The 244,017-nt window shown below is 50.4% G+C and overlaps 2 protein-coding genes and 1 long non-coding RNA gene across 3 annotated transcripts; 2 read left to right on the forward strand and 1 right to left on the reverse strand.

The window, feature by feature from the left end:
• Nucleotides 1–121,516: 121,516 nt before the first annotated feature.
• Nucleotides 121,517–135,269, forward strand: S1PR3 (sphingosine-1-phosphate receptor 3). The gene is made up of 2 exons (XM_026519188.4): nucleotides 121,517–121,723; nucleotides 128,988–135,269. The coding sequence occupies exon 2, from the start codon at nucleotides 129,107–129,109 to the stop codon at nucleotides 130,241–130,243; it is 1,137 nt and encodes a 378-aa protein (XP_026374973.2). The 5' UTR covers nucleotides 121,517–121,723; nucleotides 128,988–129,106; the 3' UTR covers nucleotides 130,244–135,269.
• Nucleotides 135,270–138,147: 2,878 nt separating this feature from the next.
• Nucleotides 138,148–238,873, reverse strand: SHC3 (SHC adaptor protein 3). The gene is made up of 12 exons (XM_026519187.4): nucleotides 238,348–238,873; nucleotides 212,432–212,502; nucleotides 177,115–177,178; nucleotides 175,078–175,197; nucleotides 172,098–172,151; nucleotides 169,500–169,551; nucleotides 165,477–165,603; nucleotides 158,543–158,693; nucleotides 157,338–157,425; nucleotides 156,550–156,705; nucleotides 153,236–153,531; nucleotides 138,148–140,143 (listed from the first exon to the last, which is right to left on the reverse strand). The coding sequence occupies exons 1-12, from the start codon at nucleotides 238,801–238,803 to the stop codon at nucleotides 140,015–140,017; spliced, it is 1,764 nt and encodes a 587-aa protein (XP_026374972.2). The 5' UTR covers nucleotides 238,804–238,873; the 3' UTR covers nucleotides 138,148–140,014.
• On the forward strand, nucleotides 192,036–227,380 carry LOC123002138 (uncharacterized). The gene is made up of 3 exons (XR_006411705.3): nucleotides 192,036–192,120; nucleotides 202,312–202,410; nucleotides 222,325–227,380. It is a non-coding gene; the product is annotated as an uncharacterized LOC123002138 (long non-coding RNA).
• Nucleotides 238,874–244,017: the final 5,144 nt, after the last annotated feature.

Consider the following 244,017-nt stretch of genomic DNA (forward strand, 5'->3'; position numbering starts at 1 on the left):
GGCTGCAGGTGTGCAGCAAGGCCCAGAGGGGTTCTGTGACTCAGGCTGGAGGACGAGAGAGGCAGGTCTTCAGTGAGAAGTGACTGGGGGACACTGAGCAAGGCTGGGGGGGATTAGTAGGTTGACCTGGGAGTGACCAAGGAGGGAAAGGAGCCTGGGAGGGCAAGTCCAGCAGGGGCCCCCCGAGATTGCATCCCAAGCGGCTGACAGGGAGGTGGCCTCGAAGATGCTCTGTGATTGTTTGGTTGTCTCTGGTGTAGACCAAGGAGGTAAGAGCCATGCCGGTGAAGTCCCGGTGCCAATGGCTTGACTCCCGCAAAAGCTCACAGATCGGACTACCCCCAGCACCAGTGAGAGTCTAGCAAGAAACAGATGGCATGTGAAGTTAGGCTATTCTAGGGGGTCGTTAATGGAAGGGGTGCTAACGAGGTGTCACAGGAAACATAGAGGCAGTGAAGGACCCAGGACAAGCAGCAGGGAGACACTCCTCTTGGGCGGTGTGCGGAAAAGGGAGCAGTTGCGGGTTCCTGAAGGACAGAGGCAGGTAGAGAAAGCACCTGGAGTTAGTCCAAGGCAGCCTCGGGGAGAATCTGTGGGAATAAGCTCTCTGACCTTGAGCTCATCCCTCGTGCTGATTCCTGCTGGGTTTCCCAACCACAGCCAGGGACGTGCAGCTGCTGGCTTAGCCCACGCGCACGAGCCTTCCAAGGCAGGACAGAGGGTGGCGAAGGGCGGAGTGACAAACTGAAGCTCTCTGGGCACCTGTGAGATTGAATCACCCCAGCTGACACAGAACCAACCTCCAGACCAGAGCGAGGGGCCATCCTGAGCCCTCCGGTCCCGCCGCCGTCTGTCCTCCGATGGGTGTACGGGCGCAGCGGGGCCCCGCCAAACTGCCCTGCCTGGAAGCACCGACTGCCAACCCATAGCACTCCGAGGAATCACGTCTGTCCTTTAAGCGTTGGGGGCATTTGCTGTGCGGCAGAAGCGGGCTGACTCAAACTCGCAAGGTGACACGCGGAGTGACACGATGAGTGAAGCCTTGGAACAGAGCAAGGATTCAATAAACATTAGTCACTCTTGATATTGGGTTCCATGTTTGCGATTTTCTATTGTGTTCTGTTGCTTTTCACGGTGAGCCCTTCCTTGGCGGGAGTGTTGTTTCTCTGCGCGAGCTCTGGGAGTCTGGAGTCAGGGTGGGGGTCCCTGCAGGAGGCTGGTGCTTGCTTCTGCCAGGGGACCTTGGCTCTTCTCTGTTAATTTCTCAGCTGATAATGCCTGTCTTAAATGGCTCATGTAAAGGTGTGCATGGCACAGATTTGGGTTTCCCGTTTACCACTTAATACTCTGCCCACTCAGGTCTTAGACGCATGGCAAGCTTTTGGGTTGCTTCCCTGGACCAGCCGTGGGGTTTTCCATGCACCTTCTTGAGAAGGGGTGAGGGGCGCTTCATGGCTCCCAGCCTGACCGGGGCACGTCTGTCCCACCACTGGTCCCGCGGGGGTGAATCCCAGCTTCCACACTGGGGGTCCGGGTCCACCCCCAGTCCCGCCTTGGGCCAGTTTTTGCTCCAAGCTCCGTCATGGTTCGGAGCCTATTCCTTTCTGCTCTTGTGAGTTGGGCTACGTGTTTTGCATGTTGGCCTCTAAGCCATCGTGTCTTTGCCTTTGTCATGGTGGGAAATCCAGATCTGCTCAGCCTGCCATTTGGGGGACGTTGCCAGCAATCCCTTTCCTGGCAGTTCTAGTGGGTCTTCTTTTCTTTGGATAATGTGGAAAATGCCTCCCAAACATTGACTTTTGAGCTGAAGGATGCTGTTCCTCAGAGCTGACTTTGAGGGGCTGGTTCAGATTTTCCTTGTAGGCATTTCCCTGGGAAAGCTCTTTACTAGTAATTTAAATAATTCTCTTCAGTGTTGAAACGAGGCGAGGTCCCTCCATACTGCAAAGCTCGTGTCTAGCAGCTCCCCTCCTTCCTCAGGACGGTCCCTCCCTTTCTTGTCCACTCTTCTGGCATCGTCTCCCACCTTGTAAATGACACGCTCACACGTCCTGCTTGTATCTGAGTTTCAGAGGTTCTTTTCTGACTCTGTGCCCTGAATCCCGGGCATTTTCTCCCTCGTCCTATCCGCCACTCGCTCCACCACCTCCTCTCCCTATCCCTCCTCCCAAATATGGTAATTTCATCATATTTTATGGTTTGATTGATTGATTTAAACGACCCACTTAAACTCTGTTCTCCATCCCAGCCACTTTCTGGGGCATCTTAACTCTACCTAATACAAGATACAGACATTAGTGTCTAAAGTTCCCCCCAACTACCCCCGCCGTTACCCGTCAAACTTGTCGGTTATATCTTATGGTAACGCATACATTCCGTTTTGCTCAAATTTCTACATTCTGGCCATAGAATGACACAAAGCGTTGGGAAAAAAAACGCAGCCTTGACATTGTGTATTTATTTATTTATTTATTTATTTATTTATTTTAATGATTTTTTTATTATATTATGTTAGTCACCATACAGTACATCCCCGGTTTCTGATGTAAGGCTCGATGATTCATTAGTTGTGTATAACACCCAGTGCACCATACAATACGTGCCCTCCTTACCACCCATCACCAGTCTATCCCATTCCCCCACCCCCTCCCCTCTGATTGACATTGTGTTTTATGTCACTATTCATTCCCAGTGCTTTGCAAGGACCACACATTCTCTGCAGGGGTCTGGGCGCCGATAGGACAGAAATGCTCCCACTCAAAAATCAGAAGCATTCCCTTTTGTGGCTCCCAGCTAGTGCTTCCCGTGTGGACCTTCGCTACCTTCTGCTTCTTCCCTTGAGCCTCTGTGGCCTGTATTTCCAAAAGAATACTGGGCTTCATTTATTCATGTTTCTATTCCTCAAATATCTGACGCTCCTTTGGCCAGGCAGCATTCTGAAACTAGAGATGCAGGAGAAGCAGACCCCAGTCCCCACCCTTCCATTCACACTGCTGGGGGTGAAGGATGCCTGTAAGCACTTTGCAGACATGGAGGCTGGTGTTGTGGATGTGGGCAGGCAGCACCTGGGCAGCACTGTGCTGGGGGGGGGGGGGGTCTGCAATTTAAAATATGGTGACCAGCGATGTTCTCCCTGGGAGGATGTGTGGGGGTCAGGAGCATGCACTCAGTCTGCCGTGTGGCCCTGGGAGCCCTTGTCCTGGCTGATGACAGGTCAGCTGTCCCTCTCATGCTGGCCTCGGCACCCTGGCTGGCTCTGGTTGCAGAAGGTGTTTGGCTCATGGCCCTTCCGCCCCAGGGCTGGGCAGAAACCCAGGGTCTCACCCGTTGGGCAGGCGACATGGTCCCTCTGGTTTCAGGCTTTGACCTTCTGTCTACAGGGTAAGGAGGGGGAGCAGCCCTTCGTGCCAGACATTGGGATAAGTGAAGCTTTTGCTAAAACAGGTTCAGCTTCCCGAAACTGCTAGTTTTCTGAGATACGGTGGGGTGAGGGTAGCAATCTTGGTAAGGTATCAAATTCATATGAAACTGTCCATTTTTCCTCTTTTGTGATAAGAAACACAGTTTTGGTGCCCAAAAGCATTTACAGTGCCAACCACACGGGTGCCGCCGAGGACGTGGGTTATAGGCTCACAGCGCTTCTGACTTCTCCTTCAGACCGGCAGGATTTCTTGCAGAGAGACAATGATAGGATGGGGTTGTCAGGAGTGATTTTTATTCTTTTATTTGGTACTTTCTGTGTTCTCCACATCTTAATAAACACGGCTGATTTTACAATCGGAAGTCAAACAGTTTAAACAAAAAGTTTGTCAGATCTGGGTAAAAGGGCGGCAGGCATGTATGGTCCTTTGTTACTTTCAAAATTCTATCTGACGGAGTTTGGATTTACGCTTAATTCAATACAGTAACTTTTACACGATGTCACTGGAAAGAAAGCAAGGAAAAGCAGACTCTTCACTGCTATGAAACGTGTTATATAAATTCTATGTGGACACAGCAACGTTTTGTTTGTTTGCATTTGGACAGCTAAAAAGCAGGGTAAGTAGAAACGTGGAGGGCTGCAGACCCCTCCCCCACAAGCCGGGGCGGAGTAGTGAGCTGTGCTCTGCTAGCCCATCAATTAGGGCTTTGCTGGTCTGGCCGAGCCCCAGAGCTACATGTGTCAGAAGATTCCCGTTCCCTCCCTTGAAATGTTTTCCTTGTGTTTCAAAAGGGCCACAGACTTGGTTTTCCAAATTCACGTGTGTCTTAGGCGGGGCTGGAACCACATGCATTGTAGGTCACTGCCGGTATCAGGGCACAGACCCCATCGGCTTGGGAGTGACGGCAGATTACGTGGCTGTCTCTTGCCCCTTGTGGGTGTGGACCACGCACTGCCTTGCAGAGAATATCACCCTGGGGGTGGGTCTCACTGCTTCGGAGCTGGGGAGTGTCTCAGGGCTCTAAAGGACACACTGTGCGTGGGCTGGCCTGCAGCCCTGGGGGCCTTTGGCAGGTTGGACGGGTCAGAAGCAGGGCCTCACCCATCCTGCCTGGCTGTTGCAGACTGCTTGCCTGGTTCAGTGTGGCCCGATGGATATGGGCTCCACTCTGGGACTCCTTCCTGCAGCCCAGTATCGTCAGGGGAGGTGTCCTGCAATGGAGGGAGACACAGTCTACACAGCCTGCCCAACGCACGCAGTGTGTGACCGGAACCAGGCATTGGCTCCCACCCAGGAGCCTGCACGGTGGAAGAAAGCCGGGGTGGCAGCTGGAGTGGACTTCAGGGCAGATTTTGCTGAGCAATTGGAATGTCTGCAACCCGATGTTTCTTAAAAGCTTGCTGCAAAACCCTAATTGTCATGTTTGGTACATTTTTCTTCTCTGTTCCCTGGAGAAATTGCACTGGGCAAATGCACTTCAGAATCCGGCATTACAGCACGAAAAGTACCTCTGCACAGAGAGTGTACGCGTGGAGGGAGAGGAGCTTTCTGGAACCCCAGGGCAGGCATGCAACAGGAGGGCAACGCGGGGCCCCAGCTCACTACGCAGGAAGCTCCCGAGCACAGCCGCCAGGGCCGGGGGCCGGGCACCAGCTAGGTCCGTGGCAGCTGTTTGCGTGTGAAGGTCCATCGTGTTCTTCAGGACACTAAGGGGAGTTTCAGAGGGCACAGGTTTGGGGAGGACGGTTAGCTTGGGGAACACTGGGTGCCCAGCCAGCAGGGTTCTTGCTTGGAGTCCTCTGAGCATCCGTACCGAAGCCCCAGATTGGGGGGTGCCTGTGCACCCCCCTTGGGGTCCCTGGCCACGCTGTCTTTGGAGGACAGGACAGAGAGCTTTCTGGTAATGTAAAGATGAAGTCTTAGACTCAGGATGCCCCTTGCTGACTGTTGTGATATTGGCAAGTCATGCCCTGTGTCCACGTGCCCGTATGAGTAAGAGCCAAGGTGGTGAGATGTCACTTTCACTCGGCGTGTGTGCCCAGAACAAAGCAGGCATTCAATGAACAGGAGCTCTTGAAATTATCATCAGGAAACTGGGTCCCAGAGAGAACCAGCCGGCCCCAGGCTACCCAGCTGTGTCCCTGGACGGCTCCTTTCTTCCCACAGACCTCATGCTGCCCGAGGATGAGTGGTAATAGAATTTCTACATGGGTGTGCTCCCTCGTAAGCATAGCAGATGAAACAGGGTTGCTGGATGCTTCTGTTTCACAGAACAATGAAGTTCGTGGATGCGTATCAGGGCCCAGACCTGAGACTTCCAGAGAGATAGCTGAGCACGGACAGCCGTAAAGGGTGTCTGGTTTGGCATTCCAGCCTCCTGGGGCAGCCCACAGCATCATTTGGTCACATCTGGTCTCCATCAGGCCTGAAGTGTTACATAAATACACGCATGGTTTATAGGGTGAGGAGGCCTAGAGACGGCCCGGGCTTTGTTCTGCTGAGCTCTGCCGATGGGTCTGGGGGCGGCCTCACAGCCCAGGCAGTGCTGTCCCAAGGGACAGAGCTCTCTGCTCCCATCCGTGCAGCTGGGCAGGGATGCCACACTTGTGTGCCCATCCATTCCAGCTGCCCTCACGCCTGTCAAGCACACCAGGAAGTTCAGTCTTCCAATAGAAGCTTCTGGTTACAGATAGCTGGTGGAGTTCAGCTGGTTAGATAAGAACAAAATGCTTCATGATCCTGTGGGCTTCATCCACTCACCTACCCACCCACGCTCCATCCATCCACGCACCCACCTGCACATCCATCCACCTACCATCCATCCATTCACCCACCTACCATCCCACCCATCCATCCATCCATCCATCCATCCATCCATCCCCCATCCCATCCATTCACCCACCTACACATCCATCCACCTACTATCCATCCATCACCCATCCACCTATCATCCCATCCATCCATCCATCCCCCTACCCATCCATCCATCCATCCATCCATCCACCCACCCAGCCATCCATCCATCCACCCACCCATCCATCCATCCCCCTACCCAGCCATCCATCCATCCACCCACCCATCCATCCATCCCCCTACCCAGCCATCCATCCATCCATCCATCCATCCACCACCCATCCACCCACCCATCCATGCATCCATCTCCCTACCCAACCATCCATCCAGCCACCCATCCACCCACCCACCCACCCATCCATCCCCCTACCCAACCATCCATCCACCCATCCATCCACCCAGCCATCCATGCATCCCTGTTCCATCTACCTATGTAAGGAACATGAACTCTGCGTGTGTAAAGTGCTATTCCAGGCACAGGGAATGCAGCAGCAAAGAAGTCAGGTAGGGAGCTGACCCTCGTTCCACATTCCAGAGTGAGGGACTGACATTAAATAATTGCACAATTATTCATTGGCTGAGGTGATAAATGCTCAGAAGGAGAATTACAGAGTTCTCTGAGAACACAGAATAGAGATGCCTCATAACTGGGAGGCCACATAGGCTTCCCTGTGCTCGGAGATGTGCAAGGGGACAGCCTGCCGAGCACAGGCTGCAGACCCAGGCCAACTCTGGGCACGTGGTCGCTGTGAGGTTGTGTCCTGCTGGCTTGACTGCTAAATCCTGTCCTGACAGACGCCTCCAAAACAAGGCTGTCCCTTCCCTGGGCAAAACCATTCAAGTGTCCCTAGAATCAGTTCCCTGGAGCCAACTAACTTAAAGATTGAATCTCGTGAAAGCAAAGTGGAGGAAAGAGGGGAAGAAAGGCAGACGTCCCTCATCCTGATGCCCCCCGAGCTCTGCTGGAGGCTGCCGGACCACAGCCACAGAGCTGCTGACCACCGTGTGCACCACGGAGTGGCCCAGGCCCGTGGCAGGGCGGCATTTCCTCCTGGGGTCTCATCTGTTTTACGCCCCTGCGGGGTGAACCTGAACCAGATAAGCCACAGAGGAAAAAGAATTCTCCCCGGTCCTTGCTGCGGGGGAGACAGAGCCCTCTCCCGTCCGTGAATGCCTGCGGTCGGGGCGGCGGCCGGACGGTGGCCAGGGAGCGCTCAGGCCCCTCCGAGGATGGCTGGTAATTACACGCGGAAGGTGGTTACTCTGGCCTTGTTTCTGCTCTCTGTGGCTTTGCCTGGATCTTCAAGAAAGCCAACAAACCCTCCGCTTTGTGCTACGGTGTAATTTCTTCGCAGGGACAGGACTTTTCGGCTACTCCCAATCTGGCTACCTGTTAGCTGTGGCCGCTCATTTCCTTGTGCGCAGAGTAGCAATTACACAGCCGGAGGGCATCCACAGCCGGGTCTGTGCTCCTCCACGACAGGCACTTGGTGAGAGGGAGGGGACATCCTCTGCCTTCTGGAAGCAACTCTTAAAATAAACACACAGACTCCTCCTTGGGTTATCTGCCTGGGAACAGGAAGGAGGCCGCCGCCTTGAACTGCTCTGAGCCTTAGTCAGCGGGTCCATCCACACGGGGACTGCGGGGAGCCGGAGGAGCGGGAGGCGGCAGGGTGGAAGGGGGGGTGTGAGCACAGGTGAGCGCGCTCAGGGCACACTCCCGCTCCCGGAGCCAGGACAGGCTGTGCCCCAGCTGTCTTTTTAAGCTTACCAAGAAATGGTTCTCACCCAAGCATCATGATGGTAAGACACTGGTGTGCTTAAAGCTCGTCGCCGGACAAAGAGCCACATCGCTCGCCCTGTGCCAGGTAGCAAGACACCGCACAAGTGAGGAGAAACTGTCCTTGAGAATCGGAGCCAGAAGGCGCCTTTGACCTCCATCCCCAAATTAATTGGAGGAAGCCGAAGGCCATGAGGTCAGCTGGATCGTCTAATGGAGCGGCCCCCAACCTTCTCATGCCTGGCTCCCACCTCTCCCGAGACAGGCTGATTCTGTAGTTCAGCCGCGGCGTCCGGGAGGCCCCGGAACAAAGGGCGGGGTCGCGTTGGCTCCTCCTTACAGGTCTCGCGCAAATCAGCCATGCTCTCCAGTGGGCTCCACTTCTGCCGAGGCCTCCGAGGACTGGCGGGGGCTGACCGTGCAGCCTGGGCAGGCTCTGCAGGAAGGAAGAGCTCTGACCTCTGGGGTCTGGCCGCTCACCAATACCCCCACGGAGAAGCTTGTCCATGGCCACAGCGTCAGCTTCCTACGGCGTTGGTGCCACCAGAGCGCAGCCTGGGATGAAATCCTGAGAATCTCAGAATTCAGAAGACAGGAGTCCTCCATCCAACACCCAAAGATACGCCCCTTTCAGACGCACCCGAGGACCCTTCCCTGGGGTCCAGCTGCGTGTTAGAGATTCCCTCTTCGCAGGGACCTTCGCCGACGAGCATGGAGTGCGCCGTGCTAGACGTGACAGTCCTCGCGTGTGCTCCTGTGTGTGCACAAACCAGCACCCGAGCTCAGTGCTGAGTGTGTAAAGATGACCAGGACAGGGATTCAGCCTTTGAGGACTCAGAGGACATAGTCAGACAGACCCGACATTTTAGCACAGTGTGGGGAAAACAGGTGGTGGCCGGTCAGCATTCTGGGGGTGTATGTCCTCTGTGCTCCTTTCTTTCCCATGAGCTGAGTGAGCCTGACGGGGGGCACCAGGAGGGTGGGGGCTCTGGCTGGGCTCCCACGGCCTGCACCCCTGCAAGGACGGGCCATGTAGGGAGGGGAACGGTCAGGAGGCTACTGAGGGGCCCGGAACTGCTCAGCGTGAACAGACGGTAGCTGCAGGATAAGGCTGCTAGGCTGGGAGGGGGTGTTTGCTGGGTCTAGGGGCAACCCAGTTTCTCCTGCTGCAGCCCCCTCCCATGCAGGAGCTTCTGAAGCAGAGGGGCTGACTGGCTGCAAAAGGAAGAACCCAAACCCACAAGGTATTTGGTTCTGGATAGATGATGAGTCTTCCCAGTCCAGCTTTCAGAGCTCCCTTATCACCCCAACTGGCCCCGTAAGCCCCGCCTCGGCCTCAGGGACCTCACACACCCCAGTGCCATCCAAGAATGTGGCAAGGTCCTGTCCCTCTGGGAGCCGACCCCAAGGGCAGCTGAGGGGGCGGGACTGGCTGGGCACCTCCCTGCACCTTGTTCCTCATCCCTTCTTGCTGATGCTTGCATCTGTCACTGCACCACCCCAGTGTCTCCTCCCACACCTCGTCCCTCTCACGCTCGGGCCCGAGGCCAGAGGATCCCCAGGTGTACGCACACACAGCTCCTTGTACCTGGGGTGCGTCTCCACTCTATGACAATCCTACAACACGTGTCTCCGGTCATCCACGGCCGCACAGGGCACCCCGTGCAGACAGCCTGACGGCTCCGTGCATGCGGTCCTTCAGAGCACTGACACCCGCCACCAAGAGAAGCAGGGCCACCTCTGTCCTGTGGTACGTTGTTGTTGGGTCCCCAACACCTGTGTGGAGTGGCCTGTGAGCTCCCAGAGGATGCCCACTGAGGACTGCACCCGTGATGGCCGCACAGCCGACCCCAGAGAAGGCTGTGGTTGGAGACAAGCACATCATTGTGCCCACGGACCTGCCCTCGGGCTTGGGGGGCTGGGGGAAAGCTGGGCTCAGCTCCTCAGCAGCCGAGCCTCCTCCAGCAGGAGATGCCCAGTGTGTTCAGAACAACTATGTGCCCTGTGCTTCCTTGTGCCATGGCCACCGGGCTCCAAGTGGGCCTGAGAGGGAGGGAGAGAAAGGGAGGGGAGGAAGGAGAGGGATGGGCGGGGGGAGAGGAGGCAAACGAGGGCGGATTCCACAGTGTGAGGCCTCAGTGCCCGCATCCTTCATAGACCTGGGTCAGCCATTCTCCCGTCCGGCCCCACGCTGGGAAACGCATGGCTCTCCGCTTTCGTGTGGAATGGTCACTCTGCATGCCAAGTTCAGGTGAAACCATGGTGTTTTAGAAGTAGCGAGCTCGCCGTACAACAAACCCTCCACGCTACGAAAGCTCGACAATGTGAAGAACAGCATTGGGCCTGCAGAGGGGGACACGGTTCTGTCCAAGGCACCCGGTGCTGCGCTCTGGAAACCACGTGCAGACAGCTGCACCCACCAGAGCCGCAGGGGCAGCGGAAGTTGTGAGGCATCTCCTAAAATTGTGTTACTTTGAAAACTGTGGGCTGACGTTTCTGTGGACTGTGCTGGAAAGGGAAAATACGACTTTCCTTAAGAATTTATCATTCTCTGTATGCAGCCTGAGTCCCCATGACCCAGCATCCTGTTCTGCATTTATTTTTTTAAAGACAGGCCTCAGCGCGGGTGGGAATTCCAGCAGAGCCACTAGCGACCCAGGAGGGAGGGGGTTTATCACAGGCTGTGTGATTGCTGCTGCACTGGGAGGTCAGACAGGGGGAGGGGAGTAAAGAGCTAGGGGCGGGGAGGGGGAGGCACAGGCTTCCCAGGTGAGGAGGGGGTTCAGGGGCCTCACCCTGGGACCGGACGGGAGCCCCGTCCCACTGCCTGCTGTGGATGGTGCAAGGTAAAGACACACCTGCCTGGCAGGCCTGGGGCTCAGACTAGAGATCTGGGACTCTGCAGGGAGACAAGGCAGCAAGGGATCTGACCCGTCCTCAGGCGGTCACGGCTGCAAGTGAGGGACCAGCTCACTGATGTCAATCCCCATGCCCGCCAGCCCATGCACGCGCAGCTCTCCGTGGACTTGCCTGGGGTCTGTGAGTTAGGGCGAGGCCCCCTCAAGTTCCCAGACCCACGCCTCCCGGCTTGGATGGCTGGTAGAAGGTCGATGTTCGAAAGGCCCTCCGGGTCCTGAAACATAAACACTGCATAATAAGGATGTTAAAAAAAAAAAAAAAAAGATGGTTTCCATCATTTTCCCAGCTGTCTGAGTTAATGGGCTTCTTCTCTGAGAACCAGGGAGATTAGCCTTGAGAGGAGATGCAGATGGCCAAGTGTGACCCTCGGGGGACCGGCCTGGGGCCTGTCACACAGCTGTTTCCGGATCCCCTCCCCCTTCAGTAAACACTGGGTGAACTCCGGGCCTGGCTGTCCCAAATCCTTTGATGTGTGGAGAGGACAACTGGGGCGCAGATTTCAGTGACCTCGAAAACCAGGCAGGAACCTCTGTGACCCCCGGGGATTCAGGAAGGCAGCCTGGGCTGCGAACGGGCTGGGGGCCTTGTGGGAAGCCCGGGGCGCAGCCCCCAGCCCACCCCAGCCTCGCCAGATCCTGTCTGTCTGGAAGAGTAGGTCCATACTGAGGCCCGTATGAATGAAAACACTTTCATTCTTGGTTTCCATAATTACAGGCCAGGGCTACCCTGCAAACTAGGGAAATGTTCCCACACAGGGACGGAACACTAGGCACGAGGAGGGGTCTCAGGAGTGCCTGGGAACGAGGACTGTGTGGGTGGAATGGGCGTGCCTGTGTGCAGGCCCCTGCTGGGAGAGGGGCACAGGCTCGGTGACACAGCGTCCATGCACAAGATTATGACCAAGCTCACGGGGGCCTGGCTCTGCAGGTCTGATCTGGGTGCTGTCACGAAGTGTCTCATCTCAAGGCCGGGCTGGGGAGAAGCAGGGGGCCAGGCCAAGGGTCAGAGTGTTAGCGTCCAGGTGCTGTCGGCGTCTGCAACGCATTGGGGCGAAACTCCCCTCGGACAGCTGTCTAGAGGGCTGCAGGTGGGCACGCCGGGCACCCCCTGGGCGAGTGCCGCTCACGGTGGACACCCAGTCTGTGAGGCCCCTTCCTGCACTTTGTGTCTCCCGTGTCTGACTCGTGTGTCAGATGTAACAGCACAAACACGCAGGGAGCAGACACGATTTCCTGCTCTGTTTTGCCTTCTTGCTGTACCAATAGGTTCAGAGCAGTTTCTTTTTCCTCGATCTGCTATAAAAGATCAACAGACCGTCCTCAAGTCGGGAGAACCCAGCCCCTCTGCCGGCCCAGAGGACTGCCGAGTCAAGGCCTGGAGACTTCCGCGGCAAGCAGCTTAGAAGCTTAGTGCTGGAGCGTGCACTGGCAGACCCCAGCGCACACCAACTCCCACAGGCCATGACGCAGATCTTTCACAAGCCTGAGGACCGGCCAGGTTGGAAAGGCCTTACCTGCCCATTCCGGCCCCTTCCTTTCCCTGATGCAGAAAGTGAGGTCAAAAGACTTCAATGGCCCCTTGGAAGAAGCAGCACCAAGGCCCTTCCCAAATGCTCACACCGTCTCTCACCTGTACCCACACTGCCCCCTCCTGCTTGGGAGTCTGTGTGGAAGGCCCCAAGGGTAGCCCTACCCACACTGTCAGGAAGGTGCTCTGGCTCTCCCCTCAAAGAAATATGGGGGCTGTTTTCGTAGAAGGTGAGGGAGAGTATTGCCTGACTTCCTCACCCGCAAGAGTGGTCTGTGGTCTTAACTCATCATCCCCCCAACCCGCGTGCAATGCCAGTGGAGGACCTGGGCTTCTCGGCCACACAGGCCCCAACCCTATACCTGCCCAGACCGGCCAATGGGAGACGGGGGAGTAGGACCCCCTGAGAGGCAGCCCTGAGGTCTGTGGAAATGATAAACCAGATTCATATGAAAAACTGTTTGCCTGCACAACCCTAACACTGATTCAAACATTAATTCTGCCAAAAGGAATGAACCCAGGGGAAGCCTAGGTGCTACCAAAGACACAGGCTTCCGATTATGCCGTGAGTAATCATGGGCATGGAAGCCACGGCTCGGGGGGCAGAGCCCAAGGTACTGTAATCCCGGCGCATGGTGACAGATGGCCGCTCCCCTAGTGGGGAGCACAGCGTAGTGCATAGACTTGTTCAATCACCGCGTGGTGCGCCTGAAACTAGTGTAACATCGTGTGTCCACTATACCAATTAAAAAATTTTAATAATATATTTCGCTTAACCCAATATGTCCAGAATATCATTTCAACATGTAATAATATAAAAATTAATGAGATATTTTACCCTATTACTGTAAGTCTTAGAAACCTGGCATGTGGATAACTTATGTAGAGTACGTGTGAGTCCCTGTGCTAAATTTTCATTGTTTAAGGGGAAATGTGGGTCTGCCCAAACAATAAAGTCATGTTTAACGGAAAAAAACAAAACCTAGGTGCTACTGCCATCCACTCTAAGCTTCTTGTCTTTGACTAGTTATCAAACAGCAAAAGAAGTCTAATTCAACAATTTATAGTCATTTTTAGAACAGATACAATTTCATTTCAATGAAACTCATGGGATGTAAGTTTCTTGGAAGACTTCTAATTTTGAAATAATTCTGGCTTCACAGGAAGTTGCAAAAACAGTAGAGAGATACCCCACGTACCCTTCACCCTCTTCCCCTAAGGGTTCCCCCTCCTAAAACTATAGTCTGTTCTCGAACGCAGAAAGTGGACATTGGCACAGTGTGTGTGTGTAGTACCACGTAATTTTATCACTGTGTAGACACATCCCCGCATCCATGGGTTGTCCCATCACCACGGAGGTCTCCCTGTCACACCCGTCCCCACCCTGGCCCCTCGCTATCCTAACACCTGACTCCACTGGTCTGCTCTTTGTCTCCACGGTCTTGTCATTTTGAAGTGTTTTATATGTGGAGCGATCTCTGGCTCAGCTTGTTGCCCTGAGATCTCTCCACACTGAGTATAGACAGTTCTCTTCATTTTGCTGCTGAAGCATAGTCAGTGTTTTCCACAAACCACCACTGTTCAAATGTCACTGCTTGGGGCTGTCACACATCAGGCCTGCTATGAGCATTCATATGGAGGTTCCCATGTGGAGATTCTTATTTCCCTGGGATCGATGCCAAGAAGTGGGGTTGCCAGGTTGTATGGTAAGTGTACATTTAGGTTTTTAAGAAATTGCCAGATTGATTTCCAGGGTGGCTGCACTACCTTACACTCACACCAGCGATGGATGCGAGACCTAGTTTCTACCCAACCTCGCCAGCACTTGGCATTGTAACTGTTTCAGCTGCTGGAATATGTGATAGAGAGATAGATAATAGATAATACCATCTGATATCTAATATATATGTATTCAATATATTATCTTTGTAAACTTATGTGCTTGTTGGCCATCTGTGACTTCTTCCATGAAATACCTGTTCATGTCTTTTGCCCATTTTCCAATTGGGTTGGTTTTGCTTTTACTCTTGAATTTTAAGAGCTGTACAAATGTCCCATGTGCACGTCCTGTGTCACGCATCCCCATCTGTGGCTTGTCTTTTCACCCTCTTCACCTTGGCTTCCTGAGACCAAGAGTCCCTAGTGTGGCTGAGGTCCAGCTGAACTGATTTTGTTCTCTGATGGATTCTTGTTTTGGTGACATGTCTTTTCATCACCCTCGGCCCTGAAGATTTTCTCCTAAACGTTCTGTAGCTTGATGTTTTACATTTAAACCTACTACCCATTTTGGGATAATTTTGTATAAGCTGTGCGGTTTAGCTCGAGCTTCATGTGCCTCATGCACGTCCAATTGTGCCCACACTGTTGAAAGACTGGGATATAAGACAAAAATTTGTTTTAATTTGTCATTTTTTTATGAATACATAAGCGAAACTACATTTCTTTGATGTAGGTTTTTAAAAAATATTTTATTTATTTATTTGACAGAGAGAGCAAGAGAACACAAGCAGGGAGAGTGGCAGGCAGAGGCAGAAGGACAAGCAGACTCCCCGCTGAGCAGGGAGCCTGATGTGGGACTCGATCCCAGGACCCTGGAATCATGACCTGAGCCGAAGGCAGTTGCTTCACCGACTGAGCCACCCAGGCGCCCTTTGAGGTAGGTTTTGACAGTGAAATTCCTTGTCAGGAAGGTTTTGGATCCAAAATGCGTGTACAGGGTCTGGTGTCTATGCCTCCTCAAGGAACGTCAGTTAGCAGGATGGCTATCTGCTGCCGGTTATGGCAAAATGAAGCTCCCCCTGTGCTCAATGCTACAAGCACCCAACCAGCTTCTCCAAATATCACAGGGTCCACAACCTGCTTTCTAGGCATGTGGGTGTACATGGGGCTTGTCTGAGGCATGGGGCTATGTGACTGCCATTAGAAGCTCTGGGTCTTGTCCCCAGAGAGTAAGAATCTGTTTTAGGAAACACATAGAATGGATGACTAAATGGCTGGGAGTTAAATCTAGTAAACTTTGTCAGTATGAATCTTCTCCTAGCACACGGCTTAAGTTTATAAGGCAGCAACTTTCACTGCATTCTTTATAAGGAGATTTAATGTAAATTCAGTTTTTTTCTTTCACCACCAAAACAAGAATGATTTTCTGCTCCTGTTCTGAAGAACTGATGTCTGGGTGTGCATATGGTGTTTGGGCTTGGTCTGGATAAAAATTAATGAGAGTGAGGGCTCTGTTCTGTTGTCTACCAGGCTCTCTGGATCCTTCCCTGTGAGGGCAAGGTTCTGTTTACTTGTTGGCCATCTAGTTAGTTTATTTTCATATTTCTGCCCTTTAGGGAGTGAGTCTTCTTTTGGGAACTGGGGGGATGAGCGTCAAGGTAGAGCTCCAATGGCAGCCGGACAATCCCCCTGGCTGTTGTCCACCCCAGATCCCGCCTCTGCACATCCGGCCTCCACTTTAGGCCATAGTGGGACATGCAGGCAGGGAGGATATGCAGCAGGGGACCTGTCCTGGAGCCCAGGCATGGGTTCAAGACAGCCAGATAGGGTCTTGATAGGATCAGGAGGACACTGATGCTGGCTGTTTTTCAGTGAATCACTCAGACCTACAGTCTGCATGACTCCATCATGGGGACACTGGAATATTATTAGATGAGTAACATGACCCCTCACCCCATTTTACCCACCACCCCAGTGCCAGCCACAGCCATTGAATAACCTGGCTGCCTATTATTTGTCTGGATTGCATGGAACATAAGGACCCTGCCCGTGGCCTTTTCCATCTTCTCCCCTCTACTTATCCCCTACTAGGGCACTAATAAGCCAGAGGACTTTTGTGGGTACTGTTTTAAATACCAAAACAGGAGGTATAAATGAATACAGTAAGACTTCTGGGATGGGAGCATTGGTCTTGGTGTGATCTGGGCAGGAAAGCCTTCATAGATCATGGGCACTTAACTGGAGCCTTGAAAGGGGCATGTGAATTAAGTGGTGAGTACCCTTTCCCTTGGTACACTCACAAGTCTCCAGAAGCCCCTTCACAGAACCCTGGACTGATCATATGTGTGAGCCAGCACTCAAGGGTTAAACAGCAGAGAGCCTCGTTGTAGACAATGAGATCCAGATTTAGGCTGAAATTTGAGTTGACACATCCCAGGCTCCATTCCCTGGGAAAATAAAGAGAAAAAGGTGAATCTCATCTGCTGGTGCTGGAGAAAGGCCCCTCAGAGAGAGCCCATCATACAGGAAGGGGCTAGGAGCTGGGCAAGGAAGTCATTACCATGACATTTCAAGCTTGCAACTCTAAATCCAGAGCAGATGGAGAGTGTTAGGTTGCATTTCTGAGCTGGATTATAAATCAGCTCAAGGTAGCCTTGGCATTTCCTGAAAACCACTGAAGCCTCACTGGGGGACATTCAACATTCCGACGCAGAGAGCTGCAACAGACCCTGCTGTTTAGGGCAATTATAGTTAAAAAGCAAGATTGGCAGAGTGGATAAAAAAAAAATGACCCAACTGTGTGCTGTTTATGAAAAATCACTTTAAGTTCATCAGCATAGATAGGTTGAAAATAAAAGGATGAAAAAAGATATCCCATGAGACTATATCAATGAAAAAACGGTAGGAGAGGCCATATTAATTTCCAAAAATGTAGATTCCAGACCAAAGAAAATAACTAAAGACAAAGAAGGACAACACATAAAGATAAAAAGATTGACCCACCCAGGAAGACATTACAATCCTAAATGTGAACACAAAAAACAACAAACAGTTAAAATAGATGAGGCACAAACTGGTAGAGCTGAAGGAGGAATAAATAAATCCACACTATGGTTGGGAACTTTGGCACCCACCTCCCATCGCCTGGAGAGAAAATCAGCATGGATAGAATATGAACAACACAATCTACCACCAGCATCTAAGTGCACATATATAACCCTTGACCCCAGAGCAGCAGAACACACATTTTTTTTCAAGTGCCCGTGAACATTCACAAAACAGACCATATCTTGGACCAAAAATAAATTTAAGGAATGTAAAAGATTTGAGGTCATACAGAGAATATTATGTGAGCATAATGGAATCAAGCTTGAAATCAATAACACAGAAACAAAAAAAATCTCTAAACGTGTGGAAGGTAAACATCGCACTTCTGAGAAATCCATGGATTCAAGGGGAGGTATCACAGGAAATGAAAAAAATGTAGAACCAGGGCACTTGTGTGGCTCAGTCATTGGGCGTCTGCCTTTGGCTCAGGGCGTGATCCCGGCATTCTGGGGTCGAGCCCCACATCAGGCTCCTCTGCTGGGCGCCTGCTTCTTCCTCTCCCACTCCCCCTGCCTGTGTTCCCTCTCTCGCTGGCTGTCTCTCTCTCTCTGTCAAATAAATAAATTCTTTTTAAAAAATGTAGAACTGAATAATGAAGGAAAATGAAAACACAGTGTATTAAAGAACGTGGGATGTGGCTAAGGCAGTGTGAAGAGGAAAATTCATAGTACTAAATGTTTACGTTAGAAAAGAGAACTCTCACTTCATAAATCTAAGTCCATACCTCCAGAAACTGAAAAAGAAGAGCAAGACAAATGGGAAGATGCAGAAGGAAGGAAATCATCAAGTTCAGAGCAGAGATCAGTGAAATAGAAAACAGGCAAACAGAGAAAACGAATAAAACTGCCAGTTGGTTCTTCAAAGAAAAAAATCAATAAAATTGATGAGCCTGCAGCAGGAGGGCTCAGCAGCACCAGGATGGAAATGAGACTGTCCTGCAGATGTCACTCAACCCTTTAAGGGATTACAGGGGAAACGAGGAAATGCAATGAATAACTTTATGCTCATAAGTTTGAATATTTAGAAGAAATAGGCCTTCTTTGAAAACCTAAAGCTGCTAATCAACCAGGGTGAAATAATCCAAATAGTCTGAGAATGATGAAATAAATTGAATTCATGATTGAAAATCTCCTGAAAGTCTCTGGCACTTTCACTGGAGAATTCTACTAAATACTTGGGCTTTTGGTTCAAGATATTGTTTTTATTACAATGGTGCAGAATGGGAGTCCTTACTTTTGTAGAGTATTCTTACATACTATTTCTTCTTCCTGGAGACCCTAGAGCAAGAGCAGCCATGCTGTGTGTGCTCAGCCCTGTGGGTTCCCTACTTTCCCATCTCCCAGGGACCGAACTCCAGCTTCAAGCCAGATGCGCCCCCTTGTTGTCCACAGCACGACCTCGACCACTCTCTTTCCCAGAAGTTAGTCCACAGCAAGCCCCGGGCCCTGGTGGGTTTTCACTCTGCTTCTCCTCTAGTGTTTGGGGCCAGAGCCCATGAGTCTGACGTGCCGAAGGGCAGGTCTGTGAGCAGAAAATCCTGAGCTCAGAGAGACAAATCCCAGGAGGCACCATTGGAGCCCACGAGTGGGATTAGGGGCAGTCAAAAGGCCAGCTGGGGAGTTCAGCGGATGGACCGTCATTTCCTGTTCTCAAAATTTCCTTTAGGATCTGCAGCCTGGCTGCTGTGCGGGGGAAGCTGGGGGAGGAGCCCGGGCCTGGCGCTGCGGGTCTGGCTGGCGCTCCTGATGGGACCCTAAAATCTCACACGGGGGCCTGTCCAGGCCAGGTCTGATCCCACACACAGGGAGACGTGGCTGGGCCTGTGGGTCAGCAGAGGGGTGTGTGTGTGTGTGTGTGTGCGCGCACACGTGTGCATGTGAAGACGTGTGGGAGAGTGTGTGTAAACATGCATGTGCGTCCGTGTTTGAGTGTGTGCAGAAACGGAATGGTGTCTGCGTGTGAGTGTATGTGTGCAAGTGGGTGTGTATGTACAGAGGAAAGGATGGATCTAAAATGTAAAGACCATTTTTAAAAAATATAACCAAAGTGCCATTATCACCTACAAGTCCTAACAACAGTCCTTCGTAGCATCCGTGCCCGGTCCGAGTTCACTGCTCCAGCGGTCTCAGACACCACACTGTGGCAGCTCGCTGCGTCAGGGTCTGCCGTCCCTGTGCTGGTGGAAACGTCCCTCGCTATCCCGCACGTTATTTGCTGCGTCAACTGCTCCTTGATCCCCCAGAATCTCTCTCAGTTTAAATCTGCTTTTGGGGTGCTGTGTGGCTCAGTCTGTTAAGCGTCTGCCTTCAGCTCAGGTCATGATCCCAGGGTCCTGGGATCGAGTCCTGTATCGGGCTCCCTGCTCAGCGGGGAGCCTGCTTCTCTCTCTCTCCCCTCTGCTTCTCCCCCTGTTTGTGTTCTCTCACTCTCTCTCTGATAAATAAGTAAAATCTTTAAAAATCAATCAATCAATCAATCAATCAATCTGCTTTCTTTCGGACTTTGAACCCTGAGGTCATTGTTCAGCAGGCCCCTCTGCTCAAGTGTTTCCTGCGAGCTGGTGCCTGGACCTTAGGCCTCACCGCCTCCAGGTACAAATGTGTGTCAGGAATAAGCTCTGAGGGTTGTGTCCTGCCAAGAGGCCGCTGCGTCTGCCGTGTCCTCATTTGCTGGTCATAGGGGCTGCTGAGGTCAGGCCCAGAGGGCAGGGGCTCTATGTGGCCCGGGATGTCACACGGTGGGGCCACGGTGCTGTTGCTTTTATGGGAACTTCAGTGCCAGGACAAGGGTCCCCATCCACACCCCACCCTGGACGGGCTCATGGCCGCAGGAACTGGTGATGGTGGCGTGGGCCCCTGGCCCCCACCGACTGTCCTGACAGCTAGCAGTCGGATGGTGTCTTTGGGTGTCTCCTCCTCAAACGAGTGGGGTCCCTGTTACTTCAATGGTCGGCTTCATTCCCACGCTGGGCTACGGAGCACCGCATAGACACCTGGAAAAATCGGGGAGCTCTCCTCGCTGCCGAGAAACCACAGCAGCGCGGGCAGAGCTGGACAGAGCGGCCAGATGAGTTGCGGGGCCTCATCTTGAATGTTTCCGCAGAAAGAGACGAGATGAGGGCGGATGGAAACTTCGTGGTGTCAGCATAAGGGATGGGATAGGGGACGACCAGGTGGCTGTGAGGTCTGGGAGCGATCACGTTGTTGCCATCTGGTCCACCGCTAACGAACGGGGGATGGCAGGTGATGTCCAACAAGATGTTTTCCTCAATTCTTTTTCCTTTGTCTCCTAAACAGGAGATTTGATCAACTTGACATTTTTACCAAAGGAAACATGGGGGAGAGAAGGGGAGGGGGTGTCCACTCACGTCAAGTGCCTGTCCCCCTGTCACCCCTTGGCCCTGTTCCTCCTTCTGGAAAGTGTGGTCCGAGGATGGGGCTTTTGCCGTGACAGCTGAGAGCAGGACCACAGTCCTCGGGGACTGCCAGCGGGTCCTGCCAGGGGACGCAGCCCACCCTCAGATGCCACACACCAGCCCCCTCGTCCCTCACGAATGCAAGCCCCTGGCCTCCGGCGAATGGAGGAGGAAACATTTGTTGTTACCGCCTCGCAGGGTGCTGTGAGCATGACCATTTCCTGGCGGGAAGCTTCTCCGTCTTCCCCAAGCCCCTGGTCCCTCGTCGTTGATGGTTGTTGACAATTTCTGAACCACAGCAGCTCCAGCAGTGCCCTGAGATCTGGGGCAGCAGGTGCTTTCCTGGAGCAGAGGCGGCTGGTGCTGTAAACTGCTAGGAGCTTCTCTGTGTTTGTTCACGTAGGATGACGTTCAGTTGGGTGACAAGACATTCTCTTCCGAAGTAGATAATGCCGAGCAAGGCTGGAGTCCTCCAGGAATCACTCCTGCAGTTTTGGGGAAACATCGCTGGAGCCTCAGTAGGTGGTCGTCTGAGGCTAATGTGGGGGGGGTGTCTTGAATTTCCAGAGCATTCACAGTGCTCTGGGGTTCCAGCTCTTGGACCCACACAGGTCCTCGGCTGCTTCCTTCTCAAGGCCTTGCCCCCAGCTGTGACATCACGCTGGCCGCAAGGGACTGTGGTGCCCATGCCATCCCCTGTGGCTCTCCGTCCCCTCGTCTCAGTCTCAGTGAGCGAATTAAGGTGCCAACGGCGCGTCCAGTAGGCTTTCTGATCTCTCTTCCCAGAAGCGGCTCGCACTTAAAAAGCAAGAGAGACAGTGCTGGTGTCCTCTGCTTCAATACCTTATGCTGCCTCTTGTTTTAACTTTTAAAAGCAGATAAACATTTGTTTACAATGCCGTTGATTTATCGTGATCCCTTTTTATTAAGGGCTGGGGATACGGTGCCGCAGGTGACAGGGCCAAAGAGAAGCAGCCCGGGCACCGTGGCGGGTGGAGCGGGAGCTGGTCATGACCGCAGGCGCCCACCTCCCCCGCCGAACCCCGGAGCCTTCCCCACGTGCTGCCTGCACCAAAGCCGCGGCCAGCGGGGCTCTGTGTGCCGGGCCAACGCAGACGCAGCTTGGTCACGCGGGTTGTCTTTCACAACGTGAGAAGTCACCCTGTGCAGGAAAATCAGTGGGAATATATACTGTTTGTGAACTTGGAATCGGATGAAGGAGGCGTGTGTGTGTGTGTCTGCGTGCGCACGCGCCGTGTGCATAAGGAGCAGAGGGGAGGAGAGCCCGAGAGCCCCAGGGACACCCCCGGGACAAACTGCTCTCTGCGGAGAGAGACAAAAAGAGTAGTAGGAGCTGTGTTGGCCCCTAAAGCTCTACAACCCCAGGGACTGGGGGGAGGCCAGGGCAGACCGAGCAAAGACTCAACAGTAACCTATAAAAAAGGACAAGATAGACCGAGGGGAGCACTTAAACCAGTGATGCTGGATCCACAGATGTATCACATGCAGTTAGTAAAAATCAGACATTTAGACACTATTTCGTGCAGGCCATAAAGCAAACTCCACAAGTTTAAAACTGCCACCTAGAAATATAAAATCACACATATTGTTTCCAGTGCACAACTGAGCAGAAAAATGGTACGAAGTGAGTGTTCAGAAAGAGAGCCTCTATGTTTAGAAACCTAGTATTTGACCGGAGTGGGGTTCCTGTGTTGGGAAATGAGGGCCCCTGAATGGACTGCTTCTTGGGCACCATCGGGACCGTGCTCCGTCCCCGGATCTGGTGAATAGCCGGCGTCTAGACTAGACCCACATCAGAGCAGGACGTGAGCAGGACGTTGCTGTTCGTGACGCTCAGCCACGGACGTGTTCGACTTGCCTGCCAGACCGGCCAGATGCCTGTACCCCCCTCCTTGGAGCCGCTCACTACACGCTCAGAACTCGGTGCTGGGGCGGGTGGGCAGTTGCCTCCGAAAACCTGAGATCCACAGCATTGCCTTGGTTTTGGGGGACAGGTGGCAAGACCACCCACCCTTGAGCCTGGAAACAGGGAAATCCGTGTTGGTGTAACTGCTGCCCGTGGGAGTTGGGAGGCTCGTCCCAGGCCCGTCTGAGTGGACAGAGCCGTGACCGGAGCTGGAGGTGTGTGGGGGACGAGCTCGGGGCTGCTGGGCAGTTTGCAAGGAGTGGGGAAGGGAGCTGGGGCAGCTCACAGTGCGGTCTCTCGGGGCTGGACGCGGAAAGCCAAGGGTTTCCAGGTCACAGGCACCGCGAGGTGGGACTTAGACGAACAGAGGCCAGCAGGAGGGCAGCAGACCCTCCCCAGCAAACAGAGAGACGGAAGAGGCCCACACGCGTCTGAGGGCCTCCAGTGGGTCGGGAGGAGGAGGACGCGGTCCACGTGGGGGGAGTACCACCCAGGGGAGAGCTCCGGGTATGGCCACTCGAGTTCCATCCCAAATGGAAGACTGCAAACCCGGAAACCCATCCAGTTTTGGAGGGAACCGCATCACCAGAGAGACCACGAACAGAGACAGCAATATGATGGTGACCACGCCGTGACCCACAGACGACACTTGGGCCTCTGCGGCAGACAGCATCAGCAGCCCACCGCCACCTCCCATCCGTCGTGGTCTTCCTGTGGGGCCAGCACACCCGCCACCGCGGACGGGTCCGTGTTCTCCCACCGCCCCCCCAACTCTGGGCGTGCTTGGGGCAATGGCAGAGCCGCCATCACGGGATGACCACGGCCAGGGTGACACACCTTCTGCGGGCTCTCGTGGGACGTTGGCACCCGGAGCCCAGTTGCTGTGCTGAGAGGAGCCCCGGCATCCCGGAGACGGCCCCCGGGAGGGGCCAGGCCGTCTGACCCCTACCTCTGGGTGAACTAACTCCCAGCGCCAGCTTGCAGGCCACGAGAGCAAGCCACTGTGGACGTGAGTCCTCCAGCTGCTCCTGAGCCAGCCCGGCGCTGTCACGAGCCCCGTCCAAACTGCAGATTTGCTAGCTGAATACGTGATGTTTGTTTTTAAGCTGCTAACCTTTGGGGTGTTTGTCACACAGCAGTAGACCAGCACAACGGCCCCACAGCAAGATGCTGGCTGCATGCTGCCACCTCCCCGGATGAGTGCACCCATCCTCCCCCCACGCTTCGGACGGCGGACGAGGAGGGAACTCCCCGGTGCTGTATCACGGAAAACAAGGATCAGGGAGCCCCCCTCCCCACCCCTGAGAGTGTGATTAAGGCCTAATCAGGAAATCTGCACTCCGCAGGCAGGCGCCTTCCCAGGGACCATCCTGCGGAATCTGTAACTTTGAACCAGTAATCGCCGCGTGTCTCCCTTTCTTCCTTTCCTGAACAAGGGTTGATCGCAGGTACCCCCCCCTCCCCCGCTGCTGCACAGGACCCGTGCAGAGCACGGCTGACTTGACCTTTCAGTGCCCAGAGAGATTTCCCATCTGGTCCTAATGGAGAGGGACGTGCATCCCTGGGGCTCAGGTGATGCAGGCACAGGATGGCTTTTCGCACAGTCTCCCTTGGGGGGATATGAGAACATTTGCCGCATGGGCAGCGGCAGTGCCCCGACCATCTGTGTCCGGTGGGGCAGAGTTCACATAGACTCCTGGCGCTCACCCGGACCCATGGGCACCTCCGCGTTCCCAGACTCTTGACCTGTGATGCGTTCTGGCCAGTGGAATACGGGCAGCCCATTGCAGGCCTGGCTCCTAAAATGTCCCACACCATCACCCCCGTCTGTGCGTCTGTCCCTGTGGCTGAGAGCAAAGGGTCCTAAGAAGCTTGAGTCACTCAGTGGAAACAGCCCAGACCCACATCAGACATGCAGTGAGCAAAATTAACCTTTTTTTTATGTTAAACCACTAAGATTTGGGGTTATCTATTACAGTATTTAGGGTTAATTAGCCTGTCTACGATGATAAGCAAAGACTATGAATAGAAATGTTAAAGTGAAAAGACCCAAATGGCCCGTAAAGATGAAAAGATGTTCACTGCGAAGAAAAGCAGAACAGCGCTTCAGTACCGCTTTCCTGCCCATCAGATGGCGAGAAACAGTCCGCAGGCAGTGAGGGAAATGGGAGCTTTTCAACATCGATGGTGGCAGGTGCGGAGTCAGAGTTCAGGGCCAGGAACAGAAATGGATGTAAGTACTTTAAGCGGAAAGATTTCCTGCAGATAACAGTGCGCTGACAAAGTCAGGAGAAGGGCTGGGAGCGCGGGAGGAAGGGGCTGCAGGCTGCGCGTCCCGGGAATAGAGCCCCCGCCTGCCGCCCCAGAGCATGCAGAGCCCCCACCTGCGGCAGGGGGCGTGGGGGCCCAGGACGCTGCTGTTGGGACGGCTCGATTCAGGGGTAGAGTCCTCCCTGTGTCCCCAAGGCAGGAGAGCTGGGGTGCTGACCACGACTGACCGACACACAGACAGACTCCACTGGGCGGGGAGGCGGCAGTGTGGGCCGCAGGCGAGGCTCCTCCTCTCACCGTCCCGCCACCCAGAGGGTACATCACCGCAGGACCTCCCACGCAGACACACACCCTCAGGCCGAAAGCCCTGCTTCCCGGTGCACACGGGGCAACACGGCCGAGGGGATTTTCAGTATTAGATTTTGGAAATGGTGAACTGTCCCTCAGCATCAGGTGAATACATGGTTCATTCTGTGCCAATTAATAAGGGGGAAACTGCACTGAAGTGGACTTGGGGTGCTGGAGGGGAGGCTGGAAGGGGGAGCAGCTGGGCTCCATGCCAGTCCCAGGAAGAACTGGGGATTACAGGCCCCTCGCAGAGGAAGAAATCTTCAATTACAGGCCCAACCGGGAGAGACAGACACTGTGTCTCCTACAAGAGATCCACCAGCCCTGCAGCTCGGCCAGTGAGAAACCCTCACTGCCCTGGACTCTTGCTTTTCTCCAACGGACCACCACTCAAAACAGCCCCCTCCACCCACAACACCCTCCTTCTTCTCCATAAAATCACCTTCCTCTCCTGCATTTGCTGGACTCACCTTGTTTCTCCCACATTGCAATCCTCTGCCGTGCCTGCAAAAAAGCCCATCATTGCCAAATAATCGGCCGTTTTATTTTTAACGTACCAATTCCTACAAGGGAATATTATAGAGCAATAAAAATAAATGGACCAGATCTACAGATATTAACAAAAGTAGACAGCAGAAAACATAGTAATTTAAGGAAAAGGCATGTGTCAGAAAGATACAGGAAGTGTGGTTTCGATGTTGCATATTTTTAAATAAATATATATTAAGATTTTATTTACGTGAGAGAGAGTGAGACAGAGGGAGCATGAACGGGGAGGAGAGGGAGAAGCAGACGCCGTGCTGAGCAGGGAGCCCGATGCGGGACTCGATCTTGGGACTCCAGGATCACGACCTGAGCCGAAGGCAGGCACTTAACCCACTGAGTCACTCAGGTGCCCAATGCTGCATGTTTTTAAGAGTGCCCAGAACAATAGATACATGTCCATAGTCATAGATACATGGATTGGACCTTGGCAGTGGGCATGCAAGTGTCTAGCATATCATTACCTACTGGGTGGGTTAAAAAAGTTTGCTAATTAGGGGCGCCTGGGTGGCGCAGTCGTTAAGCGTCTGCCTTCGGCTCAGGGCGTGATCCCGGCGTTCTGGGATCAAGCCCCACATCAGGCTCCTCTGCTAGGAGCCTGCTTCTTCCTCTCCCACTCCCCCTGCTTGTGTTCCCTCTCTTGCTGGCTGTCTCTGTCAAATAAATAAATAAAATCTTAAAAAAAAAAGTTTGCTAATTAAAATGAAAACTTGAGAGTGAAGTTAGGGGATGCGGATGAAGGAGTGAAGCTGTCATGAAATGCGCCAGGTGACAGACACCAGTACAACTGGCCATTCCAGAAACAAAGCATTTTATAAGGACTTTAGGCAGTCGTGGGACTGCAAACCAAACTTGTAGTCCTTACAACCAACAGAAATAGATGAGTAGCATAGAAGGGGGAATTGAGAAGCTCAACGAAGTTTATTTGTAATCAGGAGAAGAGTAAATTCACTGGACAAAGTTAGGCTGATCAGAAAATGAAATTAGGGGCGCCTGAGTGGCTCAGTTGGTTAAGGGTCTGCCTTCAGCTCAGGTCATGATCTCACGGTCCTGGGATCGAGCCCCGCATTGGGCTCCCTGCTCAGCAGGGAGCCTGCTTTCTCCCTCTCCCTCTGCCTGCCACTCCCCCTGCTTGTGCTCTCTCTCTGTCAAATAAATAAATAAAATCTTTAAAAAAAAGGAAAAAAAATGAAAATGAAATTAACTTAATTAGCTGTCCATTCGGAAAACGGATGGTTTAGATTCCTAATTCACACCCACTCTGTGTTTCTATATTCATTTAAATTGGTTTTTTATTTACTAAGAAATAAATTTCAGTTGGATTTGAGAGCTAAATGTAAAATCAAAATTATGCAAATATTAGAGACAGTTTAGGAGAATATAAATGCCAGAAAATAATCTTCAAATTTATTGTTACTTCCATGGTTAAAGGTAAATTGTAGTGTGCTACATGTCACAGACTATGTCAGAGGAGATAAAAAAGAAAAACCCGGGGCCGCCTGAGTGGCTTAGTCGGTTGAGCATCTGACTCTTGATTTCGGCTCAGGTCATGATCTCGGGGTCATGGGATCGAGCTCCGCATCGGGCTCCCCGCTCAGCGGAGAGTCTGCTTGAGATTCTCTCCCTCGGCCCCTCCCCCTGCACTGCACTCCCATGCTGTCTCTCGTCTTTAAAAAATGAAAATTAGAAAGTATATTCTGCAGAATCATATACACATAGAGAAAACTGAAAGTAGCTCAGGTTGTTTGGAAACGAAAAAAGATGAAGTGTGAGTATTATTCTGTTTTCACACAGTCTTGCGTTTTCCAGGGACGCCCGTGTGATACTTGCGGTCTGTCCCCATACCCCCCAGCTGAGGAGCAGCGGGGCACGGCTGCGGTGACCAGGGAGGTTTCCCGTGTGCACCAGTCAGGGCACCGCACACCATGGCAGCTGGGGGGCGGGTGGGACAGACGCCCTCCAGTGCTCTTGTGAGTGTAACGGGGTGGGGGGGAGGCGCAAGCAGGGACTCGAGGATGTGACTTCACAGAAGGCTCCGGATATGGACACTTGGGTCCAACTTCTTGACCAGGAATGTCTCTCAAGGGTTCGCTCCTTAACCCACACACTGTCTCCAGAAGCAAGTCATCTCTAGGATTGCCAAGGAGTCAAAACAGACGAGAGAGTGGGAGGACGAGTCAAGCATGCCTTCCATCAGAGGCCCATGTGGCCATCCACCCTGTGGGCCAGCGAGGTGCTGCCGGCTGCCCGGCCTGCCTTCGGAGAGCCCACAGGCTAACCTCTCAGCGGAAGCTGCCCCCGCCTCCTCCGCCTGCACTGCAGGACAGGCAGCCCCGGGCATTCATCCCTCTGCCTGACGTGCAGGGGCCACGGCTGCTCCACGACACGGCTCCACAAGGCCCCTCCCCTGCCTCACCAGCCCGGGAGGGGCTGCGGCCACCATGGCCTTGGCTTCCTGTGTCGTGATGCCGGGGCGGCTGGGGCCTTCCTGCCCCTCCCAGAGCTGGCCCCGTGTGGGGAGTGCAAACTCCCCCAGGACCACGTGCTGAGACCACACCCACCGCCTCTTCTCGGCCCTTACGGTCTGGGCCACCATCCCCCTGACCTTGTCACTCCAGGGTCCAGTGCTGGACATCGGGGACAGCCCCAGAGCTCACGGATGTCATGCAAACTTAGCCGATCCTAAGCCTGCTTCTGCTGCCTCATGGGAGCCACAGTAAGATTCAGGCCCGTGCGTCCGCTCACTCGCTCCAGGGCCCGACTTCCATTCCCCCCTGCGTGGCCGGCGGGCCCGTCCCCTCCCCTGCTGGTCATCTCCTGAGCTGTTGGTCTCATCCTAGCTCCGTTTTCTACTAATACCCTGTACTTTGGAAGCGCGGCTTCAGTGACCGTGGTACTCACACGGACTCCCAGTTCCGGCGGTTCTTCCTGGGAGGGGCTCACGGTTATGCATCTTGTGTTTTAAGCTCCAGCATGTCTCCACTGAGTGGGAAGACGTTGTTTGTTCTTTCCATGTTTCTCCGGCCCAGGAGATACACATCAACCCAGAGTCTGGGGATGGAGTTGTTTATTATTCTTGGAAGAATAGGGAGAGAGGAGGCAAATCTTGCATCGGCATGCTTGTCCCCGGAGAATCGTTACGACGATGGTCGTCCCATGAGGAGGCCAGCTTATGGGGGGGGGGGGGGGACAGCTGACCCGCTGCACCATGGATGTGCCCCTTCCGCAGGGGAAGGGAGCCTGGACCAGACCCTGCTGGCGTGGTTGCTCCTGCCCTTGGGGACACGACCCGCTGACCCCCCACAGCCCCAGACCAGCTGCCGCCAAGCCCCCTGACATGGGAGTTTCTGCTAGACGTGCCCCACTTCAGAAAGCAGGATTGAAGCGGATCAGCTTCAGATATGGGCCAGCCGGGCCCGTCCACTTCTTCCCGCACATCACTGAAGTTCACGGCGGTCGTCGACTTGCGTGGACGCCCGGGGACAGAGCCTGGAGGAAGCTCCCCGCCCCAGCTCAAACACTGCAGTTTGCGTTTTTATGACCCAGTTGCCAAACACCACCACAACTCAAACACGGCGGACTTCCAAGAGACGTCCGAGAGGCTGTTGGCTTGGGAGCAACGAGCGACCGACCAAACGGAGAAAGTCGGGCCTCACGGGGCTGCTTGCCGCTGTGTAACCGACTCAGAGACGGGGTGGATTTTGTGTGTCTTGGTCAATCGTCCGTGTCACTTCCATTAGCTGGCGCATTATGGTGAAACACAAGCACGGCACGGGGCTTTTTCCACTCCGGACTTCCCCATGAGCTCTGCGAGGACGGTGCTGGCCGGCTGTGCGGGAACGGAGGGTCCTCAGCGCCCGTCTACACCACCGCTCTGCGAAGCTTTGCTGAAAACCATCATCACTTACCATGGCCCCCTTTCTCCCCCTTCTACCCTCTCCTGCTGAGGCCTCCTGGGACACTGAACGATCATCAAATCCTTGTGCCACACGGGATTGCTCTCCTAAGAATTTCACGCCATTTGGGTGCCCCTAATAAATAACCATCACCCCCCCCACACACACACACGGAGACCCTGGATCCTTGCTTCAGGGGAGAGCCCGTGCTTGACTCGTGTTCACTCAATTGTCTCTTCCCTTTGTCGGGAAAAGGGACCCTTTTCCTTGGGCGGCAACCTCTCCTGAAGAGCCTGTTTTGGGCAGAACAGTCCTTGGTGGTTCCTGAACGAGACAAGGTCTGCGCCCATCACCACCTTCCCCTTCACCCCGTGTTCTCCATACATGGTCTTCCCTGCGGTGTTTCCGACATCGACCTGCACGTCTTCAAGACTCCACGCCAACTGTCTCATGAAAAGCTCCCTGACCTGCCCAGGCGGCATCGGGAGCCCCTGCTCTGTGCTTTCAAAGTGCATCCAGGGTACTCGGGTAATTGGCTGCTCTCTGTCTCCCTCCTGGGAGCTGGGAATGATCTGGAACGTGTCCAGTCAGCCAGCCTCTACTCAATTCCTGGCTCTCTGACAAACGTTTGTTGAATGAATAAGTGAGTGGTTGTAGAATGCACTTCGAATTTAGCCGGATGGATCTGTTGTGACATTATTGGCTGTTTGGTTAGATACCTCAAGGAAGCCCCTAAACCTGACCTGGCCCAATGCCCCTGCTCTTAGGCGAGGACTGTATAAATGGCACCGTCGTCTCCAGCTGAATGCATGAGTCACCCAGCGTGGGACCAGCAGAAATCTGTGGTCAGCCCACAGAGTTGTGAGAAATAACACTCAATCCTGAAATGGTTTGTTGACATAAGATTCTTTCTCCCTAATTTCTTTTTCCGCCATTCACGAGGTGACCTGAGCACTTCCCTGCCCCCCACAAGAGGACCCAGGGACAAGAGCCGGGTGGGAGGTAAGCGTCGGCCGGTGTGGGACCAGTATCCTCAGACTGATGCTAGGTGTGGACTCTGCCCTTCCTCTGGAGGCACGTAGTGTCCACCTCTGGGCCTCTGTGTCCTCTGTCCACGGGCAGCCTGAGTTGGCACAGTTGAGTTTTCAAAGTGAGCTTTGAGGACCAGCGGGGTTTGCAGCCAGGTGCTGGAGGGGCCAGGCCGAGGGCATCCCTGGAACTTGGGGTGTGAGACTCTCCCCACCTATTGGAGAAGCTACTTTTGTATAGGTTTCATACATTGGGCTTCTGTCTAAAATTTTATTTGAGAAAAGCATTTAACTGCTTTGAACATGTGAAAATCACTGGACTAGATTATTTTCCAGGGCCTTTGGGGACCTCATCTTGAGTAAGCCGGAAGCCCATGGCTCCAGCAAGAGCCTGCTCTCATTTGGTGTCTTGACGCAAACACCCAGAAAAACCTAGCGTCCAAACACCCTGTGGTTTCACACAGAGCTGGAGAACACGCGGGCGTGTGGTGGGAGTCAGCACGGAGACGTAACTGGCTCGTGGGGTTGTATGTGGCACCACCATTCACAACAGGTCACTCGGGGATTGCCAGTAAAGCGCTCTCAGTGGCGGACGGGCAGCCCCTGCGTCCCCTCCGTGCACTTGGAGTTCATCTCCGTTCAATCTTCCCTAAGGCTTGCCCAGCCCCCTACAGAGTGAGCACGTCTGTGGGCCATCTGCACACCCGGGCCTGGGTGGGATGAAGACCAAAGATCTGCACACTGAAATCAGTAAGACATGAATAAAAGAAATTAATGAAAATACACATAAATGGAAAGATATCCCATGATCATGGGTTGAAAGGGTTAATATTGTTAAAATATTCAAGCCACCACAAGTGATCTATAGATTTGATGCAATCCATTTGAATATCTCAATGGCACTTTTTACAGACATAGAACAAACAGTCCTAAAATTTTTATGGAACTATAAAAAACCCAAATAGCCAAAGCAATCTCGGGAAAGAGGAATGAGGCTGGAGGCATCATAGTTCTTGATTTCCAACTGTAGTGTAAAGCTACAATAATTAAAACAGTATGGTATTAGCATAAAGACAGACACATAGATCAATAAAACAGAATAGAAATCCTGGAAATACACCCACACGCATACAGTCAACTAATCTATGACAAGAGCGCAAAAAAATACCTAAGTGAAGGACGGTCTCTTTGGTTAAGTGGTGTGGGAAAACCAGACGGCCACATGCAGAAGAATAAAGTTGGACCCTTATCTTACGCCAGACACAAAAATCAACTCAAAATGGATTAAAGACTTAAATGTAAGACCTGAAACCAGAAGTCTCCCAGAAGAAAACACAGGGGAAAAAATCTGCTTGACATTGGTCTTAGCAATGTTTTTTTTTTTTTAGATTTGACACCAAAAGCATGGGCAACACAGAGAGAAACAAGTGAAACTCTATGAAAGCAAATGTTTCTGCACAGCAGAGAAAACCATAGAAAAACGAGAAGGCAACCTCTGGAATGAGGCAACCTCTGGAATGAGGCAAAACATTTACAAACCATATATCTGCTAAGGGGTTAATATCAAAAATGTATAAGGATTTCTACAATTCAATAGCAAAAAACCTCCCCCATAATCCTATTAAAAATGTGCCAAGAATCTGAATAGACATTTCTCCAAAGAAGACATATAGATGGACGAGTACATTAAAGATGCTGAGCATCACTCGTCGTCAGGGACGTGCACACCAAAATCACAATGAGATGTTACGTCACACCTGTTAGGATGCCTATGATTAAAAAACAAAGGAGAAGTGTTGGCAAGGACACGGAGAAGAGGGAACCTGTGTGCGCTGTTGGTGGAAATGCAAAATGGTACAGCCAGTGTGGAAACCAGTATGGAGGTGCCTCAAAAAGTTGAAAATAGAGCTACCCTCTGATCCAGCAATCCAATGTCTGGGCATTTATCCAAAGGAATTTAAATCAGGATCTTGAAGAGCTATCTGAACTCCCATGTTCTTTGCAGCAATAGTCACAATTGCCAGAAGATGAAAACAATGGAATATCCATCCATGGATGAGTGGATTAAGAAAACGCAATGCACACACACACACACACACACACACACACACACACACGGATATTACTCAGCCATAAAAAAGGAATTCTTTCAATTGGGACAGCGTGGCTGGACCTGGAGTTCATTATACACAGTGAAATAAGGCAGACTCGTAAAGACAAGTGCCGTATAGTCTCACTTCTCTGTGGAATCTCGTCAAGCTCATAGACTAGAAGGGCAGTTGCCAGGGTCTGGAGGGAATGGAAAAGCAGGGCTGACGGTCCGACGGTACCTAGTTTCAGTTACGCATGATAAATAAGTTCTGGGGATCTACTATAGGGCTGCAGCTAACAGTGCTGCACTGTATACTTAAAATTTCTTACGAGGGTAGCTCTTATGTGAAATGTTACCCCCCCCACACACACACAATCGTAATAAAGCGCAGGAGGAGGCTGGGGAGGTGGCGGAGTCATTATGGCCCTAAGGACAGTCTGGGTTCACCAGGATGCACTTAGTTCCCAACTCAGGGAGTTGTGTTCATTACCTTCCACAGCTTTTAACGTGTCGCCCATACCTCAATGAGGTGGTTTTAAAGGAAAAAGAAATTGGCCATGCACATACCTTTATTTCTGGACTACAGCTTCTTCTAAGGCCCTGTCCCACTCATTTTCCTTCACCATGTCCTGAGAAGCATTATTTCCATTGAAAGCTTTAGACAGACGAAGCGATGAGATTTATAATTTTCTTTGTCAAGCAAAACAATGGGAGTGTGTAAACCTCTTGAAATATGACCACTCCAAGCCCAATGCTGAGCCAAGTGCATCCCAAGGATATTGATCAGTCACAGCTCCCATGTTTTCTAGGCACCTTAGCTGTTCTCTCTCTCTCTCCATCCGTCCGTCTATCTATCTATCTATCTATCTATCTATCTATCTATCTATCTATCTATCCATCCATCCATCTATCTATCTATCCATCCATCCATCCGTCTGTCTTTATGTATTTTTAATTTAAGTATGGTTGGCACTCAGTGTTACATTAGTGTTAGGTGTACAACATAGTGACTGCACGAGTCTATGCATTGCGTGGGGCTCCCCACAAGAGTGCCTACTGTCTCTACTATCTTTTGAGGTTCCTCAAAAAATTGAAGATAGAAATACCAGGGGTGCTTGGGTCGCTCAGTCAGTGAAGCGTCTGCCTTTGGCTCAGGTTATGATCCCAGGATCCTGGGATCGAGCCCCCAGATCAGGCTCCCCGCTCAGCGGGGAGTCTGCTTCTCCCTCTCCCTCTCCCTCTGCCCCTCCTCCCCGCTTGTGCGTGTGCTCCCTCTCTATCTCAAATAAATACATAAAATCTTTAAAAAAAAAAAGAAAATAGAAATACCATATGATTCAATAATTCAACTATTGGATATTTACCTAAAGAAAACGAAACCACAAATTCGGGGAGATACTTGCACCCCTTTACCCGCTGCAGCATCATCTGCAGTAGCTGAGAAATGCGAGCAGCTCTCATGTCCTCCCACAGACCAGTGCAAGAGGAAGTCGTGCTATTGAGACAGTCTCTGTTCTGGGCCTTTTCTGGTGACCTAATGACCATATCCTTATAAAGGAGGGGCAGCTTTTGGATTTGGATGAAAACTAGAGAAAACTGACTATGCTGCGAAGGAATTTGCATATGGCGGCCCAGAGAGCTCTTCCTGCCAGCTCTGAGGCAGTCTGGATGCACCCCCCGTGGCTTGTTCCTGCCAATGTGGTTTTAATCCAGAGCAATGAATTCTGCAAACTTACGTCCTGGGCCGCTCCTAATAATAGACGGCCCCCCCGCCCCCACACTGGCGGAGAATGCGGGGTCCCGGGAATGCTGCATCGTGATGCAATTTGCCTGTCAGGCCGCGGCCAGCAGCAGCTGCAGCCGATTAGGGTTCAGCAGAGGGCTGTGTGTTATTTATGACCCGCCTCCTCCCTTTCAAAATCCATCAGCACACACTCATGGAAGTCAAATTAGAGGCTCTGGCCAGAGTTTGGGCTTGGGAAATGCACTTTCCCCTCCTTCTGTGGAGGACAGCCATGTCCAAGAAGGCCACACGGAGGGGCTGGGGAGAAGGCCTGGTGAGCGCCCGGCCCCCCATGTCTCCATCCATAGGCCGAGGCTAAGAAACCAGATCCTCCTAGATGTGCAGGGCCTTTTTTGGTTAAATGTGCCTTCCTCCTGCAGCTTGCCACCGTGCTCCATCCCCAGCTCTCAGGAGGAATTTCAGGTCCAGCACTTACTTTCAAGCACTTCTAGTTGGGCCCTTCAAAGTCACCGACTGTCACCACCCACTTCCTGCTAACCCCACCCCCTTCTGTCATCTCAGTCCCTTCTTCTCACTGGCAAGAGCCACCCTCAGACTCGTGCTGACCCCTCCCCACTTATTCTCGGGGCCTGTTGTCCCTCGGTGTGTGTGAACCGGAGCCGGCGGGTGGGTCACCCCTGGACAAGCCATCAGCTGGACATCTCCACATGTATTTTCCAAGAGAGAACCCTGCATTCTTTGTCTCTTGAAACCCATATTCACTTTCAAAGCCTTTGGCCCCAGTTACAACAAAGAGACAACTTGGCGAAGGGCTTTTGGGAAAGACCTTGTCAGCTGAGGTGCTCTTCCTGTCTCCCCTGTGATGGCTGAGAAAGCCCCTCCCAGTGAAGGCTGCGTCTCGAACACTTAAGGTCAAGAGGCGTGTGCAGGGTGCTCACCCCGCGTTAAAGGAGAGCCAGGCAGGTCAGGAACAAGTTAGAGAAAATTAAGAAGTGAGAGCATTCAGATGCCAGTGAGAAAAACAGCGGGCCAGTGCAATCATGCCCTCCAGCCCACGTGGGCCTGGACAGGAGAAAGCTCCAAGTCAGCTGCTGTGGTCAAAGGCCCACGTTTTCCTACACCACTTGTTAGGACCCAGGACAGAATGAGGGAGTGGGGCCCTTGTTCAAAGAGAATAAGAATTTCAAGATGGCAGCTGCAGAGCGTTAAACCCGGCATGGGCCCTTCTGCAGGTACGACCCTTTGCTTGCGGGTGCGACCCTGTGCTCCCGGCTGGGCTGTCACTTGTCACTTCTCTTCTCTGCTCTTCGTGCTGATTTTTCTCACGTCAGAACTTTGCTGTCTTTGCCAACCTTCCTCTAGCTCCTAGGAAATGGTCAACACCATGGCTGCGTTGAGGAGGAAGGTGCCTGCTTGCCCTCTGAGGGCCAGAGGCCGTGGGGGGTTGTGGAGAGGGCCCCCCATCCTCACCTTGTCTGCCTTGCCCTTCATCTTGAGTCTGTCTTGTGTCACCTGGCTCCTGGCAAAGAGCTCGGACCTGGAAAGAGTCCTGACGCATCCCATGGAGGGTCCCTGCGGCGGGCCCCCGGACGACCTGCCGCCCAGGACTTCCCACCCACCGCAGTCGTCATCTGTCTGTGCGGGGGAACTCCTGTGGCTGCCTCTGCCAAGCTGCCCCTGCGCTCCCAGCAGGCTTCAGACCAGGGGCGGCGCTGGGCGACTCCAGACACGGGCTGCTCTTCCTTGCCTCCGTCTTGAGTGTGGGGATGGTGGGGCGGCCTCCAGGGGGCAGCAAGGGCCACAGGGGGCCAGCCCCCTAGATGCCAGCTGGAGCAGGGGAGTGTCCCTAGCTACGAGGCCCCTGCAGCTCTCTAGACACCAGGAGGGGGGCTCCTCACAGCGTGGCATGGCCAGCTCTCAGAGGCTCTTCCCTGCTGTGCGTGACTGCAGAGTCGCCGGGAAGAACATGATTGTTGGAGATCCGGGTGGGGGGATGAAAACTTCGCAACTTTTAATGATGATTCAAATGTGATAACAAAACACATCCACCAGCTTTGTCAGGAGCACAGGGAAGGCGGGGTGCATGGGGGTGGCTGTGAGCGGCATCAGGCCCCCCAGCTCACGCCGCCGGCCTCCTAAGGAACAGGCTGAAGGCCAGCCCCGAACTCTGACCCGGACTCAGTAAGCCCCATGTTCTATGTCTCTACATCCCGTTTGGCGATCAGTGTGAGCCAGAAGAAGTGCGCGCTCTGGTTAAGTTAGGCTGTACGCTGTGGGTGCTTGTGTTGTTTTTTCAGGGAAATACATGTTTGCAAATGAAGACTCGGGGACCTCCGCACTGGAGGTTGGCTGGGGACACGGCCCCTGTGTGGGGGCAGGGCGGCCCAGGAGGTCCTGGGGGATGCCTGCCTTCAAGGAGGACACGCCCAAGCTGGAAACTCTCCTTTATCTGTGCGCATGGGGCTTCCGCAGGGAGCGGGCCCAGGGCCGGAGAGGGAACAGCAGGTGAGGGGGCCTAACTGTGAAAACACACGCCCTCATTCACTTGCCCCACAAACATCTGAGCCCCTCATGGCTGCAGGCTCCGTGGGACGAGGGGACAGGGCAAGACCAACCCCAGCTGTGACTGGAGCACATGGAGAGGGCACAGAGGAGTTCAGAGCAGCCGCTCAGGCTGAGACCTGACGCCCCAGCAGCTCTCGAGCACAAGAAAGGGACCTGAAGTCCTCAGAGCAAGGAGGCCTGGGTCCCCCAGCAGGTTTCCAAGGCCAGGGAGACCGGCCTCCGTGGGCTGGGACACCACAGGTGTGGGGTCATCAGGCAGGCCTGGATGCCGCCCCAAATTTCCGTTTCAGCAAGTGGGTGCCCTAGTTTTCCTTCGGCAGGAAGTTGTCTGGGGGCCCGAGGGAGGGGTGGTGCAGGGGCCCCCATGTCATGGGTCAGTGGTCCCGGCCTGAACAAGGCATCTGAACGGCACCCATGCTGATGCTGGCGGATGGCAGCACTGGCCTCGGGTGCTGTGAGGATGCGTACCCGCCCTGGGCCCATCCCAAGTCACTGGAGTCCCACGGCAAGTGATGCTCAGCGGGGGTGGGGGGGGGGTGAAGGAGGAAGCAGGGAGGCAGGGGAGGGGCAGGTGCTATGGGAAGAGGGTCCTGATGAGATGCAGGGGGAGCAGTGGGAGGTGGTGTAGGTGGTAATGAGCAAGCCTTGCAGGAAGTGTGCTGTAGCAGGGCAGAAAGACAGGCCATAGCACAATGGGATTGAGGTCCCCAAATGCGCATGGGTGGGGGACCAAGGGAGGCAACAACTTGGATGGTTTTAGAGGAACAGGAAGGGAGGCAGGAGAGGAGGGAACTCACAGCCCCGTCAGGAGCTAGGGCACCTTCTCCAGAGGCAGACCCGATGTGACAAGCGTCACGCTGAATTTCTGGCTGAGATGGAGACACGCCGGATGGTCGTGTCTAGTTGTACAGGTTGTGAAGTGCACAAAGATGCCTTGCATGGTGGAAAGCATCATTCTTGCAGCAGGTGGTGTGAGCTTACATCATTTTATGACAAGGGGGGCTTCTCCCTAATCTGCCGATGGGCTCTGAGTGAGGCAGGACTCTAGGGCGTCTGCTGAGCGTGAAGGAAAAGGCCAGGCGAGGGTTTGAAGGAAGATGAAAACTTGGGAAACCAGGAAAGAGAGGGAAAAAGGAGAGCCTTGCAGCAAGCAGAGAACAATTCTCCCTCTTTCTCTTGCCCAAGTGATGCCAGGGTCTGCCTGTGACTTATCATCCCAGACTGTGACCTGACACCTTCCCCAGGGTCAGAGTCACAAACAGGAAACCTCAGAACGGACCTCTGCCATCAGAAAACCTGACATGCCTGCCTAATTTTTTTGAAAATCAGACTGAAGTATTTAATTCCCTTGGTTTTTCAAAATACTCAGCAAAACCATTTCCTTGTGGACCTCATGTCAGATTTTTTTAAAATTACTGATGAAATGCCGCTCCTGGCAACTTCTATTTAATCCGAGCCCAGATGTGCTCCCCGCCAGCCCACGGCCACCCCCTGTCGGGCCATCGGGATGAGTCCATGCCGGCCACGTCCACGTCCCCCCCCCTAAAAAGCAGTCTCTGCGCAGGAGCTCACAGCATATCCATTTCTGATAATTCTGGGCTCATTCAGGGGAAGGACCCCCCCCCCCCCCGGCCGAGGGCACTGTTGGCTTCACTGAAACCCACAGCCCAACAGGGAATTATGGCATCGCAGACTCATGGGCACTGGCTCAAATCCAGTCTTTGTAGGACTTGTGTGGCCATTAGTAACTGATGCAACTTTTCTCTGTCACAAGTAGGGGGCAGAGACAGTCAGGAGCCGACGCCCATTTAAATGAGATCGTGTTTTTCATGATCTGGCTCGGGAAGCACAGCCTGGCACAGAAGTCAGAAAATATCAGCTGTCATTGTTATCTATGTTTCTTTAGCATTTTTTCCCTATGTGTTACATCATTACTATTGAAAAACCCAACAACAACCACCTTTACAATGAGGGAGTTGCTGAGTCACCGCTGGGGCACGCCGTTGGGGTTCCCAGACCTTGAATCTCTGCACCAACAAGAGGGTCTGAGAGCAGGTCTCCACCACGCAGGAGGACCAGCCAAGATAGTGAGGGTGAGAGCCCTGGTCCTTCCTCAGGCCACATGCGTGCACACGGCAGGGGCACACATGCCATCTGGGGCGTGCAATCCACACCCAGGATTATCAGCTTACCTTCCTCTAGTTCTGCTGAACATGTCAGGTAAACAGACACCAGGACAGAGTCATCCCGGGAACTAGGAGAACCCCAAGTGCTCATCAGTTCTGGAGGGCCAGAGCTGGAAGGCACACCCTCAGTCCCCTCAGAGCGCAATGCCTTCCCCGCACCTGCGAGCAGGAGCTCTGTTATCACTTGTCTCTGCACCCAGAACATTCTGATGAGCTCACCGTGGGAGCCGCTGCCAGGAGCCCAGCCTGCTCTCACCTGCTCTCACTGCTGCAGACGACCACACAGAAGGACTCCGGGGTCCTGGGCCATCCTACTCCATCACAGTGCAGAGGACCATGGGGAAGGACTCCGGGGTCCTGGGCCATCCCCCTCCATTACAGTGCAGACGACCATGGGGAAGGACTCCGGGATCCTGGGCCGTCCCCCTCCATCACAGTGCAGATGACCACGGGGAAGGACTCCGGGGTCCTGGGCCGTCCCCCTCCATCACAGTGCAGATGACCATGGGGAAGGACTCCGGGGTCCTGGGCCGTCCCCCTCCATCACAGTGCAGAGGACCACGGGGAAGGACTCCGGGGTCCTGGACTGTCCCCCTCCATCCCAGTGCAGAGGACCACAGGGAAGGACTACGGGATCCTGGGCCGTCCCCCTCCATCACAGTGCAGACGACCATGGGGAAGGACTCTGGGGTCCTGGGCCGTCCCCCTCCATCACAGTGCAGAGGACCATAGGGAAGGACTCCGGGGTCCTGGACTGTCCCCCTCCATCACAGTGCAGACGACCATGGGGAAGGACTCCGGGGTCCTGGACTGTCCCCCTCCATCACAGTGCAGATGACCGCCATCTGAACCAAATTCTACCACTTGGCCGTGATGTGCCTGAGTACGGTCTAAACTCTCATTTGTTGAGTTTGTGCTACACTGAGCTCCTTCCAACGGTGACGAATGTTTCTGTCTCCATGTGACCACAGCTCAGGGAGAATCTTCGCAGGCTTGCAGACCCTGCGGTCAGCACGGCTGATCTCACAGCCGGGGCTCGGGGCTGGAGCCAGTGCTGTGTCTCCTCTGGACACCATCGGTGACTTCTGTCCTGTCTTCCCGTATGAAGTGAGGTGGCTGTCCCTGCTTCTCGACACTGTCATGGGGAACAGGTGTGCAGCTGCGCCCAGTGGGTCGTGGGGTGGATGGAGGCACGTGCGGCCACTGCAGTGTCCCTCGCACCCAGCACCAGACCTGATGCCCGAACAGGTGCTGATTAACGTGTACTCGAGTGGGTGCCATATGCAGACGCCTCGCCCAGGACCTGGCAGAGCACGGACAAACTGCAGTCACAGGAGGAGGGGTTTAGGCTCGTGCTCAACCCCGTCATTCACCCTGCACCTAACCGTCATCGCTGCCCTCTGTCAACCACCGCAGAGCCCAGGACGGAGCCTGGCTCACACGCGCCACCTGACAATGCTCGACTGTGTCACTGGGGAGGGTGTTGGCCGCAGAGCAGACCAGCAGCGAGACTGAGCTGACGTCCACGCAGGAACATCAGAATGCTTATTTAGCGCTTGCCGCGTGGTAGGAAATGGACACTCACTTTTCTGTGACTCATTTTTCTCACAAAAACCAAAGGGCCTGGTCCTCTTGCTCTTCCCATTATACGGATGAAACTGGGGCTCTGGAGGCTAAGGTGCCCAAGGGCATGACAATCACAGAAAAATAAGTTTCCGTTGATTAACACAACAAGCACTAAATAAATGTTTTGGTCTTGTTTTCTTGGAAGGGCTGTGCCTTGCCCACTGGTCCCTGTGGCCGCCGAAGGGGCGAGGTCACAGGGCGCCCCCAGCCCCCAGGGTCGACGGGAGGCCATGCCCCCACAGACCCTCCAGGGGTCTCTCTCCCGCACACTGAGCAGTGCTCCAGAACAGCCTGAAGGAGGTTGTCGTTGCTGCATCGAAACAGAGAACAAAGAACATCTGGGGGTCCTTTCTCCTTTCCAAGAACAACACAGGCTGCAATTTCTTTTTCCTTTTAAAAAAAAAAATTAATAAGAGAAAAAAAATGCCCCCTAAACTCCTAGGGGAAATCCAAAGACAGCTATTCCCACCACATTTTGAGGAAGTCTTGAACCTTTCATTGGCGGACACCAGATTCTCAGAGGGCGACTGACCTTCTGCAAAAGCCATTAGAAGGCTTCATCTGGATGGGGTTTCCAGAACACAGTACTGTAGCCCCACCGGCCAGCACACAAACCCAGCCATCAGAGACCACGTACGGGCCTGGAGGAGCCCGGATCAGCAAGTGCACTGATCATGGGCCAGAGACCTCCCCGCTCTGCCCAGGAGGGGCCCGAGCTGGGGACCCCAGCAGGCCACGGTGAAGCTCGAGGGGAGTTTTGGTTCCCGAATGGGCTGCTCCTTGCAGTAGAGGGGAGGAGGCCCGCGCCAGGACGTGGGCCCAGGGCTGCTTCTACAGTTCCCCCACAGTTGGACGTGTTCTGTAACAGTGGCACAAGGATGGGGCACCTGCGTGGCTCAGCCGGTGAAGCATCCGACTCTTGACTTTGGCTCAGGTCATGATCTCAGGGTCGTGAGATCAAGCGTCACATCGGGCTCCATGCTCAACAGATGGGGAATCTGATTGAGATTCTCTCTCCCTCTCCCTCTGCCCTTCCCCTGTCTCTCTCTCTCTCTCTCAAATAAATAAATAAATCTTAAAAAAATAAATAATGGCGCAGGGATGAGCTCCCATTTGCAGAGGATTCTGGTGACTGACTCTGTGTTGTGGGAAACGAGACCACCTAACTAATAGGCAGGCCATGACAAGAGCCCAGGTCCTTCTCAGAGCCATGTCCTGTCTGCAGTCGTGCGGACCTCTAACACGGCTCACTGCCCCGTGCCTTGCAATCCATCACCCACCAACACAGCATCTCGGGGCACCTCGGAGACACACCTGCACTCTCACTGCTCACCCAGAGTCCACGTGCTTGCTGGCTCAGATTAAATCTGAGCCCTCTGGTGTGGCTCATGATGCCCGGACCAGGGCAGGGGGGTAAGGATGGTCCATGCCTCACATGTCCAGATACGTTAAAGCCCTGGTCCTAACCCAAAGGAGACCACAAGCCAGCTGCTTATGCACAAGCATGTGGGCACACCAGCTGGTGCCTCCATCTCTGGGTCAGGCCTTGGGGCCAGGGTCATGCATTGGAGGAGGGCTAGTGGAGGTAGGCTTGGGATGTGTGCACAGGGAATTCTGCAGTTTAGGATACCCCCAGCATGATCTAGAAGGAAAGTGAGGGCCCCAGGTAGCCCTGCGAATGCTTCTGCCAAAAGGGACACAGCAGGGCAGGTCCAGCATGGGCCTCTGTCTGCCAGCCCTGACCACAGACCCCTCATGCTGGGCTGAGGCCAGGCCAACGTCTCCTGCCCAGCTGTATCTTCTGCATGATGCCAGTCTTTCCAAGCCACATGCCATCCTAGGGAGTAACATCTGCTTTATATCCCCGTGAACATGTTTGTCATGGCCCCCTTGCCTAGGATCCCCTCACAGTGGTCACCTGCTGGACCCCCAACCTCTGGTGTGGCTCTTATCACACTGTCTCATAGTCACTTTATGGTTTGCCTTCTGAACCAGATATTCTGTCTAAGCATGAATACCCAACACAGAGTTGGTGTTTAATCAGTATGTTGCCTTTGCTTCGTCCCCATCCTGGAGAAATGAGAGAGATCGGCTTCTGCTCAGGGTCACAGATGCCTGGGAAATGCAGGTTAGATCAATGGTGCTTGGATTGTCTTCTCCCCAGCAGACCTCAGGCCAGGAGCCCAGCTAAATACCGTGCCCCTGAGAGAATCCAGGAGAGATGTGTGAACGTCATGTAGCATCACCCAACAGACAGATGTCGGACACTTCCTACATGTCAGATCCTGGCTGGACACTGACATATAGAGGAGCGGCCGATTGGCACAAACACTGGAACTGGAGCTTACACTTAGTGGCAGCAAACAGTCACTCGCCAACCCATGCATCTGTGCCAATGTGAGCACGGTGTTGTCCTGACATGTACTGTCCAATCAGGTAGATCAGGTCCTTGTGGCTGCTTTGTCCCTGGAGACCAGGGAGCTGTGGTGACGTTATGCTGAGCCCCAGACACCAAGCAGGAGGCAGCCGTGAGCACAGGAGTAGAGGTTTAGTGGCCTTTCTACATACAGCAGGGGCGAAGAGGATTTACAGCCAAGGAGCAGGCTCAGGGGATGGAAAAGTACTAAGAGGAAGCATCACGGGTTGGGGGGGTTTCTGGCTGAACCAGCCTGACAGGAACGCTGAGAGCAGGCCAGGTGATGAGTCATCACCTGGAAGATGGAGAAGGATGAGGGGACTTCGTGAGACACTGAGGGAGATCACATGTTGAGGGTGGGGGCTTCTGGCTAAACTGACTTAGCAGGAATTTTGCTAAAATTGGGCAGCGCAAAGGTAGATGCAGAAGTCCGAAGCCTAAGCTTATTTGGGAAGACTGTTCAGAGGATCCAGACTGAAGTTTGGCCAGAGAGGGTCTTTGCCAGTAGCTCACCCCTGCCCAGAGCCCCTTCCCCCCGAGGCCTGGGCACAGAGAACCAGGCAAGGCTGGCAAAATGGAAAACACTGAGCAGCCACAGGCAAGCAAGTGAAAGTGTAAATCATACTGGTAAAGGCAACACTGTAGACAACTTTGGCATGCTGTCCTTGTAATGGTCATATATATAAACTATTTTTAACCCTGATATAGAAGTCAAAATATAAACATTTGTTAATGACTACACAAAAGAAAAAGAAGCAGACTCTGAAAACCAAAACACAAAGCGTGTGTGTGATGGGGAGTAAAGTGTAGTTTTATATGCATGTAAGTTAAGATGCTATCAGTTTAAAATAGATGGTTTATAATAATAAGATATTTTATGCAAGCCTGGAGCTAACCACAAAGAAAAAAAAACTTATAACAGGTACACAAAAGATACAGAGAAATGAATCAAAGCAAATCACTATCAAAAGTCATCAAATATCAAAGGAAGATAGAGAGGGAGTAACAATTGCAAAATAGAAAAGAACAAACAAGATGTAATAGTGAGTTATTAATAATGAGTTATAACTAATAGTGAGTTATAATTAATAAAATAATTATGTTAATAATTATTGTAAATGGATTAAACTCAGCAATCAAAGGCATAGAGTGGCCAAAGAAATTTAAAAAAACAAAAACAGAATCCAACCATATATGACTGCAAGACTCGCTTTACCTTTAAGAACACACATAGGCTGAAAGTGAAGGGATAATATGCCAAGCAAATGGTAAGCAAAAGAAAGCAAGGGTAGCCATACTACCAATAAACTTTCAGTCTAAAAGTGTCATAAGATACAAAGGTCATTATGTAATAATCAAGTGTCAGGCAACAGGAAGATATAACATTTACAAATATACACACTCAACATCAGAGCACTAATGTTGCAAAGCAAATATTGACATATCTGAAGACAGAAAGAGACAGCAATATGGTAATAGCACGGGACTTCAATACCCCCACTTAAGATAATGGATAGATCATTCAGGCAGAAAATCCACAAGGAATCAATAATCTGGAACACTGTGGACTAAATGGACCTAACAGATGTATATGGAACATTCCACCCAACAGCAGAACACATGTTCTTCTCATGCACACACAGAACATTCTCTAGGACAGATCCCTTGTTAGGACACAAAACAAGTCTTAACAAATTTAAGGAGACTGAAATCACATCAAGTGTCTTTTTTGACCACAATGTGATTTCTACTTTGACCGTGTTTGAGCGTGTTGTTTAATTTCCACATACTGGTGAATTTTCCCATTTTCCTTCTGTTACTAATTTCTACTTTCGTTTCGTTGTAATCAGAAGATACTTGTTATGATTTCAGTCGTCAAAAAAATTTCGCCTGCTTTATCAAGGTATAATTGACAAATAAAGATTGTATATATTTAAGGTGTACAAGCTGATGTTTTGATATACGTTGTCACCACAATCACCACAATAAAGTTAATTAACATATCCATCCCCTCACAGTTACCTTTTTCTGTCTTCATCTTGCATAATGAAACTTTGTAAACTTCCACCACACAATCCCAATCCCCCTTCCCCCAACTCCAGGCAACCACCAGTCCCGTCTCTGATTCTACAGGTTTGGCTATTTTAGGTTTCACATGTAAGTATTTGTCTTTCTGTGTCTTGCTATTTCCCTTAGCATTATGTCCTCTAGCTCCACCCACGTTTTGCAATTGGCAAGATTTCCTCCTTTTTTAGGGTTAATAATTCCATTGTGTGTACACACAGATGTGCATATATATTTTATTTATTCATTCATCCAATAGTGGACATTTAGGTTGTTTCTATATCTTGGCTATTGTGAATAATGCTGTAATGAACATGGGAGGGCGAGTATGTCTTGTATCAGGTAATCCTGATTTTCATTCCTTTGAATATACACCCAGGAGTAGGACTGAGGATCATATGTAGTCCTATTTTTAATTTTTTGAGGAAACTCCATACTGTACCAATTTACATTCTCACCAATAGTGTGCAAAAATTCCCTCTTTTCTCTACATCCTCATCAACACTTATTTTTCATCTTTCTCATAATAGCATTCCTGACAGGTGTGAGGTGATATCTCGCTGTGGTTTTGATTTGCATTTCCCTGATGATGAGTGATGTTGAGAATCATCTTGTATACATGTTGGCCATTTGTATGCCTCCTTGAAGAAACTAATAGTCTATCGCTCTTCTTAAAATTGGGTTATTTGGCTTTTATGCTCTTCCGTTGAAGGAGTTCCTTATATAGTGTGGATATTAACTGCTTATCAGATAGATGGTTTGCAAATATTTTCTACCATTCTGCAGGTTGCCTTTTCACTCTCTTGCTTGTTTCCTTTGCTGTGTAAAAGTTTTTAATTTGTCTTTTTTTTTTTTTCACTTTTGTTCCCTGTGCTTTTGGTGGGAGATCCAAAAAATTATTGCCCAAGAAAGTTTTTCTCTGTTTTATTTTCCCTGGTTTTATGGTTTCAGATCTTATGTTTAAGTCTTTAATCTGTTTTGAGTTTGTTTTTGTGTGTGGTGTGAGATAACATCATTCTTCTGCATGTGAGTGCCTAGTAACACCATTTGTTGAAGAGATATTCTTTTCCTATTTTGTGTTCTTAGCACCCCTGTTGAATATCAAATATCAACAAAACAACGATGATTTCTGACAAGGTAGACAAAATCAACACACATTTAGCTAGACTAAGAAAAAAAGAGAAAATACTCAAATAAATAAAATCAGAAATGACAGCGGCGATACTATGATAGTCATTATTATAAAGTGGGGTGTTGACAGTCCTTTCTATTATTGTACTACTACCTCTCTCTTCAGTCCTGTTAATATTCTTAACATATTTAGGTGCTCTGGTGTGGGGTTCATAAACATTTATAATTGTTATACTTTCTTGATGAAGTGACTCGTTTGTCACTATATAATGACTTTGTCTCTTGTGACAGTTTTTAACTTAAAGACTATTTTGTCTGATATAAGCATATATAAGCATAGCCATCCTGCTTTCTTTTGGTCTCTGTTTGCATAAAATATCTCTTTCCAAGTATTAGTTTCAGCCTTCTGTGTCCTTAAAGCTAAAGTGAATCTCTTACAGATAACATATAATTGGATCTTTTTTTTTTTAATCCATTCAGCCACTCTGTGTCTTTCAATTGTGGAATTGAACCCGTGTATATTTAAAGTAATTACTGATAAGTAAGGACTTACTACTGCCATTTTGTTAATGTTTTATGTTTGTTTTGTACCTCTTTTGTTCCTCTCTTTTTCTCTCGCTGTCTTATCTTGGTGTTTTACATACATTCTTTTCTGTCCTCCATCAACATATTGCCTTTTTCTTCAGTCTTGTCATTTGGTTACCACAAGATGACTGTCACAGTTCTGACTATCATAACCTCATACAAATATGTCCAAAGGCTGAAAAAAAAGGGGGGAAAGGAACTCTTCTCACATTCCTTTCTTCTTTTATCAGGGAGGACAGAATTTTCTAGAAATCTTCCAATAGATCTCTCCTTGGATCCCATTCACATGGTTATCTTTAGCTGTAAAGAAAGCTGGTAAAGTGAATATCTGATATTTTCAGCTTGAATTGTGGGGACTGGCCAAAAAAAAGAATAGTAACTAACAGAGTCCGACAGACCAACACCCACTATTTGGCAACATCTATTCTGGCAGATTTGGGGCAGGGGATTGCAGAATGCCAGGAATTCCCCATAAGACTTTCCCAAATTTCCTCATTAGTATAATAAGTAAAATCAAGACACTGGTTTCCAAATGACACCTTGAATTTAAGAACCCCAGCCAGAACATAACCACAAACATGAGTCTAATATTAGAGAGGGGAGGGAAGCAATATGCTCCCCAATTTTCCAGAAGTAGAAAATGTTAAAACTCAAAATTGGACAAATTCTCAAGAGTATATTGAATCAAATGCACAAAACATAAAATATTTCACCATGAGTTTATGCATTAGACAGCATGAAGTTCAAAAAATCATGTTGGCATATTCAGTTAGTTAAAAAGCTCTGTAATCACTTCGAAACTCAGATCAATATTTTCAACTCAGTGCCTCTAAGCAGCTGGTATTTCCACCACTTACATTTGTGAGCTCAGTTGTTTCTATCAGTACTCATTCGCAGCTATGCATGTTAGTAAACAAATTTCACATCTTGGTAACTGATTCATTGTGTGTTTAAGTTAATGTCCATTCTCAGAAACACCTCCACAATCACAAATCTGGTCTGCAAAATTGATTTTGATTGCAAATGAGATTTAGAGTCTAATGTCAGGCATAGTATGAGGAGCCCTAGCCAGAGAAATCAGAGAAGAAAAAAAAAAAAAAAGAAAAGCATCCAAATCAGAAAGTAAGAAGTAAAATTCATCTCTGTTTGCAGATAGTATAATCTTGTGTGGTGAAAACCTTAAAGACTCCACAAAAAAATCTGTTAGAACTAATAACTGAATTCAGTAAAGTCACAGGATACAAAATCAACATACAAAATCCATTGCATTTCTGTAAACTAACAATGAACTCTCAGAAAGGGAAGGTAAGAAAATCCCTTTTATGATAGCATTGAAACGAATAAAATACCTAGGAATGCACAAAAGAGGTGAAGGACTTGTACACTGAAAACTGCATCATCAATGAATAGAATTAAGGAAGACCCAAATAAATGGAAGGACCTACTATCGTTGAGGGCATACGTCTCCCTTCAATTCTGTCAGTTGTCACCTCATGTACTGGGGGCTCTATTATGAGGTACACATATGTTTATCATTGTTGTATCTTACTGGATGTACTGGGTGAGTTCACTCTTCTAAAATGTCCCTCTTTATAGTAACTTTTTTTGTTCTAAAAGATTTTTTTTTTGCCTGATATTAGAGCAATGACACCAGCATTTTTATGGTTGCTTTTTAAATGACACATCTTTTCTTATTCTCTCTCTTTTTTTTTTGCTTTCATTTTTTTTATTTTTATTTTTTTATAATAATATTTTTAAATTATATTATGTTAGTCACCATACAGTACACCCCTGGTTTTTGATACGTGCCCTCCTTACTACCCATCAGCAGCCTATCCCATTCCCCCACCCCCTCCCCTCTGAAGCCCTCAGTTTGTTTCCCAGAGTCCATAGTCTCTCATGCTTCATTCCCCCTTCTGATTACCCCCCCTTTCTTTATCCCTTTCTTCCCCTACCGATCTTCCTAGTTCTTATGTTCCATAGATGAGAGAAATCATATGATAATTGTCTTTCTCTGCTTGACTTATTTCACTTAGCATTATCTCCTCCAGTGCCGTCCATGTTGCAGCAAATGTTGAGAATTCGTTCTTTTTGATAGCTGAGTAGTATTCCATTGTATATATGGACCACATCTTCTTAATCCAGTCATCTGTTGAAGGGCATCTCGGTTCCTTCCACGATTTAGCTATTGTGGACAATGCTGCTATGAACATTGGGGTGCATATGGCCCTTTTCTTCACTACATCTGTATCTTTGGGGTAAATACCCAGTAGTGCAATGGCTGGGTCATAGGGGAGCTCAATTTTTAACTTTTTAAGGAACCTCCACACTGTTTTCCAGAGTGGCTGTACCAACTTGCATTCCCACCAACAATGTAGGAGGGATCCCCTTTCTCCACATCCTCTCCAACAATTGTTGTTTCTTGCCTTGTCCATTTTTGCCATTCTAACTGGCGTAAGGTGGTATCTTAGTGTGGTTTTGATTTGAATTTCCCTGATGGCTAATGATTTTGAACATTTTTTCATGTGTCTGTTAGCCATTTGTATGTCATCATTGGAAAAGTGTCTGTTCACATCTTCTGCCCATTTTATGATCTGTTTATTTGTTTCTCATGTATTGAGTTTGAGAAGTTCTTTGTAGATCTTGGATACCAGTCTTTTATCTGTAGTGTCATTTGCAAATATATTCTCCCATTCCATGGGCTGCCTCTTAGTTTTTTTGACTGTTTCCTTGGCTGTGCAGAAGCTTTTTATTTTGATGAAGTCCCACAAGTTCATTTTGTCTTTTGTTTCTCTTGCCTTTGGAGATGTGTCATGAAAATGGTTGCTTTGGCCGATGTCATAGATGTTGCTGCCTATGCTCTCTTCTAGGATTTTGATGGATTCCTGTCTCACATCAAGGTCTTTCATCCATTTGGAGTTTATCTTTGTGTATGGTGTGAGAGAGTGGTCAAGTTTCATTCTTTTGCATGTAGCTGTCCAATTTTCCCAGCACCATTTATTGAAGAGACTGTCTTTTTTCCACTGGATGTTTTTTCCTGCTTTATCAAAGATTAGTTGCCCAAAGAGCCGAGGGTCCATTTCTGGGTTCTCTATTCTGTTCCATTGGTCTATGTGTCTGTTTTTGTGCCAGTACCATGCTGTCTTTGTGATCACAACTTTGTAGTACAGCTCGAAATCCGGCATTGTGATGCCCCCAGCTTTGTTTTTCCTTTTCAACAGTTCCTTGGAGATTCGGGGCCTTTTCTGGTTCCATACAAATTTAAGGGCTGTTTGTTCCAGTTCTTTGAAAAATATCATTGGTATTTTGATCAGGATAGCATTGAAAGTGTAGATTGCTCTGGGTAGCATGGACATTTTAACTATGTTAATTCTTCTGATCCATGAGCATGGAATATTTTTCCATCTTTTTGTGTCTTCTTCAATGTCTTTCAAGAGTGATTTGTAGTTTCTAGAATATAGATCCTTTACATCTCTGGTTAATTCCAAGATAATGTATGATTTTTGGTGCTATTGTAAATGGGATGGATTCCCTAATTTCTCTTTCTTCAGTCTCGTTATTCGTGTATAGAAATGCAACTGATTTCTGAACATTGATTTTGTATCCCGCCAAATTACATATTGCTCTATAACTTCTAGTAGTTTGAGAGTGGATTCTTTTGGGTTTTCCATGGACAGTATCATGTCATCTGCGAAGAGAGACAGTTTGACTTCTTCTTTGCCGATTTGGATACCTTTTATCCCTTTTGTTTTCTAATTGCTGTTGCAAGGACTTCTAGTACTATGTAGAATAATAATGGTGAGAGTGGGCATCCTTGTTCTGTTCCTGATCTTAAGGGAAAGGCTTCCAGCTTTTCCCCATTGAGAATGATATTTGCTGTAGGCTTTTCATAGATGGTTTTTATGAAATTGAGGAATGTACTCTCTATCCCTACACTCTGAAGGGTTTTACTCAGGAAAGGATGCTGTATTTTGTCAAATGCTTTTTCTGCATCTATTGAGGGGATCATCAGAACTAGAAGCTGGTTCTTTGAAAGAATAAATAAAATTGACAAACCACTGGCAAGACTTATCCAAAAGAATAGAGAAAGGACCCACATTAATAAAATTATGAATGAAAAGGGAGAGGTCACAACCAACACCAATGAAATTGGAAGGATTATTAGAAACTTTTATCAACAGCTGTATGCCAATAAATTAAGCAATCTGGAAGAGATGGAGGCCTTCCTAGAAACCTATAAACCACCAAGACTGAAACAGGAAGAAATTGATTTTTTAAACAGACCAATTAGTTATGAAGAGGTTGAAACAATGATTAAAAACCTTCCAAAAAACAAAACACCAGGGCCTGATGGATTTCCCGGGGAATTCTACCAAACATTCAAAGAAGAAATAATACCTATTCTCCTAAAGCTATTTCACAAAATAGAAACAGAAGGAAAGCTACCAAACTCATTCTATGAGGCCAATATTACCTTGATCCCCAAACCAGGCAAAGACCCCATCAAAAAGGAGAGTTACAGACGAATATCCCTCATGAATATGGATGCCAAAAATTTCAACACGATCCTTGCTAATAGAATCCAACAGTACATTAAACGGATTTCCATCATGACCAAGTGGGATTCATCCCTGGGATGCAAGGATGGTTCAACATTCGCAAATCTATCAGTGTGATAGATTTTATCAACAAGAAAAAAGCCAAAAATTATGTGATCCTCTCAATAGATGCAGAAAAAGCATTTATTCTCTCATTTTTAGCCTGTTTTACATCTGTGAATCTAAGTTGTATCACCTGTACACTGCATATGGTTGTATCTTGTGTTTTCTTTCATTTCAGCTGAACCATTTCTACCTTTTGATTGGATTGTTTCATCCATTTAAATCTGATATTATTGATATGTCTGCTATTTTACATTTTGTTTTCTATATGTTTTATAGCTTTCCCCCTTTCATCCTCCTTCATTGCTTTTTTTTTTTGCATTAAGTTAAATTTTTAGTGTTAGGTTTTAATTAATGGTTTTTTCATTATGTATTTTTTATTTACACTTTTAGTGGTTGCCCCAGGGATTACAGTATACACTTACCACAATTTACTATAGACTCATGCTGACTTAATCCCAGTGATGTAGAGACCTCACTTTTCATTTTGTGTTATCATTGTTACGCACATGCGTCTGTCTCATTATTACCATTATTACAATATGTAATTACATGTGTTCTGAAGATGCTCTGGAAGAAAAGAGAACAGGGATGCACTTAGAGAGGTGGTTACATTGACCTTATTTGCAATTTCTGGTTCGCTGATCTTGTTCTTGTGGATTAAGTCCCTCTGGCTTCACTTTCTTACCCCTTCCACTCCTTTGTGCTGTGACTGAGAATAGATTGGATTTCTGTATGCTATGGGCCCAACTGCAATTACATAAACTCTGTTGTCATCAGATTTAGGGGGTTTTCAGCTGCTATTTCTTTGGACTCTTTCAATGCTCATACACATAGTGGAAAGGCGTTCATTCCTCTTCCCTCCTTGTTCTCTGCTCCTCAGATGACCTAGTACCCACCACGTGCCTTCAAGTTCACAGACTCTTCCTTCTGTCGTTTCAGAATGAAATGTTGAGTCAGATGTTGAGTCCCTTCAGTGACTTCTTCATGTCAGTTCCAGAATGTACATTTCATTTTTTCTCTAGTTTCTATCTCTTTGTTTGATTTTTAAAATCTCTTTGTTCTTTATATGAGGAGATTGTTATCATGCCTTCCTGTTCTTCTTTATGCATGTTTCCCTTCAGTCCCCTAAGGTAATTATGTACCTTATAGGTACATAAGGTATAAAGGCAGTACAAACGCACATTTCTTCTTTTTTCTTGTCAACTTACTTAAGAAACAATTGCATAAAACATAATTCATTATGTAATGAAGTGTGTATATGTGTTACAATGTAAGTGAACCTTAAAAGCATTATGCTAAGTGAGATAGCACGGGGACAGAGACTGCAGAGTGTGTGATGGCACTTACGTGAAAATCCAGGAGATGCAAATCCGTGGAGATTGGTCTGCTAACTTTCACATTTGGGCTCACTCACAGGCTGCTTCTGTTGTCTGATGTTTTCCCTGTGTACAATTCACATTTTCCTGTTTCTTAGCATGTTTTATAATTTTTTGTTAAAAATCGAAAATGAGGGGTGCCTGGGTGGCTCAGTCAGTCAAGTGTCTGCCTTTGGCTCAGGTCATGATCTCAGTGTCCTGGGATCGAGCCCCATGTTGGGCTCCCTGCTCAGTGGGGAGTCCACTTCTCCCTCTCCCCCTCCCTCTCCCCCCACTCATGCTTGCTCACGCATTCTGTCTCTCAAATAAATAAATCGAATAAATAAAACCTTTTAAAAAATCTAAAATGAAAATAACATATATCACCATCTGGATACTGACCCCACCACCTATTGGGTCTTGTCGTTTCAATTTGTTTGCTTCTTTGTTTAATGATCTGGCTGGAGTATTTCACTGCACTCTCTTGCCACAGTAGTATGACAGCTCTGATGTCAGTCCTCCGAGGGCACTGTCCCAGACAGTCACTCTGGGGGCCAGTGTTTTCACAGGGCTCTCTCAACTGTCTCTCTCATCTCTCTGTTAAGCTGTCCTTCTCTCTTGGTATCTCACCAGTTATTATGTTCCACTAATTGTCAGCTGATTGCTCTGTTGTTTTCAAGAATGTTCTGAGGCATAAGTTGCTCTACTATCTGATCCATTTAAACTCAGGCCAGGGGTAATTTGTGAGGCCAGACTTTAAAGTTTGTTCTGGTTTCTTTCCTGTTATTCTCTGTAACTTAGCTGACCTACGGTTTAGCTTACTGCTGGTAAGCTTCTGCTTCATTACTTATTGTCCAAACATTTGCTGTTTCCGAGAGTTCCCTTAGGCTTGCACTCCCCCCACACTGTTCCATGTAAGTCCATTTCTTTGAGGAGAGTGTTGGAACTCTCTGTTCCCCTATGAGCAAAGTTTCAGAGCCATTGACCTGGAATAGGGGCAGGGACAGTGATCCTCTTCTCCCAGGATGACGTCTCTCGTTTATAGGCAGAGCACTGGTTGGGGATGGCAGCCTCTGGTCTTCTCCACTTGCCCTTCCCCTCATGGAAACTCTGCCCTATGAGCAAGCTTCAGTGAGGATGACAAGGGCTTCAATATGCTTAGTCTGTGTGCCTGGGGTAGAGACTTCATCCTGTAAGAGAGGCTGGGGAATGAAGCTACCGACCTCTTGGCTGCTCTCACCTGGGCTTTAATCTCTGACACATATACACAGAGGGGATGAGTAACACTGGGTCCTGTCCCTCCCAGGGAAGCACTTCAGTCTTTGGGGGGGGGCATGGAGGGACAGGTGTCTCTTTGTTTTTGGCCTCCTGCCCAAAATGAAGCTTCCATCATGCTCCTCTGGGAGAAAGGAGAGAGCCACAAACTCTTGCTGTACTTACCAAAATCTGTTAAGTGTTCTTAAATTAACATTTCTTTATTTTCCATATGTCTTTTTCAAAAATTTCCAGAGACTTTAAATGGTTGAGTTTCTAAAATACTTTTCACTAGTTAAGGTTGTAGTACTGGGTAGCGAGTGTGTGGAGCTTCTCAAACTACCATTCTGGAATAGAATCTGCCAATTATTTTAAAAGTTCACTTAAGAGTGCTGGAAGACAAAGGAAAGGATTCTCTCAGAAAAGAGAAAAAATACAGGAGAGAAGACAAAAGACCTAGAGGGTAAATCTGGTAGTCAAGCTACTGAGTAACAGGAGTTCTAGGTGAAAAAGGCAGAAAAAGATTAAGGGGAAGAAATTATCCCAGAAATAATACAAGAAAATTTCTCAGAGTTGTAGGACATGCATCTGCAGATTGAACATACTTTCTAAAGTCTAGTGTTTACAATTTAAGATTTAAATAGTTAATGATATTGTAATAGTGTTGCAGGGCGACAGATGATAGCTACACTGTAATGAGCATACATAACTTCCAGAGATGTGGAATCGCTATGCGGTACACCTGAAACTAATGTAACACTGTGTGTCAACTGTGCTCAAATAAAAAAAATTTAGAAAAAAACAAAAACAAAGCTACATAATTATGTAACTTCTGGACATAAAAGCATAAACAAAATGGTTAAAAGTAAAAAACAAGACTTAATGTGATGATCATTTTGCAATATCTACAAATACAGAGTTGTTACAGTGCACTCCTTAAACTAATATAGCATTCTATATCACTTATACCCCAATAATAGAAATTTTAGAATGTTAAAAAAAAGAAGATAGACCGCCTTCAAAGGAACATAGTTATGAATGGCATTAGCTTGAATGCTAAAGACAATAGAGCAGTGCCTTCAAAACTCTAAAGGAGAATAATTTTGAACATATATTCTAATACCCACACCAAACGTTACATGTAATGACTGAATCGAGACATTTTAAACATGCAAGAACTTAAAATTTGTTTCCCACGTGACCTGTCTCTGGCAGACACTTTTGGGTGTATTCATCTGAAATGAGGCACTAAATCAAGTCAGAGCATCACGGGAGGCGGGAAGCTATGTCTCCACCTGGAAGAGGGCGTTCCAGGATGACAGCAGCAGCCTCGCTGTCCTGGAAGAAGGCCAGCCTGGGAGAATGGAGGGATCCCAGGAGGGACTGAGCACTGAGATTTGGGGAGGGAGCAGGAAGTGAGGGCCACTGGAGGGAAGGCATCTTTAGACTACAAGACAGGTAATAAGCAGCCAGCCCAGGAGACCAGATGCAGAGACGGGGAATGGTGGAACGCCCTAGGTACTCGGGCAGGTTGGGGCATCCCTTCCCTGGAAGCAGTTCCACACGGTGCTGGGGAGGCAGGAGGCAGAGCAACATTCATGACTGTCAGGAGCTAAATGATATACGAGAGCGAATGAATAAAAAACCAGCGTAAGCAGTTATGTGGTTATAGAGATAATGACTCAGAGAAACAGCTGAAACAGTTAAAAAGTGGTCGCTGCTGAGAATCATGGTGGATTTCTTCCATCAAGAATTTTCATTTTGCAGGCCTTTTGTGTGACTTAATATTTTAATGATATGGGATTTTGATTTTAAAAAATCTTTTTACATTTATTTTAAAATGCTTATGATTTTCCTTGGCTCTTAATTTCTGGGGTTTTTTTTTTTGTGGGTTTTTTTTTTTTAATTTTGGAAATGAATGCAATGCCCAGAATAGCCGGGAAAGTGTCCAGGAGCCATGAGGCTGTGTCCAGAGACTTGTGCGTTTGTCTGTGCTGCGTCCAGTAAAAGTTCATTTTCCAAACATGATTATTTCATCTCCAAGTTGCTCCCTGACCGTTCCCATTTTGTCATTGTCCCTCAGTATTAATTGCAAATTTAGCTTTTCTCCTTCCTTTTGTGGTCTGTTAGCCAAAGCCGCCAGTCCCTGTGCAGCAGCCGTCCATGCCCTTCGGGCTTCCGCACAGCCTGCGGGGCAGCGACCTGGAGCTTCTCCCTGTAGATTAGGAGTCCTAACTCTTCTCAAGGACAGGGCCTTTTCCTGACGTAAGCAGGAAGGAAATAAGGCAAATCAGAACCAGAAGAAAAGCATTCCCTGGGAAAACGGGGAAGTGTCAAACATCAAGAAGCTGTCTACAGCCTAAATGTTCTCTACGGTCCCTGTTGTGTTGGAGCATCTGCTCTGCGACTTGCGTTTTGGTGGCATTGGGTCTACTGATGAGAGAAAGGGACAGAGAGGGAGCGAAGTCATGGGCTCTTCCCCCGCTCCCTCTTCACCTGGGCTGGTGGAGCAGCTCGCCTGAGTGTGCTCACGGCAGCCGCTCACCCAGCTCACACCCGCCACCACCACACGCTCACCCAGCTCACACCCGTGACCATTGTTCACACTCGCCCAGCTCACACCTGCCACCACTGCGCACACCCATGAGAGAGGGCATTTGCTCTAAGGCTTCGATCTTCCAAATTCCCAGTACGGTTTGCTTCCTACTCAAAACTTACAGAGTTCACAGTAGAAAGGAGTGAAGAGACTCCCACTAGCAATGCATTTCTTATCAATTGTCCATTTCAGATGAAAGAGACTCCAATTATCAAAGGCCCAAGTTCCACACAAGCCGCCGAGCAGCGGGTAGTCAGCGTCAGGAATGAAACCATCACCATGAGTCTCGAGCCCAATCACTGACGATACCAAGCCAGAACCAGAGCTTAAAATCCGTTTTGATTTTTTTAAATTAAATCTTTATTTCTTAAAATGTGACGGACCCAAATATTTAAGTTACTGTTATACTTCTTTCGTTTTTGAACAAGGACCCAGTTTCTTACAATGTTTGGTTCGCTTGGGGTCTTTTCACTGCGGCTTTTGAAAGTGTGCAGCCACGGGGACACGCCGAGCTCGGCCATCTCCAGGATTCCAACATGTGTCTGCAGGAAGCAGAATAATTCATCTCGAGACTCACATCAGCCCTGAGATCGTGGGGGGAATGACCTACAAACAACATCTGGGTCCATGATATTTATAATTTGAGCAATTACATCCAAGTATGACATGGTCTCTCCCAGCGTGCATCGACAAGCGCCGTGCCCCGTGCTGCCTAAGGAAACACACGCCATCCATGACCCAGGGCACCAGCGTCCTGCTCCAGGGTCCAACCACAGCATCCAGCATGCAGTTCACTCCAGAGGACCGTCTCCATGCCAACCTGCATCTTCAAGGACAACATCTAAGAAGGTCTGTAAGAAGGACAAAAATCACATCTTTCTCTTTTACATTTGAAAGGATTTCTCGTGTCACAGAGTGTGTCGGGATTATGAAAAGCTTAACCTGATTCCAGATTCCTTTTCTTTCACTTATTCAGTAAACAAAATAATTATGGAATACATCACACATGCCGGGTCAGAGCTGGGATACCGATGAGTGAGCGGGGTACGGTCGTAGCCTCACCTTGCTTCCGGTCCAGGGCCCTGTCCAGTCGCTCACTGATGCTTCTTGATCTGCAGATGTGTGAGTACACCAGTGAGCTGACGGCAAATACTAAAGAAACAGTCCAAGCACTGCTGCTGGTGATGTATATTTAAAAAGAGAGACAATGGGCGTTCAAGCATTGTGAGCACCAGACCTCCAATCCGTTGTTTGTCCAAAACCTTAAGATCCTTTTTACAAGCCAGCTGTTTCCTAGCAGGTTAAAAGATAAATTTATGTGTCTTCTCTTGTTGGAAAGCTGTAGGAGGGGAGAAGAAATCTCCTAGAACTCACCCTCTGTTTTGGTTGACTATAGGTAATTTATAATCTCAACTCCTGGGAAACTGCACCATGGCATCTTGCAAAAAGCTCAAGGACATGGATCCTTGCCTTGAGGTCAAGGCAAGGGCTTGTAAAAGGAAGTCCAGAGGTGCTCCTGAGATTGCCGGCGTGCAGAGTTTCTTGCTGGGAATCTGTGGAAAGACGGAGCAGCACCTTACAATAGAATCCTCTTCCTGGGGCCTCACCGAGATGCGTGGTCTTCAGGAGGATGAAACGTAAGGGCTTGCTCAGTGGGATACAAACCAACTTTATGTACGCCAACAACCGGTTCCCCTTCTTTTTTCTGCCCTAAAGAAGCTTGTCCAAGCTGTCAAAGCCAGGAACAGCAGCTCCTTAAGGACGGAAAGTGTGTTTTGGTCAATGTTGCCTCCCTAACACCTACCACAGAGCGTGTGCTTGAAAAATTAAAGCAAGATAAGAAACTTGACACTTTCATAGGGAAAAAATGAAAGTAACTGTATGTATAACCTCCTCCTTCTCCCCCCTGTGGGACAGTGTCTGACAAAGGAGCAGAGCAAGCCGCGGACTGTGCTGCACTGAGGAAGGGAGCTGGAACACAGCTCCCAGTGAGAGCCGCCTGGGGCCAGCTGGGGAGAAGGAGGTGCGGAGACTGAAGGCGGGGTCCAGAAGGGACAGGCGCGGGTCCTGTGGGGCTGAAGAAGGCCTGGCCACTCGTTCCTGGAGGGAAGAGAAAGAGAAATGGGGCCTTGAGACGGGAGTGTCCAGAGAGGACTTGTGGGAGCTTTGCTCCTGTCTGCACTCCCTGCCCGGTCCAGGGAAGCCCAGGGTGAAGACCCGCACAGGCGCCCGGGCTCTGGAGCTGGGCGTCGGGTGCTCCTGGGGGTGGGTGCCTGGGGAGAGTGTCCAGGAGCAGGAGCACGCTGGCCCAGCTTTGTGTGGTTATAATATTTTCAACTCGGCTGCTTCACTGTCGCCACCCCCAGACACGTGCCCCTGTCACAGCCAAAGCTCACAGGCTCCCAGCAAATCAGTGCTGTTTATGAGACACACCTGGAGTCCAATAACAGAAGAGTGCACCTCTGTACCTGCATGAGCCCGGGTGACGGTCGGGTAAGTGCGCGAGGGTCTCCCGAGACAGCGGAGGCCCATCGGGATCAGGAGTTCACTTCGGGGAAAATGCGATAGGACCTGTTTTAAACGCCAGACCTCCACTTGGGCAAATACAGCAGTCCTGAGACGTCTGTCCATTAACAGTGCTTCGTATGTATTTAGCGTCTGAACAAAATCAACTTCCAGCAGATTCAGTAGCTCCCGTTATAAACTGCTCTGAAGACCTCAAGGACTGCCCTTCACATCTCATTTTTCTTCACGGCGGTAGCCGAAGGGGAAACACACTGTGATTTCTAAATACGCAAAGAGCCCTCTTGTTTCCCTGCACATCTGGGGGCCTGGGCCCCTCGGCCTGACCGGTCCCGCAGACCGTGTTGCTGATGCCTGCGGACCACAGGGGTTCTCCCCAGAAGGCCAGGCTTTGCCGCCGAGCACCCGCCCGTTACTAATCTGCCCGCCTGCCTCGGACCACACAGCTGCTGCCGGATATCCACGGCATCACAAAGGCATCCCGTGTCTGTGCTCCCTGAGCAAGCAGCTATGAAGTGCTGCGTCTTCTCTTCCCAGAAACCAATTAGTGTCCTCCGCCTGACCGCTTTCTCGGCGTGCCCAAGAGAAGCTGGCGATCACGCCCCTGGTGAAGCCGTCAGCAGGTTCTGTGCGAACACGGAGTCACTCTCAGAGCACACAGCACCCTTCTTTAGAGAAATGCAGGCAGCTTGCGTTCCATTTCTTTTCAGAACACTACCAAAAAGTAGTGCATGGTGCACAGTGATGCCATTATTGTGTTTCTGTAGGATACATCCCTAGGAGGTGGAGTCGCTAGGTCAAAGACTATGCATATTTAAAATGTTGAAAATTATTGCCAAGTGGCCTTCCAAAGAAGGTGACACCAATCTATATTCCCACCGAAAAGGTTACCCATGCTCTTGTCAGCACTGGATAATGTCAAACTTTTCGCCTGATAGATATGAAATGGTGTCTCATCATTGTTTAAATTTGCATCTTTTCAGGGAGTTATGAAGTTTTGACCCTCGATTCCTGTAAATTGCCACATCGATTTCTTCGTCTGTGAACCACTGTTCAAGTCCTTTGTAGGCCTGACCTAAGGGCTTGTTCATCTTATTCATTTGTGTGAGTCTTTTACATATTGAGGAGCTCTGTGTTTCTTATGTGTAATGCAAGTAATTTCTACTTCCTGGTGGCATGGCTTTTGTGTAGCTTCTTTGTTCCTCTGTGTAAAGTTTTGGGCTCTTGGCTGTGGGGTTGTGCTGGAGCAGAGCAAGCTCTGGGTCTGCTCCTACCCAGCATTGCACTGTCATGCCCAGGCTGTGACACAGTGTCATTCACAGATACACAGATGGGCTCACATCTCAAGGGTTTCCTTGCAGTGCTCAGACCAGTTCCGCACACCCCCGGCACACTTTACTACTACCATCTTTGTTTCATTACTAGTAGTTTTGCCAAACCATTTGGGACTACACAGTTATCATCACGGTTTTCCAGGCACGGAATCACATCAATTTGTATCTTTGTTTTATCTCTCCATTTTCACGGGGGTCTTATTTCCATTGTTTAATTTCTTGGCAAGCTATTGAGAACAACACTAAACAATGGAGGTCCAAGTGGGTGTCTTTGTCTTCTCTTGATTTTAAAGGCAATATTTTTGGTTTTTGCTACTAAATGGCAGTTGAGAGTTTAAGTTTGGAAATTGCTTTGCTTGGATTCAAATGCCAGCTCTATATCTGAACTGATAAATGTCTTGGGACAAATCCCTTAACAGTTTTAAACCTGGAGTTCTCCATCTGTTAGATGGGGATGTTAATATTGCCAAACTCCGTGTTTTCATTTTTTCCCCCTATTCTCTTTGTCAAGTACAAATATCAGTGTTACGTCCATTTTACTGTATAAATTTGGAAGTTTCTTGTCTTGGTACAGGCTCCAAACAATACAAATGTCATCAGAATCCTATTTTTTTTTGAAAGCAGGAAAGAACGTGGGCTTGGCAATGTGCGTGATAGCACTCAAGAATTTTGACAATTTCTTTTGCTTTTGTTCATCTCTTTAGATTTTGTTTTAACTTCTTATCAAGTCAAATTTTGTCATTTATATTTTCCTGGAAAACCATCTATTTAAATTTTTCTAAGCAGCACCAAACTGAGAGCTGACATAAGGCAGAGCGTCTCTTCCTGGAACCTCAGCTGCCAGCCGGCTGGTCAGGACACAGACCTTTCACTCTCCTGCATATTGGCTTGGGAGTAACAAAACTTCTTAGCAAGCAGGGGGATTCACAAATGTGGAATGCATGAATTGTGAGGATGAATGGTATCTCTGGGCTGGTTTTCTAATAATCATGACGTATGCTGGTCTGCAGTTTTCTTGCAATGCCCTTATCAGGTTGGGAATCAGGAGGTGGTAGCCTCACCATGAAGTGAAGAAGTGTATCTTCTTTCTACTCAATTTCCTGAAGAATTTTTGCACAATTTGCATTGTTTCTTCCCTAAATATCTGGTAGAATGCACCATTGAACTCATCCTGACCTGGGCTTCACTTTGCAGGGGAGATTGGCATGTAAATGTGTATGTGTGTGGGGGGGGTAGTGCCGTATTATTTATCACCTTCTTTTAAAACAAACATTTTATTTTTGAACAGTTTTAGATTGACAGAAATCTTGCAGAGATAGTAGCAGGAGTTCCCATAACCCTCACACCCATTTCCCCTATTGTGACGTCTCATGTTACTATGGTTCCACTTGCTATGATTAGGGAACAAGTATTGATAAGTTCTTAACAAGTAAAGCCTGTGCTTTGTTCAGATTTCCTTCATTTTTACCTAACGTCCTTTTTTTAGTGCTCCAGAATCCCATCTAAGATATGAAGGAAGGAGGGAAAGATTTTAATTATTACAACATAAATGTAATAGAAGCAGAGCTATTTTTTTTTTTTTAAGAGAGAGAGAGCATGAATGGGAGCAGGGAGAGGGAGAGAATCCCAAGCAGGCTCCACACCCAGCACAGAGCCGGACCTCCAGCTCGATCTCACAACCCTGAATCATGACCCGAGCCAAAGTCAAATTAGGTGTTCAAATGACTGAACCACCCAGGTGCCCCGATGCAGAGCTATTCAGATTACCTATTTCTCCTTGACTGACCTCAGGGGTTTGTGCCTTTCAATAAATTTGTCCATTCATCTAAGTTGTTGAATTTATTGGGATAGAGTGGTCCCTAGTATTCCCTTACATGGTATTATCTTTGGACTGCGTGCTGATGGGACATCTCTCCTTCCTGTTATTGGTAACTTGTGTCATCTTTCTTATCTGATCAGCAAGATTCAAGGTTAATCAATATCACTTTTCTCCAAGAAAGAGCTTTTGATTTCGCTGTTTTTCTCTCCTGCTTTCCTATTTTCCATTGACTTCGTTTCTGATCTGATTTGTGTTATTTCTTTTCTTCTGCTTACGTTTTGTTTCCTGTGCCCCACTTTCTCTAGTTTCTTATGGTGGAATCTGAGATAACTCATTTGCAGCCTTTTTCCCCCTGTAATACATGTATTTAATACTATAAATGTCCTACTAACTAATGACTTTAGCATTGTCCCACAAATTCTGATATGCTGAGTTTTATTCTCAATCAGTTTAAAATACTGTCTGGTTTTCCTTTTGCTTTCTTCTTTGAATCATAGGTTATTTAAAAGTGTGATATTTAGTTTCCAAACATTTGGTGATTTTCCAGAATTTTTTCTTTTGTTGATTTTAATTTAATTCCATGGTGGTCTAACCACATACTTTGCATAAGGTTGAATCATTTTTTTTCCCTCTAATTCCTTCTTTTTTTCCCCACATAAATGCTCATCTGTTTATTTTATTTTGCTTTATTATTTTTTTGACCCGAGTATAGCAGACACACAGTGTTACATTAGTATCAGGTGTCCTCCTCGGTGATTTAACGAGTTCATACATTATGTAGCTGCCCTCTGTCCTGCTACCTCCCTGTTACAGTATCACTGACTGTATTCCTTATGCTCTGCTTGTAATTCCCATGATTTACTCATTCCGTCACTGGAAGCCTGTATCTCCCGCTGCCTTTCACCTATTTTACCCATCCCCCACCTCCTTCCCCTCTGGCGACCATCGGTTTGTTCTCTGTCTTTATAGGACTGATTTTGCTTTTTCTTTGTTCCTTTTTTATATTCCGTTTATAAGTGGAATTATGTGCTATTTGTCTTTCAGTCTGACTTCTTTCACTTAGCATCATACTTTCTAGGTCCATCCATGTTGTCTCAAATGGCATGATCTCATCCTTTTTAATGGCTGAGTAACATTCCACTGTGTATTCACGTTTCCACTTTCCTATCCATAAGTCTACTGATGGATACTTGGCCTGCTTCCATATCTTGGCGATTATAAATAATGCTGCAGTGAACATAGGGGTGCATGTAGCTTTTCAAGTGAGTGTTTTCATTTTTCCTGGGTGAATACGCAATAGTGGAATTATGGGATCATATGGTATTTCTATTTTTAACTTCTTGAGCAGCCTCCATACTGTTTCCCAGAGTGGCTGCACCAGTTTGCATTCCCACCAGCAGAGCAAGAGGGTTCCCCTTTCTCCGCATCCTTGCCAACATCTGTTGTTTCCTGTGTTGCTAATTTTAGCCATTCTGACAGGTGTGAGGTGGTATCTCATTGTAGTTTTGACTTGCATTTCCCTGATGACCAGTGAGGTTGAGAATCTTTTCATGTCTCTGTTGGCCATCTGTATGCTTTCTTTGGAGAAATATCTATTCATGTCTTCTGCCAATTTTTGATAGGATTATCTGGGGGATTTTGATGGTGAGTTGTATGAGTTCTTTACATATTTTGGATACTAACCATTTATTAGTTATGTCATTTGCAAATATCTTCTCCCATTCAGTAGGTTGTCTTTTTGTTTTGTTGATGGTTTTCTTTGCTATGCAAAAGCTTTTATTTTGATGTAGTCCCAATAGTTTATTTTTGCTTTTGTTTCCCTTGCCTCAGGAAAAACACTGTTATGGCCAATGTCAGAGAAATTACTGCCTGTGCTCTTTTATAAGATTTTTATGGTTTCAGGTCTCACATTTAGGTCTTTAATCCATTTTGAGTTTATTTTTGTATACTGTGCTAGACAGTGGTCCAGTTTCATTGTTTTGCATGTAGCTGTCCAGTTTTGCCAACACCATTTGTTGAAGAGACTGTCTTTTTCCCGCTGTATTTTCTTGCCTCCTCTGTTGTAGATCGATTGACTATATAAGCGTGTGTTTATTTCTGGGTGCTCTCTTATGATGCATCGATCCATGTGTGTATTTCTGTGCCAGCACCATACCGTTTTGAGGGCTTCAGCTTTGTAGTGTACCTTGAAGTCTGGGAGGATGTTACCTGCAGCTTCGTTCTTTCTCAGGATCGCTTTGGCTGCTCCGGGGTGGAGTTCCCTTTGTTTTTTGTTGTTGTTGTTGTTGTTGTTGTTTTGTTTTGTTTTGTTTTTAAAGATTTTATTTATTTATTTATTTGACAGAGAGAGACAGTCAGCGAGAGCGGGAACAGAAGCAGGAGGAGTGGGAGAGGAAGAAGCAGGCTCATAGCGGAAGAGCCTGATGTGGGGCTCGATCCCACAACGCCGGGATCACGCCCTGAGCCGAAGGCAGACGCTTAACCGCTGTGCCACCCAGGCGCCCCTGGAGTTCCCTTTGTTACGGCGTCTTCCTCTCTCTCCGTTCTGTCTCGGTTGCTCACTAGCTGTCAGTCAGCCCTCAGGTCTTCAGGAGCAACTATTCTGTGAACAGGTGTAGTTTGCCAGGTTCTGGGAGGAGGTGAGTTCAGGGTTTTTCTACATCCCCATTTTGAACCAGAGTGGCCTTCCCTTTAATTTCTTTGACATTTTAGATCGCAATCATCTGAATTTTTTTCTTATGCTTAGAACAATTCTAATCTTGAAATATAGTTCTGTATGTATGAAAAAGCAAGTGGCCTTTATTCATGATGTTAGATTTATTTTTCCAGCTTTAACGTACCTCCAGCTGAGGTACGACCGACAACTGAAATATATTCTTCCTTCCCTTATTTACCACCCGTTTCTCCCTCTCCCTCTGTCCCTTTCTCTCTCTCTCTCAAGGAAAGTAGCAATGATAAATGTGAGGCTAATATTTATGTACAGATCTGACGTTGAACATTCTTGGCTCAAAAAGAAACTGGAAAGAGGAAATTTCCTTTTGTAATTCTTTTCCTGAGTATACTTGCCAGATGCTGCTGAGAGGTGTGGTCAGATAGAAACTTCAGGTCTGTCTCTGTGCAATACTTGGCAAAGCTTTTACTGAGTCATTTGCCCTCAGGGCGGTGCTCCCGCCTCCTGCATCCTGGGGGCTGGCAAGCCGGGCCCCCGGGGAGGCGAGCACGTGCCCACAGAGACCTCGCCTGCCTATGTGCGGGCAGACAGCGTGGTCCTCAGCAGACCAGAGCCCATGACCTCAGGACGCTTGTGCCCTCTTTAATATCAAGTCAGCAGGGATAAATTTATCCAAACCCTCGTCCAATTTTCACCTTAGACCCTTTTCTCCCCACCATTTTCCCCCGTTGGCCTTTTCCTTTAAGCACATAACACAGAGGTAAGTATTCCTGGGGCAGTTACGTGTGAGTGCAAATACCAGTGTACAAATCCCCGTACCCTCACTCTCTTCCCTTCGTGGACCACGTTATTTCTGTTTTACACAGTTTCCCGGGGTCCTGCACCACCCTCCACGTTCCCAGACAGATCTGCGTGTTCGCTTGGAAAAATACATCCATTCTTCTGTCTGGTCTTCACCTTCACATCGTGCCTTAGGTCATGAAATTTTACTTGTTGTCCTTACGTTCATCGTGAGCTCCGGAGAAGCTTCAAGCTGTCGAACGTCTACTCGAGAAACCATTGCTTCCGTGGGGTCAGTGGTAGAGGGCAGAATATTCCAGACACGAAGTTTATTGATATTTCCTCTTGAAGAATTTGTATTGACATCTTATATAGAAAGTTTTTACTATTTTTATAGGTATACATGTTACCAGAGGATGGCTTGCAAAATGACAAAAACAATTCTCCTTCAAGGACACGGTCAGCACCTGCCTAACCCGTGAATGGGTTCAGCAGCAGGATGACACACTTGACTCAGAGAAGTTAGATCTCAAGAAGAGATAGTCAGTGGAGGAAGGGCTGCTGGAACGACGACTCCCAGTTAGATGGAGAAAAGAGATTCACACCCTACATGGAGACCAATGGAACCGTAAATTTTGAAATTTTCTGGGAAAAAAAAAAATCACCATAGTTAAGATAACGATCATACACGTCATCCCCAAATCCTCTGTCATCTTTTAACTGGAAATCTTTTTTTTTTAATGTTAAAATGTTTTTATTTTATTTTTTTATAGTAATTTTTTTAATTATATTATGTTAGTCACCATACAGTACATCCCTGGTTTCTGGTGTAAAGTTCGATGATTCATTAGTTGTGTATAACACCCAGTGCACCATGCAATACGTGCCCTCCTTACTACCCACCACCAGCCTATCCCATTCCCCCACCCTCCTCCCCTCCGAAGCCCTCAGTTTGTTTCTCATAGTCCATAGTCTCTCATGCTTCATTTCTCCTTCTGATTACCCCCCTTTCTTTATCGAGACTGTGCACTAAGCACGAGGAAGCAGTTTTCCTGGGTGGTCTCAGGAGCTGCGGCCGCCCTGGGCTCTGGGCTTCAGCTCTGAAGAGACAAAAGCCCCCCTGAGAGGAGAGTGCTCCTGCCTCCTCTCTGCACACTGTCCTGTCTGAGCTGACGTCCCCTCTTACCCTGCCCCCAGGCGTCCTTGTGGTGCCCAGCTCAGAGGTGGAGTGCATCCTGGGCCCCAGGCAGGCAGGGTCAGAGCCCCTAGGGAAGTCCTTAGCCCTTCACGTGGCTGGTTCAAGGCTGACAGTGGCCAAGCTCCTTGGAGACCATAATGTTGTTTCGAGGGACTACTTGCTCTCTCTTGGGGGGAAAGAGCTTTACTCTTTCGAGCAAACTTGGTGTTGAAAACAACCTGCCCACCCAGAGGCTACACCCCATGAACGACTTGCCCTCCTATTTGCCTCATAGAAATACCAGGCAGGTGTTTCCTCTGCAGCCCGAAGGGGCCTGAAAATGACACAGCCCATTCCAAATGCTCACCAGGGGCTCTGAGAAGTCTCCTTCTGCAGTCCCACCTCAGAACAACAGATCTGCTAGTGGTTTGTGTTCTCCTTGGTTCCGGAGGAGCCTGGAACACCTTCATGGAGGGGGGACAGTTACGCACACAGGCATCTTGCGGGTGTTAAAGCCTACAGCCCCGTGAGCTGCGGCGGCTGGACACTCTGCCAGAGAGACGGGACACTTCCCTCACCCCCAGATTTCATCCCGCCTTTGCCCGCCCTCCACCCCTGCCCCAGGCCACTGCTGACCTGCTTTTTATCGCTAGAAGTCAGTTTACATTTCCAGGGATTTCATGTCGAGAAATGATACAGTATGTGTCTTTGACTGGCTGTTTCCCTCAGCACCACGGAGACGTTCAGCATCTATCAGTCGTTCATCCTTTTGATGTTGAGCACGACCCATCATGGGGGTATACCTCGTTTTGGTTACCATTCACCTGTCGACGGACACCTGGGTAGCCCCCAGTTTGGGAAGACGATGAATAAAGTTCCAGAAACTGCCGGCTTTCCCAGGTGGTTGCGCCGTTCCGGTTGGCCCACGGTTTCGCCGGTACTTGGAGCAGAGTGTCTTTCCTTTATTCACCCCCGTGGTGCAGAGGAGCTGGATTCCTTCCTGATTTTGGTTTGCATTTTCCTGGTGACTAGTGATCTTGAGCAGCTCTTCCTGTGCTCGTTGGCCACCATAACTCTGCTTTCGAGAAGTGCCTGTTCCAATTTTTTGCCTATTTTTTTAAAAATAGGTTATTTGTCCTCTAATCCCCCAGGCACACCAGGTAGTTGTGTTTTGTATTTTATATGAAGACTATAGTTACTTGCAAGGCTTTCAGTGTGTTGGACGTTCACTCCACCATATTGGAAGCAGAATTCTCCAGTCCCTGGTCCACGTGCAGTGATTTAATCAAGCCCTACAGTCAAGAGATACATTGTTTCATTACAGGAAAAAAAATGAAATTATTTAATTTCCTAAGAAGGAAAGTTTTAAACAGAGCATAGTTTTTCCTTCTTGTCAATTTTAACATCAAGGTGATTTTTTTTTCCAGAAAATACTGAACACACCTTTCTCCGTGTTCTCTCATTAGATTTTGAATTTCATTTGTCTATTAACTTGTTACTTACTAGTAACTTAAATAACAACTCATTGTTTGAATCCAATCATTGACATAAAAACAATGCATGTGTAGGAATATTCAAATTGATAAAAACAGGTTCCTTCTCACAGGATCTCCTTTAACATGTTTACATAAACATTGTTTTATTGGGCAAATCATTAAATTTGTTTAGAGATTATTTTAAGTACTTAGGCAGTTTAATTCACAAAGTCTAAACATTGTTTCCACAATGGATACATTAATTGTGTAGTAACCCTTCTTTACCTGCACTACCAACCCAAACTCTGTTATAAGCAAAATCTAAATTATTGTCAGATTCTGAATTAAAAGAATCCAAATTCAGGAGTGTCGCAGACTGGAACCCCCAAGCCAGCCATCTTTGCCCCCATCTGTGGGTCAGGTTGGATGGTGTCGGACCCCACGCTGGTCCAGACAGCGCACATACTCACACCTCACTTCGAGCATTCCTCTTCCTATGTGCTACTCTTAAAGACTGGAACAAATTTTAGAAAGTCCAATCTGTCTATTTGCCCTTTTCAAGGGTGTGGTTTTGCTCACGGAATACTAGCTTCTTTGATTCCAATGCTCATCCAGGGACTAAACAGAAGGAAACTCTGGAAATACATTCTTAATTCAGGGTTTCAAATTCATAGTCTTACTGCTTTGTGCCACGTCCTGACACAGACCAACCCGCCAGAAAGAGAAGGAGTCTACATTCTTTGGCCTCTGATTTAGTCTGAGCAAGAAGGTGAGAGTTCTTACATGGTTTCCCCTGGAATAGTATAAGCTCCCGTCTTGCAGACAAAATCATTTCTATCAGCGAAAGATTGATTATAATGGACTAACGACTATGTGGGGTTGACATCTCTCTATCAACAAGCTTGTTTCCATGCTCTGATTATTTATCATATTAATGGGGTCCAGCCACACTGCGGGGCTCGGGCCCCCACGATGGACGTGAGACCCATACATGGAGCTGGCCTGAGGCAAGCAGCAGAGATCAGGACCCCGGGGCAGTGGTCCACAGTCCCCCCTTCAGTTTCCATCTGGGAAAGCTGCAGGCCTATGAATCACGCTCAACCTCTGGAAAGGGCTGAGTCGTCTCCCCGAGTTCATGTTGCAGCCCCAGCCCAGGGCCTAGGGATGGGACTGTGTTTGCAGACTGCAGACAGGAGGTGTTTAAGTTAAAATGAGGTCACTGTGGGCCTGATCCACCATGACTGTGTCTTTATCAGCAGAGATCAAGGACAGACACACACAGAGGGATGACCCTATGTGGCCCTGGAGGAGAGGCCTCAGGATAACCAGGCCTGCCGACACCCTGACCTGGACATCCGGCCCCCGGGATGTGGGGGTCTTACCATCTAAGCCACCCACCTGTGGTGCTTTATTACATCAGCCAAGCTGGCAGAGGCAATGTCCCCAAGCCTGTACCGTACCGCTGGTCCCCACCCCAGCTCTGCTCCAGGCCCCCCAGGGCCCACCGCCGGCCTGCGTCCATCCTTGAGGGGCCCACTGGGGCCACCTCCTCATCTTCTCCCTGAGGGTGTCACCCCTGCCACCCCCTCCTGGGACCCCTTCATCAGTCAGCAAGCCCTCCATCTGGGAAGTGAGCACCTCACCTTATTTCGAGAACACCGCCACTGCTCCCAACAGCTCTGAAGTGTCCTAGCAGAGCCCGACTCTTGTCTAGAACACCTCAGTGCCCAGCAGCCTGCCTCAAAGGGTGGGCTGAGCTTCAGAGACGGGATCCCTGTCCTCTCTCCAGGCCCTTCTAGACCCGCAGTGCCCCAGTCCCCAGTGACGGCCCACCGTGGGGCCACAGCAGGTGTTGTCAGGGAAGAGTGTGTGGTGGTGATAGAGGGCTGACCCGGCGTCCGGACGGGCCACAGCAGTTCGAGAGTTACTCCCGTGTTGCCGAGCGTTTAAATGACCAACCTGCCACTGGTCCCTTTCCGTGGCTGCTCACTGTCGGCCGGGTGCTGTGTCAAGTGACTTAATCCCCCCCGTGATCTAGTGAATATAAAGTTGCTGTTAACCACTTTCCTTGCTCTGGTTCTCCAGGTAAAGCAGTCTGCCCAGAGCCATGCGGCTAAGAAGCTGCTCACCAGGGTGGACAGGACCCTCCTGCCATGGGTCCCGTCTGCCAAACCCTCCTTTCCTGACACCGTCCTCGTGGTGCAGCTGACCACTGCTGGGCCACAAGCCTTCTTGCCCCTTTCCCGCCAGTTCCCTCCCTCCCCCAGGGAGTGGGTGGCTCCCAGCGCGGAAAGCACTCCTGCCTGAGGCTTGACTTTCCCCGTCCCTGCAGGGCCCACACCCACGGAGGAGAGAACCTCTTCAAACTGTCTCACCGAAGACACTTGAGGAGCTCTGAGAAGCCATAGCTTGAGCATTCAGCTTAGAAATATTTACAAATACTTCCCTAGAAATACGACTGACTCCACTGGAGATGTGAATACCTCCGAGACTGTTCTCATTGCGAAACACGTGCTCCCACGTCTTGGGATCAGCCGAGTGAGGAACTGGCGGCAGATCCGGCATCGCCGGGAGCTCAGTATGCAAAGCTGCGCTGAGGAGCGGTCTGGGGTTTGCAAGTGCTCTCTGGACACAGAGGTCTTGTCTTCTATTTACCTTCAGTGCACCTCCCAACAGGAAACACTTTCTTCTCCACATTCTCGCTACGTGTACAACCTGCCTCATCCTGGGGAGCAAGCCACCGTGTTTGTCTTGCTACAGGCGAGAAGTCTGCAGAGCAATCACCAAAACTGCATCGCTGGTGAAGCGGCTGGTGAGGAAGTGCTCCATGTCGTAAAGCAGGGGTTAAATATTCGATGGAGTAAAACGCGCTCTGCGTGGCTCATCGTTCCTTCTAGACTGCAGCAAGCCTGCCTTCCCAGGGCTGGGTAGGTCTGCAGACGGTGAGCCGTGTATGCTATCCTCAGCCCCCGGGACAGGTGTCAGGAAGTAGCAACCCCACAGGGTGGTTCCGGTGTGGGGAGAGTGTGAATGTCTCCCCCAGAGTCACGAGGAAACGTCAAATGCTCGACGAGGAGGTCTGCAGGCTGCCCCGGTGCTGGCAAAACGGCGCTGCGGGTCCCGAGGCCGACCGCCACAGCATGCTGGCTGTGTGACCAGCCTCGGCCCTCCGCTGCCCCCACAGACGATGATGAGCCCTTCATGAGCCAAGATGGAACCGCAGAGCAGAAGCCTCAGCAATGCGGGGCCTGCTGACCCTGACAGCTGGCCTGCAGGCTGGAGCAGAGCGTGCTGAGCCCACAGTGTCATCCCGCCGGCAGCCCGCAGGGCAGGGGCACCTCCCGCCTGGGTGTGTCCTGACATGCGTCAGCTGGAAGCAGTAACCCCCAGTGAGTCACTTGCACAAGGGTGGCCGTGGAACCTGGCTTACACAGTCTCCAGGAAGAGGAACACCAGCTCCACGAAGCGATTCTGTCTTCGTCCTCCAACCTGGCTAAGTGTCCACTTTCCTTATCTGTAAACTGGAAGTCGGAAAACCTGGGCAGGATTAAATGTGGCAGCAAGTGCAGAGCCTGCCCCGTTGCCAGAGGGTGGTGTGGACGGACCCAGGAGTCTGCTGTGCCAGAGGGATGGGCATGGTGTCGTGGTGCACGCAGGTGTCCCACACTGCCTGCCCCCAAGACCACTGTGGAGAGGAATGCACCCTCATTACCCCAAAGACAGCTCCAGGGCCTGAACACAGACACACCACCTTCCCCTGGCTCAGACGGGAGCTCTCTTTGTCGTCACAGGGCGTTCTTGGTTCATTTGAGATAATTTCATCTAGGAAAGGATGCAGGCATGGAGGAGTCCCTCTGGGGTCCCCCAGGTCTGTGGGACGGGAAGCAGGCTGGCGCTCACATTGCTCTGGGATCTTGCCAGCAGGATGGAAGTTTGACAAACCCATCAGTGGAGATGTCACGTGTGAGCTCGCGATGTGGGAAAAGGCTCTTAGAGAGAGTTGCGTATATGACAGAAAATTTATGAAATGCAAACTTTTCACCAACCATCCCACCAAATAAATGCAGCACACTAACACTTTCCGGTTCTTCATGTTTTTGGTGAGGGATTTTTTGATGTAAAATGTTGATTGTGAGTGTTGGGCCCACACGTGTGGGGCAGGTGCGTGGCTCTGGGGACCCAAGATTTACCTCCGCACAGCTGCTGGACGGTGGCCCTGCCAGGCACCTATCTGCAGAGGCGATGTGCAGGAAGGCTTCACTTTGGCTGGGGAAGGAGGACTCAGCACCACTGTTGGGGGTGGGAAAGGATGGGAGGATGGATCCCCCCTTCCAGCAAGCACCCGCTCCCGCTCTGAAGCTTGGCTCACCAGGACCAGAGGCTGCAGCCCCCTTCTCTGGGGTGTTGCAGGGGGACACTGTTGCAGTCTTGTCCGGTCCAGGGGCTGTGGGAACTCATTCTTGAGGAAAAACCCAAAACAAGTCAGGAAATGAGGCAATCTGGGTCAAGACGTGTCCTGCACAGGTGAAGGCACTGAGCCCCGAATGAAAGGACAGCCCCCTGCAGTGGCATTTCACCTCCGGGCTGGTGAGGCGAGGACATCTATGTTTTCCGTGGACCATTCCATCCTTTGTTCTATTCATAGACGCAAAATTGTTATAATTCTGTCACAAAGTTGTAATACTTTACATATAATTTTGCATCCATTCTCTTACTTTGAGTTCATGGTTCAATTTTTATACTTTTTTTCTGTTCTAAACTCTATGATAAGCAAGCATTGCTTTTATAATCAGAAAAATTCATGCTCTAATACAAAGAAGAGGTCGATGAGTAGCAGAGTGTCTGACCACGGAGCACCTGAGGGAGCAGGTGACGGGAGCAGGTAAGGGGGGGTGGGTGGCAGGTGAGTGGTTCGTTCAGGGACCATGGGATGGTAGGAGACTGCAGGAGACAGCTCTCATATTTATTGTTTTTAAGGAACAACTATAGGTTTTACCCTGTTTTTTTCTCTTGCTAACTCCTTCAGGGTGTGAAACCCAGGGCGTCGGCACAGCAGGGGGCGAGCCACCCCCAGCGCCTCGGTTGGTCAACAGTCATCGACCCAGCTGAGCACATCCTGAGAGAATGAGCAGCCTGGCGTCTACAGTCTGCTGGGAGCTGGGGATTCCTCCCCTTCTTTTAAGTGCCTGTTCTCTGAAGTGCTTCATTCTGTTCGGTCACGTGGGAAGCATCCAAAGCCCGAGGTCCTCAGCCAGCGGAGATCGCCCTGTGGCTTTCTGGAGCCTCCACGTCTGTCTGGCGTCCCCGTCCCTGTGAGCCCCCCACGCCCACACCCCACGCCCCGCCACCCCTGCAGGCTCCAGCTCTCTGGGCCGGTGCAGGTGCCGCAAGACGCCAGGCCACACCGAGAGGAGTGCGCCCTTCCCGTCCAGGGCACTTTCTCCTGTCCTGCTGAGCTCTTCCTCACACAGCAGCCATTCTATTGCTGCTTGGAAAACCAGATGCATCATGAACCGTCTTCCCGAGAGGAAAAATGCACGTTCGTCCTGGGTGCACAGATGCGGTCTTGTGAAGGTGTCAGTTCTGCAGAAACTAATCTACAGAATCAGGGCAATCCCAACAGAACTTGCCGCGGGCTTTTGAATATTTGATGACTGCACCTGAAAGTCCCCAGAAGCGTGACACACCTACAACAGCCACGATAATGCTTTAACATGAAAGCCCACGTGGAGAGCCAACATGACCTGATTTCCAGACTAGAGGGTTTCCAGGAATCAAGGCACTGCACATTTTTTGAAACTGGATGAACAAGATCCTTGGAATGGACAGGGGTCCAGCTCTAGAACCACGCTATTGGGACAGCTGATTCTGACCACATTTCAAAGGCAGTTTACTGGAGAAATAATAGCCGCGGTTGGACATTCATACTTTAAAAGATGGCATTGTTGTATTTTACAAAGTGAAGACGTGCTGGGGATGTGGGGCTGCAAGGGGCCCGTTGGCCACCCCACCAACTCAGGACCTCAAATCCTTGAGAGAAACTTGCCAGAGTCGTTAGGTTGACATGAATATAGGAGAAACGGAGAACAATGATGGTAAAACACTGCAAACAAGTCTGCAGTTTCAAAATAACTTCTCAGAAGTTCACATCAGGTGAGATACGTATTCAAGGAAAACGGGGGGCTGGTGGCTTATCAAGACTCAGAGAAACTTCCGGAGTGGGAGGCGGTCCCGTGGGGAGAGCAAGCTGGGAGCATGTTGGCGTGACCCCCAGCCTAGAAGGGGGAGGGGAAGTGAGATGGTGGGTCCCTGTCTGGCTTTATGTCTACAGAGTTGTTAAAATGAGGCAGATCTCTGGGAGGTTTCGGGAGCAAATCTAAACTCTGCCCCACGAGAAACCGAAACCAGATTCTGCAAAGGAGGTGGGGGAGGGAGGGCTGGGATGAGGTGGAGAGCGGAGGATGGAGAGTGTTTTCTATTTGATGAAGTGGACAATTAGGACATGGAGGTCCTGAATCATTTTATTAGGGATAATGAGTTGGATTTATGGGGTACTTTCTTCTGAAGATCTAAAGCCATTTCCACACCTACTATTTTGTTTCTGTTCACAGCAACTTGGGAGACACAACGCTGTTGTGAAATAAACATAGAATGCAGAGATGCTGCGGGAAGGGAAGACATGAGGGCCACGAGGACGGAGCAGCCGCCGGCTGGGGGCGGGGGCACGTGGCAGCCAGTGCTCCCCAGACCTGTTTGCTGCCTCCTCCCGGATTTCTCGTTCCAGGTAACTTTGTCCATTCTTTTTCCAAAACACAGAGTTCAGTCTAAGGCAGTGTTCGGTTCATGCAAAACTCAGAAAAGAACAGAGATCACACACTCCCTGCCCACCATGCACAGCCTCCCCACCAGCAGCACCCCCACTGGAGTGGACATTAGTGACAAGCGACAAAGTTACACGGACACGTGATAACCCAGAACCCACAGCTCACGAGGGTTCCCTCGGCGATGGGCTTTCTGTGGGTTTGGACAGATGTATAAGGACATGTGTCCACCACGTAGAGTCCCACAGAGTCATTCCCTGCCCTGAGCGTCCTCAGCCCCCACCCCTCCAGGGAACCCCTGACTTTTCACTGTCTGCGTACTCTTACCTTTTCCCGAATGGCTCCCACACCGTGTAGCCTTTCCAGGTGGGCTTCTCTCTAATGTCCTTACACTTCCTCCATGTATTGTCATGGCCTGAGAGCTTATCCTTTTCAACACTAAATAATATTCCATTGTCTAGATGGACCACGGTTTGTCTATCCATCCCCTGATGAAGGACATCGTGGTGAATCTTCGTGAGTTTGAACAATTATGAACAGAGCTGCTGTGAACACCGTGTACAACTTGTGCAGACATCGGCACTCACCTCCATGGGGTAGATGCCCAGGACTGTGATCGCTGGACCCCACGGAAAGAGCAGGTTAGCTTTTACTGCTATTTCCATGGCTTGATTCCTAGTTCTTTTTTACAATTTTTTATTGATGTGTAGTATGGTACTGCAATGCCACGCTCGTTTCGGATGTATGACATGATGCGCTGACGAGTCTGTGCGTTACAAGAGCAGTTCGGTTGGTAAGAAACCACCTGTGTTCCATGTTGTGTTCCCTCCAGCTGCAAAGGGGAGTCCCTGTGGATTCCCTCACTCTGTCTCAGGCAGACGTGGCCAGCCCACGGCAGAGCCCGGCCAAGCCTGGAGCATAGTCATTACCTGCGTCTCAGACCTGGGCATGTTTGCGGGGGTCCAGGAGAAGGTGTCTGACGTCCTGAGTCCACAGTGCAGCCCGATGTTGCCTCTGGGGCTGTGGGCACAGATGATTGGTCCTGTTGTTTCGCTCACTTGTTCAAGCATTGATAACAGAGCACCTAATACGTGCCAGGGACCCCTGCTTGTGTATCAGCATCCCTGCCAGACTCTGCAGAGACGCAGCCTAGATGCAGAGATGATGCGGGTCTTGGTGCCACCGGAAGCTAGAGGGGCCACGGCGTGGATAGTGGCCCACGCCTCACAGAGGGTGTAATACTCGCTCCGCTCCCACAGAAATATGGGTCACCGGGCTGTGGGCACAGAAGTGCAGATACCTGACCATGTGGGACAGTCTATAGGAAAAAAAAACACGCTTCCTCCCAACCAACCCACAGACAAGTAGGATAAATAAGTAAGATGAGAGATGTTTTGGGTGTAAAAGAATTAAGTGACCTCAGTCTGTGCAATGAGTGGGCCTTGTTCAGTTCCAGATTTTAAAAGCCACACTTAAAAATGCAATTTAGGGATAATCAAGGGAGTTTGAATATCCAGCAGGCATTTGTTGGAGGTGGTGATGTCATGTCCGTGACATCAGAGAAAAATGTCCTGTGGTTCCGAAAGCCACGGGGAAGGATGTAGCAGTACAAACATGTGGAGTCCATGATTTGCTCTAGTGCACGTCAGTGAGAGCAAACCATCCCACAAACAGGGGCTGGGGTGGAACAGACACAGTGGTTCTCAAGCTTCATGATCCCGGCTAGGCCCCCAGGGCTTCTGGTCCCAGGTGCTGCCCACGCTGGTTCGCACCCCGACAACCCCCTGCATGAGGGGACCAGCAAGACTGCAAATGCGCGTGATCACTGCAGCCAGGCTTGGGGTCGCCGGGCTGTCCTTGCACTGTTGTGTCTACACGTGTCTGCTTGACAGAGATGGGGTTCAGACATGTTGTTTTTTTAATGATTTTTTATTGTATTATGTTAGTCACCATACAGTACATCCCCGGTTTCTGATGTAAAGCTCGATGATTCATTAGTTGCGTATAACACCCAGTGCACCATGCAATATGTGCCCTCCTTACTACCCATCACCAGCCTATCCCATTCCCCCACCCCCCTCCCCTCTGAGGCCCTCAGTTTGTTTCTCAGAGTCCATAGTCTCTCATGTTTCATTCTCCCTTCTGATTACCCCCCCTTTCTTTATCCCTTTCTTCCCCTACTGATCATTCTAGTTCTTATGTTCCATAGATGGGAGAAATCATATGATAGTTGTCTTTCTCTGCTTGACTTATTTCACTTAGCATTATCTCCTCCAGTGCCGTCCATGTTGCAGCAAATGTTGAGAAATCATTCTTTCTGATAGCTGAGTAATATTCCATTGTATATATGGACCACAGCTTCTTAATCCAGTCATCTGGTGAAGGGCATCTCGGCTCCTTCCACGATTTACACTCACCACTATTATTCAACATAGTACCAGAAGTCCTTGCAACAGCAACCAGACAACAAAAAAGGGATCAAAGGTATCCAAATCAGCAGAGAAGAAGTCAAAATGTCTCTCTTCGCAGATGACATGATACTCTATATGGAAAACCCAAAAGACTCCACCCCCAAACTATTAGAAGTTATAGAGCAATTCAGTAATGTGGCGGGATACAAAATCAATGCTCAGAAATCAGTTGCATTTCTATACATGAATAACGAGACTGAAGAAAGAGAAATTAGGGAATCCATCCCATTTACAATAGCACCAAAAACCATACGTTACCTTGGAATTAAACAGAGACGTAAAGAACCTATATTCTAGAAACTATAAATCACTCTTGAAAGACATTGAGGAAGACATAAAAAGATGGAAAGATATTCCATGCTCATGGATCGGAAGAATTAACATAGTTAAAATGTCCATGCTACCCAGAGCAATCTACACTTTCAATGCTATCCCGATCAAAATACCGAGGACATTTTTCAAAGAACTGGAACAAATAGTCCTTAAATTTGTATGGAAACAGAAAAGGCCCCGAATCTCCAAGGAACTGTTGAAAAGGAAGAACAAAGCTGGGGCATCACAATGCTGGATTTCGAGCTGTACTACAAAGCTGTGATCACAAAGACAGCATGGTACTGGCACAAAAACAGACACATAGACCAATGGAACAGAATAGAGAACCCAGAAACAGACATGTTTTAAACGGTGCATTCTCTACAGCTTTTTGGAGCTGAGAACGCAATGGCAATTCAGAAATCCGATTCTTGCCCACATCTTCCCTCTCCAAAGCTTCAGTGAGAAATGGAGCAGCAGCTCCAGGAGACACGTGACCCACGTGACACCAGCGTGTCAGTCTCTCTCTTCTCACACCTGGGCAGAGACTGTGGCCAGAGTGACCCAGACCCAAACCCTGGGGGGAAAGACAGCAGGCCGCATGGTCCCAACCACTCGCCACAACGGGGGACTTCGTTTAGGAATGACACCCCGTTCAGATCCATTGGCTGTGGAAGCATTTGGTGCTGTTTGACTGCCAATGGCAGAAGCCATTTGCCGCACCCCTTGCCTCCCTCCCCAGGGAATAAAAATACAAAACAGTGGTTTAATTGAGAGAAACATCTGCTTCTCTTCCCTTTGGGCCTCCTGAGCTGCTGAGGGGCCAGCGTCTACTACGCAGGCCTCATGGCCCCATGTGGCAGCAAAGGTGGGTGGGACGCACGAATCCGGAAGCCTCCCAGGCTACAAGCCCCCAGCTGCTGTCTTCACTGGGGTCCAGCTGCTGCTCATGCAGGGGTGACAGAGATGCGGGGCTGCGTGCAGTCGGAACGGGGACAGTCGGGCACCGAGCAGAAAGCATCATGAAAGACCACACTTCCCCTCTTACCGCTCGGGACCCAGCCTTTCAAACCTCTCCTGACTGTTCAGTCTCTTGTAAAGTTGCCCACCACCAACTCGGAAAACAGGACACGAAATACCAGGTCGCCCTTTAGCAGAGTGGGATTTGAATTCCGATCCCCCAAGCACAAAGAAATGAGAAACCCAGGGCCTATCTTGTTCAGTGACAAAAGTCCTTGATGCCGTGGGGGGGGCGGGGGAGTGCAGGGGGAGACAGGCCCCTTGGCCTGCAGGAAAAGCAAGCAGGAGTTTGCATCTCGGCTTCTCCCAAAATGGATCGAGTTGGCAATTTCAGGACAATCTACTTCCTGCAATCTTGCTTACCTAAAAATAGCTTACACTTTAGCATATCAAATCCCTTCTGAGACCTACAACTCTCAGGGCTGCGAGGCAGGAGCCAAGATCCTCAGGGTCGGGGGCAAGTCTGCAGTTTGTTGAGGACCCTCTGCAGGTGCAAAGGTCGTCCGGGCTCAGGGGGGAGATACCTCGTGAGGGAGGGGGAGTCAGAGATGGTCTATTTTGTTCTGCAAATAGAATTTAGTCTCAAGGCCTTAGAGATCTTTGTTTATTTAAAATGAAATGACAAAATTAATCGTACGCCTGTTGAAAAATTACAAAATGTAGCTAAGAAAAAAAATATTATTTTCACATACGCTCTTCTAACTCTGTGTGTGTGTGTGTGTGTGTGTGTGTGAGAGAGAGAGAGAGAGAGAGAGAGAGACTGCATGGACCACTAGGTATATTCCACATTTTTGCAAATGTGTAACTGATTTTAACGTAAGAACCGATAATTTTCACTCCTTAAAGAAAGATTTAAAATAATTGAGATTCTGAGACAAACCTTGGAAATTCACACTTTGACTCCGCTGGGCAATTCGGGAAGACATGTTTTAGAAGAAATCTCTAGGTATTGGGACAAAGTAAAGCTCAGCACAGTGGAAACCTGTTCCCTCCTCCAGTGGCTCTGGAAGGTCACTAAAACCTCAGGAGTCTGGAGGACAGCTGGCCGGAGGGCTCACCCTGCTCATGGTCCCCTCCAGCGAGGACCAGGGGCTCTGCTCCCACCCACCCCGTGCTCCTGGCACCCGTTCCCAGGGCAGGCTGGCAAGCCTGAGCTCTGCGTGTGTGATCCTGTCCTCTCTCTCCTCCGCGCAGACTCGGGGAGAGAAGTTCAAAGGCCTCAGGGGAACGAGTGGCAAAGGCAGACTCAAGCCCAGGCCTGCCAGCGCCCCAGGCCCACGCGCAGCCAGAGAGCGGGGAGGGGGTCCTGCTGCAGCAGTTGCCACCCCACGCGGGAAAGCACAGAGCCCTCTCTCGTCCGCACGCACAGGTTTCCTTCAATCACACCATGCTGCAAAAATGACCTTACTGTCACAGGTAGGTCAGCAACATGACCGTTTACGTGGGCCGACCTAGAGAACGAGCCTTTGCAACCCCGCACGTTTGGAGGTGGAGGCTGGGACGGAAACACAAAAGCATGCTGGACTGGTTATTCGCTCACCCCATCCTCCTCCCCAGCCAGCGCCCGGCCCCTGCTCTGTGTCCATTCTATCCGCGTGCAAAGACGGTCGGAGGGGAGTATGGCGGCCTGGCGGCCTGGGGGTCCCCATGACCAGCAGTCCCTGGATCTATGTCCCTGAGTGGCTCCTTCTCCCACGTGGGCTGGGCTGCACACCTGCTTTAGCCAGTGGACTGTGGCAGAAATGCCGGTTCCCAAACTAGACCCCAGGAAGGCCTAGCCGCTGGAGCCATGCATTTCGGGGTGTAAGACCTCGTAAGAAGTATGGTGGTCTCCTGGGGAGACCCAGCGGAGAGGCCTGTGATGACATGGAAGGAGATTTCCCCAGCCCCTGCCTGCCCATGCGCTGGGTGGTACGCTGGCCTGTTCCGTCCACCGACACAGCCCAGCAGGTCTGGAGCCCTGTGCCCCCCTGGCTTTCCCGCCCTCCTGTGGGTCTCTGCGTTTGCTTCCTCAGTCCTCACCCACCTCATGGGTGAGCTGCGCCTTTGCAGTTGTGGTCCTCGGAGGAGAGCCCCCTCCCCACCCCACACCGTCCCAGGACAGAGCAGGGATCACATAGTCTATATTCAGAGAAGACATGCCTGAAAGAGGCTGCTTACCCTGGGACCCAGAGCCTCGGCCACTCAAGAAAAAGGTTACTCGTTGAAGTTAATTATGAACAAGGTCAGCAAGACAGCCATCACTTAAATACCTTTTTAAAAAAATCATTATTCTTATGTACTTTTTAAGTTGAAGAACAGTTGACATAAGTTTCGGGTGTGCAACACCGGGGTCTCTATATGTGAGGAGCTGCTCACCCCGAGTAAGCAACCATGTGTCCCCATGTAACGCTGTCATAATCCCACCGGCTGCACTCCCCATGCCGTGCCGGCCGGCCCCTGACTTACTCCAAACTGGAAACCCGGACCTCCCTCCCCCTTCACCCAATCCCCTCCCCTCCCCTCTGGCATCCATCAGTGTGTTCTCTGTAGCTATGGGTCTGATTCTGTTTTTCGTTTGTTCATTTGTTTTATTTTTTAGATTCCACACTGAGTGAAATCATGTGGTGCTTGTCCTGTCTGACTTATCTCACTGAGCAGAATACCCTCTGGGTCCATCCATGCTGTCCCAAATGTCAAGCTCTCATTCTTTTTTATGGCTGAGTAATATTCCACTGCGTGTGTGTGTGTGTGTGTGTGTGTGTGTGTGTGTGTCTGTGTGTGGACACACGTGCCACATCCTTACCCATCATCTGTCGATGGACACAGGTTGCTCCTATCTTGGCTGCGGATATGTTTTTGAGTTAGTGTTTTCATTTTCTTTGAGTAAATGCCCAGTCGTGGAATTACTGGACCATAGGGTAGTCCTACTTTTCGCTTTTCAAGGACCCTCGTGCCGTTGTCCACAGTGGCTGCACCAGCTTGCATTCCCACCGACAGTGCACGAAGTTCCTTGAAATCCTTCTAATAGCAAGAACATCGCCTGTGCTTCTGACGGCTGAGTTTTCTTTTTAAAAGCTGAGCGAAATCGTATTGATCCGCAATCCTGGCTGATGGTTAGAATCAACTGGAAAGCTATTTCCAGAGCATTTAAGGGCTTCTATAAACACAGGTCCCAGATCAGAGGTTCTGATGAACATGTGTTTGAGAGCCCTTGACCTTGGCGGCTTGTCGAGATGCCGTCCCTCAGCTGGTTCTGTGATTCTTTGCTGTTACTTCTGTTTTTCTCACCAACTCAGAATGAGCCCCTACCCACAGCAAATCATCAGACATGGCTTTTCTATCTGTAAAAGGGAAATTATGGGAAACGTTGTGATCATTCACCCTGTATTTGTAACTTAAGTTTTCATTGAAAAAAAATTGTTCTGTACAGATGCAAGTCTTGGTTTTCAGATAATTCAATCTTAATTGTAGCTAGAGCTGTTTCTTAATAATGAGAAAGAGAGAGATGTTAGCCAAAGGTTTGAGTAGCTGAAAGGAAAATACTATTCATTTGTATTTAACATCAAGTATGATTTAGAATTCACTTTCACAATAAATACAGCTCATGTTTATTGAGCTGTGGCCATTACTCATGGCCAGCCTGTGTGCTGGCTGGGAAGCATTTATTCCGGCTGATAACCGTGGGATCTAACCCGCCATGGCGCCCGGCTCCCTGGGGAGGTGGCCTGGGCTCCTTCACTGCAGGGATGGGGCTGTCGGGGCCAGGAACAGCGCATCAGTTCTCTCTTCTAACTGGTCCCGCGCGCTGACACCGCGGAGGAGAGAAGCCAGACTGGAGCTCGCTAAGAGGAAGCCGTCCTGTGCTCTGTGGGAGTCTGGGGGAGAACATGTCCCCCGGGGGGCATGCTCGCCATCTACCGCACCACGAGCCCAAACAAGCCAAGAGCCCAATAAACGCTCGCGGGGTGAGCACCGTGGCGCCACCAGCACGGTGATGTTAAATGCAGCCTGGCCAGGGTGCCAAATGCCCCCGAGCAATGCCTCCCCGGTGCTGTCCCTCCAAATACCCACTGTGCCGACTTCTCTTCCCACACTTGGCTTTGCCGGGAATGCTGGAAACGCGACCGCGCTGTGCGTGCTCTCCCGTGTCTGGATTCTTCTGCTCAGCATCACGTCAGCGGTGTCCTGTGCCCGCAGACCTCTGCTCGCACGGGCCTTCCTCCCGGGGCTGGCGGGGGGCAGGTGCCTCCGTGGGCTTGTTCCCGGGGCTGGAGGAGCCCGGGCTTCTGACAGGCGTGCATTCAGCTGCACCGGGCGTTGACAACAATGTTGCCAAGTGGCTGTGTGTATCGATCCTCCCACCGGGAGTGTGTGAGCTTCCCTACGCTCGTCGTTCATTGCTCAGTACAGTTCCTCCTGTTGATTCCTAGGAGCTCTTTACATAGTCTGGATACAAGCCCTTGGTGGGGTATTTGTATAAACTGCAAATGGCTTTTTTATAATCTTCATGTTGTCTTTTGATGGACAAAGCCTGTACTTGCCGTCCTTTGCTGGATTGCAGGTTGCGCGGCCCTTCCCTATCTTTCCGCTCCCAGCCTCTCTGGAGGTCTACCGACTGTATCCATCTTTTTGCACAACTGGCTGGCAGCTCTGTGGGTTTTCTGTGTCACACGTGCCTTTCTATTTTCCGGCCCCTCATCGGGATTCCCTTCCACCCGGTTTTGTCGACTCAAACTTGCTGTCCTTTCTCTACCTTCTGGAGAGGCACACAGGAGTCATCCACTTCAACCTTCACTCTGTCTTGATCAATACCTTAGGCTGCAGCGTTAGCAACGCCAGACCGTGATCAATACTTAGGCTACAGCGTTAGCAACGCTGGACCGTGTACATGCTGCTCCCAGAACATGCGGGGGGTCGGAGACGGCTGCTCCATCTGTGCGCCATCAGCCTGCCTCCAGGCAGGCTCAGTGGCGAAGAGCATCGCTCCCTTTCTCGGGATTTCAGGCCGGTGGCGCCTGTGGATCCCCAAACCGTCATGTCACCGCTCAAGGGAAAACTGAAACTCCACAGGAACACAACGGCCCCTCCAGAAACAGGCTAGGCTGAGAGGCAGGGCCCGGGACCCCGACTCACTCTGCGGGGCAACCGCTCCTTAGCTGGGAGCAGCCCCTGAGTCTGGGTCGCCGGGGGCGTCCCCCCACCTGCCCTCATCTGATAGAACATCAGCATGAAATGGGGTGTTAAGAAGGGACGGCGAGTGTATAGCCCCCAAAATTGAAAGCAGGGCCTTGAATAGATACTTGTGTGCCCATGTTCACAGCAACATTATTCACAAAAGCCAAGAGGTGGCAGCAGCCCCAGGGTCCACTGATGGACAAACAGATAACTAAAGCCTGGTCCATACGCACAGTGGAACACTCCTCAGCCCGACGAAGGAAGGACGTCCTGACACCGGCTAGAGCGCGCATGGACCCTGAGGACGCGACCGGCCAGGCACAGGACAAATGTGTGACTGTCTTATAGGACGTCCCCCGAGGAGTCACATTCACGGAGACAGAAAGCAGGATGGTGCTGCTCGGGGCTGGGACGGGCAATGGGGGTTGTTCAGTGCGGACAGTTTCAGTTTGGGGAGATAAACACGTTCCCCCACGGTGAGGGTTCACCACCGTACGAACGTGCTTAATGCCGGTGAGCTGTGCACTCGAGACTCATTAGGATCACACGTTCGTGTTGTCTGTGTTTTACCACAAACGTTTGTAAACATTTTTAACGGCTCTGGAAGAGCTGGCTGGGTTCTCCCGCCCTCGACCGTGTGGGTGCTCGCTGCCGTCCCAGGGAAGGGCCCGGGGGTTGCTGGCGGCAGGGACGCTGATGGGGGGCTGCCCTGTGGCACTAGGACCGCGAGCTGGCCTTGGGGTGGTCCTGCCCACGCGCTCCCAGGCACGGCCGATGCTGCTGCTGGTGGCCGCACCCAATGGCAGTGACATCTCCAGCACCCGAGGGAGACAAGCTCGGGCTTCACAGAGGCCGGGTTCCACAACCGAGGAAATGTGTGTGCGCAACAGAGCTGGCCATCCCTGGAGTCCGTTAGTCCCTCAGACATGGGAGCTCACCCTACCTTTGTCCCCGCAGCGTCTCCTCACCAGCCCCAATCTCTCTGTTCTCTGGACTCAGAAGCCTGCAGAGTCCTGGCTACTCAAAGCCACAGATTTCCTGGAGCCTGTTTGGGTCTCTGGGACATTCCAGGGCCGTCCCAGGTCGGATGTGCTCTGAAAAGTCTGACGCCTTCATCAGAGATCTTAAAACGACTGCAACCCCCGTGGTAGGCATGTGGCCAGTGCCGCCGGCCAGGAGAGCAGCATGCGAGGGGCTGGAGTCAGCCCGAGTCACGCATGGAGGGGGAGGAAGGCCGGAGAGCATGTGGACCCCTCTTGGGGTGCAAAGTGGTGGACAGACGGCTCCGAGAGAAGCCACCCTGGACAGAGGGCCGCTCCTCCCTCACTGGTGGGGAGAAACCAGTTTGCTGTAGACCCGGGCTGGCAGAGTGCAGGAGGGGGCCAGGCTGACACCCCAGCTGTGGCTGGAGGTCCCACGGGGGCGGCCTTGCTATGGGGACCCCGGTCACCTTCTCCCAGTGGCACATTCCGTAATGAGGCCCACGTGGATGCTAAGTTGAACGTCTTCTCTCGTATGGAAACCATCTCCAAAGATCTGCACATGTCTGCCTTCAAAGAGAACAAAGACCAAGATGGGAAACTGTCTAATGGTGTCTGTAGGAGACGGATGCAGTGGAAGATTCCAAAGTGTGTCCAGGAGCCAGGGCCCCGACGGCACAGCCCAGCACCCGACCCCTCAGCAGCAAGAGAAGCGTGTCTTCTCAACAGTTCAAACCCACCACGTGTTTAACAGTGTCGTTTACCTTTATCTCTCTTTCACGCAAACACACACACACACACACACACACACACACACACACACACACTCTCTCTCTCTCTCTCTCGGAAGATTTAGAGCTTCCATGACCAGCAAAAGGGGAATCCCAATGGAAATGCACAAATTCCCAACAAGTTCCCGCCAGCTACGCCTGGAGCCCCCACACCACCTGAAGACCCACTCTCCCGCGATGTTCCATTGTGCGAATCAGAACATGACGGTGATGACGCTGCTGGTGTGTAAGAAGCAAACTCTGAGAACGGTGTTTTATCACAAACAAAGCAGCTTCAAGACCCCAGAGATTCCGTGAGATTCAGTTGCAGCAGGAAACAGTTCCCTTCGCTGGTTTCATAGTTGACGGTTGCTTCGGACACTGAGTCCCTGTGTGTGCAAGGACGGCGCGTGCGAGGCCCTGTGCAGAGCCCTCTGCAGCCCGCCCAGGGTGGCCCGCGGTCTCCCAGGTCTGCACACCTGCTTCGAGTAACGAAGGCCGAGGCACTGAGTTCCCCTAAGTGACCCTGGGCGGGTGGCCCCACATCATCCAGGCCCATCCGGATGTCCTGATGAGAGCAGATGTGGTCACAGCGTCCCCAGGAGATTTGAGGGGCCACACGTGCAATTCCGATTTAGCGGCCAAGGCGAGGGCCTGGGAGGCTCTTCGTGTGCCAGTCTCCGAAAGGGATGAGCTCACGGGCAGAAGGAAGGAGATGTGGGAAGCAGGAAACATGTCTGCCCCCAGATACCCAGGGCCCACGTAGGGGTTTGTGCGGGGCTACAGCAAAGCTCCCTAGCCAGCGAAGAGGCTGAGACAATGGAAAGCCATCATCCACCACTGCTCCAGAGGCGGCAGGTCCTGGGCCAATGTGCCGGCCGGCCATGCTGGATCCTTCTGAGGCTGGGAGGGAGGCTCTGGTCCAGGTGTTCCCAGAGCTTGCAGCCGGCTGTCTTCGTGTTCACACTGCATCCTCCCTATGTGCGTGTCTACATCCACACTTCCTTTTCTGTAAGGACCCCAGTCATATTGGATTAGGACCCACCTTGATGACCTCTTCTTAACTCCATTGCTTCTGCAAAGACCCTGTCTCCAAATAATGGTTCGTTCTCAAGTGCTGTAGGTTAGGACTTCAGCATGTGAATTTTGGGGTGGGGACAGACACAATTCAGCCCATAAACATGCAGAAAGGAGGGTTGGGGCAGCCCAGAGATAGTGCATGGCCTGAGCACGGGAAATCTCTGAACTTCACCACCTGTTCCCCGGGGATATTTGAGAACAAGCTAAAACTCCCATCTTTTAACCAACTGTCTCATAATAAAATAGGTGTTTTCAGTCTTGCACCCGAGGTCATAGGATGGAACTCTCTGAGAATCCCCGATGGTATCTGGTCCGTTGCAGGGACTAGAATCGAACGTTTCATTCAAGGAAACATGAGGAAGTGTGGCTCATTTGGTTTGTTGTAAGTTCCCATGATACCTCAAGTCTCGATAATCTCCCGAATGAACCCCCAGGGCTAGGCACCTACAGGGCTCTTGCCTGTGACCTTTCCAGCCGAATTAGGATGTAGAAAAAGAGCCAATTTTTTTTCATTTTTAGCTCCGCTGAAAGGACCTCCTTGTCTCTTGGTGCATTCCGTTGCTGTGGTTCCCCCCCCGCCCCGATTCTCCTTTGCTCCGTGTGGACTCATTCCACGTTGTCTGTGTGCTCTAATCTCGGACCCTGGCTCATCCTTATACTCGCGCGTCTTCTCCTTGTGTTCCCTTGTTCTGCCCACACACTGGTTATGAGAGTTCAGAGCAGGAAGGATATTTTCCTTTTACTCTTTGGTGTTCCGTGTGTCCGCCTCCTAGACTGCAGACACAGGTGTGTGGTGGCCTGGTGTACACGCCCAGACGTGAGCCGGCATGCCGCCCCGGGTCTGGGGATGCTGTCCACACGGCACAGCGCCCTGGTGGCCGGCGCTGCGGGTCGCAGCCTGGCGTGGGTCTGCGTCCGCTCCTCTGCGCTGGCTGCAGGCACGTGCCCGCTCACCGGCGTCGCTGTGCCTCGCGTGGAATGGTGGCAGAGGACACTCCAGCTGCAAGATCCCGCTGGCTTCCCTCTGCATCCCTAACTCGGAGCCTCGAACAGGCGTGCTCCTTGTCCCTTGCCTTCAGACATTTCACTCCTTCCTCTTTTTCTCTCCCTGATTGTTTGCAGAGAACAGATTTCTTCATCTTCAGGAATGTCAGCATAATCCTGGATCCCTGAAACTGGACATTTTCCATTAATCACGAACAAAAGGCCAGGCTGTGCTCCCCACGTGCTCCGTTTGCTGGGCCCGGGGGGTTAACCATGTGTGTGCTGGCTTAGCGCCGGGGTGGGGGCGGGTAATGCTGGCCCCAGGCTGCTGACTCAGCACCGTGGCCTCCTGGCCCTCTCAGTGCTGGACAGGAGTTGGTGTCACACGTGTGGCGATCGGATAGGGAGCAACATGGCAGTGGCCCAGGCCAACACGTCGCCACTGGCTTGAAGAGTAGGCTCACGCTGGCCGGGGCCAGACGTGGTCAGTGTCTGAGAGACCAGCTCCCACATCTGCAAGGCTCCTGGGACTGGAGCACGCAAGGGACCTCGGTGGGTTAGTGTCCGTGTGGCCACTCACGTCGGCTCAGCGGTTGTGCCACACGGAAAGCCAGCCACAGCCAGAAGCCGCTGGACTGTTTCAGCACATAAACATGAGAACCAGAAAGGCCGGGAGCAGGCACGCCATATGCCTTCTGAGCAGTCAAGCCGCTTGCCCGGGATGGGCCGGGAGCTGCTGCAGGGCTGAGGGGGGCCGGGAGCCTGTGCTCTGGGCTGACACTCACCCCATGTCCTGTGGCGCTCCCGTGCTGGTTTGGCACCAATCCTAGAGCTGTGTCTCACGTGTTGGCGCCTGGAAGCAGCACCTGAAAGCCTGACACCGGTTACTTAGTCGGTGTGCCGGCCTCCCTCTGGTTCAGAGAGTAAGAACTCGAGGGGCGGTGGCCATCGGGCTGCGGAGGGCTCCAGCCAGCTCTGCCGCAGACCAGCCACCACCAGAGGCCTGGAAAGCCAGGCGACCCCGAGAGCCCTGGACTGTGTCGATGGTCAGACGAGAGGGTCGGACGGCTCAGGGTTTCCTGGGGCCTGGTGACTGAGTCACAACCGTGGGAGCAGCGGGCTTGCAGGTCTGACAAACCCTCCCCACGTGATGCCTTTTCCTGTCCTCTGACAAACCCCAGCCAGCTGCCCGCGTGGACCCCTTCCGTGGCTGATGGACTATTTAGGGGGCACCCCATGTATTTTTGAGTGTGAGAGCCCCCGAGTATTTGAGTTTACAAAGAATATTCACACAAGTCATCTCATTCTTGGGGGGAAGTGAGACCCCGAAGGTCCATGGTTCATTCTCCAAAGACATGGAGCCAATAAATGCCTCATGTGCTCCGGGTCAGGCCCCTGGACCCCACGCTGAGCAGTCCCCTGCCCCTCCCCGCAAGAGTGGGGCCTCTCTGCTGGTGCTCAGGTGTCCCCCCCTTCCTGACCGCAGCAGCACCACCACCCGGCCTTCAAACAGTGGACAAAACCACCTTCAAGCTCCATCGACCTCGATTTCAATCTTTATTCCAGGTTTAAGCCACTTCATGTCAAGGTCAAATGCATCTTGGTTAATAAATCCCTTAAACTTAAGATAAATAAAATCGAGTTCCCTTTGGCAAAACGCGCTTCAGCGACGTCTCGGTGGGACTTGACTGGACAGTTGTGCTGTGCATTCTGGGGGGACAGATTCTCACTGGACAACTTGGAGGAGGACAAAGGACGCTGGCTTAGGGGCTCAGGTCGGGGATTCATTCTGAGATTGTAAGCATCCCCCAGCCCTTCCTGCGTCTGCCTCTGCACCCAGCAGCCTCGTTCTCGTGTTGGGGAGAGGTCGGCCAGCCAACTGGCTCCAACTCTATCTCACGGGTTTTCTGTGAAGACGAGACTGTTATTTAGAAGATCTCATCTTCCATAACCAGCTGTGGGAACACGGGCTACTGCCCACGCGTGCTCCCCTCGCACCCCGACAGCTCAGCTCCCTTCCTGGATGGAGGCAGGCGAGCAGCGTTGGTGACAAGGAGTCTCTCCGACAGCAGACACTCACCAGCAGCATCAACCCCGTCTGCGCCCAGATGTCCCTCAGGCCCTGCGGGGCCACTCTGCCAAAGGCTGTGGCCTCCAAGCAAGAGCATCCTTCCTGGGGACATCTGACAGCAGTTCTAGGCTTGCCCGAGGCTTCCCACTCTCCTGTGGACGGTGCCGACGTGAGCTGAGCACTGTTAAGATGAGAAAACGCCCACGCACGTCCCCTGGGGGAGCAGTCTCTGCTGGCCCTGGGGCTGTCTCCAGAGCCAGGGGCCCTGGGACAAGACTGTCAGGGGGCATCTCCTTCTATTCTGTTCCCGCCCAACACTGATCTAATGTGCAGAAGTTGAAGCCGTGCCATCTGTGGACCCCCAAAGTGGTGCATCACATGAGCTCACTCTCAGAAAGAAAGGTCAGCTGGGCCAACAATAGAAATAAAAACTGCTGATTCAGAGTGTGGCTGAATCAGGGACATGTTTCAGGAGGAACAGAGTAGAGGGTGATTATGGGGTGTGCAGAGGACAGGTGTGTGTGAGGACAAGTGTGTGTGGGGGGGTGTGCAGGGGACAGGTGTGTGCAGAAGACAAGTGTGCAGAGGGGTGTGCAGGGGACAAGTGTGTGCAGAGCACAAGTGTGTACAGGGGACACGTGTGTGCAGAAGACGTGTGTATGGGGGTGTGTGCAGGGGACAGGTGTGTGCAGAGGGGTGTTCAGGGGATAAGTGTGTACACAGGACAGGTGTGTGCAGAAGACAAGTGTGCAAAGGTGTGTGCAGGGGACACGTGTGTGCAGAGGGTTGTGCAGAAGACACGTGTGCAGAGGGGTGTGCAGAGGACAGGTGCGTGCAGGGGACAAGTGTGTGCAGGGGACACGTGTGTGCAGAGGCGTGTGCAGAGGACAGGAGTGTGCAGAGGTTAAGTGTGAGGAGTGTGGTGATGCGCTGAAGGGGGGCGGAGGGGGTCGAGCTGTAGCACGTTGTGTCGTGTTGATGTGAGACGGCACAGAATGAAGGCTTTCTATGGTTCTCCCGAAACTCACACAGTCATTTCATGTCTCCATAAACATGAAAATCCTCACATAAAAACTTTGCCTAATTAATTACGAGAAGCCTCTAATAGACAGGGGAGGTTTTATGGCAGCGACAATGGGAAATGCTTTGGGGGCATGCTGTTCCCCCACGACTGTGAAAACTGTAAACGCACTGGTCTCAGCTGGCTCTCCGGGAGGCTTGTCATGAGTCGGCCTCGTCCACAGGGGTGCAAATGTTGAAAGGGAGAGCCTAGTGAGGGAAGGCTGTGGACGGGGCAGAGAGAAAGTGAAATCGGCTCCTTTAAGAAGTTTCTGGCAGAAAATTCAGTTTAAAACTAAGTTGCTCCATTGGGGAAAACAATGTCTCCATGGAGACACGGGTAGGGGAGCCCCAGAACATGGGTGAGCGGGGGGGATTCAGGGACCTGCCATCCCCTGCCTGGAGTGTGGGTACACCTGGCGCCTGCTTTTCTCCAGGAGAGCCCAGGGCAGGGGGTGGGCCGTGCCTGCCCCGAGGAGGTTACAGTGAGCGAACACGGCTACCTCGTCCTGCAGGAGAAACACGCAGGCCCCAGCCACGAGGAGCCAACCTCTGCCGATAGCCATGGGAGCACGGCAGGGGACCCTGAGCTTCAGAGGAGCACACAGCCTGACAGGGACCTCGCTCACAGCCCTGTGAGATCCTGAGCTTGGACCTCAGTCCAGCTGAGCCAGGACTCCTGACTCACCGATGCTGTGAGATAATGAATGGTGCATTTTTGTTTTAAAAACGACTGCATGGTAATACATTTCACATACACACAACTCATCCATTATAAATCAATGCATTTCAGTATAGTCACAGGGTTATGCAATCATCCTAGAACGTTCCAGAACATTTTGATCCCTCCCGGAAGAACCCCCAGACCCATGAGCTCTCACTCCACACCCCCCCACTCTTGCCTAGCCCTAAGTAATCATTGACTTAGTTCCTATCTCTCTACATTTGCTATCATGGACACGTTATATATATGATATCATATAGTACGAGGTCTTTAGTGACTGTTAATGCTCACGTGCCCTGTATCATTTCACTGCTGTGAGACTTCTTCATATATCCAAGTCCCCGGTCAGGTATGTGATTTTAGACAACTTCTCCCATTCTGATGGTTGTCTTTTTGCCCCTTTGATGTACGTTTGGTGGCACAAAAGCTTTCAATTTAATGAAGTCTAATTTATCTATTTTTTTCTCTTGTCACCTGTGTCTTTGGTGTCAGATTCTAAGAAACCATTGCCTAGGCTAACATCATGAAAAGTTACTCCTATATATTCTTCTAAGAGTTCTATAGACTTAGCTCTTACATTGAGGTTGATGATTCATTTTGAGTTCATTTTTGTACGGTGTGAGGTATGGGACCCACACTAGTCCTTAGCATGTAGATCTCCAGTTGTCCCAACACCATTTGCTGAAAAGACTATTCTCTCCCCCCTTGAATTGTCTTGGCACCCTTGTCGGAGAGGAATTGCCCATACGTGTAAATACCTATTTGTCATCTCTTAATTCTATTCCATTGACCTGTATACTATCATTATACCTTGATTACGGTAGCTTTGTTTTAAGTTTTGAAATTGGGCTGTGTGAGTCCTCCACCTTCGTTCTTTACGGTCGAGATGGCTTTGGCTACTCTGCCTCTCTTGCATTTCTATGTAAATTATAAAATCAGCTTGTCAATGTCTGCTAAAAAAAATGCCAGCTGGGATTTTGGTAAGGATCACATTGAATTTGTAGATGATTCGGGGGGAGTATGGCGATCTTAACAGTATCAACAGTATCAACAGTATGGAAAGTGTTTCCATGTATTTAGATCTACTTTAATTACTTTCAACAATGTTTTATAGTTTCTACTGCGAAAGTTTTGGGCTTACTTTGTTCCTCGGCATCTTATTTTTTGATAGTATTGAAAAGTGAAGTTTCCTTTCATTTCTTTTTCAAAATGTCCATTGCTAGTATATAGCTATACAATTTCCTTTGTATTTTGATCTTATGTTCTAATACCTCACTGAACTCCTTTATTAATTCTAATTGTAGATTTTTACGGTAGATTCCTTAAGATTTGGTATATACAATGTCATGCCATCTGTGAATGCTAGTTTCATCTCTTCTCCAATCTGGATGTATTCTTTTCTCTTCTTTTTCTTTTATTTTCTTATTTCTCATTGTCTTGGCTAGGACTTTCCGTACACAGTTAATAGAAGTAGCAAGAACAGATATCCTTGTCTTGTTCCTGATTTTAGAAGGAAAGCCTTTAGTTTCTCAGCATTAAGGTTATATTAGCTGCGAGTTTGTCATAAATGTCCTTTATCAGATTTAGGAAGTTCCCTTCTACTTCTTGTTTGTTGAGTGGTTTTATTATGAAAGAGTTTTGGATTTTTTTCAAGTAATTTTTCTGCAACTATTGATATGATCTTTTTTGGCCTTTATTCCATTATATATTGCATTACACCAATTTTTGGATGATTAAGTCAACTTTGCATGAGTGAAATAAATCCTTTATGAGATTTAGTCAATTTTCTTAAACGAATGTTTCATGACTTGCTGGATGGCCTTAGGATGATTTTCAGAGACTTTAAATGATTTTTGGTTTTTTATTAAAGTTGAAATTGTGGTTTTGTTGGAGAAAGAGTCCACGGAGCTCCTTATTGGTCATTTGGAAGTCCTCTGAGTTGTTTTAAAAAGCTACCAGACATGGTGGCCGTCTGTTATGTGGCATCAGAAACTAATACAAGTGTGACTTGGGTTTTGACACCCAGTCTATTGAGAATGGAAAAACAGCTGTAGAAAAGTGTAGGAACAATGCCTGTCTGAAAGACTTCTCCTGTCTGGGCCACCACCCAGAAGCAGGGCAACCGAGGAAGTGCACCCCGGAGGCCCCCGTCTTGCCCCCCGCCAGCTTGCGGGCATGGGGATGGATCGTATGTGCAGCATGGGCCCTGGGAAGCGACGGAGCTCCCTCTCCTCCTGCCCACAGCACAGGAGCACCCATGGCCCCGTTTCTGACCTGAAGAACCTCTGCTCGAAGAAACTTAACCCCAGCTTACTCCCAAATATCGGGGAAAATATTCAAGGTGATGGAACTGTTAACCTGAGACATTAAATGCAGATGTGACTTTCACAGAGACTAGATAATAGTTCAATTTAATTAAAAAAAATTTCTTACCAAATAATCATCCTGTTAGGGACAATGGGTAAATTGTACCTAAGGACAAATGGATTCATTACATTCCTGTGTCCCATTTTAGAAAAAGGGTCACATCTGTAGAAGTCAGATCGACTTCTTCCAATAGTCCAACCACTGAGAAAGACTCACGCGACCTTCTTTTTAAGAACTGTCCCAGGCCCACCAGCAATGTCAGGAACCATAGCGCCAACCCTAGGGGGGGATCGTTAACTTGGTCTGGAGGGCTGGTGTGACGCTAGACCCTGAGGGGAAGCAGACATCATGGAGGATGTGGCCCTGATTCCAAGCAGAATCAGAGGCCCAGACAAGGCTCAGAAGCATGTGGTTGCTGCCCCCCTTCTTGGGAGAGCCGAAGGCAGAAAAGGACCTCCACAGGGGGCTGCATGGGCTTCACAGAGGATGTGCTTTGCAGGAGCGTTGGTACCCGTGACGAGTCACAACACATTCACCTTCAGGCGGGAGGGGTGTGTAACAAGGAAATGATCACGATACGGTGGGAGACAACCATTGAAAATGATGTTTTCGATGTTTTATGTTATCTTTTAATGGCAGGAAGAAAACATGCAAGTTATTGTAATAAGCAGGACAGAGGCTTTATGCGATGCAATCCTAATTGTACCATACAGTACATCGTGGCTCCCCGTAGAATTCATCTATCTGTGTTGTGTGAACATACAAACACACAGACAGGACGTGGGATCTTCCTGTATGCTGCGCACACACACACACACACACACACACACACACACAGACACACACACACTGTTTAAGGGCCTACTGTGTGCCCCACCATGCACAGTGCTAAGCGATTGAGAAACAGTATCTCATTTATTGATGGCAACAACTCGGTGAGGGAGGTATGTACTGGGTTGAATAATTTCCTCCCAAATTCCTGCCCACCTGGCACCTCCAAATGTGACTTATTTGGAACCAGGGTCTTTGCAGATGTCCTTGGGTTACAATGAGGTCATACTGGACTAGGGTGGTTCTAAATCCAATAACTGGTGTCCTTGTAAGAGAGGTGTTTGGGCACAGCCATAGATGGGTGGACAGGCCATGCAAAGACAGAGGCAGACACTGGAGAGATGTGCTGTGATCTCAGGAACACCCGGGGTTGTGGGCCACCACCAGAAGCTCGAGGAGGCAAGGAGGACCCTCTCTAGCACCTTCAGAGGGAGCATGGCCCTGCTGACACCTCCATTTGAGGTTTCTGGCCTCCAAATCTGAACAGAACAAATTTCTGTTGCTTCAAGCTCCTGGGTTTGTGATACTTGTTACGGCAGCCCTAGGAAATTAACACAAGGTATATTTATCAATAACACGTCAAAACAATGATCAGAACGAAGGATTAGTGGGAGCCCCCACAGTTACAGTTGGCCAGACAAAAGTATGGGTGGCCTGGGCACCCCATTTGCAGCTGGTATCAGAAGTGGGGGCGTGTTGCAGGGCTGAGCCCCTAACTGGGTCAACAGCATGAGGATCAAATTGAATCGAATGTTGGACATCTCGTTGGTGTCAGAAAATTGGAGTTTGTCACTTATAAAGTGCAAATTAAGACCCAAATGTGACACTAATATACCCATATTTGATCTGCCAAAAAAATAAGGAACCTGGGAATGCCAGCAGTGGGGAGGGCTGTGGATGGACAGGGCTTCAGACACAGTCCTGGGGGGTGCAAATTAGAGGCCCGGTTTGGAAGTGAACTGACCGTTATGTCTCCAAGTTGGAGAACCACATACATATGACTCAGCAACTCTGTTCTTCAGTGTGTATCTGTGGGAAACTCCTACGCACGTGCCCCAGCGCGTCTGTGCCAAGAGGTCTGTACCAGCTAAGACTCTGAGACCGTGAAGAAGCCCGTCTGTGGAAGGATACCATGTGGTCTGCTCCAAATGACTGAGCATAAGCCATGCACAAGAGCACAGGCGTCAGGAACTGAGCTGCGTTGCAAGAAGCAAGTCCCAGGAGACGCTATATATATATTAGATGGTATCCTTTTCCAAAGTTCAAAAATAAACAAAATGAAACCGTATATAGTTGGGGCATACAAACAATTCATCACAAAGCAAGGCTCCACCCACACAAATTTCAAGGTAGTAAATACAGTTCTTGAAGAAGTAAGCAAACCTGCTGATAAAGTCCTAAATCAGGTCCTCACTTCAGTCTTCCGCCCTTTCCCAGGGAAGCCAGGCATCACAGCAGTTAGCAAATTACAATCTTAGGCAATGCTTTGCCCCGAGAGTTTTTCTCCACCAAGAAGATGTGTCATTTCGGTTTTTATTTACTTGCTGACGTGTGTGAGAAGGTTTTCTCAGTAAATCCTTGGAGAATAGCCTTTCTTGTCATGCAGAGATGTTATGATATTTTGTGGCGTAATGACGTGAAAACATTTTGTTGGTACAAAATAATTAAGTTTTTACAGGGTCATTTACCAGGGGATTTATTTTTCCCTTTTCTTGGCAACGAACCTAGCTAAGCAATTCTGTTGTTCCTCCAAGCGCCTACCCTTGGGGTTCGGGATTCTACAGGCAGGAGGGGCGAGGCTGGGACCACCACAGGGACATAACATACAACCCATCAGCTTTGCGAGCCCGGCTGTGGCGAGGAGCCCTAAAGCCCTTGTCGCATCTATCCGTGGGATGAAGCCTTAGTTAGAGAGAAGGCGGGTGGCTGGAGGGATTCAAAGTGGAGCAGCTGTAGCAGCCAGACAAGAGGACAAGAACCTGGAGGTGTAGAGAAGAGGTCCAATCAAGTTGTAGGGATCTGATTTGCAGAGGGAAGGCCATGAAACCATGCGCAGGGCATCAAAGGAGTAGGAAACGCTTCAAAGTCAGAGAGCCCCTCACAGAGGGCTGGGGTTCTGCTCCAAGTCAGAAGTGGCTTCAAGCCATGACAAGATGGCCCCATGGCCTGGGCGTCAGGTGGGGTGGGTGAGGTCATCACAGAAAGGCCAATCTGCTTGAGCACTGGCTGCTCACAGGCACTGGAGGATCCAAGTCGCTGGCAGGGGTCTCCTTGGCTGGTGGGAGAATTGTGTTTAATGTGACCTTTATCACAGTCCAAAGATCTACAAAGAAGCAAGAGGAAAACCATCAATCTCTTTTTCTAATCATTTTAATTCTAAGAACTTATAGCTTCCACAAATATTATTAAGAATAAGATTTAAAAGGAACCCCACATGACAGCCTATAGGGTTCTCGGTGCTATCAATAGCTTCTGGATCAACCCTTATCTGAACCGCACTCCTATTGTTTCAGGCTTGGGATTCAGGGCCTCCGTCATTTGCAGCTGCAAGTATTCCAGCAGCCACAGGAGCTAGTTACACAGTAGCAGTTTATGTGCTTCCAGCTCTCTCCCCACTGGCAGAGATTAGCCATGGATTTCTCCCCACAAAAAAACTTTTGCAGGCAAATCAGCTGCACCTTCAACTATGGAAGCCCCAACAGTTTCCTTCTGGAAATGATAAGCTTGGGTCACATGGAAGACAAAAGAGGGAGATCCACTTTAAGACATTTTCACAAAATTCCACTGTGTAGGAGGCTAGGAACGTGAATATTGAAACAATCACAAAAATAGAATTTGTTTCTATTATTGAGACCAAGCTACAGGTCATTAAAACATCTGGAAGATCGGTCATGCAGGGGACAAATGGACATTCACTGTCGGCTGGGGGCAGGAGGATGGGAGGCAGGTCATTCCAGGCCACCCAGCTCTCCGCAGCCTGGGAGCAAAGAGATGCAGACCCAGACCTCAAGGAAAACAAAGCAATGAGTCTATCTTGTGGACCAGAGTTGGTTTTCTGGAGTTCAAACCTGCTGCTTGCCAGCACACAACGAGAATGAGCTTTTAGGTGTGGATTAGTCTTTCCTCAACTGTACAAAATCAAAAATATGAAACAAAAAAGATTTGTGAGAAGCACTATTAGATTGAACCCTCCAAATTACATTTTTAACTCCCTATCCTAAATCCAACCACAGAATCAATAGGCTGATGATGGAATAAAGCTGAAGACATAGGTGTGAAGCCACGTTTGTCGTCATACGAGGGGGACCAAGGAGACGCGTGGGCACACACACGGCGGCTGGCGCCGTCCACCACCAGAGTCAGCGAGCGGATCCAGGCCCCTTCATTCCTAAACACCAACTTCCAGCCAACGGAGCCACAAGCCCCTGGAGACTCGGCGGATCCTAGCCCGAGGGCAGAAGACACAGGATGAGCCTGAGACATTTTGTTGGGCCAGAAACGGCGAAAGCTCTTAGGAAAGGATGAGAAGACAACGAGACGGGGCGTTCTGACGGCACAGGAGCCGACCTGGAAAATCCCAGAGGCCAACGCAGGAGCGAGTTGAGCAAGAACATAAATAAGAAGATCAGATTGTAACCCAGAGAAGAAGCCCCATCCCTGTGAGTGCGTGTTGACACAGGGAGACGATGGGAAGATCCATAAATGGGAAAACGGGACAAATTTCCTTCAAGAATTCCAAATAATACACGATCAGGACTGAGGGCGGGGGAGATCACCACAAGGGCCACAGTCAGAACTGCTGTCGGCAAGGACCACGGCCGACGCTGCACCAGCGGGCCCTGGCTTAGCCTCAAAGTCCCACCACAAAATGTTTATTAATCACCGCAGTGGTTTTAACATTTGTGCAGATTCTTTGATCCGCCTCCAGGAGGTGGGTCCCACGTCTCCTCCCCTTGAGTGTGAGCTGGCTTCTAACTCATGGAAGAGAAAACAGTCACTTCATGGAGACCCCGCCCAGACCTGGAGATCCGGGATACCAGCACCAGGGCCCGTCGGGTAGCATGCAGCCCCCGATGTGAGGCCATGAGGATGCCCCTGTGAGTGTTCTCCCCCAAATCCACAACCCTGCTGTAACTAACCACGAGAAGTCATCAGAGGGACATTCTGCAGAATAGGACGGTCACAAAAACCAGACCCCAGGGAAGCAAGTCACACAGCGCATGCTGTGGGGAACCTGGATGGGCTTCTGGGGCATAAGCAGGGCACCAGCGGAAAGATGGGTGGCGTCTGAATATTCTGGACTGCGGTGAATAATGTGGGACCGGAGCGAGTTTCTTAGTTTTGACAAATGTCCTGTGGTTACGTAGGGTTGCAACATCAGGGACACGGGGTGAAGAGGAGGGCTGTCTGCACTATTTTGATGACTCCTCTGTAAATAGAACATATTCTCCAAATGAAACATTAAAACGTTTCTAAAACAAGAGGGTGGGCCATCAGAGGCTGGAGGGTGAGAGGCTTATTGAGGAAATAGCCACATAACCGTTACCTTACTGTGCACCCAAAGTGCTGCTTCCCTTCCCATCCCGGCCCCTCCCTCTTGCTGAGGAAGCACGCCACGTGTCCCATGTCCACCCGACCTGGTGGCCATTGGATGCATTTTTTCCCTAAGGGGGGTTGTAACTGTCACCAGAGAGCCATTTGAATGGGATATATGGTCAGAAGTGGAATTTCCGGCACCAGAGACCAGCTCGGGAAGGGGACACTGTCACCAGAATGAACGGCCAGTACCCCACGTAGTCACGAAGATTGTGCCTCCACCAACTGATTCGGCAATCCAATTTCCACTTGGAAATGTAGCCTCAGGAAAAAATCAGGTTCCTATGAAGACACCCACCGTTGTGCGGCTTCTAATAGTCCAACAACAGAAAGCAAGCATCTATATAAGAGACATTGGGGTTGGACTTTCTTATTGAAAACACACCTGGCCAGCACTCCAGCGCTTGTCCACGTCAGTGTGCTTGGGCTTGGACGCTTGCTCTGGACAGGTTTATCTTACACCCTCCCACACCACACCTCATCAGTACTCTCAAAACTGAAGCCATCTGCCCACCGAACTCGCGTTTCTTTCAGGAGTCACCTGATCTGTCTTTGCAAACTGCAGACTCGAGTGTGAAGTGACTTGTCCACATTGGTACCTGTCCAGCAGAGGCTGGTAAGCACTGGAAACGGTCTCACTGACTGGCTAGTCCATTCTGACCAGGCCCTTCCAGCCACCAGCCCGGCGTTCGGCTGGGACCTGAGACCCTTCACAGCACGTCGGCACCGGCACCCGGGGCCCATTTCCACAGCCCACCGCAGCCCCAGAGCTCACTTTCAGCTCCAGTCCTCCCTACAGTGTGAAGTCCACCTGCCAGGCCAGGGGTCCTTGGCGATGCTGGGGAAAGCCAGGAGAACAAACCACTTGTCCGGACGCAGCTTCGGGGTACCTGTCCTGAGATTGTCCGCGACATCCGCCAGCCCATTTCAGTAGCTGGTGCTTCTCCTCCCCTGCCCAGCAGAGCCCCCATTACCCCTGACTTTGCTCAAGAGACCACCCTTCCCCTGAGAGGCTCCTGCCCCCGAGAGAGTCAGAGCCTGCATGCTCCTGACGCCCGGGGCTGGGCTGGCTCCCTGTCGCCTCGCTGCCTTCTGCACAACCACCACCTACGGGACCCGTGGGAGCTGGTTTTATGCTGTTCTGTGATTTGTGCATTTCACAGTAACACGCGTGTGAAACGTTCTTGAACAAACACAGCTCAGAGGCACACCGTACAACACCCTAAAATGCCGCCTACCCATACTTCAGTGCCATTATCAGCTTGAGTCCATCCAGAGCTTTGTGAATGTGGAGCTCAGGGAGACCCATGCTCCCTGATCATTTGCCCTCGAGAGAGCACGCCCCCGTGACAGGCCCGGTTCGAGTCGGGAAGAATTCTACCGCGTAGCTCTTGGATCACTTGGGCTTTTATCCCCATTGTTTCTAAGAATGAGAGAACAACCATGGTAGAAAGAAAGGGCCAGGGCAGAAAGGACATCACGGCCACTAAAGGTCAGAATTCAAACTCTTGAGATGGGCGTATGGTCGGGGATGGCCAACGCTCCGTGCGTCGGCAGTAACGATGGACAAGTTGATGCCTCCTTGCCCAGCTAGTCCTCCGCAGCTTAGGAGGGTCCAAGCAGACAGAGGCAAAATTCTGTGGCTTTTAAAATCCCTGAGCTGGCCTGGGTTCCCAGTGGTGTTCTCTGGGTTTTGGGTAACTCGGAGTGGCTTTGGACCCGCTTTGGTGAAGTAACAGTGTGTGTTTAGGAGATGGTGCAAATCAAAACCTCAGCGTGATGATCCTTTCAGCTCAGGGCACGCTTGGGTGGTCATTCCTACATCCCGTGACCCGCGTGTGTGTGCGTGTGCGTGTGCGTGAGTGTGTCCCTGAGTAGACACACGTGCATCCGACCCCGCTGAGCAACCGCTACCTCCGTGCTCTTCTCCGTGCGGCTCCGCAGGGCGCTCTGCTCCCCCGGTGGCTCTGGTGTGCTGGTTTATTTCTGCTGTGAAGCATGTTTAGGTATCCATAGTCTGCACTGAACCGGTTCTCGGCCATCGGAGCCCTTGAGGACTTCTCGAAATCCTCAGAGCTTCTGACCCAGCGGGACCGGGGTGGGGCCCAGGAATCTGCATTTCTCTGGCGATGCTGCCGCTGCCTGTCCTGGGGCCACACCTTGAGAACTCCTGACTATTGGGATAGATTTCCGAGGATCCATGGTGCTCCTGGACGGAGCGCTGGGTGAACCACTGTGTGTGTTCACTGAAAGGACCGGCTAATTGTCAACTTAACCTAGAATCCCAAAGAGAGCCACCCAAGAAAGGAGAAGGGTCTTAGTGCCTGCGGTGCAAATAAGGAGCAGGTGAGGGCAAGCTGTCCCCGTGCCCTGACCATGCCTCCACCCCAGCACACCCACCCAGCCTCTGCAGTCGGGCCAAGAGATCTGGTTAGAAGGGGGTCCTTCCCCTAAGACAATCCCACAGCCCTGGAAAACTGTTCCCCAAAGCTGCCATCAGCAGGATGCCGAGGAGCCAGGTGATTCTCTTCTGTCTCACCACCACCTTCCTGCCTCCTCCAGGCTGGGTCCAGCTTTCCCTGCGGCGGCCACGGTAGGCGGGTGGCAGGTGGGAGGAGCCCGCTGTGCTCCGCCATAGCGAGGGCACCCAGGCCCTCTGTGCACGCTTTCACAGGCCACAGTGATCCTGGGCACCCCTTCAGCCTGCTTGCCTGTCCTCCAGCTTGAGGATGAAATCCCACAACTAAACAGACCCCACAGAAAAATCCGAGATTCTCCTGCTTCTGAGAGCATTGTCCACGGACAAGCTGGGGACATTTGCTTAAATACAAGAAGCTGCTTCCTAGGACGGACTTGCACTTGGCGTTGGGCATGCGGAGGGCTGGGACCCTAGCCGTCCTCACCGCCTCCCCCGCGGCTCCAGACCAGGCTGCCTCCACCCATTTGAACGACACATTCACTGCCCGTCTGGGAATGAGGCCGTCTTGGGGACGGGGTGGGGGCGGGGATGCAGGAGAGCTGACAGGCAGGCTTACCCAGAGATACCCAGAAGCGTCTCTAAGAAGAGCCGGGCCCCCAGGCAGCTGGGCGGGGGTGCGCCCATGTCCCACAGCAGCATCCCGGGGTCTGAAGTGATCTCCGTCCACTGGACAGTGAACGCGGATGGCTTCTCCTCTGTGATGCGCTCGCCCTGTCCTCCGTACTGAATCTGACGAGCCAGGAAGGAACGGTGTCCTCTGTATTCACGCCTCAGTGTCTGTAGCGAGCCCCCCGTGAACACCGGCAGACCATTTGGGAGAAGCCTGCTGAACAGGGAGTGTCCCCGTCTATGCAGACAATGTAACTAACCCCTGGGACTCCAGGGGAGCTGGGTCTGGGGTCTGCGCCCGCTTGGGGGAAGAGCAGAAAACTCCCCCACGTGTTTCCATTCTGAGTCCTCTCTGAGCTGTCCTGGGAGGCAGCCCAGACCCCACTGGGGCCACACAGGCTCATCCTCCCCGGGGGCCTGGCCAAGCCCACGTGGAAAGCTTACTGGTGTGGCCTGGAGACGGTCCACGGCCTGCAGCTGAGAAGGGCCAAGCCTGGGGCTTCCGAAACCAGCCACGGTGGTGGTGGGGCTCAGGCAGCTCAGCGCTGCTCTCCCCAACTCGGCCCTTCTAGGAGAACCCTGCAAACTTGCAGCCTTGTGTCTGTGGGGTTAGTGTGCAGCCAAGAAGCCAGGATGTGTTCTTGTGCAGGGCACCTGGGTCAGCGAGGGGGCCTCTGGGCCGGCCCCACACACACCATCACCCCAGTGGCAGTATACTTCTGGGTGTGTTCTGGAATTTTGATGTCATTTCCAAACTCCTTCAGAAGCTCTACAACCGGATGGGACTTGTCCCCCAGGGGGACATTTGGGGATGTCTGGAGACATTTTGGTTGTTATAACTGGGAAGACAGGGTGCTGCAAGCATCTCAGGGATAGCGGGGCAGAGGCCAGGACGCTGCCCACACCCAGCAGTGCACACAACAGCCCCCAGAAGAATTATCTGACCCAAAATGTCAATGGTGCCAAGGACTGAACACCCCACTCTGCAGGCTTTTGAAAAAAAAAAAAAAAGTAACAACTGACTTGTGTGCAAAAGATTTAGCTGAGAAGCTCTCCCAAGCTTGCTGTGCTGTCTCACGTCTCCAGAGGCTGCCTCTGTTCAGTGCGGCTTTCCCACCCACCCTACCTGCCTGCTAGATGGAGCCACACCTGTCCCCCCACCTGATCTCCCCGGACTCCACCTGGACCTCACCTGGACCCTACCCACCCTGTCTGCTGGACAGAGCCATACATCTGGCCCCCAACTGACCTCTTCTGGACCCCACCTGAACCCTACCCACCCTGCCTGCTGGACAGAGCCATACACCTGGCCCCCAGCTGACCTCTCCTGGACCCCACCTGAACCCTACCCACCCTGCTTGCTGGACAGAGCCATACACCTGGCCCCCACCTGGCCTCCCCTGGACCCTATCTGGCTCCCACCTTGACCTAGGCTGTTTGTGTCTTAGTTTGGGTCCTTCCCAAGGCAGATGCTGAGACAGTGTGGTGGCAGTCATTCACATAGAGGGGTTTCCAGGAAGCTCTTGGTTGGGGAGAGAGGAGGGGTGCCGATGGAGGCTGGGCCCCTAAGCTCAGTCCTGCTGGGATCTGCCCACCCAGCACTGTCCCCCATGGCTGGGGCTCTTCTCTGGATCCTGACCACCAACTACCCAGCCTGCTCCGGAGTTTCTGCAGAAATGGCAGGTGACCTCTGGGGAGGGGGGTGAGGGGCAAGGGCAGAGCACTCGAGGGGTCTGCTCCAGCCAACCTCCCCCAGCAAACGTGGGCACTGTAACCATCGCTGTTTCCCTTAAATTCCTGAGACACGGTGATGGCCTCATTCAGCTTTGTGTTCCCAGAGCCTGACCCCTGGTAACCCCCAAGAAATACTTGTTGCACAAGGAAGGAACGGAATGCCTACAACATGCGAGAGGCTGAGGGTGATGGGTCACTTTGCTTCCGCTGACCATGCCTGGTTTGCCAGCAGAAGGGGAAACGCACCGGGAGAGCCGATTGGCCAGTCCACTTTGAAACTGTCTCTGGGAATGCACTCTGTGCCCAGCATTGATCTGGACAGTCGAGAAGAGGAGAGGGTTTGGAATGGGATCCCTGCCAAGGAGGATAGACATGTCCTCGAGGAGACACACCTCACGACTTCGGACTGGAAGAGCAGCCGCTCCAGGCACTGCTGTCTGCTTCATGGCTGCGGCTCAGCTGTGTACGACCAGCCAAGGGAGAAAATCAAAGTCATGGGGGATCACAAGGTCTTGAGCCCCCACCCCACTTCCCTCTGCCCTTTCCTCCCTGACATATAGTTGTGAAATATTCCCAATGAACAGAGGAGCCTAAAGAACTCTGCAGTGAACACCAATATGTGTAGCACCTTGGGTCTACACTCACACTGCACCTCTCAGCTCTCCCCCTTGCTGCAGCCACCCGCCACCCCACCCTCTGTCCCACAGCTCCACCGTCACCGGCTCCACAACCACAGTCACAAGCTCCAGCTTCCTGCTGTGTATTTGTTCGGGAAGACAGGGCAACGACATGAAGAAAGCAAGCCTTTTATGAGAAAATTTCCCTGCAGGACATAGGTCAAGAGCTTTATGCACTTTCCACTCACCTATGGCCAGCTATTCTCACTCCTACCCTCAAAATCCTGGGGGGCTGGTTGTGCCAGTGAGCACACTGTGGGCAGCTTAGAGTAGAACCCGTTTCAAGACCTAAGAGAAAGGCTGGGCCGGTGCTGGCTGGTGGAAGAAGGGTGTCCCTCTGTGCAGGGCCCCCAGCACTGCCTGCCACCTGCCATTCTGGGGATGGTGCCCAGGAAACCGCCCCAAAACCTTACCTGCATGCACTTCAGCTGCTGAGAAGTTATTTGCTTAATATTTTGGAAATCTGCTTCTCGTTTCTATGTGTATTAAGCATGTGTTATTGAGCTGAGTAAGATGGATGCAATTATGTCACAGTGATGATTTCTGAGCATTTATCTACTTAAAGAAGCTTATGAATTTTTAGCAATTGATTACCTTAATCCAAGCTTTGAGAGAAATGTGTGAGACATGACGGAAGAAACATTAAAAAGAAAGAAAAATAGGGAAGGACAAATAGACCACAGACTAACATGACATTTGAAATTGATAAAAATAGAGGAACAAAGAAATTGATAAAAATTGAGACAGAACAGCTAAACACCAGAAAAATGTAGGTCAAAAGCAAAAAAAAGAAACATGTAAATAAGCAACAGACTATGGAAAATAGGAAGACCAGAACAAAGAAAACACATATGCTACCACAGCACTGGGCAGGGCAAAATCAAATGGTTTTGTTGTTGTTAGGCAGCAGGTCAGAGGTGTCACAGCACCAGGAAGGCCGGCCGATTTCAACTGTGAGGGTCCTTGCAGGGAGAAGTGGAAATCCAGAATTGCAATGCGTAAATTCTGTCCAGTAAGCGCCAGCTCCCCTCCATCGGGCACCTGCGGGAGGACCGGTCCACACCTGCCCCATGGCTGGACTCATGGGCAGCAGGAACGCATTCTCCTGGCCTCGCAGGAGACTGACCTATGACGAGGCTCAGGGACACATTTGGTGATTGTCTCCAGGTGTGGCAAAACCCGCTGCGCGTGTCATCCGCTCCCCAAAACAGGGATGAGGTACCAACCGGGGACCCTCTCCAGCTCCGGCCCCTGGCCTCCTTGCAAGCAGCCTCCCTCACTGTTTGGGGTGGTTCTTGAACAGCGTAACAACTTCCGCAGAGTGAGACCAAGTGTGTGCCTGAGTGTGAGCTGCTGGAGCGAATATGATCCCTCAAACAATGATTTTCTCATTTTACCAGGGAGCTCGTTAGCCTGTACTAATTTACAAAACCAGTTTGCTACGATCATAGTCATTACCTGGCACAGCCTGTGCCGGCCTCTGTAAGCAGCTGGACAGGACAGGCATCTGCACTCTCTCTCTGAAGACCACCCACTGGACAGGAACATTGCTTACTTGACATGAATGGTTAGATAGTTTAGAGACGACATGGACAACATTCAACTGAGTGGAAAAGCAAACGAGACAGACAGGTGCCAAAAATAAAGCTAGGAGCCTCGAGGCTCTGGACTTCTCTCCTGTAATGTGAGGTGAAGCGGACTCATGCCACACTCTGAGGCATTTGGGGTTCTCTGTAGAAAGCCCACCCTGCCACTCTATGCCTAGACAGGGGTGAGCTGGCATCCAAACCTCGCCACGTTCCCCGGGCTCCAGAACCTGACCGTGCTTACTGTAACTCGCAGGTACCTAGGCTGGCTTCACATTGGGCCGGGAGTGGAACGCCCAGGTAGAAACAATGAGCAATGATTTTACTTCCCAGAGATTGTTCCCGTGTAACAGCCATATTTGAAATTAATGCCTTGCAATTACACTTTTTAAAAAAGCAACAAATACTTTGAAGTCACCTAGTCTGCCCCCGAAATGTGTCTGGGGAAGCAGCGGGTCTACCCTGGCCCCGCAGGTCCAGGCCTGGGTAGGGATGTCCGGCTCTTACCCCGCAAACAAGAAGAGGAGCTTCCCCACCAGGCACTCCTAAGCATTTGACCCCAATGTCTTCAGTCAAAGGCAGAATCAATCAAGGGAAAAAATAAGATCAAATCCAAGGTAAAAGTCAGGCATTAAGTAGCAGGTGTTTCAGGAAATCAGGTTGGGTTATAAATCCTCAGTTGACTTTCTGGGCTTTTGTGAATAAGGAGAGATGAACTGTGGCTCTGGTGGGATCTCCAGCTTCCCCGAGAGGACAGCTGTGAGGCAAGAAGCAGACCGTCTTGTCTCGGGACTCCTGGGGAAGGGTCTCGGCTGAGCGCGGCGGGGTGGGCCTCGAGGAGTCAGCGTACGAAGCATTCTGGACACGCTGTGGTGGGCAGCCTCTCTCGGCACCCCAGCTCTATGTCTCTTGGTGAATATACACCAGTTCTGCATTCTGACTTGGGACACGGTGTCTTCTGCCTGAGTCCGTCAGATGGGCCGCCGGTGAGTGCAGACTGCAGTCCGGGCGTTGGCCCCAGCTCCCGCTTGCCGCACCGAGCCAAGCAGGCTGTCCGCATGGAGGGGTCCTCCTGCTCCCGGGGGTTCATCATCTCCCGAAGACCTCCCGACACACCAGCCCTTCCTCTCCTCATGGTTCTGGGCCTCTGTTCCTGCTCGCCGAGCTTGGATCTATACCGCGTCGCGAGTAAGAGCTGAGCGACTTTAGGAAGGTTCCTCATGGTTCAGGTCCCCACCCAGCCATGTCCTCTGCAGCGTAGCTCCTGCAAAGGACTTCGGGAGAGGACGCTACTCAGAAAGCCTAAGCAGAAAACGTCTGCATGTCAGGGGACAGAAAGGGAGCGTGCTGACCCAAGGAAGGAGAACCCCCATCTACAAGCCCACAGGGAAAATTGAACAAGTTTTTGTCTTACAAACCCCATGCCAACCACTGTGAATGCTCTTGCTTTGAGGACATCCTTGAAAAGTGCCCAGAGTGGGAACTGTGCTGGGGTAATAGAGTCTCCTGCTGTTCATTTCTTCTGATTGCATTGTCCCCAAAGTGCCTGAAAACATTAAAAAGCAGCCGTACTCACCGTATCAGAAAGCGGGCTTGCGTTTTGCTTTGCTCTGATTCTGCACATTCAGAAGGCGCGGTGCACGGCCGCTGTGGATAAGACTTCTTCCCGCGCTGAAAGGCCATCGTGCGCCGAAAGGCCATCGTTTCCAAATCGTCATTAGAAAGAGGGGATTTCCCCAGACCACCAACCCAGGGGTTCGCCCACTTCCCTCCTGCAGGCCTGCCTCGGGATTTCCTGCAGCATCTGCAGGCCACCACACGGTGACTGGTAAAGACCCCGAGGCTGGGGGCCTCAGGAGGCAGCCTGGCCTGGGCTCCCACCCACGCGGCTCACCCCCGCTGACCGCATCCTGTCCTGGCCCAGGCCATTCTGGGAGCGTATGCTCTCTGTTGGGCCCTGGCAGCCTGGGAGGGGAGTCTCCTTCCTTTGCCCCAAGGTGAGGTGCTGACTGGGGCCGGGAGACCCCTGCACCTTCTTGGGAGCCACCCAGGGTCCCGCCACCAGCACCCTCACAGCCATGTCCCCACCTGTCACCTTCACTAGACCTGAGGATGCCCTGGCCCACAACCCACCACAGAGGCAACGTGTTTGCCCTAATTAGGACAGCGGAGCCCTGGCTGTCATGTTCCTGCTAAGGAGCAGGGTGGTGACTGGGCCCAGGAGCAAGTGGGGAGGGTGGCGTGGGCAGCTGGAGCGTTCCTCCCTCCCAACAGGAAGGAAGTGGAGCATCCGGGACAGGGCTGGTGGGCTGGTGGCTGCGACGTGGGAGCGTGTCCACCTCCCTTCTGGTTCCTTCTGTTTCGTAAGTGTGAGAACAAAGCAGTGAGTGATGTTGAGGAAGCCCGGGGCATCCACGTACAGAGGCGCGCTGTGACAGGGCTGTCTCTGAGCAAGGTGAACAGAGGACGAGGGACGCAGGGGCTGTTCAGAGCCTCATTGCGGACGTGAAGTGGACCGATCAGCGAGAACTCTGTAATTCTCCCGGCTGCTCGGGCCAGGAGTGCAGTCTGGACAGGGTTTGGTGAAACCGCTTGGGGGTTTGCCCAGGATCGCATGGGTGGCCAGCAGAGAGGGCGGGAGTCTTAGAGGGCTCAAGTGAGGAGGGGCTGACAGTGGGAATGGACTCCTTAGTCTCTGGGGAGAGGCCGGGCACGCAGGAGACGGACCCAGTGCCCTAGGGGGCATCCTGACACTGTGCCGGCAGGAGCCAGCAAGATGAGCAGGAGAGCGAGGGGAGCCCTCCAAGCACAGGGAGATGGAGCCCTGAGGGCGTGAAGGCTCCAGATCCAAAGGGCATGGGAGACCAGGTGGGGCCAGGACAACGTGACCATGTCCGGTGGCTACACGGGGAGATGGGGATGCAGGCTCAGGTGAGCCAGACGTGCAGGTGGGGCAGCTCCTGGGCCCGGCAGCCACCTGGTCAGCCGGTTCTGCTGCTGGCCTGTGGCTGGGCCAGGAGAGTGCAAGTTCCTCCAGACGCTGCTGATGCACCGGGGGGGGGGGGGGTGCTGCTGTTCAGGACCCCTCACCCCGAGTGTGACAGACCACCTGCAGATCCCTGAGGCTCCACGTCCACATTTCTGTCGACAAGAAGTGCAAGTCACAATCTCTGTGACGTTCCCAGGGAGCAGTCACAGGACTGTCAGTGCCCACCAGTCTGCCGGCCCATCCCTGGCTCAGAGTGAAGGTTCGGCAAGCCCCCAGCGGCCAGCCCAGGCCAGCCCCTTCCAGGCCTCTACCCTTCTGCTCCTTCGAGACAGAACACCTCCCAGGAGCAGAAAGCATGCCCAACATGTGTGCTTACGTGCCTACTGGGTCAGGACAGCCACCTGCTTCAAAGCCTGCAAAGACCCCGACGCCTTTGCCAGGATAGCCGGAAATCCTCAGCAAGGCCACCGATAGATGTGACCCTTCCCACCACTCTGCCAGCCCACACTTCCCAGCCCCACACCCACACACCCACAGACCTCAGGCTACTTCTAACTGTGTGTGATGCCCAGAGGGCACACACCCCAGCCCTCTGCTGCTGGGGCCTGCGTGTTGTATCTGTTCTGTAAGACAGATGGTGGGGCCCCTCCTTCTAGAAGCCTCTGCTCCCTCAGGCTGGGCTGGGAGCCCCCACCAAACCCAGCCCGCTGTGCCCTGTGCAAGAGCCGCCCGAGAAAGTGTGGCCCCCACTCTACTTGGTCTCTGGCTCTTTGACGACAGACTTGTGGTCCTGTTGTGGCCTGGTGTCACAGTGGCAGCTGATGGATTGAAGAAAACATCAATGAGTGGCAGGGGAGAGGGAGGGGAGCATTAGGTGTTCTGAGCCCTGTGTTCTCAAGCTTTTCAAGGCCCTGGAATTTACTCTCTACATGACTCAGGCCTGGCGATGTCTTTACCAAAGTGAGTCCAAAGGGACAAAGTATAAGCCTATGCTGCTCGGTGAAGGCAGGGACCTAGTTTTCCACTTGCGGGATGCTCACGGGCGGTCACTGTCCTGGGGACTCAGGCCAGCGTGGTATAAATGCCACAGGAATGTTGGAAATTCTAGGTTAACACAGAAAACACTCTGCTTCATTATAATCCAAATCAAGTCAGATTCAGAGGGGGAAGCAAATAAGGGGGTTTTCTTCTTAGATTATCTTTCAACACTGATAACAGGACATGGGGTGAAGATGTAAGAGACAAAGTGGTCACTGGCATAAAAGATTTAAAAATCATCATCAGGCCTACCAGGCACCAGAGATCACTGCTAAGCAAGGAGCTCAGAGGGATGACAGGGTGGCCTGCAAACTTGGCCTCCAGAGAACGGGGTCATCTGGACCTGGGAACTCTGCTCCACACACGTGTGCACTCATGCACAGACATGCACAGACGTATACGCATAGTCACACACACGCACACGCAGACATACACAGACAGACATGCACACACATGCAGACATACACACTTATACAGACATACACGTGCAGACACACATACACACATGTAGACATACACAGACACGCACGCACATAGAGTCATGTCGACACACATACTCACACGTACACTCCACGCCGTTCTCAGGGTCATGTGGAGCTTCAGGACCGCAGAATTACTGGGCCCACATTACTCCCATCTCCAGGGTTTGGAACCCATCCAAAGAGGCCGTCTCTCTCCCCAGAGCCCTGGTTCCAAGTGCAGATCTGTCTCCTGCCCACTGATGTTGTGCAATCAATGGTCAAACTTTCTAGCTTGGTGAATAAAAGCCCCATGACCCGGCAGGCTGTAAACTCAATGAAGCCTTGTCTTGCCTCTGCACATCTGGCCCACCTCCGGGACTCCAACTGCCGGGGGAGTGAGTGGTTGGCCTGGCTGTGGGGCGGCTGGGTCCCAGGGTGCGGGTCACAAATATTCCCCATGTCCTGAAAGTTGACTGCCTTTATATGTGCTTTTTCGTCATGTGAATTTAAAGAATAAAAGTATCAGTTCATGGAAGAGATTGGAAAAGAGAAATCTCGGCCCCTTCTCAAAAAAGTGGGCTTAGGAACTGCGCGATTTCAAAACAGGCACAGTGAGTGTAAATGGACAAGAGGGTCCTCCATTCACAGCGGAACCCATTTGAAGGACACGAAAGCCACAGGAACGTGTTGCTCAAATGCCACGGAGACCCAAGTCCTCTCAACAATGAAGCTCAGGGTCTGGAGGCATCTGTGGAATCCAAGGGTGGGTGTGTGGGGAGGGGGGCAATTAGGACCATGTATTTCTTCAGTGGCCAGGAGGGAACACAGAGCACATGTGGCACATCCACGAAAACCTCCTGCAGGAAGGGGCCCATACCTGGAAGCCAACGTGTGTGCAGAAGTTAATGAGATGCAGAGGAAGGCAAGCACTCAAGGGAAGGAGCAGGAGCAGCAGGTACAAAGAACCTGTGGTAGGTAGGCAGCCACCTGGCAAGGAAGAGGATTCCACAGGTGGAGAGGTGTGGCCGGGCGGGAGGTGGCAGGAACCAGGACATGTGGGGCACCAGGCCTGGTGGAGGGAGGGCTCTGCCCTGGATGCTGGGGAGCCAGCAGAGCCAAGGGCCAAGAAGAGATATGATCTCATTTTCCTTTTCAGAAGAGCCGCAGTGTGAAGGACGGATTAGGGGAGTTGTGTATGACTCTTACGGAAATTAAAAATGGGATGGCCCTAGGTCCAGCCCCAAGGAAAGCCCGGGGTTAGCTTCGCATAAAGCCAGATTTCCCTGCAAAGAAGAGAGAGGCGACAACAGAGAGGGGGATAAATACATGGCCATGGAAAGAAGGGCGGTCTGCATTGACAGTTGGCTGAGGGGCCCCCATGACCGGAGACGGGTACTGGGCTTAGTGGCATGGGGGTCCTCAATGCAGTCCAATGTATTGGTGTTTTTCTTTTATGAATCATGCCTTGCTGTCATGTCTAAGAACTTTCCATGAGGCCCCAGGCCCGAAGATGCTTTCCTATGTTATGTTATAAACATTTTAGGTCCAGGCACATTTTTTGCCTATGGAAATCCAATTGCTATAGCACAATTTGTTGAGAAGTTAATCATGCCTTCATTGAACTGCTTTTGCAAATATCTGTCAAATATCAATTGACTATACCTATATGGGGCTATTTCTGCATTCTCTGTTCTGTTCTATTGATGTACCTGTCTTTATTTAGTCTTGATTAGTGTAATTATATATTAAGTCTTAAAATCTGGTACAGTGACTCCTCCCATTTTATTCTTTGTTTTCTGAATTTTTGTAGTGATCCTAGTTCCTTTTGAATATTTAGAATAACTTAGAATAATTTTCTTTATTTCTGCAAATAATTTACGGGGATTTTGTTAAGAATTGTGTTAGACCTTTTGGAGAATTGAGTCCCTTCTTATGTTGAGTCTTCTAATCCATGAACATGGTATGTCTCTCCATTTATTAAGATCTTTGATTTCTGGGGTGCCTTGGTGGCTTAGTCAGTTAAGTGGCTGCCTTCAGCTCGGGTCATGATCCCAGGGTCCTGGGATTAAGCCCCACATCAGGCTCCCTGCTCAATGGGGATTCTGCTTCTCCCTCTCCCTCTGCCCATCCCTCTGTTCATGCTCTCTCTCTCTTAAATAAAAAATAAATAAATAAAATCTTTAAAAAAAAATCTTTGATTCCTCTCTTCAGCACTTTGTAGTCTTCGGTATGCAAGTTCTCTGCATGTTTTGTTAGATTCACACCTAAGAATTTCATTTTTTTAGTGATTATTAGTTGTACTCTCTCTTTAATTTCAGTTTCCATATGTTCATTGCTAGTATATTAAAAAACAAGAGATTTTTATAAGTTAATCTTGTATCCTGCAGCTTCGTTTATTAGCTTTAGGAATTTTATTTGAGTATTTCATAGACTCCTAGGATTTTTAGGAAGACCATCATACCATCTACAAATAGGGACACTTTTATTCCTTCCTTCCTGATCTATAAGTCGTTTACTTCCTTGCTTTTCCTTATTGTGCTATCTAGGACTTCCAGGGCTATATTGAACAGAAGTGGTGAGGGTGGGCACCTTGTCTTGTTCCTGATCTTAGGGGAAAGCTTTCAGTCTTTCATCAAGTATGATGTCAGTCATAGGTTTTCTATAGATGCTCTTTATTGAGTTGAGGAGGACTGACTATTCCTAGTTCTTTGAGAATTTTATCATAAATGGATGTTAATTTTGTCAAATATGTTTTCTCGATCAATTGATAGGATCATATGTTTTTTCTTCTTTAGGCTATTCATATTATGGATTGTGTTGCTTGATTTTTGAATGCCAAACCCACATTCCATTCCTGTAATAAATTCAACTTGGTCACGGTAATCTTTACTTCTATGTATTTCTGAATTCTACTTGCTAATATTTTGTTAGGAATGCACGTGTCTATATTCATGAGGAATATTGATTGGTCTGTGGTCTTCTTTTTTTTTTGTACTATCTTTGCCTGGTTTTGGTATAAGATAATTCTTGCTTTATAAAATGATTTCAAAAATGCTTTTATTTTCTGAAAGAGATCGTTAGTATTAGTGTTAACCCTTTTTTATATGGCTTGGTAGAACTTTTCAGTGAAACCATCTGAGCTGGAAGTTTTCTTTTTTGCAAACTCAGAAATCGTGAATTCCACTTCTCAAATAGTTATTTTATATTGGAAGAACTGTGGAAATGTGTACTTTTCAGAGAACTGGCCTGCTATATTTAAGTTTTCAAATATATGTGTGTAGAGTTGTTCATATTTTTCCCTTATTATCTTTGTGATGCCCTCAGGATGTGCAGCGACAGTCTATGCTTCATTCCCAAGATGCACTTCTGTCTGGTCCCTTCTTTTCTTTGTCCGTCTTGCAAAAGTTTGTCAATTTACTGATTTTTCAAGGAACTGTCTTTGTTTCATTGATTATTCTTTTGTTTTAATTTAATTAATTTCTTCTCTTATCTTTCTTTTATCCTTCCTTTATCTTATCCTGCTTTGGGTTTATTTTGCTCCTCTTTCTTGTTTCATGAGATGAGAGCTTAGACTATTGATTTGAGACCTTTTCTCTTTTCTAAATTCAGCTTTTTAAGACATATTTTAGGGGTGCCTGGGTGGCTCAGTCGGTTAAGGGTCTGACTCTTGATCTCAGGGTCATGAGTTCAAGCCCCGTGTTGGGCTCCACACTGGATGTAGAGCCTACTTTAAATAAATAAGTAAAAAACTTTTTTAATAAAGGAGAAAGTTTTGTGCATGGTTTCCATCACATTAATGTGAAAGGAAAGCTTCTCACACATGTGCATATTGTAGAAAGTTGTAGAACTTCTATGATTCATTTAAATAGCCAGATAGTTAACATTGTACCCATTGAATATGGCCAGATGGGGACTCTGACACTCAGAAATTCAAGTTTCTTTATTAAGAATTAAGAATGATGATAGAAGCAAGATTCCCCATTCCTCTGCCCACCACAGTGTTCCAGCCTGCACAAGCTGTCCTCGTGGGCTAGAACAGGGGCTGTTGGTAAGGGATCTGGGTAGATTGCATCCAGTCTCCCCAGGCCAGCTACTCATAGCCCAGAGATGACAGCAGCAGATGTGGGGCCTGGCCAAGAGTGAGGGTCTGTGGATGGTGTCCATCCTCCTCCCCTTCCTGCCCTCCAGCTCCAGCCAAGAGTGGTGGAAGGAGCAGCCCCTGGACCACTCCACAGGCACCCCAGGTATTGGTCCTTCATGCACAAAGTTCAGACCAACGCCTTTCAGGAGGGTTGCAACCTCCAAAGAGCCAAATTAGATTAAGAAACTCCAAATGGATGGGGCATTCCAACTCTGCCGCTTACCAGCCGGGTGACTTTGGGCAAATACGTATGTCATCTCTGTGCCTTGGTTGCCTCATCTGAAAAACGGGATGATCTCGGTGTTGATCTCATAGTGTAGTTGAGGAGTGATTCTGTGTGAAGCTCGTGAACAGTGCCTGGCCAGAGTAAGCACCAGGTCAGAGCTCATCTCTGCCCTCATGGTCCCATCCAAACTCCTCCAGTCCTTTCTGCTCAAAACCCACAAGCCTTTGATGTTGGAAGAGTGAGGAAATCAGCAATTACTGCTGCTTTCCACGGTCACCCTGTCTCCCCACCCCCACCCCCAAGCGAACCCTCGCTCAGCCAAGAAAAAGCCAAGTTGTTCAGCGATGTTGCAGACACTTGTTCGAAAAGCCAGGAGCGCAGGAGGAATACACAGAACCGGTCCAAGCAGAATGCAGACAGGTTATGCACAACTTCCCCATGCACTGCAAGCTCATGAATGATTGGATAAACACAAGCCGGCATTTTTGTTGAATTACACTGCAGACGGAGTGTGTAAACAGTCTTCCTAAGCAGAGGGCACTGCTCCCGCAAGCCGGCCCCACCGCAGTTTCCCAGGTGGGGCATCTGCGAAGACAGGGCTCGTTTTTGGACGAATACGACGGAATCATATACGCACCAGGGCTGTTGAAGACGGAGTTCCCGAGTTTGTGGGATTCAGGCATCACCGCCAGCCGTCAGACCACTCTTGGGACAAGGCACAGAATCCGCAGTGCCTCCCGCAGCCTGTCCTTTCTCCTCTGGCTCCCAGAACACACAGACTTCTACGGAAAACACAAACACCAGACCCTCGCCACCTCTCCAGGCTGAGTTCACATTTCCCCATCCTCTCCCACTGAGTCTCCTGCCCAGCCGACCACAAATTCGGAGGTTCCCACACCCACTTCAGGTTTGGTCGCTTGCTGGAACAACTCACAGAACTCAGGATAACGCTTTCCTTATATTTGCTGGTCCAGGTCAGTAACAGCCACCCGGAAGAGAGGCACAGAGCAGGGTGAGGGGAAGGGGCCCAGAGATCCATGCCCCGTCTGGGTGCATCCCCCTCCCCGCACATAGATGTGTCCCCACGCCTCGGGATCTCTCCAAACCTCCCTGCAGACTGGGACAAGGCTGGAAGTGCCAACCCTGCAGTCACATGGTTGTTGCCTCGGTCACCCCACCCCCATCGTGAAGCTATCTGGGCCCCCAGCCACCAGTCATCGTGTGAACATACGAAAACAGATAAATTCAAGGATTTTAGGAGCTCTGTGCCAAGAAAGGAACAAAGACCAAATATTTACTTTGTATTTTACCGGAGGGTCTGTGTGTTCATCGTCCATGGAGGGTGGACAATACCTCCTTCACAGTACCATCGCCTGCAGCACACACACACACACACATGTGCACACATATACCCCACACGCATGTGCACATTTACACATGTGCACACACGGCCCCACATGTGTGTACACCCCCACACATACACCACACACATGTGTACACATGACCCCCCACATGTGCTCACACCCCACACGTGTGTGCATGTCCCACACGTGTACACACATGTCACACACTTATATGAACACACATACACTAGTTAGGTGCCCTTACAAAATAAGAAATGTGAACAGAACAGTTCCTGGGATCTCTGCTGGCTCCCGGGGGATGGCACAGCGCAGACAGAGATGGGGAAGCAGGAGACCTGAAGACACGGACAGGCAACGTGGTACCTGGAAGTCACAACTGAAGTTGTGAGGTTCAGCTTTGGGAGATGTCTGTCAGCAAGTGAATACTTACTGTGCAAGTGGCTTCACTTGGGTCCAATCAGGGTTATTGTACAAAAGGCCAACTTTGGATTTGCAGCTCTATATCCAGACTGATGTGTAAAAGCCATTTCTCCCAGCGCCGTGTGAATGACTTCTGTCATGGCGAGCAGTGGGACAGCCACAGACCGAGGCTCCCCGGGGCTCCTTTCCTCCCACCGGGCACCCCTCCCTGGGGCTCACCCAGCAGCCCCCGGCCCCCCACGGCTCTGTCCACAGTGACCTCATACCACACTGTCCTGGAGTGCGCGCCTGAGGAGTGGTCTCTGGAAATCAAGAAAGGTGGCACCTGCAACATTTACTCAAGCTAAGAGCCAAAGCAGAGCTAGGAACAGGTGTGGTGCCCACTAATTCTGACCCCGGGGACTGGGAGAAGCATCCGGGATCCAGGAGGCAGAGTCTGGGTGAGGAAGCGGGGGCAGAGAGGAGGTGCACTTACAGGCCCAGGTGTCCGGGTCGGTAGGTCACCGCTCAGCGGCTACAATGCAGTCCCGCAGCACCTTGGCTCTGCTGGGGACCGTTTCCCTGTGGGTCAGAGTCCTCCAGCTGCCCTGCACCTGCTTGCGGGGCTGCAGGGACCACGGTGCTGGGGAAGTGAATGTGTTTCCTTTTGTAAAGTTATAAACAAGTAGGTATTACACATATGTCATAATAGGTAATACCTTTGTTCAAATGATAGTCAAGTTTGGGGCCAGACGGTTTTTCAAAAGCAGTCACATATAAATCGCTATCGTTCAATTTTACTCCTGTAAGCCTAGATTCAATTTGACAGCCTGAGAACAGAGGTGGAGAGATTTTTAAATTATTTGGTACCTGACATTTTATTTTTCTCCAACTTGTCATTATGGAAAAATTTCAAACATCCAGAGAAGGGGACACGTTGTACAGCCCCCTGCTGTGTCCCCCACCCGCTCCAACCACTGACTCTGTCTGATTCCACGTGCCATATTGTTTTTGCTGAGTCATCTGAAACCAGGTTTTAGACACCAAGCTATTGTACCCTGGACAGTTGGTCTCCTGGAAATAAGGCCATTCTTCCAGATGAGCATCGTGCTATTATCACACCCAGTTCACACTACCAATGAGCCTGTGACATCATCCAACCCTCCGTCCATGCCGAGATGGCCTCCCAATCTCTCGTGCCGCCAGGCATTGATCAGGCCCACGCTGGTCGTTAGAAATGCTGCTGCTTTTTGGCTGTTTTTCGTCCGAGGACCAGTCCCACCCCTTTCCTGACATTGACCTGTTTGAGGGATGTTGAATGCTTGGCTCTCTGCGCCCGTCTGGTCCTTTCTCCCAGTGTCCTTTGCCAGCTGCTCTATCCCTTCTCTGTCCCGTAAGCTGGAAGTGAAGGCTACGGGCTTGGCCTTTGATTCAAGCGAAGTGTTGTTCGCAAGAACACAGCATCGGTGATTTTGTGTGCTGGATTTTGCATCCCCTGATGTCTGGTTGGCCCAGCAAGGGTGACGCTGAGTTTGAATCCCTGTGAAGGTGCTCATAGATGTCTCCGATAGAAGTGGAGAGTGTTTTCTCTTTCCCAGGTAGCATTGTGTGATTGATATGCTCTCACACTGTCTTGTCGTCCCCCTCGGTGATTTCCTTGAGGGATGCAGGACGCAGAGCTCCTAATTCCCCCTTTCCTTCTACATGTATGAGCTGGCATTCCCTGTAAAGAGCTTTCCTTCGTTAATCAGGGAGACAGAGGGGGAGACTTTTATCCAAAGATGCTTGGGGAGGCCTGGTTTTCTGGAGAGAAGTAGGGAGAGAATATGGTCTCCAGGGGCTGTGTGGGGGTGCAGAGGGCCCCCTAGTCAGGGTCCAGTGTCTGAGCCTGATAGCCCAGGGAGGAGCTGGTGGGCTGGGACACTGCTTCGCCGTGAAGGCTGTGTGTGGGGAGAGCACGCAGGAGGGGAATCTTTGGGGGAAAGAGCGTTTTTGTAAAAGGATTTTCAGGAATGCCTCTATGTCAGATCTTCGTGCCTCCCTTGGGGTGCCTGCGGTAAAAAGCCCCATTGTTTTTTAGGGCTTCAGGAGTCCTCTTCTGAGGCTGGTTTTGGAGGCATCCCCAGACCTCAAGTTGCCCTGTTCAGTCTGGATTTCAGAATCTGTCCAGTGAATGGAGACGGGCCACCAATCATGGTGAACTTCAGCCAGTAACCAGTAATTTCACATAGTGCAAAGCAACTAGTTGAAAGAATTACAGATGAACCAACTGACTGGTCAGTTGTAGACACGGAGGCCAGGATGCTGTCCTGTCCCCTGGCTCTGGCGTGTGGCCAAAGCAGCAGTTCTTTCTTCTCCTTTGCTTGGCTTGAAGCTGAAGGACGCGTGGTCGATTCCACTTGCAATCTGGGACGGGAGGGGCTCCCCAGAGCTTGCACAAGGCACACTGAATCCGTTTGGAAGGCCACCGTGCAGACGGGACTCGCAACAGGTCTGGCCCACTGGATTAAGTGGCAGCAAGGCCAGGCCAGGCCAGACCAAGGGCAGGCCAGAGCTCTCGGCGCTCCCCACCCCATGTTCTCCAGAGCTCAGGTTTCTCGGCGGGGAAAACACACAAGACCAGCAAAGTGCAAAACATGCCAGGTGCCCATCAGGGCTCAAACCCGCCCCAAATAAGCATTTGCTCCCACCTCTAGGGGAAGGTGGGACAGGGCTCCTTCTCTGGGAGCAGGAGTCCTCCAGACCTGGGGCAGGTACCGAGGGAGACCCTTCCTCTGCATCCTCTCACCTGTCTCCTGGTACCCCTGCACCCCTATCCTGTCTGCCTAGGGACGTGCACCCTTGCTGTGGGTAGGAAGCCTAGGATTCCCTCCTGCCTCTCCTTTTCTTCTTCCACTCCCCCCCGCCCCAGCCCCAGAAGTTTCTAGGGCTGGTTGCTGTGTGCTGTGCATTCACCTGGCCTTTACTTTCCTTCTCCACTGGAACCTTCTGTACTCTAGTCACCTCCCCAGTATGCTTCTTTGGAAGCACTTCGTCTGGGCTCTTGTACTCATCCATGCAAGAGGGTCTATCTCTGTGGGGACAACAGCCCCTGAGACAGGCCCACAGGTCCGGGAGCTGGGCAGCCCTGTGTGGGGTGGGCCTGGGACGCACAGCCAGCTCCGGAGCGTGCTGACCCAGGAGCCCGTGGAAAGGCAATTTCAAGAGGAAATTGTCAAGATCACTTTAGCACCATAAGGATGAGGAGGAAGAGGATGATATCATCCTCTTCATCAGCCCAAACCCTTGCCTGGAGCTGGCTGGAGGGGCGTAGGGTCTGGAGGCCTGCCTGGGGTAGGGGCTTGGGACCAGCTGGGCCCTAAGGGCACTGAGGAGGGGGACTGGACTGGCGGGAAGAGGAGCAGGAATGGTGTGAAGGGCCAGAGCAGGGGAAGGGAGGGGCGAGGGGCGAGGAGGTGGGGACCTGGGGAGGTGGGAACTGGGGCGGGGAGATGGCCTCCCCCTCCCCTCCCCGGAGACGGGGAGGTGAGGACGCTGGGGCAGGGAGGAGGGGCAGGAGGTGGAGATGGGTAGGGGACTTGAGCAGATGGGGAGGTGGGGGTTCGGGGAGCGCGGAGGAAATAAGGAGGGGGCCCCGGGAGGGCGGGACAGGGAGCACGGAGGAAACGGGGAGCTGGGGGCGGCGGGGCGGAGGGGCGGAGCGCGGGCCCCGCCCCTAAGGGCCGCTGGAAAAGTTTGGGCTCTGGCTTGCGCGCGCAGAGGCTGAGCCAGCCGTCCCGGGGACACGCGACGGGGCCGCGGCGCCAGCGCGGTGGCAGGAGGAGCCCTAGCGACAGCCCAGGCCGGACCGACTCCCCCACCCCCCAGCCCCAAGACTCTCCTGTGCCCCGGTCCCCACCGCATGTGAGCAGAGGAGGAAGGGTCGCCAGGATGCGGGTGGCCCAAGTGCCCCTCCCAGAGGAAGGTGAGTCGGCGAACAGGGGTTTGGAGTCCCGGGTGCCCAGCCTCGGTGGGTGGGGTGGGGGCCCCCGGGAGGGCCCACTTTTATCACTAAATTCCAGCCTATCCCTGGCATGACAGTGACCTGGCCGGCCAGACCCCACGTCCACATCAGCCCCTCCTCCAGGCCATCCATTCCGGTGATGAGCCACAGCGGGGGAGAGGGAATGGTTCCTTTTTCCATTCTGGTGACGGGCCATTGTCGAGCAAGAGCAGGGGGACAGGGGATGGTTCCTTTCTAACTGCAGTGGGAAGGTCCAGACTGAGCTGCACCTTCATTACCTGAATGAAAGGGAAGTGGCTCTTTCCGGAGAAGTCCCCTCTGTCCCTTTCCTGGAACAACTGAAAAGTTAGGCCCCCTCCCAGGATGAGGACCTGGGGGCTCTGGGCCTGTGTGGTTGTGGTGGTTCTCCTGGGAGAACCATTCTTTTAAATGAAATTCGCCGCAAAATTCCCTTGTTTTCTTCTGTTTCTTGAAGTAGGCAATCAGGACTGTCGGAGTCAGGGCTGCAGGACAAGGTCCCTACTTCTGCGGTTGGGAGGTTCCCATGTGCTGCACTTACAGCTGAGATAAAGCCTGGAGAGGGGCCGGGGCCTGTCCTGCTGTGGCCCAGTGCTAGCTTTGCTGCTTCTAACCACCCGGCTCCTAACGGTCTGTCTCTCTTTCTCTCTCTTCTGCTGCCGGCCACTCCCGGTGACATATTTCTTTGTGGGTTTTTATATTTAGATGTAAGAGAGGAACTTCGTGTTGGGGGTTTAAAGGGAACACATTTCGTTAGGAAATAAAGCAAGGGGAATGGCACGAACATGGGGCTCTTTTGGACGATGATTTCAAAAGTGGAGGGTCCACTCTGGACACGGTACCCACCCCAAGCTGGAGCTCTGAGGACTTCCAGGATGAGACATCTTTTCTAAAGTCTGGATGTCAGAGAGGGGCTGTGGACACTCACATCTTCCTCATTCATCTTTGCAACCTTCTCTTCTTTAGTGGCATTCTTGCCGGTGTGGTTAAGAAAAACAGTTCCTAGAAGTACCAGGGCGGGATTAGGTCCTGCGGGTGTGTGATGGACACGGATGGCCGTGCCCGTGGCTGGGCGTGGAGGTGTGGTGTGCTCTTCTGGAGGCGTCGTCAAGCGTCTGGCTCTGTGGGAGTTCTCAGGGAACTGATGCAGAGCTCGATTCAGAATGACTAATTCTGTGGCCATAGGAGGACCACACATTGGGTTTTCTCAGTCAGCAACCTTCACATCCTGCCGGTCTGGTTGCTCCGTCACCTGACACCAGAGATTGCACATTGGCCCTTAGGAGCCCCTGGCGAAGATGCGGCCGGAACGGCTTCTCGACCAGCTTCACGAACTCCGGAAATGCTGCTTTTCTCTTTATGTTTCTGCATTTTGTAAAGTGCATGGCTCTCCTAATTTTCTACCATGCGCGGAGAGTAGAAACTCGCATCTCCTGAAGAAGGAGCCTCACATGTTGGCCTAACAATGTTCTCAAAATGCAGGGACTGGTTTTCCTCCCTTCTCCGGACATCACGGCCCTGATTTGACTCTGTGCTGTCTTTTCCCTCCTTCTCAAGACATCGGTACCTACAGTGTATGCTTATGTTCTATGATGGGGAAAGGAGAATCTGAGCATGCCATCACCTTGAAAATTTGGGGGTTGCCCCACTGTGAAGCCCCCTTTTCTTCTGCAGGACCTGGTGCTGTGAGCGGGGTGCAACCTCTGCGCTGTGCTTTCCGGGGCCTTTCTGTTCCCTCACACGTGGCTTCCTCATTCCTGTCTTATCAGTTTGGAGCCACTCTCATGATTCCTTCGCACCCACTTTCTGTTGAATTAATTACTTGCCTGAGGAGACATTCCATGAGCTTTCGGAGGTACCAGGATGTGCTCAGTGGACTCCATCCAGTGCCGAGACGCCTGTGTTCCGGTGACCGTCGTGACGGCCCCGGGCATGGTCAGCCTCCGTTCTGTGTTGTTTTCCTCCTGTTTCTGCGGCACTGCAGCCGGGTCTGTGGGAGGCCTGGCGGCAGGCCAGCCAGGTGAGCCTGGGACAAGACTGCCCAGTGGAGAGCGCGGCCCCCGGGGGCGGCTCTGAGCCGGAGCAAGGCCTGAGCCTGTCGGCGCGGCTCTTGGGCCTTGCAGACGCTGCTCCATGTCCCCGGGATCAGGTTTCCACACATGTTAGCATTCCAGCATTTGGAGAGCCTGCTGGTGACACTCTTGTCACCCGCCGTCTTGGTGAAGACCATGGGGGGGTGGACACCCCAGAAGAGCTGAGCCTCTGCTGTGGTTGCGCAGGAGTCATGACCCAGACATCCAGCCCAGCACTGCGTCTACTGAGCTGAGCCATTGAGGACGGCGACCCCCACAGCCCAGCCTCGGCTTTCCTCTGCGCATACTCAAAAGGCAGATGCTGCCACGGGGACAGACGGGGTGCCTGCAGGGGGCATTGTGGGCTCTGTGGGCTGCGTCACCGTTGCTCTGGGATTGGGTGGGAAGGACCCCACGGTTACGAGTTCTTGGGCCAGATGTCTCTTCTTCGCATAGGCCCTTAGCTGCCTGGAGGAGCTCATTCCCGCACATCTTCATTCATCCCATGGCCATCTGGGCAGGAGTCCCGTCCTGCGCCCTTACTAAGAACAAGCAGAGAAGAGAGAGTCTGAAAAGTCTGGGTGAAGAGCAGAGGGTAAGGCCTTTTGTATCAAGATCAGTTGACTTGCAGTGGGCAAGCCCCGGCACCCAGGCGAGGGAGTCAGAGGCAGACCCTGGGGCCTGTGTTGGGCTCCCGTGGCTCACCCCATGTATGTGGGCTGGTGGTGGCAGGAGTGCGCCCGATCTGTGCTAAACAGCCGAACCGTACCTGCCTGAGAGAGTCACCTGTGGCAAAGCCACCGGGTAGCAGGAAGCCTGCTCATGCTGGTGACCTCAGCAGAGGCTCCAGGCCTGGGCTCCAGGCCCGGGCAGAGTGCGGGCGTGCGGGGCCATGTGTGCAAGGCTGCCTCCTGGGAGCTACCTCTGAAAGCCCACGAGGTCACTCAGAAATCTGGGGCAAGGGGAAATACTCATTAGCAAAGGCATTTCCTGGGGCATCGAAATGGCCAGCCTGTTCTTTCTTTCCTAAATTCTTGTAAACGACAACAACGGACATACTGCTTTCCAAGAAACTTTGCTGGTTGGCAAATGCTTGGCCCTTTAGTTCGGTTTGGAGGATGAATTACTTGATTTCCCTGGGAAAATGTGCCTTTGACGAACAGCACCCTGCATCTGACCCGGAGAAATCCCTCACTGTCTTTTTGTGCTTTTCTCGTTCGCCGTGACAGAGAGGGAGAGGGAGAGAGACCCCAGACTTGGTGGGAATATTTCCCTTTAATTTTTTCTTTTCCTTCTTTTTATAGTTTGTTTATTTTTCAAGTTGACATGTGTAGAGAAAGCAAGTCACTAGTATAGAGAGCACATCTGGAACCCATCGGCCGCCCGGGCCACCCCTCCCCGAGGACCGTCCTCCTTGGAACGGAGGGACGGCAGCCCCGCTGGTGTGACGTGGCCTAACCTGGGTGAAGCACGGCGTGGCCACCTTGTAGAAGGTGCCTCTCCCGAGTGCCCGTGCCACGCAGCAGCTTCTGGGACAGGCCCTGCGCTCTGAGGTGTACAGACTACCTTCCTCAGCACCGGCTTCTATTTCTGAGTTGTTCAGAGGAAATTAAGCAGTGATCAGACTCCTACAACAAAATGTCAGACGGCGGTCCCTGCCAGCCCCAGATGCTTAACTTCTAAAATAAAACAAAATGTGGGCATTTATCATGTGTAAATCTTGCCCCATGGAGACTTTTCCAGCCAGCTGAATGCTGTTAGTCTCTGCAGGGACCCTCTGCATCAAAGCCCCTCCTAGACGCCAACATGATGCGCAGAAATCCGAGGCAGCCCAGGGATGCGTAGGCCCACGCTCGCGAGGACGCCCCCGCCCAGGCCCGACAGCGCTTGTTAGGACAATGACATGTAGAAACCCCCCTGTGTCCACAGACAAGAGTGGCTGGTGCACCCGTCCCCGGGAGGGAGCAGGAATTACTAGCATCCAAATGCACCCCCAATTGTGGGGCCTTATTTACGGGGAGGTCAGAAACAGGCTACAGCCCTCAAGGGGGTGAGAAGCCAGCCAGTAGTCCCTTTGGGGGTCAGTGGTGGCTGGGAGGGGTGGGACAGGCTGGCCTCCCGGGAGCTGCTGCTCGCAGTGCCCAGCCCTCCTCAGGGTGGATGTGTCCGGAGGTCCAGTGCCCCTCCTGGTCCGGAGCTGGGCTGGCTGGCTCTGAGCTGGGGGTGGGGGAGGGGCAGAGTGTTCTTCCCGAAAATTCATGTCCTGCCGCGCCCTGGAGAGGTGGGGGTGGAACTCCTCTGTGATGCTTTTCACCACAAATAACAGCACTCAGATGCATCCAAAATCAATCTGGCCTTTGGCCCAGCACGTAACTCTTGGGATGGAGTCTACGTTCTGATGCTGGTAATCCAAAGAAAATAAGCTTTTAGATTCTAAAGAGAGCCAGATGTCTTCCAGTTACGAAAAATGCGGCGAGTAGCATTTAGCAAGAGATGTTCTGAAAAAAGTGCTCTTTGAATGATGAATATTTAATCAAGGGAAATGATAAATCAAACATTACTGGGCAAATACATTCACCCTCAAAATGGGTGGTTTGGGTGGCTCTCTGGCACATCGCACTGTTTTCTTTGTGGTGGTTTTACTGCTGGGCATTGCCTTCACTGCTCGCTTGTGTTCCTGCCCTGCTTCGTTCTTTCGAAACCCTGCGTGTGCAGGGAGGAAAGTCCTGCACTTCTCTGTGCTTGCTCTTTACGTCCAAGAGGTCCAGGTCCAGCAGGCTTATGGGCACACGCGTCCCTGTCCATGCTCACGGCACCAGTGCAGGGGTGGGGCGTGTGCAGAGGGAGGGATGCACATGGCTGGGAGTTATCCTGGGGAAACAGGCACAGTGGACAAGCCGCAGTTATACTGTGGTTTCCAAACCTTTCGGTTGTGGCTGCTGGAGCCCTTTCTTGCTGTCGTGGGTGTGAATTCACAAACAGTTCACAGTCTTCGCCCTTTCAGGTAACACGCGTGTGTTTCTACGTTCAGACTGTGTGGGTGCTCACTCACTCTTGATCTTAAGTCATGCTCACCACATGCGTGCCGTCGCTGCTGGGACGGAAGCCCCTGGTGGGCGAGCGGGACTGGTGGACAGAGTGGCCACTGGCACGTGGCACCAGGCTGCCTGGTGTGGGGCGTGTGGAGGCCTCGGGTCAGCTGCGTGGACCCACCATTGGTGGGGAAATAGCCATTCTCAGGGCGCTGCTCCTCCGACTCTGGTGGGGCTGGCCGTGTTCTGGGCTGTGCCCACGGCCCAGGGGAGCAGAGTGAGGCCGTGGCAGCTCTGTTTGCGGCTCACAGATGAAGTCTGAGCAGACAAGCAGTACTGAGGAGCACAGCCTTCGGGGGGCACCCGTGAGCGGACAGGCGCTGTGAGAGGCGTGGTGCCCCCGGTGCGTGTGTCAGGCAGGCCCCTCCAGGCGGCGGGCTCAGCAATGGTCAGCAGCGGCATTATTTCCACTCTTGAAACGACAGCCTGCGATTTATTGTAGAAAGTGGCAAGTGGGCTCAGAGACGTCTCCAGGGGCTGGGCTGACTCCAGAAAGTGTTGCAGAGCAGGGGGAGTTAGACTCAGGTCGTGAAGGACAGGCCAGGGTTAGAGAAGGGTGCAGGCGCGGCAGTGGGGGGGCCGGCAGAACAGCGGCCACCGAGCTGACCCATGCGTCTCCAGGGGCATCTACCGACCTGCACGCAGCCCCAGGAGGCCCCCCAAGGCCGGGGCCCACAGGGTTTAATAGGCAGTGCATGCAGGCTCCAGCACACTGGGAGAAGTCTGGGCAATAAAGGAACAGAGCATCTCTCTCTGACCGCAGAGAACCTGAGCCCCCTGATGGAGGGGAGGGTCCGACAGCCCCCCAGGCCCTGACCAGCACCCGCGGGGCCAGGAAGCAGTGACCCGAAGGGTGCCGGGAGCAGGGGGACCTTCGGACTTTCCTTTCCTCGTCGAGAGCTGCCGCCCACGCTGTGCCCCGGGGTCCTTCCAGGACTGAAACCATCACCACACCCCAAAATGCAGAGCAGACCCCATATCACTGGGGAGTGGTGTCCATTTGTCTCTGAACCCAACTTAGGGCCATGACTTAGATGTTGTAAAAGTAAAAAAAGTCATCACTGGGCACTCAGAGGGCTGTTTTAAGCTAACCTCATTTGATCGTATTTAAACAGAGGCTTCTAATTTAAAATCAGTGGGTCCACTGAAAGTCTCATCCCACTGTGACGTCACCGGAGGTGATGAACGCGGCCCCAGGTGAGGGTGGGAAGTATCGGGAGGGGAGGGGGGATTAAATCCGGGGCCATCGAGGGCTGCGCACTCGGCTTCAAGCCGTCACTGTCTCCCCAGACCCCCAGGGGGGTCGTTTCTTGCGGCTCGTGTGCCCAGCTTCAGCTCTGGGGGCTCAGGCAGTTTGATCTGAACTCTGAGTTTTCAGCCAAGTCCAGAGTCCAAGTGCTCGTCCCTGCCTTCCTGCCTTTCCTTCTGTCACCCCCGGTGCAGGCACAGGGTTGGGTTCCGTCGTCTACCCCTCCACACGTGGCTGCCACCGTCGTGCCTCATGCGGCCCTTCCTTCCGTGGCTGTGTGGTCCTGTCTCCCACCTCTCCCGTGGGCCGTTGGGACCCGACTCCGTCCCCAGCCCTGGTCCCAGGGACGCCGTCGGGGAGGGGGTGCTCCCAGCATGTGGCTCCAGGCTCAGCAGGGGGCTTCCTGGGGGGGTCATCCTGTTCCGTCCTGCCGTGTTGTCCTGGGTGATCATGGGGAACCCTGGTTTGGGAGCTCCTGTGCACTGGATGAGAATGCAAGATTAGCACTCCCGGCGCCTTGGGACTCCCTGATGGACGTTTATTTGGGTCTGTGTGTCATTTTTACATGAGTCAATGACAGTGGCGCTCATGCACTGATCTCCCTCCTGGTGGCTGCAGACACCAAGCAGCTTCCGGTGGCCGCCTCAGCCCCCGGGGAGCTCTGGGGCTCTGCGTGACCAGCCGTCTGCATACTTACGGAGTTTGGGTGCCTTCCTCCAACTTTGCTATGGCCACTGCCCCTAGGTGGTGTCGGGCCCCCTTAATCGCTGGGCACCCCTCTTTTATCTTTGCAGGCGCCCACTCCGCACACCCTGGCTGGGGTCCGGCCGGGGCCGCCACTATTTTCTGGTGATGGACGTGCCCAGGGCGCCCTCTGGTGGGATCTGGAGCTGAGCCTCTGCGCGCCCGAGCGATGGCCACGGTCCTGATGCCGCGCCCCGGGCCCTCCCCCGGGAACCAGACCCTGTACGAGCACTACAGCTACGTGGGCAAGCTGGAGGGCAGGCTGAAGGAGGCCCCCGAGGGGAGCACGCTCACCACCGTGCTGTTCCTGGTCATCTGCGGCTTCATCGTGCTGGAGAACCTCATGGTCCTCATCGCCATCTGGAAAACCAGTAAATTCCACAATCGCATGTACTTCTTCATCGGGAACCTGGCTCTCTGCGACCTGCTGGCCGGCGTCGCCTACAAGGTCAACATTCTGATGTCAGGCAAGAGGACGCTGAGCCTGTCTCCGACGGTCTGGTTCCTGCGGGAAGGCAGTATGTTCGTGGCCCTCGGGGCGTCCACCTGTAGCTTGCTGGCCATTGCGATCGAGCGCCACCTAACTATGATCAAGATGAGGCCGTACGACGCCAACAAGAAGCACCGCGTCTTCCTTCTGATCGGGATGTGCTGGCTGATCGCCTTCTCGCTGGGCGCCTTGCCCATCCTGGGCTGGAACTGCCTGCACAACCTGCCCGACTGCTCCACCATCCTGCCCCTCTATTCCAAGAAGTACATCGCCTTCTGCATCAGCGTCTTCACGGCCATCCTGGCCACCATCGTGGTCCTGTACGCTCGCATCTACTTCCTGGTGAAGTCCAGCAGCCGCAGGGTGGCCAGCCCCCACACCTCGGAGCGCTCCATGGCCCTGCTGCGGACCGTGGTCATCGTGGTGGGCGTGTTCATTGCCTGCTGGTCCCCGCTCTTCATTCTCTTCCTGGTCGACGTGGCCTGCAGGGTGAAGGAGTGCGCCGTCCTGTTCAAGGCCCAGTGGTTCATCGTGCTGGCCGTGCTGAACTCGGCCATGAACCCCGTCATCTACACGCTGGCCAGCAAGGAGATGCGGCGGGCCTTCTTCCGGCTGGTCTGCACCTGCCTGGTCCGGGGCTGGGGCGCCCGCTCCTCCCCCGCCCAGCCTGCTCTCGATCCCAGCAGAAGCAAGTCCAGCGGCAGCAACAACAGCAGCCCCTCGCCAAAGAGCAAGGAGGACCCTCCCCAGATAGCCGCCTCACCCTGCATAACCGACCGGAACAAAACCCTGCAGAATGGGGTCCTCTGCAAGTGAGAGCAGCCGCCTCCAGGAACGGGGATCCTTACACGTCCACGGGACGAGGGGCGCTCTGCTCGCAGCCACCTTTGTATTTATCACATGCCTCACGCCCGGGACTTCAGAGCTGGGGCTCGGGAAACCTATTTGCCAATAGCCTGCGTAGCGTGGACATCACTTAAGGGGGGGACCCGAGGACTCGCCAGCTGATTCCACGGTGGACAGTGTGCCTTGTCCGTTTCGGCTCCAGAGTCTTCCGAACGTCCCCAGCTGCTGACGTGATCTGCTGCCTTCCCCTGAGTCCCAGCGGCCACTCTCCGTGGTGCCTGCCGAGGGAAGGTCGCGGGCCACACAACGTACGGCGTGCCTCCTGGACGTCACGGTGATGTGAGGCAACTTTACACTACATTGTGCACAGAGCGGATGCTGGTGCATTCGTCACTTCTGCATTACGGAGCACTCGTGTTTCAGACGGCTGCCATCGTACGTGGCACAGTGTCCTGACTGAACCACCAGGTGTAAGGACGTGGCTGGCAACCAGGTGAACATGCCAGTCCCGGTCTCCTCAACTGACATGAAGTCTTGTGTTCAGCAGGCTGAATTGCCTGAATTCCCAGGAAGGGCTGCTCCCAGGCGGGTCTCAGGTGTGTGGGTCTGACCCAGACGGCATCTGAAGGACCTTGGGAGAGCGGGAGAGCTCAGTCCTGTGTCCCTGTGGAGTCTTAAACACATTCAAAGCCCCATTAACCAAGTTACTTGATTGCCTGGGGTTCCTACAGATCCCAGAAAAGCCAGGAAGAGAACCCACATGAGAAGCAGAGGACAGACACCCTGGCCAGAAGCCGGAGGCCACGGGCTGTTTAATGTGATGGAACGTTTGTCCTGAATTAGAGGTTGACTTGCTCCTATGTGGAGTCTGATTCACTATGATCAGAGAAACACCAAGTCAGTGGCCCCGTGTTGTCCCCGTGGAGAAGCTGGGGCAGTCAGCAGCCCCTGCCCGGCCAAAAACTGACCCTGACGGTGCCTTGTCGAGAGCGCGTCTGTGAGCCGGTGGTTTGCGCATTCTTCGAGGAAATGTAATGATGCCGTAATCCCCCTTTTCAGTGTGGGTTGACCCTGTGTCCCCGTCTGTAGGGAGTTATTTAGAAGGCGTTTCTGCGCATGCCTTCCCCAAGGATTCCACCTGCAGGACAAACGGACGAGGAGAACGTGCACACGTCTGTAGAGATCTCATAAACATGTTTGGTTCTTGGTAGAAACAAAACAGAGCAACCGTCAAGAGAACTCCTACTTGGGCAAGCCCACATCAGAGCCCCTGAAGTTTTCTGGTTCGCTGGGTGTTTCGGCTGAGTCAGGACTCAAGAGACGTGTTAGTGTTAGTTCTCTCGAGAAGTGGGCTCCTGCGTGCTCTCTGACGCACGTTCCCCGGATAGAGGAACATTCCTGTGGGTCGTGGGTGGTCTCCATGTGCTGACCAAAGACTCCTCATTTTTGTTATTGGTGAGGAAAGTCCCATTTGTCAGGAGACGGTCAGCAGTGGCATTTTTGTTGGCTTCTTTACGTCACTGAAAAGGAGCTTATTATCGACCGCGATAGCATGTCCAGAAAAGTAAAGCACAGAGAAAGCAGACAGTGTTTCGGAGCCAGAATGTTGGGCAGTGCGTGTTCACGTGGGGAGTGAAGGACCGCCGACTCGGTGTCCTGGCTCTGAGGGGTATTGGGGGCCCCGGGTCTCTGGTGCTAATATTAGTGATACTTGCTCCATAACCCGAACTTCCCATTTCGAAAACGCAAAAACTTTCAAGCAGTCTGAGTGCAAAATATGCCAAAAGAGTAATTTTGTTCGTTTGGTAGACGCGGAGAACAGTCCGCCTTAATACCGGTGTGTATGGCGTCCTCGGCAGCTGGCTGGGGCGTGGAGGAGTTTCAGAGCCACAGAGAATTCGTGCGTCAGCTCTCACTCGGTCAGTGACCTTTACCGTGTCCCGCGTGTGTTTGTTAACAAAACAAAAACACAAGCCTGCTTACAAACCTGTTGCTGGGGGTTGGCCTGGGGGCTTGTTTGCACCAGGGCCCCCTCTGGTGACGCGCAGGGTGGCGGCCCGGCCTCCCACCGGCCCGTGTTCCCCCAGGACGGAAGCCACTCTTGGAAGCTTGTGACCGTCCCCCCGTGTGTCCCCCGGGCATCACTAGTTTCGGCGTGCCAGGTTTTGGTAGGCCGGGGCGTTTGGAGGCGGGTAAACCCTTCGACAAGGAGAAAATGATGCGTCCTGGCCGTAAGAGACGGGCTGTTGGGTTCAGCTCTATTTGCAACAGGAGGGAGGAGGTCAGAACTGGCCCGCTGCCCAGCGTCCTTGTTGACAGAGGGCAACTTCTAGTCTGCGTGCGTGAGCATACGTGCATGTTTGTGTGTGCGTGTTTGCACGCTTGTGTGAACGCAGGTGTGTGTGCACGTGTCCGCCCTGCCTTAGGCCCACATTTGGCATAACTAGCCTCGGGCTGATGTTCATGGAGAAATCTCGTGGCACAGCCGAGAGCCACAGCCTGCAGCCGCCACCCTGGACTCTGCCCGACGCGACCAGGCGGATGTGATCGCAAAGCCCGCCAGGACTGCCGCGGCCAGGCCGCCACGTTGACCCCGCGCCCTGGGAGGAGGGCGAGGCTTGGCAGGCGATGGTGGTGTAACAAGTCTGGGATACCGGAGTACCTGCCCTCCGAGGAAAGGTTCCAAAGTCCCTCCTCTCCCTCGCGAGGCAACGCAAGACCCAGCACCCACGCGAGAGACTTTTCACACAATCCTTTATTGCTCACAGAGTTACACTGACAGTCGTTTAAACAGTGAGGCAGAGAGAGCGGCTGTTTCCCTGCACCCTGACCCGAGGTTATTCCGCGCTGGTAAAGAGCCTTTCACAGACATGTTAACGAGGCTCATTTTATAGAAAACGTTTAATTGAATTACCAAGTCCATGCTTTGAAATCCACGAGGACAAAACCTCAACACCCAAATGTTTTTAGTATCTAAGTCAAAATATCAAAGGTTTGCTACATAGTCAGAAATGCACACACCACTATCCCGAAAATGAAGGCACGTTTTCTGATAACCAGTGAGAAGGAGAAGTGCGGCATGGCCCAAATGGGGGTGACCCCGGGGGCCGCCACCTGGGCCCTCTGCTCCGCGGCCGCCGGCGTGCAGGGCTCTGACCCGAAGCCACGTCACTTCCCCAAGGAGTGAGGTGGGTGCACTGCGGGCGAGGAAGCACGGGAGCCGCTCCCCTCCCCGCCTCTCCTGTGTTCCCCACATGGCCAGGCGTTCCCAGCTTTCACAGAACAGAGCTTAGAAAGCTCCAGATTGGTTTGGTGATTCCACTCCCCAGAATCTAAATGCCGTCCCAGCATCAGAGCAGAAAGTGGTGACTTGGCAACATACCCAGAGACCTTCACGGCAATCCTTGTTTGTTCCACAAAAGTTAACGGAAAACAAAACACGAAATTCTCAAATAATATTTATCAATATATATAATTTGCCATCCGAATGCTTTGTAAAAAGTAATAAATATCTCATTATTACACATAAAATTTACATGGAGTTCTCTCCAAATCCTTGGATTTTAACATCAAATGTTTAATTCTTGTTTAATTCTGAATGCAAAGAAACATCCACATACTTAATTTTTTACAATATTTATTCTGGAACAAGTTTTATTCAAGAGGCAAATGAACAGAGAACATTCCACTTGCAAGCGACACATGATCGTCACAGAGAAAGGTAATTCCGTGTCTGAAGATGGATATGCCCACTTATTTCTGCTGTGTTGATTGCTGCTTGCTTCGGTTGGGTAGAAAATTTGGTAGTGGGAGAAATGTCCCAGATGTGTGTGAGCTCATTAGCTGTGACACGCTAGACCACGTGTGTGCTCCCTGTGCACCAATTTCTACCAACAGCATTGCAAGGTGAGCTGCACCGGCATCTGGCACTTTCTTCCATGAGAACAGTCCTCCCAGCCCTCCAGGAGGAGCCCAAGGGAGTTCTTTATTCATGGCATTAGAGAGGCAGGAGGAGGCCCGAGGGGGGCACCCCAGCCCCAGTGTCCCTGCTGACACCAGCCATTCTATGTGAGCGTGTCCTGCCCCCTCCAGAGGTCCACCCCACCTGCCTCCTACCTGTCTTCCAGCTTGCAAAGGCTTCAGACTCCCCACACCCACCCTGGAGCCCTGGCCTCCACTGTCCTGTTGAACGCGACCGCATCAGTCATCAGGGTTGTCACACTCTCATGCCCATGCGTGCTTGTTTCCTATGGGGGGCCCGGTACCGTGGCCACTACATGGGAACCAATGCACAGACGAGGCCAAGAGAAGGCTGGCTGGGAATGCCTACAAGCCGGGCAGCACACACAGCTGTGCCTAGGCAGACAGCTCAGCCCCAGCATGCCTAGTGGAGACAGCCTTGCCACGCCTGCCCCTTCTTATCCTTCCTCTCTGGCCTCTGAGAGAGGCTGCATGCTGCCAGATGAAAGCAGGAAACCCTTCTCCTTACCTCCATCCTCCTCCACCATCTCCCTCCTGGCCTTGTCTTCCCCTGCTGGCTTCCCTTCCCGCCTGTCCCTCTGTCACTTCCACAGTGCCCCCCGCCCCATGGCCCTCCTGTCTGTTCCTGCTCCCTTTGCACGTGGGTCCCACATCCTACAGCATCCAGGACCCTCCTCCATGTGTCTGCAGATGCCAAAGTCTTCACATCTGTTTCACTTTCTGCTTGTCCTTGTGGGTTCAAATACCAAAATGCAGGGAGGAGTCTTGAGGTGCATACCGCACAGCCAGCCTGCACGTACACACACAGGTGTGCGTCTGTCCTGATCAGTGTAGGTACGTGCGTGCGCCACTGACGTGCAAAGTCCTGGTATAAAATTGCAGTTTTTCTGGCTGCTATAAAATGTGCCAGTTTTAAAACTGTGCTTTTGTTGCTTGCAAACTTATAAATATGTATAAACCCCATTATAAATAAATTGTGGCTGGCAGATGGCATTTTATCTGCCAGCAGCGACTGCACGGAGTTCTAAATGCTTATTAATCCTCCACTTTTAAAACAGAGCATGGACTCTGGGATCTGTGACATGAGGTGGTGTGAAAACAAAGTCGTAAATTCGAGGAGGAAAGCCCTCAATCAGGGAGGGTTAAGGGCTGGCAGCTCACACTTAATGGTGGTTCTCGAAGTCCACACTCCCCACCAGCATCGCTCAGTTTACTAGAAATGCAAATTTTTGGTCCCCGTGCAGACCTCCTGGGGTGGGGTTAGGGGGCGCCTTGGTGCCGGTCCACTCCGTCTGCTTAGCCGGGAGGCCTGTCGCCCTGCCTGGGATCCCCCACCCTGGGAGTGAGCTCAGGTGTGCACGGGGCCTGCTTTCCACCTAGGATGGGCCAGTGGCTAAATGCCGCTGGGTGAGCACGGATGCGTGTCCAGCCCCGTCTCCTGCTGTCCCTCGGCACCATTAATCTTCCACATCACCATGACCCGCCCGATCATGCCCTCCTCCTCAGCTTCCTCCCCTTCCCCACCCCTGGGGCATCACCCGGAGAAAGTACATACAGTCAGACCCTCTGGGGGTCTGCTTCCAAAGCGCTGCAAACAGAAACACTTCCTTGTCTGTGTAAGACTCCGGCCTTTATGCCTTTTGCAAGCAGAAGGAGCATAAATGCAAACCCAAGGAGGAGGGAAGAACTATGTGCCATTTTCCACCAGGGACTGAGCTTTATACCCGAACTGTAAAGGACCCTAATAAGTCCTGTGCTCTAAGATTCAGCCACTGTCACCACATTCCAGCAAGTCACCTGGCCCCAGCTCCCCCAATGAAAAGGGGGTTCTGCAGCTGCACGATCCTAGAACACTCCCTTGCTTATTACCCTCTGGGGGGCCCTGGCATGCCCAGGTTTGCAACACCTTTCTGTGAAGTGGTTTTCCCAATTCATCTCTCTCGGGACCAGCTCTTTAAGTTTCACTACAGAGCCAGATATTATTCTAAAACTCAGGACCGAGATTTGTCCGCGACATACAGTGACCTAAGTGCAGTATTTCCATAGTCCCCAACCCCTTTCCTATCAGGCTGTCGCCACCCACAGAAAGGCTTGAATGGACTGCAGTTGTGGGAACACAGCAAGAAGCCCATCACACCTGCGCATGACGCGTCCCAGGAAGCAACTGTCCTTCCTGTTTCCGTATATTCACCAGCACCTCCCCATCTATCTTGCAGCGGCACGGGGTGCAGGGGGCCAGCCACCACTCCGAGACTGGGGGAGGCCGCCGGCGCTGCCCGGGGAGGCCTGTGAGCTCGTAGGAATTGCCTTCACCTGGGGACCAATTCAGGGAAAGAAGGACCAGGACGTCCGTCCTAACGTGTCTCTTATGGGGAGGAGCCACGAGAGCATCTGGCGCTGCCTGAAAGGAGCGCTCCATCTCAGGAGCCCCGGACGGGCCGAGCCGGGAGACCCACCGGCAGAGTCCGAGCACAGGCCCTGCTGGGGGCCACGCCAACTGCTACTCTGCCCGAGCCTCCCCCTCCTAAGCCAGGCCTTCCCCTCCGCACAAGGCTGGTCACTTTCTGTCTTCCCTGGAAATGACCCGTGGCGCCTTCCTCCCTGTGAGACCCTCAGAACACCATCCGCCCTGCACCTGGGCTTCTGTCCGCCCATCCGCCCCAACACCTGCGACGGCGTTCAACAATGAAACACGGGTCACGGCAACGCGGCCGCTGGGTCCCTTGGCCACTTGAGTATAAAAACCCCGGGAGCGGCGGCGTCTGCACAGTTGGGATGGGGAGACGTTTGAACGTGTTGGCCACCAGACAGTCCACGGGGTGGTTCAGGGCCTCGAGCATCAAAGCTCACTGAAACCACAGGTGAGCAGCCCCGCGGGGACCTGCAGACTCTAGTGGGACAAGAACGTCATTTGAAAGTCCCGCTCATTCACACACGGTGGTGTGGGTGGGGGTTTCTGGGGCCACGCCCAGTGGGGACCTGCCATGCAGCCCAGCAAGGCCTGGGCGGAGAGGCTGGGCCCCCAGAGAGGCAGCAGGCCCGGTGCCACCGTGGGCTCCGGGGGGCCGGGCACAGTGAGCAGCGAATGTACCGGGGGATTTGGGGGTCCGGAAACACACAGCCCTGCCCTGGCAGGGGTGCGGTCTGGGTCCGGGTGAGGGGGGACCCAGGCTGGGCAGGGAGTGGCCATCCTGGGAATCCTGAGCTCCAGGTGCAGCAGAGCCCAGAGACGTGGAGGGAACACAGCTCTGCTGCCTCCCCACGGCGAGGCTTAGAGTAGGGTGGGGCACCCACCATGCCTCAGTTTCTCCCCCTGTGAGTGAGGCTCCCCATAATGCCCATCCCACGGCCTTGACGGGGAGCTGAGGTGACCTGTGGAGCCCCAGCATGCTTCACACAGGGGAGGGACGAAGGTGAGAGAACCGCAGCCCTCTGCTGGGTCCACAGGCTGCCCCGGCGGCGAGAGGGGAGAGGTTTCCCCCTGGCCCTGTCGTGTTGTAAGCGACCCTGGAATCTGAACTTAAAAATACATATTTTGAATTAATATCGAAACAAAATTTGATCTCCCCCCAATATTTCTAATTTTCTAAATTAATTCTCATGCAAAAAAACATGATGTATGTTGCTTATCACCACTGAGATAAACGCTGACTGCACAGCAGAGAGCAGAGGACCATTTCTCACGTCCCAGGAGGGAAGGAAAGCAGGTCAGCTGTCCAGGGGCTCAGGGTCCTCAACTAGCCTTTCCTACTTTGCCCTTAAACATTAGCATTTGGGGCCGTGCCCTTAAGATTACCCAGTGGGGCATCGCGGGCTGTCCACAGAAAAGTCATTTTATTCATTTTTTATATGTGTGGACATTCGCATACAGGGATGAACCTCTATGTATGTCTGCAGGGCTGCAGGGCTCCAGGCAACGGGGCACAGGGTGGTTCCCACAGACGCCCCCCCAAATCGGCTGCTGCCCCAGCCCCGTTCAGCTCCCACTGCTTTTGGGTGTAGAATGGGGTATCCATACTGCGACTGAAACCAGAGCCACTCCAGGAAGAGGCGGGTGGTCCTACATTAGTTCTAATTCATGGCAGAACATTCTAGAAGATCAAAGCCACTGTCTTCTTGGATTCACTGGACCCTCAAAGGACAAAAACTCCTAAGAAGACTCCACACAAATCTTCAGACCTGCCCAACCCATCCTCACCCACGAACTCCACCCCATCTTCCTCCTGGACACATACCCACACCCTGAAAACAGAAATGGGGCTCATTCAGCATTAGAACTTTGCAGCATCATTCCTCTTCAGAATTTTTAAAATCCAGCCTTAGCTCCTCATTTCTGAAGCATCAAATTTACTCCTGCCCTACCGTCAGTGTGCTGAAAGTCCCGCTGCCCTAATCCAGGGCCGCCGCGGGCTGTCCGGGCTGTGGGACGACACTGGACGGGAGCCTTGGCTGTGGCACCCATGAGAGGAGCCAAACAACAGGTTAATCCTTCTAGCTTTTAAGACGGCATGGGTTAAATCACAAGGTAACCTCAACCCAGGTGTTTTTTAAAAGTTGGAAACATTGCCCGCTGGCCCCAAATGATCCAGGAAGAAATCATGGGCCCTTTCCAAGGAGCAACTGGGAAATCTGTTGCAGAGACAGCCAGCCACTTTACCCACGCCAGCACTCGAGAAGCAAACCCTCAAGCCGATTCTCCAAACTCCTGGGTCCCCAGCCTGAGGCAAGCGTGGAGCAGGAGCAACGGCCGTGCCAATGTCTCCAGGACCGAGCACGCGTGTCGGCGTCTGCCTCCAGTGCAGGGCGTGCACATGCATTTTTCTCTACTGGGTGTAAGCGGGTGGGTGCAATTGCCTAGCAGCGACCCCAGCAGCCTGCGATCAGCGTATTGGCTAGAAGGACACAGAAACCAAGACCTGGCCCCCACCAGCCCCCCACACGTACTGGTTTGTCATCCTACAGAGGAGAACAAGGGAAGCGTGTGCCAGTCAAGGTCTTGTCACTGACGCTCACTTTGTGTCATGTCTGTCAAACAGACACCTGGACAGCAGCCGTCAAGGCGGACAGCATTCCTGTGCTGGACACCCCCCGAACAGCTGGGGCGTCACCTGCTCCTTAGTGCGGCTACACCAGCCGTCTGGTGCCCTGAGCGCACAGGTGTGAAGCCGACAGCCGGGGGAGGTGGCATCACAGAAGAAGGGGCACCGGCGACTGGGAGTGGCGGCCACCAGGACCAGCAGGTCACGGAGTGTTACGTGCAGAGCGAAACCGCTCTGGGGAGCATCGTGCCTTCTTCCGCTACAACTCCTCGTTGATTCCCCGCCCTCCTGCTTGCTTCTCTTCCCCACGTGGTGCTTATCAGATAAAACCACAGGTAACAGCTTCCTAGTGGAATTTCTCAGTAGAATGGGTCAGATGAATTAAATTTTTGCCCGGACAACTACAGTCAAACTTTTTTTTCCATTAAAAACGTACAGCACAGAACATTAGTCTTACATCTTTCTTAGTCTTAAAAAATATAAATATAGAGGGATAATTTGTACAGGATGTATACGTATGTACACCTTTAATATGCACATGAGAAAATAAGAACAAGTTTATGAAACTTGCACTTGATGGACACCTTCCTCCTGGGACATCTGGACGAGGTTCTGAGCCCATGGGCAGCAGCCCGAGTTTCCGGAGCCCCCATACCCATCTTCCGGGAAGAACCGGGACTCCTGACCACTGGTGCAGGGTCAGGACAGGGCGGCTGGCTGGTCACAGGGTCTTCTCCACCGGCTGCTGCAGGCAGAGCTCGCTTCCGGCGGAGACGATGGGCACGCTGTTCTCCAGGTGGTGGTTGATGAGGTGGCTGATGCTGTCAAAGACCCTGTCTTTCGTCCGGACCTGGGAGGGACACAGAGGGCAGGAAAGCATGACACACAGGCAGACGAGAGAGAACGCACATGCTCAGAGCCAGCCAGACCATGGGAACCTGAGCAGCGCCTTCCCAGGGCCCCCACACTCTTAGAGACATGTCTGCAAAGTCCCCTGTCATTGTCACCAGCCGGTCAGTTCAGCCGGTCATCTGTCACCCACCTTCAGCAACCACCCTGGGCACCCCCCACCCCCCCGCTGCTAGCCGTTTCTCCCCTGCTCCCCTCCTGTCCCTGAAGTATCTGTCTGCCTGCCCTGCACTCCCGGCAGCAGGGAATCCACGCTACTCTTCCATCTCTGCCACCGGAGTGTGAGCCTGTCTGGGGTGCAGACACTGCTGGCCGCGTGGCTCTGGAGCCTTGTAGTGCCTGCCCACCAGCTTCTCCCGAACAAGTGAACACCTGGGGTGGGGTGGGGATGTGGGGGGAGGTCCACACTTCCCTCCGTTCACTGGGCCTATGCCCTGGTCCCTGAGCTGCTACACTCCCAGTGCAGACCAATGAAGAAGGCAGATGAGGCCCAGCCCAGAGCAGTCTCCCAGTCTGTTCTGGACATGATCCCCCTGCACCTGGGGTGACATGGGCAGGCCCTTTCTTAGAGGTGAGGGGCACTAGGAGCTCAGCTTGAGACTACTCTTGGGGTGTTGCCTTGACTTGGACTTCTTTTTCCCACTTCTTAGCAATTAAGACTCATTTAAGTTCTGGGGCAACAGGGGTGAATGAGGATTGATGACAGGGAGGTGTTTGGGACAGTAGTGTCAACCTGGGCTCACACCCAAACCACCTGACTGTGCTCAGTAAGCCCCAGGCCAACTCCACCAGGAGCTCGGGATGGGGCTCGGCCACCAGAGCGTTTCACAAAAACCCCGTGATTCCAACATGTTGCCCAGGCTGAGAGCCCACTGGTCGGCATCTTCAGAGTACGTAGGCTGGCTGCCGTAAACACACACATGCAAACAAAGGCACACAGGAGAGGTGAATGATATAAATTTACTGCCCAAAGAAGTAGGCCAGTTTACTCCATTCCCACAAATATTTGCTGAAACTGCGGTCTGGCTCCTGCCCAGAGAACTTGCAGCCCACAGAGCTATCTCTAGGGACCCCCCTACTCCGTGGTTCAGAAAAGAAGAAAGATCTGAAACTAATAATCTAAGCTTTTACCTTCGGAAACTAGAGAAAGAATAAAAAATTAGAGTAGAAACCAATGGCATTGGAAACAGGAAATCAATAGAGAAATCGATGATCTCAAAGCTGGTCCTTCAAAAAGGTGAATAAAAATTAATAAGCCTGCAGCCAGGCTAAGACAAAATGAGAGAGGACACAAATCCCTAATATCAGAAATGAAAGAAGGGTCATCACTATGGATCTTGTGGACATTAAAAGGATAATAAAGGAATACTAGAAACAGCTCTAGGCCCACAAATTTGATAACTCAGATAAAAATGGACCCATTTCTTGCAAGACACAACCTCCTAAAACTCTTACAAGAAGAAATAGATGGTCTGAATAAGACTGTGTCTATTTAAAAAACTGAATCAATCATTAATAATCTGCCAACACAGAAAGCACCAGGCCTAGATGGACTCATTGGTGAGTTCTACAGAACACTTAAAGAAGAAATTGTACCAAGTCCCTACAATCTCACTCAGGAAACAGAAGCAGAGGGAATACTACTTAACTCACTCAATGAAGCCAGTTTTACTCTAATATCAAAAGCAGACAAAGACACAGGGAAAGAGAACTACAGACCAACATCTCTTATGAACACAGATGCAAAAATCCTCAATAAAACATTAGCAAATTGAATCCAACAATGATTAGAAAGAATTACACACCATGACCGAGTGGGGTGTGTCCTGCATATGCAAGGCTGCTTCTATATTCGGAAATCAATTAACATAATCCTTCACATCATTAGGCCTAACGACAAAAAACTGCATGATCATATCAATAGATACAGAAAAGGCATTTAACCAAATTCAACCAATTCCTGATAAAAACTCTCAGTAAACCAGGAATACAGGGAGAACTTCCTCCACTTGATAAAGACATCTATAAAAATCCTACCACTAACATCCTCCTTCATGACGAGAAACTTGAACAAGGCCAGGATGTCCGGTCTCACACTCTTTTTCAACACCACAGTGGACGTCCTAGTTATGCAATAAGATAAAAAAAGGAAATAAAAGGCAAAGATAGCATTTTCAACAAATGGTGCTGGAACAACTGGATGTCCACACGCGAAGAAAAAAAAAAAAAAGAGCCTAGACCAGACCTTACGCCCTTCACTAAAACGAACTCAAAATGGATCACAGAACTAAATGTAAAATGTGAAACTGTAGAACTCCTACAAGATAACGCAGGGGGAAGCTTAGGTGACCGTGGGTTTTGGTGATGACTTTTTAGATACGACATCAAAGGCCTGATTCATGAATGAAAGAAATACTAAGATAAACTTCATTAAAATTAAAAACTTCTGCTCCACAAGTGACACAGTCAAGAGAGTGAGAAGGAGAGCCACAGACTGGAAGGAGATATTTGCTGAAGACACATCACAATGCACTGGTATCCAAAACATACAAAGAACTCTTAACACTAACAATAAGAAAACAAACAACCAGATCTCACCGAAGAAGACATACTGATGGCGAATAAGCACATGGGAAGGTACTCTGTATCACACGTCATCAGGGAAACACAAATTAAAATAAGACACCACTACAGACCTTTCAGAATGGCCAAAATCCAGAACACCAACAACCTCACATGTGGCAGCTGGAGCTCTCCTCACTGCTGGTGGGACTGTAGAGTGGCCCAAAGCCACTTTGGACGTTGGTTTGGTGGTTTCTTATAAAACTAAACATGCGTGAGAAGCAAGGTGCTGATGGCTGAGGCTCGGGGGTAGGGCGAGCCAGGGGAAGGAATCTACAGGGCAGTGGGCAAGGGGGTGGGGCCCATACCTTTTGCTTTAGGTATGGCGGGCTCGAGTTGCCTGGGAACATTTAAAGTAGGTGCCCAGCAGTACCCAGAAATACTGTTTAGAGATTGTACATTAACAAGTACACTCCACACACGACAGAATGATTATATCTGTTCTCTTCCGAAAGGTCACATGCTGGCTCGGGCAAAGCCATCAGACAGAGATGTTTCCTGATTAAAATCTGGTTCCATTGGAACAGGCTGCATACTCAGACCTGCTGCCCTTTGTCTAATGTCTCAGCTTGGGCTGGATCCACCTGTAGACACTCCACCCCCAAAGGCTCCAGCCCAAATACCACTAACTCAAGTGGGATACAGACCCACTCTGCCACATTGCCTGGCCTCCCCCAGATTTGAAATTAGGGTGAAGTTCATGTCCTTCCTAGACCCAATGGACACAGTACCAGACAATGCCAGGCTCGCATCAGGCCCCAGGGGCTACAATGCCAAGAGTCAACCTTGCGACCTTGTATGCCAATTGCTTACACCCTTCTAATCAATACCTTGTCCCACACGAGCACTCATTTTCCCCAACAGCAGGAGGAAAATTTAGAAACTCACAAATAACCTAACCTCCCACCTTAAGACACTAAAAAAAGGAAGCACATTAATCCTGCAGCAAGCAGGAGAAAGGACATCATAAAGATCAAAGCAGAGATAAACAGAGAATGGGAATACAGAAAATCAATGAAACCAAAAGCTCGTTCTTTGAAAAGACCAACAAATTTGACAAAGTTGGAGTACTTGCACTTCCCAATTCCGAAACTGAAACAGTGTGGAATGGATATAAAGACAGGCATATAAGCCAGTGGAAAAGATCAGAAGGCTTAGAAATGAACTCCAGCATATATGGTCAAGTGATTTTTTACTGTGGTATCAGGACCATTCAACAGGAAAGGGACAATCTTTTCAGCAAATGGTGCTGGGAAGACTGGATCCACATATAAAAGAATGAAGTATCCAGAGCTAATGCCACGTGCAAAAATTAACTCAAAATGGATCAAAGACCTAAATGTAAAACCTAAAATTCTTAGAAGAAAACACAGGGCAAACACTTCAAGACATTGAATTTGCAATGGTTTCTTAGATATGGTACAACAAAAGAAAAACCAGACAAATTGGGTGTCATGAAAATTGTAAAGTTTTGTGCATTAAAAGAACTATCAACAGAGTACAAAGGCAACCCACAGAATGGGGGGATAAATTTATAAATTGTGCATCCCGTCTGATAAGGGATTAATAGCCAGAATATATAAAGTTCTCCTAAAACTCAACAATAAAAAAACAAACAACCTGATTCAAAAAATGGGCAAAGAACTCGAACTGACATTTCTTCAAAGGAGATCTACATATGATCAAGCAGCACAGGAAAACATGTTCAATGTCACTCATCACCAGGGAAATGCAGATCAAAACTACAATATCATCTCATTAGGATGGCTACTGTCCAAAAACCAGAAAACAGCAAGTGTGGTCAAGGATGCGGAGAAATCGGAACCCTCGTGTACTGTCGGTGAGAAGGTAAAATGGTGCAGTCACTGTAAACTGATGGTTTCTCAAAAAATGTTTGTTAATGGATTATCATATGACTCAACAATTCCACTTCTAGGAGGCTACCTGAAAAGTTAAAGCAGAGTCTCAGATATCTGTATATTTTGTTAACAGCCATGTTTTCCACAATAGTTAAAATGTGGCAGCAACACACGCATGCAACGACTGCTGAGCGGGTAAGCAAAGTGTGGTCCATCCACATGATGGAACCACACGCAGTCTTGAAAAGGAAGGAGATCTGATACCTGAGGGCACTATGCCGAGTGAAATGGGCCAGGCACAAAAGGACAAATGCTGTGTGATGCCACTCACATGAGGTCCTCAGAGGAGTCAAATTTATAGAGACGGAAAGTATAACAGCGGATGCCTGGTGCTGGGGGTGGAGGGGACAGGGAGTTATTTAATGGGGACAGAGTTTCAGTTTTGCAAGATGAGGAACGTTCTGGAGACAGCTGATGGGGACAGTTGTATCCATACCAGTGGACTCTACACTCAGCACTGGTTTTGGTGGTAAATTCTATGTTATATGTATTTTACCCCAATAAAAAATTTGAAAAGAAGAAAGAAAAAAAACTAACAAAGGATGTGAATAGACATTTCTCCAAAGAAGATGCATAAAAAGCCAATAAGCACCTGAAAAGATGCTTGACATTATTAATCATCAGGGAGAAACACAAGTGAAAATCACAATGGTGTACCACTTCCCACCCACAAAGACGACAGAATCGAAACACCGGACAATGACAAGGGTAGGAGCAGCAGAGAGAAATTGGAGCCCTCGCACGCTGTAAGTTGGAACAGAAAATGGTGCAGCTGCTTTGAAAAACCATCTGACAGTTCCTCGAGTGACAGATTATAGAGTTACCCTACGACCCAACAAAGGCACTCCAAGGTATAGATCCAACAGGAATGGACACATACGTCCCCACAGAAACGTGGACACCGTGTTGGCAACAGTGTTGTTCGTAACAGCCAAACATCCATCAGCAGACCCGTCACAAGTAAACGTGGTCTGTCCGTAGGTGGAACATTATTTGGCCACAGGAAGGAATGAGCTGCTGACACGTGCCACAACGTGCACGAGCCTGGAAAACACTACACTCAGGACAAGAGGTTAGGTGCAAAAGTCTACATATTTATGTGATCCTATTCAGAGGGAAGTCCAGAAGGGAGAACCCGGGGAGACTAAAGGACTAGGGGCTGGGAGGCTGGCGAGGTGGCGGCCGAACCCTGTCGCGTTCCTCTTGCAGGGGATAATCGTGTTCCAGATCGACTGCGGTGACGGAGGCACACATCTGTGAATATACTAACGAGCACTGAATCCTACACTTCAAATGGCTGTGTGTGTGAATTATATCCCCCTGAGGCTGTTTTTAAAGCCTCAGAGTCTATCAGTTGGTAGAAAATCTGGGGGTCAGAGAAGCAGGGAAATGAAGCCACAGGGGACACAACAACCCAAATCATAATGTGGGATATTCTACAGACAAATACATGTCTAGTCGCGCAAACAAATCACTGGTGTCAGGGGAGACGGAAGGAAACTGGAGTAAGATGCACCACTTGGACCACGTTGGAATTCTGATTCCAACAAACGTACTATACAAAGAACATCTTTGAGATACTCAGGGAAATTTGAATATGTTGAGTAACTATCTTTAGTTTCGCCGGCTATAACAATGATGTCGTGTTGTTGTTGGAGGAGACCATGCTGAAGTATTCACCAGAGGGACGGCAGGATGCCTGGATATGCTATCAAATGCTCTGGAAAGCTCCTCCCTCCCCTTGCTCTCCATTGCCTTTCCTTTCTGAATGAACGACCAGTCCAAACGCCAAGGAGGTAGACAGATGTCTGTGCTTGGGTTGGAGGTGGTCCCAGTTGCCCCCACGGGAGACTGGCGTCTGGGCGGAGTCAGGAGCATGCCTTGAGACAGGTGTGGGGTGTCAGAGGCAGTGGTGCCAGGCAGGGGTGGGCAGCCCTTGTGGGCATCAGGGCTGGGAAGGGGCGGTCAGAGCATGCTCAGGGGGACAGGGAGCCCACGGGGAACAGCCGGGCAGGGAAGCTGGTGCCCCCACAGGGTGAGGGCGGCGTCCACAAGGGGAGGGGCAGCGGCTGTTGGGGGGGCGTGTTGTACAGGAGAGTTAACCAAACAGGTGAAAACACTAAGGCTGAGGGGTCAGGCTTCTCGTTGCTGGAGAAGAGAGTTACAAATGTAGAAAAAGAAAAAAGTCGGATGAACTCTGTGATATCAGACTGGGATTGGAAGAATTGTTGTGAACATACGATTTCTAACACACAGAGACACAGAAATGGACACAGATATGTACGCGTGCCGGTGTGCACGCACACCCGTGTCTGCACCAATCTGTCCGTCTCGAGCTGCAGGAGCAGCCCCGCCCTCAACGTGAGGAAGAACCAGGCCGGGGTTCCTTCGGAAAAGTGGCTGATTGCAGGGCTGCAGCGGAGGAAGACGACGCTGTCATACTGCTGGGTGTGTGAAGGAGGAAGGTGCAAAAAAACAAGGCCGTGTCAGAGGGACACCGGAACCCACGCGAAGGTGCAGGACGCGAATAGAGCAGCCGGCACTAACCCACTAAACCACACAGGGAGCCATGAACCACACGGATAAAAACGAGTTCATGAACAGGGTGAAGTCTGGTTGGGAAGAGGGTATTTCCGTAGCTGCACGATGCCTCCCCCCAAGTATTTAATAATTACAAGAGAAGGGGAGAGTCCGAAGGGGAGAAGCCGGTCCAGTGCCCCCCTTCGTCCAGCTTCCAAGTGAACGTTCGCAAATGCCACTTCCTGGGGCTGCTGGGGGGCAGGAAGGGGGTCTGCAGGAGCAGGCGGCAGTGGCGCATTGGGCTGAAGACCCAGTTCTGGTGGCGGCACAGGACCCCGGCCCCGAGTGCACGACGCTCGCATTGCAGTACCCAGGGTGATGGGGCATTTGAGTGAGGTAGCCTCAGATCATCCCGGAGAAGAAGCTGTACTGCACTTTCAGAAGATATCCTCCCTCCCCCAGATAGATGGGGCGAAGCGAGATCAGGTCAGTACTGGTCAACTTTGCAGCCAGTGATAGCTACGTTGGGAGGTCGTTACTCCTTTGTCTCTACATCTGTGCATTCAGGAAACACCGAAGGTGCGGAAGACAGAGACAGAGCGGGAGGAAGAGCAGGCAGGACGGAAGGGACGGAGGCTGTTGGAGCAACACAGCCTCGGTCTATGTGCAGAAACAGAGAAGACCTGGAACAACGGAAACACCCGTCAAAAATTGAAAAACGAGCTAGCCTTTCATTTTCAGACGGAACATCAAGAATTGACAGTGTAAGATAACGGCACCCAAAGACAGAGTCTGTCTGCACCTGCTGCTCGGGATCCGGATCTGACGGGGTGAGCCGCCCGGGCTGTCACTTCCCATCCAAGCCTCCATGACTTCTTGCTCGGTTACACTTTGCAGGTGTTATGTCGACATGAAGTTAAAAGACACGATGGCCCTACCCCACCAGGCACCTTGCACGGCTCTCGTGTCTCCTGCAGTCAGGTCTGTGTGAGCTGAAGAGTCCCCAGCGAGGCCACTGACAGCCCCGCTCTCTCCACTCCTCTCTTCTCTTTGGAGCCCCCGGGTTGACAAGGCGGACCCGGGAGACGGAGGCCCCCCCCAGGACCTGAATCACCCAACCAAGGACCCAAGGGGCAGGAGAGCTCCTGACACACACCGGCAGCTCGAACCAGTGAGACGTCCCACGTCATTTGTTAATTCAGCACAGCCTAGTCTGCCTGAGACAAAGGGAATTTTAAAATAACAAGGCTTTTTCTCAAGTGGTGGGATGGGGCAATTTGTTTTCTTCATTACTCTCAGAATAAAATAAAATCCTAATAAACGTGGGGTGTTGGACGGTTGCCATTGTTTTGTGATTTCCGGAAGGCAAAGCCCGACTTGTGCTTTTCAAAGGTGCCACACCCTGAGACCACGTCTGGGAAGTCCACGGAACACCAGCCATGGGTGCAGGTGGGCCAGCCCTGGCTCATTCAAATGCAAGCACGTGCCCCCCCCCCCCCCTGCCCCCGCTCTACCGGCCCCTCCAGCCAAAGGGATGAATCCGGGACAGGGGCCTCAGAGAATATCTTAGACTCGAGAGGTCTGACTGAACGACGGTGAAGATGTTGCAGAAAAAAGCAGCTCTCCAGACTCCATCTCCGGAGCTGCTCCTGCAGAGCTGGAGCCAGCCACGGCCCATGCGGTCCCACAGCTGCCCAGGAGCTCAGGAGCCCCGACCCCGCCCTCCTCATCCCCCGAGGTTCCAGCGACCCCAGGAGCCCCCGTCTTGCACCATCAGTGTGCAGTGCGAAGGCACCCAGGTTGGTGTACTCGGCAGTAAATTTAGACTCAGAACTGTTTTGCATCCTTATTTCTCTGAGTAATCTGTTCTGCCAAGTTTCCCCCTTTATAGTCAGGGACCAACCAATTACCATGAAAATCAGATGAATAAATATTGAAGAGAATGTGTTCATCGTCTATTTTGGTGTCCTAACAGCAAGGAAGCGACATTGCATTTGTGACTACGTCGTTCTCAGCTGAAGCCTTCCTTCACTGGATCAATTAAACAGGATCAACAGATCCAGCAAAAAGCCTCCCAAAGGAACAGTTATTAGGAGGTGGGACTTACAGATTTTCTCAGCGGCACTACACATTTCTCCTCCGAAATTAAAGCCGTGTGGACAGCATAGCCTGGGGTCGTGACTTGCTCGAACACCTGCGAGCTCATGGCCGCAGCCTGGCTCCCCTCACCGTCTGCACTGCCCTGCCCCCCGCGTGCGTGTGTAGAGTAGTGGTCCTACCTGTCTTTCCTTAATCGTCCTTTCGTCTATAAGGACCGAGTACATAAAACATTGACTGTCTTTGCTCTATGAGACGGTATAATTTAGGTAAATTGCGAACTTCTCATCTTTAAAAAATACCTAAAAGTTTCAACGACAATCTTTATATTTTCACAGAATTGCTTGGTATTTTCTTTCAGACAACAGAGATGCCTTAGCAGGAGCCCTTGCAAATGGGAATCACTCTGCACGGATTCTAGACAGACACTCCCATCAGCAGCGGGGCCCCTTAGCACCACGTGGTCTCTGGGGCTCTCAGCTCCCGAGAAAGCCCCACGTCCCTCTGAGCCTTCACTGGCCACGTGCATGTCGACTACCCACGATGTGCCCAGCACTGTTCTATGTGCTGGGGTAATGCGGTGACTAAGGCTGCTCCCCTCACAGAGGTGACAGTCTAGTGGGGAAAACCAATAAGCAGGTTAACAAATAAATGAGTGGTTTGTGAGAAGGGCTTCAAGGTCAAAATAAATCACTGTGCGGAAATCGGGGCTGTCTGGGGGATTCTATGAGATGCGACGGGGAGGGAAGGCTTCTCTGATCCAGAGTGAACCTAGCTTGTTGTAAGAGGTGAACAGAGCCCTATAATGTTGACACCCCGACCAGATGAGTAGCACACGGTAAAGGCAGCAAAGACAGTGAAGACGGCCTCAGGAAGCACCAATGGAGACATCCGAAAGTTAGTGTTAGATCCCCAAACCCAGCAACGCAGCTCCTGAAGGCTATGTCAGGACGAAGCAGGGCTCATGCCGGGACGTAGCATCAGAAAACCTGCCTGTGCAAATCCCCACGTTCACAGACTCAAGAAGTGACCACATTATTATTGCATTACTTCAGACAATGCTCACGAAGCATTTGATAAAACCCAATATGACAAAAGTAATTAAGAAATTAACACGTACGAATTCCACACAAGCAGAAATTGTTTTGTAACTGGTTCTCGGCTGTAGCCCAGGTGTCAAAACCAATACCTGGATTCAGTAGCTATTCGGTGCACTGTTGGGGAGTGAGTGAATGAATGAGGGAATAAGATCCTTTCGGCTCTTGAAGACAGTCTACCAAAAGCTTACATCATCCTTAATGGAACAAAGCCTCCAACAGCCCTACTCATGCTGGGAACAAGACAAGGGCGCCCCCTCCCGGTCAACGCCCACGGGCACCCGGTGAGCGCGGTGAGGTGAGACCATCCCACAGGGTCAGAAGCTGGAAGGCAGGAGACACAGCTGTCGGTGTTTGCCATGGCACGACCACCGTTCCGGAAAAACCACTGCAATCAGCAAGATTTCTGGGCATGAGATCACAACACATTCCTCTCCTGCAGCAATCACTGGAGAAAACGTAACCAAAATAACACACCACTTACAACAACATTGAAACCAGACACTCTAGGAAGTAACGAAACAAAGCAAGCACAAGAACAATCTGGAGAGAATTTTTAAATTCTAACAAAGGACACCTTGACACTAAATAAGCAGAGACTCATGACATATTAATGGACTTGATGATTTAATGCTGAAAAGTGTCAGCGCTCCCTGAAACTCCTCTGTAAATTCAACGCCAGTCCTACCAAAATCATGCATTTTCGGTGCCTAGATAAACTGACTCTAAAAACCAGAACAAAAAGGAAAAAAGATCTGAGAACAGCTACAACAGAGAATACAAAAAGGAGTTTCAAGAGGAAGGTGTTAAGCCTGTTTCAAAGCCATGATGACCAAAAGGCGTGGTACTTGTACCAGGACTGAACGGTCAGCTGGACAGAACAGGGTGGACACTCGAGAAACAGCTGGACACGCGGAGTGCGGAGTGAGTAACACAAGGACCATCCGTATGACCCAACGTTGGCTCACTGCCTGGCGATCTAAACAATGTCGGGTCCCTATCTTAGGTCATCTTTGAAATACCTCTAGTCAGAATTAAAACGTAAATGTGAAAAATAAAGCTTCCAAAGCCAAACGAAGAAAATATAAAGAACATGGTATGTCTGTGACCACGGGTGAGGAAATCCTCTAAAACTCAAGACCATAGATCTTTATAAAAGGGAAACTTTTGTTTGGTGGAGAACATCATGGACAAGATGATCCAATAGTGAAAAAATGGGAGAGTTCGTATGGAGAGTCTATGTTTGAGAAACTCAGCAAGAGAGTCCAGGGAGAAGTTAAGAAGAGAAATGCGGGGGAAAGGCAGGAACGTGATGCTTCCAGGAGGAACCTGTGGACGTGGGGTCGAAGGACAACACAGCCAACACCGAGACACGCTTTCCTCCCCACCACCCCCCACCCCCAATTCACCACACTGGGAGGACAACATTGAGGAGGACGAGGGGGGAACCCTGACACTTGGCTGCTGCCCCCCTCCCTGGTAGTCCAGCCATTCTGAAAGCAAACGCAAGCCCCTGGTGATACTAACTGTACGCATATCCTGTGAGCACAAACCCCAGTCCTGGGATGTGCCCCAGAAAGACCATCGTGGGGAAACAAGCAGGAGGCTTCCTAGTGCCTTCAGCCCTTCCCGAGAGATTTCCACAAGTGACGTGTGGCCGCAGACGGGGGACACCAAGCAGCCCAGCCAAGGGACGATTCCGTGTACAGAAAGCACTACAGACAGATCTCAAAAACATGTGCAGAAGGAAAAACCAAAGAAATGAAATGGGGTTTGAGGAGCAGTATTATGTTTGCAAATTTCTAAGACGCACAAACAAACAGTATACATTTTCCCTAATGTACTTATGTGGGAAAAATCCCCATGACCAAAGAAGGTGGGTTGTAAGGAGTCACATTACATTCCCAGGGAGGGGTTGTCCAGGTGCGGGCGGGGGGTGGAGGATGCACAGAGCTGAGGTGCAGACACCTGAAGCCATAAATTAGGTCATGTGCCCCGCCACCAAATTAAATTAAATTGCGTTCAAGTCCAACCGAAGACTGAAGCTTCGTCCCTACCCATCAATCAGGGCAGGCAATGCTCTTAGCTACTATTTGTTCATGCTACCAGCATCTTTGTTTTCACCGGATAACAGGTTTTAAACAACAATCCTGGAATTTATTTAATGGTTCAGTTAAAGTCATTATATTTATTAAACTTAACAATTCTTGGACTGTGCCAAGATCAAGTCAAATCTCTTTGTTAGCTGGAAGATGGGAAATTCAGGCAAACCCACAGAGCTCTTCAGACATGACCGTGCTGCCAGGAACAGTCAAACTCACTGTAACGAGGCGTGACTTCCCTGAGTGGGATAGCAAGAGGCCAATTAATAGGGGTTTTATGTATGGCCTCACCACAGCGTATACTCTAGGAACAGAAACTCAGTGATTCAACTTTTGGAGATACTTGAGGTAAATATTGAAAGCCCAGGACCCTTGCACTTCCATATCCACTAAGAATGTATTGGACAGGAAGACTTTCTCAGAATTTGTATTTATTTATTGTAAAGGACATCAGCGTTAAATCTTTCACCCCAGGCCCTCGTGATTTTCCAAGCTCGAGCCCCGCTCTGGCCTGAATTTACAAGCCCTCTGCATCTGGGCTCCCGCGTCCCAGAAGACTGGCCGCCAGGACCTCAGCCAGCACGCATGGCTAATGGAGGGAAAGCGTGGTCATCTAGCTCAGAGACCAAGGGGAGACCGTTCTAAGGAGGCAGGTCTTGTCCTGCCCCCTGCTCACCGTGCCTTCCGGGTCCACGAGCAGCAGGTGCTTGGCCTGGCCGTTGTGCATTCCCGTGAGGACGAAGGAGCCTGGGTTTGTGGCGCTCTTCCTGACCAGGAAGTCCCCATCTTTCTTCAGCAGGCCCTCAGCCTCCTTCCGGCTCATCTCCCCTTGGTACCAAGGCTCCCCTTCTAGCTCCTCCAGCATCTTAGCATCTGGGGCTCTCGGGGTGACGGGGCTGATGCACTCCACAGAGGCTGCTTTGCTCAGCACAGGCCCCAAGGACTGGTTCCTGAGAGCATCTTCAAAAGGTTCTGTCAACAACAATCACCAGAAACAAGTGAACCCCAAGAACAACAAAGGACAAAATGCACAATGTGATCGATGGAAATGCCATGGCAACTTCCGCCTGAAACAAACCTACAGAAAAACAACTGGCTGGTAATATTCACCACAGCCTAAACCCTGGCATGATTTTTTGATGAGTCTGCTTTCCCAAGACAGCTGGATGCTGTGCCTCGTGCCAAGGATTCAAGCATATCCTGTCTAGCCAGTTAGAATGACTTCACTTTTGCACACTGCACAAGGCCATGCATGTTACAGGCCATCTACTTCTTCTGGAACATCGGCTACCCTTTTAATAAATCTGTTTTCTTCTGAATGAAAACCTGCCAATGCTAATGAACATGAACAGAAAGATAATCCGCAAGGTTAGATTTAGCGCAAAACCTATACCCAACCATCAGATGTTAGTTTCAAAATTCTTGCACCAGGCATATTTTTAAAAGAGAAGTAAACTGACATTTTTGGGGTGCCTTTTGTGTGACTTGCCCCAGTTAGGAGTGCCACCTCCCCTTGGCCTTCGCTTGTTTCCTCTGTGGAAAAAGGCTCCTGTGTGACTTTCTGAGCTCGAGCATGACTGTGCGTCCTTCAGGGTACACTTCCCACCATGGGCAACAGACAACAGCAACACAAAAAGTCCCCAGGGACATCTGATGAAACCTCAACTCTCCATTTTCAAATGAGGTAATATGTAGAAAAGCACTCGAAAATGCACATGGTGCCACACAGTGTAAGGTGTGATGATGACGACACGGGACCATGTTGCCAAGCAGCACAATGCCAGCACCACGGGAATGGGAACGGTTCTCTTTGAGCACAACTATGTCCCCTAAGTTCAACATTGTTCCTGGGATATAGTCCATACCCACAAATATTCAACAAATGCTCTAGAAGGAGACCAATTGTTAGTAGAAGATGGGCAGGAGTCAGATGAATAAATGAAACCCAAATCAGGGCATCTTGATACTTGCTAAATTGTTCACAAATCTGGGAGTAAAAGCAGATTTAAACTATTGCCTAAAAGTAGAATTTCTGTTTTTTATCCCTTTTTTTCCTGATTACCTGGAGTAGTTGAAAGGTTGTATTATACCACTTCTACACCATCATCACCACCACCACCATCATCATCACCACCATCACCACCATTACCACCATCATGACAACCATCACCCTTATTACCACATAATCACCACCATTACCATCATCACCATCATTATCATCATCACCATCATCACCATCATCATCACCACCATCACCATCATCACCACCATCACCATCACCACAATCACCACCATCACCATCACCACTACTACCATCAGTACCAGGAGCAGCACCATCACCACCACCATCATTATTTAGCTCTGGTGGTTTAAGAGAAACAACACAGAATGCTGGCTTAATTCTTTTTCCAGACTTTTCAATAGAAATTACCCTCTCCAGGGCCCTTTCTTCTTCTTGTCTCCCCTTCGCTGGTTTGGGAGCAGGTGTAGAAATGGATGGATGACAAAGGGTGGCTCTGGTTCTCATTTTTCTCAAACCTCGTCTTATCTACCTCTCCTCAGGCTCTGGGGCCAGGAGCCACTGGTAAACTGACTAAATTAAACAGTGAAAATTGACCATAAATACTGGTACCAAATTGCAGTTGGGAGACAACATTACAGCTGGAGCACATGCTCAGAGAGCCACCACTTTGCTCTGCATCTTGGGAAAGTCGCTTCATACTTCTGTGGCTGTTAATACATTTTTTAAGAGATGGGATTTGATTAGATGATCATTAAGGTGCCTCCAAGACCCAAGAGTCCCCAGTTCTTCTGTTGCAGTGATATTTGCAAGTCAGAATGGGAATCCACTGTCCAGGAAACCAAAGTGGCGGAGGAGAAACAGACTTTTGTCGTCAGGAGGCCATCTGACCGTAGCAGCACTCAAGCACACCCTCATTTACCCACAGCACCACGGACAGCGCGTGTTGCACCAGGAAGCCTGCCTTGGCCAGCCTCAAGGAGCCTGCGTTTTCTCCTCTGTAACAGAGTGGTAATAATGGTAGCTACCTGCAGGACTGTTGCAGAAATTAAATATTTCTGCACATGGTAGACACTTGTTAAATTCTCAAGGAATTTCTTCAGCCTGTAAAATTCTCAGGGAGCTGACAAAGCAATATGGGGATGTAAAGCTCTTTGTGAACTCAGGAAGCTCCTTCAGAATTCCTTAGCAACAGTTCCCACTTTCTTTACCCAGTTCATGGAGATTTACTCATCCCAGTCTACACGACAAACCGCAGGTCCACAGCATGCATCGCTGCACTGCTGAGGAGCTTCCTGTCACACTCCTCATCCTGTTTTGGGGTTCACCAGGGCACTTGTTGCTACCTGCGAACACACCATGCTTACCTACGCTCCATGAGACCCTCTACCTTGCTTTCCTACAGACCCCAGGAAGCAGAATGGTATGTGACCCACACTAGGTGCTCAACGGACAGGAATATGAGAGAGTGAACATGTGTGCACACGGGAGAGCAAGTGTGTGTGTGCGCACAAAAGAGCGAGCATGTATGTGCGCGGGAGAGGGTGCATCGCTCTTTCTTGCTTGCATGTTGGTCCTGCTCAACAGCCTGAGGGCTCTGTGGAGAAGGGGCGTGCATTTCACCTCGGCATCCTTACCAACTATTATTTAAGTGAATAAACCAGTGCTTTGTGTGTGTGTAAATCATTTGTCTCAAAGCATGTGCAGCTCTTCAAGAGGAACGTCAGTTCCAAAAAGAGGGGAAATTGCTCTGCCTCCGGACCTCAGAGAGGGCTGTCATCCCAAAGCAGAGGTCAGCCAAGTTCAAAGCCTTGAAAAGCCCAATCACAACCCAGAAAAGTGCAGACAGCCCTCACTGTTCATCCGAACCCTGCTAGCAGAAAGCATGCTAACTGCCCAGGTTTCAATAGAAGAAGGCACTGCAGAAAGCAACCTCAGAAGACAGGAAACGCAGACGAATGGCAACCCACTCATGTCAAAGAGGTCCTTCCGAGGGCTGCTCTCTGTGCTGCTGCCCGAGGCTGGCGTGGCCTGCGCTGGGAGGTGCTGGGCGTTCACGTAGGTGGGGGCTTCTCCAGGGGCCAAGTGCACTCTCCCCTCCGGCATGCTGTAGATGTCCGAGGACCCTGCAACAAGAAAACGAGCCCTCTCTTCTCTTACAACAGAAAGGGTGGTCATTGGCACATCTGCCAGTAAGCCGCCCCACCCTGCATGGAGATGATTCTACGGGCTGTCAGAGAATTTCTCTTGCGGGTCCCCATTGGCTAAATGCCCCTTTTCGGACCCTGTCACCACTGTTGTGTTCTGGCCAGGACTGTTTGCCAGCCTTCTTGTCAAAATGCAACCGGGCAGCCCGCGAGGGTGGACACGTGATCGCTAGGGCCTGGCCGAGACTCTGGCCCTGACCTGGGTGGGGCAGTGGAGCAGGCATAGCGGGGCAGAGGCTGCCTGGGTCCCCTTATCCCCTTTACAAAGGCGCCAGAACAAGGAACAGAGCAGGAGAACCACAAGCCTCATTTAAATTGCCCGGTTTTGCCCGTAAGTGTAAATGGATGCTTTGTAGATCAATCCCATTCTAGCAGTGCAGTGCCAGGCACCCTTCCTCACAAACAGAGCAGGCCTCATGCCCCAGGCTCCGCACAGGAGGCCCAGGGTGGGCATGTGATCGAGGACCCCCATCCACAGGCAGTGCCTCCAGGGGACCTCCTAGCAGGGGCAAGAGTATGCCAAGCCTGGCCTGCCTCACCTTGCCTCTCACCTTGCCTGACAGGTGTTTGCTGCCAGTCTTCGCCAAATGGGTCTCCTAAGTGTCTCCCCTGGTAGTAAGTTTGCTCTTTTCCTGCAAACTATAGACACATGTAAATACACAAAGAGAAAAGCATCCTCTTCCTCTTCCCCATTGCTAAAAGCCATAGTGCAGTACAAGGGACCCCAACGGAGGGTTGGTTGCTTTCCCAATTACGCCCACTTTTCCCTTCATGCCTCACGGTTGGCATTAGGATTTGGGAAATAGGTTTGCGTGGGTGCGAGGAAGAGGCTGCATCACTTCAAAACTACACATGCCCATCCTGCTTTCATTTTCCGCCACCAACCCTCCCTACGTGTGGTCAAAAATGGAGCCCTCTTAATGCAGCCCCATCCCTCGTAAATTTTGGCTGGAGAGTTTCTCTGTGTCAGAACATACCTCCCACAATCACACACACCTGGCCAAGTCCACCCCGTCCATCTCCACATCAGAGCTACTGACACTTGATGTCACTGTTATTTTGCCAATTTTATTAGTATCATTGTTATTCACACAAAGTAGGTGACATCAAAAAAATTCTCTGTAACTCAATAGAGATACTGTAATTCTAAAGAGGAATTGACTTACTGGAATGTTGAGTTGGAGGAAAAATCAAGGAAATGAGAAAAAGTGAAAGCTCATTAAATTCTCATCATATTAAGGGCCCACATCACTCTCTTTTCAGGGAACAGAAGGCACCCCCAGGTCTTTTAAAAGTCTTGAACTCTTTCTTATCCTCATTGAGCTCCCAGTATAATGGGATTTGTCCCAGGATGGAGAGGACACCCCCAGACTCGCACCTCCAGAATCAGAATATAGGTCCAAGACATCTGATTAACACCTGAGTTATTCTGTCAAAGACTGGACAGAAGGCCAGCCTGCCAATCAAGTGGAAGAAGATGAAAGGAAATAAAGCTCAGGTGGTCACAACCCAGGCAGAAGTACACGACTTGGGGCGCCTGGGTGGCGCAGTTGTTAAGCGTCTGCCTTCAGCTCAGGGTGTGATCCCAGCGTTCTGGGATCGAGTCCCACATCAGGCTCCTCCGCTAGGAGCCTGCTTCTTCCTCTCCCACTCCCCCTGCTTGTGTTCCCTCTCTCACTGGCTGTCTCTCGCTCTGTCAAATAAATAAATAAAATCTTTAAAAAAAAAAAAAAAGAAGAAGAAGTACACGACTTACCTGCGCTGTGTCAGGGGCATGGGGTCTGGTGTGCAGCCGCACATCCACGAAGCCCCCTGGAGGAGGCGTCTTGCTTGGGATGCTGTTGTAGTATGGGTGGTCTGAGCCGTCCCCCTCCTCTTCAGTCCAAGGCTCATCCAGACTCTGCATTCTGTTAGAAGAGGATTTTCCAGAGCTTTAGCTGAAAGTTGAGTGTGTCATCAAAAAACAACAAGCCTAAGGTTAGGACCTGCTACCTCAGAAAAGAGAGTTAGTCACCATCTCCTCACTATCTAGACCTCAATCCTAAAAAGCAGATGAATGGCTTGGCCAGATACTTCTGCTTTATTTGCAGTTCTACCTTCTGGAAAATTCCAATCATATTTGAAACAGGGAAGAACTCCTTTTTCCAAAACACATTTAATTAGAAAACAAAGGATTTATATCTAGAGATAACGAGATCCTCAAAGCACATTCATTTCAATAAGTCAAAGCATAATCAACTAAAAAGTGGAGATTTTAGTGACTTCAGAGAAAATGACAGAGTAAGAACCTCTGAAAATTCTCTCTTCCATAAAACAAACAAGAAAACTAGCAAAAAAGAAATAAGAAAGCATGGCTCATACACAAGAAAAAAGGCAATCAATAGAAAGTTTTTCTGAGGAAACTCAGATTTGGAACTAATGAGACAAAGATTTTAAATTAACTACTTTAAATATGACAATAAAGGAAATCATCAACAAAAAATAAACATGAGATTGTTGTCTCACCAAATAGGGAATATCAAAATAGAGGTAGAAGTAATTTTGAAAATAACCAAATAGAAAAGTTTAAAATGTTAATAACTGGAATAAAAAAATTCATAAAGGACCTCAAAACAGGTGTGAGCAGACAGAAGAAAGAATGACAGAACTGAAAGATAGTTCACTTAAGACTATCGAATCACAGAAACAGAAAGAAAAAAAAAAAAGAAAATGAACAGAACCTCAGGGACCTATGGGACCACATTAAGCAAACCAACATACACATGAGGGAGTCCCAGAAGGAGAGGAGGGACAGAAAGAGGCAGAAAGGACACATGAAGACCTCATGGCCAGAAACTTGTCAAATTTGATGAAAATCATTGATTTACATATTCAAGAAGCTAAAAAAAGAAAAAAAAAAAAAACCCCAAACGGGATAAACTAAAAGAGCTTCACACCTCAACACATCATAAACAAACTGTTTAAAGCCAAAAAGAAAGACAGAATCTTGAGAGCAGCAAGAGAGAAGGCACTCATCATGTGCAAAGGATCCTCACTAATATTTACAGCTAATTTCTCATCAGAAATAACTGAGACCAGAAGGCAGTGGGACGGCATAGTCCAAGTATGCAAAGAAGTACTGTGTACCAGGAACTCTCTATCCAGTAAAACTACCTTTCGAAAATGAAGCAAAAATTAAGACATTCACAGATAAAAACCAAAGAAAATTCATCACAGCAGATCTTCCCTATAAGAGATACTAAAGGGGGTACTTCAGGTTGAAATGAAGCACTAAACAGAAACATATATCCTCATGAGGAAATGAAGAACACTGGCGAAGTTAACTATGCAGGTAAACAAAAGACAAGAAGCTATAAGTCACTGTACACTAACCAGACGACCTAGACGAAATGGAAAATTCCTACCAAGACTCAAACTACCAAAACTTACTTGAAAAGAAATAGAAAACCTGAATAGACCTGTAACAGACCTGGAAAGAGACGGAATCAGTAGCAATTAAAAACATTTATACTCCAAGAGAAACTCAGAATCACAGCTTCCTGGTGAATTCTATCAAACTCTAAAGGAGAATTAATAGCAATTCTTTACAACTCTTCTGAAAAATAGAAAAGGGAGGAATATTTCCAAACCAATCTATGAGGCCAGTATTATCCTGAGACCAAAACCAGACAAAGATATTATAAGAAAAGAACGCTGCAGACCAATAACTCTTATGAAAATGGATGAAAAGAAATCCTCAACAAAATACTCGCAAACCATATTCAGGAACACATAAAAAGAACTACACACCATGACTAAGTGGGATTTACCCCAGTAATGCAAAGTTGGTTCAACAGTTCAAAGTTGACTGGTGTAATATATCATAGAAATAGAATAAAAACAAATACCATATACTTATCTCAATAGACACAGAAAAAGCACATGACAAAATCCAACATCTTTTCATGACAAAGATACTCAACAAAACTTTGAACAGAAGCACATTTTTGTGATAAAGGGCATCTACGAAAACTCCACAGCTAACCACATGGTTAATGGTGACAGACTGGGTGTGGTGCTTTCTCCCTAAGGTCAGGAACTTAATAAGAATGCTCCCCCTTTCTACTTCTAGTCACCCTTTTACTGGAGATTCTTTTTTTTTTTTTTTTAAGATTTTATTTATTTATGTGACAGACAGCCAGAGAGAGAGGGAACACAAGCAGGGGAGTGGGAGAGGAAGAAGCAGGCTCATAGCGGAGGAGCCCGATGTGGGACTTGATCCCGGAACGCCGGGATCATGCCCTGAGCCGAAGGCAGGCGCTTAACGACTGCGCTACCCAGGCGCCCCTTTACTGGAGATTCTAGCCAAAGAAATTATATAATAAGAAGAAATTAAAAAGCACTGAGGTAAAACTTAGAAGAAAATATGGGTATAAATCTTTGTGACCTTGCATTAGATACTGATTTCTCTTTTTTTCCCCAATTAACTCCATCCATTTATCTTTTAAATTTAAATTTCTTATTTAAATTCAATTTATTTAACATACAGTGTATTATTAGTTTCAGAGGTAGAGGTCAGTGATTCATCAGCTGTATATAACACCCAATGCTCATTCCATCACGTGCCCGCCTTAATGCCCATCACCCAGTTACCCCATCCTGCCGCCCCTCCATCAACCCTCAGTTTGTTTCCTAGAGTTCAGCATCTCTTATGGCTTGTCTCCCTCTCTGTTTTTATCTTATTTCATTTTTCCTTCCCCTCCCCTATGTTCATCTGTTTTGTTTCTTAAATTCCACATAGGAGTGAAATCATATGATATTTGTCTTTCTCTGACTGACTTATTTCACTTAGCATAATATTCTCCAGTTCCATCCATGTCATTGCAAATGGCAAGATTTCATTCTTTCTGATGGCTCAGTAGTATTCCATTTTGTGTGTGTGTGTGTGTGTGTGTGTGTGTGTGTGTGTCTTCTTTATCTGTCATCTATCGATGGACATCTGGGCTCTTTCCATGTTTTGGCAACTGTGGACTAGGCAATGGTTTCTTACCCAGGACACTAAAAGCAAAAGCAACCAAAGAAAAAAAAAAGCAAACTGGACTTCATAAAAACTAAAAACTATTGTACTTTAAAGGAGAGCTACCAAGAAAGCAAAAGACAATGTACAAAATGGGAGTAAATATTTGCTAATCTCGTATGTGGAAAGAGACTAGTATTCAGACTAGATGAGGAACTCCTACATCAATAAATGCGCTAAAGACTTGAGCAGGCATTTTTCCAAAGAAGATATAAAAATTAGGCAATAAGCACATGAAAATACTCGTAATCATTAGTCATCAGGGAAATGCTAATGGGAATCAGTCAGGGCGGGGGGGGGGGGTACCTGTGATGAAAATGACGGGCGAGCATAAGTGTTGGTGAGGATGTAGAGAAATGGGACCCTCACACGTTGCTGGTGGAAATCTAAAATGCTACAGGCACTTTGGAAAATAAGTTGGCAGCTTCTCAAAAAGTTTAGCATAAAGTTACCATGTGATCTAGCAATTGCACTCCCGGGTATTTACCCAAGAGTGCTGAAAGCTCCGTGCACACGAGGACTGTATGCACCTTCACAGCAGCGTTACTCACCCAAGCTAAGAGGTGGGCCCCGTGCAAATGTGGACAAAATGAAGAAAGGACATACAAGAGGTGGGATAGCCGTACAATGGAAAATTATTCAGCCCTAAAAAGGATGCCGTACTAGTATATTGTACAGTGTGGATGAATCTGGAAAGCATTCTCCTAAGGGAAAGAAGACACTCAGGGACTGTATGATTCCATTTATACAAAATGCCCCGAACTGGCAAATCCACGAAGACTGCAAGTAGATTAGTGGTTGCCTGGGGGAGAAGGGGGAGAAAATGGGGGGTGACTGGTGATGGGCATGAGGCCATGAAAATGTGCTTGTATAATCTCTGAACATACTAAGTATCACTGAATTATATGCTGTCCAGGAGTAAATTTTATCATAAATGAATTATATATTAATTTTTAAAAATAGAACATGGAGCATTAGCTACACTTGAGTTGATTGTCATTGTCTTCTCTGGTTTTGTGTTGAAAATGGCCTTGGATTGCCACCAAAAAAAAAAAAAATCACAGAAAAAAATCTTCCAAGGAAAATCAGACCACACCAAAACAAAAACAAAAACAAAAAAAAACCTCATTTAAAAGGACTATTTTGGATTTCCAGTTGGAGATGGGTGATGAATTCAGATAGAAGTCTCTCCCCTAATAATGAATACAATGGACAAGAAATAATTCACAAAAAAGCTATCCATTCACCAGCAGGAAGAGAAGAAAGGAGGAATCGTGTGCTGCAGACATGTTACTGTGATATTTGGGGCAGTCTGGTGGGCCCTGACACTGCCCCACTCCCTCCACGCCCAGCTGTCCACGTCTCCGCTCCAAGCCATGTGGGCGAAGGAGCTCAATGCACCAAATTCTCATACCTCTAGCTCGTATTTACCAAGTTGGAGAGACATGGCCTGAGGGAGTGAGGTGAAAACCCAAGAACTCCCCACAAACAGGAGCTCCTGTGTTGCTGGTCCCTGGTATCTCGGCATCTCAGGAGGAAAACCAGCCAGTGTCGCCCAGAGCCAATATCCCGGAACAGGGCAGGGAGGCAGGGAGGGTTCTCTCACGGCCCCGGCTGTCCCCACTAGAACAAAAGTAGTGTCCCCACCTCTCCCATGCTCTCAGACCTGCTCAGTGGATGTGACAAGTAGCTTGTCAGATGAGGTGACATGGGTGTCAGGCAGGTCCCCTCGTTCCTGCTCTGTTTTAGAAATGGTGTGCCCATACTTGCATTTGGAGTTGAAGTCTTTCTCAACAGATAAGATCCTGTCTACTTCATTGTCTTTCCCCTAAACTTTTTCAAACTTAATGATATAAAAAATTATATAGAAAATTCTTACCTTAAGTGCATTCCCAGAGAAGCAAGGCAGTTCACGTAACTCCCTCAATCATTTTTGTACATATTTTTATATTTATTTGACTTTAATGCCACATTTCCAAAGTAGAGAAAAGCATAGCAATTAATATAAAAGATATGCCTCCACCAGAGATTAGACAAGTGTGAACATTTTGCTCTGTTTGCTTCTTTTTAAGAAATAAAATTTGTCAAACTTACTTTAGATGGATATATATATATATCAAATTCACAGTAAAATGTGAATGGTGGAATCTAGAGGTGTTCACTGTAAAATTCTTTCTGTACGTTGGAATAGTTTCATTATGATACGTCGGGGAGGAGACATACCCGACAGATACAGTTAAATCCCACCCCATCACCGCCTGGTCCTCGGATACTGTACCGTTGGTGCACGACATTCTTACATGGTTTTGTACTCTTCACACACATGCATTTATCCATAAACAACATGCACAATTTTATTTATTGGTTTTAAAACGTCCATGAATGTTTCCTATCCCTTTTCACTCCCTTTAAGAGTTTTGAGATTTGTTCTGGTAATACACATATACCAATCTACTCTTTTTAATGACTATGTCCCATTATATACTAAACTTAAAAGTGGCAGGAGAATAGTGAACAAACTTGCAAATTTTATATACAGTGTATACAGTTTGCAGATAAGTGGGTGTGTATGAAGATTATAAAAACACGCTCTGTGCGTTCTAACTGCTCTTCTTGCACGCGGGCGCGTCTGAGCTCGGGGACGCTTCCACCAACTGGGAAAAAGTGAGGTCTTCGTGGGTACCTCCCAAATGGACGTCTTAAAAGCCATTTCCCAGGAGATGAGAGAGTGGATTGAAAGGCTGAGTCACGAAAGGGGCAGAGCTCAGAGGGGTGAAAGAAGCCTTTGTAATAACGAAGGTGAAAGTAGACACTGCCTTCGCGAGTAACCACAGAACGTGGCTGCAGACGTTGGAGCAGGAGTGGAAAGTAAATTCAGGAGAAATCAAGTTTCATGGACAGTGAACGCGCCCTCAGAAGAGGCTTTTGTGATGCAAGCCCAATCAAGGACAGACTGTTGGCGTGCCCCCTGTGACTTTCTCTGGATGCTTTATGCTGCACAAAATACTCTTCTGTCCTGAGGAAGCTCAGTGGTACATCTTCTTACAATTCCTATTCGTATTTACTCTTTCACTGGACCCTTGGAAGAACAACGCGCATCAGGCTGGGCTGTGCTGCTCCCACAGACAGTGGCCGAGGCTCACCCTGGCTACGGGTGTGTGTGCCCAAGGCCACCGGAGGCTCTGGGTCCCCAGGCCACCCAGCTCAGGGCCTCGAGGAGGGACCCCGAGTCACGGCCATGCAACCACGACGGCCAGAACAAGGCACGTGTCCACCTGAGCCATGTAGACCCAAGGAGGAGACACATGGGACCCTCACCTGGTTGCAGAGGAAACAGCACGAAGCATATTACAGTGCATTCCTGTAACCTTGGCTACCGTCTCTATAGTTTCTAGACAATGTTTTCCTCAACATTCACAGCATCGCCCATATGTCGGCCTCCATCTGTGGGGCTCCCAAGCCTCAGCCCGGCCCCCCCAGGTGCCTCCAAGCCTGGAGCCCTGTGACCGACCACGTCTGTCCAGACCACACCCCGTGGAGGCCGTTTCGTGATTTTCTCCTCTCGAGTGACTTTAAGAGGAAAGGCTGTAAAATACAGAAAGGCCACTGCAAAGCGTGTCATAGCGCTACTCACCGGTCGTGGAATGCGGGCACCTTGGAAGGACACTGCAAATATTGCTTAAACCGGAGTTCAAAGGCCTGTCCGATAGAGCCGATGACATCCTGGGCCAGGCCGTCACAGCACTCCAGAATGTGACAAGCTGTGAGCACAAGCAGCACAGGCCTGTTAGAGACACCGGGGCCACCAGGCTCCGCATGGGAGGGCGCGTGTCCCTCACGGGCTGTCCCCGTAGCACCACCTACAGCCTGTCCCTGGGCCACAGCTGTAAAATGTCACCACAGGGATCCATCTCTTAACGGCTCTGCTTGCTAACACTAAGGGTTCTATTTGTAAATATATTTCAACATTTGTAATTTCAAATTGATTGCTCTTAAGAATCTCTTAGCGGTCTATAAAATACCCATTCCCAAGCCCAGCAGAAAGAACCAGGGTTTGGAAGGAAACGTCGATGAGACAGAGATCCTGATCGTAGCAAGAAGTGGGCCACACTGAGGCCCCGCGGGCCTGGGAATGGACCTAACCTGACTCTCGGGGAAGAGGCCTGCGCTAGTCCGTGGATGCGGAGCGGGCTGTCTGCTTGCCTCCCAGTGGGAGTCAAGTGTCCTCACTGAATGTGGCAACTCAAACAAATTAAAGAGGAATTTAAAGGGATATTAATTCACGGGTCTCTCCCACCGCACGCCGCCTGCACCTGCCCCACTGTGACAGCAGCAACTCGTGCAGGTTCCCAGAAAAGCAGCTCGTGCTCAACAGTAGATCAAAGTCAGGGTGTCAGTGGCCAGACGAGGGCCCCTCGGGGGCTGGAGCATCTCTTAGCCACTTTGGAACAGGCACCTGCCATCCCAGCGAGAAAGTAGGATGTCTCCTCCAGATGCACGTCCTTGGGGGCCGTGGGAGTCCCAACCCTCCCCGTGTGACCCACATGGCCTTGTCACTAATGAGGCAAAGGAATTCTCCCTGGAGAAAAGGGCCAGTGCAGGTGTCATACTCCACCTGGCTCCCGCCAATGGTTAGGAAGTCACTGTATTTGGGGTCCCCCTAGGGGCGTGGTGGGGGCAGGCTGCGGGAGGAGTCATTGCGCAAGGGGAGCTGCCCCCACACCTGTGAAGCCACCAAACCGTCCTCTCATTGCACAAAGCTCCCCTGGATGGCCACTGCCGGGGCGGGGTCCTCAGGCTTCTCGTCCCCCCAGGCTGGAGGGGGGTGCATCGAGGACACAGGATATCCTGGGAAGAGCAGCGTGACATATAGCAGCTCCGGATCACAGTGCAAGCCCCTCGGAACACTAGGGATGGCTAAGACGTGTGTCCCAAGGGCACAGATGCCAGCTGTATTTTTATTACTGATTATTGCTACTATTTTATTTTATTGTTGGTATTGGTTTTTATTAAACATCAAGCCCGTAGACACAGAGCAAGCCCGTACTAAGTAGCTGTTAGAGGCGCACGGTTGTGCATGACGTGGTAGGAGTGGAGGTCCCCCTCCAGCCCATAAGGAGGCAGGAGTCTGGGCAGGAGGGAGGGAGGCACTCCTGTCCCCACCTGCCTGTTTCCAGCTACGCACGCTACCCCTGCGTCCCCCACCGGCCACGGGAGCTGCCTGGTCGGTACTGTGGAGAACAGGCTGGGCAAGGGTCAAAAACAAGCAGCTTCCCTTCCTTCTGAAAAGCAGAGTCGCAGCTGTGGTGAAGCAAGGACACGGTTTCTGCAGAGGGGCTGCTGGGTCCATCCGCGGGACCTGCTAGTCTACACGGCAGGGAGCCTGGACCGGGCCATCTTTAAGTCAGTTCCTGGGACACCTGCAAGGGGCAGAGCTGCAGGTGGAAACTCCCTGTTGGATGAGGGCAGATACGAGAGGGCAGCAGAGCCCCAGATGAGGACCTAAGTCCCATCCGCAGGCTCCGGGAGCTTGTGGCATTCCCTGGACGGAGCACTGGACTAGTGAGCTCTCACCAGACAGACGCAGACTCCCACACTCCAGCACGGTTTCCAGCCAACGCTAGCCTGTCATCTGGGGAATCGGCATGTGCCGCATTGCTCGGGGTTTTAGATCAGAGACAGGTAAGGGCTCGAGGCCCAGCAGGAGTGTGCCGCGTCTCCTGGCCCCAGAGGCAGGCTCGCTGAGCTCTTAGAAAGTAATTTCACACCTGTCAGATTGGCAGGGACTTAACCGACAGGGAGATGAGGTCAGGCTGGAGGATGGTGGGTCCAAACCCACTATAACCGGAGACCGTTTAAGCAGATGCCCAGGAGCAGACAGAGACGCGCTTGGGGCAGAAGCTGTGTGAAGACGGGGGGGCGGGAGCCGTGCGGTCACCAGCCGGGACACCCAGCCTAGCCGGCGCACCCCCAGGAGCTGGCAGAGGCAGGAAGGGTCCCCCCTCCAGGCCTCAGATGGTGGGGCCCTGACGGCGCCTTGCTCTTGGGCCTGCAGACACTGTAAGCAGGAGCTCTAGCAAATGGATAAGCAGTCCCCTGGGGAGGAACGGGCTCGCATGGCGCCCTCCCCCAAGACCTGCTTATCTGCGGCCACAGCATAGAAGCTGCTGCAAGGTCAGGAGGCGTGGCCTCCCTGAGTCAGCGAGGGGTCTCAGGGACAGTCCCGGGCTCATCAAGACCCCCGATGCCCCCTTCCCGTCTGAGCTCAGAGCTTTGTGATTACCCCACCTGTGGTTCAGGAGTGACCACGCGGCAGTTACAATCCAGAACAGCACCTCACCTATGGGCCGCCTCGCCCCCCACCGCTGACATCCACACACCTGGGGGAGAATAAGGCTAACACCATAAAATCTCATCAGCTCTGGCTTCGAGGAAGGAAGGCGGTCCTGCCGCACCTCCGAGGACTAAGCCAGGGCAGGAAGAGGCCGGGTGGAAAATCACCCTCACACACTTAGACGGGAATGCAAATTTTTACAGCCAGACTGGGTGGCAATTTGCAAGGTCCACTGACCTATCCACCATCTAATCTCCCTGCAAATGCCTCTGGGAGGGGCCGCACAACATCGTGGGGAAGAACAGGGAAGGAGTCTGTTCTTGGACCCCCGGGGGTCGGTCCACCTGGCAGACATATCTCGTCACATGGCGCCACCTCACGGACAGCAACCTGTTCTCTGTGGGAGGTCGTGGAAATGTGTCCGAGATACGGTATGGGGGAGGGGGGCCAAAACAGAACATTAGGATCTCATTTGCATTAGAATTTTAACAGAAGAGAATATATGTGTATGTACGTAGATAAAAAGGCTTGTAAAGCGAACTAGAAAGTGTTAACAGGTGGTACCTGGGTTGGAGGGTGGGAGGAGGGGGAACTAGCCCATTGCAGCAGAAGTGTTGCTTTATATTGCTAGAAACTGCAGCCCCGCTCTTTGTGGGCGAGTTCCACGCTGGAGCCGTGGGACGCACCCGTATTCAAGGGTAGCGCACCGTACTAAGCCTGCCCACCCAGGTGGTTAGCACCCATGGGTGGGGCTTGGGTTTTGGACATGATAAAAAGAATGGGGCTGTGGGTGTGGAGGTAGGGTCTAGGAATCAAGGGTCTAGGAGGACAGAAAGTACTGGAACATTCAGATCCCCCATCCAGCCTGCGTCTGAGGCCGTGGCAGTGTTGTGGGCTGTGACGGGACGGCACGAGAGCGTGGACCCTGGGCTCCAGGGCTGTGCAGGGCAGTGGAGCCTTGGGGTGGCAGAGTTGGCCACGGAGCTGGGGCTGGACAGGAGGACGGGAGGGTTGTGGAAGGTTCCAGGTGTAACCGAGGCCACGTAGGGCCTGAGTGGGATCTGCGATGGGCAGGTCGGGTGCACCAAGCTACAGCTGTCTGCACGCGGGTGTGTGTTTGACGCTCACGGTCGTCCAGTGTCTCCCAACCCGGCCAAGTATGCTGCCACACTCGACTGCCCACGAGCCTCCACGGTCATTAACAGTGCGGCAGGACACACGCTGGTGCCACTGGCGGGGCGGAGATTATGAGGAATATCTGGCGCCCGGCGTTAAGCCCGGCTGCGTATGAGTGAGAGCGCGTGAGAGTCAAGCACTGCTTACCTCTGCGATTAACGGGGTCCTTCGCTACATACGCAACGTAGTCTGTTGTGTCCTGTCAAAGAGAAATGAGACACACGCATCACTATTCACACGGGGCACAGACCAGCTCGGGAGTCAAACAGCCCAGTCAGGCGGCGTTCCTCCAGCCCCGTGGGCAGGAATCCCCGGACCTTGTGAAGTGGGGATTCTGGCTCGGCAGGTGCGGGCCAGGGCCTGAGTTCGGCATCCTCCCCAGCTCGCACTGGTGCTGACGCTGCTGTCTGCGCCCGTGGCCCAGGCAGCAGGGGTGTGACGGGTACCCCGTTCTCTGTGTGTTGGGCCCCCCGGGAAGCTCTAACAACACTGAAGTCCGAGGCCCAGCTCCTGGATAATCTGACCTAAGTGGGCTGGATGCCAGGAAGTTCTGAGGCTCTGCAGAGGCTCTGCTGTGACGGAGGCCGCCGACCCCTGCCCTCAGCTCTGCCCGACAGTGGTCCTCTTTCTGGCCTCCCTCGCGGGCCTTGTGGAAACACAGACTGTGGGGCCCCACCTTGAGGCTTCTGATTCTGTGGGTCTGAGGTGAGGCCCGCAAACGTGCATTCTGACAAGTTTCCCATAGATGCCGGTGCTGTTGGGCTAGAGGCCACGGGGAGACCAGCTTAGTGACAAACGCCTTCCTGGGTGGACGAGAGGTGACGGTTCTTTTCCTCTCAGACAGAAGCAGTAACTTTAATCCTCTTCAGTCTTTTCAAACCTGTGAGCTCCGTGGAGTGGTCTGGCTGTTACAGGGGACACACGAGTTCTCTTGGCCACATGGAGGAAACTGTCCTCAGAAGTGGGCTGGGGCTACCAGGTGGGTTTTAGTTTCTAAACCGGCAGAGGAAACATAATTCTCTTCGTTTTTGAAAGCAGAAAAGACATCCCTGCAAAGCTGACATTTGCAACATTCAGAAAAGTCTCAGGGGGGCAGCTGGTAAAGCCTCACCCCATCCTGGCAGATACTTCCCAAATGTCACTGCCTCGAGCCTCCAGAGTTAGAGACGAGCTCCCGCTGTGTTCAGCATCTGACAGATTCTGTGTCGTGAGCTCCTCCGGTGCTTCTCTCCGTGGGCAGGACACCCCCCCACTTCGCTCTCTCTGCGGTGCTCCAGGAAAACACTCCGACGGGAGGGGTGAGGACGGTGAGCGTGGGGGCATGCGGGGGTTATGAGCACCCACTGCAGACGGTGTGAAGTGCAGGGTGCGTGTCCGTACGCCGTTCCCCAGCGCTCACGGCAAGGGCTTTCCCAGTAGCGCCTGACTTGACTTGAGGTCCCTCCAGCGTGCAGCCCACCTACGCTGTTTCAGCCTCCCGCTCAGGCCACGGCCCACTGGTATATGCACAGACTGAGCTGGGAAGGGTGTGGACCCGGCTTCCGGTCATTTCCATCAAGAAAGGTCTGGTCAGGGTCTGACGCCATCTGTAGCTTGGACTCACAGATGGTCTTCATGGATTCAGGAGCTAACAGCATTGGAAGGTCCTACGATAACACTCGTGTCTCTCAGTCTGAGATCCATGGAACCCTGGGGCTGGGCAGGTATATTCTCCATTGTGTGAGATGTCATCAGAATTTTTTTAATTTATGTTTTCATTTCCATGATAATCTTAAAAATTAATACAAGACTATCCGGACCGTCCACATGACCACCGTGGTATCGGTCCTGCACGCGATGTCAGCGCCAGGGTTGTCTGTTGGGTTTTCGATGTTACGGGTGCCAGGTTTTTAAAGAATTAGAGAAAAAAGAACACTCAGACTAGATGCTTTTGCCCCAACTCAAGCAATGAATGTCACGTTTGTACATAATGATGTATCATGAAGGGCTTGAATAGAATAAATCAGTGGAAGGACTGAGTCATCCAGGCGCCCTCGGTAGTGGAAAGATGCCGACCTTGAAGGCTCCTGCGCCGTGATGGCCAGTTCCAGAAAGCCCCCACTTCCTTCTCCTCCTCCTCCTTCGCCCCCCTCCTCCTCCGCTCCTTCCCCTCCTCCCTCCTTTTCCTCCTCCCCTACTGACCAAAGGTAAGCAGCAAATTCCCTTGTGACCCCACCTTCTTAATGAAAGAAGCAATATGCAAAAATAGAACATTCTCATTCTGCTCTCCCTCTCTCTCCCTTCCTCTCTGCACTCCTTCCCTTCTGGCAAAGCAAACCACTCAGACAACAGCATTAAATTTGGGGAGAAAAATTCTAATTCCAAACACCTATGAATAAACCAGACTAAGTAAATTCATAGCCCTCCAGTTGACTTCAAATAGAACATCAGAGGGCCCTCGTGGATGTCCAACAGAAAACAGGAATGAGGCAGGACTCGCCGTCCCAGACGGGGAACCCTGACGGCTCTGAGACCGGGGATGGTCCCACGCGCTCTTCAGAAAGCCAGCACTTGGAGAATTTTTGTCAGCTTTGGGTTGATGAAATGAAAATTAATGGTAGCCCAGAAGAGCTTGTGGAATCGGGAGGGGGACAGCTGGCATCCCAGTTACCTTTCCCGATCGTGTGCTTAAAGGCAGCCCTTGAAGCTAGGCCCCGTCTGAGGAACTCCCAGTGAGAGCAAAGAACACAAGCCATGGGCACTTACCGGGTCTCCCCCGGATGCGAAGGAGATGGACTGCATGTGGTGGTTCGCGATGATCTGTCCAGAACAAGAAATGAGACACGTCGTCAGTACCCAGCCCACAGCTCTGGAAAACCAGCTGTTCGCTGGAAGATGGGAAGAACCGGCAAGGTGTCGTGAAGATGGGTCAGGCGGGTGTCCCGTGAGCACGACAGTGATCGGTCACGACCGCAGCCCACCTGTACTGGGCTTTTCCCAGCACACCAGCTGCTGGTCCGCTCGGCCAGAACCATGCCACGTGGGTCTGACGGCAGCCCTCGGGGGAGGAAGGAGGGGCGCCCACTTCACAGACCGGGAGCCTGAGGCCCAGGGGCGACAGCGGGCCTTAGGCAGCACTGTGACCACGCACAGGGCATCTCCAACAAGGAAAGCGTCTCACCCCCACACCGAGAGACAACCACGGTGCAGGGTCTGTCTCCAGAGACAAGCGGCCTGCCGCACAGACCCGCAGCGAGCGCGGAGGGAAGGGTGTCACCCGCTTGAATCCCAGGTGCGTACAAATCAGAAAGCCCGCATCAAACATGGGGCCATCTCGGATACTCTTGTAATCAATGTGATCAATTTAAAGGCCAGCAAGGACATTCCAAGTTAATTTAAAACTGGGAAGTTTCCATTAGCTTTGTAGATGGCAGCCTGTGGTGGGATTCAGGAAACACTGAGTAAATTAGAAGCTGCCCTAAATTTAATAAGCTACATAAGTTTTCCCTGCTATTTTTATCATTTTGAAGACAATGTAATAACAGTGAAGTAAATTCCAGGGGTGGAAACAGCGGTCCTGCCCCCACCCCAATACCGCCAGTGTTCTCTCCGCATGGACCCTCATGCCCTCGCAGCAGTCAGGGGGAAATTATGCAGGCGGTACCCCACCATCCCAGGGCCTCCCGGCCACATTCCTGTCACCCTCAAAGCAAAACCATGACTGAGCTGTAGGAGAAAATCAGACAGTTTAAAATGCCCACTTAGATTGTTGGCACTTGAAAACCTGCTCGGGATCTAGGAAGACCTGAGCGTTTAACTGGATAGAAACTACCAGGCCGGCTCCGGAGCCTGTGAGGACCCGCTGGCCCGATCCACCTGCAGCTGCGTGCGGCCTTCGGGAACCCTCCCGCCTCCCGTCCCGGGGGAGGAGGCCCCCAGCATGGCAGCGTGCACCAGCAATCCCCACGTGAGGATAAACGCCTAGAAGGTGTTGATTCTTGCTTATTTAGATTCTGCTCCTAAGGCAGCTCTCATACTGGGGTTTGGAAACTGAAGAGGATGTTATGACTCAGGGGAACAAATGGAAATTGTATTTGGTCACCGCGATGCCTGACCGTTAACGTGTGGTTGTTTTCAGCCCTTCGGGTAAGATGGAAATGAAACAAGAGCAAGAAGCCTGGAGATGGTAAACAGCAAGCAGGTGTTTCTATCCGAGGGAGGTTCTTGGTGCTTCTCCTCCCTGAGCGCTCTGCAGAGGGGGGTGGCCAGGGCCATTCATGGTCACTCTGAGTGGGGCAGTGAGTGTCCAGCAGGGCCTGCTTCTAAACTGCAGAGGCCAGCCCCTACACTCGGCCACGGGAAAGCCAGGGCATGTGCTGGGACACACACCAACCATCCCGGGCTGTGCTCCTGAGCCCAGCCCCGCACCTGTGCCCCACAGACAGTGAGGACTGGACACAGCCAACAAGTCCCCAGTCCCAGGACGGTTACATCCATTCCACTCTTCCTTAGTTTGTTTTTTTAAGGGAGGAATGAGGGAGACGGGGAACTAGGAGGTGTATCCCACAGAACTGAGGGCCACGGCCGGAAGATCCCTAGAAACATGGGAGCAGCCATGCATCCTGTGAGTGTGGATAGGGGCGTGTGGTTCAGGGCTGAGGGGACCCACCTCCCTCAGCTGTTGTGAGGAGTGAGGGCCTTTGCAGCCTGGGCCGCAGGTGCTCAGCCCAGAGACAGCCCCAGAGAAAGGCTGAGGCTGCTGAACCCTTCTAACCCACCACCTAAGTAACAGTCACCCCACCCATCGGTGAAAAGACGGTGATTATCTGTGGGGCGGGCAAAGGAAGAGGAGGAGTGAGAGGTGTCAAAACAAAGCCCAGACGTTGCCTCTCGTTTCTACGCTGGATCTATAATTTATTTCAATACCTCAGGTGGGGGGCAGACGAATAAACGAAGCTGGGGTGCTGCCTGCTTCCCTGGGGAACATTTAAATCACGAAATATAAATATATAGCAACATAAAGGTGACCCGGGCATCCCTGGGAGCACACAGCCAGAGTTGGGGAGGGTCGTTCGGGGGTCTGGGGCTGGCCCACGTCTCGCCGTGTGGATGCATCCAATTTCCAGCTCACACTGCCTGCAGCGGAGGCCCGGGCTGAGCACAGCTCGCGCCCCCATGTGTCTATGAGCGTTCCCACCTGTTGGCACCTGGGGCTGCCCCTGAACTACATCCACTGTTCCTGCTGAAGGATCTGAGGTCGGAGACGCCGACGACAGACACTGCCAAGGTGCCCGCCCTCCCTCATAGACTTCACCCCACGGTCGCCACGGCTGTGGGGCCACGGCTGGCGGCAGGCATCCCACAGCGTCCGGGCAGGCCCACGTCCTCGATCACAGGATGCTGCCAACCGCCAGAGGCTCCGGGTGAGGAACCACGGAGACAGAAAAGATAGGATTCATTAAGCCGCCATGTGCCATTCACTTCAGAGATGATGGAATGTGGAAGTAAGACGTGGGCTGTGGCGCCAAGGAAACGGGGTGTCAAAAGCAATGAGAGAGGAACCGGTGGCAAACACACGCAGCTCTCCTTGCTCTGCGAGTAAATCAATGACTTCAGACATCATCCTTAAGGAAAAGGTCGTTTATAGCAGAATTAAAGAAAACCAACCGCATGCATGGTTCCGTGGGCGACCCCTGCACACCTGTCGTGGGGGCTGGGGCAGGGCGGCCCCCGAGGGCCTACAGACCTGTTTCGAGTCGGGCGTGCGCAGGTTCAGGCTGGCGGTGGATATGGTCAGGGAGATGCTCATCCCCGCAAACTGGAGGTTGCTCTTGCCCAAGATGCTGGACAGCATTTTGCTGGGAGGCTGTGAAATCAAGCAGCGTGATTTTAGCTTTGATTCCCACGGTTGCGGCCTCTCTGCGGTTCCCGTCTGCCACACCCCCAAACCCCCACCCTCCCGCCCTCATGAGGCTCGGGAAGGAGACTGTGCCAGGAATGAGCTGGGAGGCAGGACCTGACGCTAACACGTAAGTTCTGCAACACACAACAGGCGGCTGTAAGAGCTCATATGACACACTGGGATGAGGACACCTGCGGGACGTCAGCACTGTCTGTCCAGGTGGCTCCTGTGGGGACGCGTCTCGCGTCCCTCCTAAGCCTGGGGAAAGTGCCATGGACCAGCATCCACAGCCGTGAGGCTCAGGACCCAGTTTCGTCCCAGCGGGAGTTAGGAGGGTCCAGCCGACCGGGCAAAGGGCATCCTGCGGAGTCTCGAGACTGCTCGCTGCGGAGGGGCGTGGAGCACAAGGCCTCTGGCTGGAACATGGGCCAAGACAGAACTCGCACGAGGCAGCATCTGGTGGGCTCACACAAGGACGGACAACTGGCTCAGCTTAACTACAGGTCCTTCGCACGGGCCCGACGGACTGCGCTTTCCCACCAAGCACCTTCCCCCAGGCACTGCCAACACCTGCCTCCCTGTCCAGGGCCCGCTGACCATCCTTCCCTTTCAGATTAGAATGTGTCCCCCTTAGATGCGCCAGTTAACACTGGTTCTTAACCAGGCATGCACTGTGTTTTAATCTCCTGACGGAGCTGTTTAAAAAAAGAGTCGCCGGCTCCCCCAGATTCTGATTAAGTCACACCTGGGGTGGGGCCCAGAAACGCGCCTAACTTCCACCACTTTCGCCTGGCTCTGAAAGAGGAGCTTCCCTACCTCTGTCCTCACACTTCCTCCTAGTTACCAGCTGCCCTGTGGCTTCTCCGATGTCCCCAAGCCATGATGACAAAACCGACCCGCAGCCCCGGGAGTCACGGGGGCAAACACGCCAGCTGCCTGCAAACCTCAGGCTCAGCACAGACTGGGAGACAGAGCTGCTCCCCGTGATAGGGTCTGGGCTCAGTACCCGATGGTGGGTACTTAGTTATGTACCTGCGAGACTTTTACGCAGAGGGTTTTCTGAGCTTTCTCTTCATCCATATTTTCCCTGCCAGTCTAACCACCTCAGAAGTGTAAAGGTTGAGTGACCTGGGCTTGAGCTAAGCCCACCACCTACACATGTGGCTTCTCTCTCTGTGCCTCAGTTTATGCCATCAGAAAAATGAGGATAAGTGACATTCTGGAGCAGGTTACAGCAGCTAATGATGGTATAAACTGAGGCACAGCTGCTATGAAAAACTGATTTACGTAAACTTACAATTAAATAAATTACATTTAAAAAACAATAAATATTCAACACTTGTCACTTTCTAGCTGTTTCTGCTACATTAACAGTCACCCATGCTGTTCTGGCCATTCTTGTCTACTGCACCTGGGCCCCAGGTGGGAACCCGTGCAAGGACATGCTACTGCGCGTCTTCAGGGATGTCACGTTAGAGCTTGAAGTCAGCCAGGCGGAGGACATACACCACGGAAACTGGCAAACACTATAAATCTGGTGCTGCTTACTCCGCCCCCGAGAGCCGCTGGTTAAATTTACCTGCACAGCATTGGGGCGTCTGTCACAAAGGCCGTTCTAGTGAAGTGAATTCATGCCCATTAAGGCCTAGAAGAGCTCAGGCCCTGTCTCATGTGTCTGTTCTCATCACTGTCTGTAGGTTTTGGCCCCCGGGGTGCAGCTGGGGCGCTGACGTGGGTCGGCCAGTGAGAGCCAACTGTCCTGCTGAGTGCATGGCAGGGGGACCGTAAACTCTTATTGTCTTAAAAGTGTGGAAAGCCAGGCCGTGACAGGTGGGGTGTGACTGAAGGTTCTGCATGGGGAGAATACACAGGGGACAGTACCTTTCTCTTCCTGAAGGCTCCCTTGGCACCAGGGACGGCTTCACACACACGGCTGATGGCTTCCCTTAAGGAGGCAGGAAGAGAGATCCATTTGTCATGTTAATCAGGATTCTGCAACCCAGAGACCACACCTGCACATCCCCAGGGAAAATATCTGCTGTGCATTCAGTGTAGACAGCAGCCGCCACCACCTCCCACAGGGGTCACCACTTTCCCTCGAATGAACAGGTCATCTTGAACCTCTGACGGGCATCCCCAGCTCTTCGTGGTGCTGGGGATGCATCCTGACGGTGTGCTAGGTGTCGATGCCACACTCCTCTGTTGTACGTTTGGTTAGGATTCCATCTAATAGTCTGAATAACCTCACAGAAGAGATCCAGCTTACACTCATGAGCACCTTTCCATGATTGCTCTGCAAACCTGCAAAACCTTAAGACTGTGAGACCGCCAAAATATTTAGCTTCTTTAAATCAACCTACTTTACCCTAATACACTGAATATGCAAACAGCATGATGGCATTTATTTAAAGTTTACAAATAAGCAAACATTAGTATCCATTTAGAATTAATTGATACATGGTTGAACACAAGTATAAACATGAACAGGAAAGAAACACATTTACCTGTTTTGAGCAGCTCTTGGAGACACTGTTTACATGAATGACATTCTGGGAGTCAAGCTAGGGAATGGTATTTAGATAGAATCTAATAGGAAAGGGAGTTGTAGGACAAGTTAGTTTGAAGGTAAGGGTGAGATAGAATAGGTAAAGTGTATAAAGGGGACTTCAGTATTTTTTAATCAGTATTTGAAACAAAATGACAAAATTTATTAAAAGCTGAATTTTTCCATATATATGATAATAAAAATATTGTTTAAAATAGCAACATGGGAGATAATTTATCCCTTACCACACATGCACACATATATGGGAACTTAGTATGACACTATGTGTCCTTTATTCAGCCTTACAAAAGAAGGAAATCCTGCCAGTTGCAACTACATGGATGAACCCAGAAGACATTATGCTAAGTGAAAAAGGCAGATCACAGAAGGACAAAAACTGCATGATTTCACTTATATGAGGAATGAAGTAGTCCTAGGAGAGGAGACTTGAATTCTAAAGGTTGACCTCTAGCGTGTGGGAAAGGACCTCCTGGGACTTCAAGCCTTCTTAAAAATTTTCAGACAAGTCCAAGGTGCTAAAATCTAAAATGGACTGCTTTCTAGGCCAGCAATAAATCAGCCAGCAAGCCACAAAAAAAAAAAAAAAAAAAAAAAGGATTCCATCTAATAACCCAGTACTGGGACATGTGGCCTCCTGGCGTTCCCTTCAAGGCCACGGTCCGGGCACAGGCCCAGACCTGATCAGGTACTGCTACAGGTCCGCATCTTTCCAAAGTGGGTCAGAATGTCATCAAAAGAAACTTGGTCTTCTGAGTGTTATTCTCAGGTTCTGCAGTTGGTAAGCGTCCTCAAACCAAGAGGGTTCTGAGGGAGGGGAGGCACTCCAGTGGGACACAGCCGAGCCAGACGTGAGGTCTGTGCAGGGCAGCTCTCCTGAGCACACATTTACTGAGCAGCAACTATGTGCTGGGCGCTGCCCTAAGGAATGGAGGCAAGGAGACTCGTAGGTATAGGGGACGTGATGGGAGGCCCGGCTACAGAGGGTCCCCCAGGACAGGAGATCTCAGGAGGTGGGGAGGTGGGGAATGGACCACAAGGAGGCGGCTGTGGTCCAGATGCTGGAGGCAGGGTGCCGAGGGCTACGGTGGGGAGGACATAGCTGGCAGCAGGTGGCTGCAAGTGAACAGGTCACTCTGTGAGCTGGCCTCAGTGGGAAGTGACAGGGACGAGCCAGAGATGGCTCTGAAGTCAGGAGCCCAGAAAGGAGCTGGGTGCACCTGAACATCTCACCTCGCGTGTGGGGAAAGGACAAAATAGTAGGAGAACACAGAAAGAGAAACAGGGATCTGGACATGCCAAGTGACAAGACAATGGGTCCTCAGAAACATTCTGCAAGCTTTCTACACTAAATACTTCATGAAATTATTTTCTATGACCTAGAAAAATAATTGCCACCACAAGACAATGCTCTTAAGAGAAATCTGTGCTTGTTAAATTAGTAAGAGACTATTGAGGTAAGCCTCATCTTTGCCACTGAATTCACCACAGGGAGTGCAGAAAGACTCTTCTAGAAGTTCAGATGCCGTGAAGACTACAGACTGAATCACTGTGACTCAGAAAAAGTTCATTTAAAAGGAAGGAGTGTTTTTGATGTTTATGCTTAGTCATTTATTCTATAATAATTTTCCAAATGTGGTTCTATCGAAATGATCACCCAAGTACCTTCTGAAAGTAAATTCCTATTGAAGAAGGTCAAGCTGTCTCTTTATAGAACTATATAAACCCCAGCATCTATATTTTATCTATTTAATTAGAAAAAAAAGCTCAGTGCATCTCTGCACTGTGCTTGTTATATGAAGTGACAGATTCGGCTGAGCAAAGCAGCCAAGTCTCTGATGGTCCCAGCAGGCCAGAAAGGCATCACCCGGCAGGAAGCTTCCCGTAAGTCTCTCCTTAAATATCCATAATAAGCTTCTGATCTCTTTCCTGATCCGCCAACTTGGACAATGAGAGAAGGAAATTAGCCTTGGGTGACAGTTTCCCAAGAGGATAAATGTCAAGTGTCTAACCTGTATGACATCCGTGTCTGAGCTGGCAGGCCACGAAGCTTGGGCCACAGGCCTCCCTCCCGCCTGTGTGTGGCTTCTGAGAGAGGTGGGAACCGCCCGTGGACATTAGAATGGGTTGGGGAGAGGCAGTGCAAATAATAAACCCATCTGTCAAGCAAGTCCTCCCACAGAGAGTCAGACAGAGTCCCAGGGTGCATTCAGAGACTCAATTTTTTGTCCTTAAGATTTGCAAATGTCAGAAATTTCTCAGAGCTGTAGCACCTAATAAAGTCCAAAGGATCCCCTTGTGAGTTTTAGAATCCCTTTACAGGGCTGCAAATCAAGCTGCTCTTGGGAAAAATTTCCTCTCTCCACCCCCAGCACATACTTGCTTCTAATGCTTGTGTGCTAACCTGCGTGTGTGCGAATGGTCTCTGCGCCCAGGCTGATGGCATCTGTTTCCATTTGAAGTAGGGATGTCATGCAACATAGTAACTACCACCCTTAGATGCCTGCTAACTCCGCGGTATAACCTCAGAGGTCAGGATTCTCCTTGTCCCTCCCTACCATCTAGCACAGCACGTTTGCATGAGTGGTCCTATCTCAGTTCATTCAGTTAGCAATAATTATTTAGCTTTGTGTCATTCCACTGAATCATGGTTTGAGTCTCAGGTGGCAATAACAGGTGCTTCCCTGTCATTAATAACAGAGATTACGCCTTGACCACCTGTTCAGCGTGACCCCACCTCAGTGAGCCATGACATGACCTCAGAGCTCAGCTAACAGGGATCTCTGGCACCTGTGCAGTCACCCGAAAGTAACTGATGTCTCCCTTTGTCATGGTCCCACCACCTCCCCCCATTCAGCATGAAGTTTTCATGAGAGCCAGCCCCTCCCTTATTTCATAACTGCTGCACAGAGTGTAGCAGAATTTGAGAACTGGGCCCTTCGGACTCATGGAGCACCACCTTTGTCCCCACTCATCCATCTTGTGCTGCCCATTCCCCCTCTTCCCCCCAACATTTTACAGACTAAAATCATTAAACAAAAAGGTGTCCCAAATGGTGATGTTGCCATCATGGGTTTATATTCTAGCAGATGGAGGAGCAACGACACATGTGATGGCAAAGTGCCATCCATTCCACAAAGAAACAAAAAGGAGAGATATACATGGTGAAGGGGAGCAAAACACACCACCCACGCAGGGCACACTGGCATTGGGATTATTCTGAGCTGAAGGCAGCCGAGAAGCAGCAGGTGCAAGAAATATCTCTGCTCTTCCCCCCAAATGCCTAAAAGCAGGACATAAATTTGTAGAGACAGCCCCACTCCCCCGTCTACAGGGAAGGACAGAGGTGAATCACCAGACAGCCCCCCGCAGCCCCGAGACCCAGCCTAGGCATCAACACACTGCAACTGGCTCTCCCTGTCCATGGATTTCCCTGTGTACTTGCATCCCCACAGTTTGCCACCCTGGGAAACCCAAAATTCTTTTCCTGGGCTTTGTCCCTTCTGTCTGGATTTCTTGTTCTTTGTTAAGACGTGATATAAGCCCAAGTTCTAACCATTTCTTTGAGTTACTCATCACTGAGTTTCCCTGCATGAATGTATACTGCATGCATAGATCACCTGCTTTTCTCCCGTTAGTCTGCCTTTTGTCTTCAAGGCCCTAGCCAGAGAACACAGGAGGGAAGATCAGAAAGTGTCTTCCTCCCCTGCAATGACAAATACAGTAATTCATACCCAAGGCAGACAGAGTTACCAGTGAGTGGTGTTTCAGTGTCTGGGCAGCTATCCAGGAAGAAAATCAAACTGGGTTTCTGTCTTGTGCCTTATATACAAATAAATCCTAAATGGATTGCAAGCTTAATTTTATCATAATGAAACCATAAAATACTTTTAAAAAAAAAAAGAAAAGAAAAAACCTGGGAGGAATTTGTTTTTATTTATTTGAATGGAAAGATGATAAAAATCCAGAACATAAAAGAAAATACTGACACACTCATGATCATAAAAATAAAACTTTATGCAGAAGAAAAAACGGTAACATTTCATACTCAAAAAGATAATTAATATAACTCACTAAGAAAATATCAAAAGCCCAATATAAAAAAGTTAAAAGATACAAAGAGTTCACAGAAAAAGAAATACAAGCGGATATTGGACTTATCAAAAGATTCTCGGCTTTATTCAAAATAAGATGACAAATTCAAGCCCAAGCTAAAATGCCACCTCACGGCCAAAGACCGGAGCTTGACAAACATCGTAAGAAAGCCCTCCACGTGGCGAGAAGCAGTGCAGCACAGCGCAGCCTCCGAGGGGCAGACTGGTGGCATCAAGCAGGATGGGCTGTGTGCAGACCCCACCGTCCAGCAGATCCACTTCTGGGCACGCACTCTCTAGCACACTGGGAGACGGCCAGGGGATATGTCCCAGGGGACACCACTCACTGCAGCCAGGTTTTTAATAGGGTGGGAAACCCTCAGCGGCTGTCATAAGAGCCAACTCAAAAGTGATGGCACCTCCTCAAAGTGGACCGCCACCATTGTGCTGGTGATGGCACCCTCTGGACCCTCCCTCCCCGTCCTCCAAGCCAGCTCTTGTTCCCATGAGCTGTCCCTGCAAATTCGTCCACACCCGCCATGCCCCCAAATGTGGAGGGCAACCTGCTTGCATGCATCTGCCCCCAGCAGGCCCTTCACTCCCTTGCCACACTCCCTTTCCTTGACTTTCTTGACCCCATGCTGTTCTGACATCCTCTGGCCTCCTGGTGCTATTTGTCAGTGTTTTGCCTTTTCTGTGACTCAGCCGCAGGGCTCCATCCTGCCCACCTCCTCTCTGTCCTCTGTGTAATCTGGGTGAATGGATGAGCAGGGGACAATCTGAGAACGAGCTCACTGCCCCCAACTCCTGTCTCAGTGCACAGAAACGCCCTGCTCCTCTCTGGACCTGGATGAAGCCCCAGACACACCCCATATCTAACCCACCCACTTTCAGCCAAGAAAGTGTCCCCACGTACTTACAAGTCACCCCATTTTCCTAGTTCCAGTAATAAAGATGTCCAGCCCAGGTAACAGTAAACACCCTGAACATCACTTAAAACTAGAGCCATCTGCCCCCGCTTAGAGCTGCCTAGGGCAGAGACTCCAGGAAGCCAGGGACAGCAGGTGCCTCCCAGCCTTCAGGCTGCAGCTTCTGACAACTTGGCCAGGTGGGGAGGTGGGGACACATGCAGAGAAGAAGTCAGGCGCAGACAGTAACGCTACCAGCCCCAAGGCTACCTGCCCCCCCTCCAGTAGAGCGAAGGTTGCATCTGGCTCCTTCCTCCTTTGGAGGTTCCGCCCCAGGAATATCTGGGTGCCCGTGCTGTGAAACGATTGGTGTCAGTCCTTCATTTGCCCACACATCTGTCCCCTGCGGGGTCCACACCCATTGGGCAGCTATAGCCCTCTTGCTGCTGTGGATCCAGTGGGCTCAGGGCCCACATGAGGTGCGCCTTGCCCCCAGTCCCTGAGCCTGGTCGTCAGCAGGAGGCCATCAGCAACAGCCACTCCTGGCGTGGAGACCAACAGTGCACCAGGTGCCCCTCACTCTAGTGACACACATGCCAAAATCCGCATCATCTCCTTGAAACCCCTCACTCTGTCTGAAGCAAGAAGGAACCCCACCTGCGGTGTGTGTGTGGAGGGGGTGGGATCACACGGCTCTTGCCAAAGAAGCGGGCTCCATAAGCCCCACCTTGTCCTGTGATTCCTCCCAGCTGGGTGCTAGGCAAATAACAGCAAAATACATCCCCACCCCCATCTTGTCTTCTCAAGCCCTATCCAGTGGCCATTGTCTGTCGGGACTGCTGGGGCCAAATCCCTGGGGCCTCTATGGCTCCCTCCACCCACTCCTGCCCTAAGGGGTCCTACTGTCTCTGCTCCAAATGCATCCTTAGTCTTTATCTCAAGCCCCCACATCTCCAGGGCCAGGATTTTGGAGACAATTCCCAAACCCAACTGACAGCTTCATCTTATTGTCTCAAAGTCTTCTCAGACATCCTTCAACCAAGCCTTGACTGGCCCTACCACAGGCTTTCTGTCCCTGGTCTTCCCATGGGGGAAAACAGGACTGGGATCCACAGGGTTGCCCCCACCCCACACTCAGAAGCTGTCCTTGATCCTCCAGCACCCCCCCTAACGCCAAACCCATCCCACCCTGACCACCAAGGAGAAGTGTCCAAGACAGTGTGCGTTTTCAAAAAACCTGCAGAGGAGACCAGTGACACGTGGGATTGTCCAGAGAAGACCATGGCCGTTGTTGGATGTTGGGCACTGGTGACTACTCGAGAGCAGTCCTGTCTTTCGGAGAAACTAGAGGCCAAGGACGCCCATCAACAAACAGGCCTCATGCAAAGGGGGCTGGAGACCAAGGGGTAGAAGAGGAAGGTATGAGACAACACAAACTGGATCTGGGCCCAGAGAGGAGCGCGGCACACAGGTGGGCAGGGGAGGCGTGGCCGTGCAGCGTGGGCCAGATTTGCAGAGCCGTGGGCGGGGGTTCAGAAAGTGGCTGAGGAGGGACAGACCACAGAGGCCCTCCACACAGGCTGACAAGACTGACAGGGAGCTGAGTGGACGTCAGCCACCATGTGCAGGACAAGCAGGTGGCAAGAAATGGCAGGCAGGGAGGCTACAGACATCGGCGGCAGAAGTGGCAAAGCAGACACTGGGGAAGAAACTTGCAGGTGCCTACCCATGCCAAGTGACACCCAACGTGTTCATGTCACGAGACGGCCTCTCTCCCTTCCCAAGGACACATGAAAGCAGGTCGGCATGTCTGCCCTGAAGCCACGAGACACAGGTGGGTGATGTCACAGAGCCAGATACCCAGCCACGCAGTGAGGACGGAGCCAGGAGGCCACCCCCCGCCCCAGGGGCCAAGGGGCAGAGCAACTGGCTCCCGCTCAGAGCCATCCACAGGAAAAGCCATCCCCATTCCCCGGCACCTGCCGCCCAAGCATCCAAATATAACCGAACCATCGGGCACACGCAGAGTCGCACAGTAACCCTGGCCGTCAAAAGTACTTCAGACTTAATTTCTGAAAAGCAGTTTCACTGGAACGGGTTGGAACCGCCTAAGTCTTCCAACGATAAGTATGGCACAAGCGTCAGCAGTGCCATGCGTTGAAGATCTGTGCAGCTCTGGAGAAATCAGTGCGGCGCCAAAGCAACCTCACTGACGGCTCGTAGCTTTGCAGACTCACCCCTGCCATCATGATCCCGACATTCTCAGTGTTTTTGGTCCACCCCCTGCACATGCGGGGTGCAAATAAACACTGGCTGATGGTTACCAGACACAGACAAACACAACAGATCCTGTAAGTCCCCGTAAAAACCCCAGAGGAAACTAGGAACGAGGATCCTTACACAGGCCGACCGGTATCTCATAAAATGAAAAATGAACCCTGGGAAGGATAGGAAGGTATGGACCCAAGAGTAAAGCCCACCTACGGCTAATATTGCTTTCGGTTAAAAGAACTAAGGTTCAAGTTCGCTCGAGGTCACAGGGAGCGCCGCAGACATCTTCGACAGATGGAGGGCTTGCTTTAGTCTTACGAACACTTTCCCCGAATCTTCTTTTCCCCTTTAAAATTCTCACCGTTGGGTTAGAAAAAGTCTTCCGCTTCCAACCCAACTGCTTTGCGATGCTGATGAGCCAAATCCAAGAGAGAGAAGTGCACTGTGGCTGCTCTTTTAGGCAGATGCAACTTCATAAAGAAGTCATGTCCTCAGGCCGGCGGGATGGGTCCGTGGCTGTGCTGCCCTGCGGGCCTGAGGGTGCCACTGTCTTCAGGGCATCATTGAGGTGATGGCCGCGGAGCAGAGACGACTCCACAGACCCATGGAAACCTGGCCGTCTCAGCCCCCACTGCCAAATTTCAGGAGCCACTTATCCATTTGGAGAGATGCATCTTCTAAGATCAAATTTCACAAGCGTATGGCACCCAATTCCATTGAAATCTGCTTCCTGCTAGCAAGGCAGGAATACCGGAGATGCGAGCAAACTTGACCCCAAAGTCTCTGGCCCTTGGGATACATACACTAATAACAGCAGGGGACACCTTGTCAGGCCCTATTCCCCATGCCCTCGACATATGGCCTCATTTAATCCACACACACCCGGAAGGTAGGGCCATTCACGCTGATGTTACAGTTGGGGAAATGGAGGCAGGTGAGCTAAGCCATATGCCCTAGAGTGCACAACCAGTAAGTGCCTGCCCTTCGGAGCCCAGGGAGTGGGACCCTGAGACCGCGAATCCACAGCTACAAAGCCCAGCTGTGTGGGAGGTACCACAGAGATGGCACTTCTTCTGAACTCCAGCCCGTGGATCTCGAGGTGCCTTTCCACCTGCTCCCTGGCAAGGCGGGACTTAGAATCCCATGGTCCTTGCAGGATCACAAGACCTTTGACGCTCTAGATGCCGTTATAATCCACTGGGAGCTCGAGGGGTGGGGACCAGAAACCAGAATCTGTCCTGGGAGATAAAGAAACCACGTGAACCTATGCTCCATGGCAAAAGGAGCAGGCCGTGGATGCACCTGACGACATGCACGAGTCCTAGTGTAATCGTGCAGCGGGAGAGAGGACAGATGACAGAGCACATGCTGCGTGCTCCTGTTTATATAGGAACACCAGGAAATGCAGGTGACCTGTAGTGACACAGCCTTGGGGGGCTAGAGGACAGCAGGAGGCGTGGGGGCAGCTGCAGGGCCCCCGGGGTACAGTTGGCACCCCGTGAAGCTTGGGGCGGGCCTCCATCCCAGTTCCCTGAGCCCCCACCTCCACCAAACGCCGGCCTCCTCTCGGTCTCCGATATTCCCATGTCTGTAAAACGGTGGCTCTGTCATCACCCAGCCGTGCCCGTCCTGTCCCACTTGCTAGAGCACAGGCGACGGAGGGCCACCCGCATGAAGCCCTGCCCCTTGAGCTCCTGCAGCTGCAGGGTGCAGGCCCGAGGGCTGTAGCTAAAGCCAGGTGCAAGCAATAGGAGGTGCCGGACGCAGCCCTGCTCAGCGGTCACGTGCCACTCAGACGTGGCCTCTGGGATCATTTTCTATATATTATGAAGTTTGGACACCTTAAAAAACCTTCCTGACTGGGGAGAGGTACCCCTCCCGGTCTGGCCAATTCTCAGCCAAGGGCTCAGCCCCAAGCACACCTGCAAGGCGCAAACCAACCCAGCCAGAGCCAGACCTTCTCTGTCTGGCCCGTCTATGCATCTAGAACTACATTCCTCTGCCTGAATTGTCGCGGGGCCAGGGGCCAGGCAAGTAGGGGTGCTGCATAGCTCACTCTGAGCTCACTGAGATTATTCAGACTGGCTGGGGTCGCCCTGCCCTGCCCTACCTACCCAAGGAAACTGCATGAAGCCTCTGGCTTCGGCTCTCCTCTCCTGTCCTCTGCCTTCTGCCCAGCCTGGCCCTATCTGTGTTCCTGACTGAGTGCTGTCCCTTCTGTCTCGGGGACATGGAAGATATTCCTGGGCTGCTTCTGTGTCAGCTTTGGTGGCCGTACCAGACTGACCATCACATAAAAACAAAGAACAGGGGGCCTAGTGGGTTTCCATGGAGTTTTAGGGAAAAACAACAAAAAAAGTATGATCCTCCCATGATTAACTGTGTGGGAAACATTCCTGAAGTATTTCCATTAAAAGTCTTAAGGGGAGAAAGTATCTGTCACTGGTCCCAGGTTCCAGACTCTGGGTTTGCCGGGAATAGAAGCTCTGTTTCCCGTGAGCTGGGATGGACAGGGACACGATTGGGATTCATTTTTCCTTGTCTGCTGCCAACAAGGGTTGTGTTTGGGGACATGGCCGGGGACATCACAGCCGGGGATGACGGTGTTCCCAGGACAGGCAGGGTGCAGAGGGAAGGGGGGGGCACGAAATCGCTCCTCTTCACCAAATCACTCGTGTCTGGAACTCTAAAGAGACAAGATCAGAAAAATGTCACCAAAGTGGGGACGAAGGGGATTCTGACCTACACCACACACTGTGACTTTGGGCATTAGGAAGGTGATTTGCGGGTGTTTTTTGCATGCCTCATGTATTACATTCCTGTGTACTCAGATTAACCGTGCCCCAGCCTTGAGGCTTTGGATCTCACGGATCCAAATTATGAATCCAGAACTTAGGTGACTGTTTGCCTTCCAAGTGACTACATTCAGGGCATCAGACATTCGGCGCCTGCCCGGGGATGTGGCACAAGTTCTGGATTGGGAGGTTCGGCAGGTGCTGGAAAATCCCATCACACGGACACCTCCTCAGGGCCGGTATTTTCTTCCGACTTCTGAAGCTGAGAGGTCCTTGATCACTGCACCAAGCAGCTCCCACCTTCTGAATCCCATTAAGAGAAGATTTGAAGGACCAGGTGTGGGAACACGCCAGGCAGCAGGCTGTCCAGGGGCGCAGGCCGTCCTGCAGCAGGCTGGGGTGGAGAGGGGCTGGGGGCCGGCTGGCGGGTGGGCAGGTGGGCTGGCGGGCGGGCAGGTGGGCTGGTGGCTCTTGCTCTGCTCCAATTGGCTTCCCACAAGCCTTTCCTAGGGACACAAGCCTAAGGAACATAACGCAGAACCCACCTCCCGTAGACACGCAGTCACTTTCCAAAACAGGGATGCATGGCTCCATCAACCCTCAAGGTCGTTAGCGATAGAAATGCCTCCGAGTCCCTGCATCGTCCGCGCCGGCAAGGAACAGACACGTGTTTCTTCACCAACAGGACCCTGTGGATCCGTGCGCCCACGGAGATCTACAGGCAGAGGTTAGAGCGCACGTGCGAATTCTGTCCCCGCCACCCCAGACGTGCGAGGCACACTCTCATGGGCTCTGAGGGCCAAATGAGATCATCCACGAGCCCGAGGAGTGTCTTCACGTTCACAGGGCCTGGCATGGGCCAAAGGCAACATGACTGTCAATGATGCCATCATCAGTACTCATGTCAAAGCTCCAAGGACGCATTTGCCTTCAGAACCAAGAGGACCTTGAACTATGGAGACACACGAACTGATCCTAGAATTGATTATACCGTTGACCCCTGAACCACACAGGCCGGAGTTGCATGGGTCCACTTGTGTGTGGATTTTTTAAATAAATACGGTACAGTCCCGTAAATGCATCCTCTCTTCCTTACGATCTTCCCAGTGACATTTTCTCTTCTCTCGCTTACTTTATTCTAAGAATATAGTATATGATATATATAACATATAAAATATGTGTTAATTGACTGTTTATGTTTTTGGTAAGGCTTCCCGTCAACAGCCTATTAGCAGTTACGTTTTTGAGAAATCAAAAGTTGTACGTGCATTTTTGACTGCGCCGGGGGGGGGGTGTCCATGCCCCTAACCTCCGTGTTGTTCAAGGTCAACTGTCTGTACATAATTACATACATGTGCATATGTACACATATAGACAGAGACAGCGTCAGAGACAGAGAGAGTAGGAGACAACTGTAGAGTCCCGGCAGCCAATTCTGGCTCCAAACATGACGCACGTTCACATTGACCATAATCAGATTCATCTGCAGACATATGGTCCCTAGAAACATATGGTCTCTAGAAAACTACAGGAAAATAAGTAGACCCGTGTGTAAGCATGAGCTACTGAAGAGACCACTCTTGGATTTGTACTAACATCTTATCCTTAGTCTCACGTACCAAGACGATGTGGACGGTGGCCGGAGCAGTGGGTCCACTCCAGCACCGTGGGTCTGCTGTGCACGCACATACCCATCTACGCACATGTGCACGCATCCAGTGGCTCCAGATATTCTTGCCTGAATTGCACAAATCCTCAGGAAGTCAATAATGGAACCAGAAATTAATTTTCCTATTTTCCAAGGAGACTTGGACCCATGAAACAGTAACGGGGTTGTCAGCACAGCAAATGCCAGAGACTCTTCCCCAAAGGAAAGAAATGGTATTTCCCTGAGTCCTGAGGGAAAAGACCTCCTCACTCGACACAATTTCCCTGCCCTGGCCCCTCATGTCGGGAGGACTAAATGCAGATACTCTGAGACGGAGCAGAATAAACACATTCCCAACAGCAAATGGCACTCATGGTTCGCGGCTACTTGGGATCCCGGCCGGCTCCCCTCCTAATTTGGGGGCCGTCCCATCCCAGCCAATTCCCCTCCTGATCTTGGGGGCTGTCCCCTCAAGCTCCCCACTCAGGGCACCTGGAGGTTAGGGGGTCCCTGGAGCCCAGGGGTCAGAGGCTGGGAGAGCCATGCTGTACCCCACACTCCCTCCTCTTCTAGGGGTGCTCCTGCTCACCATGTTATCAATATCAACAACCACAGATTATCATATGCACTGACTCTGGAAAACGAGAGACATGAAGTTAAAAAAGCCAAAGAACAAAGCCCTAAGAATAAGCACTCCATGGACGCAATGGGCTTTTCTTCAAAACTATGTTGAATATCAGGGAAAGACCTACAGGGCCACCAGTCAAAGGACGATGGACGGGCAGAGCCGGCACCGAGGTGCGCGGGGCCGGGAGAAGCGCGGGCAGAGCAGGGCATGGAGAACCACAGATTTCGGGGTCAGGGACCCCGGGGGGACCCGGCACCGGGCTCCTGGAGGCACCCACCCGAGTTCCACGGGAAGTGCCTTACAGGGAGAGAACCCATCTGTAAGGCAAGAGAGAAAAGGCTGGTTTGACTGTTCCTCATTGAACACTGTGTTAATTGTACCCCTTGGGACGTCTGGGTGGCTCAGTTGGTGAAGCATCTGCCTTTGGCTCAGGTCACGATCCCAGGGTCCTGGGATCAAGTCCCACATCAGGCTCCTTGCTCAGCAGAAGTCTGCTCGTCCCTCTGTCTGCCACTCCCCTGCTCCTGCACTTGTTTGCTCTATTAAATAAATAAAATTTTTAAAAAATTGCACCCCTTGTGTGGGCGGCCCGCGCTCCTGGAGTATTTACTGAAACAAAACATACCTCCTTTCCTGATCACTGCAGTCTGCTCATTACGGACAGCTCTATCTGAAGAGGGGCGTGGGACTTTCTGTCAGTATTTACCTGCTTCCCCGTACATGTGAGCATGGAGTCCTCTCACTGGAGAACAGGAGGGGCCCCAGCGGAGCACAGGACTCACTGGTTAGCCTTTGGAGAATGTGTCTGGCAGTCGCTGGGAGTAAAGGTGTCCTCAATTGAAAGTCAGAGCCAGAGGGGGCTGTGGCGTCTGGGGCCGGAGGGCAGCGTCCAGGCTAAGATGGACTCCGCAGCATAGGAGGGCAGCTTGCACACGCGCACACACACGCACACACATGCACACACGCACATGTCCACACACGTCATGAAGAGCCAGCACCCCAAGGGTGGGGACAGCTGACCTCCGCCTTCACGCCTCTCATCAACCTGAGATGTAAGAACCATTCTTCCCATTTAGAAAAAAAATGAATAACTACAATAAAAGTTATTAAGTTCAGAGAAGGTGTGTAAGTGTTCCCAGAACCACAGTGTATTAGAGGAAACAATCTGAATTAGATCCTCCGGATCTGAAGCCCGGTTTCCCAGGCCTGAGTGTCCTCTGCGGCTCACGCAATGCACACAGTGGCCCAGGGGCCGCACTGCCATCAGCTCCCCCATGAGCAAGCAAGCGTGCACCCCCGGGGTCTCCCAGGAATGAGGGTGCCTCCCAGCAGGCCAGGGCAGCACCGTCACGTGGGCCAGGCCGCCTGAACCTGCAGGGGACCCTGGGCACGGCGCAGCAGCCCTATGCCTATGTTTCTCGTGAGAACACGTAACATGCCCACCTCGTGGTGGAAAGTTCCCTGAGGACGCCGCCGCAAACATACACCATCCTGTGACCGCGCGTGAGGGGTGGCGCCCAGCCTGGGTGAGCCAGGCCAGCGAGGGCCTCGGACGCAGCCTCTCACCCAGACGACAAGGCGCAGGAGAGCGGACACATCCCTGTCCATCTCGCTCTCCGCCTCCGGCCAAGATCGCGGAGCCAGCCCCGCCGCGGGGTGGACCGGGTCCTCCTGTCTGTGGGGCTGGAGCATGCGCACAGCAGCCCTGCCCCGTGGGCAGTGGGAGCCGCGAGGACAAGAGCCAGCCCTGCCGCGGGGTCTGCTGGGTCCTCCCGTCTGTGGGGCTGGAGCATGCGCACAGCAGCCCTGCCCCGTGGGCAGTGGGAGCGGCGAGGACAAGAGCCAGCCCTGCCGCGGGGTCTGCTGGGTCCTCCCGTCTGTGGGGCTGGAGCATGCGCACAGCGGCCCCGCCCCGGGGGCAGTGGGACAGCCGAGGAGACCGTGCGGGCTGGGAGCTGAGGAGAAGGCGCCACCAAACGCGTGAGTGAGGACGAGGAGGGAGGCCACACGGGGGGTGCCGTGAGCGCTGGGAGACGTTATGTTGTGGCAGGGACGTGAGGGGAAAGCCGCCGGGAGGGGTGTGAGGCCTTGGGGCGCAGAGAGAAACAGGGAAGACGCTGTGCGGAGCCGCGCGCTGACGGGCGGGCGACGGGCGAAGGGGGGTCCCGTGCGCGGGGAGGCGGAAAGCACGGCCGCAGGACGGACGCGGGACGGGACAAACGGAAACTCAGGCCTCGTCCGGCGCGCGAGGTCACGGTACCCCTCGGGGTGGACGCTCCCCGCTACCGCTGCCCGCTCATTCCGTCGTGCCTGTCATCCTGAGGCGGTCTGCAGCGGGCGCCACGAAGCCTTCTAGCCGGCCAGAGAGGGCGGGCGGGCGGCCCAGCTCGGCACCACCGGGCCGAACCACGGGCGGCCCAGCTCGGCACCACCGGGCCGAACCACGGGCGGCCCAGCTCGGCACCACCGGGCCGAACCGCAGACCGTCAGCGGACGGCGCGGAGTCCGGGGGACCGCCTCGTGTCCGGGGGAACTGAAGGGACCCTACGGCGGCATTTCACCGCCACGGGGGATTCCGGGCTGCGCCCAGGCCATCTTGTCACACGTGAAATGAACATCCAATTGTAACAACTAAAGGACATAAAAATATGAGAAGGTCGTCAGCATCATCTCACCGTGAGGGAGCTCCTCAAGACAGGAAAACTCCTCTTGAATAAATGCACTCTTATTTCAACGTTTAATCGTAATGCAGAATATTTCCAGCACACATCTCATGTGCAAGAGGGTCCCACGAGTTGATAGGAAGACAAAGAGGAACCCAACAGAGAGCGGACAAATGATGTCGCCAGGGAGGTCGTTAGAGGGGAGACGGGACCAGCCGGCGGACGTCGGGGAGGAGGTGCCAGATGCCGCCAAGTGAGACACCAGCAACAGCCTGTGACCACACAACCGTTACAGTGCATGGCGGGAAGGCCCAGCGCCGCGGACCTGTGAAGAAGGGGCTCGTGCTGGTGGCAACATCAGCAGCAGGCAAGGCAGGAGCCCTGCGGGACCCAGCACTGTGCACGTGGGGACAGAGGCCCATGGGTCCTGGCTGCAGACCTCTGGCTACAAAGCAACACAGGACGGGAAAGGTGACCAAATAGTGCAGAGGCTTTGGGACTCGCAGCTGCAACAAAATGAGTCAGACCCAAACCTCCTGATCTGCTCATGAAGAAGGACACCCAGGGAGTGACGGGTGTGGTGCCGTTCCTGTTGCTAACAAAGGGGGGGGGGCAGTCCTTGTGTGTGTGTGTGTGTGTGTGTGTGTGTGTGTGTTTGGATGAATGCAGAAAAAGGTGGCTACCTGCCCCCTCCCCTTGAGTGGACATGTGGAACAGCAAGAAACTTTATCTTTCGTTCTGTACATCTGCATTGTTCGACTTGTTACAAAAATACTGTTTTAATTAAATTTTTAAAAAGGAAAATATTTTTTAAATAGAACAAGAAACTAGTCCATATTGCCACATGCATCATTAAGTCATTTCGTTTTATTGCTGAGTGTATTTATAGCATGCATGCAGCAGTATTTGTTTGCCTGCTCCTGGCGGAGATGGCGACCTGGGTGCTTGTAGCTCGGGTGCAGGTGGACAATGCTGCCAGGGGCGCTGACATCCCATGGCGCATGTCGTCGGGCCGGGCTGTGCGTAAATGCATAGTTACTTTTGTAAGAAACTCTCTGGCTGCATCCCACCTACAGTCCCACACGACACAGGTAACCCCCAAGGCTCAGAGCTGCATGAGGTTGGGAAGGCCGTGGACGGCCAACAGCACAGTGGAATTTGGAGGGGAGGGGATGTTCCGTGTCACTCTGCTGTAATAATTAGCACCTGTACACAATTGCCTGCACTCAGCACACCACAACACCTACGGTGTTGGATTTTACTAATGTACATCAGACCTCAGTGATGCTAGTGGAAGGTTTATAGTCACACAAAAAGAAACATAGCCTCCCCTTTGCCCAGCAGTGTACCCCGAGGGCCATGTCTGGGAGAAATGTGGGCATGCGGCCCCCAGAAGACACGCGCAAGGGTGAGCATGGCAGCTCTGTGGTCTCACCCTCACTGGGCGCCCCTGAGCCGCAGGGAAGAACACACTAATGGGGCAGCCAAGAGCATGAGTGAAGGTCGCAGACAGAAGGACAAGGGAGAGGAGAAAGGCGGGCTCCAGGGTACATCGCAACCCCCCGATTATGGGAGGGCGTGGGGCACGTTCTGGGGTTGGGAACCGTTCTGAGTGCTGGGCTGGCTGACAGTGACCTGGAGTGTGCAGATGCCAGGGAGCCGTACCCTCGAGATCTGTACACTCGGCCAGAGGCGAGTACCTCAGCAAGTACATGTGTAAACACAAAACAAGCATAAAACGTAGAAGAAAACCAGCCAGTGGGATTAGGGTAGGACCTGCTATTCCGAGGAGCATCTGAGGTGACAGGAAAATGAGTGGGGAGTGATTTGGGGTCGGAAATGTGGTATTTTTAAGGGATGCCTGGAGGAGGAAGGGCTTGCTGGGCACATCCTCGGGGACTGACGTGAATGTGAGTGCCTGAGGTGGAGAGTCCTGAGTAGCCCTGAGGGGGGACAGAAGAGGACAGGGACCCAAGAGTCATTTCCAAGCAGAGCGCACAGCATTTCAAGCAATGATTCTGTGCCTGGTGAGGGGGTGACATCCTTGCCACGGGAGGAAGGACCGTGGAAGTCACAGTGAAGCTACAACCAGCACGTTCCGAGTTTTGACCAAGTGGCCCTGCTCTACCACCGTGAGGGTGGGAATCTTCTTGTGTGGAAGGATTCAGTGTGATCTCCATTTTGCTGGTGAGAACCTGGGACCAGGTAGCCTGCCTGAGGCCTCACGGGTGGGCGAGGGGGTGGATCTATCCACAGCACAAGCCCTGTGTGCAGTGGCACACTGCACGGGAGTCCCCTGCAAACACCCACCCCCACCCAACCCAAACGCCGCTCCAGGTGTGCACCTCAGGTGTGGCGGGGCTCTGGACAACACAGTGAACACTCTCCATGTGCAAATGATTCTTCTGTTAAAACCACAGTGAGACAAGTCACATCCATCAGGATGACAATTATAAAACCACAACGTGACGTTGTAAGTGCTCGCCAGGGTGTGGGGACATCGGCCGTCTGTGCCCTGTTGTTGGGAATGGGAAGTGGTTCATCTGCTGTGGGAAACAGGAGGGAGGCTCCTCCAAAAATTCAACACAGATGACCGCGGCATCCAGTGATTCCATCTCTGGGTATACACGCTCAGGAACTGGAAGCAGGGTCTCACACAGGTACGTGCACACCCACGTTCACAGCCGCCAAACCGCGGAAGGAGCCCAAGTGTCCCCTGACCAGAAGGATGGATAAACGAAAACGTGGTCCATCCATACAGGGAAACACTACTCATCCTTAGAAAGGAAGGAAACCCTGACCCTCGCTGTACCGTGGAACCTTAAGGATATTATGCTAAATGAAATAAGCCAGTCACAAAAAGACAATGCTCTTGACCCTTGAACAACCCAGGGGTTAGGACACCAGCCCCTACACGGTTGAGAATCCGTGCATAACTTCTGACTCCCCAAAAACTTCACTCCTAATGACCAGCTGTGGACTCGAAGCCTTACCAGTAACATCACAGTGGATTCACACATATCTTGTACGTCACGTGTCATCTACTGTCTTCGTACAATAAACTAAGCTAGAGAAAATAAAATGTCATTAAAATCATAAGGGAGAAAAAGTACTTTTATAGGACTGGACTGTATTCATCGAAAAAAATCCACATTTATGCAAACCCGTGTAGTTAAAAACCAATGCTCAAGGGCCAGCTATACCGCGTGATCCCACCTACATGGGGTCCCTGGAGTCATCAACTTCATAGGCAAAGAACGTGGGTGGTGGACGCTGGGGGTGGGGAGGCGGGGAGTTGGTTTGTAATGGGGGCAGGGTTTCAGTTTGGGAAGTGGGGATGGCTGCAAAACAATGTGAATGTACTTAACGCCACTAAACTATATACTTAAAAATGGTTAAAATGGTAAAATTTTTTAAAGTGACAATTAAGTAGAAGCCAGAACACAGTCATTGCAGTCCAAACCCGACACCATGTGCTGGGTGCTCAAGCCTGGCAGGAGGCCGCCACAAGCCTCCCGACCATGGGCCCGACCACGGGCCCGACCACGGGGCCCGGACGGCTGACTGAGATTCGAACAAATGTGAATCTCTTCCTCCATTCTGGGCATAATTAAATCTTCAGTACTTCCTGTCAAATGCATCTTCATTTTTTTGATGCACTTTTATGCCTATAATGATAAAATTCCTGCCTGAGGCTCTAAATAATTGAGCTAAGGCCCTTTCAAACTTACACGATAATATGCTTCTGTGGGCCATCCTTCAGCACATCCTGTGCTCCGCTGCTATTAAAAGGCTCTGTGGGCGTCTGGCCACACGTCAGAAAGCGCTGCCTTAGATGTAAACAAACCCCAGCTAAGAAATAATAAATAACATATATTTAGGCACATACATTTCAGAGGGCCAGCTTCTACTCCACTACACGCACTCATGTCGAATACAGATGAGAGTCACAGTCCAATGAAAACAAGAATTTCACCGAACATACAAAATGGTACCCACTAGTAAGTGGGCATAAGATGACTCTTGATTCCCGGAGAACCGGGACATCATTATTTGCTTATGTCCTGGATTCTGGTAGCCGCGTGGAGACCACGAGGCCTGCCCCACCCCACCCATCCCTAAGCAAGATCTGTGCTAGACTTGGCCCCCCAGATATGGAGGCCTGAGTTCCTCCCCATCACCACGAAGTGAATCCCCTGGAGGGGTAACCTGGAGATCCCATGTCCACACAACACACAATTCAGTTACTCTGAGAGCCTGATGACTCACTAGTACCTGTAAGAACAAAAGAAGAGCACGAAAGTTTGCATAAAGCGTGCTTGCAAAACATGAAAGACAACTGTCCCTTCTTTTTTTTTTTTTTTTGTGCTTGTTTCCTAACATTTTTCCAGTGGATGTGCACGTACAGTGTTTATAATGAAACAGAATTGAGTTTGGGGGCATGCAGGTTAGTGGAATGCAGTGGTTCTAACCTGGGAACACTGGGCGAAGTCTGAAGATTCTCAGCCATCACAACATTCTCACCTTGGCGTGGAGCTCAGTTTTCACCTCTTGTCCTGGCCTCTCGGGCCCAGCTCCCATGCCACCAGCATTGACAGGAACGGCCATGCACCATTCACACAAGAGAAGGGTTTCCTGGGAAGGCAGGCTGCAGGGACAGCCCCACCTTCACTGTCACCTGGCTGTCTTGCAGGTCCCAGGGGTCCACAAGGGATGTGGGCAAGGGCTTCTGGGCCCTGGTGGTCACAGGCAGCAGGGAGGGTCTGTTGCTACTGTGGAAACCTCCTCAAGAGATCTGAAAGTCAGATTTCCTGGGAGCCACCTGCCAGCTGCCCTCCCCAGGGAGAGGGGGCCTGGGCTCTGGACAGAGTGCCAGTGGGACAAGCCGTCTGACAGTCATCTGCGCGAGGCTGGTCCTGCCAGACCCGGGGCCTGAGGAGGAGAAGAGGCTTTGCTTGAACAGAAGAAAGCACCACGAGGACACTGCACGGGATGGCAGGATGCAGGGCATCTTCCTGGCGCAGGTGTGCCCCCCGCCCCAAGTGGGACAGGTGGCGTCAAAAGCTCCACCAGAGGGGGCACTGCAGGGACCCTGGGTCCTGGGGAGACGCCCCAGGGCAAAGACACTTGCCCACCCCTCCGGGTACCAGCCAGCATCTAGCAGAGAAGGTTCACTGCCTTAGAACACCAGCCACAAAGCACATCCTCCAAAGACAGGGTCAGTCCCACTGCTCAGCAACACGTTTCTGTCATCTGATATTTTAGCGCATTTGAGTAAATGAGAGCAACTTACAGATTGGCTCATGGAATTTGCTCTCCAGCACTTAAAGGCTATACTTCAAAAGGAGTTATAAATTGCTAATCCTGAAATTATCCACGTCTTCATTTTTCCAGGTCGTAAGCAGTAAATAAAAACTTAAAGAGAAAGGACATTATGCCACCATGTCATCTCAAAGAAAGCTGTGTTTTCTACAATAAATGACTTTCAGGCTGCTCATCACATGCAGCTGTGCTAATTTTCCCAGAAAAGGCCCTGGGGGCAGAAAGGAAGGAGAAATGATTTAATAACACCTTTTCCACACGGAGTTTGTCTCACTAATCACATCCTCTGGGCCGCCACTATTAACAATCTGCTTTTTCTGATGCTTCATTTTTAGCCATTTCCCCAGACTCCTGCAAGTTTAAGATTTCAACAAATATTGATTGACCGCCTACAATGTGCTGGGCCATGAGCTTCTGGAGGGCCCTTCTGTGAGTCCCGTTGGCTCGGTGGGTTCTGACACCTCACCCAGACCTCATCAAGGAAACTCAAACCCTGTGTTTATTTTCTTTTATTTTTTTTAAGATTTATGTATTTATTTGAGGGAGAGAGAGTGCCCATGCATGAGAGCACAGTGGAGAGGGGCAAAGGAAGATGGAAAGAGAAACTCAAGCAGACTCCCTGCTGAGCATGGAGCCTGAATGGGGCTCAGTCTCACGACCCTGAGATCATGACCTGGGCTAAAACCAAGGGTCAGACGCTTAACCACCTGTGCCATCCAGGTGTCCCTTTTTTTATTTTTATTTTTTAAGATTTTATTTATTTGAGAGAGGAGGAAGAGAGATCGTGTGCATGCATGAGTAGGGGGAGGGGAAGAGGGACAAACAGACTCTCTGCTGAGTGGGGAGCCCGACACGGGGGTCAATCCCAGGACCCCAAGATCATGACCTGAGCCAAAGTCAGACGCTTAACCAACTGAGCCACCTAGGTGCCCCAAACCCTGTGTTTAGAAGGCAACGTGTCTCAATCCCCCTGCCCCACTGCATTCAGACACTTTAGACTTTGTTCTTTCTCAATAAATGACAAACAAATACGAATAGATTTTGATGATGGGAAAATGCTAATGATTCTAAGGGAGGATCTGTGAATATAAGCTTTTATATACAGTCTAAACATTATTATGTCAAGAATGCATATGAAAAATATACACTAAATCATCAAAAGTGACATCATTGCTACTGAGACAAGGTGACATCATGCACCTCCTAACAAGTGCTGAAAAGAACACAATTTCTATACTGTCAGAAATACATAACCTAAAGGCAACAAATTAAAATTGAGGGAAATTCTACAAAATACCCAGTGTTATACTCTTCTTATAAATGTCAAGAAAGACAAAGAAAGGCTGGGCAGTTGTGTCAGTGGAAGGGACCCCAGAGACTTGACAACTAAATGCAATGTGTGATTCTGGCTGGAGCATTACCTTGATATCAAAACCAGACAAGGACACCACAAGAAAATTACAGGCCAACGTCCCTGGTGAACATAGATGCAAAAATCCTCAACAAAACATCAGCCAACCCAACTCAGCAGTACATTAAAAGGATCATTCACCACGATCAAATGGAATTTATCCCAGGGATGCAAGGATGGTTCGCAAATCAGGCAGTGTGATGCACCACAATTTACAAAATGAAGGATAAAAATCATATGATCATCTCAATAAATTCAGAAGAATCATTTGACAGAATTCAACATACATTCCTGATAAGAACTCTCAACAACCTGGGTATACAGGGACCGTACCTCCACATCATTAAGGACATATGGGACAAGCCCAATACTACACTCAGTGGTGAAAAAACTGAAAACTTTTCCTCTAAGGTCAGGAACCAAGACGAGGATGTCCACTGTCACCATTTTTATTCAACATACTATTGCTTTTTCGAAATTGTTTTCGCTACTCTAGGTTCTTGACTATATACATTGAAGAACCAGCTTATAGATTTCTACAAAAAGCTTAGTGGGACTTTGAGTAGAATTTTATTAAATGTATAGATCAGTTTTTAAAGATTTTACATTTTAACAATGCTGAGTTTTCTAACCTGTGAACACAGTATATATATATATATATATATATATATATATATATATGTGTGTGTGTGTGTGTGTGTGTGTATATATATATGTATATATATGTGTGTGTATATATGTATATGTATATGTATTTGTGTGTGTGTGTATATATATGTATATATATCTCAATTTAGATCTTCTCTCATCAATGTTTAGTAGTTTGTTGCATATAAATCTCACATTTTGTTAAAATTAACACTAATTCATGTTTTTATGCTATTGTATATGTAATTTCATTTTGCAGTTGATTTCTGCGACCTTGCTAAACTCACTTATTAGTTCTAGAAGCTTTTATGTAGATTCTTGAGGATTTTCTGTATAGATGGCCATGTCATATGTAAATAGAGACCATTTCATTTGTTCCTGTCCAATTTGTATGGCTTTTTACATTTTTCTTGTCTTATCACTCAAAGATCTCTAGTACAGTGTTAAATAAAAGCTCCTAACAATGATGTTGGCTGTAGGGTTTATGTGGATGTCCTGTTATCAAATTAAGAGGGTGTCCTTCTATTCTTAGTGTATTGAGAATTTTTATCATAAATGTATATTGAATTTTGTCAAAACCTTTTCTTTATATATTAAGATTTTCATATATTTTTTTCTTTTTTAGTCTGCTGATATGGGGAATGACATTGATTAAATTGTTAATGCTGAGCCAACCTTACAATCTTTGGGTAACCCCTCCAGTATATGATGTAGTATTATCTTTTTGATAAACTGCTGGATCCAATTTGCTACCATGTTGTTAGGGCTCTGTGTCTATTTCACAAGGTGTTTTTTTTTTTATATATATATTTTTTATTATATTATGTTAGTCACCATACAGTACATCCCTGGTTTTTTATATAAAGCTCGATGATTCATTAGTTGCGTATAACACCCAGTGCACCATGCAATACGTGCCCTCCTTACTACCCATCACCAGCCTATCCCAGTCCCCCACCCCCCTCCCCTCCGAAGGCCTCAGTTTGTTTCTCAGAGGTTTACAAGGGGTTTTTTTTTGTTGTTATTTTCTTTTAATGCCTTTGTCTGGTTTTGGTATCAGATAATGCTGACCTCATAGAATGAACATGTTCCCTTCTATTTTCGGGAAAAGACTGTGAAGAACAGGTGTTGTTTCATCCTAAATGTTTGATGGATTCTACTAGCAGAAACATGTGGCTCTAGAGCTTTCTCCTTGGGAAGTTTTGTTTGTTTGTTTTTATGATGAATTTAATTTCTTTAATAGATATAAGTCTATTCAGGTTATTGTTTTCCTTAAGCCATTCTGGTAGTTCTAACTTTCAAGGAATTTGTCCATTTCATCTAAGTTATTCAATTTATTGGCATAAAGTCATTCATGATATTCTGTTATTATCCTCCAGTGTCTGTAGTATCTATGATAATGTCCCCTCCTTCATTCCTGTTTTTCGTGATCCAAATTTTCTCCCTTTCCATGATTGATCTAATAGTTTATCAATTTTAGTGTTTTTTTAAAAAAAACACCTTTTGGTTTAGAATATATTCTCTATTCTTTTTCTGATTCCAATTTCATTGATTTCCAATGCTCTTGAAATGGCCTAAAGAACAATAAAACTTAGAGAAAACACAGCAATGATTCTGACTCAAGAAATGGTTCATAAGCATGAGAGACTATGGACTCTGAGAAACAAACTGAGGGCTTCAGAGGGGCGGGGGGGGTAGGGGAATGGGATAGACTGGTGATGGGTAGTAAGGAGGGCACGTATTGCATGGTGCACTGGGTGTTATACGCAACTAATGAATCATCGAACTTTACATCAGAAACCAGGGATGTACTGTATGGTGACTAACATAATATAATAAAAAGAAAAATTAAAAAAAAAGAAATGGTTCATGATATTCAGGCTCTGAGTTGGAAAAAAGTTTTAGGGATACCTTTTTCATATTGCTTATATTTTCCTTTTTAACAGATGTACAAGAGTTACAATGATATAAATCTGGGCCTTCAAAAACACAAAATAGCTTTTTCAGTATATATACACATATAAATTGATTCTGGTGATCTGAGAGCATTATGTCATATTTTAATAGGCAGTGCTTTTCTTTTAGTGGTTATAAAATAATGAGGTTTTTGTGGTTTTTTTTTTACAGGAAATGATATTTTAGAGCAGATGAAATACGATCTATGTCTTCAGAAGTCTACTACAACGTCCAATGAGGTAAAAGCCTCAATGTCCAACGTCCAATGAGGTAAGAGCAATTCAAACAATGTGGTCTTATAGCTCAGGGCAAAAGTGGACACTTCTGTTGCTGAATGTTTGGCCTTGAGGCATTCACCATGCACCAGGAGAATGAGGCGATAGCAGGTCAGCATGGTTGTACAAAGGAAGCCTAATGGGGCATCATGAGATATATATTTAGAAAGGTAGCTGGGGCGGGTCAAGGAGAACACCGACTGCTAAATTAAGAATGTTTCATTGTATTCTGCAGGTAATATATAAACAAGGAAGGTTAATGGGGAGTAATATGTCTCAGGGACACTAATCCATGAGCAGGTGCCCAGGGGATTGAAGGAGAGAGCAGAAGGAAGTACTAGAGAGGCTGCCCAGGGAGAACCAACAAACACTAGCGTTGGAACAAGGGAGAAAGATAAGGTAGAACAGTCCTGGTTTCTACTCTGGGAAAAGGTGTGGGTTGTAGTTACGACAAGTACTCCAGGAGATGTGAGCTGAGCCGGACGGTGGTACTGGAGGTGAGGTGGTGGGAGGTGAGAACAGGAGCAGAGATCCAATGCTCGGGTCCTGGTAGCTGTGCCCAAGAAGACACAGATCTGTTCAGCTGCTCTAGTACAGGACTCAGAAGATTCAGGGATGTGGACACAGATCCGTGGCTTACGCACCTGGATTATTTAGGACAATGACATGGCCAACCTGAACAGAATATCATGAACGTGAAAATGTCGATATCGACAAACATGTCGATATCCGCAAACATGTCTCGAGCTCTTCCATGCACTAGACAACACGTTAAGTGCTTTTCAGATATTAACTCAATTATTTCTTGACCCTCTGAAGGAGGTACTGTAATGATTCCCATTTTAAAGATGGAGAAACAGAGACGCAGAGAATTTAAGTCACTTGCACACATCTGGAAAGTGGTTCAGCGCACACAGAAGCCCAGAACCTATAATGCTAGACTGTTCTCTACAAGGCAAGGAGATCTTTATGGAAGGATATATTTGGGGGGCAAGTGAACTCAGAGAAGGAGACAGAAAAGGAGCAATCAGAGAGGTACATCCTGACACAAATGTGCTTCTGGCATGAGGATTATAAATATACACCAAGCCAGATGGTCCTTAAGGAGAGTGTAGAGTGAATGCCATATACTCATCTCATGGATTCTATTTAAACCATGCTAAGCCACTAAGTCAACTATGCTCTCCATTTTTAAAATTTCTGGATGAGTGGGATCACTTGAAAAAAAAATAAATGGACTCATTTTCAAAGCTGTGGTTTCATAGATGGGAGTTGCAAATGGTTCAGAAGTTAAAGATAGAACTCTGGAGCACTGCGTCTCCAAGGGTGGTACCTGGACTGGGAGCGGTAGCATCCCCTGAAGACTTGTTGCAAATGCAAATTCTCGGCCCCCACTCCAGACTGTGATTTCAGTATATGCCTGAGTTTGAGAACCACTGCTCTAGAAAATAAGATGATGCATGCCTGTGCATCAGATCTTTGGAGCCCAACGCCCCAGCGTCGGAGCGCTGACAGAACACAGACCATCCCTATGGCCCCTCTGCCCAGCCTGCTGGGTTCTGGAAGGAATCCAGACACCAGGGGAGCCCAGGTCAGGTGGGGGTCCCCTCCTTCTGGTGCACTATGGTAGAGAAAACACAAAGGTCCTCCATGCCTGCTCCCTTCACCCAGAGATCTTAGCAGCGTCATCTGCACCCAGGTTTTAGCCCGACCCACTGTGAGAGAATCCCACAGGAGGGCACCACAGCCATTAAGAAAGCTCCTGCATTCTCAACATGCAAAGTGTGACATGTCTACCACGCAGAAAGTTCTATCAGGAGCCAGCTTAGTAGGCTGCTAAGGAGGTAAGCTAACAACAAAACAAATCCTGAGGCTTGCACGTGAGTCTCTGCAAAGTCCTCAACCTGCTTTGCTAACACTCGTAGACACCGTTTCTAACCCTTTCTCCTCATTTCAATGACACCTGGGCTCACCCCAGCCACCTGCCCTTCCTTGCCACACATCCTGTGAGAGCCTGGCTCTCCTGTGCAGCCCAGTGGCTGCCCGCGCCTGTCCCTGCCGGCCCAGCTGACCCCGACCCTCCTGGCAAGGAGCCAGGACCCTGGCTGGATGTGCTCATGCCCGCAGGCGGTGACTGCTGCTGACCATGGGCCTGCGCTCTGTAGCCAGCTTACCAGAGCGTTAGGACCGCAGGTCTGGCCTGACATGCTGTTAGCCAAGCATGAGAGGAAAGGGGACACACGGAAGTAGAAGGATGTCTGGATTGTCCAGGTGGGGAGAAAGCGAGAACCAGACTCTTCACGCAGGTGTTCAGGGCAAGAAGTGGAAGACACCTGTCCCCAGGACCTCCTGGAGACGATTGCATGGCTCTCTGTCCACCTCTCCTAGCCCACCCCAGTCCACCCCCCAGCTCGCCCTTCCTCACCTCCTCTGTCCCTGCACCCTGTCTCACCCCACCCCACTGCATCCCATGCTGTCCCTCACTTGTTTCTCTAAACCATCCACATGAAATTTTTTGTTAACACTTTTATTACATTTCCTCCTGTTATTTGGAGAAAGTTAATGAGAGTTGCTGAAGCCCAGGATGAACAGCCCCAGGATGAGCTGAGGAAGTGGATCAGGGGCAGAGCCCTATTTGCAAGTCCATGCTGTCTCCAAACAGACCCTCACGCTCACCGACCTTGAGGGCCTCCCACAGACCTTGCGCTCTGGTTCCTTCCCTCTGAGCCTGCTCAGGCCATCATTCTGCGGCAGCCAGGAGGGGCATTCGCGAGCTGCAGCACGTCCCCTCTCCCAGCGGCACCTTGGCGGCTTGGCTGGGCGTGTGCTTCCCAAAGGACACACCTGTCCCCAGCCCTCGACGGGGCTGCGTCACTGCTGGGGGCACTGCTGACGGCACTCTGGCTCTGATCTCCATGGACACTTCCCAGCTTGCACTGTCTCAGTCTGCGAGAACTCTCCCATCCCGCTTCCTCACATCTGGGAGCACACAGCCCTGCATGCGGACGCCACTCTCTGAGATCACTCGCAGACATCTGACCGTACTCACCTTTCCATTGACAAAAACGGCAAGGTCGTGTGGTGAAGGTGAGCTCTTCCCCCGCGCTTTATTCTCAATATCCAAGCAGCAGCTGGACATGGCATATGATTGACACATGTTTGTTGAATGAATGAATGATGCACTCAGCCCAAAGCACGGAATGCAGTTAGTATTCAGTACAAGAGCCATGACTAGTATTACGTTCAATTATTATTAGCAGCGGGCAAAGCAGGAACACATAAGGAAATACTAGACAATATTGTTTCAAGTGGAAGTAAAGCCACATTACTAAATAATTTACCCTTTTCAGTAGTAAATTATGGTCTTTCTTCAGCTAGAAAAAATACCCTGTATCGAATGGATATTGATAATTATTAATAATATCAACCAGCAGATAATATTACCAACTAATCATTTATCAATTATAATTACAATACCTATATTATCAGTGTTAAATTGCACAGAAAGTTGGAGAGAGGAACCCGAGTCCAGAGAGGTAGCAAGCGGCTGGGAGGCGGTGCTCGGCTGGTGCCCAAGGGTCCCTTGACTTGCCCACTGGATTAGGAGCCTCCTCCGCTATATGTAGGGTTCTGCTAGGCGGGGTCAGCACCAGGACAGCTGTTCAGAGGGGCCACAACCGAAAAGTCTGATTTAGATGGACAGGCCAGGAACCGTCATCTTGATGCTCCGAGCCCATTTTGGGGTCCATGGTGATCCCATCCTGCTGCCTCAGGGGCCCACTCTGGCACAGGCCACTCTGATGGATGCTCCTGTGGCGTCCTCAGCCCGGTCGGGGTGCCCCCAAGTTGTGGGCCTCTGTCCTCTGCCCACGACAATCCTCAATTTCACTTAACTTAGTGGGAGGCAGTCGGTGGGCAAATGTGCCAGCATCCCTATCCCACGGTGGGAGAATGAGGCTGGCCAGTGATGGGACCTCTGTCAGTGACCCCCTTCCCTGCTCCTACCAGCCTCCCTACAACACCCTCCAAAATAACTCCCCATACCGAGTCTCAGGGTCTGCTCAGAGCACAGAAGAAGGCATGACCGTGTGCGGGTCTGGTCAAGGGAACCATCTTGGGCATCTTCACTGTGCACGGCCTATGCCGGATGTTTCCAGAAGTAATGTCTCTTAATGCTCACCAAGCGAATGAATCCATTAGCATAATGAATGCAGAGACTGAACTCACAAGTGAGTCCTGTAGGAAAGTAGACCCTACGTCCCTTTGCCCCGGGGCTCTCCTGGTGTCCTAATAGCAGCCAGCTCTAGGCGGGACCTCAGACGGGTACAGACTGCCCCTGTGTTCCCTGCATGTCTGGTTCAGCCCCCACCCTGCAGCACGCACTGGGATCACTGCAGAGTCAGATGGACGGAACCCCTTGTGGAACCAGCTGCAGTGTGTTCAGGAGTAACCTCCCACGCCCCAGAGGCCCCTGTAGTCAGGCTTCAGAGCCCAGCCCTGTGAAAGCAATGGCCTCTGTGCTATACTTCCTTTGGATCTGACATGTAGTTGGGGGAAGAATCTACTGGCTTAAAATGTTCCCTCCTCCAGAAAGCCTTCCCAGACTTCTTCAGGCCCTGGGGACGCTCTCCTGAGTGTCTGTGGTATTTGTGCACGCTTGCACTGAATACCTGTCGGACTGCCTTGTGACTCCAGGCCTCTCCTGGGGTGTGGCCTGCTGGGCAGCTGTGCCCAGCACATTGTCACAAGCAGATGCTGATGCAGGAGACAGGGGCACAAAGTTATCCTGGGTGCTGACGGAGGAGGACTCGGCTGTACTCCAGAGCCCGGGTGAGCTTACACGCAGGGAGCGGGTGTTGTCAGAGAGCCTTCTAAACCGGGAAAAAACTAGCTTCCTCTCTGCCAGGCCTCGCCCCGCGGGGTACAGGGCTGCCAGAGGCTCGGCCGTGAAACGTGTAACGTGTTTGGAACAAGTAAATTTAGCATGAAGCGGTAAGGCTAAAGTCACAAGGGAGCAGCTCTGCGTTCCCCGAATACGCAGGGACGGGTGGGCAGACTATTCGCACCCGCCGTCGCCTTTCTATTTCTGACAGTCAACCCGCCCCGGGGAAGAGCGCTACAGACTTGCTCCTCTTCCGGCATGCTGAACTTGAGTCGACATTAGAGGTGTTTATTCTGTAGTGAGAAAGGAACCGGTAGTACCATCATCGAGTGTTCTAACTGGGAAGACGAGGCTGCACCCAGGCGCCCGAGCAAAAGCCAGGCTTGCTTGCTGTGTCATGCACCACGTGTAAACGCACAGATTTAACACCACAGATAGCGTGGATTTTCAAATACAGGACCTTCCGAATTACTTCCTCTGGGTTTGCAAAGTGAGAAAGCAACAGAAGCGAGTCCCACCCACTCGGTGCGGCATGTGGTGATCACACCACCGTTGTCAGACCTGAGCAGACATCCAGAGCCCACCGCCTCGGTGTCTCCGTCATTCTACTGGGTGGGGTGATGCAATCAGAGCATCCGTCCCTGGACCACAGGTGGCTCCCCCGGAGGCCGGCAGCCCTGTGCCTTCCTCTGCGTCCATCTCCAGCCACAGCAGCTGCTCAGAGCCTGATACGACGTTAGGAGGCACGGCATTGCCCCACACCACACAGTATGCTCGCTCCGATCCCTGAACGAGCTTGTGAAGAAACGGCACAGCCGAAGAGCCACGCAGCCACATCAGAGGCATGATGGGACAGGCTCGGGGGCAAGCAGTGTGGGTGGGAAGGCCCCTCTCTTGCAGGAGTCCGACAGGGCATGTGCAGCCTCAGGAAGGCCCTCATGCACACGGATGACAGACGACAGGGGGCGGTTTTTACCCTGGACTTTGTTTTTGAGGGCAGGTAGAGAACGCTGGAGCCAGAAGTGCCTGGAGCAGCCAGCATTGCCTGGCCTCCCAGGTCAAGTTGGGGAAGAGGATGTGGACAGAATCTTGAGGCCATGCAGCAGGCATCTGGCTTGCCTTTTGGGCTGCTGATGAGCCCCCATGCACAGGGCAGGCGAGAGAGAGACCACTCTGCAAGCCAGGCGGCATCCTCCGCTATCACAAGCCTCCATGATCAGAGCCCCAGGTCCCTGGGGCCTCTGCCCCCCGTTATCATGTCACCAGCGTGAGCTCGCTGCTCTGTTCAAACTCGAGCCCCTGCAGCCACCAACGGACTGCCCAGCACATTCAGACCAAACCATGTGGTCACAACCTCCCAACCACAGTTTGCATGTGAAACATCAGACAGAAAAGATGGCAACATCACAGCATTCCCACCGGCAGGCTGATGGCCAGTCCCGCTTTCACTACCCTCTGCCGCGTGCTGATGACGGGAGGAGCGTGTGGCCAGGCAGCAATGGACTCCAGCACCCTGACAGACCGTGAACATCTCCTGAGCCCCATCTCGTATGCTGGAGGAGAGCAAAAGGGAAACACCTTCCCAAAAGAGAGGTGTTTTCATTACCCAGGTTTTGATTTTGATTTTGACACTAAAGGGACTTTATACATGTTTCTGGAGAGTTTTCCAGACACAGTGATTCTGGAGCGGAACGTTGGGTGTGTGCGCCAGGTGGCACGCGGCAGAGCTGGAGAAGGTCCAGGCCTAACCAGGGTCTTTGGGGCCCACTGAAACTACAGCAGCTCCTAACATAAGGGAAATAAAAATAACGAAACTAGATTCCACTGCTGACTCTACAATTTGGAAGAATGAGTTTATTTTAGGAGCTGGACAATGTGTCGATCATCCACGTGAGCTCACCGGAAGAGTGGCAGAGTCGCACGTGGCCGAGTCTGCCTGTCTGTGACCATCCTCTGGCGAGTCCAGGCATTGCAGGGGGTCAGCTGGGGTCATTTAGAGCCAACAACATATGTCAGATGTTTGCACTGATGGCTGGAGAAGGACCACCTCGCGTGAAAACTCCGGGCTTAACTGTGTATATATTTATAGCCTTCTGTGTCCTAAAAATGGCTTAAGATGACTTCCAATAATAGATACAGTTTAACACGATAAATAACATAAAAATGAGCAGATGAGGAAATCAGAGGGAAGAAGGAAAGACACACTGGTCCAGCGACCAAAGGCACATGGAAAGCTTCCCATCACTGTGCACAGGGCAGGGGCCGACGGGCAGAGAGCACGTTCTCCCCCAGGGCGTCCCCCACGCCTGTCTGACTTGGCTCGTCCCTCCATAATACAGTTCAACCCCCAACCCCCACCTCCCGAGACAGAGGAGAGCAGTCTGGAGAGAAGATGTCTCAGGGAGGCACACAGTGTGGCCCACTCGGACGGTCATCTGACACTCGGCTCAAGCCAGGCAGGCCACTCTTGGGAACACTGTTGGCCACCGTCACCTTGTTTGAAAACCCAGCTTGGTCCTCCCTGCTTGGGACTCTCCCCCCAACCCCCTGCCAATCCCCCACGGTGACGCCAGCTGGAGACCCTCCCTCATGCCCCCCTGGGGCTGTGCAGCACACTTCGCAGGCCCCGCCTCGTGGGCATCAGATCTCCCACAACAACCTCTGAAGTGGGCATTATCTTTGCATCCTGTTCACAGGTGTGCAAGCTGAGGCCAAGCTTACACAGGTGGGAAATGGCAGAGTAGGCCCCACACACAGGATGTCCCTCCACTTGTGGGCAGCCCCCAAGCTGCTCTGCCCGAAGTGTTAGTGGTGCAAGGTGATTAACTGCCATCACTGCAACTGAGTGTATAGTCACCGGGTGGTTGTAAGTTATCTACTAGTAAGCGCTCAGTAATCCACAGGTGGCTCTATGGAAAGAGTGGCACTCAACCTAAGCTCAGACCCAAGAACAGCACAACACTAAACTGACCCCCACGGAAGGACACGTGGCTGGCCTCCCAAAGACACTAACATCTACAACTTGAAACCGTCTAACAGATGAGTAGGGGCTAGTTACCTGCTTCCAGAAATATATGTACTTTTATGAACTTATGGCTGGGGAGCCTTTGGAAACACGTCTTCCCAGAGCCTGTTTACTGTAACGTAATCGCATTTAATATACCCACATCCCACTTCCCGGCAGCCTTCAGTATAAAGAGTAAGTGCAGTCTGGGCTCAGTTGGCGCTCAGAGACCACAGCGGCCTCAGCAGCTCCGCCACACGCCCCACCTACAGTCTGGGCATTCTCCTCGAGCCAAAGGCTGCTTTCTGACATTGATTTGTCAGATGGTTTCCTACGAGTGGTTCCCAGCTATTACCTAAAATAAGGACCGTGTCACGTGATCTAAACAAGGCAAGAAGGAAAGAGTGTCGCAGAGACAAGCACACACAGTTTTCAAAGAGCCTAATAAAGCCAGAAGTCAACACCGAGTTTCCTGAGTCCATGAATGGCGCTCCCCTGCAGCTCATCACGCTGCCTGCCTTTGCCAGAGCCTAAATGGAGGGGGACGGACACCCAGACCTCCAAATCCACTGGTATGTGTCCACACCTTCCTTCTACAATGTTACCACTACTTCTGCCCCCAAGAGTGCTGGGACCCTGATATCAAGGGAGCACCGGAATTGTTCGCACCCCCTGCCCACCACGGCTCCCCAGGCGTGTCCCGCACGCACTCCTCTATCATTTGTGTATGCATCTTTCTCCCCACAGGCACGGGCCCAGCAAAGCAGAACAGTCCATGGCGGGCCAGCACGTGCACAGCTGGCATTAAACATTCAATCGATACATCAGAAGAATTTAAATGAAATGAAACTCTCTCAGGAGTGACAGGAGCTATTAAGGGAATTCAGCCAAAATGGCCGACAATTCTCTTTAACAAAACCACCAGCACATACGAGAAGGTAACAGTCGTGAGGTCCCCATATTCCCAGACACGGGGCCCAGCGCCCTGCCCACCAGCACCACCGTGCACCTGCAACTTCATGCCTAGGACAAACGACTGGCTACGTAAACCTTTCCACTTCTCTCTGGAAAGCTCTTGGTTCAGAACACCGTTCCTTTGCCTTGGCAACTTCCAAAAACCATTTTGTACAAATCAGTGGAGATGGATTCTTCCCTTAATGCGGATGATAACATTGGTGCATTCCCACCATATGTGCCTGGAGTCGCTTCAGAGAGAAGAGAAACATCGTTCCTTCTGAACACAAATGTCTTCAGTGAGGAAGATATACCATTGCGGTGTTTACCACGGTTAAAGTGTGTACATTATTTAGCACCTAATTACTACAAATAATTGCTTTCTAAAGTTCGATCATCAGACTTTGGCTTGCTAACCTAAAGACATACAACAGACTGCTTTGAATGCCATTAAGTGTGAGGCATTTTCTGAGGTCACTATTTAGACCAAATAATTCCACAAATGCCAAAGCAAGGGAACCTCAGGGCCCACAGAAAAGAGCTATTTCATGAACCCTTCCTAGCTTTCCAGTTCTCTTCCAGGTGACCTGATACCGGCTTTTTTCTAAAGGTATAAGCTTTAAAGGCTATGATTTTATTAAAAACAATGCTTAACTGCAGAACTGGCCCTCAAGGAGTTTAGCATCTAGTTGATGGTAGAGGAGCAGGTGTATTCCTATTCAGAATCACTGACGCCTTCAACAACTGGTTGCTTTCTAAATTACTACCACCATGAATATCTATGCCTGTGATCCATGCATTTTATTCTCTGTGCATCTCTCTCCTGACACCTTCATTTTCTCTTTAGAAATAGCACGGTTCAGTACATTTTGAAATACCAATCAGGTATTAGAGTTTCGCATATAAAGAAACAATCACAAGTACTACATGTGTCTGCAGCTTCATTATAAAGAGAGCTTGGAAGCAGGGAGTGTTCCCAAGGATGTTGTGTCAGAGATACACATCACAGACGTGGACAGACACGTGGAAATCCTGACTACACTGGGCTCTGACTCCCTGTCACCGTCACCAGCACTCAAGGGGCAGAACTTCTCTCTGGAAATCTCTAGGCTCCTAACTCCGAAACCATTCCTTTCCGAAGTAAAATCACAGGAGTCCGTGTTCAAGAGGGCTTACCTGGTAATCTGTGTTCTTGTACTGAAGTCAAGAGACCTCATTGAGCGGAGAACTTCAATGCACCCCAAGTACTGCAAGGGGAAAAAAACGTAAATCATGAGCTCTGGGTACTGAGATGAAGAGACAGTTTCTAACTGCATCAAGGGCATTCCTGGAAGCCACACACGTTTCTTAAATCACATTTTAACTTTATGTACATCGTGAGGCTTTGTTCTTTTTCTGTAAAAGCAATACCTCACACCTATGAGGAAGTGTCCTCAGTGCCTGCCTTGGCACTAGACTTGACTCTTCTGAGATCCATGAGTATTTGCATTTTATTCAGAAGTACATTTTTAAAAACTTTTTTTGAGGGTATAACATGTACCATAAAGTGCAGAAATCTTAAGTGCATAATTCAATTATTGCTTAAAAACGTACCTGCATGTAACCATCCCAGCATCCCAACATCATATTTCTAGTCCTTTACAATGGTCTAAAGGTTTATAATTTCTAAAGAAAGAATGAAAACACTGTAATACCAACATTTTGACCAATATTAAACTATGTTATTTAAAAATATGTTTTGGGTTCTGTCAACAAACTATATTTCCACTACCCTCATAGTTGCTTTATTTTGGTTTACCAGAAAGCCCTCTTCTGCATTATGTAACACAAACTTTCAGAAGTTTCAATTTACACATCTAAATTTGTAGCTAAATCTTTAATCCATTTCACACATGTAAGTGTGTGTGCGTATGTAAATATATGGACATAACGAGAGCTGTAGATAAACAACTAGAATGGTAGAGATACAATATTTGTGTGCCAAAGCCCTTGGGAGTTTGAAGGACAGATGTTTTATACCAATGCCTTTAAATTTAGACTTTGCAGGAAGAGGCCTTGTGGTGTAATACAGAAAAGACTGCATTTGAATTATTCAGAAAACCTGAATTGGAGCCTGACTCTGTCATATCTTGTTATGTAACTTTAAGCAATACTTTAAATTTCTCTGAACTGAAGCCTCTATAACCCATACAATGTGACTATTCCTCCAGCCCTCGTGCAGCTCTGTGACATCACCACCACCACATTACACAGTTGCTGGAATACCACCACCACCACGGTCATGTGGATACAATGAACAACATTGCAGAGATACACAAATCAGATGACCGCCGACACTGCAGAGTCTTGTGATTACAGTGACCAACATCACAGACTTCTGTGTCTACTAGGATGAACGTCACAGGACTTTACCACTCTTAGCACCACCAATGTCACATGGTTACCCAAATCCCACATCCACCATCACAGAGTTCCATGAATGATTCCACTGATCATCCACAGTGATGCCATGAGTCCTGTGAGAAGTAGGAACAATGGTGCACAGTGTTGTGGGGGGAGGTGCCACTGCTATTATGGTTGTGTGGATGCCATAACCACCATGGCAGGGGTACGTGAATACCACTACCACTGTCTCTCAGATATGTGAAGACCTTAACCCACTTTGCATAGTGATGGGATCACCATATCTGTCACTGTCACAGCATGGGGACATCACAACAGTGTCCCAGAGCTATGTGGATACCACCACCACAGTGTTACAAAGTGAAGTAATTAGTATGACCAAGGTGGCAGAATGGTGTCAACAACACCACCACTACCTCTCAAAGATGTGTGAACACATCACTCCCACCACTGCAGAGTTATGCAATTTCACATCCACAACTGCAGACTTACGGGGATACCCACAACCACCATCACAGATGTATACCTATGACAAGAACCACTGCAGATATTTGAATATGGTGCCACCCATCAGAGAGCTGTTGACTACTGCAACCAGTATTGTAGTTATGTGAACACAACCACCACCATCACAGAGAAATGGGAATACTGTGGACACCGTCATAGTTATGTGAATACCACCAGCAACACAGCAGTGATATTTAAGTACCATGATGCCAGCCATCACAGAATTATCTGAATGCCGCATCCAGTCTCATAGTTGTGTGCTACAACGACTAAAGTTGCAGAGCTACGCGAATACCAGATCCACTAACATTGCAGAGTTACATGAATACCATGATGATCATCACAGAGTTTTATGGATAACATTCCTGGCTGTGCATCAATATACATATCCCCGCACCACCATTGCAGTTATGTAAATATAGCACCACCACTGTAGAGTTAAGTCAACAAATACCCAACACCACAAATACGCCACAAGCACCACTGTAGTTATTTGAACACACCACCAAGAGCATCTCAGATTCATGGGAAGATGATCAAAGTAATTGAAGAGATCTGTGAATACTGTCACTGACATCAGAGTTATGTGACTACAACCAACAGCCTCACAGTTATGTGGATACCATGACCACCAACAGAGGGTTATGTGAAGGCCACACCAGCCCTGAAAAATTGTGTGAACACCATGACCACCATTTCTGAGTTCTGTGAAGACCATGAATGACTTTGCAGAGTAATAGGATTAGCACATTCAACACCATCTCAGAGCTATGTGAAGATCACGACTATGGCTATGTGGAGTTACCAGAATACCACAAGCACCATGGCAGAGCTAGGGCAATACCACCACATGGCCATCACAGAGACACATGAACACCACAACCATCGTCCCTGCCACCACCACTGTTGCAGAGCCTTGTGAATACCATGACCACCAACCAGGAGAGTTATGTGACTCTCCTGACCAGAGTCACAGATTTACATGAATTACCACCACCTTGCAGTGATGTACTAATGCCAACACCACCATCGTCACAGAGTTCTGTAGACACCATGACGATGTCACAGGGTTGTCTGAATTATACTATCAGCACTGTCACAAGATACATGACTAGCACCATCAATTTTGTTCAGTCTTGCCAATGCCATGACAAATGCTGCAGGGTGGTAGGAACACCATGATGAGCTTCACAGACCATATGAACACAACCTCCACCAACATCACAAGGTCATGGGAATACAAGACCACAGTCACATGGTTATTTGACTACCACCTCCACCACTATCATGATGGTATGTGAATATCATGACCAACCTCACAGAGTCACCAGAACAACACCAGCAACAGCATTATAGAGTCACAGAAATGAAACTACCACATTTGAAGATGATGTGCACACAAACACCAGCACCATGACAGGGCTATGTGGATCCATGACCAACTCATAGAGCTATATGAATAGAAGCCAACAATGAAATTATGGGAATACTACCATCAACATGACCATAGAGTGGTGTGACTACTATGACCAACAAAATACAGTTATGGAGACACCATGACCAACACCACAGGGTTATGGAGACACCATGACCAACATGACCATAGAGTTGTGTGACTACCATGACCAACACCACAGGGTTATAGAGACACCATGACCAACACCGCAGGGCTATGGAGACACCACAACCACAGAGTTGTGTGACTACCATGACCAACCCTGCAGGGTTATGGAGATACCATGACCAACATGACCATAGAGTTGTGTGACTACTATGACCAACACCACAGTGACATCTGAATGTCATCACCAACCTACCATCGCAGGTATGGAATATCATGACCGCCACAGCAGGTGTGACTACCATGACAAACTTCACAGTTATGTGGATACCACCACACAATAGGGAATACCATGAACACCACCACCATCAATGTTGCAGTTATGATACTGCCACTGCACTACACGATTATGTCAACACCATGGCAAATGTGCATACCTCCACCACCACCAAAGTTGTATGGACACCACAAAGTCATAGAATTATGTGAACACCACCAACACCATCACAGTTACATATGTATCACCACCAACATATGGAATTCTGTGAGCACCATGACTGGCACACTTACGTAACTACCACCACCACCTCTGCAGTTGTGTGTAAACTGACTTCTCAGAGTTATGTAGCTACCGCCACCCTCACCAGCCATGTCATTACCCCCACTGCTGACAGAGTTGTGTGAATACAGCCACCACTGCCATCCCAGAGTTACACAAAGACCATGACGAACTCCAGGGAGTCCTACGATTACCACCACCACCACACGAGAGTGGTAGGTGAGTGTGACTACTAGCGTCACAGACTTGATCATGGCCCCAAGGTCTGCAACAATTTGCCCTGTTACCATCAATGTCTAAGCAAGCTTATTTCTATCCTTCCTAACACCGTATAGCACTGATCTCTGAATCTTTGACTATCATGGGCAAAAGTACTTCACTTTCTTTTTAATTTGCATTTCCCTGATATCTATAAGGATATGCGATTTTTCTCACATGTGTTGGCCATTTTCACTCCTTTTTCTGCTAGCTAACTGTTGCTTTCTTTGGCCCGGATTCCTATTATATTCCTTATCTTTTTATTGTAGATTAATGGGATGATAATCTCCCATTCAATCATTTTTCTTTTGATGGTTTCTACATTTTACCTGACACTAGTTGTTACTGCAGGAATGTTGTAGTGATTCCTGTAATCACATGTCTGTCACATTCTGTATGGCTCTGGAGGGTGCTGTGTTGCTCAAGAAGTTCACGATATTCTCCTAAATTGTATTTAACAATATTTCTTACTTACCTATGCATTCACTTCTTTACATGTTTTTTTTAAATTTTATTTATTTAATTGAGGGGGGGCATGCATGCGCGTGAGTGGAGGAAGGGGCAGAGGGAGAAAGAGAATCCTTAAGCACATTCTCCCCACTGGGCACAGAGCCCAAAGCAGGGCTTGATCTCATGACCCTGAGATCATGACCTGAGCCAAAACCAAGAGTCAGATGCTTAACCGACTGAGCCACCCAAGCACCCCAATTCTTTACGTGTTTTAATTAGTGTTTTTCATTTGGCTTTTAAACCTATTTGGAGTTCTTTTGTCTGTACGGGACGTGGCATGAGCTAACAAAGTTGGCCTCCAGACAGACTGTTATTTATGTCAGTACCACCAATCCACGTCTTCCTGCAGTGACATGCCAACTTCATGGTATATTAAATTCTATTTTCTGTGTGGACCTTTACCTGAGCTCGATGCTGTTACACCTCATGTGTCAAGTCCATGTCTCTTGTGTGTATTTTTCCTTAAGAACTTTAAAATCATGTTGTGAAGTTCCTCCACCCCTCAAAAACTGGATTCTAATGGAGATTTCATATTACCCTGAGAAGAACTTATATTTGCTATTAAGTTTTTTATCCCTAATTATGAGCGTTGTCTCCATTTTAGATATTTATTGCCTTTAGTAAGACTCTGTGGTCTTTATGACATATAGCCCGTGCTTTTCTTCTCCAATGTATTCCAAAGCATTTTTTTTTTTAAATTTTGGTTACCATTAAGGATGACATTTTGATTTTTCCATTGCATGTCTATCTGGCTTTCACCAGCAGAGAGAAAATCTATTGATTTAGGGTATACGTAGAAAATTCAATCAGTAGGCCCAAGAGATATACAAAGAACCATGGAAACCGGACAATAGGACCCAGAAAACATCCCAGTGGGGCTAGAAGGCAGACATACAAAAGAAACTGTAAAGTCTTGGAGTTTGGGTCCAAAGGTTCCTGTACCTGCTTCATACAAATTCCAGGAAAAGGAAAGAAAGAAACAGAAGAAATACTCAAGAACAAAGAGAATAAAATGTTCAGTGTTGGATGAAACAGGAGTGTCTATATTTTCAAGGCTCACAGAAGAAATATGAAAAGACCCACTTGTGGACACATGGCAGCTCTGTTTCAGGACAAAAGGACCCAGAGAGAAACATGCTGCAAGCATCCAGTGAGGGGAAGGGACACGGGTTACTCACAGAGCAAGTTCTCTTGCACACCCTGTACAAGAAGACAAGCACCACCATCGGGAATCTGAAGAAGAGCAGTATCGAGGCAGGAATCTTAGATCCACCCAAACTGGCATTCAGGTGGGAGGACAAAGCAAGGACTCAGAAAGTTAACCACCCACAGACACTCCCTGAAAGAATTATTCCAGAAGAACAATGAATACAAAAAACAGGAGGATGTGGGCTAGGAGAAAAATAATAAGGAACAAATCAACAAAAGTCACAGGTACTCCTGGTGCTTCATAATTACTGATGCATAAGTTTAAATATTTTTTTTACAGTGACAGGAAGCTACATCTCAGAAGACCCCAACTCAGCTGGTCGGAGCAGACAGAAAACAGGCTGGAGCTGGGGAAGTGTGAGCTGGGGAAATGCTACTGTGTTTTATGGAGGCAGCACTGAACTGATTATCTGCAGCAGCAAAAACAATGTACAATTACAAACATGTAAAAAGGTTGTAAAACACATAAACAATAAGAATAGGATGAATGGCCTCTAAACTGCTAGAGAACAGAGGAGGAAAAAAATAAAGATGGTCCAGCCAGGAGAAAGAAGGGGGAAAACCAGAAATGCACAACTAAGAGACATGGGAAAAACAGAAATCAAAACAATGGCAACGGGTCCAAACATCTCAGTAATCATAATGAATCGATCAAACCCACCAATTAAAAGTCAAAGCTTCCACCCTGGTTAAAAAGAAGGTGTGTTACGTGGAATGACAAAGACAAGGCTGACAAGACAGAGCAGATTCTCGACAAAGGCCCGCAAAAGAAGCCAGGTATCTAAGGGGGTCATTGTCTCATTTATGATTGTAGGAAACACAGCATGAATTAAGCTTAAGAAACGGGCAAGATCAAATTGAAGAAAACCTTTAATGAAGGACAAATAAATACAAGAAAACCTGCATCTGTGGAAAGATGTGTCATGATTTCTGGACTGCAAGATTTAATGCTAAACACATGCCAATTCTCCCCCAAATCAATCTACAATTTTACTGTGATGCCATCTGAAGTCTCAACAGGATTTTTCCCCCAGAACTTGAAAAATTAATTCCAAAGTTTAATCATACAGGAAGATTCTGAAGAACACGAGTAAATTTCTTTGGAAGACGGAAACAAGAACCAGTGCAGACCATGTTCTATTGATGGGAATCATGGTGCAGTGAAAACGGTGATGCCGCACGCTGGGTCCATGGACCCGGAGGGGCTCCAGCAGGATCAGCCAAGAGAGTCCTAGGCTGTGCGAAGGATGGAAGTCAAACGTGAGCCAGCAGGAGGTGAGAGCAGAGTTTACTGAACTTACAGAAAGAAAGAGACAGAGCATCCAGGAGACGTGAAAAGGAAAAGAGGGAGTCTCGTCTTTGTTTGGGGCCGAGGGGTTTTTACTGAGGGTGGTGGGCTGGTGCACGCGCCTCAGGCATCCAGAAACCGTGAGAACAAAGACGAGGGCCCAGGTGTTATTCCTTGGAGCCAGGGGGCCTGGAATACCCAATTGATGGCTTCCAGTATTCTTACCTGGTCCTGCCTTAGATGTGATCTCTTGAGTGAAGAGATCCACTGACTCCTGGTCCCTTACAAGAGGACAGACACCATCTGCATTGCAAGGCATGTGCAGAGTGGAGTGGGGGTGCAGGTCCCAGCAAGATAAAAGTCGGAAAAGAAGCAAAGGGAAAAAACCACCTTTTTCTCTCATGGGGTCCCTTTAGTTTCCTGTCTCAATGGGGCTGAGAAGAAAAGGGCAGACATATCTGTGGGAATCAGGGAAGAAAAGAAGAGGGGCCGATAAACGTGAGTACGTGACGGGCCGCACATCCAGACCACGCGGCTGAGGAGGGCTGGGTGAGGCGTGCGCACAGCCTCTACGACACGCTCAACTTACCCCGTCCCCAGAAATAAATCCCCAAAGGATTAAAGAGCGAAGGCTAAGGAACAAACGTACAAAACCATTATAAGAAAACAGAGAATACTCTTTCTATAACAAGGTCTAAAACTCAGGCCATAAGGTAAATCATGAAAATTGTAATTTTTGTAAGAAAAGACAAGCAATGTAAATACCATGAAATGGCAATTGAAAGATTAAGGAAAAAGCAATCCAATTTAACAGGGAAAAATATTAATGACCAGGCTGCTGCAAGAGTTTCTATGAGTCATTAAGTAAGCCCATCAACTCAAGAGAAAACAATGGGCAAGAAAACAAACGGAAAATTCACAGAGGAAGACAGGCAGCTGGCCAACATGCCTCTGTAAAGAATAGTGATCAGAGCAATTAAAATAAACCCAAACAGATCATTTTTCACCCAGCTGAGTGGTGAAACTGGGTGAGGAACCAGGAAAAAGGACCCTCCCTCATGTTTCTATAATTTGGTGAAAACTTTTTGGAAGACTCTCTGGAAATATCCATGGAAATGGAAAACGTGCTTCCCTTTGACCCAGGAGCATCACTTGTAGAACTTTATTCATGTGTAAATATGTGAAATTGTACGTAGAAAATATTCATTGCTTCACTGCCTGCATAGAGTGACGATGTGAACCACCTTCTCAAATGTTTATCCATAAATGCTTAGCTAAACCCTTAGGGCTCATCCAAACTATGATTCTGAATGTGGCCATTTTTTAACCATCGAAGCTCAGAGTCTCCAGGACACTGTCAGTTCCTCCACATTGTACTGGTTAAAGTAAGTCACAGGGTCAGTCCAGGTTTGAGGGGAGGGACTCGGTCCGCTGGCTCCATCTCTGGAGACAGGAGAGCAGAGATGAAGAGGGAGCAGGTGCTCCACAAGGAGCCATGGGAAGGAGGCCCTACTTCTGATGTTTCTGCATTGCCTAAACTTTGTATAACAAGAACATATCCATCTATTACTTGTACAATTACAAAACAATGAAAAATTTTAAATACTTTCCACCAAAAATAAAGACTATGCTTATAAACAGGGACCTCCATGCTATGATCCAGACTTGGTCACAAAGCGCCCATGGACATCTGGAGACTCTAAATACAAGGGATCTGGGAACTCCCTCCTCTGCCCCCTGGGCCGTCACCTCGCTCGGATGTGCCAGAGGAAGGGAGGTGTTCAGTGAAACCAGCCACGCCACTCGGATGGGCCTCATTGAATTTCATTCCTGGCCTTAGCTATGGTCAGGGATGGGTGTGGGATCCCAGGCAGGCCAACGAGTCACAGTCGCAGGGGTCTGGCAGGAACTGCCTGGACCATCTACCATCCAGGAGGGGCAATGTCCAACACAGCTTCTGAGAGCTGATAATTAGCAGGAATGGCTCCTGAGCCGCCAAACTTTCCCGGCTGGAGAACCTTAGGAGACTTTATGAGTCATTAACCCCGGTGATTTCTACCCTCAGCGACTAGTAGAGGCATCTTTAAAAAGACAATAGAGCGATAGCTTCCAAATTTGGGGGAGAATAATTTTCTGAGCAGGACTTCAATGCCCAGCTACCATACAGTAGGAGGGAGGAAAGAGTAGAGGACACTCTCAGACATGCACAAATTCAAACAGTTTACCACACAGGAGCTCTCTCTGAAGGAATTCCTTGAGGTTGTACTCAAGCAGGAGTTAAAATAAAGCCAAGACAAAGAAATGGGAAGCAAGAAGCTGTATGTAGGGGCACCTGGGTGGTGCAGTTGTTAGCGTCTGCCTTCGGCTCAGGGCGAGATCCCAGCGTTCTGGGATCAAGCCCCCCATCAGGCTCCTCTAGGAGCCCGCTTCTTCCTCTCCCACTCCCCCTGCTTGTGTTCCCTCTCTCGCTGGCTGTCTCTCTATGTCAAATTAATAAAATCTTTAAAAAAAAAAAAAGCTGTATGTAATTACTAATGAAATGGTTAAGTCTACGTTAAGTCTTGGGTTATGTTTTAATAGGACAGTAATCTGAATCTAAAGCCCCATGTTGGTCTGGCAGGTGGACAGAACCTGGCAGGGGGAGGGTGGCAATGGTGGGGAACGGAAGGACAGGAGCCTCTTGTCTTCTTTGGGAGAGAACACTGATTAACTGCAGACATTAGAGGTAGTGTTAGAAAAATACCAGTAGTTCAAGTTGTGCATTATGTTTTCAGATAATTTCGAGTGGCAGATACACAGAGGAAAGGCAATTCCCATCATCAGCTGTGGGGTGAATGCACGTACTGGCAGAGCGAGGATGGGGACAAACTCTTGGGAAACCGTGTGGCGTTTTCTCCCGAAGCTGACCGTGTGCCTTCCCTGTGACCCAGCACCTCCACTCCAAGAGAAATGAAGCCATCTGCCCTCCAAACAAATGTGCAGACATACTCACGGTAGCACTGTTCATGAAATCCCAACACTGGAAAGACAACCAAGTATCCGTCCGCAGCGCGATGAATAAATAAAGAGCAATATAGTCATGTGGGATGGTGGTGACACAGCAATGAGGACAGAAGAGCCACCACTGCATGCCACAGCTGTCTCTGCAGCTGGCTGTCTCCGACCACGTCACTCACGCGATGAATGGGGACCAAGCCCCCACTTGTGCCTGACACTTGTCCAGGTACCAGCAGGACGCCAGCGGACAGGGTAAGTGAGCTTGTGCGCTGACTGAGGATCCATTCTAGTTGGGACAGCAGGTGAATAAATGTGAAGAAAGGATCAGTCTGTTGTTCCCTGCTGTTTGGGCTTCACATGTCACGTCCCCACCCACACTCCAGCCACACCAAGCTTTTCATGCATCCCCACGGCCTGCGTCCACATATGCGATTTCCCCTGCCTGTAAACTCCTCTCCCCACCCATCCCTTCCTCTCCTCCCCTTCTCGAACCCTGCCAATCCCTAATGATCCCCATCGAAGATCAGACCCCGAGAAAGGGCCCCTCCCCACCTCGAGCAATAGCGTTTCTGATCCCGTGAGCACACTGTCTGTGTTCTGCATCCACGGAACCCTGCCTGTGACCATGGTGGCTCCTCACCATTTGACCACCTCACAGTGCTCCGTACAATGTAAGAAAGTCTCGTTGTCGGGACTCAAAACTGAGAAAAGTTAAACCTGTCATCCCTCCCTTCTTGTCAGTTCCTAAGACCCCAGCTCACCTCCAAAATGTCAGGTTAGTACCCTGTGCCGTCATCCGCAAATCTACTGTGAGCTCCAGCACCCACTTACATATTGTCATCTAGAGGGTGTTTCCAGGCGTGTCTTTATCCCTGTCCACTTTCCTAATGCCTCCCACATAATGGGAACAAAATAAATGTTTGTTGAATGCCTTCACCAAGGGCTGACCCTGCAGTGATCAGAAGTAGGTGACTTACGACACTTCATTCGATCATGCAGGAATCTCATGAACCATAATTTTCTATTAACTTTTGATTTCACTTATTACCACCAATTTGTGGTGGTTTGTGATACATAATGCATTTGAACATTCTCTGTGTTTCTGGAATTCAGACATCTGACCGTTCTGTAGGCCCTTCCCCCTAGCTGACTTAGTCCGAGTGACTGATTGAGGGTGTGCATGTGCAGGTCAGGAGCTGTGACAGAAAAAGGTGGGATGCTGATCCCAGCGTAGGGAGAGAGGAGCAAAAATACATTGTATTTGCAACAAGTAGGTCTGTAATTATCTCAAAAAAAAGTTTTAAAAAATATTTTTCAGCGAAAAAAACGTAGACTGTAACACTACTGCTATAAAATTCAACATCTTCCCTCAGTTTACCTAGGTGCCCATTTTTCCCCATCTAGAATAGCATCCTGCAAGGTAAGCCTCGGTTAGGCTACAGGTGTATTCCCTAAAAGATCAGTAAGTTGACATTTTCCCAATTAAATCACATGCTTAGAGTTTCCCAATGATTCTTTATCATTTTAAGATGAACATTTATTCTGTGAGTTAACTACATAATCTCTAAATCTGAATGTTAACTGGCATATGGCCTTTGAAGCCAACTATACCCTAATTACACAATTCAACACTTATTCAGCACTTGTGTGTGCCAAGCACAGGGTATACAAGTGGACAAGGAAAACCCCTGGCTTCCAATCTCACTCCTCTGTCTTCTGTTCTGTGAAAAGCATGAGACGACAATTGCTGGTCTGGCAAATGACAAAGTCTGGAAGAACGTGCATGTATTTGTGCATTTTGCTGGCTAGTCAGGCAAGAGTGGACTTTGGCGCATATAGCCCTCGGTTATAGACCCACTTCATGGCTGACCACCTGTGCGAGCTTCAGCAAATCCCTGGACATTTCTGAGTGCCTGTTTCTCCATCTGTAGAATGGGATGACTGTGAGAAATACACAAGACAGCATGGGTTTTAACCAAGCAGCATTATACCATGGATCATCAACACAAGCTCTAGACTCCGCGCTCCGAACATTGACTCTTCATCCATAGCACATTCCTGTGATAAGCATTTGCAATTGGCTTTTCATAAAACTTGCACCAACGGGCACATCCACTCACGGTGTGTGAGAGCATCTTTCCCCTCCATCTTTACCAACTCTGCAGGATGCCATTATGGGTGATTTATTTTCATTTTGTTATTTATCTGAATATCATAATTTTTACAACAAACTTTACCGCTTCAGAAATGAGATGTTGCTGACAGTTCAGTGCCCCATCTCTTTCGTCTAATCCAGGGCAACGATGAGGGGTTCAGTCGGAACCGGGTCTGCCCCTCCGCCCTCCGGAGACCCTTCTCACCGTGCCCCAGTTAATCCAGACCACCATCCTCTCTCCTCATCCAGACAACCGCTGCTTATATTCGGACCTCAGATCCTCCACAAAGTCACTTACTTCTGGCTCATTTTACTTAGCATGACTGCATTTTTTGTGACTATGTTTTATTGAAATATAATTCACATGCCATCAGAATTCATCCTTTTGAAGTGTGCAATCCCGTCATTTTCAGGATATTCACAATTTGGTCCAAACACCACGACTATTTAATTCCAGAATATCATCATCACCCTAAAAAGAAGCCTGGATAGGGACCCATCAGCAGTTGCTCCCCACCCCCAGCTCCTGGCAACACCTAATCCGCTTCCTGTCTCTGCAGTGCTGGCGGTTCTGGACAGTAGAAGTGGAGTCACATGGTATGTACATGTCTTGCTGTGTCTGGCTTCCTCGCTTGCCACAATGTTTTCAAGGTCCATCCATGCTATCGCAGGCGTCAGGATTTCACTTCTTTTTATAGCTGAATACTAACCCATTGTATGGACAGACCACATTCTGCTTCTCTCTTCACAGCTGGTGGACATCTTAGTTTCCACGTCGGGGTCTTTCGAGCAATGCTGCTGTGAACCTCCACAGAGGAGTCTCTGTGTGAACATACGTTCTCAGTTCTCTTGGGCATTCCCCCACAAGTGGAATCGTGGGTCACGTGGTCACTCTGTTTACCCTTTCCAGGAACCGCCAGTTTTCCAAAGTAGCTGCAGTGTTCTGCATCCCTGTCGCCCGTGGAGGCGTTCCAATTACCGACACCCTTGTTGTCGCCTGTCGTTTTTATTTTAACTGACCTAGTGGGTGTGAGGTGGGACCTCATGGTGGTTTCAATGTGCAATTCCTTGATGACGCTGAGCAGCTTTTCACATGTTTATGGGCCATCTGTCTGTCTCTTTCAGAGAGATGTCTATTCACACCCTTTGCTTATTTTTCAATTGGGTTATTTTTATTTTTATCGTTGAGGTGAAATAGTTCTTTATATAATCTGGATGCCAATCCCTCTTCAGACACACGACTTGCAAATATTTTCTCCCATTCTGTGGTTGTCTTTTTACTTTTTCAGTGGTGCCCTTTGAAGAACAAAAGTTTTTCATCTTGATGAAGTTCAATTTATCTATTTATATTGTTGTTGCCTGTGCTTTTGGGGTCATATTTAAGAAACCGTTGCCTAATCCAAGGTCACAAATATTTACCCTTGTGTGTTTTCTATGAGTTTTAAGGTTTTAGCTCTTACAATTCAGCCTTTGATCTATTTGGAGTTCATTTTTTTATATGATGTAAGAAAAGCTTCAAGAACTTCATTCTTTCCCATGTGAACATCCAGTTGTCTGACACCATCTATTGAGAAGACAACTCTCCATTGAATGGCTTGGCATGACTGTCAAAAATCAATGGACCATAGATGTATGGGCTTACTTCTGGTCTCTCAATTCTGTTTCATTGATTTAAGTGTCTATACCTAGGCCCGTAATGTATTTCTTTAAGTCAGAAAATGTGAGTTTTCTAACTTTGTTCTTCTTCATCAAGATGGTTTTGGCTATTTTGGGCACTGATGCATTTTATAAACTATTTGATTCATGATTTAATTAAGTCTCTATTTGATTAGTTTGTTCGTTTATTTGGTTAGTCTCTGACTTCTTCACCAGAACATAAGTTGCGGGACAGCAGAGGCCACAACTCTTTTTTTTATTCCCAAATGTGCCATCAGGACCTGTATAGGGCCTGACACATAATATAAACTCAGTGCAATTTGTGGAATAAATGAATGATCAAATACTCAATTTTGATAATGTTAAGTAGAAGCAGCTTAAATACTCAAAAATAGGACAATTTTTAAGTAAGTTATAAAATTTAATGGGATAGAATATCATGCAACTATTAAAAACCATGCCTTCCAATAATATTTAACAGTTTGGAGAATCACTGAGCCTGACCTCAATTTTGCGTAAATGAAAATAAAGGACAAAAAAAAAAAAGTCATGGAAGTGTTAAAAGAAGTCATCGTGGAAGACCGGGATTACACTTGTTTTTAATTTCTTCTTTTGCTTTTCTCAATTTTCGACTCTTTCTGCAATTAGCATGTATTGCTTCCATAAAAGAAAGCTAAGCACAGTTAACTGAAAGTATCCTAGGCATCCAGCTATGCAAGGACGTCTGATTTGCAGTCAAGAGTCAGTGCTACCCCTGCTGGGATTTTGTTGTTCATGAAGCTGACCCCTAGGGCCTTGAATGGTTTCAGATTCTATCATGGAGGGGGGCACATGTGAAATCTGGGTTGAAACCGTGGGGTGTAGAATCAGTATAGACAAGTCTGTGCCCCAGCCTCATCCATGACGTGGTGAATCGTCCTTCAAGAACCTGTGAGGACCCAAGGCCAGGGCGGGTTGTGAACTCCACCTCTTCCAAATCCCCAGTGGAGACCGGTGCGCCTGAGCGCGTGCAGGTGGCACCACCCACTCAATCAGAGTTCAAATATCATCAGCCTACAGAGTGCATGGCAATCTTAAATTCAAGTAAAATTCTGTCTGCTATTGCTGTCGGATAATTAGAGGTTCCAAAGTGACCTGATTTAGGGACACTTATTTGTTATGACTGTTTATATATATTTGAGAACAGGCTAACCGTAGATTTCACTAACTGGCCTAATCTACTTTATATAGGATTATAGATCATTAAAGCTATATACTTATGAAAGTTCCTACAGTGGCGCCTGTGTGGCTCAGTCGTTAAGCATCTGCCTTCGGCTCAGGTCATGATCCCAGCATTTTGGGATGGAGCCCCGCATCAGGCTCCCTGCTCAGCGGGAGGCCTGCTTCTTCCTCTCCCACTCCCGCTGCTTGTGTTCCCTCTCTCGCTGCCTCTCTCTCTCTCTCTGTCAAATAAATAAATAAATCTTAAAAAAAAAAAAAATTCCTACAAAAATAGCCTTAAATTTGTTGAAATGTTACTATCCAGACTAAAAGAGTGGCCATATCTAACAGCCCCAATTTGGCCAATATTGTTAAGTATTTTTTTATTTAACAGGTCAGGGACATAAACTAATCAATGGTGGCAGAAATCAGAATACTGAACGCCCCACTGACTGGCTGGGGAATGAGGAAACCCAGCAGGGCCTGGGAATACGGTCGGGCCCGCGTGGGCATCATACACATGTATATGTGCTCAAGGAGCTGAACACTTGAAGGTGCGTGGTTTACTACACATGGACCAAAAAAAATTTTTTTTAAAGATCATTGCTTTTAAGAGAGCCCTTGAAATTATTTTATTTTTAACACTCATCTTTTTCTCATAAATAATGTGTGTTCATTGTACAAAACTTTGGAAAATACTAACAGCATCAAAAAATTGAATTCGTTTCTAATCCACCCTCCAGAACAACTTGGTGTGATGATAAATGCTGCTTAAAGCCCTGTGACAGCTCAGCTCTGGTGGGCTACTACCCAGTCATTCAGTCTCCTCCAAGACAGGCCCGTGCCCACTCCTGCTGTGGCCCCAGGACCAACTGCAGAAGCTGTGAAGCTGAGAGCCCGAGGCAGGAGCAAGGAAGGCCACCGGTCCCCTCCGCCGTCCCCCCCAACCCTGGCTGCACAGCCACACCTGCCCCGTGGAGCAGGTTCACCAGCATCAGGAGGCGGGCTGACCAGTCTCGTCACAGGACAGAAGTCTCCTTCCAATAAAGCAGTCATCTACCTCGCTCACATGGAGAAGGCAGAGGTCGGCCCTGACCGCTAGAGCTCTGGAGAGCTGAGCCGTCATCTCAAGGACAAGGGCCAGCACTCATGTGCCAGCCGCCCCTCCGCAGCTCGTTCTGTGTTCTGCCCCAGGTCAGAAAAGAAACCTGAGGCTCAGAGGCACCCCAGGGAAGCGGAAGTTGAAGAGCTAAGTAAAGCCGTCCCCCTGTCCAGAGGCCCGGGGCACCTGCTGCAGACATGTGCTTGCGCCGTGGACACAGGGCCGCATGGGCCGCGCCACAGGACAGCCTGGGGGAACACATGGGCTGGCCACCAAAACAGGAGACGACCTGCTTTCGGCTTGCCCGTCTTCTTTGGTGGGTGTCCTCTGGCTCCCAGACAAGGAGGAAGCTAGCCATCTGAGTTCAGCAAACCCTGCATCCAAGCTTCCTTCTCTCTCCATCTTTCATCTCACGGAGAAAATTATATTAACACAAGTGCCATCTAGGCTTTCATCAAAGGAGCCAGGAAGCCTTTGTGAGTGCTGGCTGGTGGCGTGTGTCATCCGCCTCACGTATGGCGAGGATGCTGAGTCAGAGGGAGGAAGGACAACTGAGGCTCGGTTAAAAGGAAACCACTGTGCTCCATTTCATCTGAAAATCACAGCAGTGCAAGAGGCCACATCTGCTCTTCAAAGTCAAAGGAGGCGAGGGGAGCAATACTCCAGCAGCACATACCGGTGCTGCCGCTAAAGCCACGTCACAGCTGATATGTGAAGGACGCAAATCTGACTGGCCCTTTCTATTCAGGCGTGTCCCCATTTACCACCGTGGTCCCCACTCTGAACTAGCTGCTTGGTCTTAGAAAATGCCATCTCTCCCCTTGAGCATTGGTTTTCTTCACCCTTCCTTCCCCCAAAATAAGCTGGTCTGGACCCCGCTCTCAGTCCTGGGCCTCTGCTACACTGGAGCATGCTCTGTGCCACAGGCCCTTTGCATGGAGCTGGCCAGGCTCTCCTCACCCTGAGGAAGCAGCTGTGGGCCATGCTTGCACTGGAGAGCGAAGGGCCAGCCAGGAGACGTGGTGGGACCTGTGTGTGAGACAGCCCCTGTCCCATTCCTGCCACCGTGATCTCTGTCTTCTCTCTTTTCATTATTGTCCATCTTGCTGGGTTTATCCATCTCATTGATTTTTTTTCTATTGATTTTCTGTTTTTCATTTCATTGATTTCTGCCTTTACCTTTGTGATTTCCTTCCTGCTGCTTTCTTTCCATGTATTTTGTTCTTTTTTAGCGTCTTGAGAAAGACACTTAGATTATTGGTGGGAGAAATGTTTTCTTCTCCCGTGCATCTGTTGCCGCGAACGTCCCTCCCTGCTATGTCCTAGCACGTCCCGCAGACTTTGATATGTGGTGCCTTCATGTTCATTCAATTCTGTGTATTTTTAAATTTCCTTTGAAACGTCTCCTTTGTCCTTTGTTATTTATAGGCATGTTGCCTAATTTCCAAGTGTTGGAGATTTTCCCGTTGTCTTTCTTCATGAATTTCTAATTTGAATCCATTCTGGATTTTGATCATTTTGCTTAGATTCGTTCTCCGGCTCCAGATATGGTCTATCTTGTCAGCTGCTCCATGGGCACCCAATAAACATGTTTACCCTGCTTCGGCTTTACCGAGTGCTGTATGCGTGGCCCCTGGCTCCTGTGGTTGAGTGTCACTCGGTCCTGCGTACCCCTGCTGATTTTCTGCATGGAGTCCGGCAGCGGCTCAGGGCGGACTGCTGGAGGCTCCTGCAAGCACTGTGGGAACAGGCAGCCACTTCTGCACTTGTCTCTGTCACGAGAATGGGTGCATATGACACACATCATAGCATCATGCTCTCTGCTCACCTGACTATCCCTTGTGAAGATCTCTTCCAGTCAACCACGGCAGGAGTCCTGTCTCAGTTGTAAATGGCTGCATGTGGCCACGGGGTGTGGACACATCAGAACTCACTGCCCACCCCGTCCCCCACCCTGTTTGTGACAGGACTTTCCCTCTGCTGGGCAGGTGGCATAATCCCCCGGGACCATTGCACTGGCCTTCTCCATTGTAGTTCTGAGCCCTGATGGCAGGTGCTGTGGCTGGAAGCCTGTAGGAGTCCAGTGGCCTCTAGCAGGCAGTGGGCATGGAGGGTGGGTGGCAGAGGTGAGTGTGCATTGAGCCTTTTAATAAAAGGAAGTGTGACTCTGGAAATCATGAATAATGCTGCTTGGAGATCACAAGGAACCAGCCGTAAGGAAAGCCCTACCCCCGTTTCTTGGATCTCAGGCAAAGATGAACTCACCCCCTGTTGTGTGGGCATACGAACTAAGGCCCAGGTTATCCTCAGGACAGGGCAAAACTCTAAAAATAGCCTGAATGGCAAGTCCACCAGATTCCTTCTATGGATTGAGTCTTACATAGGAATCTGCAGGCTGGGATGTGAGCAGATCAGAGAAGGCAAGAAACAGTGAGGTTGGTCTGCTCTGTCGGCGGCAGAGTAAGAAACGTTAGCTTAGAGAAACGGAGGAGGGGACACATAACCTCGGGGACCTCGCCTGGTGAGGAAGGAGATCTGCCCTGCAAATGCCAGCAATCCGCCAGGGGACAGTGCACACGGGCCCCTCCAGTAAATGGGGAGCATCCCGACTCCAAGGCACCGCAGCCCGAGCCACCGACACATGGCAGCTGATGTCTCCCTTCCCTCTGACCTGGGTCAGCCCAGTGGAACGTCGTCCCCATTCCTGGGCAAACGCCAAGCCTGCTTTCACCTCCAGTGGGTTTCCTGCTTTGACTCTTGCCAGCCCCTGCCTGCACAGACCCGACGGTCTCCCAGGACCTGCACTCATCCCTGCCCCCCGTGAGGCCTTCCTGCCAGCTCCAGGTGCGCTCCAGCCTCCCCTGGCTGCCAGCAGTTTCCTGGACATGAACCTATTTGTGTGTTTCCAATGGCGCATCATTCCCTGCTCAACAGGATCATACAGTTCTTCTGGAAAATAGTTCTGAACCTCCTTCACAACCTACAATCCCCTCCATGGGGGATTGATGGTGCCTTCAAAACACCCCCCCCCCTCGGCTTTTTCATAAATTTGGTGCTTTCCTTGGAGGTGGGGGCACTGGGAAGTGTTCGGGACTTAGCTTTCTGTGTGGAAATGTCCTGGTGGAATCCGGCTATACAATATTTAACTTCATAATGACCACTCACAGCTCTCATTAAAGCCGATTTCTCTTACCGAAACCTTCCCATAATTAGCTTTAAAGAGAATTCGTGGGTCTGCTAATCATGCTTCCCGTTTATGGAACAGCCTGTGAGGACTCTGGCTGGGCCACGCAGACATGCCTGTTCATGGAAAGAATAATTATCGAGCAATTTTCTAATAGAAAAGAGTCCAAAATGTGCCTCTTTGGAGTCACATTCTTAATAGCCAAGTGCACGTAAATAGGCCCCAGGTCACCCCCCCCCCGACCAGTCCCCTCTACTCTGTCCCATTCCCTGCTGCCCCTCAGCTGCCTCTCTCCCTCCGTCTCTGCCACTGTCTGCCTACCTGAGGCTCTGTCCTCAGGGGGCTCTTGGGAACAGCTGGTGGATCACCTTCCCCACAGTTTCTGGCCTCATCGCACATGGAAACCTAAGGAGTGACTTCCCCCTTAAGGAGTGACTTCTTTGAGAGCAGGGATCATTTGATTTCTCTTGGGTTCTCAGGGGCCCCGTGATAGGCACCTGCTAGGGATCAAAGTGATGAATACGAGGCAAACTGGGAGCCTGGGGCCCTTACGGGGAGATCCTTAGCTCGCAGAGCTTTATTAGAATAAAGGCCAAGAACGGGTGGAAAGAAGGGCCCCGACGGGGAGAATGTAAGCGAAGGCCAGAGGTGCAGCTGGTCTGGGGGAACCAGCTGTTTCCTGTGGCCAGTGTTGGGGCTCAGGGGACAAGACACGGTGCTAGACCATGAGCGTCTGTGTCTCCTGCCGGGGAACTGGACAGACTTCTGTCTGCAAAGGCCAGCAGAGAGCGTTCAAACAGGAAGCTGAGACACATATGTTACAAAGATAAATGATTCACCACATCAACAGAAAAAGGTGAAAAATACCTATTTATCTCACTAGATGTTAAAAAGTCCTTGAAAAAATTGAGCAACTATTTCAGATTTTTTTTTTTAAACTAGGGTTATAGGAAATATTTCATCACATGGGTTCCACCCGTCCTCATGCTGGAAGGCACAGGCTGGGCACATCTGCAGGCTGCGGTCCCAGCCCTGGGGTAGGGGTACAGCGGGTGAAACAACACGGGCACAGCATGGTTTGTGGGGTTTTTACCTCAACTGAAAATCAGTACCCTGTGAGGCCCACCCACTCAGAAAGGAGGCCACCCCCATGCTCAGTGCCCCCACCATAAAGACACTCCTTATCCACCGCACACTAGAGCTCTTCTATGCTAAAATTCAAATTTTTCTTTTTGTTCTTTACTCAGGACATATGCACGACTGGCCATTTCTTTCCATGTCATCTGAAACCATCTCATTTCTGAATTAAATAATTCTATTTGACTTCATTGGTCCTTGACAATTTTCATTTAACAGGCTGGGTTCTCACCATACTTCCTCTGAGCCCGCCAAACATCCCAGGCAGCAGTGCCATGCGGTCTGGCCCCAACCCTGAGCAGCACAGCCCAGACACCGCGGAGCAGGCCACTCTCTGCCGGCCCTGGGGCAATGGGAGCAGGAACTGCCCCACCATGATACCCGCCATGACACCTGCTGCCCAGCCACCACCTCCAGAGCCAGGCCACTCTGCGGGGCCACGTCCCTGCGCCGAGGCACCACATTCAAGCGAGGAGCTGCAGGCTTCGCACATCCTTCAGGACGAGCCTATTGGCTGGAAAGCCAGCCTTGTATGTAGGTTTACACATTCACTGCCCACATTCTCCCTTACCATTACTTTGTTTAAATAACATGTATCGTGCATTCCTCACCAATAAGACAAAATCAAAGATAAAACACGGTGGGGAAGTAGAGAAGAAAGAAGTCTACGCTTTGCAGGATTAAAGTGTGATCAATAGCTTATCTTTCCCAGAATGATTTTCTCTTAAACATGAATACGGAAAAATGAATGAGATAATCAGGTATTTCTGGACATATGACATTTAGTATTTTCTAACAAGAAAGAAAATCACCCCTGTTCAAAGTCATCACAAGTTGTCTACCTGCGGTGTGTGTGCGTGCATGTGTGTGTGGTGTGTATGTGCCTGTATGTGCACATGCACTTGTGTGTGTGCATGTGTGTATCTGTGTGTGTGGTGCATAGTGCACACATATTTAACACACTGGCTGTACTGTGTCACATAAAAAGAGAGATGATACACTCTCCAGAATAAACTAGTAATTTTGTCTATCAATCTCAAAAGAATTTCTTAAACTTTTAACTTTTTCAAACCATTAATATTTACATGTAAGCCACCCATATTATGAGATTTTTCAAAAAACATTTTTTGATCAACTTTGAAAGTTCTACTCCACATCAAAGAACAATTTTGTTCATCTAGAACTAAAACAAAATCCAACCAATCCCACCATGATAAGGTCTCACGGCTATACTTGACATAAGCGTGTGATGGCCTTTGCTCATGGTGTCACAGGAATACAGCACTAAGACACAGAAGAGTAAAGGTATTTTTAACAACACTGAGGCAAGTGGAAAAAAAGAATTTAGAATAAATTTTAGAGTAAGTGCGTTTATAAAGACCATCTATAAAGAGCAATAGAACATTTATAAATAAAACAAATAATTTATACCCCCCAAATATCATCAGATTCACAAATGGGAGAAACAGAATAATTTTTTAAAAAGTTCTTGTAAAAACAAGTCTTCGTTCCAAAAGAAAAACAGTTCAGCGTATCAGGAGAAGAGTCCATGGCTCTCTGATTGTTAGAAACTCCTACAAATAACCCCTAACCAAGACTGGGGTAAGAGCAGATGGCTATCTGCAGACGTCCGAAGGGGCCACCACGGTATTTAGCATCAGGTCACTGTTCCTGTCTGTTTTGAGAGTGACCAGTGAGCACCCGAGGTCACCGCTCCTCACTTGGCTCCCAATTCTTGCCGTGGGCACTGGGGTGGGCCCTAAATGTAGTCACCTCCTTGCCGGTTTTCAGTCAGTGGTACAATGTGCTCTAAGGCGGAGCTCTTCTTCTGGGGACCCTGGGGCCAGTGGTGTGCCCCAGGGCAGTCCCCACTGTACTGCCACCCATCAGGTGGGGTCAGGGCCGAATCTCAAGGCCATGCTGACCTTCAGATGGCCCTCCTACCTTGGCCAGTAACCTGTCCATGTCTGTCTCTCTTTCCTAAGCTGTTCACTCTGCAGGCCTGGTGTGGAGCACCCCAAAATCGCCCTTGGAACCAGCCGAAGACCAGCAGCAGCCCCCACAGACACTCGAGTGTAGTCGCCTTGGACTTTGAGGCAAAAGAATTTCAAGGTGGGCAGCAGTGTAAATACCATTTCTATTTGCCTTCCAGGTCCAAATATGGTTTTGAGATTGGAGAATTGTCATGAGAATTTTCATCGTTCTATTTGGTTGTGTTACAAAAAGAGAAAACCGAGGGTCAGGCCTCCCTAGTGAGTAAGGGCCAGGAAGGGCTGTGTAGGGAGAGATGGGAAGCGGGCTACAGGACCAGGCTCCCAGAAATCCCCGATGTGGAGAAATGCCAGAAACAAGGAAACATAAGGAGACCCCCGTGGTTGGTCTTAAATGTCAGAGATGAGATATTTTCATGATAGTTACAAACTGACCACTGAAAGTAACCAGAGGAGACGTGATCATGGTGTTATCAGTGATGACCTCAAGAAGACTTAAGCTCTCTAGTCAGTTTTCTATAAAAGTCTGGCCCTAAAAGCCCACAGTGGCAAACCATTCGGGACCCCGCTCACTCTAGAGAGCTTTTTTCTTTCCTTTCTGTTCTCACCTTCACTTAATAAACTTTCACTTCGCTTAACCCGTTAGTGTCCGCAAGATTCATCCTTCGACTCTGTGAGACAAGAACCCTGCACCCCACAACACTAGGAGGGTACAAAACTCCCACCATTGAAGCCTCCTGACATCCATCCAGCCCTGGAGTCTGCATCGGGGGGAGCTCAGGACCCTGGCACGGTATCAGCGGCAGACCCGCTTGTGGCACGCAGGACGAGTCAAACCCGCTGAGCTCTGAATTCTCCTGTTGCTCAGGAGCCTTCTCTGTCTCTAAACTTCGTATCCTTCATTAATTAAGATTACAACCTGCTGTTCCAATAGTTTGATGTTTCCTAGGTGAGCAAACCCCACCAGACTCCCGCACTTCAAAGTTTCCACTCCCATGTAAGCAGATGGGAGTTGAAATATTTTTCAATAAAAATCTTGCATACGGCGTCCTCGTAGTGCCATAGCAGGTATCTCTACGAGGGGGAAAGCCTATAATTATACAGCATATGAATTTTCTAAGAAATAGGAAAACACTGGGGGGGGGTTTCCTTAATTTAGAAATAAATTTAAATCCAAGGTAATAATTAGTTCTTTCCCAAACCCTCAGCCTTTAGATTGACAGTTGATGTACAGTCATGTAATAAACATTGCCTCTTTTTCTCTACCAGAGAGAAAAAAGCCAAGATACTGATAAAACTATTCACAGATGAGCAAATAATACCAAGTTAAGAGGTTTTTTGTTTTTTTTTTTTCAGTTTTGTGATTTTTCCAGAGAATAAGTCTGTGATGTTCAACTCAACACGGGCAATGCAGAAATGTGCACCAACAGAGCGCCATGTGATCACAGGAATCAAGCGTGTGCACAAGACATTGTCCTTAACATCTGACCTCCCTTGCTGTGTGCTTCCAACCTTCTCTGGGTAAGCCTGAGCTGATGTTCACGTGACCACGTCTCACGGCACCGAGCATTAACCAGGCACGCTAGGGCCACCATTACTGGAGGCACAATCATGTGACCCCAAACCCAGAGGCTCTGGCAGACTCAGCTTCTGCCCATGTGAGCTCTGCTCTTGCCGGGGTTCACAACCTCACACCAACGGGATGGCCTTGCAGTGCTGACTTGTTTTGCTGTGTTCATCTGAAATCAACTACAACTGACCTTTAGAACTAGATCGTTCTTCAAAAAGCAACAGCAAAGCCCTAAGCCAAGGGAATGGTTTTTTTTTTAAAGGAAAACTTTAAAGGCGAAGTTGGAGAATTCTCCATCCATTTGAAAACTACCTCCTATGTTCAACATGACAAGCATAGAGAGAGAGCTTTGCCAAGGTCTGTCTATTTTAAACGTAGGCTCTTTTTCTGTTTTTTGTTTTTTGGGTGGTTTTTTTTGAGATAGCAATTATATTAGCACACTAGAAGTCATCTACTCCAGTGCCATGGTTTCACCTCAAAGTTGTCAGGGTTTCTTGTTTTTGTTTTTGTTTTCTTTTTGGTTTGGGTCCTGGTTATATAATTTAAAGAAGGACTACAGGAAGAATATTCACATTCCTTTATAATAAACTCAACAGATGTGCATATTTTATGCCGATCTGCATCCCTTCTGTAAAATAAATTAATCCATTTTCAGAAGGTAAGATGAAGATTGAATTAAAAAGCAGCCTCAAACAGAGGAGAGGACCCATTTTTAACACTGATGATCACATTCCTTTGTCAGACCTGTTCAAGATAATCCACAGTTAGCTGCTTCCTTTAATACTTTGGTCCCCAAACTGCCAAGACAGAACATTACACCTGAGGATGTGTCTGCTGAATTTCTACACTGAATCTGTAGCCAATATGTGGAGGCTAGACACCCTGCAGGCTTCTCAGCGTGCTTGACGACACACCGTGGAGATAGTGTGTGCGTCTCATTTCTTTTTAAACCAACAGCCATGCCTTGAAGTGACCTGACAAATAATGCCGCTTCCACCCCCATCCCCCTGTCTGGCGGGTGTCTGCCCAGCCGCAGGGCGCAGGGACAGCTCACTACTGTCCAATAGGCAGGAGGACAGGAGTGTGTGACAGGCCCATGGACGGGAGCTGGGTGCTGGCTCTTTAAACATCATAAAATATATGTATAAGGGAGGAATTTTATGGACTACATTGGGCATGATTGTACAATTCTTTGTGTTGGAGGAAAAACCTCCTTTCCAGCCAGTAGCTCCAGGCCCCGTGCTCAGCCCCTTTTAGCCTATTTAAATGGAAGGCTACAGCCCCAGGGAAAAACAGTCCCAAATTCTCCATTGCTGCTGTGAACCAAAACCCTTAGGTATTATAGGAAAGGCAGACACCAGAGAAAACCTTGCTGGGTAGGAAAGTACAACCGGCTTACATAAAGCAGCACTGCTTTTGGCCTGCACTGCTAGGAGCTGCAGGAACCGAACCACCCACCCTGCCTCTTGGGGCAGACATAGCAGAAGTAGTGACACCACCTGCGTTTCTCAAGGCAGGGCTGTCGGGTCCTTCCAAGTGTGTTCACTGTATGGGCCTGATGCCCACTTCCCAGGGACAGGGGCCCATGCCCAGAGGGCCACTGGCCGGACACATGTGGCCAGGGGAGTGAAGGCAAGGAGAAAGCAGGCCAGAGTGAGGTCACCCATGGCAAAGCTTCTCCCCACGGGTGCGCAGCGGGCGCGTTGGCAGAACCCTGTCCCCATGGCCCCGCGAGCTGGCCAAGAAGGAGCGCGCGCCTCCCGGCCTCCGCGGCGACCCACCCTGAGGCCCGCGCCTGCACCCACCTTGACGACGTAGGTGACTCCGGCCCCCAGCACCTGGTCGCTGGCGTGCGGGGCGCGCGGCGGCGGCTGGTCGCCGGGCCGGCCCTTCCTGGCGGCGCGCATGGCCGGGGCGACGGGGCCGGGGGGCGCGCTGCCGTCCGGGGCGGCCAGGCTGGGCGCGCTGCAGCTGCCCGAGAGCCGCGCGCCCGCCCGTGCCCTGGCCGCCGAGCGCCCGCGGAGGCCCGAGCTGGAGAGTTTCAGGTGGGACACCTTGTGGAGCAGGTGGCCCAGGCTGCCCGGCCCATCGTCGGGCGCCCTGCGCAGCGCGTCTCCGGACACCAGGTAGGGTGCCGCCGCCGGGGCCGCGCGCGCCGCCGAGACCTTGCCGCCGCCGCTCACCGACAGGTTGTGCAGAAGGTCGTCGACCGATGTCACCGAGTCATTCCTGAAGCGGTTGTACTTGGTGCGTGGAAGCATGCCCCTCCGTGGGCTGGCCGCATCCGCCCGAGCGCTGCAGGGGCGAGCGCGGCCCGGCGGGACGCGGCGGCCGGGACAGCGGGGGACAGCGGCGCCGCCTCCCCGCTAGCGGCCCGCGCCGCCGCGGCCGCGCAGCCCCGGCCCCGCGCTTGGCTGCGGAGGGCGGCACGCTCGCGCCGCTCCAGGCATCGCTTCCGAAGGGGAGCGCCCAGCGGCTTGGGCTGCGCACAGCGAGAGCGTGACTCACTCCAGAGGAGACCCTTCTCAACAAAGGCCCGGGGAGCACAGCAAATCACTTCCTGTAGCGCGCACACACACACACGAAAGAAAGAAAGAAAAAGAAAGAAAGAAAAAAGAAAAAAAATACGTACACCCACTGACAGCACACTAGAGCCAATCAATTCTCAAATTGCCTTTTCTACCTTCCCAGAGATTTCCTTCCAACCTTTGGCTGCTCGCCTCCCCATCCCCCCGACTCAGCATCTGTGCCAGAGGTCAGTCCAGTCCCTTCGGACGGTCAGATGAACTTTCTGAAACCCCTCCTTCTGTGCTAGGGCTTCCTGTCCCCCGCTCAGCCCTCCGTGGGAACCCCTAAGTGTCTGACAGCCATGCGTTAAAATGTGACGAAGGCTTTTTAAGAATAAGATCTTCAGCGGCTCCTCGTGAATTCTGATTTGGAAAGCAGCAGAAATTGGTAAATAGCCAAAAAAAGGAAAAAAAGAAGAAAAAAGAAAAGAAAGAACAGAAAAGAAAAGAATATTTACTCCCAGATAAACATAAAATACTAATTTTCTGGGTTTTTCTTTTTTCTTTTCAAGTCAACAGAGCAGCCATGACAAGTGTCTTTGTGGCAATGCAGTTCCTCCAAAAAAAAAGAAAGAAAGAAGAAAGAAAGAAAGAAAGAAAGAAAGAAAGAAAGAAAGAAAGAAAGAAAGAAAGAGAAAGAAAGAAAGAAAGAAAGAAAGAAAGAAAGAAAGAAAGAAAGAAAAAGAAAGAGAAAGAAAAGAGCTGCACAAAGCCAGTGAGGATGTGTTCCCTGCTACGGACAACAGCCTTTCTCAGTTGAGGTTAGGTTGAAAACCTACTTCCAAAAAAGAAGAGGACTTCTCTGAGGAATGGCAGCCGGCTCCAGGAATCCATTCCAAAAAGGGGGCTGGGCTTGAAGCTTTATCCCAAATGAATGTGCTCAAGGTCTGGAAAAATGCCTACCAAATGCTACAAATACATTTCAATGTCCCTTCTGTTGCTGCTTTGCAACCCTGCATTAAGGAAGAAAAAAAATGCAGCTGCTCTGGTTACACAGCAAATCCGTCTCAGGAGTCAGACTCGGCTGCAAGGGACAGGCGCAGGCCTCCTTCCTCTCAGCGAGGAGAATGGGGCGTTGGCGTCCCCCAGAAGGTCGGTGGAGGCTCAAACCCGCTGAGCCCTGGCACCGCGGGCTCTGCCGGTCTGGGCCGGGCATGGAGATAACCCACCTGACACAGAGAAACCTCCCTGTGCAAATTGCCAGGCAATTCTGTGCAAGCAAATTAATTTACCTCTAGCACCCTGCCTTCTCACACCCACGACTAGGCATGTGCCACAGGAAGCACCAAGCCCCGCAGAGCTTTATGGACCAGGTGCCCGGAGGGCGGCTCCTGGCCCGCAGGTGAGGCCGGCCGCTGGGATGCGGGAGCGCAGGGCCGAGGCAGCTCCCTTCCCTGGGCGCAGGCACTCATTCTCGCCCTTCCCCTTGCTCGCTTAGCAACAGCAAGTGCACACCCCATCGACGATGGTGATGGTGAGCGGAACCCCCCCTAAATCTGAAGCAAAAACGCCCTATCATTCCCAAACCCCGCTCTTCATTAGAAGCAGACAAAAACAGCAAAATGTGAATGAGAGGCTGTTTGTGTGAATGGAAGGGCTAGCAGCGAGCCAGCGATTCTGTGAATGAAGCCGGGCCCTGCAAGCCAGTGCCAGGCAATCCCCTGGCTCCAGCGGCCTCAGCCAATGAGCAGCCGCCCCGATGACTCATTGAAGAACGCTTGCTCAATAGTGGAAGATTCCATTTCAATCAAAGGCGGGATCTTTATTCCAACGGCAGTGTGGGAAAAAAAAAAGCTAGCCTGATTACAAAATGCATGGAGGAAGGCACCACTGTCATGGAGAGCGGAAAAACGAGTTTTGCAAGAAAATTGAAGAACCGTTGGTCAGCTCCCAGTGTGAACAGGACAGCCTCTGTTGGAGGTGAGCTGTGCCCCAAAACTTTCATTCAGCGGTTCATTTACAAGCAAGAAGCAACCATGAATGTGCCATTCGGTTCAGCATTTATCATGAATGTACAGCAAACACACATTCAAACCCTAGGCATTTCGCCCTTGATTCTTTTTGTGAAAGGATCATCGAACATGCGTGCACGTTCTGAATCTCCAAGGAGGAAAAAAAAAAAACCCAAAGCTCCACGGTTAACCCTTTAGCCAACAGGGGATTTTTTATTCCTTTTATTATGATGAGCCAAGAGGAGGGAAATTGGCCATTTTAAAATATCATAGTAATATAAATGTACTGCATGTGAGAAGCTCTGTAATCAAAGAGGGTAATTAATATTCCAGGGACGCAATGGAACAGTAAGACCTCACTTTCCGGGAAGATGATGGGGGGGGGGGCATGGAGACAGAAGCTGTAAGCCCAGCAGCCCATGCCCTCCCTCCCAGGCCATGCCCGAGGCCCTCACCCAGGGCCAGTCCTGCCTAGTTGAGGCACTATCAGGCTGTAAAGGTGTAGAGATCGATGACCGATGAAATTTTCATAGTCTGGCAGCACAGAAGGAAAGCAAAGAAAGGAAACCACTATAAAATCAGCCTTCAGACTCAAGAATGCCTGGGGTCATCAACAGTAACTTTTCCAGAATGTTGTGGTTTCCAGAATACTGTGGTTTCTCTTTCTAAATCTATTAACTTAAAAGTGTATTGGTTTCCTATTGGTGTAATCCCAAGATCAGTGGTTTAAAATGACCTAACAGTGTTATCTGCCCATGCTGTAGGCAGAAGTCCAGCATGGATCACCTGGGGATAGAGTCCAGGGTGGACATCCAGAGCAGGTAAGGGAGAGAGGGAGGAACTGGGGAGCTGATCATCGGGGATGAGTAGGAGACAGATTAAGGAAGAGATATGGGTAAACAGACGCTTCCAGAGACGGGGTTGAGGGAGTCCAAAGGAGGTGATGTACCAGGGATTCCTTCCCTTTACGTTCCTATCTCACTAAGGGTTCTTACCATTCCCACTTTTGGGGCTGATGGAGGACAATGGAATCTCTGGAGCCAGTGGAATTCCAGCTGGAACTTGGAGGAGGGGCTGCCAGGGAGAGCTGATGGGAAGGCAGTGATGGGAGGGAACGGGGACGAAAAGCTCCCCTCTCTGTCTTCCACTCTCCCATCTCCTGTAGGTACCCTCTCTTGGCCAAACCCAGGCGAAGCCAGAGGCGCAGGAGCCTGGCAATGGCAAGCTGGGCAGGGCAAGAGGAGCTGAATCCAAGATAAATCCCTCTGTGGCTGTGGTAAGAAGCCGGAAGAGCTTTATGCCTGATTTGGATGTTACACCTGATTTTCTCTACAATATGAAAGTGAGGTTTGTATTTAAAAAGTAAGAAGGGCCCATTTCCCTAAGGAATTTGACTTGAAGGGGAGCAGAGGATTCCGCCAACCATGAGGAAGAGGATGGTGTTGCTGCAGGCAGTATGTGTCCCCCGTGACTCTGCACTGTCCCTCAGGGCAAGAGGACTGGTTTTCTCTGATAGTGTGCATCTGCTCCATAGGAGCTGGATGAGTGCAGACTCGTCCAAGGATGCAAGTGAGGGAGGGAGGGCAAGAGGAAGGCAGGCTAACAGGGTTGGGCAGGAGGCTGGAAGGAGGAAGGACAGAGATGGAAATGTCCACCAAAGGAGGAGCAAATGCAGGCCCAGTGGTCTTGGGCCTGGGAGGCAGCAGCCTGCATTCTTGGGGATGGAAACAGAAGGTCCCTGGTGGTGCCCCTGAGGCATAGTGGGGAGAGGAAGCAGCCACACCAGAGGGCAGGGGAGGGGGTGGGGCTCAGCTTCAGTAAAGCCAGAGGTTGGGGTCATCCTTTGAGGAGGCTGGAAACGGAAGGGAGTTTATTGCTGATGACAAGGTGGGAAAGGGTGGATAGCCCAACACTAGAGAAAGAGAGAATGAGTGCACATGATGCTCAGATGGGAAGAAACGCAAGCCACACCTAGAACTAGTAGAACTCTTGGGTGGCAGAGCTGGGGTAGGGTCCATGAGGCAGCAGATGTGCTCTCTGCAGGGACCCTCAGGTGCAGGCCCTGCACCTGCTGGGTGTAGGAATGTCTGTGGTAGGAGACTCTGGAACAGGTCACTCGAGGGTGGAAACCTGGTGCCCAAACACTTGAACCCAACAGTTCAGCACTATGGACAGTTCCCCCGAGCCTGGACCCAGGACCCAGGCTGTTGTCTGCGTGGTGGCGGGCTCCAGTGAAAGCTCTCAGGGCGTCAGCGCCTCTCCACATGTGCTGTCTCTTCACTTTTAAGACCCAAATGTTGTCCCTCCATCCAGGCTGCTCCAGCCACCCACACCCGTGTGAACAATGGGGTGAGAGCCACTCAGCCTGCATCCTCAGTGGCCACCACTCCGATGGTCCTTCCCAGCAGGCCTTCGACCGAAAGCCCTTTATGTAAGTCCGTCCAATCCTGATGACACTATCCTGTAGATCCTACTACTGCCCCATATGACAGGTGAGGACCCTGAAGCCGGGAGAGGTTGAGTTGACTTTACAGGGTGACCCAGCTAGCGGGAGGCCGAGCAGGGAGGCCAGTCTGACCCAACCACCCCACAAACACAATCCCACAACAAGGTAGGGGGATCCTCATTCCAGCCCTGCCACTGCTCAGTCCTCTCTGTGGAAGGAGCACAAGAACATAACTACCACCTCCATGCTCTGTTGCCATGGTGACCAGGCAGCAAATCACAAGTCCATGCAGGGCTAGCATGAGGTGTTTTTATTATTGCCGAGCTAAGAATGGCAGGTCACCATCTACTGCACACACAGCGAGGGGAAGAATCAAACTTCTCCTTTGGTGGGAAAGCCATGTAAGTGCTGGCCCAGGTGGGGAAGATGGACCAGGAAGAGGGAGGCTTCAGAGCATGCTGAAAACAGACCCAGCAAAAAGCAAACCAGTTTTCACTTCAAAGAAAGGTG

The sequence above is a fragment of the Ursus arctos genome, unplaced genomic scaffold, assembly GCF_023065955.2.
Source record: "Ursus arctos isolate Adak ecotype North America unplaced genomic scaffold, UrsArc2.0 scaffold_33, whole genome shotgun sequence".
NCBI lineage: Eukaryota > Metazoa > Chordata > Mammalia > Carnivora > Ursidae > Ursus > Ursus arctos.

Bases quoted from the DNA above. Each gene is read 5' to 3' on its own strand.
- S1PR3 (XM_026519188.4), top strand. From the start codon at position 129,107: ATGGCCACGGTCCTGATGCCGCGCCCCGGGCCCTCCCCCGGGAACCAG.
- SHC3 (XM_026519187.4), bottom strand. From the start codon at position 238,803: ATGCTTCCACGCACCAAGTACAACCGCTTCAGGAATGACTCGGTGACA. The intron at 157,426-158,542 runs GTAAGTCGTGTA...ATGTGTCTATAG, and splicing joins ATGCCCCTGACACAGCGCAG to TTTGCAGGAAAAGAGCAAAC. The intron at 156,706-157,337 runs GTGAGAGGCAAG...TTCTTGTTGCAG, and splicing joins GCAAACACCTGTCAGGCAAG to GGTCCTCGGACATCTACAGC.